Source organism: Melanotaenia boesemani, chromosome 1 (genome assembly GCF_017639745.1).
Source record: "Melanotaenia boesemani isolate fMelBoe1 chromosome 1, fMelBoe1.pri, whole genome shotgun sequence".
NCBI classification, from domain to species: Eukaryota; Metazoa; Chordata; class Actinopteri; order Atheriniformes; family Melanotaeniidae; genus Melanotaenia; species Melanotaenia boesemani.
Window position 1 is genome coordinate 9,305,578 of NC_055682.1, and position 267,616 is coordinate 9,573,193.

A 267,616-nucleotide genomic window follows, 5' to 3' on the forward strand; every position below is an offset into this window, starting at 1 on the left:
CACAAAGAAATGTACAATAACCATGTAATGCTATACAAGGACAGTCTCTCCTTAGCAAAATCTGCTTATTACTCTGGTGTCATCCAGTCCAATCAACACAACTCCAGAACTCTCTTCTCTCTCCTCACCAATATTACAAAGCCGCCTGACTCTCTTCCCCACCACATGCAATCCACTGACTTCTGTAACTCACTCATGTCTTTCTTTGTCTCCAAAATCTCCGACATTCACCAACATCTGGCCTCGTGGGGAGCTGCAGTCTCTGGAGTGGACTTCACCGCCCCCTACTCATCCCCCATAATCACATTCTCCAGTTTTATTCTCCCCTCCATCCAAGCCATCTCTGAATCTATGCTCAAATCCAAACCCTCTACCTGTCAGCTCGATCCAATCCCTACAGCTCTTGTCAAAACCTGCCTCTCCCCACTTGCTCCCCTCATCACCAACATCATTCACTCCTCCCTAATTTCTGGAACTGTCCCTCTTGCACTTAAAACCGCTACAGTCACACCTATCTTAAAAAAACCTGGCTTGGACCCCACTAATTTCAATAACCTTCGTCCGATTTCCAATTTACCCTTCATCTCCAAAATCCTCGAAAAGTCTGTTGCTTCTCAACTTCATAATCACCTTATCACCAACAATATTTATGAGCAGTTTCAATCCGGCTTCTGTCCCCTTCACAGTACCGAAACAGCACTCCTCAAAATCACCAACGACCTTCTCATAGCTTCAGATTCAGGTTTACTATCCATTCTCATCCTTCTTGACCTCACCGCAGCATTCGACACTATCTCTCACAGCATTCTCCTTGACAGACTATCATCCATCGGCATCACTCACACCCCCCTCGCCTGGTTCACTTCTTACCTTTCTGGCCGCACACAATTCATTCGACTAAAATCCCATGAATCAAACTCTTTCCCTGTCTCTGCTGGTGTGCCCCAGGGCTCAGTCCTGGGGCCCCTCCTTTTCATTATCTATATTCTTCCACTTGGTTACATCCTTCGCAGACACAATATCAATTTTCATTGTTACGCGGACGACACCCAGCTCTACCTCTCTACCAAACCATCCTCTTCACTTCCACCAACCTCCCTTACCACCTGTTTACAAGAAATTCATTCTTGGTTTTCATCCAACTTTCTCAAACTCAACAGTTCTAAAACAGAAGTCCTCCTGGTAGGCACGCCCCACACTCTCTCCAAATCTAACAGTTATCCAATTTCCATAAACAATTCAACTGTCCTTCCCTCCCCTCAGGTAAAGAGTCTGGGTGTCGTCCTCGACAGCACACTCTCTTTTCACTCCCACATTAACAGTATCACCCGGTCTGCATATTTTCACTTAAGAAACATTTCTCGTCTCCGTCCCTCTCTCACCCCCCACACCACTGCCATCCTCGTCCACAGTCTTGTTACTTCCCGGATTGACTACTGCAACTCTCTTCTCTTTGGTCTCCCCAATAAATCCCTCCAGAAACTGCAGCTCCTCCAAAACTCTGCAGCACGCATCATCACACGGACCCCATCTACTCACCACATCACCCCCATCTTACAACAACTTCACTGGCTCCCCGTTAAACAAAGAATCAACTTTAAAATTCTCCTCATTACATTCAAAGCACTCCACAATCTGGCTCCTCCATATATATCTGATCTCCTGCACATTGCCACTCCGATCCGTTCACTTCGCTCCTCCTCTTCTCTCCAGCTTCTTGTCCCCCCTGCCCGTCTCGCCACCATGGGGAGCCGAGCATTCAGCCGCTCTGCTCCCCATCTCTGGAACTCTCTTCCCCCTGACATCCGTACCATAGACTCTCTTCCTCTCTTCAAATCACAACTCAAAACACATTTGTTCAGACAGTCCTATGCCATCTAGTCATTCTCCATCTTTCTGTTGTCCTCCTTTCTGCTTAGTTTTGCACTTATTGTTTTAACTGTTTTAATGTTTGTTTTGTACATAGTGGTTTTAAACTATTTTAATGTTCCTTTGTACAGTGTCCTTGGGTGTTTTGAAAGGCGCTTTTAAATAAAATGTATTATTATTATTATCTCTAAGGAAGAGCCCGGCCACCCTGCGGAGAAAAGTCTTTTTGGTCGTTTGTATTCGCGATTTCATTCTTTTGGTCACTACCCACAGCTCTTGGCCATAGCTGAGGGTAGGACCGTAGATCAACCAGTAAATCGAGAGCATTTCCTTTTGGCTCAGCTCCTTCTTCACTACAACAGACCGATGCAGAGTCTGCATAACTGCAGATGCCACACCGATCTGCCTGTCAATCTCCCATTCCATCCTTCTCTCACTAGTAAACAAGACCCTGAGATACTCCTTCACTTGGGGCACAACCTCATTCCAAACCCAGAGAAAACACTCCACCCTTTTCCAGGTCTCAGATTTCGAGGTGCTGATTCTCATTCCAGCCACTTCACACTTGGCTGCAAATTACAATGGGGACAAAGCTCTGGCACCGGTTGTTCAGGGACTGGACAGCTCATACAATATATATATATATATATATATATATATATGCCTATTATTGACTATTATTATTTAGTCTTAGCAAACATTCCATTGAAACCTCTAAGAACTATTTCCATTGCAACATACTGTATTTATTAATTAGGATGTCTGATTTGCCCTGAATATTTTTTTGTATAAGTGTGGGATCCATTTGTGAATTATCTTCTCTTACACATTGAACCATCACCCAGAAAGACAAAAAGTTTAAAAATACCATAATTTATTGCACTTGTCAAGTAGGGACCATTAGTACTAAACTTATGAGAGTTGAGGTGAAACAGTGGAAATATGTTTTTAATAAAATTGTTAAATAAAATAAAATCTGGTCAAGCAAACCGTTTTGGAAGTTGTAACTTGTTCTAGACTCTGTGAACTAGATCTGACCATGGAAGTTTCAACTGCCAAAAACAGCTAGTATGAGATTTTCCTGGTGGGCACCAGTAACTAAGACAAAGATTTAATGTTGAAAATGGCTGATTTCCAAGAGATGTAGTATATGCTCCAAGCCAGGGGATGTGATTTAATGGGTAAGTGTGAAACTCGTAGAGTTACTTTCTCAGAGGGATGATGGTTACTGTTGCGCTCAGGGACAGCTGGAAAACTGGACATAATGGTTTTTGTCATGCAATGGTGTGAAGACACACTTTGGCAATTTGCATTTCATTAAATTTCTTGTGGTGAAGACAAATTTGATTTGGACAGTACAAATGCATGTTGTACAAAGCTGCTCCTGTTGAATTTCAACTATTCTAACTGAGAATGTTTGGGCATTTTCAATATTATATATTTACCCATGAGCTAAGGAGGAACAGAGGGAAACCATTCTTTAAGAGTGTAGGTACACATCCTCAAAATATAGTAAATTATGGTAAATTATCACTGCCTGCTGTGAGCGTACTGCTACTCTTTGCCTCTGTGGAACACTGTAGACTATTTTTCATCCTCACTACAAAAATGCTCAATTTTTATCTAATGTTACAGTACATTTCTCAAACTGAGTCTTTATAAAGTGGTGCTTCAACACCACAGGCATTTTTTAATGTAGGTGATGAAGTGAACATTAAATTTCTAAAGTGGTTGTGTATTTCATGGTTTGTATTTGTTTTGTTTAGAGCTAGTGCTGTGGTTTGCCAGCACAGAGCTCAACAAAAAATCAAGAGTGGGTCCATGAGGGTTTCACAAACATCTCCTGCTCTTGATCACACCATGCAGGTCTGAGGTGTAGTGAGGCACACAGAGGTAGAGAAATCTGTTTGAGGGGAAAACCTTGTCTTGTCAGCACTAGTAAAAGTGTGCAGCCTTTTGTGAGTGCAGTGTCAATCACTGCAAGACACAGCTGACAGGGTCATCTGATCTGTTATGCAGTATGTGCACTTTTCAGGCAGACCCATGGGATTGTGCCAAGGGTAGCTAAAGAACAACAAGACCACCAACAACTTCTGAATTCCATTTTGTTTTCCTTTAGGGTTCCTTAAACTCTAAACACACTTGGTGGTTATTTTTAGCATTTACCTTCAGCAATAATAAGTGAGTTGATATGAAATAAAAACAGTTTTACACAAATGACACTCAGATTGCTAAAAAAAAAAAAAAAAAATTGGACTATTTACAATATTAATTTGATAAACCTTGATTATAACTGCATTCAGTTTGACAATATTTAACATGATTTTATTAAACCAATTTGATTGTGAATGGATTAATATTTCAACATATTTAAATAGAAATATTAATTTAGTTATGATTAGATAGTATTATATATAGTGGTCCCTCGTCATATCGCGGTTCATCTTCTGCGGTCTTAATGTTTCGTGGATTTTTTTGTATGCAGCACTGCTTATTTAAGTATATGTAAATCATGTTTCAAGTAGGAATCAGCCCACTGTGCTGTGTTTCTTGCTTGGGTCGAAAGTGGCATATCGGTGAATAAAAACATTCTCGCCCAGAAAAAAAGAAGCGCCAGCAACTTCCCATAACCATGTTCTTCACTCTGAAAAAGACAGCAACACCTAGGCCTTCTGTGAAAAACAACATTACAGACAAGGGTGGGGACACAGCGCCAACAGAGAAGCTATTATGAATTTATGGGGTGAGTAATTATTAAGAAATTCATGTTGTTAAATACATATAGGTTTTTGAGAGTGTATAAAGTGTGTGAGAATGTTGAAAATGTTCATTATAGTTTGGGAAAGGTCTATAAACACCCTGAGCAGGGATTTTTAGGCCTTAACATGCATTTGAATTGTGAAAAATTAATAAGATCGTCATTTCACTGATTTCATTTGTTGCGGGGTGTTTTCAGAATGTAACCCCCGCAATGAACGAGGGACCACTGTATGTATATATATATATATATATATATATATATATATATATATATATATATAAACACACACACACACTATAGTATTGTATTATTTTATTGGTTTGTAGTTGGAAACAGGATAAATTTTAATTAAAGGAATTAAGTAGATAATAATTTAATTGTAGTTAACTGCATATAATAGGATTTGAAATGCAAAAATGCAATTAATTGTAATATTTAAATAGATTTGACTATATTTTTCAATAAATAGGGAAAAGTGGGTATGGATGGATGGATGGATGGATGGAATTAAATGAGTTTGGACTGAACTGAGTGTGTATGTATTGGATCTGAGTTAGAAATAATTGGCTTACAATTTGATTTTTATTATTTAATTAAAGTGGACTCTTTTCCATTGGATTTAAATTGGAATCAATTGAACTGCAGTCAGACTAAACTTGTCTTTCACTGGATTTGAATTGGAATGGGTTGGATTTTTACTGGTTTAATTTAGTTCATTATGCTATTTAATTGGAATTCTTTGGATTATAAGTGGATAGAATTGGACTGTGTTTACTTTCTTCAAACTGTCTGAGATGTCTTTAGTTTTTTTTGTTATTTTTTATGTCATATATAAACATCAAATATTCTTTTTTTTTTTTCTTTGCCTGGTGTCACAAAATGGGGACAAACCGCTTCAGGCTTTTGTTTATTTTATTTATTTTTACGTAATTAATTTGTTTTATTTATTGATTTTTGGTCATTAAATTGATTTTTTTTATTATTCATATTTATTTAACTGGTAATAATTTATTTGATATCTATTTGTATTTTATTTATTCCAGTCTTTTTTTTTTTTTTTTTTTTGTAATTTTTTTTCTGTATTTATTTTGGTTTTATACAAGTGTAAATAAATTCAGGTGTTAGGGGTTTAAAATGCTGATCATCTTAAATTCCTGCAGTGGAATCCTCCGTGCGCCATGTGCAGTTAACCTGTGCAGTTAACCTGTGCAGTTAATGCAGGCTGAGCATACGCATTTCTGAAAACAGTCTTGTTTACAGAAAGAAGTATTTTTTGGATATTTTTCCCCCCACTACTGTACAACCCAGTTTGTGGGTTTACAGTCACATTTAAGTGGGTCAACAACAAACAAAAAATAAATAAATAAAAAAAGGAGAAAAAAAGAAGGGAAAAAAGTTCAGAACTCAAGTTACTAAAGGCTTAAAGCAACACACAGGCAGAGGAGGAAGGAAAACAGCTTACTCCCCTATCTTTCTCCACTCTCTCCCACACTGGATTAGAGAAAGATAGAGAAGTTGGGCATGGAAATGGAATGATTTATTTAAGACAGGTCGCTCCGCCAGGAGAAAGCACTATCCCTGGGGATACCCTATTTTCTGTACACAGCTCTTCCTCTTCCTCCTTTACCAATTGCACATGCACACAAATTTACATCTGCATTTCAATAGGAAGGAAGCAATAAAGACACAGTGTAATGTATGATGTGACACGCAGTGATTAATGTGCCAGCATTGTAGTTAGTCAGTTCATTCTGTCTTATTTACTTTCACCATGATTATTTTTTGTGGTGTTCAGGTTGCAGAAATGATGTTCTGATGAGATTATGCCAAATACATGAATAATGATCATTTAGACATATTTTTAGGATCTTTAAGTTAAGAAATCACACACCAAGCATTTATTTTTACTCTGGATTTAGAAGAGTAATTTGCATACATAAATTCAGTAAATGGCATCACAGTTTTATTTCTATTTTACTGTATGTCCAACAGTTAACCAAATTGTAGTCTAGGAAGTTGGTGACAACAGCATTTTTTGTGTCTCACACACACACACACACACACATAAAATGTGTGCAAGAAATAAGATATATGAATGAGGAACTTTAGAGTACGCTCTGTACATCCTAATGTTTCATAGCCAGTATTTTCTGCCAGATAGTTGGAAGACAAGTTTTTAATGACAACAAAAACCTTTCAAAATCAAACTGACTGTTATAGTTTCCTCATAACAGGCTTGCTTATACTTTGCTAAGACTTAATATATCAGTTTTGTTTAGTCACAGATGACCTCTTAGTAGAGAATTTGACTGTTTGTTTGTTTCACTCCTACCAGCAGTTCTGCCTTTGGTATTGTTATCGCTAACTTTTAATTGAATTTAAGATTTTATGGAAATTGCAGACACAGCTGTTAATTGGTTTATGTTTTATATCTGCTGGGTAGGTTGTATTCACTTCCCTCAATCATAACAACCTTGAGACTATTTAACTGTATATTTAGAGTTATCATCCCCGATCGACTGTATACTTGCATAATACACCAATTTCTTGCCAAGTTATATAGTTTTAAAAAAGATATCATTTTTTAGGCTTTTTTTTCCCTTTTGTGAGACAGTTATTGGTTGTTTATTCCTTTTGAAAAAACAGTCTGACAAGGTTGGACCTAAGGAAAAATATGTAAAACTTTCAACACAACATAGGTGAATTCCTGCTTTTATCATAATGGACAGTAGCACATTAACCGTGGGATAATTTGAGATATGACTGGCTATTCACAGAAATCTTAGAGAAATTTCAGTTAAATATTAGTGCTGGGCACGTTAACGCGTTAATCGCGCATTAACGCAACGCTTAATTAACGCCGTTAATTTTTTTAATCGCGCGTCAATTTTTTTTTTTTTGCTGGCCGCTGGCTTTTATGGCAGGCCAGACCTATTTAACGGCGCAGCCTTTTATTACGGCGACAAAAACGCCGTGTTTACTGACAAAACGGCGTTTTTTTCGCCGTTCTTTGGGTGAAACGTGACAGATTAGTGGCGTAATTGTGGCAGGTCTGGCCTGCCATATCCCTGCTGCAGCAGTGCGTCTGACGTGATCGGGAGAGAGCGTGTTTATTAAAAACAAAGAGATGTTTTCTGTCTGGTAGAGATGGGATTTATGGCTCTTTGAAGGGAGCCGGATCTTGAGGAGCCGTTCCTTTCAAAGAGCCATTCAAAAGACTGGCTCGTTCTCACAATATCTTACAAAATTTCACATTATATAAGAATGACAAACAATCAAAATATGTACCTATATAAAATCTACTATACAAGATTAAGTAATTATAGGAAAAATATAGATAAAAAGGATAAACCTGAGCAGTCAGTGCAAATTCTAGTAAATGTTTTGGATAGAACTCACAGTATTTGTTTACCAAACAATACTCTCTGCCCACAGATGCTTCACATGAACGGAGCGTGTTGGACATCAGACTTCTATGATGTCACATTTTATTTATTTTATTTCATTTTACTCAAATGTACTACTTCTTATTTACTTATTTATTCATTTATTTATTCATTAAGTCAGTCATTTTTAGCTGGAAGGGGGGAGGGGATTGGGCTTGGTGTGTGTGTGTATACGTGTGTGCGTATGACTGTGTAAAAGATTTCATTGAGTGTTTTTATTCTTAGGTTTTTAATCATATAAAGAACTTTGTGTTGCCTATGGCATGAAAAGCGTTTTATAAATAAAGTTTGATTTGATTTGATTTGATGAAGGCAGTGTCAAAAATTTGTATATAAAAAGAATGGCTCATAAATGAACGGCTCACAGCTGTGAATCGATTCCCATCGTTCATTTAAAAGAGTCGTTCAAAAGAATCGATTCGTTCATGAACGTCACATCTCTACTGTCTGGAACAAGAAGAAGAAAAAAAGAACCAACGTTTCTCTTTGTCAAAATACATGCAGATGGACAGAACATCGTAATTTTTGGATGGAAAACTTTTTTATTATTTTTTTTAATAAATGCGGTTTTAATTTATGCAAGACAGCAAAGGTAAGACATGCTTTCTGACTTTTACAAACGTAAAGCATAAATCGGGTCTTCTTCTGCCTCTGGTTCGGTAAATCTTGGTCGTAGCGAGATGAAACTTCCAGCTGTGGAATCTGTGAGATGTGAGCTTTCATTAGAGGAGTCGTTTGTTCGTGTTTATGTATGTTTATGTGTTTAGTGCAGGGGGTCTGCAACCTTTCCAATCCAAAGAGCCATTTTTCCCTCAGCCAGCTAAATAAAACTACTTTAGAGACGCAAATGTTATGAGACTTTTCAAAAAGGCAAGTTAATATATATTTTTTATGAAGAGCCACTATAGGATGTTTGTTACTTTTGAAGAACCACATTTTTATTTCCATTTTTAAGGTTTTAAAATAAAGTAAAACATAAAACCTTTATAAAAAAAAGAGGATAGACAGACTTTCTACTAAGGAATGTAGATATTTGTGGAAAATGATGTAAAAGAAAGGAAAAAAAGTCCATGGTTTCCAACCTAATGACAAGAAAGATAGATTTAAAAAAAATATTTTAGCCACATATTTAGAGGCATTGTGGAAGGTCCAGAGAAAACACTTGCAGCTCCAGAGTTGCAGGTTGGAGACCCCTGATGTCGTGTTTGTAAACCAAAACTTACTGCATTTTCTTTTTATAGCTGTAGGCCTTTTTTTTAAAGGAAAGAGACATTTTGCGGGTAACATTGCGATTAATCTCGATTAATCGCAGCATGTCATGCGATTAATCGCGATTAAAAATTTTAATCGTTGCCCAGCACTATTAAATATATAAATAAATGACAACACTTTGCTCCTCCATACTTTTTTTTACCCATGATAAGCTACCATTTGAGTAAAATAGACAAAAACCTTTGAACTCTGACCATACTGATGTAACAGGGCAAAGGCCAGCAGATGCACACCTTGAGCAGAGCATCTTGGTGAGTCAAAGCAAGACAGCACATTTAAACAAATAGCAAGATTTACTTCTTCTCTTTAACACAGTACCACAGTAACAGACTGCTACAAAAAATAATGTAGACTTTATCGTAGACTGAATGTCACGGAGCAGTGCCACCGCTCCATCTGACTGATCACCGCATGCACACACATCTGGGCGCACACATGCATACACACATACTCTAGTGCGAGCACACACGTAATTTATTCTCTCTCCCTCTGTTTTGCTAGTAACTGACATCATCTTTCCTTTTTGTTTATTCCCCATCCTTTTCTGTATGAGAAGCGTAGCCAAGGGTGCACACTTGGTGGCTTGGACCTGGTTTAGGCATACATTTCACTCACATACTTACCAGTTGTTGCAGCACATAAAATGCTGGCCGCATCCCACATTGTTTGGCAAAACTGAGCAGAAGGATATTGCTTTCTTTAAATAGGAAGGCCTTGCTCATTTTCCTAGATCATGTGACTTGGGTTTCAAGGTGTTTTGATTTTGTACTAATTAGGAAGAAATAAATGTTGGTATATAGGCATATTTCTTTATAATAGTGATTGAATCATGTTAAAGTTACCGTTAAAATTATACATTTTGCAAAGAGATGTGGTCTTTTTGGTTTTATGGTATTTTTGTAGTACCATGTGTAACAAAAGAAATTCAAATTAAATTCACAGAATAACAGCACAATAGTGCACACAGACTGTGTGACACAGTCTGACCTCAGTTATCATTTTTTACAATACCACAGCTGGCTTGCCACCTCTGCCTTGGTCACTCTCACAAAGGCCAACCTGACTGGTGTGCAGAGCACTCTTTTATGGAGACACTGATTGGCGTGCTGATCAGCAATTCTCCACAGCTGTGGGCTTTGCATCAAGGGCTCACCATCAAACCCAGGAAGTGGGAAAAAGGAGAAAGAACACAATTAGCTCCATCCAGATGCTTACACTGATATGTTCAACTGCTCCTATCCACCACTATATTGTTTAACACAAGCACTGCATATTTGTTGACTCAATATTAGCATTATTATTAAATGACTAAATAATATGTGATGAGAAAACGAACTTTAGAATGTCGTACAGTGCAAAAATGCTGCAGCTTTTCTTTTGAGAAAAAGCAGTGATTGTGAAAATGATGCGCTCAGGTGAAGTAAGCTTATGGTTTTTTTTTTTGTTTGTTTTTTTTACTGTAATCAAACCCTCATATGTATAATAATAAGTGATAAATAAGCTAAACATGTAGAAAAATTATATTTCCAGTTACCTTTTTCCACACAAGCCACAGCAGGATTTGCTCTGTAATATGAATGCAAAATTGTCATTGTTGGAGAACAATGAGAAACGGATGAGATTAGCAGCTCTAGATTTAGCAGCATTTTACAAAAGATACTTAAGCACACATGCTGTGAGACAAAATTTAGTATTATAGACTTTCTTCCTTTCTTTTGATTTTCTCTCTTTTCTTTTCACAGTTAACTTACTGTATAATCTTGCGTGAATGGCAGAAATTGCACATAATGTGAATCTTTCCCAGGGCATGTCTCTCATAGCCACTGATAGTTATGTAAAAGATTGTAGACACAAATAAAGCTGTAGAAAAATGTTTACTTTTATCTGCACCACAGCATACAGATATTTTGCAAAATTAATTCTAAAACAAAATGTGAAAATTGCAGATGTTTTCATTGGTTGATAGACCTAAAATGAAAAAAAATGAAAAAAAAAATTGTTAAATTTTGTGTAGGCTCATTTAATCCTGATTTTTTTTCCACCACAGCCATTTTTAAATCTCATTTGAAAATGCCTGACCTGAAGAGCCTTTACGTTGTTTTTCAAATGTTTGTGAAACACAAAAATAGGTGAACATTGAGCTTCCTATTTCTGTTACACTTAAATGGACAGAAAAAAATGTTCTTACATTGCTGTGAAAGCACCTTTTTCTTTTGATCATTTATTTTCTCAGAGACCTATATACTTACCAGAAGAAGTGGTCTATATTTTATTTGGCTTTCAGCATCTGTGACTATAAAATAATCAACAGTAACTTATATTGTCATCTCTGACTCTTCACTGCTGTGGTTCAACTTTGCCTAACTATGAACACCGAGAACACGAGTAGTAAAATCACGTCATTCACCGTGTGACAGTGTAGTCCAACAATTTTCGCATAACTGTCACAAAAAACATCAGCCACGTTTTAATTTTTCAACCTATTCATTTTTATATCCCACATTTACTTTTAAACAAATAAAGACAAGTCATTTTAATTTTGGGCGGTGCACGGTGGTGTGGTGGTTAGCACTGCAGCCTCTCAGCATGAAGACAGCTGGTTTGAGTCTCAGCTGGGGGGAGGTTCGAACCTGGGGGTTGGTGGTTTTTTTGTGTGGAGTTTGCATGTTCTCCCCATGTATGTGTGGGTTCTCTTCGGATACTCAGGCTTCTTTCCACCATCCAAAGACATTCATGTTAGGTTAATTAGTCACTCTAAATTCTCCCTAGGAGTGAGTGTGTGTGAATGGTTGTTTGTCTCTCTGTGTGTTGGCTCTGTGATGGACTGATGACCTGTGCGGGGTCACCAGTCCATTTGCCTCTCACCTGATAGGCTCCAGCTTACCTGCAACCCATAATGGATAAAGCGATACAGATAATGAATGAATAATTTTATTTTTTCTTAGATGAAACTGGATATTCAGCTTTGGGGCTGTCTAGTGTCTGATTTTACGTTTTTTTGCAGATATTCTGGTTATTCTTGGTTTACTTGTGTTTTTGCAAGTTCTTCCTGTTTTAGATAATGTTTGCTTTATTCTTTGTTGTTACGACCCGACTCAGGGGTATGGAAGGGCGTAACAAAGAACACGGCGTGGACAGGTGGTAAATTATAATGAAAGCACATTTATTTACAATTCCCGTGAAAGTGATGGACAACCTGTAAACAAAATAAAGATGAGCTGGGGTTAGCGGACCTGCAGAAAGAAACAAACCAAAACCTATACCAAACACTCACCGAGTGCACACACAGACACAACCGCAACTCGGTGAGGAAACTATAACCAAACAAAAGCAGCAGGCCCATAAACTAAAGTGACCGTCGTCACAACACAATAAAACGCTAACCTAGCCCAGCCCTAAAACAATCACCACAAAGTAAACTTAACACAACTAAACACTTAAACACCCATTGTGAAAGGGAGGTGGTCGCGACACACACACACACCCAGTGCACAACATGAGGGGGAGAGCGGCCTGAGCCTTTCTGGCATCTCCCCCTCCAGACCTGCCTCGGCCGCAGCCTTTTCAGCCTGAGCTTCTCCGTAGGCTGCAGCCTGACTGGTCCAGAGGGGTGCCAGTCACACAGGGGCGGGGACAAAGGCGCTGGCCTTGGCCACTCCGGGCAGTGCTCTGCCGCCCCTAATCACACACAAATGGCCACAGCTTGTCTATGACAAGCAGGGCCGTAACATTTGTATTTTATGTTTAGCAGTTTTTGTTAGACTAGTTTTCTTGTTGGGTTCTGATTTTCCTATTGCTTGCCATTGCTTGTTTCCCTAACCTTTTCTGGATTGCCGCCTGCACCCTTTTCCCTAATTTTCTCACCTGCATCCCTTCCAATCACCTTCTCAATGCTTATACCCTGTCTTTTTTTTTTTTTTTTTTTTTGCCCTTTATTGATGGCTCAGTGTAGTTCTGGTTCATCAGCTAATGTCTGGACTCCATTTTGGCCATTTCTTTAGAAAATGGTTTAGCTCTGAGTCTGATGCCACCTTTGATGTTTTGCCAGGGTAACTGTTATTCAACAGGGACGGAGAAGATTGAATGTTTAACGGTTATCTCTCCTAATACTGTTTAGATCTAAGCTGGAGCTTTCAGAATTGGCATTGGAAATGAAAAACTTAAAGGAAATATGTGTAGCCATTTATCTTAAATAAATACTTATCTTCATTTTCAGTTATGAATGACTAGCATCTGTTTTAATTTACCAGTTTACCAGTACTAGCATATATTGTTATAGTCACACAGGTTTAATTTTTACAAGCACACTCATCCGTTTGGATGAATCTCCAGAGTCTGTCATAGGTGAAGACCTTATCTTTCTTTCCTTTGGATTGGTTCCAACTGTGATAAGGCCCATTTATGCTTAACGCAGGAGACGGATATGCAGAAGACAGACAGTTTTGTCATATGTCACTGCCTATATACTTCCATGTGTCTTTCACGTTTCCATGGGTAATTAGTAAGTTCATCCGCGAGTGGGCAATGCTGAGTTCAGAGTTCTCTCCAGCATTTTGACCTGGTTGGTGGCAGTAATGCACCTCTATAAAGTTGTTTACAGCTGTCCAAAAACACCAAAAGAAGAAGAAGAAAACCACAAAGAAGAAGCAGTTTTAACTTCGTCTGCGGTCGAATCCCAAATGGAACACTTGAGCACTCCTGCACTGACGGGCGCGCTCCCGCGAGGGGCTCGAGGGTTCAGTGGTATTCCAATTGGAATTGTGTGAGTGATCAAGGGATGATGGCGGACATTTTTGAGCCCTTTCTGCCCCCTTTCCATAAGTCAGCATCGATGCCAACTTTCGCTAAGGAATTACCCATAAATCACTGCGATGTCACGTGAAACACGGAGTTTACCGAGAGAAGCCGACGTGTGAAACATGTTCTTCAGTATTGTGGCGCTGGGTCGTTACCCAGCAACCCATGTGCATAAACATTAAACAGGTTAACCCTATATTTCTTCTTTAAGTTTTCCCATTTCTTTGCAGCCTGGCTGGGGGTCACAACCTTCTGCAGACCCTTTTCTGCAATGATAACACTATACACATACGCACACAGACACAAATGCTGCTCATCAACACTGGTTTTCTTTTGTTTTCAGCCCATTTACTTTTATATGGATTACAAGAACTCAACACTTACTCAAATCCTTGTAAGGACGCGTTGCGGAAGCCCGTAAATAGCGCTTCATGTTTTATCCTGAGACAAATTAATTTTTTGGTTTGGTCTTCAGACCCTGTTGATGGAGATATTACGTTGTTATTAGCCACATTCTTTCAGACATTCATGACAATAAATCATGGCTGCAGTGTTTTATACTTACAGACAAATCGTCGCTGCAGCAACTTCTCTTCTGTCATTTTTTTTTTTTTTTTAAAGAATTGTAATCCTCTCGTTTTGGCGTCTCTCTCCTTGCAGTGCAGGTCTCAAAGTGCTGTCCCAATCCTATTTAAAGCATTTCGAGCCCTTGTGGCCTGTCACCCTCGACTCCTCATGCAGGTGATGTCATTTAGTCATCAGGGGCTCAGGGCGAGTGCTCAAGTTTTCGGTTTTCGGGGTGCATCTTCTTTTTCGGGTGCTTTTTATTTGGCAGTTTTGTATCATCTTCGTCCTGTTCCTCTTCTTTTTCTCTGGTTCGTTCCTTCTACCTGCACTTGAAATTACTTTTATTTTTTTATTTATGAATTTTTAACATTGTTAATTTGTAGGTGTTATCGAGACAGATACTGCCAAACAGAATTTTGTTCTATTCTTGTACAATGATATTAAAGCTTCTTCAAATTAATTTGAAAAAATATATTGAAAATAAAAACAAGTTGATGTTATGTATATGTCAATGATGCAACTGAGCTGAGTTGCAACTGTGATGGATGAATGGATATGGGGTGAAAATTATTAGAAGTTGTTTGGAACTGCACTTTTTTTTTTTTTTTGTCTACACCTGGTTAGGTTGGCCAATAAACTGTTGTCAACAACCTGACTGGTGTTGCGGTTGGTGGACCAAATGACTTTATTGGTCTGGAGTAATCAGAGTAGAAAATCTGGCCAGAATCCCAATGGAAGCATTGTTGGCAGGGCATGAAAAAAATATCCGTACGAAGGTGTGGTACAGCCAGCACAGGATCTGAAGGGTGAGAATAGAGCCAGAGAAGCTCATCACCCAAATATAGAAAGAACTCAGGTAACAAACTGAGGAGGGCCTGCTGCCATGTATAACCGATTGGCTGATTTACTCCCACACTTGCAGAAGTCACCTGAATCTGCAACAATATCAAGTCAGATTAGGTAAAGTCTCTCAAATGCAGTTGGCCATTTTATAAAATAGCTGAAAGTTGCTTTACAAAGAAACAGTGAGCAGTGGTAGCAAGCAAGTTTATAGCCTTTACCTTTAACATGCTTGTCTATAATTTTCTTTCTAACCTTCTGAGACAACTCTTTCTTTTGCTTCCTCTGGTCCATGTTTAGTGTGATTCACACCATGTCACCAAACAGCACAGTGACTACCTGTAGCTTATATATAGGCCCGCTGACTGATTACAAGGTTGTAGATACCTGTGATGCTAATTAGTGGACACACCTTGGATTACCATGTCACTTTGGTCACATTTTCTTTTTTAGGGGTACCATCATTTTTGTCCAGGCATGTTTCATGAGGTTATTTTTTTAAATAATTCTGTTGAAGCATGGTTGAAAAGCAATGTCGTTAGAATAGAATAGAATATTTATTTATTATTACTTTTGTCAGATTCAAGTTATTTCTGTGACCATTGTGAGTTTTTCATTCATTAACCGAAGGGTACCAACAATTTTGTCCATGTGTATACAGGCAAAGTTTATTTCAAATCCTTTTTCTGTTTTTGTAAGTACAGATTGGACATATGTACCTATAGATACTGCATTCTCAACAAAGCAACACCCTCTTTTTTGAAACCAGAGAGCTGCTTCACAAAGTCTTAGAGGTGCTCTCACAGCCATTAGTGATGCTCTTTATTGATTCATTTTTCAAGATTTTTCTGCCTTTGTACTTGACAAGCCTGTTTTTATACTCAAGCCTGTTTTTATACTCAAGCCTGTTTTTTTCTCCTATAGCTTTGATTGCAGCTCAACCTGAGTTATACATTCATATGTCTGCAACATGATTCTTTTCACTTACTTGGACTTTCAAATCAACACTGCAGGACAGCTACCACCTAGAGAATTTGCTTTGACCTTAAAAATGAAAAAAAAAGGCTGAGATACATATGACATTTAACATTATTATGAACAGTGAAAAAAAAAGATCAAGGTCTAAATCACATACTGTATATTGAAGCAAAATTTCAGTTCGTAGCTCATGAAATGGCCCAGTTGTTCAAATTCAAATTGCTCTTTGCTCCACACTCAGTTACACCTTCAAAAAGCATATAAGTACAGTACTAAAAACAAAGCTGTTCCCCTATATCTGCATTAAAAGCCATAGCAACCAAATTACTATGTGACTGCCTAGCGGTCCAGTAGAACCTGCTGACTCGTAACTGTAGAGCTAGTGGAGTTACACCAGTGATGAAGAGAAACAGCACAAGCAGTTGCATGAGGACTTCATTTGGTTTAAAATCAGCTACGCATGGTGAAATCTGCATGATTATTATTTAACTTGGAAACTATTGTATAAAAGAATAATCAGGCACAATGAGGAATCTGACCATGTATTCAGAACTGATTTGCAACACTCCAGGCACTCTTCTCTTCTTCAGAGACCAAATAAGAAATGTATTATTAAGGAGGACACATGCTTTGGGGGTTTCACCCTTATTTTACTAAGGGAAATAAGTGATATTATATATATATATATATATATATATATATATATATATATATATATATATATATATATTGTTTTGTTTATTTATCTTTTGCATGTAATAGGACTTGAAAGTTCCAAAGCTTGGAATCCACACCAAAGGGAATTATTCTCTCACATAACTCCTAAACTGCCTGAAACAAGTTTGTAGTCCAGGCTATTCTTCACTTATTTGTCTACATTTCAATGAAATGCATTAATGTCAAAGTAGGAATGCCTTAGGCAAAGGATGTGCATCTCCCCTTGTGCTCCATTGTTTTTTATGTGAAATGAGTTGATCAGGCAGAGCAGCATAGGAAACTTTAAAGAGACAGTATGAAAAATGTTTCAGACAAAAGATGACAAGATGTGACTAAGTAAACCGTTAAAAATTAAATTAATTAGTTAAACAGTTTTACTTTGTTTTAAATATGAATGGATCTTAACATCTTGTGGACCCAGAAATAAAAGTAAAAGAGATACCAGAGAGACAGACTGAATAAATATAAATAATTAGAATAAAAAAAAAAAAATTCTAATTAGTGCTATAATGCAACAATTGTCTAAACATTGTGTGCCATGTGAGCCAGGGAGACAGAAAAAGAGTAATATATATATATATATATATATATATATATATTAGGGCTGCAACGATTAGTCGACGTTGTCAACAACAGTTGACTATAAAAATAGCCGACAACGAATTTAGCCGTCGACTATTGTCGGCAAAAAAAGCAAAAAAAAAACTACAGATTGAGACATCGTCTTTTAATTCTATCTCTGCTGAGAGTTGCACAATGCACATGCGCAAAGAGGGGAAAAAAATATAGAGTGAGACATTGTCTTCTTTTGCATTGTGCAACTCTCAGCAGAGATAGAATTAAAAGACTATGTCTCAATCTGTAGTTTTTTTTTGCTTTTTTTGCCGACAATAGTCGACGGCTAAATTCGTTGTCGACTATTTTTATAGTCAACTGTTGTTGACAACGTCGACTAATCGTTGCAGCCCTAATATATATATATATATATATATATATATATATATATATATATTAGGGCTGTCACTTATTCTAAGCATTTAACCATGATTAATTGCATGAGCATCCTGAGTTAACTTGTGATTACTCACATTGTAATGCGATTAATCACAATGCGATTTTTTTTATCTGTTTCTAAATGGACCATAACAGGATATTTATCCTTTTTTTCAAATACTCCTGTTAATAATAATAATAATAATAATAATAATAATAATACATTTTATTTGTGGGCTCCTTTCTTGACACACAAGGTCACCTTGCAGGATAAAACACAAGAATAAAACAAATCAATAAATATACTCATAAATTAAAGGATGCATAAAACAATAATAAAAAGCAGTGTGAAATATTACAGTGAGAATGCCAGTTTGAACAGATGTGTTTTGAGTCTGGATTTGAACAGTTGTACAGAATCAGAGTTACGGAGGTCTGGGGGGAGCGAGTTCCAGAGATGAGGAGCAGAGCAGCTGAAAGCTCTACTCCCCATGGTAACTGTTACGACCCGACTCAGGGGCATGATTGGGCACAACAAAAAATAACATTGAGGACAGATGGTGAATTAAAATAAGCACATTTTATTAGAATCCCGTGAAACAACGTGTCAAAACCTGTAACAAAAAATACAGATTAACCAAGTGCTGGGGTTAGCGAACCTGCTGAAAGACATAAACCAAAACATATACCCAAATCCCACCGAGCACAAACAATGGCATGACCACAGCTCGGCGAGGAAACTAAAACCAAATAAAAGGCAGCAGATCCATAAACTAAAGTGACCGTCGTCACAACATAACAAAAGCTAACCTAGCCCAACACTGAAACTAATCGTAAATGAAAGTAAGCACCAAAACACCCACGGTGACAAAGGTACTACCACAACACACACACACCCAGTGCACAACGTGAGAGGAAAGCGGCCTAAGCCATCCCCCCCCCTGACTGGCTTCTGCTGCAGCCTTTTCAGCATAGGCTTCTTCTAAGCAGCAGCCTGATTGGTCCGACGATTAGCCAATCAGAAGGGAGGAGACTGAGGTGTGTTGAATCCAGCCACTCCAAACAGAGCCTCCAGATCAGGCAATCAGCGGCAGTAACGAGCCGCAGCTGCCAACAATAGGCAGTGGCCGTAACAGTAACAAGGCGGGCTGGGGGGATGGTGAGGTGACTAGAGGAAGAGGTTTTGAGGGAACGGACTGGTATGGAGACATGGAGGAGATCAGAAAGGTAGGGAGGAGCGAGGTTATGGATGGCCTTGTGGATGAACAGTAGAATTTTGTAGTGGATGCGGTAGGTGACGGGGAGCCAATGGAGCTGCTGCAGGACAGGGGTGATGTGATGGGTGGATGTGGTTCTTGTGATGACCCGGGCTGCTGAGTTCTGAACGAGTTGAAGTTTATGGAGTGTTTTTTGGGGAAGACCAAACAGAAGGGAGTTACAGTAGTCGAGACGGGAGGTGACAAGACTGTGAACGAGTATGGCGGCGGTCTGAAAGGTGAGGGAGGGGCGGAGGCAGTTGGCAGCAACCTGTGGGAATTACACCTGAACAGCAAATTAAATCAAGAATATGTCCTTTTGAATGAGTTGGAACGATAATAAACTGTTGCAAGCCAAGACTGTTAAGACAAAATGTAAAATCCCTGGTGAGAGTATTATTTACATTATCCATGTGTATATCAAAATCACTGAGAATTATTATATTGGGTGAGCGTAAAGAGTGCTCAGCCAAAGATCTGTCAGCAGTTATGTACTTGCAGTTATAGAATCAGGCACTTTAGTTACTCTTTAGCACTGCCAGCCATGACCAATTTGGTGCCTTAGGTAAGATTTTAGCTGGTGTCCCCTTGCATCATATGACATATGTCCATTGATAAAGCCTTTAGTTTTAATGCTATGTTACTAAGCTGCGCTTAGGCTGAAAGGACAGAAGCAAATGAAGTTGATGGTGGTTGAAAATTTTGAAAAACTGATAGCATTTTAAACTGACATTGGAAAACACTGTCACCTAAACAGGATTGATGTTAACTTTCCAAACATCCCCGATGAATCTAAGGTGGAAGTAACATTAATTTGATTATGAACAATCCTACTAGCTTCTGAAGTAAGCTAGCAAGTTAACACTGCTCCAACAACATTAAGTACAAACCATAAACTGTTCTTTTCATTCACTTCATCACAATAACATTACTGTACCTCTGTCTTCTGTCTCATCTTCCTTTATTTTTTTCCCTTTATTTTCCTTTCCTGGGTGCCAGACTATTGTACCATTTTAGAAGTTTTAATCCTATTTAGTCATGTCTGGTTAAATATTATTATTTAAGAGACTATTGCTATAAGGTTATGTTGCTGTGGGCTTGTGTAATATTTTGGTTGTAATAGCACTTATTTTTTTCTTTGTTTTTATCTTCCTATTTATCTTCCTGTTTGTGGCGATCACAGCACACAACAAACAACCAATACTTAACTTAATGCTGCTATCCAGGCTGCTGAAGGAACCAGAACGGATCACTTGGATCATTTGGAAGATTTACTTAATTGTTCATTATCTTGGTCCATTACGGGTCGTGGATAAGCTGGAGCCTATCCCAGCATTTTAGCAGGTGAGAAGCAGGCTACATCCTGGACAGGACACCAGCCCATCGCAGGGCCAACATAGATATGGGCAAACACACACACTCACTACTAGGGAGAATTTAGAGCAGGGGTAGCCAACGTTGGTCCTCGAGGGCACCAATCCGGCAGGTTTTCCAGATTTCAATGCTCCAACACACCTGACTTAAACTAACGAGTCATTGTGAAGATCCTTATAGGCTGCTGGATCCATTTAATTTGAGTCAGGTGTGCTGGAGCAGGGAAATCTGGAAAACCTGGCGGATTGGTGCCCTCGAGGACCGACATTGACTACCCCTGATTTAGAGTGACCAATTGACCTAACATGCATGTCTTTGGACGGTGGCCAGAGAACCCACCTATACACCAGCGACCTGAGGCTGCGGTGCTAACCACCACACCACCGTACAGCCACCTTTTTCTTTTTTTTTTTTTTTTTCCACATTCACTCATTTACACACACATTCACAGACCGAAAGCAGAAGCAGCTATACAAGGCGCTAACCACTACCCATCAGGAGAAATTAGGGGTTCGGTGTCTTGGGATCGAACCGGCAATCTTTGGGCTGCAGGACGACCACTCTACCCACTGAGCCTTGTCGGCCCATGATTTACTTAATTGAATTAAAGAAATAAATACACTTTTTAAGAAACATCAGGAACCTTGTTGAAAAATTAAATGTAACCTGAAAGTGGACCATTTTTAGGACTGAATGTCTTTATGGGAGTTCCTTTGCCTTTCAGGGGAGCCGAGCTCCCCTTAGCTTCCCCCGAATTCAAACCCTGCCTAAGCAGTCTTTGCCAAGGGTCTATGCTCTGCTTGTTAGATTTACTTAACTGAAGTCAAATGACTTTATACACACACATCCAAACGTATACATGCATGCACACACACATAACCCCTTTACAAACACACTCTCCCATACCACTTCTGACAGCCTCACCTTCGTTTAATAGCAAACATAGCCTGTAAGCAGCATTAAATTGCCTCCAATGCTCTAGCACCATTTCCGTTTCCAGCTTTTTAGTTTATCCAGATCAGCTGTTGGAAGGTTGCTGCTTGTAGAATTATTAGGACATCTCTTCTGGAAGCTATCCATCGCAAACCATCTATAAAAGAGGAGGGTGGTACTTGGAATCATATGTGCTGCACAGCATGTGGTATTTGAGACATGATGCACTACAGTGGTCGATCAGTTCACACTGACAGTAGTTTAAAAAAAATACCATCTTGCAGAGTTTTAAAGCTAAACCCATTCATGACTATTATGTCAAAGGTATGTCATCTTGTTTTTGTAGTTAAATAATCAAATTTTGTAATACCGCACTTTTCCAGAGTAATGTCAATAAAGATTAAGATAAAATATTCGGCAAAGATATTTAATATGCTTGACCCAGTGAAGGGCTTTCAATACAGCTCCTCTGCTTGCTCTGCCTCAGTCTGTCTGAAAAACATTTTATTCTCTGTGATGACTTTTTCATCTTCAAGGGTACCTCAAGGCTTTCTGAATTCAAAGCAGGTCTAACACCCAGAGCATTTTCTCTTTCCTTTTGTCCTTACACAAAACATGAAATGACAGTTGATATTTGGGGCTATTCTTTAGGCAATAATTACCTTATAATTTTTATAGTAAAAAAAAACTAAACCCTCATTTTAGAGAAACAGGGACATTATTCAGTTGTCATGCTTCCAGTTTGCAATAACAGGTCATGTGGTTGTTTACCCCCATTTAGTAGATAATCAAAGCATACACATGAAAAGATATTGGATTTAACTTCCAAACATTATTATTTATAACTAGAGCTACACCTACAATTCTTCCAGACAGAATCTGTATTAACCAATATTATTTTATTGTTTTTGGCATATAAAATGAAAGAAAACAACATATAATCAGCTTGATAAGTGATTGGATAAGCCACGTTTTGATCAGTATTAATTAGCTTTTAGCATCATCAGTTGACACAATGCAACAATTCTACACACACACCTGTGAAGTGTCTCCATCACCAGTGTCATCACTGGTGTATCCATCCATGATCAATGCAGTGTTTTATCTCTGTGGGCATGCACAAGAAGAATAAATTTAGGATCAGTGATACCAAAGACACAAGAGCAACAGGGATTAGTCTATAGCTGTGCATTTTAATTATGCTCACTATGACATTGCTTTACTGTTTTTTGGGCATTCAAAGCATCACTTCCCACCACTGGTGACCACGATAAAACACTCAAACAGCATGAGGCCTACAGGATTTATGCTCTTCAAACACTAGACCCTGCGGGGTTGAATGATGAATCACTCCTTTGATTTCCATATGATTCCTTTCATTGTATATTTCTGTATAATTTGGGAGGCTCTTTTCTGTGTGCCACATTGTTAACCAACAAATTAATCCCTGGGGTTCCTTTTTAGCACCAGATACATACAAATGCCTAAGTAAATGACCATTTCAACCTGTCCTAAATTTGTCCTTTAATACACTGTGTTAATACTGAGACTTTCAGATTGATAGTATTTAGTTATGGTACTTTAGAGGAACTTAAATGAATTATTGATGATTGCTTGTATGTCATAAAATTTTACATACTTAATATGTAAAAGTTTCATTACAATTACTGCTTGATGACAGTGGGTTTTATATTTGGGGTCCATAAAATATAAAATAAAATAGGTCAGTTTTAACATGTTTTGAAATATGCATGGTTGCTGGTTTCCCATTGAAATTTTGAAAGGTCTTGTCTGTTATATATTAGATTATTATTATTATTATTATTATTATTATTATTTTGTTTGTTTTTACAAAAAAAAAAAGCAAACTGCAAGTTTGGTAATTTGTTTGAGGGTGTAGATCTTAGATATTTTCTTTAAGCTGTGAGCAATTATTTTAGGTTAATAAACCCAATGTAGACAGTTTAAGTGCATTTTTAAGTGTTGTTTTAAATAAATGGGTTACATTTCTAGTTTCATAAATGATAATTAAAACTGTTACATACAGTACAGTGAATGTCTTTTCTCATTTCTTTACAATTTGTTTGCAAAAAGCCAGATTTTTTTTGTGATCATTCTAATCTAGTTCTTCAGGTTTTCTAAACATTTTCCTTTTTTTAGTTTATCAAGTGTGATAATGCTGACTTATAAAAAAATGCCAAAATACATTAAAAAAATCCTTAAATGTTTTAAGAAATTGGTCAATTAGTTGAAGAAGAAGTGGCAGGCCTATACAAAACTATCTAGCAGCAGATGAACAATGTGAAAGTGAACAAAATTGGTTCATGGGCCACTGAGACAATTTGAGATCATTTCTCCATGGTCTACCTAATATAAATGACTGTTTTAGCATCAGAAAGTCATGATGTGTCATCTATGAACAAACTAGAGACCAGTGTCACTCCTCCCACAATTTTCAAAAAAACTGTAAAAACTTTGACAGAAGAATAGAAAAGGTCCTAAATAAATATAAAATACTGAACCAGTCAATACTGATTTAGAGCAAAAGGTACATCTCTGGCATTGATGGAAATAACAGAAGAAATAATAAATGCATTAGATCAAGGGAAACATGCAGGTGGTATATTTATAGACTTTAAGAAAGCTTTCGATACAATAATTCATTCAGTACTCATTAAGAAACGACCGCTGTATGGCATTACGGGAGTGGCACTTGACTGGATCACCAGTTATCTATCTGAGAGACAGCAGTTTGTAAAAATGGGTGAACATGTGTCTGAATGTATGGAGATTGCCGGTGGAGTCCCCCAAGGGTCAATATTGGGTCCTAAATTTTTATATATTTATATTTCAAGTCTGTAAATTGCTGAAATTAATACTGTTTGCTGAGGATACTAATATATTTTATTCTGAAAATGATTTTAGTGACATATATATCAATTGAAAATATGAATGATAGTAATAAATCATCGCTGAATATAGAGAAAACTAAGTTAATATTTGGTCATTATAAAAAGTAATATATATATATATATATATATATATATATATATATATATATATATATATATATATAAAATCAGTAATGTAATTATTGTGCATGACAACATATGCCACCAGATTGAATGTCCCAGTATAACCAAGCAGTTTCTGTTTTTGATGATACAAAAAGTCCATACCTTTTGGTTTTCTTAATACAACAATATACTTTGTATCACCCAAACTTCATGGCTGTTCAAATGTCCTGAGAGTACACACCGGCAGTCCTAAAATACAAAATTCACAGTATACTCTGAGGGAACTATATTCCCCAAAATAGTCTAATTTATTGCAATCTCTCAAGTGCCAATCAGTCTTAACAGCAAAGTGTACCAACTCTTCTGTTAACTTCAAACATCCCCTAATTCAATATCAAGAGTTTCATACCACTTACTGAGCTTCCAATCTTTGCACTCTGCTGCCTCACTAAGTGAGCACTCCCTTGCCAGCAAAAGAAGCCTGTAGGGTGTGTATCAAGGATGCATTTGTTTGTGTTGCACATGACGGAGCATGCTTTCCTCAAAAAAACCTCACAGTTTAATGGAATTGTGTGCGGTGAATGTGAGACAAGACCAAGAAATGAGCCATAAGGAACCCCGCGGGTATATCTTCTCTTTCATTGAGCTGTATGCAAAGATGACACCAAATATAAATGCAAAGTACTGCTTTTGTGAAATGGTACTGAAGTGAGAGCCTGCTCATTTCCTATCAAAGGATAGACAAAGAATAAAAATCTTAAAAATGTTTTAACAGCAAAACATTTACATTTCATGTATAGAGTGAAAAAATACAACTGTATCTGATGCTAAGTGACCACATTATGATCAAGCACAAATAGTAAAAAAAGAACTAATTATTACAGTGAATTTAAGACTTGATAGCCGTCACCTAAGCTAATGAAAAAGCAAGGAGGAAATCCTCAAGAGAAGCAAAGACACTTGTTTCTCTTCTCACACTTGCTTTAACAGCAATGCAGTAAATTACAGCGATGCAATGTTGCTGAGAGATGTTTCAGTAAAGGGCTCGGCCGCAATCATAGACTTGCCCCAGTGGTCAAGAATGTATTGGTGAGACAATTATTCATTTACTCCTGCTTTGATTAAAATGAATAAGTTCAAGCCCTCTTCTCTGCAGGTTGTTCAGTCATATCTGGCAATAAAGGAGATCACAAGCTCAAATAGAAATATGTCAAGCAGGTGAAGGTCATGTTTGTGTACCACAAAATTAAATTTAAGTCAAGCACTTCATTTAAAAGAAAATTCTAAACTGTGGTAAATATTTCTGAGATATCTGCCAGTATCTAGGTACGTTCTAATTTCAATGAAAAATAACTTTAGCAATATTTTCTCAAACGGTTAGTACTGATTGCTTTATTAAAACTGAAACAATGAAATATGCTGTATAAATTTAATTAAAATAAACAGCTGAATAAAAAAAATTGTCAGTAACAGAGCAGTTTAAAGCATTTTGGGCCTTTTCATCAAATTATCTTTAAGTAATAAAAAGAATAGCAATAATCTGTCAACTTTGTGTGTTTATTAATTTCTTTAATTCAATTAAGTAAATCATGGGGCGGAATGGCTCAGTAGGTAGAGTGGTCGTCCTGCAGCCCATGAAAAAAAACAAAAGAACCTTTGTATTAGACAAAGAAAATATTTAAAAAGACCTGTAGGCCAGTTAAACATTTTCAGCTTGATAATTCGGGGATTACATGGAAACACCAAATAAATATAAACCACTGTTATTAATGTTATCCACTTTGCCAGGGCCTGTTTCAGTTAACAGTTAAATAACAGTCCCTTCCTTTGCTGGGCTGATACACTGTATATGTGTATCCTTAATTTTAGCATGGAAGCATGATTGTATGAGGCTAAACTGATGACAAAGATATGTTTCCATAACTGAAGGAACCATTCAACAGACATTAACAGTTTTGCATAGTTACCTCATGTTTCTAATATTGAACTGTGAGGCAAGTTGGTTGACAACCATCAATTTAAAAAGATATAGCTACTGCAAATTATTATTACTTTTTATATGACATCAGTATTTTGCACACATTAGTTTCTCAAAAGAAAAACAAATATTTTAACTTCCAGAAACCTTTTAAAAACCGTCTCTAGGGTGGACCCTCTACGGCTGCTGAATTGAGGTAATTTTTAGAGGGTAAACCTTCAACAGTTCTCACGGCCAGGAACAAAATAAAATAGGGGAAGTGATCTCTTGTTCACATTTAGCAAAACAAAACTTGGTACCAGTGCAGACGACCCACTTCACCAAAGAAAAGATTAACATTAACAAATCCTCAGACTATAATAAAGCTTTAGCTTGTGCTTTAAGCCCGGAATGATAGTCACCAGCCATTAGTTTCAGTGTGTCATATGTTGGCAAGAGTAAGCTAATTTTGATTCACCCTAAACAAGCAAAAGAACGATTTAAAAAGATTCACATTTGACTTCATGCTGACAAATTTATCTTCTTCAAAGGAGCCAAATATCTTAACCATGAAGGCTATTTAGAGGACTGTGTGACAGTGTCTGAAATGGAAAGACTATATACATTTTAACAGAGCTTATTTTTTTAAAAGGAGTTAAATCCTGACAATAGCAGACACTTATCTTCTCCACGTGTTTGAAAAAGAGAAACAAACAAACAAAAAAAAAAAAAAAAAACAGGTGTAATGCTAAGTTAAAAAGTAATAAAACAAAGAAGAATTTACGGTATCTTTTGACATCAAGGAGCTTCAAGGTGAGCTGCACATTTTCATTCTAGATCAACACTGACAGCTGAGATTTTGCAACTGTGAGATATGTTGATGGAGATCCTTTTAAATTGATTTTCTTTTGTTTGTTTTTCTTTTGCAAAAATGCATCTCATAAGTGTAAAATCTGCTTATCTGCTTTAGCTAACAGAAAGTTTAAAAACTCCTGCGGCTCACGCAGCACGCAGCTAGCCAGCCAGCTAGAAAAATCTTAAAACAAAGAGAGGAAGAAGCTACTTGCTAAAAAACAACATAAGGGCTAAGAGACAAAGAAAACCATGAATCCAGCCTCAAAATGCCACCAAAAAAAGCAAACTCAGGAGTTGAGGAGGAGATCAGGAGATCGCTTAACTTCATGCCAGATGAATTTAGCAAAGTGGCTAAACAACAAGGTATTCTGCATTACCTGACTAAAACAACAACAACTAAAACCCTTAATAAAGGAGAAGGATAAGAAAATAGAGAGCTTGGTACAGTGAATCGAGGACCTTGAACAATACACAAGAATGGATGACTTAGTCATAAATGGACTGGAGACGCAACACCGAGTCTACGGCAGAGCTGCAGCAGGCGGGGTAAAGACAGTGAGGATGTACAGTGAATCGAGGACCTTGAACAATACACAAGAATGGATGACTTAGTCATAAATGGACTGGAGACGCTACACCGAGTCTACGGCAGAGCTGCAGCAGGCGGGGTAAAGACAGTGAGGATGCTCCAGCAGAGGAGCCGCAAACGTTTGAACAGCAAGTAATAAAATTCCTCCAAGTCATCATATTGCAACATGTCCCACACTCCCCAGGAATGACAGTAAAAACAAAGCCGACAAATTTTGTTTGGTTTGTGAGAAACAGTTACTGAGTTACTGAAAAAGGCAAAGAAGCTAAAGGGGGCCGATGTGTTTTTAAATTAACATTTAACAAAAGAAAAGAAAACGCTGAAAAAATGAAGGCAGGCCTGAGAAAACAAAACAAGTGACGTGGATGAGAATCTGCAAAGTAATGATAAGACTGAATGATGATGATAAGAGAACTCAAAGACTTAGGACAATAGAAATAAAAAGGGAAATGATCAGGCGTCTATGCTTTACTGTGTGTGAAGACTGGATATTATGAATAATGATGTGGAAAGCATTTTGGCCTTGTGGCTTCAACGAACAATATAAACTTTGAGATGACTGCATGTCAAACACTATAGATAATGTAACGGAATGTGTAACTATTGAAATCAATGTAAAAAAAAGAAAGCTAATAATATAATTATAAGTTGTATTTATAGAACACCAGAATCATGCCTTGACACATTTAATGTAAAACTAGCTGTTAGTTTAGCAACTTAAAGGATAAGAACTGCAAATAATTTGTGGTGATTTCAACATAGATTTGTTAAACCTAAATGGACACAAGAAAACAAAAGGTTGTATCCATACAATGTATAATAACTGCCTTTTCCCTATAATTATAAAACCAAGTAAAACAACAATGATACAGATACAATGATAGATAATATTTTCACAAATAGCATTGACTTTGAAATAGGTGGACTTCTTATAAATGATATAAGTGATCATCTGTTTGTTTCTGCAATCTTTCAAAATTATTTTGTGATTAAAAATAAAGTCTCATACATTTGATAAGACAATACATAGGACACCAAGAGACATTGCTGCCCTTAAGGTACAACTACTGTAGAGGAGCGAAACTGAAATTTTGTTTTTGCAAATAAAGATCCTAATAATGCCAACAATGCATTCTTCTCAATTTTAATTTCACTATAAGAAACATTGGCCTTTAATAATCATCAATGAAAAGCATTGCAGCTCAAATAAGCTATGGATCACAAAGTGCATAGAGGATGCATGTACAAAGAAAAATAACTCAAGAGATTCATAAAACAGGACAAAATATGCTGAAATAAAGTACAAGTTATATAAAAATAAACTGGTAAATATAAAAAGAAAGAATATTACCACAAATTATTGGAGCAGAAGTAACACACAAGAAACATGGAGACTTATAAATTTTACAATTAAAAAGGGTTAAAAAGAATTATCCAGAATATTTTTTTATAAAAGAAAAAATTATTTTGCTTGATATAATGAAAGAAATAGCAAATGAGTTTAAGGATTTATTTGTACATGGTGGTTATAATTTAGCAAAATGAACATTACTAAAAATTTCTTTTCCATTTTTGTTGGTACTGTAAGTGATAGAGAAATACTTCACATTGTGAAAACACGTAAGAATAAAAGGTCCACTGATTGTTTTTATACTGACATGCTATTAGTTAAAATTATCATAGAATATATAGTGCAATCATTCACATACATCTGTAACCTGTCTTTTCAAACTGGTATGTTTCTCTCAAAAATGAAAATAGTATGTTATTACCAATGGCAAGAAAAATGGAGAGAATGGAGAGATATCACTTTAACAATTATAGACCGGTATCACTACTTCCGCAGTTCTGAAAAATCCTAGAAAAATTATTTTCTCATCAATTTGATAAATATATTGAGAAACAAACTTTTAAGTGAGTAGCCAATGCGGCTTTAGAGCAAAAAGGTCCACTTCAATGGCAGTGATGGAACTTGTAGGAGGGATATCTATTGCAATAGATAATAAGGAACATACTGTTGGTGTTTTTGTAGATTTAAAAAAGGAATTTAATATATTGTTTATAATATATTAATGAATAAACTAGATAGATATGGTATATTAGGGTTAGCATATACATGGATAAAAAATACCTGGATAATAGATATCAATATGTGCAATTAAATAATGTAAAATTAAATCAACTGAAGGTAACTTGTGGAGTTCCTCAAGGCTCTGTGCTAGGCCCTAAATGATTTATATTATTTATCAATGGCATTTGTAATTTTTCCAAATTATTAAAATGTGTTTTGTTTGCTGATGATACCACTCTTTACTGCTCTAGTATAAAACTTAGAACAGCTTCTGACTACAGCTGAAAAGGAGTTAAATATACTAAAATACTGGCTTGACAAAAATAAGTTGAATGTAAAAAAAAACAAAGCTTATCTTATTTTCAGCACCAGACAATTTAAAAACTTGGCTACAATCAGAGTTAATGGAATTGCAATTGAAAAAGTGTATGAAAATAGATTTCTTAGAGTAACAATTGATAATAAGATTTGTTGGAAGCCTCATATTAATGTGAAAATAAAAATGTCATAAACCATTGGTATACTTTATAAAACAAGAAATTCTGAAAAGAAGTCATTATACATACATACATTTGTTGTTTCTTCTTGTTTTGCTCTTTGCTTTCAAGTCCTTTGGCTTGGCATAAAAAGCTAGTGCTTCAGCAAATATCTTTGATTGTCTTTATTAGCTTTTTGTGGTTTTATGGAAAAAGAATTTTCGAATGCTAATCAATAAACAATATGTTGGACAAAGAATGTCCAATCAGTTTTCTTTTAATGTTCATTTCATCTGCACTTGTGTCAGCAAACAAAGGACTGTTTTTGCCCAACATCTATTTAGATTTCTATTACTCATTGTCCCCCACACAAAAGTGTTATGATGGACTCCTCGGAGACAGATAATGATTAGCAAAGCTTTATTGAACAAATAGTGAATTGTGAAATGATCTTGTGACTGGACAAACGATGGCGTAGACAGCTCATCCTGGAAACACGGCGGCGGGAATGGAATGAGGACTTGTCCAAGTGTGATAAAACAAGTTCCAACAGGGAGTGTGGTGCTGGAGTATATGTAGCCGGGTGAGCAGATTGTATACAGGTGTGAATAATTTGTAATCCGGAGCGTGACTGCTGTGATGCATGGCTGGAAAGTACGGGCAATCAGTAATCCAGAGCGGGCATAACAAAAAGCAACTTTCATTGATAATTTTAAAACTTTTTTTGATTTATTTTTTAACCTGGCCACTTTTTTTCTAAGCTCCTCTTTATTTACTTTTCGGGTAAAATCACAATTCAACATGTAGAGAGACCGCTTATGGATACAAAACTGAAAAATATCCTTGCTATGAGGCAAAGGTGCTAACAGCACACCACCATGCAGCCTCATTTTGAAGTCACGTTTATACAGTATATTAAGACTAATCAAAGATCTTCTCAATTTTACTTCCGTGATCACACTGTTTCATTCGGTGTATAAACTTAAGCTGTTGGGATCACTACAATGTAAACCTAATACCACTTAGGTCATTTAATAGATTTTTTTTACACTCTTAAGTCTTGTTTTCAAATGAAATAAAGAAAAGTGAAGCTGCAACAGTTTAAGAACACAGAGAACACTCTAAATTTAATTCCTATGTTAACCATAGAAATTCGTCATTATGCAACAGGAAACATTTCAGAGTTCAGCAACAAAAAGCAAAACCTGGACATAAAAAAGTAAGTTATACTTTTTTATGTGTTCAAAACGGAACTTTTTCCTGGTCAAGAAACATATTTTATCGTAAATTCCAGTAAGGAATGTTACTAATTAATAGATGATGTCATTATTATTTTTTTATTATTATTATTTTTAATTGTTTCCAATATTACTTTAAACTTTAATAAAACCTTCATACTTAATTTTCTCACTAAGTATGTCTACATGTAAAAGTCACATTTATTCTTATTCAGTCTAAGACAGTATATTTAAATCTGAATGATTATGCATGAATAATAAAGAAGTACAGCGTGAAACACTATAGCTGCTTTGGTGGACTATTGTTGAATGTGGGGACACACTTAATCAGGTTCTGCTTTGCTTTATGAAACATGTCCCCTCTAGAGAAGTTTTTTAACACATTAAATCATCCCTTGTATCAGAACTTTTCTTCACTTGGGTACAAATACAATGTAATTATGTTGCTGTGGATAGGAAACTCCCCGATAATGATTCTCTTGCTTCAACAGAGGAAATTAAAGTACAATCACATAAAAAAAAAATCTACTAAAATGAAGAGACTGTGCCATCCGATGCATCCATCTAATTCCTACACTGCTGTGTGGTAATGAGAAGGAGCACTGGCTTGGGAGCACAATTAATTACTCTATAATATTTTTCTAGAAGGAGGAAGCTGAAAATAAAGTTTGCTGTGTGAATGGCAGCACTCCAATTTGTTATGACCTATGGGCATAGAGGGTTTGGAAATTTAGACTTCATAGCCACTGAACATTTTTACAAATCAATTTGGCTTATTTGTGTGAGTTGATGGCTTCATGTTCACTTTTTTTATCATTCATGAGTCAAATCTACAATGCTGTAATGAGGACGGCCATAATAATGATGTTTGGAAGTGCCCATGACATTTTCTTTCACATGCAATGAGCATTTCCTGCTTAATTGTCTGTGGAACAAAAATGGCTTTTGCTTTTTTTTTTGGATTATATTTAAAAAAAAGGAATTGGTAAGTTTTTAATGACAAAATCATAATATCTTTTATTTCATAAAATCATTATGCTACTTGCTAATCCCATGTGCATTGCTTATATGTATAGATCACTTAAATACATTTATAATAAAACAAACAATAAAACTGAAATGAATTATTCTGTCATTGTTTCTTGTTAACATAACTGCAGTCTGTACAAATGGTTTTGCTCATTTTGATTCTTTGTGCATAAAAAATATGATGATGTTTGGATAAATGATAAATAATCTAGGAGTTGGTTGCCAGGTTTTTAGGCTGTCTGCATTGTAAAGCCATCAAGCTTCAATTTACTGGAATATGAATCTTCCAGCACTGTGACTAGACAAATCATTTAAAGATACAGTTTAACTCCATTCAAAATTCTTTAAAGGTTTAAAGGCTGAATAATTGGGATTTTTTCCTTAAAAATAATTTAAAATGTCCTCATTTGCTGCGAGGGATAAAAGAAAGCTTCCCTATAAACAATCTGTCTCCTCCATCAACAATGTCTTTGTCAAGTTTTTCTCCTTCAAAATAAGAGTTCCGTGCCGGAATAACTTGGGTGCACTGTATTGCTCTTTCCAACTTCTTGAAATTAGCGGTAGCATTGCAAAGCATAGCAACTTACTGTGTGTGTGAATCATCTGCGCTCGTCATCGTGATGTTTGATGGCGCTATGTTCTCCGTCCTTCATAGACTGGATAAAAGAACCGGCCTCTCACAAACCAGCAACCTATGCGAAACTCTCCAAGGGGGAGGGGGTAAGAACGTTCTCTGTGTTTTTCTCTTTCGACTGCAGTTCTGATTTGAAACACTGGGTGTCAATGGTACTGATTTTGCCTTTAAACATTAATGTGTATTGTAAGTAAGCTATTATAAGACTAAGTGACAGTTTTTAACTTAATTTTTTGTCCTGATACTTATCTAAACATAAAGATAATAATTCCCATGAAAGCCCAAGAATTTTTTTTTTTTTTTTTTTTTTTTGCCTGTGCTTGTACTGCTTATACTGTTTTTTTAATTTAACAATGACTGATAGATTTCTCTGCAGATTACACTAATTACTGGTTCAGGAGGCCACTTCATGAGGCAGGGAAAAAAATTTTTAAAAAGTCAAGACGTGTTTGAGTTGCAACAGTGTTCAAACTATTTTAAGCATTTTTTTTACCTTAGCAAGCACATGCATGAACTGTTGAAAAAAGTTCAACATGACCACAAAGAAATTTAAACTCTGAAACTGACTCGCATTTCTTTACACACCTTTTCACTAGCTAAGGCCTTGTTTAGTAATATTTTCATGTCACTATAAAAGCACTATAAATTATTTTGTACTTGAAATACAAATAAACTTGCCTTCCCTTGCCTAGTGGTGACAGAGGTGGGCTTGGGTCTGGGTTCAAGTCATCGGCCTGGCAACAGAGGTGAACCACTGTGGGCCCTGACCCTAATAAGCATAAGGATGAGCCCTTAACCCCCATCTGCTCCCCAGGTGGCAGAAAATGGCATCCTACTACTCCTAGTGTAACTAGTGATGGATTAAAAGTAGAGAATAAATTTTGTACCAAATGTACCAACAAATAAAGATGAAAATGTTAAATACACAAAAAATACACACAGGGCCGTAATAATCCGAGAATAAAAAATTGAAATAAACCAACAGAGAGAACATGAAATCACAAACACAGACACAACTATTAAAAACAATGTGGAACTAATCTTGAAATGCAGTTTCAAGAAGGCTTTTAAAAGCAATAAAGGTTGGACTTTTTTACGCCCTTGTTGAGGGACTTACAGTAACCCATATGTGTAAAATAAAAGCATGAATGACCCTCTCTAACTCATCAAAGGTAAAAAAAAAAACAAAAAAAAACTAGCTTTGACAACCGGGTTCATCTGGGTTAAATCACTATTCTATTCTATTCTATTCTATTCTACAGACTACTCCCTGATTCTTGGCAGTCTTTCACATTCTGTGCTTGGACACCATTAAGTAATAAATCCAATAAGTAATACCTCAGTTTGGACAGAATTTAAAAAGAAAAAAAAAAAAGGGGGGGGGGGGGAGGCGTCTGCAGTGATGCGGACTCTGCATTGGTCTGTCTTGGTGAAGAAGGAGCTGAGCCAAAAGGCAAGGCTCTCGATTTACTGGTCGATCTCCGTTCCTACCCTTACCTATGGTCATGAGCTGTAGGTAGTGACCGAAAGAACAAGATCGCGAAAACAAGTGGCCAAAATGAGTTTTCTCCGCAGGGTGGCCGGGCTCTCCCTTAGAGATAGGGTGAGAAGCTCGGTGATCCGGGAAGGGTTTAGAGTAGAGGTGCTGCTCCTCCGCATCGAGAGGAACCAGATGAGGTGGCTCGGGCACGTTTCACCGGAAAAAGGCCCCTGGGAAAACCCAGGACACCCTGGACGGACTACATCTCTCGGCTGGCTTGGGAACGCCTCAGGATCCCCCCGGATGAGCTGGTGAATGATGCTGGGAAGAGGGTAGTCTGGGTTTCCCTACTTGGGCAGCTACCCCAGCGACCCGACTCTGGATAAGTGGCAGAAGATGGATGGATGGATGGATCAAGACTTTAATGTCCTTCAGAAATGCTCTTGGCTTTCATTAAAAATACTTCCAAGGGGTAGCATGTACAAAGAAAACAGTGAAGGATCAATAATGGATTCTTGAGGAAACCCACATGACACAGGAGCTGTGGCAGAAAAGCTATGATCAGTGCTGCCTGGAATCCTTTTACCAGATAAATAGAACATAATGGGACCAAAACAATGCCTCGAAGACCCAGAATTAAAAAAATGAAATATTGTGGTTAACAGTATCAAAGGCGGCACTCGGATAAAGCACTAAAAGGGCAGCATTATCAGTAGTGATGTGCGATACCACTGATTTTCCTTCTGATCCGATACAAAAACATCATGCATTTGGAAAATCACTTTCAAAGCAGCTTTCCTTTATCGTGCTTTAATCACAATCAGACATTGCATAAATTCAGTGACTTCTTGTTTTCTTGGTTGTTGGTATGCAATTATTTGAAGTATTACTGCCACCTATTGGTAAGGAGTGTGAACCAGAATATCAGATGTGATGACTGAGTGTTTAACTGTGTGATATATCAAATAGGTCATCTGGCCATCATCTAAATTCATGGCTGTTGGGATAAAAAAGTTTTTGGTGATTATGTTCACCCCTGTGATAAGGCATCTACCTAAAATAAACTCCTCTAGCTGAGATAATGCCAAACTTGGATGTTTTTAAAATGGCACCAGTAATAATTTCGTTTGTGGACACCTACTGACAAAATATCTAAATGTAAGGCTTGAAAATGGTTAGAAACTTCATAAGTAAGGAGAATAAAGTAGTTCTTGGTGGATTTGATTCTGCTTTGACAGAGAACCTACTTGCCGAAAATCATCTTCTCTTCTTGTTGCCTGATTCAGATTTTTTTATGTTAATGTGTTAAAAAAATAAATAAATAAAAAATAACACATAGCTGCAGTTAGTGATAAACTATGTATGTCCAAATTACTGAAACATCTAAATTTTTTATGACAACTGGTATCAGCAGTATGCTATCTATACAGTATTTCAGTATTGATTCACAGATCACTAATTACCAGAATCGGTATCAAACAATTCATTAAAACTTTTAAAAGAGCTGTTTCTGTGCTATGATGAGTGTCATCTAAGAAGCCTGCTGGAGGACAATTTTCTCTAGAATCTTAGATAAAAATGACAATTCTGACTTGACTAATAATATTCTCTTACTTGTATATTGCTAGTGTCTAAGCTTAAAGCTGTACAATAATGTATTATTCTTTTATTTAACATCTGTTGAAAAAGAGTTAGGTGCACTTCTGTCACCTTGTGATGATAGTACCAGCCATAATAAGCCGGTTATCATACTATAGTTTCATAAGAGGGTACTTGCTAAACCTATTTGATTCCTTTCATGTAAAAAAAAAAAAAAAAAAAACGTTCAAATGACAAAACATGTTTTTTGCTAATTTCTGCTGCAAACTACTGCTGCATATAAGAGCAAACAATGGACTTCATATGAGGATTATTTTGGGTTATTGTTCCAAAAACTCCATAAGTCCATTCAGCAAGGCTTCTAATAATTAGGAAAGCTACAGCCAGTGTCTATTTTTGCCTCCATCTTTCTACTTCTACTTTTCTTTTTCACAGCTCTCAAACTAAAGAAAAAGAAAAAAAGACAAAAGAGAGAGAGCTGAAGCTGCCTGAAGCTGCCATTTCCTTTATGTTGTTGATATTGACTTGACAGAGGCTACATGGCACTATGTCAGTGTGTGCTTTCAGAACTCGAGCCAGCAACACGGAATCAGCTGGATGGCAACAGCATTATTGGTTGGAGCGAGCAGTTCTGCCTCCATCTGTCATGAACTGGAGAATCCTTTCAGATGAGATGTGAAATGTCTTCCAGAACCAAGAAAAGAAGTCCAGTTGCCTTTATTCAAGCTCCAAGGATTACCATGACCTGGATGACTGAAAATTTACACCATCATATTGTCTGGCCCTGACACATATGTCAGCTTGGCTCTGTGACTATGTCTGTTGCTGGCCCAAAGCAGAGCCGGCCCTTTGCATTGGCCATATAGGCGACCGCCTATATGGTGCGTGACACGTCAAAGAGAATGAGGAAAATAACAAGATAAACAATAACAAAAAATGGTGGAAAAAAGTGCCCCGACTGACAACACTTCCTTGTGTTCTGTCTTATATAAATAGAAGGTGAATAGATACAGAAATATTAACAATAGCCCCCACCCCTCATTGTTTTTCATTGTTGGATTGATATGGCCAGAATTTGTCCTGTTCCATCCACTATGAGAGAAGAAAAGGTACAAGTTATGGTGGGCCGCATGTCAGGTTGAGGCTAAGGCTAATAGAAATCAAACACCCCTTACAAGCGTTTAGGAGATGCTTTCAAAAAGTTTAGAAAAGAAGAAGAGGTTTTCAGTGTGGCCGTTTTATTTATTGTTGAAAATGCAATTTAACTTTTAATCTGTACCACCTAGAGACTAGCTAAGCTGAAATAAAGCAGAGCTGCCACATAATGAATCTGTAGATCAGGGATTCCGGACCTGAGCCAGTGTCCTACAGGTTTGCAATGTGTCCCTGCTGCACACACCTGACTCAAATTAATAGGTTGTCAAGAGGCATGTGCAGAACTTAACGAGCTGTTAGAGAACCATTTTATTTAAACCAGGTGAGTTGCAGCAGGGACACATTGAAAACCCGCAGGAGACTGGCTCAAAAGGTCCGAAATTAGTTATCCCTGCTGTAAATCAGGTTTCAAACTTGTAACCGGCAAGTTTTTCTCAAATGCAACCTCGCAGTCGTTTGACCACGCACGCACACAAACCATGGTGGCATAGCAACACAAACTCACACACAAACAAGGAATGAAACACACATGAAAACTATCAGAGGCAGCTGTCAGTAATACTAAAACAGGAGGATGAACACCTCTGGCATGTTTTAGCTTCTCTCACCGAGATAGGGCCAAATTCGGATTTTTAAAATAGCACCAGTAATAACTTTGTTTCTGGACACCCGATGATAAAAAATTCTAAATGTAAGGCTGGGAAACTATTAACATCTTTATAAATAAGGAGGATAAAGTGGTTTTGTGTATTTTTGGGCCCCAATATGATAATGAGGGAAGTAGAAAAGCAGACAAGTTTGGACAGTTGTGAGTGGATTGCCCCCCATCTTCCCTGAGCTTTCAAGGGGACCATGTGTCTTTGTTGGGAGCACATATCTGTGTGAAAAGCTTTGTCCACCATAAACTTTGCCTAGAGTACCAAAGTGGCTAGGGCTGGCTCTGGCCCAAAGAGACATTGTTTTCAACTCCACGCTTCAGAAACAAAGAGAAGGATGATTTGCAACAAAGGCACATCAGTGCCTTTAACTAGAAGTATGAAAAGCTCTTGTGTCACAACCTTTTTAGGAGGATGCAGCTGCGCACACACAAGGATATGGCATCAGATTTGTGCAGGTTAAATTGCAGTCTGGACAATGATCCTTATCCTCATCTTGATCCACCCATGTCATTGAAACATCTAGACCAGGGCTACTCAATTCGGTCCTACGAGGGCCGCAATCCAGCAGGTTTTCCATGTATCCCTGCACCAACACACCTGAGTCAAATTAATGAGTTATTGTGTAGAACCTGATTGGCTGTTAGAGCCACCTAATTTGACTCAGGTGTGTTGGTACAGGAATACATGGAAAACCTGCTGGATTGCGGCCCTCGTAGGACCGAATTGAGTAGCCCTGATCTAAACAGTACAAACAACACTAGCAAACACCTGCTGGATGAGCTGACTATGAACTTATAGCAATGCAACAACTGCCACTTCCTCTACAGTGAACACACTGTAAAGTGCTTGTTGTGCTACAACTTAATATGAATAAATTGAAATTACTAACTTTATTTAATCATTTTAATTGAGTCTAAATAGCTGCATCTTAAACTTCGGCCCTCGGGTTCCAGTGCCTCAAAACAAAGCTTCGATGGCTTATACTGAATTATAAATAATTATTATGACGTAATTTTTTTTATCATTTTAAAGATGTGCTTATAAATAAATTTTACTTTCATGGTTTGCATCATTCTATGACTTTTTGATTTGATTTTATTCCTAATTCCTGTGCCTAAACTGCATCTAACTTCCACGTCTTCTGTCTTTTCCAGTCATAAAACAGATTATTTTTGTTCTTTTTTTCTCTCTTTAAGTACAGTAAATTTTTTTCTTTTGCTGAGTTTTATGGCTTTGAGGTGTTGTGTAAAATCATAACTGCTGAACCTGTTCTTAGTGGTTATGTCTCAAAACCGCATTGATGTTATCCACTCTAAATTCCTCAGTGAGGTTATAGATTGTGAACGGCTTCTTATTATAATCATCAGGTTTTAAAACAGGACTTCAAAATGTACCTATTACATTTTTTATTTTATCTCATAGCCTCTCTGGTATTCTGAGACATGCTCTATTTTAACATTTTATTTTATTTAGTATTATATCCTTACTTTTACTTTTATCACTATCTACAGCATGAATAGCATGATACTAAAGACTAAGCCAGCGGTAGCCAAATGCTTGAGAGCAGCAGTTCTGCGACTGATCTTCCTCTCCCTCGATTAAGTAAACAAACCTTGGTCTAAAAAGTAAAATTATTTCATTCTAGATAACTAAAGAGTATTAGCCATTAAATCTATCATCAGCTGTCTGTATTCAGTGTTACATGAACATAATTAAGCTGGGAATCTAGCTAGGAGGCTGAAGCAGGTAGTGTAGGCTAAAATATTTTCCATAAAAAAGACCCAAAATGAGACAACATATATTAACACTGAGCATTTTGTAGCATTATTAAGTAATGCAGAAATGAGCTTGGTGCAAAGCCAGATGAGCTGATCAGTATACCATCAGCACTGCAGACCACAGAACTTGATGAGTGAGTCTCTGCTAAGATTGATGCTGTCAGTGTACTCAGCTATGAAAAAGTGGATAGGCTGCAAGATTGTTGCTGCCTTGACTTTTTAGGGCTGAGTAGGTTCATCCTCATTGGCTGAGCACAAATTGTGACATAAATTATTTCAATTTCAGGACAGAGATATGCAGAAATTGTCACAAACCCGGAGATTGGACTCAAAAGAATCAGGATTCCAGTGAAAGGTAAAAAGGAATTTATTTGAACAATGTAAATGTGCACTGGTGATCTATCCGGTCTCATTCGGTCAGCTCTTCTGTGGGGGGTATGAGAACAGGTGTTAGAAGGCAGGGAGTCTGTGATAATGATGCAGGATGTTACAAATCCACGTACTGGGTGCTGTAGTGCAGTTTGGTGAGATCGTACAGGCAGAACCCGGGAAGCCGGACGGGGAGTCCACTGGAGTGGGTGGATAACTGCTGGGTAAAGAACAGGTTAGTGGGGGAATAATTGGCGGGGGTCAGGGTCTCCAACCCACAGAAGTGGGTGATAATGAATATCTCCGTCTGGGCAGAGTAGATTATTCCGTGATCCAAAATCCACATCCAAAAACCAGTCCAGGGGTCAATAATCCAGAAATCCAATAACAAACAGAGATACCAGTCAGGGGGCAGGCAGAGACGATAATCCAGGTCCAAAACAAGGTCAACAACAGGCAGGTAGGCAGGTAGGCAGGCAGGCAGGCAGACAGGTAGAACAACGGCTGGAAACGTGCAGGGTAGAACCAAGACGATCTGGCGAAGAAACGCTGTCACAGGCAGGTATTTAAAGGGCATCAAACAGGTGAAGCGTATTACCAATCAGAGTGGGAAAATTAGGTTGCGTTCAGGGAGGCTGGGAAGTCCGACCCTTATCAGACGGATCATTACAGAAATAACCACACACTCCTTTCTGTCATTTTCACTGAACTGTATTCTGAATAAGTTCTGGATGCTGGTTTAAACATTTATGAAAAGTAACTTTCTCAACTTCTTTAATTATTGATATGCAAAAGTGAGTAATAGTACTAAAGTACTAAAACTGAAACAGTCCATTGTCAGTTTATGGGTTAAAACTTTGTTCTTAAAATTCTTTAGACAGAAAAGTTGCATTTGAGAAATGTGGAGCACTTGTGAAGTTGTTTTTTTGCATGAAATGTTGTATACTTACCTTCTCCAAATAATCAGGAATGTCAGCAGTGGTGAACTCAACTCTTTATTTAGTGCTTTACAGAGAAATATGATTAAAAAAATACAACTAAAATATAAAAAGTAAAATAAATGAGAGGTGTCAAGAATAAAAGTTGAAATAATAAAGACAGTAATATACTGTAGAATAATGACAATGATATTGAATTGACATTCTGAGCCAGAAATAAAATAACAAACATTACTGATAGCAGCTAAACTTTTGTTTGCCAGCCATAAATTGATGCGAGGCAGATTTTAAACGTTGGATGTATGTGCAGCCCTCTCTCTCAGTCCTCTCCCACCAGCTTCTGACAGCAAGCGAGTCTGCCACCACAGTAGCGGAATAAGCTTAATCAGATCGAGGTTATGCTTATTAGATGAAATAAGTCCTCAGACTTATAGAGCATCAAATTACCAGCTACAGTTTTACAATACACAACTAAAGCATGCTATCTTCCTCCTACTTTGACAGTTTTTGTCATTCTAATGGCATCAAATGCTAAATTTATTTTAGCTGTACAGTGGGTGTATTTGAGTGCAAAGACTATGTACAAAGATTCCTGATGATGTTGACTCACCAGCCATGACACACAGAGCAAAAAGTCCAGCCATATGTGTGTTTGCTTTATAAACAAGCAACAAATCTGCAAAAGGAAGAAGGAGGGATGTTGGTGGAATATGCAGCAGGAGTTTTGTTCGACTTCTGCCTTGGAAACTATAATTTGAACCTTTTCTGAGACCTATCTGAAAACATGATTTGGCACCAAAAAGAACAACCTTAAAACTACTTGTTATTAAAACATCGTGGTTCAACTTAAAATGTACCCTTAAACAAAGTTTCCCTTTACATTTAATAAATGAAGTTAAAGGTTTACCAGTTGGCTTACAATATGACACCAGAAGCCCTGACAAAGTGTCCATTTGAGAGAGACTCAAAATTTAGTTGCAATTCGATCTGAAAGATATGACAAAGTTTCTGTTATGTAACCTGTTTTGAACAGTCTGCACAGCCTGCACACATATATTGACTTGCTGTGTTTAAATAATCAGTTTCAGTCTCACAGACACTATAATTCATTAACAACCATATCCTATAGCATACTTCAATTTTATCTCAGCCCCTGTAAACCACGGTTAACAGGATAATCACTTTCAATCTTTATGAAATTAATGAATAATGGGCACACTGATAACATTGGCTTTGGTAATCCATTTTAATCCCATTAAACTGAGGAAGAATATCAATGAGAGTAGCCCGACTGGGCGGTTTATTGACTTTTTTATTCATATTGATAATGTTAAAAAAAATCTATAGAAAATAAGATAATACTATTTCTACTTAAATAGTTGTAGTATGTAATTTTTAAATATCCTTTCTTCTCTGTAAGACCGTCTGTGTGTGATATGTGTGTAAATTCTCACTAGAGTAAACCCATTATGCCACATACTTTTTTTTATACCTCATTGATGACAACTTTGTGATTTTATCTCCCCCCCCCCCCCCCAAAAAAAAGGATGGACAGAGTGCTGGAAATTGCAGTCACCATATTTCCAGATGAAACTGGAAAGTAGTACTTAACCTGACTGGACAAAACTCCTCGAGGATTAATACTTACTGAATTATTGTGAGAAGGACCATGGACATATTGATCAGTAGGTGTGACTCCAGTTACATTCACCATAAAGGAGCTGAGCTTTTAAACATGTCTTAAAGAGTTAGGAGGCTGATTCAGTAGGCATCTGTAACTGCTTGTCCAGCTAGCTATACATTCCCTATTCTTTTGTTCTTTTGGGATTATGATATTTTATATGTTTTATACTGGATGCTGTCTATTGAAAGTTTTAATTTGGTTGTTTTAATGATTACTGTCTGTAATGGAATTTGGACTTCTGACCCCTTGGCCAGGTCTCCCCTGAAAAAGAGATCTTATAATCTCATTGAGACTTAGCAGATAAAATAAAGGTTAAGAAAAGAAAAGAATTTTAGGAAAAGCTGATGGACGTACCTTTTAGCATGGTTATTGTGTTTGGAATGAGAGTCTGATAAATGGGTTAATTAAATTTAACTGGAATGTTTGATTTCCATGAATTGCATTCTGAGATGATTAAGATGGCTTTTGTTATAAATTGATAAACAGACTGAATTGATTTAAACCAAACTGAACTACTCGAGCCAAAGGCATTTTGGAGCCAGTGCCAGCAGCCATCGGCTGTATCCCACTTTGAGATATTGTTTTAAATTTAGATATTTTTTTAATTGGCTTTGAAATAAGTAAAGAACAGGCCTAAACTGGGTGGGACGATTACTGGTGCCGTGGGCCAAAAGTGGACTGATTGTCTGCATGAGTCTAGAAAGAAGAAGAATACATAAATAAATAAATACAAATATGTGTTACATCAATGCAGCTAATTGGTCTGCCTTGCACTGAGACCTGTGCACAGACTAAACAATGTGAGCCTGTCAGCTTTCATTGAAAATTCATTTGGTTAGTGTTGTAACTTTGGGTGGTAATAGAACGTCAGCAGCAGCCGAGTAAGGAGGCAGACTCTTCTTTAAGCTTCACTATTATTCTTTATTTTTCCACACTCTTCTTTTGCAATTACAACATAGCCAAGAGCGCCCTCTGGCTACGTGGAGTGTTACGGAATACACAACAGTTAGAATGATGATAACATTCTTTTTATTGATCAACATGATCAGAACATGTGGAGGCAGAACAGCTGAGATGCAGAGGAACCTGACAACATGCAGAGAGGTACCTTATGAACAAACAGAAGACAAGTGAGGATGAGGCAGGTGAGGACGAGGCAGGTGAGGACGAGGCAGGCAAGTAGCTGAAACTTAGGATATTTTCAAATCAGCAGAAGCAGCAACACCACCATTTAATAAATGAGTGATAGAGGTGAGATGGTTGGTGTGTTACGAGCTGTAAACTTTTATCTAATATAATGTGACGATCACTAGTTGGGATTCTCCATGAGCCTTTTTATGTAGCTGTAATAATGATCCTGATACTACCTGGAGTCAAACTTCTTGCTATTGTTAATGGTTTGTTGCAGTAAGCTATTGTTATACTGTATCTTCCATCAGCCCAAACATAAGAGCTACTGGTTATTCCAACCTTGCACAGCAGGACCTGTATAGGATTTCCTGGTATCATAAATAAAGCAGGCTGTTAGTTCATTTTATGTGTTGCGTTAAACCGACAGGTGGATATTTTAATGATAAGGCTGCTCAGCTATTCTTGTCTGGCATCAAATGGCTGAATTCCCTCATTGGCGTGTCATTCAGCTCTGCAGAGGCCTGGTAACAAGCCATTCCGGTGATTCAGGTGTGTTGGAGAAGGGTTTCATTTAAAAGTAGCAGGATAGTATCTCAAGGACTGGACCCCTGGTTAAATGATAATGAAGGAACTTTTTGACTAGAAGTGTCAGTGTGTTTATCTGATTGTAAATTATGTGATTGCTTTTTGTTATTTATTTTTTATACTTATTGGTAAAATGTGGCCTTAGGTTTTTGTTGACAACTCTAAGTGTGTTTTTGTGTATGTTTCTGTTTACTTGGTAATGACATGACTTATTTTACTGCATGACTTATTGAAGGGTCCTACTGAGGCTGTCATATCTCCACAGGTGTGTTGCATGGAAAGGTTTGGGAACCACTCTTTAAGTTGGACAGTCTCTTATCTGTCTTAGTAGAGTCAACTTTTTCATTTTCTAGTGTTGGTTGAATCACATCAGATCAAGTTGCTATTGACCACTTCTTGTTTTTACTGTTGCGTGAATATTGGTGTTAACATTTTATATTTATCGTAAACTGGTATCTAAATTATTTGCCGACAAAATGACATAATTATATTGTTTCAGGTTTAACATGAATCCTAAAATGAATGGAGCCCTGTTGTTACTGTTGTATTGACTCTTTTGATGAGAAAAGGACAGATGAAAGAACTGGACTGGTGGCTTATAGTTTTGTGTGAACGTATGCTTGCATGCATTTATGCACTTCCATGTAAGCATATGTGTGCAGTATATGAGTTGAGGTGGCCTGTGTGAGTGTATAACTCCCAGCCTGACTTTTTGTCCAGTCCAGCCTTGATATCGAACAAACAATTTGGAAGTCATGGACATAGTCTGAATTCATCTAAGGATTAATCATATCATAAAAATACCCTCCAACCATCTTTTGCATTTATAGCCACTCATAAAGAAATTGTTATTCAAAGTAATGAGCCAAGCCAAAATGAGTGCTGATAAAAGAAATGTTTTTAAAGCACCTTTAAAAGCTGAGAAGTCAAAGACTAAATGCTTCCTTTTAATAGTGTATTCGTTTCTAAAACCCAGTTTTGCTCCAAGAGTTAGGGTGACCAAACATTCTCTTTTACCAAGCTGTCCTCCTGAGAGCTAAAACATGTGTCTGGCAGGAATTTCAAATTATCCGTGACTTTGCACTATTTCAGCCCCAAATATGTTTACAGTGGATTTGTGTTGCATTTCACTCCACACACTTGCTTATTATTGATATCCACTCTCTCAGGAGAGGGAGGGGGAGAGTAGGCAGTCTCAGCACAAGAGTAGTAACTTTGTGTTTGTCCAAAACTGAGACGTAATCGTGAGTCACTCTCCATCCTCTTATACGTGGATGGGCTTGGATCCCATGGAGGATGCAGAGTCATTCAAACGTTTCCCAGAGAGAGGTTTTGCCCTCTACCAAAGTGTCCTCTTTTTCACCAACTCAAATTTGGTCATCCTATCCTAACAAATAAAAAACATGTTGTTTTTATACAGATAAGAACATTTTATTAGAAGGAGAGACTGCAGAAAACATGATTAAATTTGCTTTAATTCAAAAGCCAGTAAGGTTTTCTTTTAATGTTGCAATCAACATTGAATAATTAAAGATTAGATGCACCAGAAAACGTTAAGTGAGAGAAAATAACACACAGCATCTGGTGTAAAATAAAAGTTGAAGCTGATTTTTTTTTTTTTTTTAAAAAAGAGGCAATGAAATAAAAAAACAGGACCCAAACAAAGAAATCAGCACATTGAACTTCAGCATCTCAGCAGTTAATTATGTGAAAAGCAAGACATGAAAGAGAAATGATGTATTTGAAAGTCCCTGAAACAAAAAATGAATTCATAAGATACATGCAAGAAGGCAAAAGTAGGCATGGGTGGCTGAATGTGTTTATTGATTCTCAAATTCATATCGGTTTCTTTTTTTTTTATCTAGAGTTCTTTTATTTCCTCCTACATTTATCTGAACATGCTATGCTTTTGTAAGCCCTTTAGGATTTTAGTCAGTGCATGTCAAATCTTTCACTAAAAAAACAGAACTTGTGTCGTAACACATGTATAGTAACAGACAAGTTCTGGGCTTTATCATGATTGGGTGTGACTCAACGGACAAAAATTAATGACATAATGAATGATGACAACACGACTTCTTTTTCTCTGTTAAGTGTCACGTGTGCCGCTTCCTCACCTGACCATTGTGTGGGTTGTTCAAGAAACCGCCCCCAGTGAGTTGTTTACTAGCCTGAACAAAATGTTTTTATTCAAAATGACTTGTTGTGAAGGGAAGGTGCTGGAATGGTGAAATCTGATGCCACCTCCTCTGTTTAGGGGTGGCTTTTTAGGTGATGCAGGTGTACTGATGACTCTTGAGAAAGTTCTCTCTTGTGTTTTTATGAAGTGGTTGTTTGGTCTCTTCTACATAAAGGTCTGAGCACACCTTGCTGAACTACACTTTATATACAATCAGCTTGTGTTTTGATGTTTTGTCCTGTGGATGAGTCAGTTTCTGAAAGTGTCTGAAGGTGATTTTGGGTTCGATCTTCAGAATGACAGACCTTTTCCACCCGTTCTTCTAGTCTCATCTGTTTGTGTTGTTTTTTTTGTTTTTTTTTTCCAAAGATTCCTCAGCTGATTTGATGAACGCCCACTTTGAATGTCCAGAAGTTTGAGTTGCTTCCTTGAGTTGTTTGTTTTCCTTCAGTTTTCCCTCATATGAACATTCTCTGCTCGATTGCATAAGGCTCTGATAATGGACAGTTTGTTTCCCAGTGGGTGGTGTGAGTCAAAAAGTAGATATTGTGTGTAGGTTTTCAGCAAACCTCAGTGCTTTCTATCCTCCTCAGTGTGCACCACACAGTCCAAAAAAGGCAACTTGTCTTCAGTATCCTCCCAGAATGATTGCATTTCTTCAGCATGGATTTTACCCAAGTGTTGTCCACCCTGTCAGGGTGCATAGATGAAAAAGGCCAAACCCAACCCAAATGCAGGTTGAAGAGGCAGGAAGCAAGCAGACATAAGAAATTGTATGTATTAGAGTAAAGAGCAATGCCACAACAGGGTTAACCAGTACATGGAAAAGCTAAAATTAACCAAAAAATAAATGAAAAAAATTAGGAAGACTCTAGGGGAAAAACTGGGAGGACAAGGAAAGACAATGCAAAAGCAGCAACAAGGATCTAGCCAAGAACAGAAATCAAGGGGTATACAGTATCTACTGAGAGAACTAGTGACAAGATGAGTAGCAGGTGGTGTTATCACTAACAGAAACCTCATGTGAAAAGTGAGGTGATATCAAAGGACACAGTGGTTTCAGCTAGAGCTAGTTTCAGATGTGTGATGCTCTTTACAAAATCTGTGAAGTTCTATATATAATATCTTGTTCCCTATCAGTGGACGTTAGATTGAGGCCAGGTGTAGGCATTGTCATAGGTGACCAAATGATGCTGCTAGTGATGGATATAAGTGCTTAAGCTATGTTCACACTGCAGCTCAATTCTGATTCTTTGCACATTTGGCTCATCTGATATATTAATGACAGTCTGAATGGCACAAATGAGTTTTTTTTTTAAATCTGACCCAGGCCATTTTCATATGCAGTCCTAAATCGGATCCTCAGTCCTCAGTCTGAATGGTAATGCTACATTTCATCAGACTCTGACATCACAGAAGTAAGACAAACGTCCCAATTCTGCACCAATGGAAGTGGAACGCAGCAATATTGAATCATGTCGGTATTGAATAATTTCACTAAACACTGGACACTAAAGGCCCATTTATGCTCCTGTACATACGTAAACAGGGATGTCCGTTGCAAACATCGCACATTGCTGTTGTCATACAAAACAACCGCCCAACACACCCTAAACACTTGCATTTAGTCTTTCTTCCAAAGCTCGCACAATTTTTACAGTTGTGCTCGTCTACATTCTTCGTCTGCCTTTTTTTCCCCTCCTGATCTTCTTCTTCTTCTCTGGTTTGTTTCTTTGGCGTGTCGCATGTCAGCTGTTCTGCTCAGCACTGCCCCCATGATTTCCGGTGGTATTGCTCCATCTTCTGCATGAAACGATGCATTGCTAAGCTGCATTAAAATGGACCAAATTATGCGTGTAAACAATGCAGAAGATGGAATAAACTGTCTGTCCATCTGTGTCTCCATCTTCTGCATAAATAGGCCTTTGAGGTCTTGATAAGTCTCTGCCAAAATAAGTGTCAGCTATTGCCAGTGCAACTCAACGAAACAAACAAACAAACAAAAAAACTAAAGATGTGCTTTTTTCTTTTTATTTTTTGTATTTAACATTGCCAGATATGTAAAACTACTTTGAAACAGGTGTCTTTATAGAACATAAGCTCATAATAAATAGTTTACAGTTTCATCCACAATTAAAGATAAACTGCCTTAATTCCAACTAATATAATCTAATCCCTCTGAGAAAAATACTTAACACCAAGGCCAAGTTAACTAGAAAGACAACCCTGCATCCATCACATCCTCTGTCATAATTCACCACCCACATGTATGAGGTTAGAGTGGGTTTAAACTCAAATAACATTGATTGCTATTCTCTCATTCCTGGTCTGTGCATCACCATTAGAGTAATGGTGTTCAGCTCATATGCAAGCAAAAAAATGGATTTGGGATCCATTAGCTTATTAGGCTCAAAATGACATTAACTTCCCTCAATGTGAACCCTGTAGCAGTCATTCAGAGATAATTCATCCCATTGCAACACCCCCTGATCTGTCAATCAATCCTCTTATCAGTTTGTCTCCCACAGGGATTGCAATCACTCATTCACCATGTGCTTTAAATAAATGTAAGAGTAGTGGTTGATCCGTTCTGCTTGTCTGGGGAAGGATTAATTTAAATGAGAGAGATATTTTAAGCCGTTTACAATCTGAATATATTTTGGTCCATATCCCCAGATACACAGAATAATCTATATCCATCAGCATTTATTTTGTTTTTGTTACAATTTTGCTTAGTCAAAAATATTAAAGGCTTGTCATGATTTAGGCTTTTTTGTTTTGATTAAAGACCCAGTTGCTTCAGTACCAGCGTGGATACCTTGAAATTTACTAAATAGGAAGTGTTTTTAGATTCTGCCCCTCTAATGTTATGGCCAGTCTAACTCAGCTGAACATTTACCGCTCAAATTTATAATTCACGGTTACAGAGAAACTTCCCGTGTGGGCTTGGAAGGATGAATTAGAATTAAATAATGCGTCTCAGAAAGGTTAGCTGTACTCCAAATTGGAATCTCCCTTTTACTTCCTTCATTACCACAACTTCCACTTTGTGGCTGCTTTGAGGCTAATTAAGTAGGGGTGAGGGGGTGGGTGGAAGAGAGTGAGAGAACAAGACCTCACTGATGGAAATCAAACGAGAAGGACAGGGATGGGAGAATAGGGGAATTATCGGTCGTCTGGTGAACACTTACATTGTCCTTGATGAATAGCACCAGTGTCTCCTCAAAGTGGATGAGAGGTGAATGAAAAAAGTGCCAAGTACAAACTGGAGTTTGTTTGTGTTTAAAAAGAGGATCAAACTGAGTGCAGGAAGAACCGAGAGTAATCCAGCTCAATTTGCTGGTTGGAGCCTTAATCTTGTCCTGCTTGAAGAAATTAATTCTGTTTTCTGTCAGAGTTCATGTGGAAGATCCACACTGCTCACATTTCTAAAGCAAACAATTTCTTACTGTATATATAGGCTATGTGGAGTAGCAAGTTTTTTTTTGTTTGTTTGTTTTTTTTACATATTCTACAGTCAATTACCAACAACCTTAATCTGCTAAGAATACAGGGTGGAATGATTCCTATAAAAACAACAAAGCTGAAATCATGTTGAGCAGATTCTTCTTTTTAGAATAAAATAACCAAGAAATGTTGTGATTCTCAAAGTACTCAACTTTCTGTACTTGACTTAATTACAAGCTGTAACTTCCATCACAGAAAAACAATATTTACAATTTAATTTTAAACATTAAGTAGCTCAAGATAAATTTATATCAAGTGACCAATATTTCATAATTTATCAGTTAATCATCTCTATGTAGTTTAACGTCACAAGCAGCAATGTGTGCTTCTTCTTCTTCTACTAATTCTGCAAGGTCAATCAATCAATTTCAGTTCCCTTTAAATTCTTTCTGACAAGTGACCTTGCAAAATGGCTTTTGTCAACATTTCTGCTTTGTAATTCATGCTAAAACGACAGAGCTATGGCTCTGCCAGTACAGCATCATTCAAATTGGTCATCTAATCTAATACAAAAGTCCACTTTATTAAATAAACTATGTCTCATGCCATGTCTGAATGGAATAAATTCTTCAGAGGAAAAAGAAAGTCAGATCATAACCAGGAGAACTCTTTTTAAGGGCAGTGCTTAAAGTGGACATTTTCATCTCCCCCCATAGTCTAAGTTTTTGTAGGGTCTTTTATTTTATTAAGGATGAAATTGAATATACATTTTTATAGTCCTTCTAAGCATCCGTACATATGAGAAAAATGAGTCACGCCAAAAGTCCTTTTCAAAATCCCAATCCATCCAGTTCAATTTGAAAATAGAGGTTAAGCACATAAGGCCACAGAGGCAAGAGATGCATATATGTTAGGGCTCACAATGAGTGGCGAGACACTGTGGCTCTGCACGGTGTTGATTGGATTGGGGCTTGGAGTGTACATTTCCTGGCTGAACTGTGGGCAGGAGAAAGGGTTATTTGCCACTAAGGCAGGCAGGGTGGGGAAGTTGGAAATAGCAAATGAGAGAAAAAGAGAGAGGGAGTGTGTGTGTGTGAGAGAGAGAGAGAGAGAGAGAGAGAGAGAGAGAGAGAGAGAGAGAGAGACAAAAAGCAGTGGTTTTTGTCCATCATCACAAATGTTTAGTCTTCAGAGACAAACCTGGCAAAGAAGGGAGAGTGCCATTTTGAATGGCATTACAGTTTGTTTACTGTGCTTGAACAATCCCACTATCAATAGATATTCTTTGTAAGTATTATATTAATCTCTTTGAAGCACATCTCTACAAAAAAACACTCCACCTTTGAAGAATAGACTGCTGTCAGGCAAACACAAAGAGCTCTCACAGTCTGCAGGGTAAATGTGGGCTTTATGAAGGCAAGACAATTCAGACTGTCACATGATGCATGAAGCTCCATCCTATATTGACAGAAAAATGTGTGAAAGGCATAGCATTTTAAGTTGTTACGTGACGAAGATGATAAAGATAGCACCTCCCGGGTGGATCATGCTTTAAACACATATTTCACACAAAGATGCAAAGTAGCTTCAATCTGTGTGGCTCAGACTAAAATAAACACTTTTTTTTTGCTGCTGTTGACAGAAAACAAGAATAAAGTAAATATTCTTTGTAATGCTTGAGCTAAATTGAATAATTAAATATACTGAGAGGTTATTCAACATAAACTACTAATCTGACCATCTTCATTTTTAAATTATTCCTACACAGAATTAAGCACAAGTAATGCTTATCATCTATGTGAACAACACAACACAATGAAAGACACATTTTATGCTTTTTTAAATAAACAGTTTCTTGCTGAATGTAGAGCTTAGCTTTTTTGTGTTCAGCCAGAGCATATTAGGAGGGCAAAAAGTCAAATGGTTTCACCGCAAGGTCTCTTGTTGGGCACTGCCTGCAGACTAAAACAAATTGTGTCGTGAGCCACACCTCCCTCAACATCTGTGAGGTGCATCACTCCACAGCTGTAAGTTTCTCCAGTAGCCAATCGGCCAACTTGGCGGCAGTCATCGCTGGGTTCCAGTTAGTGCTGATACTGGGCACTAATGCTAACTCTTCTCCATGAGTGAGAACAATGTTTTAGCCTGGCAGGGAGCCGCAGCCGTGAACGCGCAGCCAGACCAGCTTGTAAACACGGGGCTGGAGATCAACACAATGTCATGTCATGCTATACTCCAGATGACATCACACCTCCAGTTCTTCACACTGCAGTTGTTTAATTCCTTTAGTCTAGAAATGATGAATGTCCGCTTATTGCCCCTTTACTGCAAAAAAGCTCTGTTCGATGGAAATCTGACATACAGACAAACATCACCTTTCTCCACCCGCTTACAGCTATCCTCACCTTTTTTAATTTAAATTTTTAAAATATTCTTAAAGTTCATGTGATGCTCCTTTTTTCTTAGCATTCATTATCACGTTGTCATTTAAAAATGAATGGAGTCAAATCCAATCTTGAATGCAGCATTTTGGCAGATAATGTAGCATAGCTTTAGATTAAAGGATGTGCTTGAATTTTGTTGTACGGTAATTTTGACGTTAGTTTAATCATATGATTTTACTTTCAACAAACCTATTGCTTTTTTCTATTCTTTTGAAGGTCTAACCCACAAATAAAATCTGTGGCCAGATTCTCTCTCTCTGCTGCTAACAAACAGAGAGCATGCATAATCACATTTTTTTTAAAATGAAAACGTGATTATGTGTTTATATTAAACCACAGACCATATAGTTTATTTAAAACTACACCACATTAATGTGACATTTCTTTCCGTCTTTCAAAATCTCATACAAAGTGCAACAGGTTACTTGTACAGAGGTGTACAATGAAATCCAACTTAAAAGGAATTAAATCATATCTTCTGACAACATTTGTTGTAAAAATAATGTTTTTTTTTTGGGGGGGGGGGGGCTAGCTTTCAATAACATAGGATTGAAACATCATTCTTTTATATCTACCAAACTTAATTTCCTTTATATCCATAAAACTAAAATTTTTCAGCACAACATGGGAGCCATACCACCATTCTGTTTGCCACGATGCATAATGAGACAAAAAAAAAATAATAATAAAATAAAAACAATTTTACTAATGCAACATCTTAGAAAAATGTCCATCTCAGTATTGGATACTTTAAAAGCTCATTTGATGTCAGCTTTCTGAAAGTCACAAAAACACTGCTGTCCATGCATCGCCAAGGATTTCACAACATTCCTTTCATAGCTTTACTTTTAGCATAGCTAATGCCAAGCAAGATATCAGAGGCTGCTGGTGGCTGTGGTTGTGTGTTCTCACTCGTTTTAATTTTATCTGCTTCGAGTCAGATTAACTTTGTTGTCTCAGACATTCTGGTAGATGTTTCGCTGTGGTTCATCTTTTGTCTTACAGGTATTACAGACTGTGTGCTTTGGATCTTTCTGATTCATAATAACAATCTTCCACATCAAAGACAAGCTTAAGTGTCAGAACGTGTTGCTGTGCATGACATGGTTTCACTTGACAAAAGAAAAAAAGAAAGAGAGAGAAAGATGGGCATCTCTAAAAAAAACTGTTATCAGACACTGCAAGATAGAGCTGAAACAAAGCAAGGACAATGACAGAAATATTTCAAATCTTTAAAACATAATTATGTGAATTAACTATTGTGTGGAAGGTTGTCGGGGCAACAGCATCCTTTACCCAAAAGAATCTGAAGACACACAAAGCAATTTAATCTAAATAGATAAAAAGATAAAAACAAATGAATAAAAATCAAAGAAGCATGCATACATAGAATAAAATTAAAACTGAAATCACAGTGTACAAATGGGATGTTTAGCTAAGCATTCAGTGAGAGGCTTGATTGAAATCAATAACTCAACACTTGCTTTGCCTTTAAATTTTCACCCTAAGATAAAGCTGCTCATCTCAGACAAGAAGCAGGCAGTCACTGTTGACAAACTAGTAAGAATTAGAGCGGAGAGTCAGGAATTAAGGCTCAATAGAACTGAACAGGTTTAAAAAATAAATAAATCCCACATTTTTTAAAGATTAAAATGCTAAAAAGGAATTGCATCATCACACCTAATCTATAAAAACTTTCTGTTTACAGAGTTGCTCCTCTTTCAGGGTAATTGGAGTGTTTGCAATCTATGGCCCCATTTTCTCACAGGAATCCGATCAAAGCATGTCAGTGCACCAGCGATGCATCAGTCCTTTTCCTTTATAATTGGTAACTACAGTCATTTAACAGGTTATCTACTCAATAACTTAAGATTTTTTCATGTATTAGAATAAAAATCATACAACAAAGCAAAGCAGCTTCAGTGGTTTATAAGCATTAAACTATTTGTTTTTATGTTCTGTCAATTTAAATATATTATAATATTTGAAGAACTAGTTTCTATGAAACAGTTTTGTTGGTGTCTAGGCTAAGATAATTAAAGGTTGTTAATGTCAAAAAGTTTTGGTTAAAATCAAGATTTACCTTTGTAATTCTTGATTTTGTGTATGATGGAGTATTTTTGGTTCAAGGTTCATATAATTTTCAGAGGTTAAAAGCACTTTAGAATAAAATAAATACTTTAACAGACTACTCTAACAGACAATTTTCTAAAAGACTCCATGACAAACTGACCAAGTTTTTTTGTCCCTTTTTTTCATCATTCCTCTTATCGTTATCTTCCAGCTGTTCTTCTTAAAGGCTTACAGTGAAAAAGGGAAGCTCATGATTTAAAGTTTTGATTGTGAACAAACAAACAGGAAATTAGCCTTGTTTTCATGGCAGGAATACTAATCAAGTTGCATCTAACTGTTCAACAAGTGCTAGAATCACATACAGCAGCAACAAAGGCAGGTCCACCTGTGTGATAACAAGTCTTAAATTTATTTGATGGTACGTGAAAGAATCCACATGCCACTGACTGACAGGGCTCTTTGTCTTTAAATTGCTCTTTACTGGTTTTCTTTCCTTCTTTTAGTAATACAACCTGCTGATTTGAATCAGAGACTTTTGCTTCATTAGAATGTAATTTAAAATTACTAACATTTACCTAAGTGTATCTATTACACCTATTTATAATACCTTTTTGAGCAGACTGGTCTTTACTCATTTTTTTTTCCGAAAAGCCATGAATGCATTTTAATTTTCACAAAAGGAAACATCACATAAACACTGTGTGTGAAGAGTGAATATTTGCCTAAAAGTAGCTTCCAGAAACCTTGGAACAGCCCATTAAAACTTATATTACTTTAAATATTTTTTCTCCATACAGTCTTATTAGACTGCCTACCTCTATTCTCTCATACAACAGAAAAGAATTGATGATTGCTTTGGGGTGGTCCAAGTCCCACAGAGTAGCTCAATTATTGACTTTGCTAAGTCAACCTTTAACGTACAAATACTGCTCAGACTCTTGTTCTTGTTGTGGCCGAGAGCCCGCTGAAGGCATGCACTCAGCTCACAGTCCAGCAGACATTAATTCCTCTCAATCTTCACACTCAATTTAGTCTTGAATGTTCCTGCCAATATGGCTGAGCCTTGGAATTAGAAGTGGTAAATTATACAAATAACCCCTTAATAGCATGCCGTGCCCGAATGAAGTGAACCCAACAACATGCTAGCGATTTGCTGGTGAAATGGAAAGTTAAGTCCAATCATGTTGGTACATGTGCTCAGCAGCAGACTGTGGTGAAATAATAACAGGTGTACATAACACAGAAGTATTTAATGTCTACTGGTTTGTCATGAATTAAAACTACGCCCAAAAAAGCCAATAAAACATGAAGATTGGCACAAAATCAATTCAGCACTTGTATTTGAACAGATGGTGTCAATGACCAATACTGTGAGACATTTTTAGTCAAAGGAGACTAAAAGTGATTGTCACACATCAAAAAATGTGCATTTGAATGGAACATCTTTTTTATGATGAACATTGTGAATAAATATGGAATTCTATATTATTTTCTTCAGAGAAATTTGTTGCAGATTTCTTGCATAAGTAAAGAAGCAGGTTCAGAGTTTATATCTGGTCTTTGACTCCGAGTTCTTTATTCACCATAGGCAGACGCAAACTTCAATACAGCAGCTACTGGGGAATGACGATAATAAACTACCCTAAGGGAAACTTAGACTCAAAGCCTACAGGTGGATCTTGGGGGGAGGGTGGGAGTTTTTGGAAAAATGACAGAAATTAAATAAATATATATATAAAAAAAGAAAACAGCTGCAGCAGCTGCAAGGTTCTGCAGCAGAGTTAGCAAAAATGCCAGCAGCATCAACCACCATGTGGCCGTCCCTCCTGCTGGGTACCTGAACCCAGATGGGGGGTATATATTTAGTGAAGTGAGGAGGATAAATCCAAACCCAGCAATCCCCTTGATTTGCAGCAGCAATGTGAGATGCATAAGCTTGCAGGAGATAATTCTGAACTCATTCAAATTCAGGAAAAGAAATAAAAATCTGAAGACCTCTGAACAACCTCTTCATTTGAATATAGCGATGAGCAGCCTATGATGATTAATACACTAACAATAAAGTAGCCATGAAGAAGGTTGATCAGGACAAATAAAATAACAATTTGAAAAATAGTATGTAATACTGAGATGAAATGATTTTGCGAGTCAGTGATCATAAGGGAGATTATAAAGCACATTTATGACTATTACTCGTGATAAAGGTTTGTGTCCAAGCCAACAAGCTGACAAAGGTCTATAAGCAAAGAAATGCAAAATATCACATTGGCCTCTGCATGTAGCTGATATGTGTTTGCATCCACCATATTGGTATTGGTGTTGTTTGCTGGGACAGCAACACCAACTTGCAAGAGAGCTCTCCCATTACCTTTGGCTGCTGTCATTGTCACGTTCCTTTGTTTTTGTTTTGTTGTTTATGGCCAAAAATGTTCAAATCTGATTGGGGGATGAGAACATTAATGGAAAAATCTTGTAGCGTGATTATTGATGATATTGGGATAAATCTGTGAGAGACACAGCTAGTCATTAATGATTCTAATCAGAACTGTTTATACAGGACGCTGTTATCTTTAGTGCTGTGTTGTGAGCTTCTGCAATCACAATAAACGTCCGTGTCCTTTCACCGATCTGAGTATCGGTTGTTAATTGAGAGAATTTTCCTAACAGCTATATAGGAAAGAGAAAAATAGCCAGACATTATCTGGAGAAGCTGAATTGTTTTGTTTGTGAGAAATCTGCTAATTCACAAACCCCTACAATATAAATGAAAGTGAATATGCTTTTAGGGGGCCAGTTTATAAAGGAATCATATTCTAAATACAGTGTTTTCTTTTACTCTTAATGGATGTTTAGCACTTATTTGTTAAGAGCAAAAATGGATTGATACGTTTTAGATAAATTTTACAGTATGTGATACAAACATGATTTTGAAGGCAGGGTCCATGCAAACATACAAGTAAGCAGGGATGCATTACGGCATTCAAACAAACCCACATTTGACATAAAATTAACATTTTAAGTAGTAAAAGAATGTGTCCTCCATTTTTATATGCTTGCAGCATATATCAAATATTAGCCCCAACCTGATCAAATGTGATTGAGCAGCATTTAGCCTGTTGACAAGAGGAAATCTCTAAAATCTATCCCATGCACTGAGATGGGACAAGAAAAAAGACTCAAGCCAGATGTGGGTTTAAATTGCACAGACTCAAAATGAAGTAAATGGATTGGGTTTGACTGTACCAGAGCTGACAGGAGAATCCAGATTCCTCCATTAGTGTAGGTGCTGGTGCAAATTGTAATGTTAGTATGCTACTGTATGCACAGTCCATGGACCTAGCGAGGCTACTAAAATATACATGCACAAAATAAATACTAGGACAGAGAAAAATAATCTTACCTTTTAGCTGTTATCAGCTTCAGAGTAAGAAACGCAATAGAAAAAAAAAAACAACAAAAGACAAAAGAGGGAGATAAAAAAATATACTAGATGTTTAACTGCCCATTAAATTTGACATACTGGTATCACAAATAGAGCAGAACAGGAGCAGAGAGGATAACGTAACAATGTTGGAGCTAACAGAAACCATGATTACACCATTAATGCAAAAAAAGAAAAAAAAAACATCCTGAAGTAGGTTCATCAGGCAGGGAGCTGGTGATGCTGTAAATAACTGTCAGTATTACCTGCAAGCGGCAAATACTAATAGATACTAACTAAAAAATAAGAAAGAAAGAAAGAAAGAAAGAAAGAAAGAAAGAAAGAAAGAAAGAAAGAAAGAAACTAATTGGGACTGGTGCTCACAAGAAACACAAGCTCCACAAAAAATAAACATAACTGATAACAGACACAACGAACCACACACAAACATGATGAAAGAGGGAAAATCAGAAGACTTAGTGATCTTCAGAACTGCAGTTCTTTTAAGTTTGGTTTAGCTTCAGGAGTCTGGTATCCCATTTGCCATCTTACTGAAGCCGTCTATGCCATTACACCACCTTTGCTTTAGACCAAATAAGACTTATTTCTATCCACAGTGACAAAGAGCTTCCCTGTGTGCCAGATTATTGCCAAATGTCTCAGCGTGAAAGACAAGGAATTGTATATAGATAAAAAAAAAGTTCCTGCAAGAAAATTTATATTTATTGTTTGTTTTCTTCCTTTTTTTGTAATTTAATAAATGCTTTAAATCAAGCTTTAATTCAAATATGACAACACCTGTTATATTTGTGTAGTCATCTCTAGAAATACAGTTTATTCAGTCAAATGTATTGTGTTTCAAAAATAGTTATTCCACACAGCTTTAAAGTTAAGGAAAAATCCCACATCAAAATGTGAATTTTAACACTTATCTGCAAGGATTCTTATCTCAGAGCTACCACTTGGGCAGAAAGTTTAAGAAACCCTGCAGGATGCAGTATAGATTAGTATATTTCCAGCTGAGGTGTATGCAGTGCCCTTTTTTTTCACCCCCAAGCACAGATTTAGTGTGGCAGGATGTCTCAGGACACTGAACAAAAATATTTCAGAAATGCTTCAATGGGCTTAATATTTGTTGTGCTACCTCACAAGACTGTCCTGAGTTAGCAAGAGTTTCTCCTACACCTGTATATGTGGGCTTCCTGCTCCCACAGGCACAGCCACACACAGGTCAGCAACTCTACAGCTGCCTTCAGATGCCGGTGTAAGTGTGACCTTTCTTTGTCACTTACCCATAACTTGTCTTTACTCAAGCGACAGGGATGTATGTGTAAAGAAATCAATGGTGAAAAATACTACAGCAGAAAAGTTTTGATATTAAAGTCCTTAATTAGATTTGCAAAGACATTTCATCACATTGCTTTTTAGTCTTCAGTTTTACATTTCAGGCATTTTCAGACTCATTGTGCTTCAACACCTCTGCAGTAATTACTAAACTAAATGAAGCAAACACAAGTGGGAGAGTTTCTTTCTTTTGGCTTTCAAAACGTTTTTAAAAAAAGCTCCTTCACATAAAAAAGCAGATAACAGCCAAATTAAACAGGCTCCAGATGGCACAGAATATAATGTAATTTAATTTATTGATGGAGTAAACATCTGCAAACATTTTTGGTTGTTTCCTGAAAGTTACTGTAAATGGAAAAAGCATCTAATAAATCTTTGCTTTAAACAGCTGCCTAATAATTTGGTCTTTCTGTAATAGCGTCTTCACAATATTTTTTTTTCTTTCTTTTGGCATTTCATAGAGGAGAGTATTGTAAGAGAGTTGAGCAGAGACCACCTTCATTATGCAAATAAAATGATCACAGGAGGCAGAAATGAACTGTCACAGGTAGAGGGTTAGATTTTGGTCTTGTTCAAAAGCTCAAGGAGAGGTGGATTATAACTGTTGCCCTCTTGTATTGTTTCCTTATATATATAATTCCTTCTGGTCTGGTTACATAGAAATAAAAGTAAAATGCACCTGCAGAACTTGCAGGGGTATTTTAAACATTCAAAGTGTTAATATGAAGTTAAGGCGAGGTGTTGAGGAACACAGTGTAGGCTATTAAGCTCCAGAAAGTGTATCAATAGTGCCACCACATGGAAGGGCCTAAAACACTAATGCATGCTTGTTGCATGCAAATGTCTTCACTTAAAATACACATTTTAAGTATCAGATATGTATTGTCAACACAACATTAAACTGTTTCTTCATATTTAGCATAATAGAAAATACAGTCCACCCAATGCAAGTTTGAACATCAACTTTATGTATTAAAATTGTTTTCTTAGGAGCAGCAAGCATTCTAAACATAAAATATAAATTGGGGTGCATAATGCAATAGTTATTAGACAAGGTGAAGGGGATGCTTTGCAGGAAATCACTACAACAAAATTTTATTGCCATTGCCGTTTGAGAAGCTCTTCGAAACAAATGCTTTTCACAGTTCTTAATGTCTCCACTTAGTGCAGTCTCTTATCACAAGATATGTTCCACAGCAATGATGGCATTTTTTCCAAACCATCACCACTCACAAGAGTCCACTTTTAGATGTCTACTGGTTTCCAAACTGGCTGCAGGGAAGCCAAATAGATCAGGAATGTCATGTCAGAAGTTTCTGTAGAGGCGCTCATCTGGTACTCCTCCTCAGGCTCTCTACTGTCTGTAGGAAGGAACGTTGGGCCTGGTCCTCTTCCAGGGTGGAGCAGTCCTCCTCCTCCTCCTCAATGATACCACACTGTACGCAGCGGAGACGGGGCTCACGTTGTCCAGCTCTGCAGACACAAGCTGCCACCAGAGACTGGGGGAACTCCTCCATCACTAAAGGCAGCAGATGGGCAGGGAGAGTGTCCATGCTGGTCGCCATGGTGAAGAGAGGCCCAAATGTTGAGAAAGATGAGCTGTAGACAGTAAAGCTCACAGAGAGAGATGTGGTAGAGGATGCAGGATTTAAAACTGTTCCTGGACAGATGATGCAAAAAAATAATAAATAAATAAAACTTGCAACAATATGAAATAATCAATAAGAGTTGGTAAACATGTTCCCCGGGATTCCAGCTGACAAGATGACCTGTTCTGTTCCTTCTCTAATCTGTTCTTTGCTTTAAAAACAGTCTGAGAAAAAGAATCTGAGCGAGCCGTTGAGTCTGAACACCACTGAGCCCTTCTTTATATACATCTCTGCAACCCACTCGTTTCTTCCTTTGGGCATCCCTCCACGTACAGAGCTACTCTCCCCTCCTACATCCTCAGTGATGACACATTTCCGCAGCTTCCATACCAGTGCACCGGAATAATCTCCCAGAAACGGTTGGCATGGGAACCAAATGGTGATGTTTGGGAGGGAAGAAGCAGAACAGTGAAAAAAAAACAACACATTTAATCAGACTGTGAAAATAATGAGTAATTGTATAATCGCTGAAGGAAGTTATGTTGACTGACTGAAGGGTCGTACAAGAATATTAGAGAACATGGATATGTAAGATATGCTTTTAAACAATAAGTTTATAGACCTTTTTACTGTGAATATCTGGATGTATTACACCTGTTACATCAGTAATTTGACTATAAAGCTCACATTCACTCTAAAAGGAAATGTTCCACTTGTTTTTGACAGCTTTTGGTTACAGCTTGTGGTGTAGGCAAACAGTCTGCAGACTCACAAGTCCCAAGGCCCACACCAAAGGAAGTGCTCCTTTACAAAAAACACAGCCTCTAAAAGCCTCATTATGAGTTCAGCCTCTGAAATGGGAATGTTACTCTAGGTGACTTTGTTCAAGTTGCAAGTCAGAAAAGCTGTTTAATTTGCTCATTGTTCTCAAACTAGCAGAGGTTCATGTCTGTGTGACTGAGTTAATGAGCTACAAACTGACCTGAGTACTAATTAATAGTTTGTTGCTGTATTTATTGCCACTTTTAATGTGTCAAGTAGCCATTTTTTAAATTTTGAGGACAGGGATTCTAAGACATCTCTGATCTACAAAGCCAGAAGTCTTACTCTGGGGGATGTTCCAGTTGAATTTTCTTACTGGGAACTCAGAAATTCCAACTTCCTCAGAGCAAACATTGTAGGGAATGGGAAGGCTTAGAGTCGGGAGCTAAAACTGGGTGTTTCCAGCAGGAGGTGAGAAACGGTGCTGCTGCAATGTGAAGTTAAAAGTCAATTAATGTTTATTTCTAAACGGAGGCTCTTCTACACATCAACATAATTATGAGTCTGGAAATAAGGATGTTATAGGCTCTATTACCAGTTAACTAGAACTATTGCTGAATTTGGTTTAGAATAAACTTTTTTCTATGCTCTCCAGTGTGTAAGACTTCCTGATATTTTTATAACCAGATTTGCCGCTAGATGACTCATAAGCCAGGCACATTTGTGAATGGATGGTGGCCATAAATGGCCAAAATTCTTCCAGCAAAACAGGATTTCCTGTTCTAGTGGTCTCAAGTGCAGCGATGACTTCTCTACAGGTAACTACTTCAAAATAGTGTACTTTTTGTGTTACTCTAGCACCTGTCAAGCACAACCAGTACTGCAGTTTTAAAGCTCAGAGGGTTTTCATTTCAGAGTTGTTTATTCATTCAGAAACACTGCAGTAAAACTGGTGGCACAAATATGGCAGCTGCCATGTGGACCCAGAGCAAGTAGACATAAATGGCTCATTCTAAGAGAATAACAATATATTATTTCAGAGATGACAATTGAAACATTTTTAATCGATATATAGACTTTTTTGTTACACCTTTAGGTTACAGCAACTTAACAGGGCAAAAAACAAAGCAACAAGATTGGTTAAACTGAGAACAAATTACAATAAAATGACTGGGTCAAGTTATTTTAAATTGATATTTATTGATATCAGGAAGGACAAACAAAATTAAGTTTTCTATAGTGCATCAATCATCTAGTTTACCCAAAGACGAGACACTACCCCTCAGCAACAATCAGCAAAGCAGATTTCTGGATGCTGAACTAAAACAAGTGGTGAAAAGTAAAGAACAAACGTCAGACACACAGACAAGTTAAACACAAAATCTGAGTCAAGACAAGTCGAGAAACAAACTATATGAACAAACTCAAACCCTTTAAAGAAATCAAATAAGTTTATCAGAAATGTATTTTCCTGGTTTATCTCATTTTTGTTTAGTATTTTAATAAATGCAGTGAAGCAGGTGAAAAGACAGACAATGTAGATTTATCTGTCGGACATGCACAACAAAACCACCAACTCATCACACCGGGATTAAATCCACTTCTGGAAGCTTTTAAGAATCTAAGAGTAGATAGTCACATTCAGGATCAATGCAAACTAATAGAATGCCTCAAAAATGGAATTTAGTTTGTAAACAAAACACACAAATTTTATACTTTATTCTCTCTTCAAGATTCATCCACCCAGCCTGCTCTTCATTAAATTACTATTTTTAACAGCGAAATGTAGCTTGGTTAAATAACAGATTTAGCTCTTTCACACACACTTAAGATTTTAATTCAAAAAACAAAACAAGAACTTAGTGATCGTGCCAGCACAAAGAGAAAAAAAACCCTCAACTCTGTGCTTTGAAACTAGACAAAGAAATCTACGATGTTAATGTCTCATAGGAACTGTTGACAAAAACTGACTTTTGTCTTTGAATCTCTTTAAGTGCTTTAAAAAAAACAATAAGCACTACCTCCAGTATCTTATTGAATGCCATTAAGCTACACCCACAGGAGTCTCAAACACACTCACACATAGCTGTTACATCACACACAAAACCGAATAGGCTTAATTTCTCATCATGTTTTGCGGACAGATGGTCAGTTCTGGGAGTTGGTTTTAGTTTCTATGTTCCATTAAAGCCGTTTACTCAACAAAGAGCACCAATTGGTCCAATAGTTTTCACACAACTTGTTAAAACAACATGCACCGTGCTAAGATACCAGCTCACATCATCTTTCACTATCGGAAGAAGGAAAACTGAGAAGTTGCCCAGAAAGTGTCACGTTGTCTCTGCTTGGTCCATGATGATGATGATGATAGTTGGATGAGTCATTAGCACAGCTGGTCCCCTCTGTTTGCTGCTAGTGCAGCTCGCAGCCTCCGCCGATCCATCTATCCCTGCTTCTGCTTCTTGAGGTAACGAGCGCGCTGGGACAAACCCATCCCCATCACGTAGCTGTTGAGCATCTTGGCAGGGAGCAAAGCTGTAGTCACCCAACCCTACGGAGGGAAATTACATGGTCAGCTGGTGGCATTTACAAATAACAGATTAGCATTCATTATTAATCTCTAACCCAGAGGAGTAACGACTGTGGCAAGCGTGTTTGCAGAAAGAAAAATTCAAGTAATTGGGCCATTCTGATGCTTACGACCTTTTTTAATTATGCCTGAACTACAAGCCCTTCAGTAGACGGGAGAGGTCGTAAAACTCAAGTCCTCATTTTGGCAAATTTTAAACCCTCCCTAAATGTTGCTTTCAAAAGCTCCAAAGACAATCCCTTAGTTGTTTTTATAGTCAGATGGTCTGTGTCTCTGGGGTGCATAGATAAATTCAGTGAATTTGCATACTATTTAAATATGGTACATAAGTGGGCAGTTCAAATGAGACTAATAAAATCTCTTTTACTTTCCCTACAAAGTCAGGTGAGTAAGATTTAACTTTACCACCTCCCTCACAGTCATATCCCAGTAGAGGATGATCATAATGTGGAGTTTAGTAATTTTAAGTGCAGGGCAGATTTATGCTGTATCAGACTTATTAAAAATATATTAAATAAATTCCACTGTCATGTCAGAGAGCTGAGGAGGAAGCATTTCATTATTATTCATCCATTTTACTAGCAGATTATAGGAAGAAAAGAAAAACTGCAAACCAAATTTCATAAAACTTAAGTGAAGGTTAAGAGTTCATTCCACTTCTCTGTTAATCGGGATGGAACGTTGTTTCTTTTCAAGTGCCCCTTGATTTACAGACAAAACATTGTTATTTGTTTATATATATATATATATATATATATATATATATATATATATATATATAAATGGATAAAAAACTTGAATGATTCAGCAGTGTATTCGAACACTTCAAAAGCAAACCTTTACTGCAGTTACTGCAGGTCATTTATACAAACTGTGTAACTGAGAGGCTGATTGATTTGGAGACTTGCGCACAAAATTATGACAAAGCTGTTCAGCCTCATCACCAAACATTTACACCATCTGGTCGGTCAAAGACATGTTTATAGCACAACATGAAGATGGAATTTTAAACTACGCTTGTTTGAACTTTTAGCTTGAACACTTGATTTCATTTGAGCTTGTAAGCCTATTCAAGGGCACTCTGATCTCACTTGACTCTATATCTATTCAGTTTATTATCTGGGGTCTTATGCTATGTGGTTATAATTACACAACTAAAAAGAAATTAAGCTACAGCAGAGCTGACAGAACACATGTTTCAGAAGGCTGCAGACTGCGGCTTTACAGCAGTCTAAATAAGATAATGTTGAACTGAGGCTTATAAATGAAATGTGCAGAACTGTGCTTCACCACAGTGGAGAGGGGGATTATCTGATAATCACAACACCGCTTGTTGTTTGTGAAATACAGGGGACTGACTGCAGACAACATCTGTGCTGAATTTATGTTATCTGCACAGGAGAAAAAGAAAAAAAAAACATTGGCTGAACAGGATTAATAAAAGCTTATTTATGCTGAATATGATGCATCGACCACCTGTATGCCATTATAAATTGTAGTTATTTGTATTTCTAAATCAATACACATGATTGTTGATATTCAGGTCACACAGTCCACTGCTGTACAACACGTCATGGATGAACTGGAGAGACAAACGAGTGTCTTTCTGACCTCTGATGAATGAAGACACGAGCTGAACAAAATCAGACCTTTAGTTGCCATCTCATTTCTGATGCTCATGACTCCACAGAGTAATTACAATGTTAGGATGCAGACAGTACTGAAAGGTGGTGAAGCATTCCCACTCCATTATTTCAGCGAGTGTTTGTGCTGTCACAGATGCTAAAAGCAGCTGTTGGAACAAGATGAATTCATTGAATGAGATGAGCTGGAAGAAGGCTCTTTTGTATGAAGTGAAACTGCAGCCTTATGAGGTTTCAGTACTGTTGCCATGACATACCTTCACAACCTTGACAACGTGTCATTCTGCACCTGCTCCATTATTTCAACAGAGAAATCTGTAGTTTTGAAATTGCATCGTCCATGTACTGCACCTGTGCTCCACCATTTTTACAGCTATTCAGTCTGCAGGAGGCACATTCTGGTTTTCATGCAGATTATATAAATGGACTAAAAACACAGGGGAAGCTTTGGCCTGCAGCAGGGTTTAAATTGTTGCATTTTTTAGCAGATTCATTGTCCGTGGTCAGTTTAGCGCACACAGAAAAGACTAAATTTCTCAGTTATGTCTCCTTAACATGCAAAAGTGGTTTACAGTGTTTGACTTATAAGACGCAATAAATAAATCTTACCAGATAATTTAGTACCACTGAAAGGAAATATAAATGTTTTTTAAGAAGCGGTTTTACACTGCTGAAGAGCCACAATTTCTGTATTACATTTTAGATAGTTCTGCACAGACTGCACTACAGTAGATCTTTTCCAATTTAGTTCAGTCAAGGGTTTATGTGTAAAAATTTCAGTGGAATTTTGGTTCTCCTTTGAAAACAGAATGAGGCCCAAATCTGAACCATTAAATTTCTGGAAAAAAGAGACGCAAGTGAAGGGGATTAATTTGCTGTATCACTGTTTTTCTGAAATGACAATGACACAGCAAAACCATTTTGTATTCTCTGCATCCTAACATCGTAATTACTCTGTAAAGGCAGCACATTGGGTATGAAAGTGCTATTTAAATAAATTTAGCATTGCCTGAAACTTTTTACTATAAAATATACACTTATACAAGGTCAATTTGATCCCAAAAATAGGTTATAGTTCTCTATAACTTTGAAAAAGTGCGTTATGCGAACTTGTATTTCCTTCTCTGCTGAAGTCTTTTTTTTATATATATATATATATATATCTTAAACCTTTTTTTAAACTTTGCGTGCTTCAAAAGAGACAGGCGTGCATAAATACACATGCACGGCTATCACGGACAATAAAAAACAAGGAAACTTAAGAGTGGAAAACAAGAAGCATGCAGAGGTAGAGAGGCTGCATTCTCTGATAAGGACATTAAACACTGTTGTCTTCACATAGCAACTGTTTGTCGGCTGCGGTCTTAAGAATCTAAATATAGTAGATTTGAACTGTAAAACTAAATTTTCTTTAGTTTGACTCTCATAGTGCAAAAACAAACCAAGCCTGAATTTTATTTTTCTAGTCTTTGCTCCCATTTTACATTCCCAGACTTACCATTATGGCATGTGGCAGGTAGCCATTGGTCTGAGTCTGCAGTCCCACAGTGTTAAGCTCTGCTGCAACATAGCGTTCTGGACTGGGCCTGTCCAGAGTAGGTCGTCGGATTTTACTCAACTTGGTTGCAACAAAAAATGGCAAAACACTCTAGACAAAGAAAAGCAAACAGAAGGATTATATAAAATAACAGTGTCTAGGCTCATATATTAGCAAAATAATGGCTATTAAGGACAATAGTTGCAAGCATTAATGAATACAGTAACAAACCATCAGAGGATTTTTAAAATATGTGGTCCTGTAGCATGAAGTCTAAGCATATGATTTACCTGAATGATGATCCCTTTACTCTTGTATTCAGCTTGCAGTCCTCGTGAAAAGAAGTCCACAAATGCCTATTTTTTAAGTAAATACAGGTCATTAAGTTGATGTCTAACTCCAAAATTATAATCTTATTAAAGATTAGAACAGAAGAGACAAAATTTAGTACATCAGGCTGAACCAGTATAAAGACAGCAGCATATCAGTCAGTTTTAACTATAAACATTTGGCTCTTTTCAAGTTAAAACACAAGTGAAAGAAAACATGATGACACCACATCTCCTTTTGAGATTCATATCTTGTACACTATCAAGGGAACAAACTTTTTCAGCAACATATTCACATACAAGAATAATGAGAGAAATAAGAAAAAAAGGTAGTCTGTCCCTTTAGCACTACGTCTAAGCAAATGTTTGACTCATATCGATTAGGTTTTGCATCAGTGTATGTAGGTGGACTACAAAGCACAATTCATAAGGCGAGAACAAAGACTGAATTCTCCTCAAAGGCTACAGTGCATGTTAACATGTAAACTGTTTATGAAGCTGGGCACCGTCTGCAGGTATTCCCTCAGGTAACGCTTGATGAAAAGGTCATGCACCATGTACTGCAATTACCTTGGAGGCAGAGTAGACAGTAAGGAGAGGAACAGGGTACATCCCACTGGCAGATGAGATGTTGAGAATGGCCCCCTTTTTCCTGGAAACCCAAAATAAGCAAATGCTCTTTTAAATCAGGGGGAAAAAAAAAACACATACGCAAAGAGAGGAAAAAGGGGTGGGTATGTGTAACAGACACTTCAACATGAAATCAATCCCAGCAAGATAAAAGAATATAGTGGTACGTGTACTTGCATGCTGAGCCAAAACTGCACTCGTAGTACATCAAAGTAGAGCTGGTGGATAATGATGAGATCAAAGATACAGCAGCATCAATACTTAAATGTTTACAATCTGATGACTTTTTTGCTCCAGCCTGTGGTGCCTTCATGCAGACTTTAATGGATGCTGTTTTTTTAGGGGGGGGGGGGATAAGTAGATTTATTATTGTGTTGGGCAGTTTTCAAAAACCATCTCCTATGGCTTTAATCAGCCACATTTAACACAAGCAACCTTATATTAAGGGATGTAACCCACCAGCATCTAGCAGCATGACACTTCTACATTACCACATATGAATATCTTATATGCAGTTTCCAAATATAGATACCAGGTCTTTAAATTAGGAAGATGCAGCTTCAGATGAATGACAGCACATGACGCATTAAAATGTCTTTTTTGATTTCCTTAAAACTTAAAGAACCATGCAGCATCAATATGTGAGAAAAAAACATGATTAAATAACTGTGAAACCAAACCTTAGTTGCAACAACTTGGAAATAATTCTTTGTGCTGTCATCAGCTTCTCATGTTGTGGAGAATTTTAGGTTCACTCTTTACAACGCTGCTTCAGTTCCGTTTTGCAGGCATGTGTTTATCCATAAGAACCTTAAGATCCTACCACAGCACTTCAAACAGTCTGAAATCTGGACTTTGACTGGGTCATTGCATCACCTGAACTCTTATTTTTCAGCCATTCCTTTGTAAATTAGCTGTTGTGCTTGGGATCATTGCCCCGTTGCATGACCCAATTTCAGCCATGCTTTTATCGTCAGACAGATGGCCTCATGTTTGACTTTGGAATACATTAGTATGCAGAGGAGTTCACTGTCGACTCAATGATCGGCTACGACCAGTTTCAGAGCGGATTATCGGGATAAATCGGCTCATAACACACCACAGACCAAATCATGATTGGAAAGGGAAATTTCGCGATGATCGGGCGTTTGCCATTCGAGGTCGGGATGAGGCAAAATCGAGACAAAAACAGTCCAAATATCGTTGTGTACCAGGCTTAAGGTTGTGTTTATGCAACTTTAAGACGTGTTAAGGACAAGAAGATTATTTAAAAATTATTATTATTTATTTATCTTTTAAAAAAACTGCTAACAGTAGAAAGAGCTTCCTTTTCTGTGGACTCTATATGATCACAGTTTTTGTGTATCACACTTAGAACACACACAATTACACTGACATTAATTTCAGATATTGGAAAAAAAAATAATATACACATATATAAATAAGGTATTCAGTTAATGCACTGTTCTCAGTTCTAATGACATCCAAATCTGAAGCTCTGTAAATGAAGATTAATGTGTCACAATGAATACATTTTCCCCCTCATTCATTTCAGAATATTCACCCTTTCTTATTTCATCAGTCACACCTCTGAATCCTTCAACTTCAATGTCGAGCAGCAACATGCTGCATCTGATCTGTGCACAGAGCAATTTGAAGCTTGTAGACAAATTACATTAAAACTTCTGGTGCAGAACTATTGCCACTCTCTTTTTGGTAGCAAGAGAAAGCACTGTTGATGTGTTTATGATGCCACAGTCAGCATGTACCTGGTTGCTGTGGCCTTCTTATAGTTTAGCAGTGTCCTCAGTCGTGTCTCTCAAACCATTTAATTCTAGTTGATGCTGAAGGTAGCGGTGCGTCGGTGTAAGAATGTCACCACAAACACGACAATTTAGAGCTCCAGATTACTATGGAACAACAACAGACTGATCTGGTGTTGACAGGCTTTAATCAGCATTTTATAAACTAAACTTCCAAGTAAAATAGATCTTCTAGTTTTTCAGAGGCCGAATCATCTGGAACAAAATGTTTGTGAAGCCTAAAAAAATTTCACTTACCGTTTTCTTGTATTTTTAAAAAACTTTATATTCTTACAAATAAACATTAACAGGCATTTGTCGTGTTTGAGATAAAACAGTTTTTCTCACAAACTCACCTCTCGACCATTCGAGGTAAAACAAGACGTGTCATCTGGAAAAAGCAATGAAAAATTAAGTTAGAGATGCAGGATTGAAGATTTAGGCAGATTTTAAAAAGAAAAAGGTTATAGCTCGTAGGTTTTGAGTGGAAGTGAGCGCCCATATTTGTAAACAGGGATGTGTGTGGGAGATGTGTGAAGAGGTGGCCACAGAAGCAAGACAACGAGAGAGAGGAAATGTTAACGTTAGCAAATGGAGCCATTTAAAGAAATATTGAATAACATAAATTAAGTGTTAAGAGAGTAGGCGGTCCTTAGCTGCTGCTCAGGGGGGAAGTGCTCAACATGGAGAAGTAGGACAGAAGTAACTTAATGAACTTTACATCACTGTATGTGTGTTTTCACAGAACTGAGAGTCAGTGGATCACAAACTATCTCAGCCACTTGAATCCACTTATACAAACTTAATTATTCAAAGGCAGCCCAGACACCACATGGAGTCACATGATGAACACATAAATCAAAGTTTACAGTGTCCATCGAGCGCAGACTCAGACTGAGCCGGGCATTTATGATCATCCTTGCTGCGGGTCTCCAAACAGACTTGCGTAAGAGCACCTTAGAATACTTTAAAACAGCCCCTGGGCTTTGACATTTCTCATTCCTTTGAACTTGAGTGTTTTTCAACAAAATGTGGAGGAAAAATAAAATGCAGCACCCTCGAGTCAAAAGCAAATTTATCCATCCTTCCACGCAGAGTTGAGGCTGTAATTATGGCAAAAAGATTAAAATATCACCTTGGAAGAAAAACGTATGGAATCAAGATTATTTTCTGCACTTCTGATACACTCGTATTTTTAGTCATTTTTAATTAATATGCTCAAAAAGCTTTAATTACATGAATGGTGCAACACTCACCTGGCACACTGATGTTATATTAATGTTGATCATTGTGTCGATGAACTGAAACAAGAACAAGAGCATCACTGCAGGTGGTCAAACTTTCTACTTATGTGTGTAAATATGTATTGTATGTGTGTATATAATGTATTGTATCCTTTGCAAAGGAAGACAATTCAGTCAGTTTTTGTGCTTAAAGTACCAAAGGTTTACTGAGATAATGCAGCATTTTAGTTAAACTCCCTTTTCAGGAACAACATGGCTGCATTACAGACATTACTGACTGTACAGCTTACAAACCTGAATGATTTAATGAATACGGATCTGGCACTTTAAGGTTTTTTCCTTTAATTCAACAGTTTAACAGGCACATAATGAAAGCAGACAAAAGCAGTCCACTTACAGCATATTGATCTATGCTGAAGGGGCTTAGATCGAGCTAACCTGGACTGCTTAAAGCATTACAGCTGAAATCAGATGCTCATGATGTAAAGATGATTAACTAAAATCCGATAAAGTGTGGCACATAGGGGGCTGTATATGCTGTGCAACATGTCATTGCAGCTGTTTATTCAGCATAATCCTGTAAAATGCTTCCAAACATGATATCTTTTAAATTAACTCATATATTTAAAATGTGTTTAACACAACAATCCTAAAACCTTGAACTTACAGTTTCCAGATTGGGAACATTGAGGAAGAACTCAGGGTAAGAGTAGGAGGTTCCAACATTGTTTACTATAAAAAAGCACAAACAAAAAAGTACAATGAACTTTAAGACACAACAACTAAAAAAAAATAATAAAAGCAGGAGAGGAAAAGAAGAAGATAAAAATTCAAGGTGTAATTCTTCTTTCAGTCTTAGGGGGGCAGCAAAAGGCAGATAAATTAACTTTCATGAATTTATGCAAAACTCGTGAACACTGAAACTCTAGATTCAATCAAGTGGCCTCAGCAAATGCTGCAGTCTTACCCAACACTCCAACCTCTAGTCCTGCAAGTCCGTCCTCAATCTTGGAATAAATATCTACAGCACTGAAGTCCGCAGCAATGGTTTTGGTCTCCACACCACATTTGCTGGCTGAGGGCACAAACATGTTTTAATCTTGTGCATATATATATATGAAAAGCAGTAAATGATAACATTTTCTAACACCCTGTCCGGCTAGCAGAATTATGCTGTGTCAAAGGGGGAGTTTTATTGATATGAATGTGATTTCCCTTTTACAAAAACATATATTTTTTTTTAAATTTGGTAATTGCTGAATTACATATAAACTATGAACCTGACAGGGGAAACCAACAGAGGGAAGAGTAAACAGAAGAGAAAATGGAGAGTGAAGAGAAAAAAAAGGACACAAACATAAAAAAAAATAAAAATAAAAAAAAGGAGGACAGAAAACAAGAACAACTGTACAATCAAAACCCATACAACCAGAGTCCTGTACTACAAAGCTGGATTTTCTCTTATCGAGGTAACTTCGGAGTTAACCCGGGGTTTTCCATACTATGATGCTGGTCACTTCTTACCATGGTAAATCACCATGACAACTTACCTTGGAATGGCTAACCTGCTCGGGAACAGGTCACGTTCTGGATCAATGAGTATAAAAGCACCATTTCCTACCAATCAGTTCGCTTGGGAAATGTCCTGCCCATATTTAGAAGATACTGTCCACCTTGATGCACAGATCATGAGAGGAGTGTTTAGGAAATAGTCGTTAGGGATAGACGCATCCTTTTAATGAAGAAATAATAAAGTGAAATTGAGTGATCATTGAGTTTGTTTTGTCCCATAAATTAATATTGTATATTTCCACAAATTTATGCATTGACAGAGTCGTCAGTTTTCTGCCAGCATTCCTTCTTGGCTGTTGCTGCGACAGCAGTGTTGCTGTTGACCTGGATTATGTGTTTGAATTCTTCCTAAGTATGCTGCTCTATGTTTGCGATTGGTCAGATGCTGCAAACACCACTCCTTTTATGTGAGCGTGCACTAATCAAGATGGAAAACCCTGGTTTATTATATCGAGTTGATAACTAGCTTCGTAGTACCGCTTATCAGGATTGCAAATGTCTGGTTAGGTCAACCTAGGTAACGGAGACATATCCCAGGTATGTTGATCCTGCTTCATAGTACAGGCCTCAGTTGCTATGCCTGTGAATAAAACATCCTACAGTCTGTAAGAAAACAATACGGAGAATCATCAGGAGCACCTACAGGAGGACAAACATGAACAACAAACACCAGCAACAACTATATGAAAACATAACTGTAGCAATTGGAGATTAAACCTGTAGGGCAGCACAGTAACTGTATAAAAATGCATGTTAGTGAATTTGAGTGTGTGTGGGTGGGTGGTTGTATTTTCTTGATCACACTTGTCTACTTAAGGAACAGAAGTAGACAAAGAGGGTCCCAATACCCAGACAATAAAATGTCACTGTGGAGTGTGGAACTTAGGGAGACCACTTCAGGGACAAGCACCCACCCACCCACAAAACAAGAGAGGAAAGCCCTAACCAGAGCCCTCATGGACATGAAGAACAGGCCTTGGGGGACAGGGACAACGGCCTTGTTGGTCTTGCCAGGCACCAGCCACCCAAGTCACAATTTACTTATATAAGCCATTTATTTATGACCACAGGTCTGTATAATAGTAACATAAAAAGGGAAGAGCAGAGCAAAGAAAATATTGATCAAACTTTGAAATGACCGTTAGCGAGAACATCCCCTTGAGAGGAATATCTATTTGACTGTACGGATTCACTTCTAGCTCCAGAAGAGGTTTTACATCCTCGTAATCAAATGGGCTCTGCTGTATCTGAACTCACTCAAGGATCATATGTGCAAAACACGTTCTCAGTGATATATTATTTAGTGGCTTGTCAATTAGTCCCTTTGGACTATGAATACTTATGGCTCAGGATAAATGAGGGAGTACAGCTGCACAAATCTTTAAGACTGAACCGCATCTCAGCAGCTATCTTGCTTAAAACATGAATTATATTAGTCTTGCGCCTTTGAACCACTGGCACTGTTGATTTCCCTTGATTTAAAGATGAGGGATTAGCATGGCTACTAGGTTAATGGAAAAACACTCCACCACCTTCTGTAGTGTTTAGTGATGTGACATGTTTAACAGAAAATAAATAAAAACAAACATGCGGCTCTCTCACCAATTGCCTTAGATACGTCATCAAGTTTCTCCTGAGAGCGGCTGATCAGGACGATGGAAAAACCTCTGCGAGCAAGCTGCACATACACACATAAAAAAAACATGAGAAACTTGAGATGATCAGTCTGCCACTGGCAGGATGTTTTATTAAGCATCATGCAGCTGAAAGTAGATTTAAACTAATGTAAATTTATCAAGTATAAAATTATTCATTAAGGCATACTTAAGAACATTTTATGCACAGAATGTGCATATAAAATTTTTAATTTGTCACTGCAATTTTAGCTTAGTAAACTTCTAAATTTTAGATTTATTAACTGCTGCTTCATGAATCGGGGCTTTGCAAAGTTCAGTGAATGAAAACAAAATGCTCAGTTAGTGGAAATATGATCATGAATTGTCTTTACAATTACAAAAAACAAACTTTAGTATCCAGACTGAAAAAACAAACAATACACACAAAAAAATATTTTCAAGCAAAAGCTTATGAGTTTGGACATTTCAAAAGGACTCTGACCTCCTCCGCATAAGCTTTGCCGATCCCGTCTGTGGCTCCTGTCACAACTGAAATGGAAGGGTGGGAAGGAAATAAATAAAGTTAATGAGGAATCATTAGAATACAAGTAGAAATTGTCTTGTCATTTGAAAAAAGAAACAGGAGCAGAAATACAGAATATACAGAGATCCCTAATCAATAATGATTGCTACTGAAGGGAGAAAAAAAGTCTGGCTGTGTGGTTAAAGAGGTTAATATACCTCACAGTCATTGCTGGATCTGATTTGCAGGACCAAATTATGATCCTAATCAAATACTGTAACAGCCTTCTGTACTTTGGCAAGATTTTTCAACCAGAACGTGGAACTTGGATGAAGGGTTTACTCCAGTTCAACCACAAAATCATCAGTGAGGCAGGGCACTGATGCTGGGTAATCAGGTCTGGCTTATTGTCAGCATTTCAATTTATCCCACAGATGATGTTTTGAGGCTCATAACTGGGGACTGGCAGGTCGAGTTCACCTCCAACAAAGTGACAAAACCTATGCTTTAATGGCCAAACCCACAAACCACTGACATAGTCAGAAACAAAACACCTCATCAACAGGCCTCGGTATAGTCTTACTGACTCAAAAGTCCCCCAAATTATACAAATGCTCTGATTGCCTCAGTCTCAGTGAAGCCAACGGAGGAATATTTTTGGATCATACAATGATCAGATAAATCCTGTTACAGCAAATGAATTGGCTTTCCCTAACCTTAGAACCATCTGGTTCCAAGGTTAGGGAAATCCACTTCTTCTCAGACCAATTAACTAACGAGGTCACTGCCATGTTCAAACAGGAAGTGGTCTTCCTCAAACTGTAAGGGGAGAAGCGAGGTAACTAAAATTATTGTAGAGTAACACCACGGTTCTTCTTTCCAAAGCAATGAAACCCCATCATCAGTGTGAACCCAACCCAAAATTAGGAAACATCTAGTTGCTTATCCTGCTAAATGAAAAATTAGCACAACACATTCACTATCAGACACACTGCAGCCGTGAACGGCTGTTACCTTGAACAGCTACAAAAACATGTCTGAGCAGAAAAAATTATTTTAAATCTTAAAGACATGGATCGTAATGTCTCAACTGGTCCATGCTAAACTAATGAGTATTTTTTTTCTGCTCCTTTCCTAATTCAAAACCAATGATAAAGCACCAAGCAAATCCACAACAGAGCAGAAAAACTGGACTGTCCTCAGCACCACAGATGAGCAGACAAAGAGTGCCACCTACAGGAACTTCTCTGACCTCTCCCAAATGCTGTGTAAAAACATGAATGACGGGCAAATAATGGCTCAAAAATCTTTAGAAAAATACAATGAATGAGGTAAGGAGCTGAGTGTTGTTGCAGGCAAATGTGCTGCAAGGCGAGGTGAAAGCAGCTGAGGTGGTGGAGGACAAAGAGACGAGGGAACGAGGTCCTCTCTGTCATCGGTGGCAGCAGAGCGAGCTGATGCCCTGGAACTGCCTGGCACAAACAGCAGCATCAGGGGGGGCTATTTTTAGCAACACCCATCTTTCAAAAGGAACCATTCATCACACCTCTGGCTAAATATAACAAAAAGTGAATGGAAAGTGGGAGTGTTGCGTTATGTCCTTGTGTAACCTGCTTAAAGAGGGACACTCATGTGGTGCTTGTGTAAACTCTTTTTTTTATCTTGCTGTTATTTGATGGTATTCAGTGCCTTTTCTTTTCCACTGTGGCTTAAATATACTTGAGGGAGTGAAGTGCATTTAAGGAGGAAATGTTTGTACATGTTTGCTAGTTAAGGGAGAACATATTTTTGTGGTTCGATGCACTGAGGTGTCCAGCCTTAGATCTACTCTCAGGGCTTTTACACACAATCTCTATATAAATGGACAGTAAAATTTAACTTCAGTATCAAAAATAAGCTGGTTAAAATGATAAAAATACTAATGAGAGTCTAATACAGCACATTTTTATGGAATGAATTTTGTCAATATGACATATATAAATATTTACATAAATATGACAGGGGTTAAACTGGGCCTAGCAACTCCATAAGCTAGCAAATCCATCATGTAATCTTAAAAATCTCTCATTATTTTTGGTTCTGAGTAATTACAACAATATTTTAACAATTAAGAAAATAAAAGTCCTGCTGGGTAATGTCAGTCTAAATCTTAGATGAGATCCCCCCAACCTCCATCAATCAGAACCCTCATATAGCAAATCACAACTAAACCCCTGAATATCCCTTTAAAATGAATAAATATGCATTTAGCTCTAAAATAAATCCTGTAATAAATTTTAATGTGTTGATAACAGAAAAATAGATCTTTTTTTTCTTTTTTCTTTTTATCTAATATTTTTAGCTCTAAAATTTATTTACAACCTTCATTTCAATCTCTTATATGCAAACGTCAGGATGTGGATATCAGATGAAGTAGCAGCAGTTGGGAGTTGTTGGAGGTTGGAAATGTTTTGGTCTTAGAAACATTCCATCTCTTCCATTGCAGGTTTCTCAGTAGAACATTGATCTGTAAGAGTTGTGTAATTTTCAGTCTGTTTACACTATTTCAGGATTTCCATATGGAAATAATAAATGTCATACACATTTATTTCAGTATCTATTCATGCACTATCAAATAAAATCCCACGTGTCCCACTGCAAGGCTTGGTAGCATCTATGATTTACACAGTACTTTAAATCCATGTAGGGCTGCTGGAACAAAACAACTGCAGACTTTTGCAGGACAATCAATTACATCCCCAGATTTCCTTGGTTGTTTGTTACTGCCTAGTAACAGTGCACAAAACAACACAATATCAACACAGGCAGCTGCTCTAGTTTTAGCTGCACAATAAATGTGAATCTTATTTGCTGCAACGTAAAAATCAATTTATAATACCACTACAATTACTTCTGGTTTCATGAAATGCTATTTGTGCAAGCCATGAGGTCCAACAGAAATATACCTGCAGTGATAATAAGGTTTATTTTAGGCAAATATTTTGTTGTTCTGATAATGTCTTCCCTTCTCCCTCTTATTCATCTGCTCATCTTCCCTTTTACCGTGCCCATCTCTTCTTTGTGTGATTTTCTTGAGTGCAGATGATGCAGAGATGCCAAGCATCCTCTAGGGCTTCAGCAGAGCCAAACACAAGAGAGTGGAGGAGGAAAAGAGGAGAGAAAATGACAAACATGAACATGGGGGATCCTGGGGGCAACTAAAAATAGCACAAAGAGAACAAGAAAGAGGATGGGGTGGGGGTGGGGAGGGGTACGGGAGGGTCTGCAGGCAGAATGATGAGCTGGGTTATTTTTAACCATTTTAAGAATGAACTGCTTTGTAGTCACAACAGGGAAAAAAATGAAGAATTTACAGCTGAGTGCATGTTCCCTTCACTCAAACATAACAAGGTCTATTTTGGGAACTGCTGTTCTTTCCTGAAAAACTAGGTCAGACTGGCTAGGTGTCCTGATGATACTATGTGCACGTGAACTCTCATTATCAACATGACATTTCAGTCCTTTGGGCCTTCATTGCCATCAACTAAACTTAGGTATTTGTTAAGAGGCAAAAAGCATCTTTTCAGGTATTTTGAGGCAGTGCTGACAGAGACTGGTCGAGAAACTGACTTCTAGCTTAAGCAAGCAGTTGATTTACAGACAGAGCAAATTAACTGAGACACCTAAATTTGATTACTAGTACAGGGGGCACTTCATCTTTCTAAATATATAAGAACTTCACCTTTATTTTATATCAGATCATGCAAAACAGGACATTTAAAGAATTGATTTCTGACCACTGACGTTAAGAAGTGAAAAGAGGATGGGAGCTTTATTACTTGAAGTACAGTGGTCCATCGCTATGACGTGGTTCACCTTTCGCGGCCTCGCTGTTTCGCAGATTTTTGGGGGTTTTTTTTGTGCAATTTTGCATGCTTTTTACAGCACATTGTGTTCTGGGTCCTGCGGTTTCATTCTATAATACTGGACTTACTTTTCTAGAAAGGTTTGAACTTTGAGGGGAAAGAAAAGTGTGAAAATGTTAATGCCTGTCTGAGAAGTGTATAAAGTGTGCAGTGAGGGGTTTTACGGCCTTAAAACATCTATCATAAATGTAAAAAATAAAGCTGACTACTTTGCAGATTTCACCTATTGCGGGTTATTCTTAGAACGTAATTGCCGGGATTAAAGAGGGACCACTGTAATTAAAAAAATAAAAAATAAATAAAAAAAAATCTTGCAAATTATAGAGAACCAATATAAAGGCCTAATCTAATGTGACATGTAACACTGCAACAGGAAAATAAAGTCTTTCTCTGGAACATCATCGAGCAGTGCAGTCCACAAAATCCTACGGATTACAATTTATATCACGATTCAATTAGATCACGGTTTACGTGCCATTAGAAAATTATTGATACATCTTTTTCCCCTGTGTGAGAACTTGACTTCTACTCTCCTAATGGAAACATGCAAATTGATCTAACTTTTGTTGTAACAGACAAAACAATAAAGAAAACTTGCTCATCAATTGGCTAATGCAGGACAACTCCTGTTTCCAACACAGAGCAAAACGGAGAGCTGCATCAAATCCTTCTGGTCTCAGGTTGACCATATGTCTATTAGAAATTTTATTGCATTCCTCCACATCTGACCATCAGCCATTTTGCCTGGCCAGAGGTGCCTATTGTTCTACATGCATGTATGTTTTGACTAGCTGAAGCACCAGAAATACTGCAATAATGGAGGTAATTTCTCTCTCTTAACTCAGCCAAGAACAATAACCTGTGGCTGCAATGAGTACAGACTCTACTGAATACAAAAACATATCCTGCTTTGATGAATCTTCCAGGAGACAGATGAGGATGAATTTCTTTTCATGGCAGGGGTGGGTCATGAAAGGGTCAGCAGAGGAGCAGATGTTTTTAAAAGGCCAACAACAACCAACACTGTTAGAAGAAGTTATTCTGCTCTAATACCTGATAGTCTGGTCATCTTGACACTAAAGAATTTATCTAATGGAACATATTTATCAGTAGTTCTGACACATTAATATTAATCTCACAAGGGCAAGCATGATGTTTAAACCCCAAAGTAAAAACCAATATTTTAAATATTTTATTAAAATATTTTAAAACCTTAATAGAGCAGCAAACAACTACTTCCTATGAGACAATATAACCATATCAATGCTTTTGTCTCCTCTCTGCTGTCCTCAAATATCTCTCCTTTATGTTTTGAAAATATTTCTGCAAGTGTAGCCTCTCTGTATTGGGGCTTCACAAACATTCCCCTGCATGCTATAGCATCCTGCTGCCATATGGGGGCAGGAATGTGTGGAGCAATCCAAGTTGCAAGCTGCTCTTGGTTGTGTTGGAGCCTCAACTTTGCCCTACATTGGAAAAGACAGAAGTCAAAGTAGATCTAGATGTTTGTGATTAAGTGATACTATAGGGAAGGCTAACTGTGCCATAAGTCACAACATTTCTTTATCAAAGCAGCACTCTTCATTGGTAAAATACACCATTCACTTTTCTTTTTAATGCAGCTCCACTTAGTTCCATTTAAATGGAACTTTTTACGCTTCAAAATCTGCAAAATACACCCAAATTTTACAGCACTCTAGTGTGGCATATCAATCACTGCTTTTTCTGTTTGTCAAAATGCCCAAACTTTTCCTGTTTCTTGACAGATATATTGGTCAGGCTTCTAACATAATCATTAACGTGGAGCAGAGAAGTAGCTAAATATCACGCTTTACATTATTTGATTAATAATAACCTTTTAAATGCATTAAAGTAACATTAATGACTGAGCCTTTGTTTAAAGACCATATTTCATTAGAACACTACAATGGTTCTCTGTGAAGTACAAAAGCTGCTCTCGCTTACTTAGCATACTCAAAGACACACACCTTTTTCTCTCATACACACATCCATGAGATATGGGCACCACTGAACCAGAATCCCTAGGATACTGCTTCTCATGTGAGCCTCATTTATGAATAGCTCTGCTCCTGTTGTATAATCAGGCTGTCCTCTCAATCCAGTCCACTTCACTGAGGCTAAGTTTGTGAATGAAAGTAGCAGCTGAGGCTAACGGGCTGATTTTGCCTCGCTGCATATTCTGAACCATTTTGCATCTGTGATCCAAAAATAACACCTCCACCCTATTGTGATGTGTTTCTAATTTTAGCTACACAGAGAGGGAGGAAAAAAAAAAAAAAAAAAAAAAAAAAAAGATTAAAAGGAACTTCAGCTCCCAACCTCAAAACATTTGGCTTTTTCATCCAGACGGATGTGACTGTGATGGCACAGGTTGAAAGAGACTACTTATTGTTTAATATGTAATTTAACCTCCCTCCTGCATTTACCCATTGCTGCCTAGATCAAATTGGTTCCACAGTATAACTAATTACTTTGCTTTCGATTTTAGATTTCCACCAATCTACCCAGAATGCAGTGTAACATTAACAGTTTATCTATACACAAATCCTATTTTCTTATAACGGCTTAAGTACCTGCAGTCCAAAACTTTATGTGGAAATATGAACTTTGAGCTCCAGACTTGCAAATATTAAGCAATATCAAGTAAAGTCAAGGTTCAGTCAGTGAGCGGGGTGAACAGATGGACAGCATTCAATCTGATTTGATAATCTCCTCGAACCATAATCCAGTCGCAAGCTTTACTACAGTTTACAACCAATGACAAAAGACTGATAACTTCCTCCCTATTCTTCTTCTTTAAAGTACCAAAAAGTCAAGTATAGCTTTCTGTTTGCTAAAGCAAAGAAGGCATTTATGCCATATGCACGAGCTGGAGCATTATGGGATGTAGGAGATTTGAAATTTAACTGTGAGATGAAAATATGTCTGTGAAACACTGTGGTCACTCAGTTTGCATACAAGTGCAGCCTGATGCAATCTTTAATTTCACAACTCAGCATGTTTGAGATTGTCACAGATATGTGCATTTAAATCATATGCAGTGTTCTTTTCTTACTTGTGTCTATATATTTCATCAGTTCAGCATATTACTGTCAAGAGCTATGCACCCGTCTTCAAAATGCTGATCTTACACACAACAGATACGGTCTATCATGGAGAACAGAGTTTCTTCAGAAACCTTAAAATCGTCACACATCTGCAGCTGCATTTTGTCTGCTCTGGCTGAATAGACTGCTTTGTCTTTCCTGTAAACTCCACCAATGCTATGTTTTCACTTTCAATGCCAGTTCTCCATCTGATAACTACAGAATCCTCCAAACCAATATAGCAAAACATTGTTTTTGTTTGGTAGATTTATTCCATCTATCCCTCACAAAAGTGATGAACTGAGGAAAATTAAACACTTGTTCTTGCTTACGATCAGAATCAGCAGCAAAAATACCTAAATCTCCAAATGTTGGTCTCATGAAGTGAGTTTAAGCAACTTTAAAAGAAACTGGAAGCGGAAAGATCTGATTTTAAATGCTATAATTGACAGTTTTACCTGTTTGGCCAGCAATGACTGCGGTGTTAAAATATTTTTAGATCATTTCTTTATTTTTTTATGTTTGTTTCTTTAGTTTTGGGGTTTATAGTTGCCAAACACATGATGTATTTCAGACTGTTTCTGAACTATTACAGTACTAAAGAACCTAATAAAATCATGTTTTCATTTTGTTATACAAACAAGTATGACCTTTTAAAGATTTGAACCAGTATATGTTTGACGTTTACCCTTTTTCTCTCTCTTTCTAATTAACCAATTAATATTTGGGAATCAAATGGGGGAAATGGCTTGATATTGTTAGGCTACGGGACAGAGGAGTTTGTTTCCTTTCATTTTTCATTCAATTCAAATACAGTTTTATTAACTTCAGATTGCACATAAACTCACTAAAAAAAAGGGGCGAATTCCACAAACCATCTTTGCTACTTACGTGAATGTTCAATAACTTTAATTTCTGTCGTGAAATTAGTCTGGTATTGTTTTTATGTTATTGTTTAGATCATCTTTCGGAATTAAAAATCATTCTTGAAGTGTCGTTGATCATTTCCTCACCTGCCCACTTCCCCAATTTGTTTGGGGACATGAGTTTTCCGTTGCCCAGCACCCACACCCTGATCCCGGACAGCAGCCGGCACACGGAGCAGACGGACAGCCAGGCCGCGGTCAGAGCACCAAGCCAGAACAGCGGCGTCTCAACGACCCGCAAAACAGCTTCTCCACTAGAAGACATAGTTGCACGGCAGACAGCACGGTCTGTGAGATGTTACACTAAAACCTGGACTTATAATCGCTAGATTAACAGCTGTACAAAGTGCAAATGCATGCGCCAGCCAGTGCTCGGACTCCTGTGTCAGACACTTCCGCATCAGAGTTTGGCTAATGGTGATAGGCTGATTTTCTTCTTCGTTTATCTTCGTGCGTCTCATAGCAACAATGCAGCAAACCACAGCTTTATCATCACCTACCGGTGAACATCAGCTTTGTCACGATTACAGAAATTTTATCGACAGAAATGTTATATGATTTTCTAAGATTTTATGTTTAAAACAACACATTACAGCAAACAAAGAGATGTCAGTACGCCAATAAATAAAGGGAGGAATATCTCAATAGTTCACAGCACATTCATTACAGACCTTGACACCAGATGAAGCCTAATAAAATAAAGGTATCCATCAACCAGCACGTACACTTGCTAATATTTATGGCCCCAAAAATGATGACTTATCCCTTTCTTTAATTGACCCACTCAAAATAACTATTGCTAGAGATTTGAATTCTTTAATTAACCCCAAAAAGAGCTGTTTAAATCCATCACATGGCTAATACAAGATATTGCTCCACAAAAATGATAAAACACAAAACATTATGCAGTTGACGATGGTTTAAGGATGAAATACCCTTTATCTAAACACTTATTAATCCTATAAAGTTGCAAGTTATTTCTTTCTTATTCATAATTCACTTACCTAAAGTCTAACCAAAACCACATTTTATCCAGACATAATTTGCTCTTTTATCCCTCACACTAACCATCAAATCATATGTTAAGGATCTAAAAGGGTGCTACTTTTTAATTAAAAGTTCTCCTAATACCTCAACATCATTACTGTTGGAAATAGTGGAGGTAAAACAATAACATACACATCCAAAAAAAAAAAAAGTAAAAGTAGCAAAAAACAGAAATAAATAAATACTGAGGAAAAGATAACAGCTGAACAGCTTAGCTGTATTATATTATATTATATTATATTATATTATATTATATTTGATTATATTATATTATTCCCAGCAGGTCCCTGAGATCAAGTGATCAAGGTCTGCTGGTTGTTAAGCCAACATGGCTGAAAACCAAAGGTGACAGAGGCTTTGCAGCAGTGGCTCCTTTCCTCTGAAACTCCCTTCCTCTCAGCCTGCGATCTGTGGGCTCCGTAACCTCTTTTAAAAAGCAGCTAAAACACATCTTTTAAAACTTGCTTTTACTTAGTTTTATTTGTTTTTATCTTCCCTGTGTTATTGTTATTTTGTGTTCTGTTTTATTGTTAAGCACTTTGTGATTTTTAGCTTGAAAGGTGCTTTATAAATAAACATTTACTTACTTACTTTATATTATATTATATTATATTATATTTGTTACTCTATCAGAAAGACAGTATATTGCTCTCTGGATGAGCAGAGAACTACATTCACAATACATTTGTGATGTGATGAGCATAAACCTAGACATCCAACTTTATCCTCCATGTTTCTTACGTTATTGTTTTATTGGTTTCTATCTATCACATGTGTACATGTAATGTGTTATCATATGTTGCAGTTTAATAAATAAATAAGAACACAAATAAATTATTTTTGACTTAGCTTCAACACCAAAAGAGTTTTCTAAATAGGATGTTTATTTCTTAAATATGTCAATTTTTTCATGTAAATTTTATGATTGTCCTTGTCAGGACCAGGACTTTTTCCATGTATATTTTTACAGTTATGTTTTCTTTATTACATAACAGCTGTACATCTGTTCCACAAACTGGACATGATGGTTTCTCAGTTTTTTATGACTGTTTTGAAGTTTTCTTTAAACCAAACTGAGAGCTTTCCATTTATTGTGTGTTTTGGTGGATTCTGAATTGAGATTAAGATAGCAGATTTTGTCTCACCTTTAGGCTGATAATCCTTTATGTATTTTTTAGCTTTTATGGAAAATGCGGCATTAACTGTAAAATTTACTTTCTGTGAAATGCTGTAATGTCTTTGCTTTAGAAATCATAATAGATGCAAACAATAATGCAAAAGGTCTTTGCTTACAAATAAGTTTCCACTCTAAAGAATTGCTTGAAATGAATACAAACCTTGCAGGGAGGTTCAGACACCCTTTAAACCCTTTAAAAGAACTCTATATTGAACCCCTTGTAGGACTGTGCATTTGAATTAAACATTTTTCTGACTACATTTGTGATAGATATCAAAATTCTATGACCATGTTTTTCTTTCTCTCCATTTCATTTATTTTGATTAATAGAAAAACAATACAACTCAGTCTAACTAATTGTAAAGACACATACAGACATAAGCAGTACACAGTCAGTCAAGTGGAGCAGACAGCAGTGGTCCATAATGTTAGTGTGAATGTTACATAAGCGCAATGCATCTAAAAATAGAAATGCAGCAATTGTAAACAGGATCCTAAACTGTAAGCTTTAGTCTAGTAAAGCAGCCTGAATGAAAACTAAATTAAAGGACCTTTTTGAACCCAAATGAACCAGTGACTGACCGAAACTGTGAGAATCTTCTTTGTATTGTTTGCACATTTAAGTGACGTGAACAAGGAGAAATTAAACTGTTGCATCACTGAATAAAAAGGAAATAGTTTTATACTAAACATTTTAGATTGTTTATTATTTCCATATAAAAAAAGTATTTGGATTTTACACACACAATTCAACTCCATATTTTTGACGATAACAGCATCTTCTTTTATATTATCTTTTGTGGATTTTATAAGAAAACAGTACACTTTTAGTGGTGTATAGTTTTTATTTCATTCATAAGATTCAGCAAACACACACACATACCTCAGATTTCATCATCTCCAACTTTCATAATAATTTAAACATACAACTTAACAGCAAAACATTAAAATTGTAAATATATATATATATATATATATATATATTCTATAAAGACTGATAAGAAGTAAAACAAATACACAAATCTGATTACACACACTTTTTTTATTATGACTAAAATCTGTTGTGAATAATGGTTTAGAGAATTTGTGTTGAATCATATAATGTTGGATATTCACTCATAATTAGAGAAAAATGACTAAATTCAGCAACATAAACATAAACACAGATATGTGCCTTCAAAACAACTGTTTATTTAAGTTTTCAATATTATGCATTCTTATTTTACACATTTAAACAAAATTACATTAAAAACTTGAAATGAGTCAAATTTCAAAACAAGAAGAAAGTCATTTTGAAAAATACATGAAGGTGGTCAAATTGTAAAGCAGAAGTCTTTACAAACACGCAAATCTCAAAACAGGAATGCACATTTAGAGCATGCTCTTGGTTTTTGATCCATGTTCTATGATGTGGAATAGACGGACAAAAAGACAGATTTTCAAACATGTTTCATGGTTTAATAAATGCTATATTGCAGCTGCACATGTGTATTTGATGTATTCTAGTTCAATAAATATGATTAATGCTTTTAAAAAATGATCATTAATGGAAATGCATTTTTTGCCTGCAAATTTTAGGATAGATTTCTGTGATACTTGATGAGCATTTCTGCATGAACATGATCCCACTTAGCGACGTTTGCATAATACATTTCTGTCTGATACGAAGCTCTTGAACACGTTCAAAAGTTTTTCTGATGAGGTGATGTCCTTGTGTTAATTTTTTAAGACTGCAGTTTGGAAATAGTTCTAAAAAAATATGTTGTCTAAAAATCAAGATACACACACTTCTATATTGCAACACCATAACACAGCTGCACATTAATACGGTACACGGAGCTTTGCTGTTGTAAGGAAACAGTGATACTATTACATAAAAGGTAATAGATAAAGTCTTTTTATGTTTATATATTTATAAGCATCATTTCCCTGTAATATATCTTTCCTATGTTATTAATAACTGTCCAAACACTTCCCAAAGTATCTTCCAGTTAACAGTTTAAGCATAAATGTGTATGTTAGATAACACTGTAAAAACATGTAAAAAAAAAAAAAAAACCCTGCCCTTAACAAATTTACACATTTAGTATCCTTTTGACTTAAAGCTGTAAATGTCACTTTCTATTTACCTTGTCATCACCACAACCCTCACACTAAAAAAGAAAAACCTGCAGACAAAGACTGCCTTTTTTGTAATTGTCATAAGCAGGTAAAATGATTAAAAAGACACCATGAAGGGGAAACTGCAGCAAAGAGGGGGGTTTAGATGATGATTTTTAAATGATGTTTTTGTCACTCATCAGCCCTCAGCCTCTGACTTTGTGAGGTGCTGGACCACTCAACCACAGCTGGGGGAAGAGTTCACTGTCGGCTCGTCAGCATGGGTGAAGCCAGAGCTGATCAAAGCAGGTATAAGATTAACGATGGGTTTGATTGTTTGCATCTCTGACGAATGACCAAACATTACATCCAAACTTTTTTTTAATTAATTTTTCTATAAATTTGAGGTGTGTATGCAGTAATTGAAAGACTTACATGTGTAGAGTTTAAAAGACTCAGAGTGTGTGTATGAATGTTTGGCCAACATAATGTGACATTACGACATTTTGTCCTTTGAATGCATTAATGCTCTTATAATCAGTGTGATCAGGGCTCATTCACAGTTTCCAGAATTAACTAACACAAAATTAATTTCCGTTTTTTATGAATATGTCTTTACAAGTGGTGATCAAAAGAAAGAGAGAATAGGAAAAAGAAAAGACGACAGGACAGGATAAAAATATAGAACATTTATTGAGGGTGTGGGTTACATCCTCAGTACATGAGCCTGTTACAAACCTATGTGACAGAATATGATGAAAAACTATAGTTTACTTTCCTTTTACAGGTTTTCCCACTAACGCCGTGGATTTCACCCTCTGACCTCGCTGTGCTTTGGCCACTGCTGCTGTCTCTCAGTGTTGTGTGTGTACAATGTTGAGAACCTACGAGTTCAAAAAGCATAAACAAGAAAGTGAAAAGAACAAACAGAAACAAACTTATTACCATAGTAAAGGTAGTATGTTGATTTTCTTTTTTTCTTTTTCAGTTCATGCGTCACAGAGAAAACTGACCTGAAAACCATACGTATGTTGTGGATGTAATGGGGGAAATATACAGGTAGACATTTTGCATGAATTATTTCTACATATTACTGAGATTAAAGCAAGTTAAATAAGGAAAAGCAAAAGTAAAAAGAAAAGCAAAAAATGCAAATCATTTAATCAAAAGAAAATGTTAAACCAATACATGTTTCTAGCTTTCTAATTATTTATTTGTCATCTGCATACATTTCAAAACTTCCACAACCTGATAAGGTAGCAGATTTATGACCACTTTTAAAACTGATGCATCTGCAAATGCATCATAAATTATTTTTATTTACTTTATACATTCCTTGATTCAATCTCTTTGTCTTAATCTGCCCTTTTCAATATTGTCCCAGATGTTATAAAGAAACAAAGCAGACAAAAAGGAATCACATGCTTTGAGAACAAATTTTTATGATGGAGTCTTATTTGTTGATAACAGTGTTATGAAAAGTCTTCCACGACTTTTTTTTTTCTTTTAAACATGTTTATTTGAAGTAAAATAACAGCAAATATTGTGCACAATTATACACATCACTAAAGTGACAACAGTGGATCAAATGCTGAGGAGTACATTTCTACAGGTGACATGCACGTTTTGATAGTTGCCTTCTTATTAATCACATCTGGAGATGCAAGTGATTAATATTTATACTCAAATCTGTATCCTGTTTCATGTGAAAACCCTGTCTGTGTGAGCTGGAGCACTTTGTGAGTCCAAATCTCGGTGTTACAATACACCACAGAGCCCGTGTCTTGACAGCAGCAGTGTGATTCCTCAGTCCAAACAACATGAACGACGTTAACATCCTCCACGAATGCTTTTTGGGGTAAGGGCTTCCCAGATTCATGTATGCACAGCAAGCCCAGACCGCAAAAAGATTCGTGACGGACAGCTGCTACAATAAAAATAAATAAATTAAAATAAAATAAAATAAAATAAAATACATAAAAACATAAAACAGCTCCCAAATCCACTCTCTCCAGTCCATGACTCCACGGAGGTATTCGTCCTTTAAATGCAGCACCTTGCTCATGAGGATGTTTTATTTTTTCTTCTTAATGTGCGCATACAGCTCAATTGTTTTGTCGATTGCTCCGCAGCTTCCAAAGGATGAAATCTGCTGTTAATGTCTTAGCTTTGCAGCAACACGCAGCCTTGTTATTAAAAAAGAGCGGCGATGGAGAGAGGCGGCATCGTATTGCTGTTTCAGACTTTAACGCGCAGCAGAGGAATGCTCATCATCTGATTGGATAGGGCCACTCATCATCTACCAATAGCAACGCAAAGGCAAAGAGGACCTCAGCAGGAAGCCAAAGCACCTGACGGTTTCATGACTCCCCTCACCATTAACAGTGGCCACTGGTGTCACTTTTAAGAGTTCAAAACGCACGAGCTCTACTTGTGTCGTGGGGTACTGTTCTATAGCTTTTACTTTAAATGTCTCAAATGCAATTAATAATAAAGTTTTCTTTATTTTGCAAAGTGTTCATTTTGGCTCCAAATCTCCAGTTGCCAATATAAGGGGCCCCACCCTCGCTTCGTTTTCATTGGGCCGTCCAGTCTTTCATTCGTGGACGCGTCTCCCAGCCGGTCACGATTCCCCCCATCTGTCTCGAGCGCACCGGAGCCAGACGCCACTGACGCAGCACGCGCCTTACTCACTTTTAGCAGTCACGACTCGAGGCTCATCGTGCACAAAAGAAGGAGAGAAAACTAAAATCAGCTAACATATATCAAATGATATGTGTGGCGTCGAGGTGCTACCTCTGAGCACCTGCGTGAAATATCTGTCAAATCTGAGGCGATCGTAGAGATTTGCAATGCAAGTGCACGATGAATTAAAACGATCCGAAAAGCGTCAAGCATTCAGCGTGAAACCTGGTACGCCAAACATATATATAAAAAAACCGAGAGATTGTTAAGGGTGCTCGTGTAAAAAAGAGCAAACACAGTCTTGGACTACTTCAGCACCACAAACAGAGGACAGCTCCCTCCTTACTCTGATCACACTCGACTGCAAAACAACCCACAAATTTCAGGAAATAGTAACAGCAGTGCGAATAAAAAATAGCATTTCAACTCAAATAGAGCGACAGAAGACACATCTACCCCTTTTTAAAATTATGACTAGGGGTGATCCCCGTGTAGTTGCAAACATAGACCGGTTGATATCCCTTCAAGCATAGCGCAAAAATAGCAGAAATCCTCTCAGAAACATTCATGACATTGCGATTTTTTTTACCTTCACACATCCTTCCGTAATCAAACAGTTGCAGCTGCCGGATGATTTACACCGAATAAAGGCATAGATATTTAAAGCAAAGCACTGAGATAAAAAAGAAACAGGTGCAGTCAGTGAGAGGTTACTACTACTCACCATTGCAGAAGAGGAGCGTCCTCTAAAACCCCGAAAAGTAGCGTGTAAGAGTACCAAAAAAGAAAAAAGAGCCTCTTTGTCCATAAAATCTGCTCTGGTTTTCCGTTTCTCTCACTGTACTCTTGAATGGTGTGGCTTTTATATGAGTGATGCCCCCTATCTATTTCTGGATCACGATCCAACCCCGTTTCTATTTTTAGCTGGCGCGTGATGAAAAAAGAAAAGCTCGCAGAGGTTCCTTGGAGGAATTTCGAGCGTGCGGCGTTTGAGAACTGGCGCGAGCTCCCGCTGCTCCATCCTTGCACGGTATGTCTGTACGCGCGCGCACGCCAGCATCTCCAGAATATAAGGACGCTAAAAAAAAAAATAAAAAAAAAACACAAGGACGGAATTAAACGGAATGATAAAAAAAGTGCAGATTTTTGCTTTTAATAATTCATGATTTTGCTGCTGAAAGCACACCTCTTCATTTCCCCAAAACGCGCGCACACGCACGCACAAAGACGCTCCCACCCTATCAATTGAGACTTTAAAAATAGGCTAAAATACTCGCACAAGCCGGTAATTCTAGAGCTTATTGGATGATGATATTATCTCGGGGCGGTTTGTTTTATATTTAACGCCAAAACAGATGGATAAATAACACAGGCTTCCTTCATCGGGCTGCGTCAGTCACATAGGCATTGACGTCAGGTGGAGAATCTCCCACTTTGAAGGTGGAGGCAAAACCTCTTTTGTCTATAATTATCCCAAACCCTCTTTTCCCTTCCAATTTACAAGCAGAGGGAATATTTAATAGGCTACTGAAAGGGTATTATTTGTTGGCTGCCAAACCTCCCTGTCCTGTTTTGTCATTGGGAGCAAACGGTGAGCAAACTAAGACAAACCAAACTAAATGTCAGCACAACTTTCCTCTTAGATTGGCTCATATTTTCAAACAGTAAGGCCTGTAAGTATGATTAAAAATGTCTCCTGCTCGGTTTATTATTTCCACAGAACCACAAATGGCCCTCAGTGTGATGCTGCGGAGCTACACAGAAAGGTGGAGGGTTGCCGCGGTCTCAGTCCTGCAGACTCCCCCCTGCACAGGGCAGAATGCTGAAACGCGTAGTAACGGAGCGGCGCTTGGCCGACCGATGATGCTATTTTTAACTCCCATACTCAACATGCCTGGCGCTGCGGGTTTCTCTTCTCAAGGTACTACTGTACGACAGGCAAAATATAAACAAAGGTCAGCTTGCAGCGGCCGAAATAAAGCTCACCTGAACAAAAATATAAGGCGACTATGGAGAGGAATAATCCTCAAACGAAGAGGTTTTTCCTTTTAAATGCATCTCTTTAAGAATGAGACACTGCCTCATTCATTAAAGCTGCAACCTGCAGGATTTTTATGGCATTGCATTTACAGGAGACTCAACATTCGTTCCATTTTCTGCATTTTATTGCCATGTTTTTAAAAACAAATCTACAACCATAGACTTCATCTGTCACAGTCAAATTAGTTACACTGAAATATTATTGTACTTGAAAATAATCAGCCCCATTTTTTGTGCATACTTCAAATACCATACACATCAAAACACATCCTGGACTGGGTGTGTATAATCACCCAAAGTAATGGAGGATCTATAATAATTAAGGGAAAATGCTCCAGTTTATTCTTGATGTGTAAGATCTTGGTGAAGCAAAGAGTTCATATACCACATGAAACCTTCAGATAGCTTTGCTCTCCAGTTCCAGGTCTGATTGTTGGTAATGTTGCAAACATACAGCACATGGATTTTGCAAATATTTTGCTAACAGCACATATGAATTATTGACTGAATCTTTGAGCACTGATTAAATGATAAATAAAAGCACAGTGAGAGAAAAGCTCTGTGATCCTGATACCAGGTAGCTCCTCTGTATGAATCCCAAAACCAGGCAATCTCATAAACCAACCAGACCAGATGTCAGAATGGTTTGATGTGATGACAGCAAACAAGGTCAGGTGATCAACTGAGAAAAAGAAAAAGAAAAACTGCAAAAAAGATCTAAATTAATGTTGGAGTAAGTCAACACAAAGAGGTGTATTTTGAATTCATAGACTGGAATATAATGTGAAACCAGATAGAAGAGAAGAGATAAATAAGATGTGGATTCATATAATTTAACTCAAGCTGGAATAAAGTTATGGAGGATATTGTTTTAAACTAATTAAAAAAGCAGATCATATAAATGTTTCAAAACAATGAAGGTATTTATATTATGTGCATCGACAAGGACTTGGGGCGACGTGAAAGTTCATCTGACCTAAAACCGTAGAACAGTCGTTATGTTAACTTAGCTTTGTTTTGAAGTAGTTGCAACCTGTTAGATATTTTGCACCATTACAAGACAGTATTTGTGCTGAGAGACTGAGTCAACCAGGACACTGTAATGAGAAACGAGCAACACCAGTTGGCAGGAGCAGGGGGTAAACATATGATTAAAATGCATTTCTGATGAATACACCTTGTTTTGACAGACCAGCAGTTTAATTATGTAATTATACTATTTTAAAAAGTAGTTGTAACTACCCTATTAAATCAAGTACCTCATACTTCTATCATACTAATTTAAATGGCTCAAGAAAATCAAGTTGGTTCTACGTTTACAATGTTGGACTGAAAAATGGTAATGAAGTAACAGTAATCCAAATACATCAAGTTGACCCAGCATATTTATATTTAGTTCGGTCAACAAAGTTTTTCCTCGCTAAATTAAAGCATTTGAAAAAGTTCCAAATGTATTTCTCTTTAACAATCAATGTTTCAGCCCTTAGGTTTTCTTCATGATTAGTGCTCCTTAACACATAAGCTCTGATGAGTTATATAGACCTGTGGATCCTAACCTATTTCACTTGAGGACCCCCTGCTAGCTCCACTAGCTCGGTGACCACACACTACATGGACAAAAACTGATTGGGTGGACTTTTTCCTACTTAGTAGCTATTTATTTATTTCTTTATTGACTAAGGTAATGTTTAAAAACATTGTTGTACAATATTGATGAATTTATTCTTTTTGGGACCCGTTTTAAAAAAAAACAAATGAGTGTTTCAGACTCTCAAAATGCAGGATTTATATGAATGAAATTTACAAATAATAAAAACTTTGAACAGATATGTTGCAGCTTGTCTCACTATGTGGAAATGGCCTTAATATTAACAATGGCACAGGCTCAGTCTAAATCTTAAGGACCCCGTATACCCTTTGGGAACCACTGATATCAACCACAACTGGTCCCCAGTAACACATTTGATTGGGTAATGTCAACATTTATGACTAATAACATACAATAACTGGCAAACAGTCTACCAGATAAACATCTTTTCATTTGCATGTGTGGACTCAGGTGCAGCAAAGACTATATTATGTACATGTGTACTGTCTTCTTCCATGTGCCATTTAAGTACTCTAGCCCCTATCAAACATAGACCGTGCTGCAGTTTTAAAGCTCAGAGGGTTCTCATTTCACACACAGGGTTGTTTGTCCATTCATAATAAAAATGGTGGCACACATATGGTAGCTTTTCATGAAGGCAAGACAAGGTTAAGCTTAACATTTCATGTACAAGACAAGTCAAAGTGCTTTACATAAAACATTAAAGCTGTTACAGTGGGTGCAATATAGACTGTTCAATTTGCTTTTTTCCAACTTAAGACAATCCTAAAAAATAAGGAAATATCTTTCAACTGCTGACCCTCTTCACCATTGAGGTCTGCAGATGATGCCAGGCTAGCTACTCTCTGATCACAATTTGTGACACAATTGGAGATCAGCTTTTCCCATCAGAGCTCACACTTTATGGAACTCTTTGCCTACTTAACTTTAAACCCTTCCTTAAAACTTTGCTCTTTGAGAAAATGTTTGATTTTATCACTGTGTTCCTGAAACCGTCCAATCAAACTCACCTTACACTCGCCTTCTGACATAGTTGTCCAGGTGTTTGAAATGGTTCAGAACCACATGCAGAGTAGTATGACAGCACTGTCAGTCAGTCTTGTTTCATCTACAAGGAAACTGTGGGCCCTTATGTGGTGCAGGATAAGCCTCTTGAAATATTTAATGATTTCTGATGTTAGTGTTGCTGGTCTACAGTTATTAAGGCAGTTTCCTTGGGAAAGGAGTGAGTTGGGATTCAAATACAGAAAATGTCCTTTTTTGTTGTTTGTTTTTCAATAATTCATGTTTTGTTTTTTGTTTTTTTTTGTTTTGTTTTTATTGTTTTTCTATAATACATCTTCTGTTTTCAGAAATTTGAGTTTTCAGATTCACTGCAATGATAAGTAACGTGTGTGTTTGAATCTATTACAACAACAACTACAATCTATTTAATCTGATAAAATCTACATAGTCTGTTTTTAAAAGGTTTGGACATTGTCGAACATATCAAAGTAACTGATTTTCTAGCAGTGATGATAAGATTTGCTTGAAACTATGTTGTGTAGGTTGAAATGAATTATTTTAAAAGATAAGGTGGAGTCTATGTTATTGTTTTTTTTATTATTTTCTTTGATTGTTCTTTACATTTTGGAGGTGTTGTGTTGTAAATACTAATGTGTCATTTGATTTATTGCATCAACTGAAATATAAAAATTTTTTTTTTTTTTTTTTTTACGATGATGACAGCAGTTGTAATAATGTGTTGGAGTTTCTTAGGAGCTGTCCATGGTACGAAAGTAGTACTAGATTTTCAGCTCTCAGTAAATGTTTTATTTTATTTTTATCAAAATATCAAAATAAAATAAAACAATTATTTTGTACAAATGATCATAATAAAAATCTAACCACTCAGCATTTATTGAGTTACCTTTTAAGCAAAAACAGATAAAAAAAATCCTGTGAGCCTTACAGACTGGGACCAAATTTCTACAGATTCAATAACTCACCCATGTTAGTCTGGAGTTTCTGCTTGAAGTTTACATGTTCTCCCTGAGTATGCAGGGGTTCTTTTGAGGCACTCTGGCTTTATCTGAGACATAAACATGCTTTTTGGGTTATATAATGATTCTAAATTGTCCATAGGAGTGAGCATAAGCATGAATGTTTGTGTTGCTCGTCTTGGACATGGAGTGGTGATCTGTTCAGGGTGTACCCTACCTCTACTGAGGGCAGCTGGGATAGGTCACACTGTCTATGAAAAGTACTAAGTCTTATGTGTAACATAAAAATTAGATAAACTCAGCAGCATCCTTTGCTTGTATAAATTTTTCAAGGACTACATATTACTTACTACATACATTGATGGACTTCATAGTTCAGTGGGAAAAAACTGTTAGTGAAATGAGTAGGAACTGGACAAAAATGATGGAGACATAATGTTAAATATCTATTTTATTATTTCATTATCAATTTGGAGCTCCTTTGGCAGCAACAACTACTTCAATACAAGGTTTTCAAAGTGGCTTAAAAAGCTTTAATCCTTTCAACAAGCGGAGCTGGTTCCAGTTCTTTCAGAGTTCCTTCTGGGTGGGGAAACAGTTCATGCTAAATTACAATATACTAGTGAATGTAATCACCAAAGCAAGTGTTGCTCATCACCTTTATTTATTTATTTATTGTTATTATTATTATTATTATTATTATTATTATTATTATTATTATTATTATTTTAATAATCAGTTTAACTATTTAAGCTATGTGAATTCATGTATTATAGTCCTGGAAGATGACACCATCATTGGGAAACAACTGGTTACCCAAAACTGGCACATTCTCTTCAGAAAAATCACAACCACAGTTCGGCTACAAAAAACAGACATTTAGGTGGTGGTACATTTAATGGTTGGGGTCAGCTGATCGCAATGGACTTCCTCCATAAATTCATTCTAACCAAGAAAATAAATAAATAAATAAATGACGGCCAATTTGTCAAATAAAAGACATTCTTTCACTGGTCTGTTCTCTAGTTTATTTGACCTTTTTTTTTTTACGTCTTTGAGCTTCTGACAAAGAGTTTTGGTTGATGGGTTGGCAAGATGCTGGTTTAACTCTGCAGTTAATTTAGTCGCTAAAGATCTGTGATTTGTTGGCTCATTGTTTCAATGCTCTGGAGTCTTTGTCTTCAAGCTTACCATTTCCTGAGCTATTTCCTGTGTTAGACCATTTTCCTTCTTTGTAGGTCAGAGAAGTCACCCATTTTGACCCATGCACAGATCAGTAAGGAAAAATCTGTTATTACATCAGATACAGGTTATCTGCATTGCAGGTAAGAATGATGTACTAATATGACTGATATGTTTTTCTGAGGCTGAGGTCTCGGATCTCATATCAAGATCTAAAGAGAAAGAAGGAATAGTTGAAAAGGAAAAGATAATTTCTTTTAATTTAGGCAACAAATTGTGTGGATTTAAAAAAAAAAACTTTAAAGAGAACTTTCTTTTGGACTGGACTCTTGCAAACTTTTTGTTTTTGCTTACTTTTCATTTCATTGAGATATTTTTATTGATTAAAATGTGTATTCAGAATAACACACCTAAATTTTGAGCGCTGCTATGAGTCTTAGGGTTGTATATATTATATTAGTTAAATCAATAAGCAGCTATTTTTATCCTCTATAAGAATAATCACCAGATCTGATGAACTGGTCTGAAATTTTGCACAGCAGAAACTTATGTCAGATAATACAACACCACATGCAAATGCACAGGATAAATATTGAAACAAAGTGGCATTTTTCTCTTGTGCTTTGAAATCTTAATCCACTTTAGCTCCAGGCTTTTTAAAAAAGTCATTGCCTTTCATGTCCATAGAAGAAACTCACTATGATTATATAATATCTTGCTGCAGTATCCATTCACTGTATCTATATTAAGCAATGATGAGCTAAATATACTGTGTCCACAGACTGTGAGAGTAAATTTTAACTTGGCAATAGACAGCAGAAGTTAGTATAAGAACAAACAAGAACTTGGAACTGTTAGCCACTTCCTTAAATGTTTCTTTAAGCAATGTTATACATGAGCATATAAGCTTTGATGTTATCTTATATGGTAGCTCATGCTAGCCTAAAAATGGCAAAAACTATAAAACTGATATTTGCTGCATCCATACAACAGAAACGGAGGACATAGGGTCATATGCAGATATGACAAAGAGAAAATGCTTCTTTAAACAATACTTAGCATGAATAAGCTCTCTTTACTACAAATTTATCATGAGAAACACTTAATTTAAGTCCATTATATAAATGTATGAAAGATGCATATAAGCTCCTTTTTGCTAATGCAATGATAAAATTAGCTGCTTCAGCTGCAGCAGACTTAACAAAGGACTCCCAGTGAGTATACCAACGCTGTGAAAACACTCAATGGGAACAGAGCATCACACACACCCATTCAATGCAGTGTTTCTGTGGTGTGCCAACTCACATGCCTATTACATAACAGAGCTTCTACTCCCAGGCCGAACACCCCTGACAAATCCGTGCACGCTTTACTGCACAAGAGCTATTTATATGCTGCACCCAAGACAGGGCTGGTCAAAAATATCTCTCTAGTCAATTATTTATTGAGAAACACTCCAAAATAGAAAAGAGAAGGGGGTTTGGCTGCACAGAAATAGACAGAGTACATAACAATGAATAAGGTCCATTAGCAATGCAGCAGCAGGTTCGTGTACAGTGGTTCTGAAGAAGCAAGGCAGGAAACCTGGAGCTGCAAATTTGCCTCCTCGTGTTGTGCTTGTATTTATAGAGTCTGCATACACTTCAGCTCCTCTGCAACCATCTTGTTCCTTCACAGATTTCTAAAAATAGCAAGCTGCACTACGCTTGTGCCTTTTTTAAGCTCTTGTAATTTCAAAGGAAAAAAAAAGTGCCTTTTCACACAAAAATAATGTGGATGTAACTCTTTATGTGAATGAACACGCTGTTCCATCTTTACCATTTATGATGCTCAGTGATGAATCTGCAGCACCGGAACATAAACAGCATGTCAGGTTTTAACCTGGATCTATCTGTTTTACTGCACGCATGGATTTTTCATTTTTATTTTATTTTTTTTATAAATTATTGTAGATTTCTGGGGGATCAGAGTCACATAGCAAAAAGCATATTAAATTTAAAATTAATCTTTTTCATTTGACTAGAACTGGAAACACAGACCTCAAGATTCTGAAGTAAACATCTATAAGTCAATGGTTTAATAATTTCCACAGAGAAGCTCAAGAGAAGCTCAGCAGCTAAAATGAGCAAATAATTATCTAGTAGGAAGTAGTTTACTTTATACATTTTTGAAAAGTTACAAATAGTGTGTTCAATGTCAGAATTAATCTGTATAGACATAAATATAGATGTCAGATCAGATGTCTATATATTTTATAACAGAAAAAAATTCTATTGATAATAAATGTAAACATAAACAAAAAACAAAAGAAAACAAGCACTGAAAGGGTGTGATTTGGGGGTAGCCAGGTTAATATCAGACATGGTTCTGCAGATGGTGTCATACAACTAAAACAGTCAGTGAACAATTTTTCTAAGTAAAGATTCTCATCATTCAAAGAAAAAAAAACTACCAAGAATTTTTTTTTTTTTTTATTTCCTCTGGGTTTGATCTCATCTAGCAACTGGACAAAAGTGGGAAAATGTCTTGTGAACTGACAAGGAAATTTTTCATTTTTATGGCTGGCATAATCAGGTAGTCAATGAACAAACCGTTAACCAGCTAGTATCTGTGACGCCATGGAGGGCATTGCCACGTGTAAGACGGGTAACTTACACATCTGTGATGGCATCATTGACTCCTAACAACATACGTTTTGGAGCAATGTGTACAGCTCAAAAGATGATGTCTTTACCAGAAAATATCTTACTTTCTAAAACAAGATAAGCCTCACTTCATTGTGCATGTGATCCAACGCTACAGCTCCACAGCAGGCCCAGGTGCTGAACCCGCTTCCCGTGAGTCCATCCCTCTCACTCGTTTGGGACATTTTGAAACTAAAGAGCCAAATACAACAAAGGAAACCACCAAATGTTCAGCACCACAAAAAAAAAAAAAAGTGATGTCTGATGTAAATGTAGAAACTGTTCTTGTTGGCAGAATTCAAATTAATTTAAATTCAGAGTATAAATACATAAATAAAAATTCCCTTTCAATATTTGAAATAGCATCAGACACATTGATGTGTACAGCTCTGAATCCAGACATTTTCATTATTTTTGTGGATGTGGTTTGATGTTTTTCTGCAGTTTTTAGCAGCTGCTAACAAAAAGCACTGCACGAATCAAATGAAACATGATGTTTTTGACGTCTGTTAACCATACTTCCAGCTGCACTTGAGATGCTGATTTAAGAATTGATCTACAAAGTCTCAGCAAAAAAGTACAAATCTAATGTCATTTTGCTGTATATCAAATCGACACTAAAATATAAATGAAACATGAACAGCTCTAGAAATACTGAGACAAATCTCTTTACATGTGCATTTGGTACAACCCCAGATTCTGAAAACATGTAGCGGTATTATGTTGTCAAGTTCAAAATGTTTATAAAGATCATTACTTAACTGTATTTTACATGGTGTGTACACGAAACACTTAGTAACTGGAAGTCAAAGATAACTGGTCAGGAGAGATGACAAAGTGTGCCTAACAAGTCAAACAGCACCACCACAAGGCCAGCTTTAAAACTCTTACCTGGGACGATATAATCTTTATAAAAAAAATGTAAAAACAAATAAATAATAAATGTTAATTTTGTTTTTCTTCTACAAGAGACAAAGAAATAGTGCAGACAACCAAAATTAAATCCAAACACTGCCTTTAATACTGTACATTTAATACAGATTATTTTTTTTATAGATGGTCAATGATAAATCCTTTTTGATGATTTTCCATAAGTTTAGAAGCAAATGCAATAGCATATTTCATTTTCACAATTTCAATTTACGTTATTTTGTCGCAAATCCCTCTGTAGGTCCCATATAAATAGGAATGATAGAGATAAAAAGTGCAAAAACAAAATTCCTGCCCATTTTAAGAAGCACATTGAGGGCAAATGTTTCAAACTCGTTTAACTTCTGAGTTGAGAAGCATAATCCTTGCCATATCAGCAAAAAAAAAAAAAAAAAATTAAGCAAACTGTATTAAACCCTTTTCAGTTAATTTTTAAAATAAGTTACATTAAAAAATGGCACCATCTTCAGGTGGAAGTGTGCTATTATTCTTAAAAACATCGGGACAATATGAATGCATTCTTGATGCCACTTCCATATGATGAAAATCTTTATGACTGATAGTGTAAAAAGCTTTCCCCCTCCAATTAGCACAGATTAAAATAACATTTCTATCAGAATTAGCTGAAACTTAAAACTTACTCACTTTTAGCCCTCTGACTTTGTGCAAGTCAAGCAATCCTAGCAAGAAAAAAATTTAACATAAAATAAAAAAAAAAAATCACATCTTCGCTGCCAGATAGCGAAGGGTAATGCAGATGTGGAGAAATATAAACTACAGCTGCACTCTGTGAACCTAATTCTTGATGGTGTGTTTGGCTTTAGGAAAAACAGACCCTAATTCCACAGAAAACCTCTACTACCTTGCATTTTGGAAAATTTTAATTTCCTCCCACTTTAACTTTGTGCAAGTTGCTCATGAAAGTGTCCATGTGAGTGTTTGAGTACTGCTGGGGTCGGTCTGATTGAGTGGTTTAGGGCTGACGACGCTCCCTCTTGGTGAGCAGGTAACACTGAATGGTTCTCAGTCGATCTTTGGCGGGGGCAAACTCCGGCTGCAGCTTTAAGGTTGACTCGTACCAGCGCATGGCTTTCTCAAACTCCTCCTGTTATCAAGAAAAATGGCAACATGTGGCTTGGATCAGTGATGGAGGAAAGTCTTGAAATTCTTGTCCAAATTGAAGAGCAGGCAATAACTAACAATAAAAAAAGAGTGGCCAGTAATTTGATCTTTCTTGTTACCATTGCAATATAGACGTTGGCGAGGGTAAAGTGGTTCACAACAAAGTGTGGGGCGATCTCTACTGCCATACGGGCGACTGTTAGGGCGTCCTCCCATAACCTGGCATTCTGAAAGATGTTTGCGAGGCTGATGAGTGGTACATCCTGGTCCATGATTTAGCAAGGAAGAAAAAAATAAGTTAATAAAAAGGTAAATATTTTTTAATGTATATTAAGAAAACATAATTAGAATAGCTAATTGCTTGTGTTTAACTTGCCTTCATATGATGGGGAGCATAGTTGAGGGCCTGCCGCAGACAGTCGATGGCTCTCTTGCCTTGGCCTTTGACTCTCCAGTACAAAGCAGCCATGCTGGATAGCACCCAAGATGTCTGATTCTGCAAGTTTCAGGAAAGAAACAGGAAAGAGAAAAATGTAAAAATGCATTTTAATTAGGATAATGATCAAGGTTTGGCTGGCTAATGCTAAATAAGCAGACATTTAACATCCATCTCTTAACCTTAAAAAGACATGTTTGTCCTTACGACTTCTTTACGCTCTGTAAAATAATCCTTTACTGTCTAAATATTTGTCAGGAGATTTAACTCATCAAACTCACACAATACTTAACATTAAACATTGGTGTTGCAATGATCAGGGTTTGCTGGAAGAAACAAAAAAAGAACTTTGATCCTCCAGAGAAACAAGAATTTCTCCTCAACTGTTGCCTGAGTTCTTACCTTCTCCAGTACTTTAGCAATGCGAGTGCCAACCTGCTCAAAGGACTGGGGGAGAAACTTATCTTTTCCAAGGTTCTGCAGGACCTTTTGGTTAAGACGACAGACACAAATAATTCTTAACTGAATGATAGGACTGTGCTGATTATTCGAAAATAATCTGTAGATAACACATTTTTCTCGCATGACAGATGCAGAAACTACAGTGGTAACAATTTGAGCAGCAAGACATCATTGCATCCTTAATACTGGACTTAAGAGACATAAGTCTCATATAACTCATACTTTATTAAGGTGCCTGAGTAGAACTGAAACATAATTGAATGAGTATATTTCATTACTTTAGTTCTGATGTCATTTTGTTGCTTATTTCTGTGCTACTAAAGACAACAACAGTTTCCTTTAAGTAATCGAGTTATCTGAATCCAGGCTGCTACGGTTTGTATTTGGCTTGCATACCAATTTGTATAATCTGCGGTTTATGCTTCGGCATACCTCACGCAGTTGGCTTTCCCCAGTGTAGTGGATGGCGGCGCGATTGGCTACCCCTGCCAGGTGGTCGAGGGTGTGCATACTGGCAGCTAGGTTGGCATTGCATGAAGGTTCAGCTGCTGGCTCCTGGAGTGGAGTGGCAAAGTCTATGTGCTCTGTGATGCTATAGAGAAGTAATGAAGGGAAACATCATATCAAAAAACATTTATTTATTATTATTTATTTTTTTTTATATCCTATGATGCTAGAATGAAAAATAGGCAACAATTCCTTTTTATTTTAACACCTTATATATTTTGTAAATATTTATTACAAAGGTAGATGTGAGAAAATGATTATGACTACTATTGACAGTCATACTCGATATTCTTGGCAGAAACAGCCAACCAAGTGCTAGCTACAGTGGTGAGGTCAACCCTCCGTGTCCGCTGGCACTCTTCGGGTCCAGGCCAGCCAAGACTTGTGTAGTCTCTCCAGCGACCTTCTCAAAAACACAAAAAACATCAATCTTATACAGCTCTTCAGTGGAAGTGCTGTAGTATGTAAACAAAACATGAATGTATCTGGTACCTGAAGGACCCGGAGATGGGATGGTTGGACCACTGATTTCTAAGACAGAGTGCCCTCCAGGCAGGGATTCTCCATTCTGGCTGTCATCAGAAATGGCAATATTTTCTGACCCATCCACTTTAGTTTTTCTGACACGTTTTACCTGGAAAGTGATCTGAAAACAAACAAAAAGCACTCACTCAGCTAAGCCACTGAACACACTCTGTCAGGGTGTTATTTTACATAGCATACATTTCTTATTACAATAAGAACAATAAAAATAAGACCAGATAAGATTCCGCACTTACCCACTCTGCTCCCTCATCATCCTCACAGTTTCCAAAACATGGCCCGCTTCCTGCACGGGCACCCATCACACGGTCATTCTTTAACACCCGGATACCTCGCAGGTCCCCTCGTTTCCCTCCTACATCCAGTGCCCCCTCAAACGCTCCCATGAGGTCCTCTTTCAGCTGCCACTCCTCTTCTTTTTCCACTCCTCCTTCTCCAAAAGAAGCAGCTCCTGAGGTAGAGGGAGTTGCCTGCTGCTGTCCCGCTGCTTCGCCTGAGCCATTACTGTCCAAGATGACCTCTGATGAATTATATAAGAAGACTGATCAGGACAGAAAATTAAGCAAGATTAAAGCATGTAACGCTAAAAATAATATACACCACCACTAAACTGGATGTCAATCTGAACCAAGCAGACTTTGCTAGTGGTTCAAAAATGATCTAATAATTCTTGACTGACAATGAAGGTGTAACAGCAGTATTATAAACAAAAACAAAACAGCAATAACAGTATATGTAGACATGAGTAAGTAGATTTAGGTGTATTTAACTTTTTCCACAATTTGCCATTTAACTGTACAATCCCGTTCTTACTCTCAAACAGCAGTGTGTCTTCTATTGCAGAAATGGAAGAAGCATCCTGCTTCTCCTCACTTCCTTCCCATTCTTCCAGCTGTATGCTAAGGTCTTCTTCAGCCATGCAGCCACCACCCTCTGGATCAACACAAACATAGACTCAAATTATTTAAAAAGCTAAATGTACGATGAACTTATATACATCCCACCATGAGAAACACACTTATTCACAGATTTAATAAAATAAATTGCTTTTAGATACTTAGAAATGTAACATTTTTTACTTTTTGCATAAAAAAATGAATGAAAATGCAGTTTAAAAATTAAATGGTGCCCACCTCAGAATTTTGCAACTGCATAAAGATAAATAGTAATTTTATATTAAATCATGAGTACGAAGTCAATAGTACAGCTACTAATTCAAGCTACTAATCAGTCCTCAGTAGCTTAAATAAGTGGATACACCAAAACCCAAAGTGTGTCAGATTTTGCATCACTTCCTACAACAAAGTGATGCTTTTTACACACTGACGTGCAACAACTTTACTTGATTGAAAAGTCAGACAAAAACAATCTTTTGACATTTTCGGCTCTAATTAAACTGTCTCAGTGTCCATTTTTATTGCTTCAAACATGGAAACTCATGCTATTTTTGCAGCATGGCTATCTGTACCGCACAGGTAGATTTTTGCAGTCATCTGTTTACAGATTTCTGTTATCACAGTGGTTGAGTGGCCTCACCTTATATGTGCTCTTTCACATAAAGCCAGTCATTCCTTTATTTGTTTACTTTTTTATCGTGTTTACTGTAAGTGTTCACACTTGCCCTGTATTGAGAATCATTTAGCACACCATGGAAAAGTATCTTTTTGTAAACAAAGGAAAACAATTAGATAATTAAATAATTAATAATCATTCAAAATATCTGAAATATTTTATCACAGCAACCAGATTAAAAATGAGGATGCAAATGCAGAATTACATGATGTTTTTTATTACTGACTTTTTGTTTTAATTAAAACCTTTTTTCCAAAGGTAGGTGTGTTCTTTAAATGCTTGTTTGACCTCAAGAAATCAGTGTACTTTATTGTAGTGATACTTAGCTTTACAGAGTAAAATATAGTCCTGTCTAAATTTAGCATCAGCTATTTTCTGCAACTTAAATTATTGAGTGGGAAAATTTCTCCACTGCACAACACTTTTCCCTTCACTCCCACTTATACAAAGGCAAAAGTGCAGTTTCTATTCAGATCGAGAATACAACGTATTGTACAACTTGGTTTCACAGCTTCAAGGGGGGTTTCTGAGTCTAATGTCCACATAAGACTCAGAAGCACATAGCCACTCTGTATTTTATTTAATCGTCTGTTCTATCTCAGTTTAAAGAGTACAGAAATATATTACTTGAAGCCCTGGAGAATTTACCTAAAGACATGTTTTCTTGCAGGTGTTTGAGCACACCAGCTTAAATATAGTTTAATATTTCCATACATACGAAGTCAAACTCAAATACACAGATATAAGGACCAGGTTCTGTTAATGTACATACACCCCATCCTGCTGTTATGAACAATGAAAGTATTAGCATTAGCATGAACTGATCTGACTGTACAGGCAGCAACCAATTTTACTTTTACTGTATGCAAAAATAAAGGGTTTTCCTTCCATTATTAAACCAAAGAGTAGAAAATAAATTTGGAAAAATTTATTCATGTCATTTCAGATCTTAATGACAACTCATTTAATCTCAATTTGGGAGTCACCACTTGCTGCTGTAATTTTAAGTAGCGCATAAAACCAGTAAATAAGACCAGCTAGCATCATCAACACTGGTTTAAGTCGTGTGCATCGTCAAGCAAGCAAAGAAAAAACCCAAAAGATAAAGCAATGTTTATATAATAAAAAAAAACCTTTAAAAAAATTTAAAATATCTGAAACAACTATTTCATAATTGTTAGGCCAGGTACTGACACAACACAAGACATATTGCTGTCAAGATGAAGAATTTTCTTAAAATATCCACTCTACAACCTGCCATAAATCAAAGAGCTCTGTCTCCTTTAAAAGTGGTAGTAGAAAACATACACTTAAATGTACATACAGACACAATGTATGTGTTGGAGGTACTCACGTGAGCAGGGCTGTTGTGAAAGATTGTAAAGGAAGGGGTAGAACTGAAGACAACGCAGCAAAGGTAAGCTGCTGCGACACTGTTCACAGCCAGCAAAGGATGAGAAGGAAGAGGAGGAGGGAAGGGCTGTCTCCAGGATGTGGCGGAACAAAGCCAGAGCACCTGTCACATTGCTCTGGGCCAAATGCACGCTCACCAGGCTGAGCAGGGTGTGGGGCTGAGGGAGGAAAACAAAGCAAGGCAGGGGAACATAGGAAACATGTGAATACTGACACCAAACTTTAGAGGGTATATCTGTGTCTAACACAGATAAAGGAAGAAAACAAGATAGGTGCAGTTGCAATTTACAGTGAGCGGAAAAGGTGACTCTGATATTGATTGCCATTATCTACCACATTCTCAAATTCTGGACGATAAATGAGGACATGTAACATATTACTTGATGTGGTTGCTGGTTAAGTTTATCCCTAACATTCAGGGAACACATACTCCTCTTTAAATAAATGTCCCTCCCCCCTCAAAAGGCTTGATTCAACAAGACATTCCACATCGATTTTAGCCCATGCTAGAAATGCAGATCCTGCTGTTTTAGCTACACACTGAATCTTTATATTTTCTCAAGGTTCTTGTTGAGTTGAAATGTGAAGAATCTCTGGAACACAGGATTCTGTGTTCACAGGATATTCATTTGCTGCTGGAATCACAAGAAAGATGTTGAGCAGTCTGTGACAGAAACTCACAAATAAAAAAGGTTAAATAAAAAAAGCCCCTTGTGCAGCCTATGTATGACTTTGGGATTAAATACCCCTTAACTGGTATTATAGGCAGGCTATCTTTTGCAGCCTTTTTGACTACTAATAAATTGGGAGCTTTTATTTACTATAGTGACCTTAAGAGTGGAGATAATTTTCAGTCTTCATTTGTTTATGCAATTACATGTATACTAACACAAAATTTAATTAACCCCAAATTTCCCTGAGAACTCTCCAAAGGGATTAATAAAGTATTTCTACAAAAAAACAGTTATAAAAATGTGATGACTCCACTGCTTTTATTAGACTTAAATCAACACTGGCACATGAGTGAATTTAACAACAGCAATGTTACATATACATCAGTTAAGAGACAACAGCTGTGATTAAAACTGTATTTACACCATGAACAACACAATGTGACAAACTGTACAAATAAGCTTTTAAGTTGTTTTATGTGCCTTTACCTCTGAAGAATTGAGTTCCAATGCATGCTCCAGCAGTGTTTGTGCATGGGTGGTCAAGCCATGGTGCAATAGCAGGTTAGCAGCATTGGTGAGGGGCAAGAGGCGGTGGGAAGGCGGAGCTGAGCTCAGTACTTGGCGAAGGCACTGCAGGGCACGGCTGCCATTGCCTTTGGCCCGCCAAAATAGCGCTGCCTCATTGTGGACCTGCCAGTGGGGTATAGTTGCCTATACACACAAACAAACCTTTGTTAGTTCTGATTTAAGATGGTATCAGAGAAATGAAGAATGTTAAGAGTGTTTGGGAATATTTATAATAAAATCTGAGATGTGATGGGAGGCATTGTTAAGTGCTTGTGTACTTGTGACTCTGGAGTTTAATGCCAATTAGACAAACACGCTATCTGCCACCATTCACTATCTCAGATGTTTAAGTCTATTACAACACATATCATGTAGTCCTGGGGGACGAGATGGGCAAAGAACTCCCTTACTCGTTTCATAGCTTGAGCTATTCTGTTGCCAATTTGCTCCAGCGTCCATCCTCCACTACGCAACTGTAGTATCTGTAAAAACATGGTTATATTCATTATTTGATTTTCTTTTGCAAAGAAAACAGAGTAAAATTAAAGTTGAAGCTCTGAAGATGTTTCACATTTTGTATCCAAAGTAGTCATGTTGCTAAATAACTCTCGCACACAATGAACAACCTAAGAGATACCTCAGAGGCGAAGGGATCTGGCAGTTTCTTTTCTTCCAGGGGCCAGTCTAATGAGGCAGGCAGGAGGGCTGGATATGGTTGCGTGATGGGGCTACAATCTGGCACATCTACAGTCTGAGAAGCACTGCTGCTTCCATAGAGGAAAGCTGCCACTGGGCTGAATGAACACAGTAAAGGAAATTTCACTCATATGTCTTTTTTCAATTTAATGTGAAGATCAAAATGTACAAGCTTGGCATTTTCTCTCAAGGTTGGTCTATCTTGAGTATTTATAATTGTGGGACTGCATCTCTGGACCTGTCAACTTTTAAATTAGGTAAAGTCACTTTAGATTATTCAATGAGATCAGATTTTGAAGCTGATCACAGAAAAAATTAGCACAATATTCAAAAATCCTTTTGTCTCTGTAGTACAGGTGATAGGAGTTGATAGAAGAAGTACCGGTAAATCTTGAGAGCAAAGACCATGGCTTCCAAAGTTTTTGAAAAAGACAAGACCATAGATAAGGAGGAGGCAGTTAAAGAATAGCCTTGTAAATAAGAACATCGCAATGACTCACAATGTGCACGTAAGCCAAATATTAGACACAGCCATAAAAGTTGTGGTAAGTGTTTTAGCGTGAGGGATAAGCCGGGATTGTGATAAAATGTGTTTTTATTGCAAGTGAACATCTGAAGAAAGAGTGCATGTGAGCTCCTCTGTGTGTTTAAAATAAAAATTTTACAATATTTACTTTTGCTAAAATTATCGCTACACTGAGAATAAGAAGGACATTTCGGAAAGTTATGAGGGAAAAAAAACCAAAAACAAGAAACTGCTTACATCTCAAAGAGGCAGAATACTGATTATTGATTTGAACTCATGATAATCCTTATTACATTTCATGTTTTTTTAAAGTGGAATTTTATGTGAGCAAAGCAATATGCTGCATTGGACATGGCACAGCAAGCCAGCCACTGATAGTATCAGAGAATGGGAAAGTCAGACCATAGCATGCATGACTACATTACATTTAATAAAAAAAAATAAACAAATAAAAATAAAAAGGAATTATATAAATTCAGTGCTATTACAACTATACTATATAATCCAGTAAAGTCTACTGACCTGAGGCCCTGTGTTTCAGGAGGAAGGTAATAGGTTGGCAGCAGGTGAGCAGGGGGAATGCTTGGGTATTCATGGGCACAGTCAGTCCTTTGAGGCCATAACATCCTCTGTATGTCCTAAAGCAAAAGCAGTGACTATCCAGTTAGGCCCAACTAAAATCTTCAGATCTATTAATCAATCCATATGGAATTTGTGATTTTTCTAATAGCACAAAAAATAACACAAACTGCTAAATATCTGAACAGAAACAGCAATACTCTCCTTTGCTTTCACATTTATGTAGGAGCATTTCCAATTAAAATGCTCAAACACAATAAAAACAGAGGAGTTGATAAGGACAATACAGAAAAGTACTGCAAAACTAAGTGCATCATAAACAAGTTCAATAAATGAATGTTAAGAAAAATCACATGACTTAAAAATGCAAAGAAATAATGCTACTGAAATATTATTCACTTTGATGTTTTAATGCCCATGGTACTTGTCGTGAGGTTTGTTGCCAGGCTTTTCATTATGTTACCTTTTTTTTTAATTAATAAACGTGTACAAACCTACAAATGTAAATGGTTTAGATTTAGTTTCCTTATGTGCATTTTATGCACCCATTTTTTAGAAAATGCAGCTAACACAAACTATACATTCGGATGGAAAACCAGACATTTCTTAGTTCAATGTTCTGAATTTTGTGAAACAGCAATGCAGATATTTTTTATCTTTTAACAAACTAAGTATAAGAATTTACATCGAGTTCTCTTATCTTGCCTGTGTATAATCCTGATGGCTGCCCCAGAGGGCAGCAGCAGGGTCTTGATCCCCAGACACAGATGGATGGATCTGGGGGCTGGCTGCTGCTTGGCTGGAGTTGCGATCGGACACAAGTGCCACGCTGGATGCTACAGATGCCTCCTCGCCAAACTACAATCAAAGCAGGAAGAAACAAAAGAAGTGAGAAACTCAGGACAATATTCTTAAACAGTTTGTTTCTTTGCTTTGCCTTGTTATGGTGAGAAATTAGTGGGGAAGCATTTTTATTCTTTTTTTCTTTTATTTTAGTATAAAAAGAAGAAATATCCAAAAAGATTAGTGCACATTAAAAGACACAAACTGTTACACTAATAATGTCTGAGTTTAGAAGTGAAGCGACAACAGCTTTTCAGAGGGCTAACTTGAGCTTCTGATATGTTGTCTGACTTATCCAATCAACACATAAAACTAAACATTAGCTGCCTTAAGAGTGCCTCAATAGTTGGCACTCCTGTGGTCACAAACAACTGACTGTTGTTAGCAACCCCACTGCATCACTGTAGGCTACCTTGAGCCTCTGCATACTCATTTTCCTGTAGTTTGACCACAACTGAGCAGTATAAAACAGTGTGACATAGTTTCTGAACAGGGAGCACTTTACAGAATCAGAGCACATAGAAAATCTCATTAGAATACTAGCTTGAGGATTTACAGCGCCCTCCAGTTGTCAGATATGACATGACTTAAGTACTTAATATTCTCACACACATGCAAAGAACAGTGAGACAAATTAAACATAGGAAAAGCTGAATTCCTATCCTCATTTTTTTCCTCATCTATTTCAGTTTATATATTTTTTATATATCATAATTATGTAGCTCTCTATTCTGATTTTGTTTTGTTTTACCCAAGTACAATGTTTTTATGAATTCCTTTAAGTATACCTTTTGCTTTTATTTGTTCTTATTGTCTTTTATATCACTTTGATTTCTCTATTATCACTTTATAGTTTTGCTGCCTTCAGCATTGTTCTTCACATTAAAGATAAAGAAATGATTGTGGATGTCTAAATTTTTACTGGTACATTTTGTCCAATACTGCTTTATCCCCAAACTCACTTGGACATACTGGACATGTTCAAAAAGGTCACCCCGATGGTAGCGCACAGGAAGGTCGAAGGGGCAGTAAAGGTTGCGCTGCTGCTGACCCAGACTGCACATCTGATGGTTCCCTGAAATAAACAACAAAAACAAACAGGGTTTCCCTGCACTGTAAGATGATTCAATGCTTATCCTTAGAAAAGTAATTACTGACTTCATCATATATATGTGCACACTTTCCCTCCAAACCATACAAACTTAAACTCTTAATAGTTAAATCATTTTAAATTGACCTGTATTTGTGCAATGACAAAAGCTAAGGCCTTCAGCTAAACTACTGAGGTGTGAACCCCTGAAAGGAGCAAATAACAGCCACTGAAAAAAGAGTTACAAACTAAAACATCAACATAGGATCAAGAAATACCCCATCACAGATTTTTCTTTTCAAAGTTTCTATGGACAGGTGACATTAAAATGATTCTTGATGGACCGGACACAAACACAGCAAGAGAAGAAAGTACTCCTCCTGATTTACTCATACAACTCATGAGTTCCACACGCTCCCATTTATCTGTATTTTACAGCATTTCTACTCAGCAAAGCCAGTAGGTAAACTATGCCCTTCACAGCATTCATTCATTTCACTGTAAGCAGAGCACCCTTCTGATCATCTCCCTCTTTCTTTTATCAAAGAACATGGGCTACTATCCCTAACATGTTACCTCACAACTAGCACAAGTCACCAAATAATTTCTCTGGCATTTAAACCTTTTAAAAATGAATAACTATTTGAAAAGTAATTAAATGATCTCAGTTTTATCATGCCTCCGCTAGTTACTATGCATGCCATCTTACCAAGTTGAGCTTCTTTGGCCATCTGAGTTTCATGAATAATGTTGCGTAGGATCTGCTCTTCCTGCAGCAGTTTGTGTTTGTCCAGTGCCTCCTGTTGCCGAAGGTAGTGGTCATGTTGCTTCTGGTATTCCTTCAGCTCATTCAGCGTCCGCTGTAAGGATCTACAACCACAGGAAATTTAAGAGGGAAAACAAAGTTTGGCAGAAATGTGTAGAAGGATATTGGTCAAATAAATCATGTCTACATTCAAAAACACAGATGCTGTGCCAACAAAAGGCATTTCTTAAAAATAAATAAATAAATATTATGACTGCCAGATCACTTCACAGACATTTTGTAATAAAGAAAACACCGGAAGATTTGATGCATGCTGCCAAATTTTTCTTGCGCACCAAAACGGGCTTACATAATATAATACAACAATGAATTATTGACCAAATAGAAATTTAAAAGATAGTCCAAGGTTCTCGCCTTCAGAAAATTTTTAACTCGACAGAAAAAGAGCACAAAACAGAGACTGAGATTCTTACTTAGAAAGACTAACCAGTGATTTAATGGTATTCACGTTTATTTGTTTATTATTTGAGTATAACAGTTTTGTCTAGTAAAGCCTATTTTGATAAGTTTTGATATCCTACCGTCCTGTATTGTTTAAATTGTGTTAGCAGTAAAATCAAACATGATGAAAGCAAGCAAAGTATGCAGAATGAGGGCATGAGTGCTTGCCTACCTGTGCTGGGCTTCTAGGCGCTGCTCCAGCTTTTGCTGACAGAGCACAGCATGTTTCCTCCTCAGGGCCTGCTCAAACCCTGGCTGGGCCTGCAGTGCCTGCTCGTAACACAACACTGAGTGGTTGTATTCCCCAAGCATCTGGTAAAGCAGCATCATAAGGCATAAAGAGGCATAAAGATCGGGGATAGGACACAAATCAAATGCTCATTTCTGTCATCTGCCAATCGAAATAATAAAGCAGTCCAATATTAAGTACAGATTAGTACTCTGGGGAGTGAAATACAAGTGTTACATAAAATTTTGCTTTGGAAAATGCAGCTAATTTTGTTTAGTCATAGCACAAATCAATTCTCTAAAAGTACTGATCTCTGCCGACAGCTTCATTTTAAATACATCTTGAGAAATAAAAGCCCTCATCAATAAACTTGCCATCACAAAGCTATATACAGATTTTGTGGTGAATAAAGCAGCAAAGTATAATAGAAAGTATATTTCAACCTATCTAATTAACAATGGATTCTCTAGATAATTTTACTATTTTTCCATCACAGGCAAAAAAAAGTCTACACGGTTGACTAAATGCTGATTTTGTGGTTTGACATATGCAAACCTTCACTGGAGTACAAGCTTTCACTTTTACTTACAGCATAAATGTTGCCCAAGGTGTAGTGACTTGTGAAGAGATCTGAGGTAAGGTCAAGAGCAGCGTGGGCGAGAATAGCAGCATCTGCTGAGAAATGGGCGCGGTGCAGGACGTTGGCCATGTTGACCAGAGCTATATCCTTATGCTGCCTATAAAACCCACAAAAACCACAGACACAACCCTGAATAGTGCCATACAATACACTGTATTACTGCAGAAGCTCTCTGGTGAGCCTAACAGTACCTTGGGGAGAAATGCAGAGCACGCACTACGCACTCCACTGCCTTTTGAGGCTCGTTTTTCATACGCCAGTAAAATGACGCCATGTTGTACAGCACCCAGGAAGATGAATTCTAGAAAACAAAATCATAAAGTTATGATGAGTTTTTAAATAATTTTTGAACAATCTAAAATAAAACCAATACCTTAACGATATGCACATTTGAGAGGAAAAGTTGCAAGTATTACCCTCAGTAGGCCTAGATGGATGCGATGGCCCACCTCGTCAACACTCCGACCCAGCTTTTGAGACAATGAACTAAAAATGGGATCCTCCTTGGAGAGAAGTGGAGAGGTCAAGTTTGCCCTCTCCTGTACACCCTGGAATAGAACATGGAAGTTCTTATTATCTGGAATGTTGTTACATATTCAGCAATTTCTAAAATATCAACCTTATTCCATATTACTTCAATTTATAAAATTGTTAGACTCAAAATGAAACCTTAGAATTAACTCAAAAACTACTTGGGTTAAAAAAGCACAATTTATAATCACCTGCATATCCCCACAGAGACTATATTTTTGCTAAAACTCTCACTAAATACGTATATGGCTTTAATACTATTACTACTACTACTATGCATTTCTTATTCTGATAATATTTTGATAACCAAGTTGATGCACAATTCTGTGTCTTTAATAATATACGTAAATTAACCATCCCTGTTGTATGTACGAGCAAAACTTATGATAAATCAAAGAAATGGTAAATGATAAATAAGGTCAATTACAAAAGTCCTTGTCAATATGGATTATGTATACATACATATAGTCTTTTATAGACTATGTGGGCAAAAAGGAGCACAAAATCCTTAACTTTTCTAAATTATTACTAATTCAATAATATGAATTTTAACCTTTATGCTTGTAAATTAAAAACTTAATATAATTACACATTCAAATGTGCTTTCTTTGATATGGGTGATTGGGTTTCACTAATATGAAAACCCTTGGATACAAATATATCTGAAGAGTCTTTGTTCTTACCCAGTCTGCATCTAACCTCTGATACCATTGAACTCTGGTTCATGTCTTTATTTATTGAGCTTTTAATAATTTTGTAATCAAGCCGGCATTTTTATGATCATAAAACTTTGACTTCTGTGACCATAAAAAAAGAGAAAAAGTTTTGCACTGACCTTTTTAACATGATAAAAACTAATATACATGTTAAAATAACTGTTAATAGTCTATATAATTCAATCAACCTGCCCAGGCTCTACTCACCCTGAGATGTTGGAAAGCATGGATACTATAAGGAAGTTCAAACACTTTTGCACAGTCTGGTTTTTCTAGATCTGGGGGCAAAGCAGCCCGAGAATCGACATAGTCTTCAGGGCTGGATTGAGAACAGGGAAGAATCAATCAATCAATCAATCAATCAATCAATAAGATGAATTCACAAGGCTGTAGAGATATTAGATATTCTCCAGTCACATATCCACTTTTTGACAGTTTCACCAACTGCTTACTTGATATCTTTGCTTTCCAAGGCAATGTATGTGCCGTCATACAGATCCAGATCCCCCAGGGGCACCTTAGCCATTACACAGTCTGGATCCTCTTTATAGTGTCGCTGCTCCAAACCTGTGTCTCGATCCTCGTTTTCTTCAATGTGAATCTTCTGTGCTACTAACTGCTTCTGCTCAACAAATACAAGAGATAAGCAAGTAGTGAGATGTTAAGCAAGGAAATTCTCTGTGGAAAGCAGAGGAAGAGGGTGGAGGCGGTCTTCAAATAAATTGGAAGAAATTACCTGGAAATTAGATGAACACTGAAAATAAAATCTACGCACCTCTAACTTCTTGAGGTAGTTTACACGAGTTTCCTGCCTCATGAAGATCACAACATCATGAGGGTGTTTCAGATTCAAAGGAGAGTCCACCTGAAACAAAACAGATAGTATATTAGTAGTATATAATACCACTGATAGCATATCAGTGGGATTAATTTTAATTCGTGGAATTATGTCCAGAACAGTCTACTTCAGTATTAAACTACGATGTGCCAACTCATTCCGGTCAGAGGAGCCTGACTTATAAACAAATTAAAGGTTCCGTTTAAGATAAGGTAACTACAGCATTTGTTACAGGTTGGCACAAACTGATATTCGTATTCAATATGACAAGATGTTTCTGAAGCAGTCGTTGATAGATGCTGGAAATAATTTGTCATCTTGAACTCAAATTTCTTAATCTACTAATAAAGTAACGTTATCTTACCTTATTAAATCGGGCTAAGTGACTTACCCACACAAACGTTAATTTAACGCTAACGTTAATTTCCCTTTGTATAAAATCAGTCGAAAACTATAGCTGTCTTGAGTTTAGATAAATTAAACAACTATTTAATTAAACAATAAAACAATTATTATTTTTAATGCAGGGAAAAAAAACAGGTAGCTTTAGAAGCTAACTGCACAGCGTAAGCATTAGCAGGTCAGTCAGCTAAGTGACATACTTGCTGTTGAATTTTCCCATCTTCTGTGACAACCCAGTGTGTCGTAGCTCCTCCGGAGTCCACTATAAGTATACAAAGAAAAATTAAAAGCCTCCCCTGAAATGGTGTTTTTCGTGTGTAGTTGACACGACAAGGCAAAGACTCAGGATAGATTTTCCTGAGATCCGCCATTTTTCCCTCTTGCTACTTGTAGCAATTCCAACCTCCAAACAGGCGGGGGCGCTCAATCACTTTTGTGAGGGAGCTTTCTCAACATCCTATATGACGTTTGATAAAAAAAAAAAAAAAGGAAATCTGAAACGAAACGCTCGAGGCTTCTGTAAATGTAAAGTTAAAGGTGGGTAAGTCCTGAAGTAATGTCTGCTTTAATAGACACATAAGTATTAAATAATTTTATGCTTCTTCTTGTAGCGAGGACGTGCGCGTACTGCCTTCTGCTTAGGTAAATACCTTTTATTCAAGTAGCGCAGTTAGGTTGAAAGTTGCAGTTCCGTATCAAGGGGCATGGCTGTTATCAAGTGACAACATTATTAACACTTCTTTGTGCACACGGTGACTTTGCGGTTTATTTAAATTAATACATATATATGTATCTTTATAAATAAATAAATACATTTCAGTGTTAATTATCAGACAAAGATTACCATGTAGTCGTTTGAATATAAACCTTACAAGTTAGTTTCTTACGTGTCTGATGGTAGCTGTACGGACATCACAACGTGATTTTATGGTGAACTATACTATTAATAACCTTAGTCATTACCTTACACTATTAAAATGTCGCTTTTTAATGTATATATCTTACTGTAGCTGGTTGATTAATGTTGTTTTAATTGTTACTGTGTTTGTTATTTTGGACGATGAGTTGCTCATCCTTTTTTTAAGGAAGTAATGTGACTAAGGTTGAGCCCAGGATATAAAATTGAAGACTGTTGTCATTAAATTGGTACGGACTTGCTTTAGAGAACACATAACACAAAAGCAATATAGGAATATTAAGATCCCGTGGTCCACTTTCTCACTGTGACACAAAGAAAACGTTAAAACCGAAAAATAAAGCATGCAATCCAGAAGTGAAACCGTTGAAAACCTTTCACATCCAGTGTTATAGTCAGTGTTCAAGCATGCGTCTAATTTGTGGAGATTTGCTTGCAGTGCAAAACCTGATAGATTTTGTTTTGTACTGTAGGATGAACGAAGTTCTTTGTTCATTAAGGGAACTGTTGACAGATGCACCCCCAAAACAAATTATGCTATTTGCTTTTTGTCTCTTTGAAATAAGGGATGAAGTTGAAAAAAGGTCAGTTGATTGGGGAAGTTAATAATGTGGTTACTAAGGTGACGTTAAAAAGTAGAATTATGTGTCTCTTTGTGTTTTAAATTAAACTTAAAGAGATGGCAGCCTCTGGATTGCGGTGTATCTTTTTCTGTTTCTGTCACTGGGTTTCAGAATTATTCTTTTAAAGATACACACAAGATGGTTGAAAAATGTACCTATTTTCAAGGCACGGTGCTTGCAACAGCAGGAATGACAAAGCATGTGCACTTTTTTGTTTTTGCTAAATCATTCATGCACTTAGATTTTTTTAGTATGTACTAAAGTATTTACCTATCATCTTTAGAGAGGGAATAAATACTTAATATTGTTTAAAATCTAGTTGATGATTACATAAAATGTGATATCTTTTGTCACTTTAAGTCACTGAATGTTTCTCTCTGCAGATGGCATGCTTTGAAAGCAATAAGGGGAGTTTGGAGGAGGACAGCGATGAAGCTATCGGTAGTGAGCCGTCCAGTTGTGCCTTGGCAATGATGGAAAAGGAACGTGAACCTCTTGTTAGCCCATCAGAGGGTCCTGGGCTTTTCCTGATTCAGGGCTATGATGTGGAGTTTGATCCACCATTAGAGATTAAATACGAGTGCCCTATCTGCCTTATGGCGTTAAGAAATGCTGTTCAAACCCGCTGTGGTCACCGTTTCTGCAAGAGTTGCATTGAGAAGTCCATTCGGTATGTTATTTTGCTGCTCTCTTGATAAAACTGACAGACAGATTAAAATGTATTTATTAACACAGACTTAATTGTTTATTAAAGGATATATTTTCTTTCATTAGCAAATAAAAGTGGTCTGTAATTTACAAGGCAACACTTCAGTAATTTTCATGCTTCATTATTAAACAATATGTGTAAACTGATTAATGTACTACTGAGCCTTAATTACTGTTTACTTCTCTTGCAAAACAGCGATGCAGGACAGCGGTGTCCTGTGGACAACGAAATGCTCTCAGAAGACCAACTGTTTCCTGATAACTTTGCCAAAAGGGAGATTCTCTCGCTAACTGTTCGCTGTCCGAACCTTGGTTGTACTGAAAAAATGGAACTCAGACGTTTGGAGGTTTGAATTTTACAGACAGCTCTGACTTGTAATACTCTTCATTCACAACTGTGCAAACCATGAACCTCTGAAAACAGAGGTAGAGTTTTCAGCAACTTCCGTGTGTTGCTGGGAGGAAAAGTGTGTGTGTGTGTGTGTGTGTGTGTGTGTTTAAACCTATAAATATTTCTTGTTAAAGATAAAGGGAAATAAAAAAATCTAGCAACAAGTAAGCTTGGAAAGGGCTACCTTCTTTCCTCCTTTGTCAGTACAATAATTAGCACAAATTCTTTCTCCGGATTGTTCCAACATTTTGTTGCACTGTTGCCTCTTTATCAACTGGAAAGTTCTATATAATGGTGAAGTTTAGGTTTAACAACCTGAAGAATTACTGGTCTAGGACCTTCCTAGAATCTAATAAACTTTTTTCCTAATTTCTCTGACTATCCTTGTTTAACCGTCACTTAAGCTTGGGAAAAATTTGTCAGTTGTGTAGGAAATTATTGTGAGTTATCTGAATCACTGTTTCCCTTCTTAGGGTGTAAGATTAACTTCATTGTTTCAATATATTGTTTCCCTTTCAGAATCATTTGACTCAATGTCAGTTTGCCACTGTGTCTTGCCCACAATGCCAGCAGCCTGTGAGAAAGAGCTGCCTAGAGGAGCACACAGCTGTTGAATGCCAGAGAAGACCCATGTCATGCCCAGATTGCATGGCAAGCTTTGTTTATGAAGACAAAGAGGTACTGTTGTCTTATTGATATGTAACTGCATGGTGTATCAGCAAGGATTAACCTTCTAACGGTTTTGTTTTGGTTGCTCCTTTAGCATCACAAGCAGCAGTGTCCTTTTGCCAATGTAAAGTGCCAGTACTGTGAGATGGATCTTATCAGAGACCAGGTAAGTGTCGGGTATATGTATGTTTCTGATTGTTGTCTTTTCTCTACAGCATGTTCTCTTTTATTGAAATAAAAGGAAACAGGTCCACACCCAGTCACAGCACATAACACAATAGGCTGCTATTTGAGTGATTTTCTGTTTGAAGCAGGCTCCCTTATTGTAATCTGTCAAGTATACAGTGATAATTCACTTTTTGAAATGTTTTTGATCAAAACCTGATTTGAATTAATGAATGTGAATGAAGTTAAGTTGCATGCTTTTTTTTATTTTTACAGTTGGAGTCTCATTGTGATACAGATTGCCCAAAAGCACCTATCGCCTGTAACTTTAACATCTTTGGATGTAAAGAAATGGTAGGTGATCAGGTGTAAAGTTTCTTTTTATATATATCTTACATGCTATTAAAGGCCTTCTTCACATTTGGTGCTAACATGCACACTAAGTGATCATCAGTCATAAGATCAAAAGTACATGTTTTCATCACTGCTATAATGTGTTTTTTATACTACTTTCCTCTGTCAACAAGTGCTTTGTATAAGTGGGTGAAGTAATCAAAGTGATTTGGCAGTGACAACAGCAGGTACAACATACACAAACAAAAGAAAATTTGCAGACGGCTCACCTTTAAACCCTCCTGATAATTACTGACAAAAGTGTTTTGTTTTTTTTTTTGTTGTTTTTTTTTTTTGGGGGGGGGGGGGGGGGGTGGACGGACAATGTTCCTAAAATTCCAGTTCAGCTAAAAACAGCCCCAATCTTAATCTTTCAGGGATTCTCTGTCTCAACCTTAGTCTGGTTTACATGCTGTGTATATAGTAATTTCAGGATATAGCCTGCGTCCTCCCTTAAGACTTTCATGTTTCCACATTGTGTCCACGGTGTGAACTAGAGTCCCTTCTGTAAGAAAATACATGTCCTTTTGCAGTTCAGTGAACATAGATTGGTCAGGGCAAGGCCTGGTAAAAGGCAACTTCTAGGAGAAAAAAGAAAATTCAAGAGCTTAAGATTTGTGCTCACAGGTTCCTTGTTTACCTTTGTAGCAGAAATTGACAACAACAACATTGGGTCAGCAGGTGGTCTTTCAGTGTGGCCAAAACACATTCTGTTCAGACTGCTAAATGAATGCGAACAAAACCATCCTGGGCCTGTTCTGACAATAACTTGAGCAATTAGATCTGAATTCTTTCCAACACCTGTACTTTAGATTTGATCCCCCAGGATGCACGTTAGCACCAGATTTGAACTGGGCCAAAAAAACAACTTGATGTGTTGCTCAACTCCTATTGCTGTAAGCCACACAGAGCAGATTTCACTTTACAAATTTGGTTTGCCCTTGCAGATGCAGCGCCATAACCTAGCTCAGCACATGCAGGAGTTCACACAGATGCATATGCGCTACATGGCTGAGTTTTTGCGTGGCGTGAGCCTCAATGGTACCACACCCAAACCCATGTGGACATTAGGACCTTCTATTTCCTCTGAGAATCAAGGTGCCGCTGCGTCAGTTTCAGCCTGTAGTGGGCCCAGAGGAGCCGCGAGCTGCAGCAACACCCCTTCTTCATGTCATCCGAGCGAGGAGATGCAGAGGCTCAGGGAGATGGATGGACGGTTGGTGAAGCAGGATCACCAACTTCGTGAGCTCATCATCTTAAAAGAGACACAAGTAAGGGATGCCCAGCTGTATCAAAGTGCTATTTCATTCACATCACCAGTGAGTAGTGGTCATGTTGTGATGTGTCCATAGGCTGTTTTTTATTTAATTTTATTTTTTTTCATCAGACAGTCAAATAAGATCCTTCAGTTCAATGAAGAGCAGTGTAATTGTTCTGAATTAGTGTAATTTCAGTATTTTGTGCAGTCTGGTTAGTAGAAAACAGCCTGTGCAATCCTGCAAGCAGATGTCCTGTTCCATCACGGCATCAATTAGCTCTTCTTACACTGTAATGATGATTGAAAACAAACAAAAAAAAATTTACTTTTTAAGATATAAAAGTGTTACCCAGACTGTCTCCAAGGAGTCTTGTCTTTACATGGTGAATAAAATCAGGTAAAAAGATTTCATGTGTGCATGCAAAAGTCAAATGGAACTCCATAGATGTCCATCTAACATACTACCTTTTGAGTCAGTTATGCTGAAGCTTTCCATTAATGGACATGCAATCAATTGACAGTATTGTGTAAAGGTTTGTGCATACTGTCAGTTCTTTTGCAAAATCTCTGGCTAGTAAGGACAATGAAATCTACATAACGTGCCTTGTAGCCATTTGAATACAGAAATCATGGATTGCCTTTAATACTCTAATAAGGATTATTATGTCTTTGTCCTAAACCGCAGCCTCTAATATAATATATAACAGTAATTCTCAAACCTTTGATGTCACATGCCACCTCAGAAGATATCAAGATCTCAAAGTTTGACTGCCATTAAACTATAGAAGAAAAGACCTACCACTTTCCACCAGACACTCTGCAGACTGCAGGGGTATGTCAGTTCCAAATGAAAATATTATTTATTGTTGAGTGGGGGCAGCTAAAATAGTAAAAGTTGTTTATCACCAAAACAGGCTTGTAAACTTCGTCACTCAACTCAAGGGGAACCTCTCGGTAAGGTAAAGTGAAGCAAGTTTATTTGTAGAGCACATTTCTTGTATAGGACAATTCAAAGTGATTTACATAAAACATTAAAAGCATTACAGATGGTGCAAAGAAAGCATTCAGAAGTAGTAAAAGGCAACAACAAATAGCAAAAATCACAGTAAAATCATAAATTACATTAAAATTATTAAAAGCAAGATAAGTTAAAAAGTCACCGTGCAGATTTCATGCATAGGTGCATGAGAAAATAAATGTGTTTAACTTAGATTTAAAAATATCTACATTTGGTGAAAGTTTAATCTCCACTGGCAGTTTGTTCCACTTGTAATAAGTTTAGTCTGGACTCTGGTTTGGACTAGTTGACCAGCGTCTTTAAATCTAAGAGCTCTTCTAGGTTTATATTCTCTGAACATATCACACATGTATTCTGGGCCTAAACCATTCTGAGATTTGTAAACGATCAGAAGGGTTTTAAAATCTGTTCTGTGACTGACTGGAAGCCAGTATAAAGATTTCAAAACTGGTGTGATGTGTTCAGATCTCTTAGTCCTGGTTAAAACTCTAGCAGCAGCGTTTTGGATGAACTGCAGATGTTTAATGCCCTTTTTAGGAAGTACTGTTCAAAGACCATTACCTACTAGAGATGAATGCTTGGATGAGTTTCTCTTGGTCTTTCTGGGAGACTAGAATAAGACTTTAAATTCTGTTGATGTTTCTGAGCTGGTAAAAAGCTGTCTTAGTAACAGCTTTGATGTGGCTGCTGAAAGTCAGGTCTGAGTCTTATCAACCCTCCAAGGTTACGAACTTGGTCTGTGATTTTAAGAGCCCAAGTCCCCAGGTGTTTACCAATGCTGACCCTCTTCTCTTTGCTACCAAAGACAATTATCTGTTATGTCTTCATTTAATTGTAGAAAATTCTCCCTCATCCAGGTGTTTCTTTGTTTGTGTCACTGACACACAGTCTATTGGGCTCCAGTCGTCTGGTGACAGAGACATAAAGTTGTGTATCATCTGCAAAACAGTGATAATTAATTCTAAAGTTCTGTAATATTTGACCTAAAGGGAGATTAAGTTGAACAGAAGAAGTCCAAGGACTGACCCCTGGGGGACTCCACAAGTCATGGCCAATCACTCAGATTCATAGCTGCCGATCGTAACAAAATAACTCCGGCCTTTTAAATAGGACCTGAATCAGTTAAGGACCTCTCCAGAAAGTCAAACCCAGTTTTCCAGCCTGTGCAACAGGATTTTGTGATCTACAGTATCAAATGCAGCACTGAGATCCAGCAGAACCAGGACTGATACTTGACCAGAATCAGTATTCAACCTAATGTCATTTAACACTTTGACCAGAGCTCTTTCAGTGCTGTGATGAGGTTGGAAGTCGGACTGAAATTTATCAAGGTTTCCACTTTCATTTAAAAAGTCATTAAGCTGGTGAAATACAACTTTTTCAGTAATCAGCTGGCAGCTATCTTTAGGGATTTGGGGAAAAATGCCAGATTGCAGTGAGCTGTTAACTATAAGTAGGAGAACACTTTCTACTGAGGTAAAAACTCTTTTTAAAAAGTCAAATGGTATATTGTCCAGAGTGCATGTTGTTGAGCTAGGTCATCATAACCCTAAGGAATCTGAGACAGTTTTGGTTGTTGTTTTTGTTAGCTTTAGTCTAAGATTTGACTACATCCATTCTTTTGTGTTTCTTTGTTATGACAACAATTAAAGAGAACCCTTTATTGTAGAGATCTTTTGTTGGAAACATGAGAAGAAAGTGTAATTCATAAATTGGTTAAATCTGACATTTCTTCCGCATACTGCTAGGGTGAGCAGGAGTACCACCAGTGGTACATATGCCACAGTTTGAGGACTGTTGTAGATTTAATTTTTGAACCTTTGTCCTTTCAAACTATCCTATTTCTTTCACAGGCAGGCCAGCTAGCTGAGCTCAGGCGTAGGGTGTCAATGCTGGAGGAGACTATAAAGGAACTGGAGGCCCAACAGTGTCATGGTATCTTCATCTGGCCCCTCAGAAATTTCTCTGCCCTCTTGCGGAACCAAGAAGCAGGCCTATCAGTGGTGGAGCACAGTCCCGGTTTTTACACAGGCCGTCCAGGCTACAAGCTGTGTCTCCGTTTACACCTGCAAACCCCCAATGCCCCACGCTGCTCCAACTACGTCTCCCTCTTTGTTCACACCATGCAAGGAGCTTATGATGGGCAACTAACATGGCCATTTCAAGGAGTCATCCGGCTCGCCATACTAGACCAGGGACCCGAGAGTCAACATCACATGGAAGTCATGGAGACAAAGCCAGACTTGCAGGCCTTCCAGAGGCCCGTCATCCAGCGCAACCCCAAAGGATTTGGTTATGTCACCTTTATGCACCTGAATCAGCTGGGCCAGAGAGCTTTTGTTAAAGATGACACACTTCTTATCCGCTGTGAAGTGACGCCACGTTTTGACATGTTCAACCGGGAGGGACCAGCAGTGCAACCTCGAGGACCTGAAGCATCGGTTTCAAGGGACTAAAGCCAAACTAATTTCTGTGGGATCATCATCTTATAATAATTTATATAGTGTTTTTTCAAGGCACCCAAAGTGCTTTACAGTGAATCCATTATTCATTCAAACCACAGTCTTACATGTGGTGGTGAGTTGCTTGTGTAGCCACAGCTGCCCAATGGCAGCCTGTCGAAAACATGGCAGCCAATCCATGCCTCTCAGACCACCAACATTCACACACCAACAATGCAGACGCCGGTGGGTGATACAAGGGCACAACAACAGATTGACTGGGATAAAGTGGAATTTAAACCACCAACCTGAGTCACTGGTGCCCCACATTGACATGTACAGTACAGCTTCCAGTGCAGTGCAGTGTCCCCCCCCCCCAAATAGATAAACACCAGGGGTATGTATCAGAATATGTCCTGATGTGTGCTAGTTACATGGGGTACAGTATAATTCGGGGGTGATGCATTTTACACAGAACAACTCGATCTGAGTCAGTTCATTGCAGCCCAATACAGCTCTCAACCTTGTTACACAAGTCACACATTTTTTTTCTGTGAAATGCAGTCTTGTTTTTATCTTGTACCTCAGATCTAATGTATATGTTATGAAAGCCTTCGTTCTCAACTGTAATATTGGAAATTTTGAGCATTAAATCATGCAATAGATATTGTAATTACCTTTAAATTTGCTGTGGCAATATCTGTGCCTTTATGTCAGATGTTGTTGGCTTTCAAGTATGCGCTAAAATGCATTAGCATCTGTAGAAACACCATGGTCTCTAACCAGATGACTGATCTGTTACGCTACTTACTTGATGCTCTACAGAGTTTTCCAGTATTCCTCCCTTCTAAAATCTAAATATTTCCTAGATGTTAAATTTGATTGATAAAAGCACCAATGGGGGGCCCAGCATTTACTGAGTCCCCCATCGCTGTAGGTCACTGTAGCATATTAAGCAGGTACTACAGCCAACCTACTTAAAATGCTGAAAATTAGTTTAGATTAGTTTGTGGTGACCAGACTCAAACCACGGGTTCATGGACCAACATAGATGCATGTTTAACTTTAAAATCATGTTATTATTTCTGTTAGTTTAATTTTGACACACCTTATACATGCTTTGAAAGAGTTTTAAATCACGTCTACTCACTCAGTCAAACCTATTAAGTTCACATTTTATAATCAGTTGGTGTCTAATCAGCCGAACATAATCAACCTGCTGACTGAATATCACTGTACAACTAGTGTCTGTAATAGCCCAGTGAAAATCAAAGTGCCTCCACTAGTGCTATCAGCAAGCTTAGTTGTAAAGAGCAGATTTTATTGTATTTACGACTAGTGCTCGGCTGTGTGAAAATTGTTTATTATACCCACAGTTGGTGATATGACAAAGAACCTTTTTTTAACAGTAATTGCTGGACAACAGTGAAGAAGTGTCACCTAACTCTTATCACAATTTGACACTTTAGCAGGCAGAAACGTGTTCTGACTTGAGAACACAACATTTCTTCAGACAAGCAGAATGTACTGTAATGAATTGGGGCAAATCAATAAAAAAAACAAAGCATTTTGCCCTCATCGTAGATATTCTGTTCAGGTCTTTGTTACAGTTTATTTCCCTTCTGGGTACAGATAGCTGCATTTGACAGACTTTATGATATGTTTCATTTAAGTTCCTGGCTGATGTGATGTTTTGGACATATATTTCAAGTGTAAATATCCAGATGTCAATTGCAAATGCTAAATATTTTTCTTTAAAGCAAAATGCTGCTTTTTGATTAAGTCTACTTGTTTGTATCGTTTGCTTTTGCTTTCTGCTTTTGTTTTCTATTGATTATGTTAAAGTGCCATGCCATTTTTAGTAATCTGATTACATAAAGTTTATGTAATAAAGCTAAATAACCTAAACTCCTGAGCATGTGATTTATTACTTATTTAAATGTTTTGATGCCTTTTTGAACTCTGCCACTGCTGTATGACGTGCAGACTGATCACTCACTGCACTGCTTGTATGTGTCAGCCTAACAAATGACAGACTCTCTCTGATATTTCGTTTTTAAGGTCACAAGTGAAAATTCTAACATTTTCTATGTTACAGCAGCCTGCTGAAAAAAATAAGTTCCACACTATTTTATCAATTCAATTTGAATTTAAGCTTAATCCCTAAATCAAATTATTTTGCATTATTCTAGAAATAAAACCTTATTATCCCAAATCCAAATGACCACCGCTAACTCTGGTGGGTGGCAGTCTTTTTCAAATGAAGAGTTAACATTGTGTCTTTAAACAGAATTTTTGGGTCATTTGGACTCTCAGATGACTAATATCAGGACATCCTATCAACACAAAATGATGGGTAGAGCCATGTAGATGAATTTGGGTTGGACCATGGTACATAGTGTCTGTGGGCCTCAAGTTATCTTTCTGACTGTTACTCATCAATGTAAGGAAATTTCTTATTGGCTCCATATCCCAGGTGACTTGGTTTGCCTTCTTCTGCCTCTTGTTTGGCTTCTTTCTCTGGTTGGCTTTGAGGTTCTTCCTCTGTGGTTCCTCCCTTGCTGCCTGAAAGGGACGCTGAAATTTCATTCAGTAATAATGTTAAATTGTGAATTATGCATCACTGAAAGTGCAAGATCACAATACTGTACTGTCTTCTGATCTCAGATATTTTTATCACTTATTCAGCAACAATTAAATGATTTTTCTTGCTTAAATTTTTTTGACTCACTTGGAGCTCTTGGAGCTTCTTTACCACATTTGAGTGTGCTCTGAGCAAAGCACTCTGCCATCCAGGACAGCACCTCTCCACAATATCTGACCTAGAGGAGAAGGCAGAAATGACTCATAGTTATGCAATCTTTAAGAGTACTCTCACAACTTGAAAACTGGGGAAAATGCATCAAAGCATATTTTTTCTGGGGTTTACCTGAACTTCAATGGATGTCAGTCGTTTCTCTTGGTCCTTGATTCCGTTAACAGTCTTCAACAAGCTCTTCACCCTTGATATCAAACAATCAGTTAAAACAAATCTGAAATAATGTTTTTGAAACAAATTATATGAGACCTTTAAATAAGCTACAGATTGGTGTTAGGGGGGAAAAAACAGAAAAAGCAATAACTAAAAAAAAAAAAAGTTCACCTATTATTATTATTTTTTTAAATCTGCAAAATAATTACTTTGAAGCAGTACTCTTGAGTCTCTCCTCACTGCTCTCCCAGTGCCGGTGCTCCAGTTTTGCTAAGTAGTTTTCTTTCTGAACAGTCTCCCATGTTATCAGCCTCTGGTCAAGGCCCGCAGGAAGTTCCCTCTCTGCCAAGACACAAGAAAACACACTTACACACAAAAGGACATGGTACAATTCTCAATTAAAACTAAGGAAAATTTTTCATGGAAAGAAAATATGAGGTACAAGGACAATTTATTCTAATATAGCTAAATACGTTTAAAAAATATGTCTTTACAGGCCCCTAATGGAAACATGATTGTAGAACCTTCATACCAAGATGCTCCTGTTTCGACTCTGAGCGTTTGACCAGGGAGAGGAGGAGCTGGGAGAGATGGCTGATGATGATGAAGGGTGGGGCCAGGGCTGGGCGGCTGTGGTATTCCACTATCAGGTTATATCTCTGGAACTTCCAGAAGATGTCAGTGTTTCCTTGCACCACCTGGAAGGTGTAACTGGAAATTTGGAAGAAATAAAGTACTATGTTATGTGAAGCAACCAGCTTAACCGATTCCCCCAAGCAAATCCACGTATAAACTGACCTGAACATGGCAATGAGGAGGTTGAGCAGCAGGACATTGGTGACAAGAAGGAAGATAACCAGGAGCAGAATGACCAGCCAATTGGCATAGACGTTAGGACAGGGTGGCCTCAGGCCCAAGAAAATTTCATTTGAGTCACTGGTGCAGTTAATTTCAGGCATCCGAGCAGCTGTGGCCAATTTCATGAGAGAATAAGAAACAACAAGATTAGTTCAGAATATTCAGGTCAGTGGAGCGCTGCACGCTGATGATACATTTTTTCATGGGTGAAAACATTTCAGTTGCATCTTTATAAGAGATTCGGATAGTTTATTGACTGCAGTTTACCATCTATGTCTTCTAATGGGATCTGGCCGAAAATATGCAGATATGGGCGGTACAAGACTCTGCGAAACACCCAGTCAATTCTTTGATCATTTGGGTGGAGAAGAGCCTGGGTGGCAACTCCATATGCAATGAGCCACACACTCAGGAAGAAGAGGAAGAAGAAAACATCCTTCATCTGCAAGACAGAGACATTTCCATCCTCTTAATAACTAACACAGTTCTCTTTACTTTTGATACACGGTCCTCAGAATTGAAATGTTGAAATATAGGAGTTTTTTGTTTTGGTCACCATTCTTTCCACGATGATAATCTTGGGACCCAGCTGCTTATGAATGGCGAAGATGTGGATCAGACGTAGAGTAAATACCATGAAATCTAGTGCCAGAACTGTCCGTCCTGCTTCATAGGTGTCATTTGCCATTCTGGAAAATTTAAAAAAAAAAAATCATACCCTCTGTTTTAATCATTTCTACCATTTCTTGTCATCTTATTTTAATCCTTTACCTTGAACCATCACGAAAAGCAAATCTACTGCAGATATGTTGAATTTTTATGGCTTTATTAGTGTCATTTAGTAAAAATTACCTGCAAGAAACACCCACAACAAAGAGTGAGATGGCCACCATGTCACACTTGTTCCAGTTGTCCTCTACATAGAGTTTAAACTTCTTCAAGATGTTCATCTCTTCATCAGTGAAGAAGCTCTGTTGCATAAATATAGTTCATGTGTTAATATTTTTTAAAATTTCTTTTCAGTCTAAAGAAAAATAGCATGTCCTTTTCTACATCTGTATGCCTCCTGCCAGGTCATAACACCAAAACCCTTTTCAGACACGCCTGCATGGCCAAAAGGGAGTTCGCCAGTACATGTTCCTGCTGTGTTAAAGGCACCTGCAATGCTCTAATTCCTCACCTCTGTAAAATGCTTCTCTCACCAAGCGTTTTCACTTGTGACTGAGGCAGAGCATCTGTTTGTCTATCAAGAAGCAGTTCTTGGTCCCTTGATGGCATTGTTGTCTTGACAACAAGCCGAGGATGGAATGACGCTCTCAGTAAGTGACACATAGGCGTGTCAGCCCTTACTGTCACTCTAAATACCAACATGAAGATGAGATAACTCTATGTAACATAGATAGATAGGTGGATGGATGGATGCCATTCATTTGAAGGCACAGAGACTGCGCTGGGCTTGGTAACATGCCACGCCTGCATCCAGCCAAGTTATGCTGTTAATTTCAGGCACCATGTGAGCTGCACATTGAAAAAGAAGGCGGATGGAAGGCCTGTCTCATATGGGTCTTTTGTGCCCAGGGGAGGCTCAATAGCCTCCCTGCAATAAGGGATCATGCTTGTCTGACCTGGCTCTCTGGGCAGGAGTAATGCAGAGAGGTGAAGGGCTCATGAATCCTTAAAACCCAAGAGAGAATAAGCTCACTCTAGTGAATCACATCTTCACCTACTCAGATGTGTCTGACTTGTCAGGAGTGAACTGTATAGCACGTCTAATGAAAATGCTGCTCCATCACAATAAGTGTGAGACTGCTGGAATAAATAAATGTGCAATCCTAACAAACAAATAATAAAATACTGATGTGTGAACTTGAAACATGTTTGAAACAGATTGTGTTAACAGAGAGACAGATAGATTTAATTCTTTGATCATCACCTGTCGAAGTTCCTCCAGCACCAAGGTAAAGACCCAGAAGTAGAGCATTATCTCTGGAGCTCCAGGACCAAAGGGTGGTGGCGGACGAAAATCTAGTAGGAGCACGTAGGTGAAGAGGCAGAGGAAGGCGAAGTACATGATGACATTGCCGAGGAACACGGTGACAGGAGCACTCCAGAAACGACGCCAGCGGCGGAGCAGGAAGCGCCACCACACAAAGGCACAGCTCTGAGTCTCTGGACCTCCAGGTGAAGAGTCCCTGCAAAACAAAAATGAGAAAAGATGGAAAACTGTTGGTGAAAGACACGTAATTGCATTCTGCTGTCCTGATGTAAGTTACTGTAATGAAGATGATATGCTTTTGTTAATTTTATGATATGTTGCATATGCTTGTTTTCTAGTTTATGTGTTTATCTAGTTTTTCTTACTTGATAATAAGACAAATTTGTTATGGAAAAAAAAAGAAAAGTAAAGTAAAAAAAAAAGAAAAGTAGCAAAACAAAGGACAAAAACTGAAGTAAGTTTTATGCTGGTATATTATTAGTAGGCTATAATTCTTTGGCTATTAATTAAATAAGTTTCAACTAAAAACTGTGTTGATTGGAAACTCACAAATGGTCGTCATCATCAGTTAGCAGTAAAGCTTTTTCTGTATCCAGGCTGTCCAGCTCTGCAAACTGTTTGTTATCATTCCGGTTATCCAGTTCCTCTTCGCTGAAAGAAACATCAGAGGGTTTTGGTGCACACAACAGAAAGACATATGGCCTGTTTACATGGTTCAAACAAAAGATGAGTTGGTATAAGAGATTTGTCACCTAAACTTTATGAGGTTGGTCCAGATGAGCGGAGGACAGAAGAAAGACACCACAAGCTTGGAGATAGCTGTGTCTGTGGTCATGGCCCCCCACCAGATCTTTGTGAGGAGAGCCTGTCGAAAGATTTGACCTTTTTAAACGTTTTGTTTCACAAATGGACCTGTGAATGAAATTTACCACAAGGGGGCACTGTAGTTCCTGGAATATTTTCACCTCAAAGTCTTTGGTCTATATTCTTAGAAGTCAAACAGGAGGAATAATATAACAAAAGAGAAAAAAAAATCCCTCATTTCATTTGACGTGCAATGGAGGTTTAAAATTAGGTCACTCGCATGAAGGGACACCTGATGCTTAGTCATGGTCTTGTCCACCCTCAATCTCTCACCCACAGAATCTAAATTATCTCTAAATAATATGCATGTACTGAATCATAATTAACAACTTTCCATTAAAATAGACTATTATTCCAACTGTGTGCTTTAAATAAAAGATGTTATTCACTGCGAGCTAACTTTCCCTGCTGACTCTGAATACCAATTAACTCTCAGTGATGACTTTGTAATGACAAGGACATCTCTAGGAGGAATGTTCAGGGAATTATTATTATTCTTTTTTGCTGAATGAAATCTATATTGGCATACAAGGTATTCATAACATAACAGAGTACCTCTGCACAGCAGACAGCTAAATAATCTGAATATATTTAATTTCACAGCATTTTGATCAGTAAGTGGCTGAAGAAAATCAGATAAATCAGATAAATTAAAGCCAAATGAGCACATAAATGTGTGTTCTTATTACCTGGACTCCATCATGAGCAAAGAAGGATTTAGCATCTGCCTCAGTTGCCAAGTTGAGGACTGTAGATTTGCTCCAGCAATGTGTTCTCCTCACTAACAACGCATAAGCCCTGTCTTCACTGTTGGAGTAACACTCTCCAAAGACATCTGACACAATAAGAACAGTCAGTATAAAGTGTCAACCACTCCTTTCTGCAATGTTTTAAGAGCTCCTACTTTCAGATATGTAATATAATCCCTTCTAGTGGGATTTTGCTTGTGTTTATCTAAGACAATGTTGGTTTGAAGTAAGTCGAGGTACACTTGACCTTTACTTTCTCAGACCACACTGTCAGCTCTTGTCGTTGAACAGTTTATGTACTCACCAAGGGCAAACTGCTCATACTTGGCTTCCTTCATACTGCGTGCAGACTCAGCCTCAGACTCTAGGCGTGCCATCTCTTTCAGAATCTTACAACCTGCCAGCGCTGCTGCAACCGCCTCAGGGCCCTGAAGGATTAAAAGAAAGCTGTATCCAAGAAATAGGCTTGGAAGAAATATCTAGTGTAGAAATTTGGAGAGCTTCATCGTTTGCATCTTCATGATTGCACTGAGTGCATCAGTTACAATTCTACTGCACATTTGATGTATTGTTTCATTTGATCCTGTAAATTATGGCTTTACACATATAAAGTATACAGTCTACGTAGGTATGATAGCAGAATTCAAACAAAAAATAATAAAATAGTTTTTGATCTTGGGGATTTTTTCTTTTCCCTTTAACCTACTGCTGTGTTGTCTGTGAGGATCTTTGCCCATTCACTATGACTTAAACATTTCAATTAGTTTTCTTACTGCTCCCCCCAGAATCCAGTTTATGCTTAGTTCTTTACACGTTTATAATTTATTTTAGATTTTCATTCTGTGCAGATGGATCTAATAATATGCATTGCCACCCCCGCTCTGTGATTTTATTAACATGCTGAAATGAATGGACACCAGTGACTTCTTTTTGGTAATTTTGCAAATATTATACAATAATCAGTGAACAGAATTCAAAATAATTTAATCATAAAGTATGTCAGCTATAGAGAAATGTGCTTTTTTGTTACTTAGAGTTAGACGAAAAAAAAGAAACAAAAATAAATACACACATAACCTGAGTCTGTACGAACCAGCAAAGCCAATGACCTGTCTTTGTTGCACCTGTGCACAGTGTAGTTGTTACTAAGGAACATTCATTTTCCTTAGTGAAGTATATAAAAGGGATGTACTTAACCTGAATGTGTCTTTCCTACCTGCAAAATGTGGTCATTTCTGACTTTTACTTTTGGTTTCTAAGGAAGCCTCTGAAGAATACTAGGCATAGTCATTGTGTGTGTATATTTATATTATGACATTACAGGATTAAAGTTAATATGGTTTTTATTCCTTTAAATATTCTAAAAATTTTGTCGAAAAAGTATGATTAACAGCACTAATGTTCTGTGTTTCAAGAAGAATGCAGCAAGGCATATGTCCCTGATTCTTGGGCAATTTCTATGTCAATGTGAAACATCTGATTGCTAAGAGACACAAAGCTCATGGGAAAAAAAAGAGTCAAAGGATGCTCTTTCACATGGAAAGGGAATCTTCAGAGTGAGTGACTGACATGGTCCTTGTATGGTCTTACAGTACTTTATTGTATTATGTTGTCATGTTTTGTTGTCAACATGTGACTTCCATTTAAAAACTGTATATACAGCACTGCAATGCAAACAGTGACATGGCAAATTCAGAAATGAAAAGAAGGCATGCTGATGCAGAAAATTTGACGTAATGCTCTCTGCTGACCTCATCCCTCTTGTATTTCAATGATTTGTATCTATTGTGCTCTTTAATACAATTTTTGGCTAATTTGCAATGTTATCTACTGAATATGTGAGGTTTCACTCACAAGCCAACCAGTGAGGGTAATTGTGATGAGGATTTCAACATGAGAAATCCTCAAATAATAAATGCAGACATCCAGGCAACAGTCTGAGTGGTAAAATTATTTGCAGTGAGGGGAGAGTACATTCACTGCATGTAATTACCATGATTTCAGATAATGTTTAAAATAAGAAGGAAAGGAGCACATAAGGGCGACCGCTTGTGAGATTTGAATAATTGATTGCTTTAGTTCAGGAAAGGACAGCAGAGAAATAAAAGGTGCCATTAAAAGATATTAAAAACCAAAGAGACACTGTCATTGATTGGTGTCATTTAAACTATTCATGAAGCATCAATCCCAGGTCAGGATATATTTCTCATTAACTCTGTCAGGATTTTAGATACTGTCTGACTCTCTCAGCACTAGTTGACAGCCTCAGCAAGCAACATGACCTTCATTTCAATAATGTTCTTGAAGATAAGATAGCTTTTTAGTTCACCTATGCTCTTGATAAATATGCAGTCTCCAGGGCTCTTTTATCTATAGTGACATTTTCATATGGCAGGAATGACCTACACCTGAACGGTGCTGGTCCCCATCACTTCTGTCAAATTGAATGCAGAATGCAAACTCTCACTGTGTAATTCTGCTCATTTTAGTTCCATTTAAGGAGTTTTTTTTTTTTTTTTTTTTTTAAATCGAACTATTTGGGTGCAGCTAACTGGAACGTACTGTGCCTTTATGATATGAGCTGGAGCACAACTAAGTAAAGAAACCAACAAGACTGACCATGGCCCAGAAGTAGTTAGCCATCTGCTGTCGGTTCTGAAGGGCGGCCCAGAGGAAAAGATCCCGCCAAGGATGTTCGCAGTGCTCCTCTAACTCAGCCAGGTTCTTCTGGCTGTGGAACAGTCGACCTTTTCCCGACTTCTCCTGGAGCACACAGATATTACACTGAATTTATTAAACATGTAAAGTAAATGGGGCAGATTCACACAGTTTACACAACATGCAGTGCTTGTATATGAGTTATACCATTACTCCATTCATTCTAGTCATTACTCCACCTGCACTGCCAAGAGGAACTATGGCAATCAGATAACCCAAAAGACTGATAAGAATATGAATTAACTTCAAATGAGAAGAGCAAATAAATTAATTAATCAGTTAATATATCTTGACAATGAGTGAGTCAAGTAGAGTTCGAATGAGCTTTGATCACTTCTGCAGCCATATGTCCCCAGCAGGTCCCTAAGGTCATGTGATCAGGGTCAGCTGGTCATACAGCAAACACAGCTACAAACCGAAAGGTAATAGCCTTTACAGTTGCTCCTACTCTCTGGAACTCCCTTCCTCTGAGTTTGCTGTCCATTAACTTGGTGATCTGATTCAAAAAGCAGCTAAAATCTTTTCAATTCTTTGCTTAGCTTTTGTTGTTGTGTTTTATATTTTCTTGTTTCTTGTATTTCTTTTGTGAAGCACATTGTGATTTTTTATCTTGATTGTTATATCAATAAAATTCAATTTACATTTTTACTTGTTTAAAAAAGCAATGTGATTATTTTATAGGTTAGATCTAATGTTTCATTCCTACTTGTGCGAGACGACTTACCATTAAGGACACAATAAAAGATTTAGCATTCTCCAGGAAGTAAGTTTACCATGAAATGTATATATTATTTGTCTTACTGCATCTTTCTGATGTCTCTAAAGTTTTAAATGAAGCTGTGTGAGAGTGGTTAGGAGAGAAAAAATATGTTCCCCAGGAAATTAGAAACTGTGACAAGATGTCTGGAACTTTTACTAATGTAGCAAACAACTGGTATGAGCTTATCAAGTATGTACTATTCACTAAAAGATTTGAAGTGAACATCACTCACCGTAGGGATCTTTTGGTAAAAGCCTTTACAGGAGTCATGAAGAAAGTCCTTCAGCACTTTGGCAACCTCATAGAGGGTGAAGCGTGGCTTCCCTTGCTCAATAGGATGGTGTCCCGGTGGACCGTGTGTTCTGGCTGCTCCAAGCAGGAGTTGCTTCTCCTCATACTTTTTGAGGAGCAGGTTGTGAAGGAGACTTTTCTCCGACACAGACCAGTAAAGCTCCTGTAGTCGACCGTAGGTAAGGAACTCACCAAGGTTCACACCGTTGTCCACAAAGAGGCGCACAAAGTCTGGTTTGTCATTGATAAGAGCATCCATCATGACTTCTTCAAGATCACATGCCTGCAAAGATCATCAGGGTTTTGTCACGATTAATTATTCAGTTATTCTGCTCATATCTACAATGCAAAATGACATGCCTGTCTGCTATGAGCCACAACCAGTCAGTAAGTTTTTTTAGGATCAACTGAGAACAGATGTTGACGGGTTGAAATGTTTATATGAAACAGATTCATAGTCAGACATATTTCCTGCTATACTGTGAAAATATCTAGACGTCCATGATCCTTTGAGAATGATCCTACTAGCACATCTAGTGCTCCAAGATTGACATGAACTGATTTATTTGTATTAATTAGCAAATGTTTGAAGTAAAGCAAGTGAAGCTAACACACTAACAATCTTCAAAAACATAATATCTGCTGACGTATATTTGCACTGGCATACAGATGTCACCGTTTAGCTTAATGCATCCTTGTATATATTTTATGAGTACAGCCTCACTGGGCAGGTCGTTTCTCTTAACTCTGACTTGATTGTAGTTTGAGCAGTACTAACCACTCCAAATGATGCACTGGAACATATAAGAAATTAAATAGCTAATTTGAGAAACACCTAATCAAATTATTATGTACTTACTCACCTTCCACTCCACATCTCCATTAAAGATGTCACTCTTGGCGATGTCCACTCTGTTCCAGGCCACAGCTAGCTTCAGTTCATCCAGGTAGTCTTGAGCCTCCTGACTTTGGCTCTTACAAGCTGATAACCACACAGACATGTAAAATGTCGACAAGTTCACAACCTATGAAGTGCTCAAAATGTCAAGCCTTTGTCAATACAGAAAACCAGTAATTGTGCAGCTGCAGGGAATTTTGAGTTTCTTGACCATATCTGTCACAAAGAGTACTTTACCCTTGACAAGAGCTTTGAGGATGACTGTATCCAGCTCGGAGCTCTCCTGCTCAGGATCATGGACAGTCAGGAGATGCCCGTGATCGAGTATCTTCTGGATCTGTTGGGCAGGTTGACAGTCAGTTATTAGTGTGCAATATACAGTTTGTTATTTTGTTTTTTCTTTTTTTTTTTTTAGCACCAATGAATTGCTTCATATCATCACAAATTCTTCAGTGTTTACTGAATATTGCCCTCCTGCTTCAAAACCTTAATCAGGCCACATTCAAATTCTTAAAATAACAATAAAAATCGCACATTAGCACACCTCAAAGTCTTACCCCAGCGTGCCCCATTTTTCTACAAATATTCAAGTCATGTGTATATTTTTGTAAGTGCCTGCCTCTATGCTGTGCACATTGCTCTCACCAGCTTGACCCAGTTACTGATGTCTGTGCTGTGGTGGGCATTTGGAAAGGTGTCCAGCAGTAGCTCATGAACACTGTCTCTGTCCCAGCAGCCTTTATTCATCAGTGTGACAAGGATGTCAGCCACACCTCCAGAGCCGGCCAGGATCAGCCACGGTGTGGAATTTCCAATTCCTTTGTACATTCTCTGTCAGAAGAGATTTGACATTAAGACAAATTTTCTGTTATTCTGTTAATTGTTGAACTGTTAATTCCTGAACAAAGGACTGCATTGTTTTAACAAATACTAAAGTTTCTGTTTTCCTCAGTTACGACTATATTCATCCATAAACTGCTGACTATTTTTGGTTAAAGAGATTAGTTTTCAGATAATATGGAGAGCTTGGTTTCACTCTTACTTTGGTCTGTTGCTTAAATAGCACAATGAACATCTGACTGAGAGCCTAATTTTCAAGCCTAAGCTGGCAATTGTCTATCTAAGGAAAACCAATAGATTGCATCAAATCTTGAGTTCACTGTAGTCCCATGCATGAAGTGGTGGGCAACAGTGGAAAGGAAAAAATTCCCTTTTAACAGGAAGGAAAAACCTCTGGCATAACCCACGGCTACAACCATTCCTGGCTTCTGAGAGTCTCTTTTGAGTTATTTCCTTAAAGTTCTTGGGGAGCAAATGCAGTTTAATGAAATATAACTTGCCTTTAGGATTCTGGGTTCCCCATGGACCAAGAGACACAAAACAGGAATCTCAAAACTTCCTGATCCTGCAAAATAGCAAGTGACACATCTTATTTTTTATTTATTTATTTATTTTACAACATAAAATATACATGGCATTATATCTTGATTTTTATCTTTTAGCAACTTGGCTTTTGAGAATTCAGAGCTGACTGTGCAGGACTGGTTCCATGATCCTGCTTGTATACCTCTGAGAACCTAACCACACTCTGCTGGTTGGAGGGGCCCTGGACTCCTTCCCAACAATCTATGCACTTCGCTTGGGACAAATATGAACCTTGTTCTTCTCTTACTCTGGGCAGATGTATTTTGGTGTGAGCACACCTCTAGTTCGCTGTGTCTGCTTGAACTTATTGTTGTGTTCTTATAATTGTAACCCAGTACTCAACACTGGATCATATCTTAAGTTTATTAATTTTAACTTTATTGCTTGTATTTGAGAGGCTGTAAGCCTTAAAAGCAATACTTTATTATTGATACAAACATGATATGTGCAGTTTGATGTTATTGTGTTAAATCTGTCTAGAAGCATTTGTTTAGGATACCTGGAAGCTTGGCTATTTTTTATTGTAGCTCAATTACAAAACATTTATTTTCTCTTTTGTTAGCTTCATAAGAAGTGGTGGTGTTAACTTGTTGTATTTGAGTGTGGGACGATGGTCCAGTTGTGTTAGAAAGACTGAAGTTGGCTGTGTTGGTATTTTTTTGTCAAGTCCCAAAGGGCCAAAACTTTAGTCGAAGATTTTCTTTTGTTGTTGTATATACCATTTTCTTAACTAAATAATAAATAACTTTTATTTTTTTTTATTAACAGTTCACTTTGCTTAAATGTTTTCTCCCATTTTCCCTGACTGAGTTGGATCATAATTCCCTGGTTACGAACCAGAAAATGAAAAAGGGCATTAAATATTAATTAGGAAGAACAGAAGTCACTGTATAATATTGTTGAAATCATGTTTGTAAAAACTGTTTTGGAGCCATGCAAATAAGTTTTTATGAATGTTGTTTCCATAGTACTGCCCTGACCTTTCCTTTTCTCTTTATCGAATGTCAGATTGTTTTTCTAGGAAACTTTGCACAGAGGTGGCCTTGAGTGACAAAAAGAGGAAAAGCGCGGTTTATCAGTTTAAAAGGAATTCTTAACTTGACTTTTGTACAATGTTGAAGCTTTTGATTTCACAGCAAACCATATCAAAAGCTTATAAAATATGAAGGACGATTTTCTATTAAGATATGCATATATGAAACAGCCACATGTATTATGTACACCATCACAATGAAATAATGCATAATGCATTTATAATTTAGCATCATGAAAGCTAGCATTTTTCAGAATCATTTTCTTACTCTATTGTTCTGTTCCCAGCAGTGACCTAAAGGATTTTACCTCCATATCCTGTTCTCTGAAGGGAGATGTGCTTGAGCAGCTTTACTCTCATTTCACTGGTAGCTCCTGGTCTTTTGGGATCCTCCTCCACAAGCACAAAATGTGAGTGGTGACTGTCTAAAGAATACACAGAACCATGGGGCAAGTCCTGCGGTTTGTACGCTGCAGGCTCATCCACCTTAGGAAAATGCATAGAAAAAAAAAGACTAACATTAACAGTTCTCAGAGATGATGTTGCCTTTAGTGGCTTTGCATTGTCTGTTTGTGAGCAGGAACCTTGGCAGAGATTAGGGCCTCTCGGTTGTGGATCATGTTCCAGGGAGCGATGCCAATGGCCACTACACGAACTTTAGAGGAGGTGCTGGCCAAGGAGTGATCTCGCACTGCCTGGCCCAAGTGCTTGGTGATGCCAAAGCGAAGACCATTAGTCAAAATCCATGCCCCTGGAGAACATAAAGCCATTGTGTATGTGTGTGTATGCAGAGCACTGGGATTTTGAGTTAATTCAATAAAAACTATACACTGTAGGAAAAAAAATATATATAACAGCAAAATTTAAGTTTAATACTTTAATACAGTCAATTTTACAGTTATTTTACCATGCATTCATTTATACCTTTTCATAGTATACATGAATATGGTGTTAGCCTTAAGGTTGACTTGGGGCTAGAGAACCCAAGATCAAGAACAAGACTGGCAATAAAATGAACTAATATTATACATGCTTTTCTCTTTTGTTTGAAATTAAAAAGCCACTTAAGAAAAGATCCCATTTAAAAATAGAGATATAAACTGTATTTTATATTGTTTTGTTTTCTGTAAATTTATGATTAGACGTTGACTTCTTCCTGTTTTTGTATAGTATTTTAAAGGTTTTTTCCCCCCCTTTTCCCCCTATTTTTACAGTGTATATATAACAGGAGTTTCTGAAAGAGTATTATTTTTAATAGTATTATCTATCTATCTATCTATCTATCTATCTATCTATCTATCTATCTATCTATCTATCTATCTATCTATCTATCTATCTATCTATCTATCTTACAAAGAATACTGAGTAGTTCCTCTAAAATCAAATCATAAAATTCAACATATTGCATAAATACATAAAGAACTACAGCTGATTCAACAAAAAGAATGGCACTAAACAGTTGGTAGTAGCAATTCAGCTGCCCTGATTTTAACCTGTACTCTGTGCAGCCTTCACAAGTCCTTTTCTAAGAGTGTCCCTGAGCCAGGGCTTCATCTGAGCCACCTCATCTCCTCCCACCAATGCCACTACCAGGTGTGGAGGAGAAAGGCCCCACTCTTCTGTGAGCATCTGGTAGATCAGCACTGGATCTGTGTTGCTGCTCACTCTCACAAACTGAAGAAAAGAAAGAGAAATGTGTCAATGTAAGCGCCCACTTTCCAAAGTGATTCTTGCTAGGTGTGGTTATGAAACCTTATGAACCTTTTGTGCCATTTAACCTCACCTTTCCTCTTGTCTTGCTAGAGCCGATAAAGTCAATGTCACCCACTCTTCCAGCTGCCCAGTGACTCTTCTCCTTCTTCATTTTGTCAGCCAGACCTCTGGCTACATTCTGAAGAGTCTCATCCACTGTTGAGCAGCATGAACAGCCAAGAAGAACACTAAGGGAACATGTGGGAATTGGATAGTTATTCTAAATCACAAAGTTTTCTGTAGAACAAATTGGGAAATTGAATTTAGACTTTTACTCACTTTTTTAAATGCAAAATAGTTGTACCCAAAATTTCCATAAATTGTTCAAACAAAAACAAATCAACCCCTCTTCCCTTTTAATATTCATTAAAAAAAAAAAAGCCTTACACTATTGAATAGAAATTTTTAGTATGAAAACCAGTCAGTTTTATCTGTTGGACTTTTTCTAACTTTGTTGCTAACTCATCAATAGCGCAACTGAATATAATAATAACGATCATCCCTACTTTATGAAGCCTGATTGGGAAATTCAGCTCTGCATTTTACCCATGTCTAGATGTAGTAGACAGCAGTAGGCCCACAGTGGTTCACTTCTGTTGGCATGCCGCTGACTCTAACCCAGGTTCTCCAAACCCAAGCCCACTTCTGCAACCACTAGGCTACCACTCTCCCCTTATATTCCAAATATTAAATTAATCTTATTAGTTCAATGTGTCATACAATAGTTTTCTTAGTTATAATGTAGAAGAAAGCAGACTTAGCTGAAAAACTTAATACATTTTGCAGGTTCCACCTCCTTTCTCTCTGCTATGCTTCTAGGCCTATGGCAAATAACCACGACAACCATAAAAGGAGCAGTGATTGACATGGATTAGAGATTACTTTTAGATCCCATTGGTTGATTTCACTCAGGCATGTTGGATTGTTAGAAGTTGCATTAGGAGTAACGGGAGAAGCAAGAGAAACCTGATCGTCTAATGTATTTCTATTAGGATACAGTGCGAATCTAAAATTAACAAGTCCTGCTTTTTTTGGCAAGAGCTCTATTAATAAATGGATCAAAGCTTTCATCATCTTATGATGTATATGATACTGAAAAAGCAAAAACTGTTAACAGAATCCCAATCAATTAAATTATTTAGATCAATGGAGATATTGTGAATGCTTTATAGTTTGACTGCTTTGTCCTCCCCCACAAAGCATCCTATTCTACAACTTAGAAACGACCATATCACACATGAATAATTTAGATAGAAAATCTACTTGAAGTTATTCAAGACTTCTTAGTCATGCCCAAATGTTTGCTTCCTGTCTTATGAATCCAAATTGTTGGGCTAATCAGAGAGCAAGCATCTGTTCTAAGTAGATATGATTTCTTTATAATGAAAACTTAACAGCACAGTTTGTTTCAGATAAGAGCTTCTTCCATCAGTATGATGTAGGTATCACTTCATCTGGAGACAATAGACCCATCTGCTCATATTGTCTTTTATACCGAAACATACACACACACACACACACACACACACACACACACACACACCTGTGTTCCTCTGACCACTCCAGTACGTTCCCACATTGGAGGCATCGTGTCTGCGGTTGCAATGTCCTCTATAAACAAACACATACACATGTATTAGGTCATTTTTCCAGCGTATCCTTGATGACTTACTCAACTCTCTTTTACAGATGGAGAGGTTATAATGCTCTAAGTACTTGTGGTTAATGCAAAGCTGGCAGAATTTTCATTCTCGCCTCACATGCAAAGTGCTTCTCCCCTCCTGATGCTCGAACAAGAAATGCACAAAACAGTCCCTCAGTTACATAAAAGTGGGAAAAGTGGGCCACACATTGTGAATTCATAGAACAGGAAACTCCTCTGATATGATGCAAAATGTGAATAAAGGTTTGGGCTCTGAAAGAATCTGTGTGTCTGATATTTTTGCATGATTGCTGTGAGCAGGTGCTGCTTTGAATCTGGGAACAGTAAAAAATTGTTGTTGAAAACTAATACTGTTTTGATGAAGATTGAGTTCTTGGTTGCAATTTGTGTGGCAGTAAATAAAAACAATGTGTGGCATTACTTTTAAAAGTATCCTCATTTTATTATTAGTGCCTTAAGCAATGACATCTCTATGTTTGGCTTATAGTCTGGCGTGTTTAGAAAATGTGCTTTTGGCATTATAACAGTAGATGTTGTTTCACTATGAAAATGTGAAACAATCTTTATCTTTGAAAGATTCATTTAATAAAAATAAATGGCACTCAGTTCAAAAAGCAAACACATTTATTATTGATAAATCATCCATTTGCCTCTGTAAACACAGGCCTTTATTTGCCATTCTTATTTGCATGGGCACTTGAGCAACAATGATCAGATATATAACAAAATATATCTATATAAAACAGAAAAAAAAGTATAGAAGTGTACATCCATACTGCAAAAAGCAGTAGCTTCTCTGTGTACTTTGAATTAAGAAAGGCATTTTAGCTGAATGTGGCGATGCATAAACATGCTGTACAGAATGAGTCAGTTTCTGCTTCACCATCTGTTTAATGTAAGCGAGGGGCTTGTTGCGGAAGCTTTTATTTGACTACAGGTTTGGGTCTGGGAAAAGGCCTGCTGGGCATGCAAACAGGACGATTTGCATGCAAAGATGGAGGAAAGAATGTTAAGCTCTGTGCATGTGTGTATGTATTTAAAATATTTATGCCTGTGTGCATATCTCAAGGAAACACACTGTTTTCCATGCAAAAATTTTAACATTTATTTTAAAATGTGCACATGTGGTTGTTATACTTTAAGTAAAATTCTAAGGTCCAACAACCCCCTTCAGACACATGTTGAAACATGGTTTAAATTCAAATGTATTCTTTAAAAAAGAATTGCAAAGCAGTAACTAGTTTTTAAATCAAAATATTTTACAACTGAATACAATTCAAATAAGCTCTGCACTAGCTGGACTGTTTAAACCATTTTTATTGCTTAAAAATCTCTTTTACTTCATAACAAACAAATAAGTTGTTTCTAGTTTAGTGGAATAAAGCTTGCTTTACCAGAAAAAAGGAAAAGTAATTTAAACATGTATTTGTATTTGTCATACTTACAAAAAATATGTTCATATTTGAGTACATCTCCAGGAACTTACTAATTAATCTGAGCATCGGTTGGAGGCTCGATCCTCTTAAAAAGGGCGTTACTCCCCTCTGTGAAAGATGCTCCAGTGGGAATTGTTGGCTTTCTTACTGTAATTCTGTCAGGTCATGACTTTACTATGTAAAATCCCCTGAGATAACATTTTATTCCATGCTACATAAATAAAACTAAATGCAGTTAGGCAATTATATCCTCTAAGTTCAAGACCTACCGATTTTTTTTCTTTTTTAATACATTTTCAATTGAGTTTACCATTTTGCTTTATTAACCTTGACATACTGTACAGTGTTGATGCAAACCTTCAACTGTCCCACTGCTTTTAAAAAAAAAAAAAAAAAAAAAAAAACACAAGCCTTTCTCTACATCACATATTTCCACTTATTCAGGCAGCAATCTTTCACTTCACAGAATAAAAACATGGCCATGCTACATACTCACCAGAGGTGTGTCTTGTCTCTCCTGCATGATTGGAATGTATGGCTCCTTTGCCTGATCCCCACCTAGAAAGACTGAAAGATGTTTCCTTCAGGTGAACCACCTGGTTCACCAGGAAGTGGAACAAGGGTTGGGCTGTCCTTTCAGCCAATCCTGGATGTTGCTGCACACCAATGCTTTGCATGATGGTCAGCCTCTGCACATTGCTGTCATCAGGACTGCACCTTCACCATTAGAGTAGGCAACTTTATACATGTGGCAGGTTCACCAACATTTCAAAGAACAGAAGGTTAGGTATGAACAGTATGATCACTTTGAGAACTCTGCAACAAATGGAGCCAAATATGAAGATAATTTTCACATTTGTTTTGTGCTCCAACTCATGTTGTGCTTACTTTATTTACTCATTTATGACATCACAAAGAAAACTTTCATTGAGTTATAACTGAATAAGCCTAAGTACAAATTTAATCCCAATTAATTTATGTTCCTGAAATGTTTAAACTACAATGATCTTATATTCATATCAATATATGTTCTTTGCTCTTGCCAACAGTTTGCAGTCACACAAATTAAAGATATAATGAGCTCACAGCAATGCTGGGAAGTAAACAAGTTAATCCAAAGTGATGTAGAAGTTAATATTCAAGCTTCAGTTAGACTACCGGATGAAAACATTAGGGAAAATATAAATAAAAGGACGAAGTACAGGAAGAATACATACAAAGTAAGCTTTTGCATCTAAGAAGAGGAAGGTCTCTTGAAAAAGACAAGTTCTTGATGGTAGACAGGTACACTACTACTCTTATAGCTTTTGGTTGTTGGTTTTACCATCATGCAACCACAAACAAGTCTGGTTTGTGTCTGCTTTGTTGCTAAGCAGCAGCTGTTCCAGACCATGTTAGAGGACTGCACTAGTTGAGTGGGAGTAACAGTCTGTATGATTGAGTTTAAATAGCTGGGGGTAGACCCAGAAGTCACTCTGTAGCCAGCATTAGTAACCTGAATTTGATCTGGGCAACCATGAGTAGCCAGTGGAGTTCCAATAAGTGGCGGAATGATGTGTCCTTTTTGGTTGATTTAGCACCAGACAAGCTGCTGCTTCCAAGACCATCTGTAAGATGGCACACACACACACACACACACACACACACACACACACACACACACACTCACAGACAACTCTTAAATACCCATTCTTTCCTTTAGTATTTCCATGTAATGCTGCTTCATACCTTCGTTCCACTATATGTCAAGAAACTTAAATGTCATAGTCATGAGTATGTGGAACTGAAATGATTGAAATGATTTTTTCTGTTGTTGTTGCGGGTGGTAAACATTTTGCCGTTGCTTTCTTTTTTAACATGTTCAAAATAGAAATTCTTTTTTTCTTTTTTCTTTTTTTTTTTAACCTTTGTCCTTTCAGCATTGTCGCAAGCAGAATGACATTCTGACTACTGTGGTGTGCTGAACAAATTTACCCGATATAAGGCTCCTGATCAGTGATTGTGCAAATGTGACTGGGCCGCAACAAAGATCAGACCCAGACAGCTAGGCAATACGAGCCAGCACCCACCCCAATGTCCAAGTCAGCCCCCACCAATAAACACTGATTCATTCATTCATAGATATTTCATATATCTTAGTTCCTTCTAGCCCACGAAAGTTGCAGTTTAGACAAAAAATCCAAAGGAGAACAATTGATTTTGGATTCTTTTTTTTTTTTTGTGTCCTTTCAGTAAATCATCTCATAAATCCTTGGATTGGACTAGCATGAATGTAAACTGTATTGCTTATGGTTTTAATTAGTTTCATCTCCAGTAACTACAGCAGTAGCATGTCACTTAGACTAATACTTCAGTGCTGATGATCTGATGTTGCAAGATGTGACGGGACTGTCACAATGTCATATATTCAGAAGTAAGGGGGACTTTGCTAGAGTAAATACTTATCTCAGAACACAAGTGTTCATTCTCACAAAGTCAAGATTTTGCAGAGACCCCTTCAGCTGCAGTTTGGATATGTCTTTGTAAGCTTGGCATAGCTAGCTAATGGGATTCTTGCCCATTCCTTAAGGCTGACCTGCTTCAGCTTTACGTCAGTCTGGATGAGCTCAGCTGGTGTTTAACAGTATTTAAGTCACGTTACAGATTCTTAATCAAACTGAGGTCACCTGAAGACATTTAAACATGTCTCCTTAAACCAGTTTATTTATGCATTAGCAATGTGCTTAAAGTCATTGTCAGTCTAAAAGTTGAACCTACATCCCATTCTCAGCTACGTCATTGTTGGAATGAAATCTTTTAAATAAATTAAGGTATTGGGTTTGCATAACACACATTCATTTCCTTGATGGCTATAAAGTTAAGTTTGAGTCTAGTCATATCAGACTGAACTTCTGAAGGACTCTGTCTATCTACTGGGATTTTTCTATACCCAATCAAGTTTCTGACGCGCTGCCAATTTCCCTGATTATCCTAAACTGTGCTTAAGCTGTTCCTCCAGCTGTTTCTTTTTACCATCACATACTTGTGTTGCCTCTGTCCCAACTTTTTTAAGAAGTGTTGCTGCAATTAAATTCAAGATTAATTAATATATTTTCCTTAATTTGTTAAAGTGTCTTGGTTTGAATATGAGATGTTTTCTATTCTGTATTGTGAAAAAATGTTGGTTCATAAGATTTGGACTTTATTGCATTTTGTTTCTGTTCACAGTGTTCAAATTTATTTTAGAATTTGGATTGTATGCTAACTATAATCAAAACTTCTTTAAAAATGTGCCCCTAAAAGCTCTTTTGTTTTCATTATGCCATTTGATTGGTGGGGCCCTTGTTTCGTGACTTTAGGGCCTTTAATAATTTTTTTTAGAAACCATTAATCAGTCATTTAAGTTCTTGTTCTAGAACTGCTGGTAGTATTGAGCTGTATCTTCCTGTCTTGCAGTTAATCCAAAGAAGCCTCTTGGTAAATTTACCCTTTTCTCACTGTGTTGTGTAGATGGTGTGAAAACTTGTCCGTTGTGTTCAGCGTGGGCAGCATTCCTCTGTGCAGTCAACTCGGAGCCAGTTTTCTTGATTAGTTTGTTCAGTTTCTTTAAGTTTGGCTCTAATGCTGCTGCCCCACCAGATGACTGCAAAGCAGACTGCACTTTCCACAGAGACTTATAGAAGATATGTGATATTTTTGTGTAATACTGTGTAACACTGAAGGATCTCAGCTTCCTCAAAAACAAAAGTATGTTCTGTCCCTTCTTGAAGATGGCTTTCCAGTCTAGTCTGTTGTCTAGCTGAACTCCCAGGTTTTTACAGTCATCCACCACATCCACCTCCTCTCCCAGGACATGAACAATGCTTTGCTTACTCCTGTTTCTCCTGAAATCCACCATCATGATGATGTGTATGTTGAAAATGAGGTGAGTGTTTCCAAACGATCCCATGAAGTGAATGACCAGTTACCTACCTACACTCAGCTTCTTGTACTAAACCCCAAAACATCAGAGCAAGGATGTAGGTTTGATTTTGACATTTAAAGGGATATACAGACGTGGACAAATTGTTGGTACAGTTCAGTTAATGAAAGAAAAACTCACAATGGTCACAGCAATAACTTGAATCTGACAAAAGTAATAATAAAATTTCTATGAAATTTAACCAATGAAAGTCAGACATTGCTTTTCAACCATGCTTCAACAGAATTATTTGAAAAAATAAACTCATGAAACAGGTCTGGACAAAAATGATGGTACCCTTAACTTAATATTTAGTTGCACAACCTTTTGAGGCAATCACTGCAATCAAACGATTCCTGTAACTGTCAATGAGACTTCTGCAACTCTCAGCAGGTATGTTGGTCACTCCTCATAAGCAAACTACTCCAGTTGTCTCAGGTTTGAAGGGAGCCTTTTCCAGACGGCATGTTTCGGCTCCTTCCAAAGATGCTCAATAGGATTTAGGTCAGGGCTAATAGAAGGCCACTTTAGAATAGTCCAATGTTTTCCTCTTAGCCATTCTTTGGTGTTTAGCTGTGTTTTGGGTCATTGTCCTGTTGCAAGACTCATGAACTGCGACTGAGACCAAGCTTTCTGACACTGGCCAGCACATTTCTCTCTAGAATCCCTTGATAGTCTTGAGATTTCATTGTACCTGCACAAATTCAAGACACCCTGTGCCAGATGCAGCAAAGCAGCCCCAGAACATAACAGAGCCTCCTCCATGTTTCCCAGTAGGAACAGTGTTCTTTTCTTCATATGCTTCAATTTTCCATCTGTAAACATAGAGCTGATGTATCTTTCAAAATATTCCACTTTTGTCTCATCTGTCTATAGGACATTCTCCCAGAAGCTTTGTGGTTTGTCAACATGTAGTTTGGCAAATTCCAATCTAGGTGTTTTATGATTTGTTTTCAACAATGGTGTCCTCCTTGGTCGTCTCCCATTAAGTTCACTTTGGCTCAAACAATGATGGACGGTGCGATCTGACACTGATGTTCCTTGAGCTTGAAGTTCTCCTTTAATCTCTTTAGAAGGTTTTCTGGGCTCTTTTGTTACCATTCGTATTATCCGTCTCTTTGATTTGTCATCAATTTTCCTCCTGTGGCCACATCTAGGGAGGTTGGCTACAGTCCCATGGATCTTAAATTTCTGAATATGTGCAGCTGTAGTCACAGGAACATCAAGCTGCTTGGAGATGGTCTTATGGCCTTTACCTTTAACATGCTTGTCTATAATTTTCTTTCTAATCTCCTGAGACAACTCTTTCCTTTGCTTCCTCTGGTCCATGTTGAGTGTGATTCACACCATGTCACTAAACAGCACAGTGACTACCTGTAGTCCTATTTATAGGCCCACTGACTGATTACAAGATTGTAGACACCTGTGATGCTAATTAGTGGACACACCTTGGATTACCATGTCCCTTTGGTCACATTATTTTCAGTCTTTTTTAGGGGTACCATCATTTTTGTCTATGCCTGTTTCATGAGTTTATTTTTTAAATAATTCTGTTAAAGCATGGTTGAAAAGCAATGTCTGACTTTCATTGGTTAAATTTCATAGAATCTTTATTTATTATTACTTTTGTCAGATTCAAGTTATTTCTGTGACCATTGTGAGAATTTCTTTCATTAACTGAAGGGTACCAACAATTTTGTCCACATCTGTAAAAGTGGCTCACAGAGGTCACTGGAAGACAACCCCCGGTAACACTTTACTTGAATGGGTGTGCATAAGACTGACATAACGCTGTCATAATCATGACATGACACCTTTCATGGACATGAATGAATGCTTATGACAGTTGTCATTAAGGGTCAATCGGTAAATTATGACACTTTTGATGCAGAGTTGACATTGTTTAAGATGTCTTTGTTATGACAACTTGACATTAACCAAGACTATGACATAGACCTAGCTGTCAAGCTTTATAACTAAAACTATTCATTAAGATGTCATAAGCCTAATTACCAAGTCAAACCAGTGTATAACAGTTTTAGGATTTTTTTCTTTTAATTCCATTGGAACAATTTTAAGTTTTCATTAAGATGCCATTAAGTATAACGTGACTGTCAAATCAGTTTATAACAGTGTCATGACTGTTTTCTTTTAATTCAAGTAAAGTGGAGCAATCTGACAGTACCATTAATACGCCATTAAGCATAATTACAAGGTCAAATTAGTTTATAACTGTTTCATGGCTATTTCTCTGTGAAGTGGAACACTCTTTATGTTTTATGAAGATGTCATTGATAGTTAGTGTCAAATCAGTTGAATTCAAGTAGACCAATTCGAACTTTTCATTAAGATTTCATTGAGCATAACTACATTAAAATCAGTTTATAACAGTTTAATGTCCATTTTCTTTGAATTCAAGTAAAGTGGAAAATTCTTTATCTTTCATAAAGATGCCATTAAGCATAATTACACTGTCAAATCAGTTATAACCATTTTATGACTATTTTCTCTTAATTCAAGTTAAGTGGAACACTCTTAGTTTCATGAAGATGTCATTAAGCATAGTTACAGTCAAATCAGTTTATAACAGTTTTATGACAGTTTTCTGTGAAGTAAAGTGGAACAATTTTAAGTTTTCATAAAAAGGTCATTAAGCGTACTTGTAGTCAAATAATTTAAATGCCTTACAACATAGGCATATGACATAAAAGAAACACAAAGGAAAAGTTAACATTTGACAAAAGAAAATGTATTACTTCTTCAAGCAGGGGTTTCCAGAGCAGTTCATTTTATCTAAATTAACATACATTTCAGAGTTCATACAACTCAAACAAGGATCTTGTCAGGAGAGAACATGAATATAAGTGCCACGAGGCAATGTTTGAGTCAGTCCAATATTGATGCCATCAGACAGTGCATAGTTAGATTTGATGTTCACTTGACTTGTTTTTTTACATCATGGAAAAGCCTGCCCAAGACGCCATTGTAATGACGTACACCTAACCAGTGGTGCCACTCTATCATCTTGAGATGAAGCTTCAGTGACTCAAGAGTACGGTTACCTCTATGGCGCCATACTTCCAGCTTGTAGTTCTGCCATGCACGCTCAATATGTTGAGTATGAGCACCATTCTCATGATCAACAAAGTTTTTTTTATGGCAGACAGAATATTGATCATATCCATATTTAGCAAGCTGCCCCTTATAGGCACGCCATTCATCAGTGAGGATCGATGTTCTGGGTCTGATATGATGTCTTATTTTGCCAATGAGGGTTTTCCTTGTGCGATCCCTGACAAGTCTCAGGATAGGTCTTCTTGATTTCCCTTCAACCTCCAGCATCCCAAACACCCACTGCCGCTCACGACGCCAAGTGTTGCCACATCGACCACGATGGTACTGAAAGTAAATAAGAAAAGACAAACACTTTAAGGTTTAGGTTGTATTCAATTTTTTTCTGTGTTATTCTCACATGCACTGCTGCATCAATTGTTATCCTGCATTTAAAAAAGACATAAGAGGATGTGCTGCACAATCATCATGTAAGCCTATTGAGTAAGTAATACTGACTTCCTGATTCTTCATACTGATTCATGCTGCTTGAAAATAAAGCACTGCCAAATAACTGCATTTGCATTTCTCCGTGACACTAAATCATACACTAATATTAAAGTTAACCATCTTTATTGCACTACTGCACCTTGCCATAAAAATCCTGATCTAAATATACTACACATGCATACAAATATAAAATGTACCTTTCGCTTGTGGGCAAATTTGCTCTGGTCGATGACAACAAATCGATGACGACCACCGATCCTCATTCCTCTTTTCCTCAGCCGCTTGACGGCAGCAATGCAAACCTTCAAATGTAGAAATATAACAGTTGAGCAATTTCAAAGGTGCATAGACAATTAGTCACTGCACTTGAAAAAGGGCAAATGGTCACAAATTGTTGAGCCATTTTTCTAAAGAAAATTAATTTACCATAATAGAAAAGGAGACAAATATTCTCACTGTGACCTAATAAAAGTTTTACGTGTATTTCATTTAATACTTCTTCCGAATTCTGCTGTAATGTTTATTTTATATTTTATGCAAAGCACATGGAATGTGCTAAATAAACTTCACTAGTGAATTGGGTTTATTTAATTATTTTCATAATTAAATCAATATGTAAACAAGCAAATTTCAAATTAGTGTATTTATTTTGTCTTTTACAAAATTGATTACAGTAATCATAGTTAGAAACTAGCATGTAATATGACAACCTTTCTGAGTACTTTTGCCATCCTTGTTAATGTCCTGGAACTTGCTGCTATCCCGTCAGTGATCATGGCAAGTTGTTTCAACTGCAAACCTTGTGCAAACCTGAAGAAAAAATAAAATAATTAAGGAACCTGAATAGCATGGTCACCATGATAACATTTTCATTGATTTACTGTACTACTACTACATTCAGCTGTGCTTTTATTCAAAGCAACTTACATCTGAGAACAACAAAGGCAAGAAATCAAATAGTGCGGTCCAGACTGCTGCAATTCCAGTTGGACACAGATGCTATCATGGTAGTGCAAGAGGATTTTTGTTTATTTTTATTTTTTGGGCTGACATGAAACTAATATTAAAACCAACAATACAAATCTGTACACAGTCCATACTCTATTGCAAGTGTTCTTAAACCTGACAAGTACATCAGCACGCCCACAGTGTCCTCAATAAAGTAATTATTACTTTTCTTACATTGTCAACAATAATCTAATTTGTGGAAGACCTGTTACATTTGGAATGCATTTTTAATTCACAGATTTACCTGATGTAGTGACTGGTGAATGCAGGTGTTATTTCATACATTTATAGCTCAAGTGCGAAATGAGGAAGCTAATGGAGCAAAATTTCAATAAAGGGATACTACATCAACAATAAATCTATAAATCATACTGTTGAATGTGTTTTTTTTAGAAAGGAAAACTTTTATTTCATTCTTAGTAATACTGTACCTGTGCATGAACTCAAGCCATTTTATCAAGGGGATGTGAGACTTCGTGAATATCGAGCCATTGCGTACAGACTGTGGAGAACTTCTATGATGCTTACAAACCCTGTGGGAAAAGAAGGCAAATGCTAAGAAGTAAGCTACCTCATTTAAAAGATATTTTAAAAAGTATGTTACAGGCAAGCTAGAGCATAACTAGTGATTTCCAACTTTTAATGTGACAGTAGACTAATGCTAATTTCAGACTTCTCTTTAACAAGACACAATCAAATTAGAACGTTACTACTTAATGCTATGCTGTCAACTTTCAAGGTTTTCTTAAATAACAAATAATAATAACTTAATTAGCAAGTTAGTTAGCTTGTGCTTACCACCACAGCCCATCTTTGACATGGCAGGTCACCAGATGCATGCGACGATTGCATTTTACACACTTTACGGTCCTCCTCAGTATCCCACGTTTCTGCATCCATCTAATTATTTTTCTTCTGTTCTTCTTTGTATCTGACAGCCTAATCATTTTCATCAGTTCTCTCACTTGTACCATTGCAAACAATGACCGCTGGCCCGTTCCGCTCGCGCAGTCGGAGTTCCGCGCCTCTTTGCAAAAGCAGGAAGGTCAGGAAGTACGTCACTTCGATTTTGTGATTGCTTGATTAATAGACAATACATCTCATTACATTGCTACCAACACAAGCCTGGTTTTCGTGGGTTTACTATTCTTTATTATACTTTTTCATAATGTTTTTAATCATCCTCTTTTTTTGTTGTGGTAATTGTAATACCCGTGATGTTTGAATTTGAACTGAATGCGCGCTTTCACGTAACGTCAACGTCCCCCTGGCTAACGAGAGCTATCGATCCACACACAGGAGTGCTGCATCTGGCGTGAAAGCTTCATCGTATAAAGGTAACCGTACCAGGAAAGCAAAGTAGCTAGTACCACCAACGTTTGCCTTAGAGGTAAGCTCTTCAGAATTTTTGAGAGGAGTATGCTACATAATATTGACGTCAGACCGTTTTATGTTAAACTGGTGTCCAGTAATTAATGCTAGTGGGTATTTCAAGGCAGTCAGCAAGTTTGCAGTAGCCTTTTCCAATATATTTAATTTTTTATCTCTGTAATTATAGACAAATACATTACATTACAAAGTTGCCTCTATGTAACATTTGCTGCCTTTGCATTGTGCATGTGTTCTTTGCCACACACAATTGTTCCCAGATGGAAACTCGTTTGACCAAAAGGGTGTGTGAGGCGATGAAGGCCGAGGAAGCTCAGGAAGAAGTTGTGGACGAGACAAACAAGGACAACCAGACAGATGTGGAAGAGGTCCCCGTTCGACTGAAGAAAAAGAAGCTAGTCAAATATTCCCCAAAGAAACTGAGTGAATATTGCTATTTTTCAAAATTTATTTCTTTTACTACTTTCCCCTAAAGGGAATATGAAATTCTAATTCCTCCCACCATTACAGTAAATAAGTTAATTCCTTAACAGCAGAAGTTTTGGCTGTGGCTGTTATATGTATTTTGCTACTTTGGCAGCAGATTTCTAATCTGTGTTTGATCAGTGGGCTTTATGCACAGCTTCATGAACTTAAGCAGCTCCTTTGTTACTGTCACTCATCACTGGATGAAGTGATTATTCCATGTGTGTCTGACCACACTAAATGGCCTGAGTAAGTTCAGGATATAGTTGAACTGTGCAAAAAACCCATTAGTTAATGCTATGGGTGACTTTGGCACATAGTATTACTTATCTTATTTGTGCATTTGTATGAAAGCATCAGAGGTATTGTGCTGGCATAATATCATGCAATGTATGTTATATACAGTATGTTAATGAGTTGAAAAGAATGAGGAACAAAACTCAATATAGTGCACTCCAGAAAACCACTAATATTTACTGACTTCAATAATAATATTAATAATAATAACGAATTGCCTTTGTTACAGTGTCTCCAACAGGGGCATTGGAGTTGGCCAAGCTGAAAGAACAAGCCAAGGTGGATCAACACAAGATTAAACACCTTGAGGACCGCATTAAATACCTGGAAGAGGCCAACAGGGATCTAAAAAATGACAAGGACTTCCTCCTTTCTCAAATTAAGGGAGCCTCCAACATGCCTGGATCTACTGGGAAAGGTGCAAATGCTGTACAATTAATATTATTGATGCAGTATTAGAGGTTATGCAAATTGTGCAGGAGAAATTGAAATAGGGTTTTCAGGACCCGAGTGTAAGGATGGTGCACAGTAGTGGTGTTCCGATCGATCGGACGCCGATCATTATCGGCCGATATCCGTAAAAAAGTATGTGATCGGTGTTCGCCGATCAATGCCTTTTGTTGCCGATCACAAAATCTGACCACCTATATTTCCTACTCTGCAACCTGCAGAAGCGCTGCGTGCAGTGTCATAGCTCCCGCTTTCCTCCACAATGTGCATGCGCGCGGTTGCAAATCCAAAGCAAACATGTCTGCCGTGTGGAAGTTTTACACCGTGTGTGAGAGTGATGTAAAGTTTGCATCCTGCAACACGTGCAACGCAAAAGTACATCGCGGGGAAGTACGTCAAAATCCTTGAATACAACGAATCTAATACGGCATTTAAAGAACAAACACTTGACGGAGTACGCTGAATTTTCGAGGCTCACTGCACAGAATGAAAGGAAGACGCTGGTGCAGCCAGAGCGCAGCTAACGATTACCAACACTCGTCCGTATGAGCGTGACAGTCAAGCAAATAACCACAAAAATAATTAAGTTAATCGGCCTTGACGACCAACCGTTCTCAGTGGTGGAGGACGCCTATTTTACTTGGCTTTTTTTTGGCAATATTAAGAATTTGTTTTACTTTCTTATTTAGCCTGATGAGAGCCTTAATGTGTTTTCAGTCTGTTAAAATATAGTACTACTGATTACTGAAAGATAGCGCATTGTACTATGTACATGTTATTGTCTAAATTAGGGGGATTTTATGGTTCCTTTTCCACATCAAATAGTCAGCAGTGCTTATAAGAAAATTACAGCCAATCCATGTGATTATCGGTGATCGGCAGTGATCGGCACTTGTGGGTAATCGGTATCGGAATCGGCAACAAAAAACCTGATCGGAGCATCCCTAGTGCACAGTAGGATAATGTGAGTTATTAATGATAATAATTACTACACCTAGAATGTCCAGTTCATTGGAAATATTTTTAAAGCATCTCCAGTACCAAGAGTGCTTTGAATTGCATTGAAAAATACTGTACAGTCTAAGTTTTTGAGCTTTGTTTCCTGACATTTTGTACTTGTCCATCTATCCCCAACCCACCTTCTCACAGGTTCCAGCAAGGCTGCTCTGGAACTTACTTCAACTTCGACATCTCCGTGCCCATCCTCAGAATCCAGTTTCTCATCATCCTCAGAGGAAGAGGAGCAGAAGAAGAAGAAAAAGAAGAAGGCCAAGAAGTCCAAGAAACACCTTGCTTCTCACAGCCGTTCAAGGAGTAAGCTCAGGCATTGATCATCTTTCTAATCAAATGCTTTCCACCCTAAAGTTGACCAGTACTTAACTATCTTCTATGGTTCATATTTGGAAGAAAAAAGAACTATTACCGTGGGCTTAGATAATAGTAATCAGATGGGATGTAAGCGTTGCTGTGTTATGTCCATATTTTTGACACTGTTTCATTCAATCCTTAATTTTCTGTACCGCTTAATTCAAATTGGGTCGTGGGTGGGCCGGAGTCAATTAACAGGTGGTACACCCTGTACAGGTCGCAAGTCTGTTGCAGGGCCAACATGGAGACACAGACAACCACTCACACACACTCACATTCCTACGGAGAATTTAGAGCATGTCTTTGGACAGTGGGAGGAAGCCGGAGTGCCCGGGGAGAATCCACACATACATGGGGAGAACATGCAAGTAGGGCTGTCGCGGTTAAGGAATTTCCTCTGCGGTGTTGCATGTTGTCTCAACAGCGCGGTATGCGCTGTCAACGCAATTTAAAAAAAGAGAGAGATGGATCTATTCATGAACATTACGCAATCCTAATTTCAGTAGGCTAAGTTTTAGTCCAGTTTTAGTCGACGAAAACTAAAAAGGTTTAAGTCTAGTTTTCGTCACTTTTAGGACATAAACAGGTAAAAAAATTGTGTCACTTTTTAAATAATTGAAATCTTCACATTAATAAACAGATAAAATGATGGAGCTTTGCTGGTCCCTGGCTTTTTCTAAAACTAAGCGGATTTTAGTTGTAGCTGTGTAAATATGAGAGAGAATATATGTATATATCCTATTTTGTTTATGTTTGCAGCCGCGGGTTGTGAGCGCTGCTTGCGCTGCTCTGGTTTCAGTTTCAGGACGTTCTCAGATCAGGTGGCGGGTCGCGCTGATACAGCAGCAGGAGATGACGTGCGCTGCGACTTCTAATGATAAACTGCATGGTAATTATGCGGATGACCATCATGAAAGTATAAATAGTCTGGCCCTTACATTACGTCACTTATGCCATGTTGCTTGCGTATTCTCTCTCCGTCCGTCACACTGATCAATTCGGTCGTGTTTTTTATTAAGAAACAAATATGCAGGCTGCGCAAATTAAGGTTCTGTTAGTTTGTTTCAGTGGTGAACCAGGCTAAAGATGCCGTTTAAGCCTTTTTCAATAAATATTTGATTATAATTGATTAACTAAACATTTAAGCTAATAAGCTCTTGCGGTAGCACCGGATGTAAATAGAAGTTTGAAGGGAGCAAGGACACTCTCCCGGTGGTGGCGGTTGTTGACAACGCCCTGCGATTAGGCTCGTCAATAGCGCGGTGTTGCGAACCACCTCCACATCTGCCCGGTGCTTAAACCAGTGACCTTGCTGTGAGGCTGCGGTGCTAACCACCACACCACTGTTCAGCCCCCTATTTTGGACACTGATGTTATAATGATTTGAAGAGTGAGTACTAAATTATAACATTATTTGGACACTAATGTTATAATTTAGTACTCGCTCTTAAAATCTGTAATTCCCTCTGCCAAGGAGGTTATGTTTTACCCGGGGTTTGTTTGTTTGTTTGTTAGTTAGCAACATACATCGAAAAGTAATGGTCAGATCTTGATAAAATGTTCAGAACTTGTTGGGAATGCCCTAAGGAAAAAGTGATAAAATTTTGGGGGTGATCCATGCAATGTCGGATGACAATCAGTAAGCTTCATGGAGGTCTGCGCTCTCCGAGTGCTTTACTAGTTCAGATCTTCACAGCCATGTGCTGAACAGCTTTCTCATTCTTCCCACGTTATTGTGTAGGCTTCTCTAATTTTGTTAGATATTTAGCCTCGGAAACAGATATGGAAAAAAATCTACTTTGTTAGGTACAGCCTCTGTGGCAGGTAAGAAAGGACATTACTTGCTGGTCATCCTCCTTCCATGCTGTTGATGGAAGGTTGTTGCTAGCCACAGTAGCAGGTAGAAAGGGAGCTAAATCTAATAGAACAAAGGAGGATGCAATGTAAATCAGAGGGATAATAGGTGGGATAATTTCTAATCTGATTATATTACAGTACCCATAGGGTGCTAAATTAACAACACCAATGCATGCCTTAATTAAGATGACTTTTTTTATTTGTTTCTGTGACCAGTGACCACAACGGATGGAGTTATCCGCCGCTACAAGAATGCCCTGCACATTTTCAACAAGTATGGATCCATGAAAAGGGCCTTTGCCAAAATCAACGTTGACCGCAACACAATTGCAAGAACAGCAGCAATTGCTGAACTAGCAATCACATTTCCAGACACATTCAAGGAGCTGCTTCCACAAGATGAAGCAAATGAGAAGATGTCTGTGTTTGCAGAGCGGTGCAGGGAGGCCATAACAGAGGAGATGGCTGGAATAATCACAGCAAAGAAAAAAATTGGAAAACTCCTCCCAATCATGTATAAATACACTTAATAATGTCATGATCATATTCATTCTGAATATTGTTGCCGATGTTAAGTTATTTTGTTCCTACACACAGACCATATGTTGTACCGACCTGCTTGAGGAGAAGTAATGCAACAGATTATTCTGTTTAAATTTTTGTGTTCAAATGCATTAGGAATAAAACTATCACAGCTAAGAGAAAAAGCAGAAAACTCCTCCCAGTAATGTAAACTTAAATTTCAAAATGTTGATCAATGTTAATATTCAGTTTTTCCATATTGACTGTTACAACACTGCTTGAGAAGTGAAGCAGCAGCTACTTTGTCAATGGTTAATGTTTAAATGCAGAAAGGAAAAATATCTTGTCTTTTGATATTGTTTAGACATCATTTGACAATGTAATTATCCTTAATTATGTTTCAATAAAAAGTCGCCCAATTCTAAGAAAAGAGTCATACAACTGAAAAACTGGAAAGTGTATGAATTAATGATTTTATTTTCGTGTCTGTGACGCACAAACCCATCCTCCATGGGATTACCAGTGTAATTATACTTAAAGACATCTTCATGAAACATTCAAGTGTCCCACTGTACTTGAATTTGAAGAATAGAGTTCAAATTCAAAGAAATGTAAGATGTTATAAACTGATTTGACTGTAATTATGATTAATGACATCTTCATGAAGCATAAAGTTTTCCATTTCACTTGAATTCACAGAGAAATATCCATAAAACGGTTATAAAATGATTTGACAGTGTAATTATACTTAATGAAAACTTCAGATTGCTCCACTTTACTTGAATTAAAAGAAAACAGTCATGACACTGTTATAAACTGATTTGACAGTCATGAATAGTTTTGGTTATATAGCTGTTGGAGGGAATATACAGTAAACTCATTTGGCAATGTTACGCTTAATATCTTAATAAAGACATTTATGAAACTATCATATATGTTTTGTTTTGACATCAGCTGTGACGACAGTTTATAATTGTGTCATAACAGCAAATGTCAAAACAAACCATATATGATAGTTTAGTGTCATGTTAAGTTACAAAACTAAATATTTTTTAAGCTTGACAACTAGGTCTGCTTTGTCATATTCATGACAGGTTATGTAGTCTTGGTTAATGTCAAGCTGTCATAACAAAGACATCTTAAACAATGTCAACTCTGCATCAAAAGTGTCATAATTTACCGATTGACCCTTAATGACAACTGTCATAAGCATTCATTCATGTCCATGAAAGGTGTCATGTCATGATTATGACAGCGTTATGTCAGTCTTATGCACACCCATTCAAGTAAAGTGTTACCCAACCCCCTTCCCCCCAGGTGGATCTCTCAGTTGTTCTGTGCCATGGAAAATTAGAGAACAACCTAGGAGTTGTTGTATATTGGTAGGGAGAGACCGGCATGGATCACCAGTGTCACTGCACTAGTTTGAAATCAGTTTAAAATCGTTTCCAGAATGTACAAATTTTGCTACAAATATCCAGCAGAGATTTTGCTTCTGTGCAAGCACGACTAATAAGGCCAAACATCAGAGTTTTTCAGAACAGGACTGAATTATACTAGAAGTCTGAGGTGTACAACTTGAAGAGAAAAGGTGAGAGAAAATATAGTCCCTTGTAGTGCTTCTGCTAACCACCTTCTAAGATACACAGTCCCACTGACTTGGTCTGTTTGTTCAGTAAACACAAATCCAGGCAGTTGTTGAGGCATCCACACATATTTTCTGGAGTTTCTCACATAACAGGGCAAGCTGAATTGTGTTAAAATCACTTGAGAAATCAAAGAACATGATCCTCACAGTGCTGCCTGATTTGTTTAGATAAGAGTGGGCTTGCTGAAGCAGATGGATGATGACGTCTCCAGCCGAACCCCATTACAATAATGTGGCTCTTAAAATAATTCACTGTCTTATCGAGGTGACTCAAAAACAGTTTTTTTCCCAGGATTTTCATGATGTATGATGTAAGGCAGTGGTGTACTCTACGTGATACGCAGGTATATGCCATATACTCACTAGAAAAGGTCACAAATTTCCATATAACCACCAAAAAAATGCTCAAAGATTCGTATCAACATGTTTCGTGACATAACTTTCACTTTCCCCGGTCATAAATTAGCCACGAAGCTGACCCGTTTAGACCACGAGGAATTCCATCAAAAGTGATGTTGAGCCGCCGCAGAGAGAAAGCAGCTTTGCCGTCTGTCCTGATCCTGACCTGCGTTCCTTAACAGCTGATGGCTGGTTGCTAGACAAATTAAAAAGTGGCGGATGAGAGGAAGAAGAAGATGCAGCAGCAGCAGAAAAAGAAGAGGAAGAAGATTTTTTGGGTGGTATGAGTAGTTAGTGGAGAGGGAATGCAGAAAAAAAACATGAAAAGAAAACAAAGTCAAATCACACTGTTTCAGTGTGTCAGTGAGTGTGTTGCTACTGGTGCTATTTCCACTGTCGATACGGGGGACACTACAGTTACACACTTACGGGCGAGGAGGAGAGCCTGACGCTGTCGTCCAACCTGGGCCCTGTTTCAGAAAGCAGGATAAGTGAAAACTCAGGGTTGGTGGACTCAGAGTTGCGCTTTAAACTCAGTTTGTTTAACCCGCTTTCTGAAGCTGGGCCCCTCTGTGTGTGTGTGTGTGCGCGTGCTTGTAGAAGAGACTTCGACCTGGCCGGTCTTGTGGAGTGAGAGTCAGGTAGGGGAATTGGAAAACAGGCATCCTTGATGCATCCTTAGAGTGGAGAAATGAAAGTAAGGTAAATGTTGGACATTTAAAGCTGGTAGAAACTATTTAAATGTACAAAGTTAACGCTATATTAGCATGTTATTATGGTTAAATAAAAATGAAGACAATTCATAGTCATCTTAAATGTCCATTAATAAGAACACCTTGTACACCATCAAATAAATAACTTACGTGTATTATGTGTAGTTGTCTCATTATTCAAGCTATTCTAAGTGTGGAATGTTTGCCTCTATATTTTTTCATGAATTTTTATTTATTGAAAATGGATTTGTCTTGTTCTGTCAGTGGCTGTTCAGTGGTTAATTAAAGTGCAGCTGTTAATCAATTCACATCAAACTTTATTTATAAAGCATTTTTCTTGCCAAAGGCAACACAAAGTGCTTTACACGATGATAAAAATGTATGCATATTAAAGTAAAACAAGCCTTCACACACTATATGAGATAGCAAATTAAAAACACAGCCATCATTGTCTCTCTCACAGTCACACAGACGTCCACATACATGCACAAAGAGAGCCGTCCCCCCTCCCTCCATTATACACAAACAAGAACTCCACAGTTTCTGTTTCTTAGTACAGAAATAATAATAACGCTGCTGTGAGGAAACAATATCTTGGGGATCCGATCACACCGAGAGCCAGCCCACCCATTTCCACAGAGACCACCACAGCAACCACCCAGATCAGGGCAGGCCAGAGTCCACATCACAGCTGTAGGACTGCAGTGCAGAACCCCTAGCCACTGGGACAAGAGCTATCACCACGGCAACAACCCCCAGTCCAAGCAGGCAAAGTTCCTCCCTATGAGGAAAGGAACTGTTATACATCTTATGTTGTTTACATTTAGATAACACATAACCAGTCTTTCATGATCTCAGTTATGTGTGGATGCAAACTTTATTAATTACTGTGGAGCTCATTAACAAAGTATACATTTAGGAGCAGTTGCTGTTTTGGGAAGGGACAGATGTTACACCAGGACACGATATGTGTGTGTGTGTGTGTGTGTGTTGGGGGGGGGGTTAGAGTATACCCACTACAATAAACTAGACTACACCACTGATGTAAGGGCCACTGGTTTGTTGTCATTTAGCGGATGATATCTTTCAGGTAGCAGAACAAGGCTGTCTTTTATAGAAGAATAGAGGAATAGAGTGCCTTTAATGTCACTGCACAAAAGAATGTAATAAAATTTGCAGGGTTTCTGAAACAGAGCTAGATGTTAAAGGTCCCATATTATGCAAAATTCACTTTTTAATGGTTTTGGAACAGTCATACTGGTCCCCCCGCATGTGTAGGAGACCCATAAGTGTGAAACTCTTTCAGGCGCTCTCTCTCCCCCCTGCTCCACCTCTAGGGAAGTAAGCGCTGAAATGAGCTTGTTTGAAAGCGTGTACGTTATGACGTCATAAGGGACAATAACCACTCCCCACAGAGCGATGGACCCGTCTACCGGCTCTCAAAGCCCGCCCTCTAAAAATCACCTAGCGCCCAGTGTTTTTCTCTCTTCGGCAACCCTCGTTAGCGGACATGGCTAAGCGACAGAAGCACTGTTCTGTTTGTGGCTGCATAAATGAACACGAAAACGTTTTTTTTACTTCCATCCACTGAACCCACGAGGACTGAGTGGATTAATTTTATTTTTGGAGGAAATGTACCCGGAAAACTTCCAAAGGTTTTGCATGTCTGTGGCCAGCATTTCAAAGAGGACTGTTTCCACAACATGGGGGCATGGAAAGCAGGCTTCGCCAACCGTTTGAAGCTGAAGCCAGGTTCAATACCAACTGTCCGTGACACAGCTGGAGAGGTAAGAGCTGGCAGTTATTTTATCGTTTCGGCCTTATTAGTCTGATAGCTTGAAAATATATTAACCTGTCAATCACCTCATGACGGGCGATGCGATGGGCGGAGCCAACAGCTGAGCTGCTCCACCAGGGTTCCGCCCACCATAAACGGCACATTTCTGAAGCTGCTAAAAAGAGGGAGATGAAGAGAAGCCGCTGCACTCAAACTGAGGGTCGATTTGTCCATACCATGGCGGAAATATTTCATTTAGATATTAATGAATGGTCTCAGATTGGGAATAAAGTGTATAATATGGGACCTTTAAAAGACCCGTTTAAAAAATAATTCACAAACATAATATATAAGATTAAAATTATGTATATAAATAAAGACTAAAACACTGCTGCAACTGACTGGAAATTATCTATAGCTGTGTTTCCATTAGAGTATTTCGCAAAATAAAAGCGATATCTCTAAAATCAAGTGCAATTGCGATTTGCAGGTGTTTCCATTGTATGGTGTTTAGCGCATTAGCCATTATACTCATAAAATCTCATCCTGCGAGACTCCACTTTAAGGAGGAAGGAGATTGCTAATTCTTTGTAAAACTCTTGAGTTTCGCTGTTGTTCCCTATCAAGGATGGCAGTTATATTTTTTCTTAAATTATTTGTAAAAAGATTTCTGTCTCCTGCGAATACTCATAGGTATCGTCATTTGAAATAAACTGGTCATGTGACCCCTTACGTCACATGACATCATGTGTAAATGTGAAAAAAGTGTTTCCCTTACACTTTTGCAATATACTTGTATATCAATACATCTGAAAAACCACCTCATGAGAGCATAAAACTTTTTAGTGATATTTGAGAGATTTTTCAAAATGTAGGCATTTCCATTACTGTTTTTTTATTACAATATTTAGGTGTTACGCAATTCTAGGAGTAATGGAAACGGACCTTATGTCAGTTGCCTTGGTTGATCAGCAAAACGACCCAGGAGTAAAAGATGTTTATTTAGAATATTTTTTTTTATTTCACTTCACCAAATTGGGTTATTTAACATGTATATCCTTACCCCAATTAAATAAAATAAAATTGAACAAAAATGTTGCATGTCTGCTGCAATTAAATTAAGGTAACAAAACTTTAAAATGAGAAATATATAACAAGACAATCAATGGAATAATAATAATAAAAAAAATAAATAAAAAAAATGGAGAAGTGAATATTTTATTGTTACTGCATTATACTACTTTTAAAGGAGTATATTGTTTTCTTATTCTCACTAAAGCACATCTGAACACTTTCTCCACCACTGACTGATGTATCCAGCCTGTGGATCACCACTCCTCTCAGTTAGAAGAAATCATCATTGTTATGATAATTCTAAATTGACCTCTTCTTTTCAGGACAGACATTTCGCCACATAGAACCAAAGTCTTTTAAGGTCTAAAGTTCTTTATCACACCAATGAATTTGCGCCAGACAGCTGCAGCCAATCAGAAGCCTCTGCTCATTGTGTACAAACAAAACACCGTGCGCCTTGGTGCCTTTAAATTGTCCTGCACTACTATGATGACCAGAGAAGACCAGAGAGAGACAGCAATAGTAGTTCTTTTGAAAGATGAATCTCATCAGAGGCAGGCAGTCTGTTTGCAGGAGACTCTTCGGCCCGGTGGACCACGACCAGCTGCGTCGGGACTTGGATTTAAAGCTTTGGGAAATTACGGCGCAGGACAGCCGAAGATGGAACTTTAACTTCCAGTCTGAGACGCCGCTGCCAGGCAGGTTTCAGTGGGAGGAGATTCCCACAGACTGCGCTGCAGATTTTTACCTGGAGTCTGTACAGATGAAGGACGCCGTTAACTCTCCCAAACCTAATGACGGCAAGCTGAAACACAGTGAGGAAATCGCAGGAACCGACCAAGAGAACTGTTCCAGCATCTCCAACACACCCAAGTGTCCCGCTGAAACGACGCCCGTTCGGAGAAAAAGGTCGCTTTCTGATCCTCGAGCCAACACACGTATTACAGGTAAAGCACATTTGACAGATCCAAGAGTTTGATGGCCTCTCAATGGGGCTTAAAAAGTAATGGGATAATACTCTGATTAAAAACTTATTTTTTTTACTCGACAGATTACTTCACAAAGAGAAGAAGAACGGCAGAAACTAAGACCACCCGGAATCCTTTTCACAGCAGTTCCAGCGACGCAGCTTATTGCAAGAAAATAAAGATGAGCATGCTTCTGTAAATACTGTTTCACACAAGGCCTATGCAATACATATTCATTTATTTTTAGTTTTATTCTTCAGCGCTTGAGATAAAATACAATAATATTTCTGGTGGTATTTATTTTATTTATTTATACATTTATTTATAGTCTGTTCCATTAGCTTCACTTGTTATATTTGTGGCATGTCAGTTTCTTTTCTGACTTGAATTTGCTTTGAAGTCATAAAGATTTAAAATTTTGACATTCGTTCATATTGAATTTCTGTAGTATGCTGTGTTTCTATTATATTTTTTCTTTCTTTTTATGTGGCATTATTGAATAAAATGAAAAGCCTGTAAGCACAGTAGCCTATGTTGTAAATTCACTACGTTGTGCAATGCCTGGCAATGCTTTTGCTGCACAATGCAGATATGTTATACTGTCCACACACACAACACAATGATCTATAGATCAATACATTTGGAAATTAAACGTGATTTAGAAAGTTGCACAATGTCTCAGTCACTATTTAATAAATGTGTATTTCATTACACTGTTACTAAGAAAACATGAATGCATGATTTGCTGCAGTACAGTTTGCATAAACATGTCCTGAAAGTAAAAAAAAAAAAAAAAAAAAAAAATCTCAGACTCAATTATCTGTAAAAACTTAAACAAATCCTTAGTTGATGCATGAAGATTAATTGAGTGAATGAAAGACAGAATTTGCAGTATTGGGCAGTTGTGACTCACTTGGTGACATCTCTTAGAAAAGTTCATGTAGGGTCATATATATTCATTTATTCACATATTTGTCTGAATATATGGTAAATGGACTTGTACTTATATAGGGCTTTTCCAGTCAGTTTGACCACTCAAAGCGCTTTACACTACTTATCACATTCACCCATTCACACACACATTTACACCCCGATAGGCACATCGGGAGGTAACGTGGGGTTATGTGTCTTGCCCAAGGACACTTCGGCATGTAGTCAGTGGAAGCCTGGAATCGATCTGCCTACCTTCTAATTGAAACACGACTGCTCTTCCTCCTGAGCTACAGCTGCCCTATATCTATATATATTAGTTTGCCTTGTCTTTACATTGTTAACTCTGAGATGGTGTGTGTTTATGTCTGTGTTCAAATTTTCAAATTTAATTTAAGGTTTAAAAGCACAAAACCACCTCTCTTCTACAAGAGTCAGGGACACTTTTCTAAAAGCTAAGAGTTTTACTTATTTGGCATAAAAGCTGAGATCTGCAGTGGCACCCCTTGGTGATTTTTGCACATTATTGTCATTCACTACAACTGCAAGCTTCTGGAAATGTATTTCCGTGTGTCAGCTACAGATGAGTGGGTTAATAAGTGTCTCTCTGAAGTCACGGAAAACTCAATTGGAGCTGAAAGTTTAGCGGCCGAAAGAATAAATTTATTTGAGAGTAATTGCATTTTCTGGGTTGCAATATGAGATATTTTATAATTACAGTCATAAGGAATGTGCTGCCAGGCTTAAAATTATATCCATTAACATGAACTGTAATTTTCAAATTAGCCTATTAGAGAGGCCAAATCTCACATAAGTATATTCAGCCCAACTGTGTTGGGGTTTCAGCTTGAAAGAATTTGAAGAGACCATCTGGCCAGTGAACAGGACAATGGTCACAAAGCAGAGTGTGCCATCTATTTCACCTGCAAATCAGCCTTTAGAGCTCCGTAACACCCTCCCCCATCCCTCCCACAAAAAAAAAAAAAAAAAAAAAAAAAAAAAAAACACTCCCAAGGACTTTCCTCTGCTTTTCTTCTTTCTTTTGTTCCTTTGCATACCCAAAGCAGTGACATGTGCCCAAACCTATCCCGCTGACAGTAATTACTCTGGCTCACGTTTCCTATAAATGACTAAGCTCATATTGAAGCACAAGAGGAAAATAAAGAACAATCACATTGTGACTGTTTTAATGACTAACTCAGTGCACGGTTTCTGAACTGGGAATAGATTGTTTTACATTTTTTGCTCTGCTGGGTTTATTTTTAGATTATCAAACAGAAAATAGGCTAGAGATCAAATTATCCCTTGAGTCCATGAGCTCCCACAGGTTCTAAATTTCCCCACCCAGCACCATAATTAACACCCCTGAAGATGTGCATGACAAACTGTTCAGTACATCATCAGAGAATTAAGCTGTCACAGATGACAATAGTGACAGTTTCATTTTATTTTACAGTAAAGTCTAGTAACAAACAAGAAAACATGCATCAAATGTTCAACACAGAATTCAAATGTACTAATCTGCATGAGTGTCGCCTCTTCTAGTGAATACTTCAATAAGCACTACAGAACTTTGGTAGATTTGTACAGTGAGTTGCCCCCTAACGATGGTTCATTCAGCATCCATCTTGCATCCTTCCTGTACTCTGAGCTCTCTTTAGTCAGTAAATGTGAGTCTGATGTTGATGACTCTTGTTTTAAAATCAGCCATTCAAAATGGCCAGTGTGTTTACATTCCAGTTATTGGTGAGTGACATGATACATAAAGCAGAACTCAGCTGTAAAGTGATGCATTGTCCCAGAACAAAAAGTTCTGAAGTGTGTTTTTTCAGCCCCAAAACGCTGCTGAAATGTACATAATATTGTCACGGTCATTAAAATGATGAAGAAAAACACATCATATCAAGGTTGGAAAGTTATGCTACCTTAATATATTCAAATTAAAATACTTAAATTCTTTTTCTATTTTGTTGCTGCTCTTTGAACCTTCTGCTCCAATTCACTTTATTTATATAGCACTTTTAATGGTAAATGGTCTGTACTTATATAGCGTTTTTATCCTAAGCGCTTTGCATGTAAGTCACATTCACCCATTCACACACACATTCACACACTGATGGCGGAAGCTGCCATGCAAGGCGCTAACCACGACCCATCAGGAGCAATTAGGTGTTCGGTGTCTTGCTCATGGACACCTTGACATGAGCTCGACCAGGCCGGGATCGAACCGGCAACCTTTGGGCTACAGGACGATCACTCTACCCACTGAGACGTGCCGCCCCCGTCTTTTAAAACAAGACAGTTAACCAAAGTACTTCACATCAAACTAAAACAATAAAACAGTAAAATGTATAAAAACCAATGATTTTTATTGAAGATTATGTAATGTATTTTTGTCTAATTCCTAATAAGCTGTTGTATGCTTTTTGCTTGTATGTTCGCTCAATCTTGTGGTGTATTTTAGTTGTATTTTCATTTTCTAAATGTCAGTGTTGTGTTTCTCAATTTCTTGTGTTTACATTTTTCTTATTATGTAAGCCACCAATTAAATTGAAACTCTGATTATTAAAAACATATCCTGACCAAGAAAGGCAGCAGCTCATCAGCAGAAAGAGGATGTATAAGCTGATATGTTACCTAAAAACTATGTTCAACAGAAACTAAATTTCTCAAACACACAAAAAAGTACATCTTTTAAAACACAAAGTCCTCTAACAAAATTAACCACATTTACCACTTTATTAAAATGCTCTGAATTTTATCAATGGGTATAAATGGGTCTAATTTGGGATATTTCTGCATATTACTCCATGTTCAACATGTAAAATAAGCAAATGCAGTTTTCTCCAGATCTGTTTAAACCCTGCAGATTATTGCAGCCTCTGGTGCAGATATTCCTGTTTTATCTTTTTATTTCCATGGCTTAGCTCTGCAACCAAATTTGCATTCCAAATTGATCCTGTATTCACTGTTTATAACCCACATAACACTAATTACAGGGGGTGGAAAAGCAAAAAAAAAAAAAAAAAAAAACATAAAAAAAAACAAAAAAAAAAAACAACAGCCTTTAAAACCTCAATGTCCTTCATTCAATCAAACTCCCCTCACCCACATCCTGGTCAGCCACAAAGGCCGAACACCCTCAGCACACTTCAGGAGGGTGCAGCCCATTGTTGTAGACACCAGAGGCAGATGGTCACTTGGGCCCATTCTCTACATGGTCACTTGAGTGAAGGAATGCCTGGACACCCCATGGACAACCAGCGGGCGAAAGGTCACCATCTGCTGCACAAAGGTCGCCTATATAAAGAACATGCTATTAACCCCATCTATCAGCCAATCAGGACATGACAAAGACACTCCCTCCTCATATAGCCTTAAACACAAATAATTTTGCTCCCTATGGAAGGACGCACAATTCTTTATAAACGGAAACCTGATTGGTTCTTAGCAAGGCATTCATCTCATTTAGAAAAAGAAAAAGTGAAACCATTAATTTTTAATTGAAAAGGAGAACTTCTCTTTTTCAAATAATGTGCTGCGGAAGGAAAAAATCCCATTAAAACTAAAATATTCAGCTCATTTGTTTTAGACCCCTTAAGGCTCCAGACAGTTGGTAATAATTACTGCAGTCCTTTATTGTTATAGAGGAGTATATCTAAACATTTACAAAATAAGTGAAATAATATTGAAATACTGAAAACAGATTCTCATTTAACTTAAAGTTTTAAATGCAATGCCTCATCTGTAAGATGAAAGCAATTAATGTCATTAAAAAAGGAAACAATATTGAACCACAGCATGTGAATCTGAGGGAAAGGCAATGTCTAACTGACTTTGACCTGGCATGTCGATAAAACATGAAAGAAACTGAAACGCATTCCATAGGTCATATAATATTTGCCATCAACAGATATATATATATAAAAAAAACATATTCAAGAAAGGCAACCAATAATTCAGCAAGTACACGTTTTCTTTCAGTCGTGACAAAGAAAGAAGACCATCTTAAAATTCTAAGACTTTATGCTTCCTAATATTGAGCAATGTACATGTTTGTTATCCGGTTTCTATACCAGGTCTTGAAATTAGATAAATACAATGTCAGAAAACATGACAGATTACAATGTGTCATTTATTCAACAAAACCTATGCTAAACTGTTTTCAAACGACATAAAAAGTTAATAATGAACTTGATGAACTGATCATCACTGGTGACCTGTGAGGTGTGAGCATGTCTATAAAAGCAGAGGTTTTGGCAGTTGGCGAGTCTGAAGCATTCATGTGCCAAGGCAGAAATGCATGATCTTAGAGAGTAACAACTCTTGTTGCCCATCAATCTGGGAAAAGTAAAAATCATTGGAGTCCATACGTTTACAGGGAGAAAGATTATGCACAAGTGGAAAACATTCAAAATAGTTGCCAATATTCCCAGGAGTGAAAATCTTGGCATGTTCACCCCAAAGTGGGACTGTGCAACACTAAGGAAAAAAAAATAAAAAAAATAAATAAAACACAACAAAAACAAGCACACCTGACACAAGTCTCATTTAGGATTTATAAATAATAAAGTTAATGATCTTAAAATCAGGAAAGAACAATGTTCTTTGGACAGGCAATACCAAAGATCAAATTGTTAGACGGCACTACATTTAATGAAAACCCAACACAGCATATCAGCTCAAACACTTCATAACAACTTTAAAGCACGGTGCTGCCTCCATCATCAAAGACCCCAACCACCCCCAACATGGACTGTTCACTCTCCTCCCCTCAAGCGGGAGATACAGGAGTCCGAAATGCAGGACAACCAGACTCAGAAACTCTTTCTTTCCCTCGGCAGTCAGACTCTGTAACAACGGCCTGATAAGATAAAAAAAAAAACTCTTGAGTAAATAATCTATCTAGTTTTTTAAAGTTTTGTTTTTTATTTTTATTTTATAATCTTTTATGGCATTCAGTGTGGACAGCAAAGTTTCATTGTTCAAGGAAACTTGTTTCCTTACTGTGCAAATGACAATAAACAGTTTGAATTTGAATTGATTGTAGATGAATGGTGATTTGCCATTGTTTTGCAACCAGACAACACCTTGCAGTCTTAGAATCAACCATGAACTAAAATATGGCTGGAACTGTCATGCAATAGGACAATAAACATATACAACAGGAAATCCTCAATAAATCAGTATGTAAGAAATTAAAATAGGATGAACAAATGGCAGCAAATGTGAGGCATGACATTGTGTACTTGGCTTTTGCCCCCACAGTCGCTTTGCATTTTGATGTATGTCATTTGTTTTTGTTAATCTAAGGTCATACTTATCTCATTTTATGATATGGTAAGTACCATAAGAATTTCAGTTATGTCCTGACATGTAAAATTTATTAATTGAAAGAGGAAGTATTTTTTCCATATTCATACATGCTCTGCAGGTTTATGTTAAGATAATGGATGGACAAATTACCATTATGTTTTATAAAATGTCAGATCTTTAAAAAAAAATCTACAAAAACAAAGGACGATAGAAATGTTAAAAAAAAGGTTATTGAAATGTAAGCCCTATATCCTAGTTTTAATGGCACAAGTTCTTTACCAAAATTTCTGCATCTGTGCTTAGTTTTTTAAGTAGCAAAATAACTGATCTAAAAAAGGGCAAAAATTCAAGATTTGACATTTTTTCCATTCATTTTTGTACAATTCCTATATTAAAAAATAGAAAAGGGCACCCTGCAAAAGTCTGAACATCCCAAGATTTAGCCCTCAGGTAGCTTTTACCAAGGTTTCAGTCCTTGAATAGAACATTAGGCCTACTGCTTGTTAGGAAAGACCACGGGATGCAGATTCCAAAGATTTACAAATTCTCATCATACAAATTCAGTCAATAGCTCCTCTAAGCAGCTGCTGGGCACTGTGAAAGCTTAAACAGTTAACAGTAGCAAGGCAGGGGAGGACTAAAAAAAAGAAAGCAATGTTCTTGCAGGAAGTTGTTTTCTTAGTTTGATATGTAGTCACGAAATAGCACTTAAAAGGAACAGTGGAGGTCAAGTTGAAAAAGAAAAGTTTCAAAAAGTACTGCTATTTGCAACAGCTATCAAAAGAAAACCTTCCTGCTTCCCGGACTTGAAATTAAGTGTCTAAAGTTTGCAAATAAACAGAATTAAATAGAAGTTTTTGACTACAATGAGCTAAGGTATGTTTACAGACGGTGAACGATTTCATGAAAGAACACCTCCCCATCTGTTTAAGGGGGGATCAATCATGCTTTGGGCTTGTGTTGTAACCAGTGGCATGTGAAATATTCCCATTGATGGAAGAGTAAATCCAATTAAATACTAGAAAAAGATCACAGTGTGTTAAAAAGCAGAAGATTAAGAGAGGACAGCTTTTTGTAACTGAATATTGATCCTGAACAAACCTCACAGAGCCGCAAGCTGAAGGTTTTAACACGATCCTCATGGCACCCCCAAGTTAACTTTGAAAACCCGTGGATAGGCCTCATAGAAGCAGTGCATGCAAGATGGTCTAGAATTTCACAGAAGCAGCAGCATTTTAGAGGAAGCAAAGGATGTGATTGTATGGGAGAAAATCCTCCTAATATGAACTCAAAGACTCTTAGCTGACTACAAAAAGTGTTTACAAGCTCGGATACTTGCCAGGGGGGCTGTTACTGAGGACTGACCATGCAAACTTTTCCTTTGGGCATTTTTGCTTTCATGTTATTTTGAAACCATCAAAACTAGAGATAAAAGAAGCAATCCAGCTTGAGTTGTAAAAGAGATGCCATATCTGACTTTATGCCTTTGGGAAATCTGTGCATTTTTGCTCTCTGTTTTCACGTTAATGAACATTTTGACCAGATTGTACCAAAACTCTTTGCAAGACACAGAATCATGGCACAGTTTTTGGTTGATATGTTTTTGGCATCAGCCTGAATACATTTCAAGTACTATACTTGAAAAACAAAAAACAAAGCAATCCAACTTCAAAGGCATTTTGTTGACCAGTTTCTCATATAATGTGAATATATGAGAAATCCAGTTTATCCTACATTTTCTAATATGGTATTCCACCTAAATGCCAGCATTCAGCAAAGTAGCTTCAACTGGATGTGCTCACCATACATGGATGAGTATATCTTATGACATTGCACAGACACAAGCTAAACACTGAGGCTGTCTGGTTCCAGGTTTCAGCAGCTCTCATCTTGACTGGTGGTGGAGATCAGGGGATTGTTGGGGCAGATCACGGTGCTGGCGTTGTTGGAGGAGAAGGACGAAGGAGATGAGGACAACTGGTCATAACTTGGCAAGCTATCTTGGCAGGGGAGGACATTGCATGTCCGTCGAAGTCGTGGCCTTAGCCTGCATTTACCTTCACCAACACCAACTTCCATCTGGTCCAGCAGGAGGGTGAGAGACTCTGTGATGCGGGTCAGAGTCTGATCCATGTGTGTTATCTATACAAATTTAATCAGATGGTGATCAATTAAAGTGCTCAAGAGTTGTTTTACAATTCATCATACTTTGAAAAATAATATCTAAAGGAGATTTACCCTTAAAAATAAATTTACAGGTCAAGAACATTCAGTGTGATAATTATAAGCAGCACCTTCACAACTATTTTATTTCTAGGAAAATCATAACCTGACTTAGAAAAGTTCTTTCTCAACATGATATGAATTGTGTTTGATGATTTCATAGTTGCACGTCTGTGTGTGAACACTTGAGGAAGGAATTACAAATTTTTAAAGATAAAAGATAAAAGTCTTTTTTTATGTGCTGCAGAAGAAGCAAAAGCACTCTTTTTTTAATTTAATTTGATTCAATAACAGCAGGGCCATGTGTGTAAACACATTTTCCATATTTCATTACAGACAATAAAGACAGATGAACATCTGATGTATTTTCCACAACTATTCTCAAACGCATTTGACTTTAACTGCTTTGTCAAGATCCTTTCATGAGAAAGTTGAGCTGCATTCTCATGACAAAAGATGAGAACAAAACTAACATGACCTGGTTTAGATATTCAGGTTTTCATTTTCCCAAACCACAAAAGACAATCTGAAAGACTTAAAGACAAGTAAGAGTTACTGCATCTTTCAGAGGATGCACTAATCCCACCTTTTCCTCCATCCTGTTGAGTCTTGAGCCGATAGAGTTGTTGCCTTTGTCTCTGGCTCGATCTTCAGATGTAGACATTAGACAAGTAAATAATAAAAAAAAGGATTATTAGGTCTGTGGTTTGCTTCAAATTTTCTGCCATGTACTTTTAAATAGAAGTTAAGTGATTCATTACCTGAACAGGTCTGGAACAAAGTCATTTTCCCTAAAGACTGGTCTAATCTGAAAGAAACAATGAGAGGCTTGCGTTAGAATTTACACATTGTTTCTCTCTTGCCTTTCTCATTTTTCTTTTTTTTTGTGTTCTACAACATGCATTCCTTATCTGTTCATTTTCTATACCCATTAAATCTAATTCACAGTCATAAAAAGGCTGGCTCCTATCCCAGTCTGTTGACGAGAGGTGGGGATCAGTTGTTGGTTCATCATAAGGACAAGATGGAAACAACCAACCATGCACACTCACACTCAATCCTTGGGTCAATTATAATCCCCAGTTAATTTATCATGTATATTTTTGAGCTGTGGAAAGAAGCCAGAGCAACTCAGAGAATATGCAAACTTCCTGCTGTGAGGTGACAGTGCTAACCACCACACTGCCATGCAGCCTTATGCATTACTCAGAGGATTACATTTTCATAAAGCTCATCTTACATTAACATTACCTTCGCTGAAGCTCCTTAATTCGGACCATGAGGTTGAGGTGACCCTGGGAGTATTGCTCAATCACATCTCGGACATCATATGGCTTACGAGCTTGCTACAAGATAAAGAGATACTTCAAATTGTTAAATGAAATCTGTCCTCTATTTCAGTCATCTTGTTAGGTATGAAAAGCTTACTAATGTATATCCTTGAGGTTTGTTTGTGTCCTGGAAAATAACTTTATTTAAAAGGTCTTACAAAAGGAACATGGTGAACATAGACAATATTTGCTATGGGGAGGTTTACAGTCCAGACACTAACTACTTATTTTGTACATTATCATTATTATTGTATCTGAACTTTTGTTACTCATTATGCTCTGTGTAACAGTCCTTGAGGTCACAACAGATTTGCTGGGTAATTGCTGGATGGTGTGCACAACCTGCGATGACATTTATGTTACACAGACCCCACGGTACTCTTTAAGAATTGTGCACACATAAAGCTCAACAGCCCCTGGGGATTTAAATAATGAACACTGAGACGTGGCAACAAATGGCTTAAAAGGAAGGACATAGTCACGTGGCATAAAAAAAAAATCTCAATTCTAAATGTTTACACATCAAGAGATAATAATAAACCTCTTTGCACTTAAAAGACTCGAAGCTAAAGAAACACAACCTCAGATGAAGAATATATAACATATCACTTCTTGTCATTTAATTAATAACTAAGCCTAAAAAAGAAGCATTCAGCAGCTTGTAAAACCACCTTCTAAAGTATTCATGTTCTGTATGACATTATGTCTCTCACAGTTTTGTGGAGGAATTTTGACCCACTCTTCTTTACAATGTTGTTTCATCTCACAGAAATTTGAAGACATTTAATTACGTGCTGCTTATTTAATGTCCCACTACAGCATCTCAATCCGGTGGAGGTCTGGACTTTGACTAGACTATTGCAGCATCTTGACTTTTTCAGCTGATCTGTTGTAGATTTGTTGGCCTATCCTACTGCATGACTTGTGGCTGCAAAACAAGTCCAAATCATTGCTTTCCCAACATCGTGCTCGACAGTTTGTATGAAATGTTGTGCAATAAAATGTGTTGGTTTTTACCAAATCTGCTGTCCATCATGACCAAACACCTCATTTGAGTCATAACTGACCTGCAGCATTCCTCAAACTCTGCTCAGAGTGTGAAAATGTAGTTTAGTCTCAGATTTGTTTGCTCTCTAAAATGCATGCAAAAATATATTAATCTATTCATTCTTCTGCTTTATTGTTTGTATTAACCAATGTACTGTGACAAAATGTTGCTATTACCTGAAAATTTCTCTTGGCCACAAAATAATGCATTTTCTGGATCACACGAATGGCTTTTCGGTGAGAGTCTGTCAGTCTGTAAAAGGGAGTTGTTTTCATGTTAGTTACAAATTTACAATGAAACTGGATTTGTTAAATAAATGATTCAGACAAAAAACAGATGCTTCTTGATTCTTCTTGAATAAATCAGACATCAGACTAAAACTATGAGGAGAAGGATGGCATGGTCTTTATACCCAAACTTATTGGTTAGCAGGAAAACATTAGTCACATCACTATTTTATGATTAACATTTAATCTATACTAAAGCATCTCCCTCATGACTCCTTTTCCTTGAGTGTTACCAAGGTGATGAACACGAAGAACAAAGGCAGCTGAATTTTGGGGTCTAGGAAACAGTAAAAAGTCCAGAGAGACTGAGGCAGTTATCCTCCATTATTAGGTTGTGGGAATTACAGAATAGCTGTTACTTAACAGGGTTCATTATGCTGAAAAAGCTGTGAATGAGAATGCAAGGTGGTAGAACAGTGAGTGCTTTGTTGAGTCGCGTTTACTGATATGCTGTCGAAAAAAGGTCTGCTAGACACTCATTATGGAGTTCTCAAAGGCAGAGCAATGGGCTGATTCTCGAATTAGGCTATCATAACATTTTTTCAAATTAGCACAATGAAATGCCAATAATGAACTCTGTGAGCTATTATAAAAAGTCAATTTTCCATCATAGAAAGAAAATGGGACAGTGATATAGATCCAGCAGTGAGATGAATTTATTTTAATTCATTTATCATATTTACATATTTTATTGAAGTAGTTCTTGTGACTATGTTTCCTCTGCCATTAATGAACATTGTCATTTGAACCTCTTTAAGTATATCATCCTTAAAGACATAATTAGACTCGTAAAAAAAGGCTCAGTACCTTAGTACCCCCATTGATGATAAAATGTCTTCTGTAAGTTAACAAATGGTTTCCTGATCAGATAACAGCACGATTAAAATGAGGAGCTTAGCTGGGCTCTATTCAGGATTTAGAAAATCCAATTTTCAGCTTCTAATTTCATTAATCAATAAATTTTTTTTTCATTTATTTTACAAATCTTTGCAAGATAATTATTCTTTGACTCTTAAAAATGATGCTTTAGTTTAGGGTTGAAGCTCAGCTCTTATTAAGCACACGTTATACAAATGGCAATACTGACCTTCTATTTTACTTTACAGGGAATTTAGTGCAGTATATTTCCCAAATTGCTGCACTATTCCTTTGAGTTTTTTTCCAAGTCCAAATGAAGATTCTGCTAATGGCATTCCTCTAAGTAACAGACAGCAGTTTTAAACCTTAGTGATGGTGTCCATCTTTCTCCATGTAGAATTTAAATTGCATAGAAAATTATGTATGCACATACAGGGTGTGCTGCAGATGACAATCTTTTGATCATGAGATCATTATTAGGGTATCAGATGACACACAGAACATCCTTCATCTTTTTTTAACTTGACTGTGAGACCGGCTGAATGGAGTTGCTTGGGAAGGGATTAAAATTCTAAGGATTAGAACTTTAGCATGATCAGAAACAGTGTTCTTAAAGCCTTAAAGGGATGCTTGAAAATTTTAAAAGTTAATGGGCCACACACAGTATGCATGCATTTGTATTTCTTTTCAGAATTCAACTTAACTTAATTGTTATTTGTGGGACAATGAAATCATTTTACTGCTCCACTTTACCTTTTGAAGAAGCCTGATTCTAGTGAGATCCCATTCATAAAATAATCTATATTGGCAGGCTCCAAGGAAACAGCTGGTTGGCTGAATAAGCTAAATCTAAACTAATTAGTTTCCCATACTGGCAGCTATAAGCAGGTTATACATGTGATGCCAGACAATAATAGCTTTTTTTTAATTATTTGACTGCTTAGGGACAGATGCTTTGTTCAATCACCTACTCAATGTGTTTTATAAAATGTCTGTCCTTTTAACAGTTTTTACTAGTAGTCTACATGGTTCTATGTCAAACCAGCTGGTGCTTCAGGTTATACCCAGCCCAGATGACAGAAAAGCTTTGTCATTTAATGTTTCTAAAAACACAAGAAAACAAATCATCTCAACATTTCCCAGAGGAGTCTAGCATCTCTGCCTCTTGTATTTTACAGCAAATTATGATAGTCTTTTTTTCCTTTAATGATCCCTTTACAGAAGACAGTCTACCCAGCAAGTAAGAATTAAATAAATAAGTAAATAAATAAACAACACTAAAATAATGGCGTCACAAGGGACTAACAAGACTGAAGCTACTGTCGCCAAAGTGAAGTAATGCTGCTCCCTTCTAAGAGTCAAAATTGGCTTTGAAGGTTGAAAGTCCTTCAAATTATACTAATACCACCTTCCTGACCTGCAAATGCAAACTCACAAGGCTTTCACCCAGGCTAAAACATCAACATGAGAAAAAGTGATATTGTGTCCAATATGTCCAATGTCATATGTGGCAACCTGACTGAAATATTAATGTTTTATATCACTCAACATTTTCTTGCCATTCTTAGACAGTTCATAAGGTTCCATGTATGATTAGCACTGAGAATAACACTTTTCTTTTTAATGAAAATACTTGTAGTAATAAAGAAGCATTGCATGACCTTCTCTGTAATTATCCAATTGCAGCAACCATCTAGATATTGCCTTCCTATTCTTTCAATGTATTCAATAATTGTATAACCTCTGTCACAAAGATATTTAGGCTGGCTTGTTTCCCTTTTCAGTGAATGAATGAAACAACTTCTTTTGCTTTATTTTATTATGTTGTGCTAATGCTCAAAATGTAAGGGTTAAATATGTTTCCTACTCACTCAGCTAACTTTTCAAACTCCTCAGTTTCTGTTTTCTTTTATGCTTCACTTCCTGCAACAAAGACTACCTGATAAATAAAGGTTTCTCAAGGACTTTTAACACTCTGCTCCTTTGTCATGCTAAGACAAACAGTAGTATCTCCTAATGGTTCAATTTAGCATGGGAATTGATGTGGTGCTGCTCTATGAGAACAGCTGGTTGCGTTATTTAGAGTCAGCAGAGCTGATCTTTGCCAATAACTCTGTTGCATGTAGTTCTCAGTCTGCACCATTACACCACCGTTTAGGGAGAAAGTCCCATGGGTCAAAACAGTCGCTCCATTTGTTTCACTTACTGTGCACTTACATTACACTGCAGTTACTTAACAGTCATTTCCTCATATTAGTCTTAGTCTCTGTCTGCAAGTGCGTCAGCAAGCACAAGTGATTCTCTCTAATAGAGAATCATGAGCCCTCTGGGTTTGGCATATTACAAAGGTTAATTACAAAAAGCAAAAAAAAAAAAAAAAAAAGACTTTCCTTTATTTGCTCATTAAAATTCATTCACACATAAACACAGCAGCTAATGCTGTGTTTATGTGCAATGCAACATCATTGCAATGCAATGTTGACTCACTGTGATACTGAGCTAGCAGGAGGTAGTTCACTCTCTCGCTCTGACTCCAGCTCCAAGTCATCTGCAAAGCTGCAGTTCCTCTGCAGGGAGGCGGGGGATTGGACATGCAAAAGACCAGGGCTTCTTTTCACTGCACACACAGACACCAACACACTCGTTTATCTTCAATTATCAACATGGTAGTGTGTTCTGTTTTTAACTTAGTTTAGCTTTTTACAAAGATCAGCAGATTTACTCTGCATTTTCCCTCTGATCTCTTACTGCAGCAATGCTGCGTATCTTTCAATGCAGATGAGAATGAGAAAAGAGTAGCTTGTATTTTGCAAACACTGCAGAGCAAAAGTCACACAAACAGAATTCTCAAATGATTTGGAGAAGGCCTGCTCACTGGAGAAAGAGCTTGACCACAGGATGGTAATACACCTGTGCTGTAGAGCCCTACTTTACATAATTCCAAAGCTGAAGTTCATTGCCCAAAACAGAGAAGTTATCTATTCTAAAAGATCTCTAAATCTATTTCAAATTCTCTACTTCTACTTAAGACAAACAGGCAGCATAAATGGTTCTGAAATTTTTATTTCAAGTATATAACTTAAAATATGTTCAGAATCATGACCAATGGTAACTTAATATGACAAGCAGTCTCACCAGAAAACATGCAATATGTATGTATGGTCAGCCTCCCCAGGCTGTTGTTTTCTGTCAACTTGCATTCACATGACTGGAATTGTGACACCTGAATAATAAATGTGTAAGTTTGCAGGAGGTAGAATTTTGTAACTGTGCAGTTTAACGTTTGCAAGCAAGAATGCAGCTGAAAAGAAAGCAAGTGAAGTAGAAAAGTACACGACCATTTCACAGGACAGGCTTTAATCTCAACATGTTGAGTGTCACAAGGGTGTGAGGATTAGTTCCTCCTGTTGTACTCTCTTTCCCTCCCTCTTTAGAAGGATTTCTGGACAAATAAACACAAGTAAGAAATGGAAAGCAGATGTCTTTATGACAGAAAGTATTGATGGGTAATTGAAAGTAAGGCTGGATCTGTGTTGGGTGCAGATATAAGGCAAGGCAATTTATTTGTATAGCACATTTCATGTACAGGACAATTCAAAGTGCTTTACATAAAACAAAAGAATTACAGATATAAAGAAATAGTAAAAGGCAGCAACACAAAGCAAGAAACACAGTAAAATAATTAATTACATTAAAATGATTAAAAGCAAGATGAGTTAAAAACTTACCATGCAGATTTCATGCATAGGCACATAAGAAAAGAAATGTTTTTAACCTGGATTTAAAAATGTCTACATCTGGTGAAAGTTTAATCTCCACTGGCAGTTTGTTTCACTTGTTTGCAGCATAACAGCTAAATGCTGCTTCCCCATGTTTAGTCTGGACTCTGGTCTGAACTAGTTGACCAGAGTTCCTGGATCTGAATAAGACCAAAACTGTGGACCAATGTCAATATTTTGCATACTGTTATGAAATTGACCTTGGTACAATAATAGTCACATTTCTTTAATATTTAGTTGCAAAGTTCTAAAACATTTTATAGTTATCTAAAAACTTTCTGTATTTTTCTCTTAACAGTTTTTACATCTCTTTGTATTAAAGCTGTTTTAACTTATCAGGTCATTTTTTTTTTTTATCAAATTTAATCTCTCTAAAGCTCTGCAATGGGATTTTAGTAAAACAGAAATCACAGCTGACTTGTTTGGAAACACTCCATCTTTTCTTTTTTAGACTTTGAACTGTATAACAATCTAGTGTAAAGACCCAAAACTACCACCTCAAAACAAATTTTCCAAAACTTAGCAACTTAGCAATACCAAAATACCCTGGCAACTCTCTGAAACTATCGTTCTTTCAACATATTTAATGCTCAAGACAGAGCAAAGCGCCCCCACACCAAGACAAAACCCCCACTGAGTTTTTACTGAAGACAGAGAATACAATTCTTTCAATAGTGGTGTCTCATCTTTGCCTTAGCTCATGAAGCCCTACATGTTTTTGTGTGATTGTGATGTATGATACAAGCTTAAATAAAGAATCTAGAGAACTCTAACCAAAATTTAAATTTATAAAGGGTGCAAATACATGTGTCCTGCATAATTATGACCAGCACTTTTCTTGCAAAACGGTGCTATAATTTTAATTTTTTTCTTTTGTACAAGGAAGAAATGCTTTTCATGTGTTTTGGTGGTGCTATATTCTCTGTTTTGACATATTATCCCACAGTAATCCCACTGATCTGTGAGCTGTGAAAGCCATGGCAAAACCTTTATTTTTCAAATAAAATTATTAAGGTGTCTGAAGCAAGCAAGTACCTGCGATTAGGGCCTCTTGTATGACCCAATTAAAGATTCAGTTAGGTTTTTGACTATAATATACCAGTGACAATTACACTGTGAAGAAGTTTAATTCTTATCAGATTTGTGAGTTCACAATCATGGAAGAATCAGTCTTGCAAATCTAAAGCTGTGGTGTGTGTTGTGGTCAACAATTCCCACTTTTGTAAGATTAGCATAAATCTGACAAAGCTTTAGTTACACACAAACTGGGGAATTGCTTCACTAAAATCAAAACAAAAAGCAATGGTTAAGACTAAAAAAATGTTTTTGTGATTCTCACAATTGGTTGTGACAAGAACTGGATTTTATGGTTGGCTCTGCTGGTGCCCCTTTGTTGATCTACAATTCCTGAACACTTTCTAAGTAACCCTTCCCAGACTGTAGTGTGTTAATTAAGAAAATTTGTCAAGTCTGGTATGGTATCCTGACAAGTGTTTCAGATTCTTTGAGTGAAGAACAGCCTTTTAACATCAGTAATCAACAGCTACACCTCAGAGTGAAGATGGGGTGCTGTTCCATCGGGCTGTCTTTCTGTAGACACCAAAGCCAACTGTTCAAGTAATCAGGGTCTGCTGAAAGCTCCTGTGGTGTTTTGGACACTTGTGTTGTTTTTAATGAAGTCAATCCACCTTTAAAGTCCTGGGGAATCTTTTCTTAGTCAAACCGTTACCCTGAGGCCAGTGTACACACTCATGAAGGTTGATCATCACATCTTAATTTTAAAGGCACAGTATGATAATTACTAACCTCTAGTAGAAAAGATGAACATAGGAATGACTTCAAATGCCTAGCACAGCTGTGAATGGACGGTCAGTGCCCAAAATACATCCAAACATAAACATGCTTTTATCTGAAAGTGGATCCAGTGGCCTCAGATGCAGAGATGACTAAATTACAGGAAACTACTTCAAAATTGTTCATCCTGTCTTCCTCTGTGTGCCTTTTAAGGCGTTACTTATCCTGCTCTAGCACTTACCACATAAAAATAGTGCTGTGGTTTTGATGCTTAGAGGTTTTTGCCCTTCAGCAGTTTGTCCATTCAGAGACACTGTAGTAAAAATGGTGGCACAAATATGGCAGCTGCCAGGAATGTGATTAGTAATAGTAGTAATGTAATGCCTTATTCTAAGAGAATAAAAACAGAATAAAAACACAACAGCTATTTGTTTTTAAAGGGATTAAATACCAATAGAAACAGTTTTATAGTTTTTACAGTTTGATATATTGCACTTTTCTCTCATTAACCCATGATTTGTTACTTGCTGCACCTTTAAACTTAATCATTAGTAGCTATTGGTTCCCCTGTTTCCCTATATATTGTTTCCTATCAAGTGGCAGTCTCCGCCTGTAAAATGTGAAGCCTATGCGGAAGTGCAAAAAAATTGCAGTTCACCCCTCATCTGCTAGGGGCTGGCTCCAAAACAGAGCAAATCCCCATAGACTCCCATGTTAAAAAGGCCAACTTCACAGCAGAAAAAAACATGTTTAAAACCTGGTACAAAAATGCACTTTAGGACTAATAGGTCAAATTTACCTTCATGACAACTGTGACGTTTTTTTTTTTTTTTTTTTTTTTCTGTAACTCATCCATTTGGATGTTATTTAATCTTGAAATTCGGCATAATTAGGGGCGGGTCCTTTTGATTGATAGGTATCCAATATCCGCAGGAAGAACAGACATAGGGCTGCACTATACAACACACTACATAGTGACTCATTCTCTTGGCGATTTATGAAGCTGCCTAATTTTTCCTTGCCGCAAACCACGTGACTACCAGCCGTCACCACGGCAACCACCACGAGCAATGTCATTCCAAATACAATCCAAAGTTGTGTGTAAATATTTTTATTTTTATTCCTTATGTTGTATTTTATTCTTTGTTTTCTTATAGGTATTTTTGCCCCACTCAATTTTTTCGCCTCCTTACACCATGTTGAGCTCATAGGTTGAGCTTCTGCCAGCAATGCATTGTGGTCTATATTGACCCATCTAGTGACCATCGATGCTCACTACTTTTCAAGATGCATTGTGGGTAATTTTGAGTGCCCTACTTTTTTCTCTTTGGACATTCGGACACTCCAACAAAATGGCGTGACCCCTATATAGGGCACTATGTAGGGAGTAGGGTGCACATTTGGACACAGCCTATGTTTCCTATATATATATATATATATATATATATATATATATATATATATATATATGTATATATACAGTGAGGAAAATAAGTATTTGAACACCCTGCTATTTTGCAAGTACAAATTTTCATCATAGGTGCATGTCCACTGTGAGAAATATATCACAATGTGTGATTTTTTTTAACAATTTATATGTATGATACAGCTGCAAGTAAGTATTTGAGGGTCAGAATTCTAGCTGACAGACAGGTGTTCAAAGACCTGTCAGTCCGCCTTTAAAAAGTCCACCTCCACTCCACTTATTATCCTAAATTAGAAGCATCTGTTTGAGGTCGATAGGTGCATAAAGGCACCTGTCCACCCCATACAATCAGTAAGACTCCAACTTCTAACATGGCCAAGACCAAAGAGCTTACCAAAGACACCAGAGACAACATTGTAGACCTCCACAAGGCTGGAAAGGGCTACAGGGCAATTGCCAAGCAGCTTGGTGAAAAAAGATCCACTGTTGGAGCAATCCTTAGAAAATGGAAAAAGCTAAACATGACTGTCAATCTCCCTCGGACTGGGGCTCTATGCAAGATCTCACCTCGTGGGGTCTCAATGATCCTAAGAAAGGTGAGGAATCAGCCCAGAACTACACGGGAGGAGCTGGTCAATGACCTGAAAAGAGCTGGGACCACTGTTTCCAAGGTTACTGTTGGTAAAACACTAAGACGTCATGGTTTTAAATAATACATGGCGCAGAAGGTTCCCCTGCTTAAACCAGCACATATCAAGGCCCGTCTTAAGTTTGCCAATGATCATTTGAATGATCCAGAGGAGTCATGGGAGAAAGTCATGTGGTCAGAAGAGACCAAAATAAAACTTTTTGGGCTTAATTCCACTCACCGTGTTTGGAGGAAGAAGAATGATGAGTACCATCCCAAGAACACCGTCCCTACTGTGAAGCATGGAGGTGGTAGCATCATGCTTTGGGGGCGTTTTTCTGCACATGAGACAGGGCGACTGCACTGTATTAAGAAGAGGATGACCAGGGCCATGTATTGTGAGATTTTGGGGAACAACCACTGAAGATGGGTCGTGGCTGGGTCTTCCAACATGGCAATGACCCAAAGCACACAGCCAAGATAACCAAGGAGTGGCTCCGTAAGAAGCATATCAAGGTTCTGGAGTGGCCTAGCCAGTCTCCAGACCTAAACCCAATAGAAAATCTCTGGAGGGAGCTCAAACTCTGTGTTTCTCAGAGACAGCCCAGAAACCTGATGGATCTAGAGAAGATCTGTGCGGAGGAGTGGGCCAAAATCCCTCCTGCAGTGTGTGCAAACCTGGTGAAAAACTACAGGTTTGACCTCTGTAATTGCAAACAAAGGCTACTGTACCAAATATTAACACTGATTTTCTCAGGTGTTCAAATACTTATTTGCAGCTGTATCATACAAATAAATTGTTAAAAAATCATACATTGTGATTTCAGGATTTTTTTTTTTTTAGATTATGTCTCTCACAGTGGACATGCACCTACGATGAAAATTTCAGACCCCTCCATGATTTCTAAGTACTTGCAAAATAGCAGGGTGTTCAAATACTTATTTTCCTTACTGTATATATATTCACACACGAAACATTTTCATTGCACTGCCATTGTCTTCTTCACTATACAGAAGTGCTGAATGACTAACAGAATCTTTGTGTCTCTTTATATACTAGTGAATGAGAAAGTTATGCCTCACTACTTGTAAGCATTCTTAAATCTCATTCTTTATGAAAAGGAATTAACGCAGCACAAACTGCGTTATAACTTGCTCTTATAAGTCATGTATAATCTGTTGCTACAGACATTTTGATTGAAATAATTTGAAATTTACAATTACAGGCACATAATGTTCCAATGGGTAACATTTAGGGTGATTTATTGGCAGAAATGTACTATGAATTTTAAAACTTAGGTTCTCTTATAATTATATTTGTGCTGTGCCTCCAATCTTCTTGGCCACTTGCCATGTTGCACAACCATATTACTGCAGTAGCCCAGAAGGGACAAATCAGACGCTTTCTAAAGCATGGCTTCTGCTTTATTTGCATTTTCCACAGCCATCACAGTTTGAGGGTATGCTGAGGTATTCTTTTGATTGTAGTTTGCAGTTTGCTTCCTAAAATGGCACTAGAACCTACAAACGAAACCTTAAATTAAGGAGATTTTATTTAAAAGATTTTTACAAAACAATTAAGGTGCACGTAATATGTTTAATTATTTTAAAGGTAAATTATTTTAATTTAATTTAAGTGAGAGAGAAAAAAAAGCGACTTTGGAAGAGTAAAGATTTTTTTTTTCCTACAGATTATTTTTCTCATATTTACTGAGGGTACCAAGGGCACAGATACCCTACTGTGAGCGAAGCAGCTCTATTTCTCTTTTCTCTTTGATGAAAGGAGGCTCTAACATACAGTTATATCACAATAATTGGTCACGTGTGGGTGTCAGTTTTGTGTGAAACAGAAAAAAACAAAAACAAAAAAAATAATAATCATTATGTAAAAATATGCTCACAGCAAAGCTTGAAGAATTGTTGTAGAAAGCTGCACAGGAACACAGATATTATGAAATCCAAAACCAAATCAGTTAGAGAAGTGTGATACAACAGGTTCAGGATTTCGATGTGAGAAAAAAAAAAAAAAAAAAAAAAAAGAAGAAGTCATGGTGCTCTAGAAGTATTTGAAATGGAAACATGACATGATATGCTCTAACAAGTAGACTAGTAATTCTCAATTACAAAGTACAGAAACTAGTTTAACAGTTTGGTGGGTTCGAGTGAGAGTCCTTCACATGCACAGACTCTAAAATGCTCCTCACAAACAGAGGAAACTGTAAGTTAACATCATAGAATAAATGAACATGCCAGTCCTCTGACCAAGGTTGTGCTTGAGACATTAAAACTCTTGAAACTGTATATAAAACTATATGATGTGGCTGTTTGCCTCAAGACAGACAAGATAACAAAAATACTCATCAATACATAAAGTTACCTGCAGGTGGTGAGCTGAACTGAAGGGAAGACAAAGATGTCCAGGACTGCTGCCGATCTGAAGCGCATATGATGGGGTAAGACAAACAAAACCATGACTAGGCATATTTTAAAAGATAAATCAATGAAAAAACACAGCATTTGTACAGCATTTAAATTTTCATTAGTCATATAAATCAGTGAAAAAAGGCAATGGGTAAAACAGACAGGGGTGACAGTGAGCATGCAGAGGACGTGCAGAACGTGGACACTAACAGCAGCTCACCACATCCTCCCAGTGTCTGGAGTCCTGCTAAAACAGGTGCAAAGACAAAACACCAAGAGAAGAAATAAAAAGAGAGAGTGAGAAAGGACACAAGCAAGGAAACAGGAAGGTCAAAAAAGTTATAATGACAGAATTTATAGCTTCACTTAAAAGTTAGATATTTGATGGTTATTGGCTGAATTGAATCTGTAATCCAATAATCTGTTGCTTAACAACCAGTCAATGAATATATATTGCAAAAAAAAAACCAAAAAACAAAAGGACAACCCATTTTGTGATCTGACAGCTGGAAGCAACACATCACTGTGTACATCCAGTCAATACAAACACACAAGTGATGCGGCAATTTAGTAAAATGTATCAAAGTGAAAAGCTGCATGCTGTAGATGTAGCATCAATTTAGCTTCAAAATCAAAGACAGTGATTCACAGTCAACATGAAGTGAGCGGACATGCATATAAAGCTGTACAACTGGGACAATTAAATTCTGCTGTTGTACAGAGAAATGGGTGCAAAGCAAAACCATTTGCACAGTTACATGTTGGTGGCAGAGCTTCAGTCAGTCATCTAAGCAGCTTTTTATGTTAGCAGCTAGTGCAAGAAGAAAAAAAAAAAGGTTTTATAACCACACACTACAAAGAGCACCATCCAATTAGATGTTACATGTTATGGATGTGCTAAAAGTATCCATATTTCTCTGCTTTTGAAACAGACTGTCCTCCCCAGTCTCTTATTTTCTTCAGCTATGAACCGAATATCTATTAAAGTCCTGCCTCCACTGCATTGATAATAATAACATAAAAGTCATGATTCATTTCATTCCATTTGTTCTCAAAAAATGAGAACATACAAGTCTTTCTCTCTGGGGTACTGAAAGTATAGACAGTGTATCAATTAAATAATAACAACAACAACAACAACAATAATAAAAATAACTTTCCCACCAATACTGTCCCCATTATGAATATCCGGTGCATTTCATTTTCAAAACTACATCAAATTCAGGTCAGTTCCTAAATGCTTACGTTTGAAAAAAGAGGTGATGCAACCAGCCTCTGTTTTTGCTAGTTTGAAAAAAATAAATAAATAAAAGAAACAGCACAAGTGTTGGTGGTATTCAATAAAAAAATAAAATAAAATAAAAATAATAATAATTATTATTATTAATAATAATAATCTTTGCATTTACTGCATTTCATTTTACATTTTACAATTTCCAAACATTTCTGGAAACAGGACTGTCCTACTTAAGGCAGGCAGGAACACATGAATGCATACTCATGACAGAGAGCATTATGTTATGGCTAGCCCATCCATTCTCTATCCTCTGCAGTGATGGGAAACTACAGCCCATCCCAGTTTCCACAGTGTAAAGAAGCCACAGCGCAAGTTCAACACAGAGCCAACAGACACAGAAAACCATGTTTACGTTCACCTACAATTTAGACTTATTAAACTAACACGTCTACAGAGTGTGTATTAATTAGAGGAACTAGAGCTATCGTCATATTAAATCATAAGTATGTTGATCTTTATTTCTTCAAGTTGTCCAGTTAATTTATTCAATCTAAGCTGCTGAGATATTTCAGTCTGGACCTAAGTGATGTACCTACCAGCAGGCAGGCTGATATTCACAGATAATGATCTAGTTCAGCTTTTCTCCATAGTTTAACAAATTCAAAATGACCTGAGAAGATGACGAGCAGTGCATACATAAAACACAAGCTACCTTAAATTAAAGTGGAAGAATAAAACATTTATTCCAGAACCTTTGTTGAGTCACTGCTGGTTCACATTATCATTTCAGCAGCACTGAACGTTAGGTGGAGTTTTATAAATTCAACCTGATCAATGCAACCTCACGTTTAATTGCTGCACAGTATTAATCTATCTTTAATATTTGGACTTTATCCTTTAAAGCTCCTACGGTTACAACCCTTCATCTGCAGTTCAAATCGACTCTTATGTTATCTGATCTTCTTAAATAACATGGTGAGCATAACTCTGACTTCTTCAGATGCATATTCATTTGTTAAACACCAGGCTGTCCAGCTTACAGTGATATTATCCACAAATTAATAAACTGATTAAAGCACTGTGCCCCCACCTACTGTTTCAGAAAAGAGATCTGAAGGGTTTATCATGTTTTAATACCTGTGCCAACTGTGCTGTAAACATCTGAGCTCTGCTCCCTCCCGCTGTCAAATGCAGAGTCACAGGTGATGCTGGGAACTGTGGGAGAAGTTGGACCGTTGTCCTTGTCAGTGCTCTTCAACTTCCTCCTTATTTTCACCTGCACAAGAAACACAAACACATCAGCTCAAAGAAACCATCTTTGTGTGACATTGGAGTGACATGGTAGAAAAACACAGTGAACCCTGTGTCAAGGAATATTGTACTTTTGTCATTTTATCCTTGCTAAACTGAAATTTTTTATTTGTACGACAAAACATTACAGTGACAACATCTGAAAATGGCTGAGGCTTTTCAGCATGCCGGCATGCAGTGCAACTGTTAAAGTTGTCAGTCATACAGTTTCCTACCTGTATTACTGGTGAGTGCTTGGACAGTTAGTAATCATAATGAACTTAGGGCAGTATAGCTTAGTTTGCTTTGCTGTTGTGGCTAACAGTCACAAGCTGAGGCCCCGCATTTTTGCAGGAGTTTTACTATGTCACAACATTTATTTCCATCCAGAGTTGTGTTATTTTTTTTCTCTAAGATCTAAAGCCTTCTCCAGCACATCCCAAAGACTCTCAATGGTGTTCAGGTCTGGACTGTGTGGTGACCAATCCATGTGTGAAAATGATGTTTCATGCTCCCTAAACCACTATTTCAAATGAGCCTGATGAATCCTGGCATTGTCATCTTGGAATATGCCCATGCCACCAGGGAAGAAAAAAAATCCACTGATGGAATAACCTGCTCATTCAGTATATTCAGGTATCAGCTGACCTCATTCATTGGACAAATAATAGACCTGACCAACCCCAGATCATAGACTGCTCCTACAGGCTTGTACAGTAGGCATGAAGGCTGTATCACCTCATCTTCCTCTCTTCTTATCCTGATGCACTTATCACTCTTGAACATAGTAAATCAGGATTCATCAGATCACATGACCTTCCATTGCTCCAGAGTCCAATCTTTATGCTCTCTAGCAAATTGAAGCCTTTTTTTCTGATTATCCTCACTTTCTAATTAGGTAGGTGGAAATGTTCTTACTTTCACTGTAAAACATAGCCCTGAATTCTACTGTCCTTTTAATATGGTTCAATATTACAAAATGTTCAAGTGATTGCTGTTCAATTATTTTTTGGTCCACATTTTTTCCTTGAAGACGATGGTTCCCTACTATCTTTCCAGTTTTTAATTAAGTGTTGGACAGTTTAGTTGTTTCTGCAATTTCCTTGATTTCTCTGCTTGATGCCAATAATTTGACCCTTCTGAAACAGATTAACATCTTTTCTAAAACCACAAAAAGTGTCTTCCAGTGTGGTTGTTAAAGAAATGAGAAGCTACTTACTGCATCCGATGGGTTAAATAACTTGTTGCCAGCTGGAACATAATCACCAATGCAGTTTTTATTCAGTGGGAGGCTCCTACCAATTTTCTTTGTTGAATCCAGGTGATTTTTCCTTTTTCTTTTTTTGTTGGGCAGTGCATGCTCTAATTCTAAAATCTGCTGCTATTAGTTGTTTTTTTCTTTTTTTTCTTTTTTTCTTTCTCCTTTAAATTGTTCAGTTTCCCAAATGTTTCACATCAAAAGAAGGCACCTATTGTAGCAAAAGAATAATAATGAACATTTGGAACATCTGCTTTTTGATCTGAATCATGAAAGATTGATGAAAGATTTCCTGTCCTGATTTCTTTTAGCTTTTATGTGATAGAAAAAAGAAGAAAAAAAAAACACTTATTATTTCATGGCATATAAAAATAACCAGTACTTGTTAGTTTAGATATATGCATAGATACAGGCTAAAATAGCAAAAGCCTAATTAATTAATTAATTAAAACTGTCCATGTCATTATGAATAAGTGATTGGATTGGAAGTAATTAGTGTAAACAGAATGCTTTTAAAAGCCTCTGAGTTAAGCTGTATAACTACACAGCACTTCAAAGCATTTTCTAAAAAAAAAAAAAAGGAAATAAAGAAAAAGAAAAAATATGTTCATGGATTTAGGTGTTTACAATATGATTACGGTACCCCTTAAGACTACATTAGTTTTACCTTAGTGCGCTTAATCCCTTAAAAGAACTAAAGTGAAATCTATAAAATGATTACTAACCGATTTTTTGGCCTTGGGGCTGGACAGAGTGGAGGCAGGGATGTGGGATTTCTTTCTCAAATACATCTTGAATGTGGCTGAATCAAAGTTCTCCACAGCAAAACATCTCCAAGCTGTCTGGAAGGGGGCATGGAAATAGAAATATACTGGTTGGATAGGACATATTTCATGCCATGGAAGAAAATAAAGGAAGGGTTGCTTGAAAAGGCTGCTCTCAGTAATAAGAGTGGGGCTCGGAGACAGTTCAACCCTCCCTGGGTATATTGAGGTTCTGTTGAGTATTTTTCAAATACCTGTATGAGGCAGGCAGCTGCAGGGATCTGCCTGTTGAAGTGTTTCTGTCTTTGCTTCTGCTGCACCTTCAGGGCGAAGCCTGAGCCCAAGATTCCCTGTGAACAAGAGCACAGCAGAGTTCTTCCTCATTTCCTTATTCAAAGCATGCAGATCCAAAACATAAAATTAAGGGACGAGGTGTTGTGTAACGCAGGAAATTTCACTCTATTATTAACTTTGTTTATAAACAGAAATTTAAAATTTTAATTCAAAGTGTTTGTTTATGCCATTAACTTTCTCAAATTGTTATCCAACCAAAGGCAAAGACAGAAATTAGCTGCGTGGGAAGGGTTTTTCTTTTTTTCTTGGCTGTTTTATCTTCATCTGGGGCATCTATCCAGATCAACTAATCACTGACATATTTATAATATCAGCATAATTCATATAGTCGTAGATTTCACCTTAGATCATTGTGATTAAAACAGATATAATTTCATTTAATGGTCCAACTGCAGCTCACAGAGCTAAATCAAAGACTATAAATCTTAGAAATTGAAGGCAGAGGAAGAAAGACAACCAACCTGCAAGGCAGCCTGACTTGGAAAACTGCACTAACTGCTGTGCAGCTAACAGAGGAAAGGTTATTCTGGAAAGAGTGCAACTAACTGATGCCAGACTTGTAAAATTAAAATAAAATACTATCCCAGCTGTGGAACTTTTTAATTTGAGGTTTTGCTGAACTTTATAAACTCCATTAAAGCTCTCTATACAGAAAGTAAAACAGCATGGAAAGTGTCTTGCAGAAACAAGCCACTTCACCTGATCTGCTATAACCTCTCCTGTATAACCATGCAGAGAGCTAAACTGAAAATAAGCCATGCACCAGCAGAGAAAAGCAAAGTGAATGTCAGTGGGGAAGTGTCCTGGTTGAGATCCCTGCCACAGAGCTTTTTATTTTAGCCTGTATTCATGGAACAATTTACACCTGTAACTATCAAAAACAAAATAGTTGTTGTTATTATTATTATTATTATTATTATTATTATTATTATTATTAGTAGTAGTAGTATTAGTGTTAATGTTATTATTTGTCATTAATTTTAGACGGTTAGACCAGAGGCAGAGTTCAGCTCCTTAAAAGTTTACTAGTGAACAAAGGAAGTCATGTTAAAGAGCATCTGACTTGATTGACATGCATGAGAGTCTGCTGAAATGACTGCAAGCTGTTGGAGGGGGGAAAAAAAACACCTTTAAACTTGAGATGCATTTAATTTGCTCTGACTCATGGCTGTTACCACCTTGTCATCTGTTGATGGAGGAAGTAACACATCTGTGACAGACAATTATGCTTTGTTTCTTAGTTGTGCTCAAGTTTTCTTTACCACACATTTAATTTAGTACTTTGGCTATTTACACCCACCCACAACATTTTTTATTGATAAAAATTCTATTTTGTCGGCCATTTTGAGTGAAGTACAATGCTTACAAGATACTGCAAATGTTGGGGCTTTTTACCCTTAGACAAGACACATCCTTATAGAACAAGGAATACGTATTGAAACTGCAAGAACTAAGGGTTTCTGCCTCTTGTCATATTTATCTCCAAATAAAAAAAGATGGCAATAACAAAATGCCAAAATTCTCTTTTACTGCAGGTGGTTTGGAATATCTCCATATAGGACTAATTTCTTGACACAGAAAAACTGAATAAAACAGAAAACATAAAAAATGCAAAAAATTTTTAAAATCTCTAGTTTTTAGTATTTACATATTTGCAGTTTTAAATATTTACCATAACACACAAAATGCATCACAGTGACCTGAATCACAAACTTAATTTTTAACTTACTGCAGGAAGGGCAAAGAAAGAAATGGCAAACACTGAGAAACAGGATGCAATGGTCTTTCCAATCCATGTTTGTGGCACTTTGTCTCCATAGCCGATTGTAGTCACTGTCACCTTGCAGATGGAAACACACAGGTATACCAAGTGACATTCATATGTGGAAAAATAGTATTTAAGAGACTTAAATGCCTTAGCTTGACCTCATACTCTTAATGACAGTGCTAAAGAGCTGAACAGGTATTACAAACTTAAAGAGGTCCTAAAGCCAGTGGTACATCTGTGGTTTGCCTGAATTTCATGAAAATCAGTTTAACAATTCAGCCCTGATTCAAGTGGCTGACTGACTAAAGGACTGACATTTCATTGTGTAAAAGCCATTAATTAATTAATGATCAATGAACAACAAAGTACTTTGTCATTCATTCTCAATAGTCCCACTTCACTAAAAAATTTCCCTCATAGCACAGTTAAAATATATGTAACAAGGATAATCTTTATTGGTAAAAAGGCTTTTTTTTTGTATTAGATTCCCAGACTCTCTGACTACAAGTCAACTTTTTGGCTTTCACGAACATTTTCATGCACTGGGAGTAAGAAAACCCGAATGTGTGTAAGAGCGGATCCAAATCGGACAAAAGTCAAAGCAAATAACGTGTAAATATTGACTGAAATCAAATAAAAGCAACTATCATTTATATGAGAAAAGTTGTTGACTCAGTTGGGCTTGTTTGTTTTTTTTTAATATCAGAGTCCCTTAAGTTTAAGGAGCTAAAGTTCATCCCATATTTCTTCAATGCTTATTTTGCTGTGCAGTATTAGCAGCCCACTGGATCTACCCAAGGGTTTTCACACAACTCCTACAGTAACAGCAGAAGTGCAGATAAAACACAGTTTATATTTGACCCCTCACTTACTAAAACACAATTCAGCAAAAGGTTTTTTTTTTTTCTGCAGAATCAAGCTACGGTATTAACCAAATGGTCCAAATTAAATTTCACCTACATTTTAGATTACATAGTATTTCCATAAATAATAAATGATCTCAAATTACCTGCAAGAGTGCAGTAAGTCACTGAAACAAGTTAACAAGTTTTGTGGTGTACTTTCCCTAACTGATTGTACAAACAGCAGCTGGTTAGAAGATCTTTGGACTGGATGGACTCTAAGCAGGGGTAAACAGCTTTATTGTCACTAAGATTGGTGTTTTCTCAGGCTCTTCTGTTGAGCTAAGCTCACATTCTTCTGGGTCCAGCTTTAACAAAAATAAGAAGAATATCAATACTTCAACCAGGATCATTTTAAGTAGTAATAGGCAGGCCTGAGAGGATGCCAAAAGTGAAAGATGAAATATAATATCAAGCAACCAACCATCTTTCATTGTTGACCTTTATGTCACAATAGTACAGTATGACACTGACATCTGTGCAGATAATGTGAAATATGCTTTAGGAAATGTGAGTGAGTAATGTAGAATTAGGCTTGGAGTCTGAACTTTAAGGGATGTAGTAATGGTAAAAAGGATCATGAAACAGTAAAGTCTTGATGTATGTGATAATCCCCAATGAATAACACCTGCAGCCTGGTTTAGAACTGACAGACTGGCACTGAAATGTTGGGGCATCACAAACACTCCTTCAGATAATCAGTAACCTGGAAAAGAATCACTCAGACAGCTGAATAATCAGGTTATATTCTCTATCCTATCCATGACACGATTAAAACCAGAAAGCACGAAACAAGAATCAGTGAGCATAATAAAACAAAACAGAAATTTAGTCTGGATGAACTAAAGATATGCAAACACACTTAAAGAGAGGCATAAATAAATGTCTTACCACACCCCACCACAGAGCATCAGCATAGTTTCTGAAGTCAGTGGAGCCGCTGTCATCCACTGCATCTTTTTCTGCTAAGTAGACAAAGTATGATGAGAAGATCAGGCTCAGAAACCCAATGTACAGGGTGGTGATCAGCTCCTGAAATACACAAACATGTAACACATCACACATACATAACTATACAAAAACAAAAAAACAGGCCATTTTAGATCATCTCCTAGAATCAATTCACCCTTGTACTGGAATGCATAACTATGACAGTTAAACGAGGATGTAGCTGAGAACTGCTTGACATATAATGTTAATGTGTTTGTCAACAATATAATTTGAGTAAGGGAATGTTCATGTATTGTGCCGTATAAATATTGAATACTAAAATCATTTTTTGAGTATCCATCTGTGTTGTGTTAATTATGAATGTAAGGTAAACACAAAGCTGGATGACTCTTACAACCCATTACTGCCAATAATTTACAGAACCAGCATAGCCTAACCTAAAATAACCTGGGCTGATTTATGAAAGTTGATTGAAATGCTCTTCAGTTTGACTTTAATGTTTCCAACATATTTGACAACAGCTGCGCAGAGCAATGTACAGTCTTATGCAAATAAATGAATAAAAAAAAAAAAAAAATCTATGTCACATCTACCATGTCTTTCATTTCTTTAGAATTATTTATTTTTCTGGGGCATCACAGTCAGATATTGTTCATCTACTTTAGATGGTTTTCCTTTGTTCTCTTCTTTTCCAGTTTCCTCACTGTTTTTGCAGTCTAAAGTTGTCTTGTAAACTTGCACAGAAATGAGACGTATACATTTTTTTTTAGCTCAATACCTAAAGAAAAAGTGGCATTTTGTTTTTGTAAGCTACATATATCAATATTCTCAACTTTTGCTGTTAATTAATAGACCACAATCCCTTGGGAAGCCCGTGTGACACCTTCTAATATAATTATTTTTGACCTGACCAATGACATCAGCTGCACACCGCACAACTAAATATGTGAGCTGCCATGCAGACTTGTAAAATGAAACCATCGCATTTCTTTAAATCCAACACCGATGCCAGTTTCGGCCTCCATTTCAGGAAAGCTGTGCTCAATTTTGAAGCCCCAAGTGCAACACACAGTAAAAATTAGCATGTCCCTCTGGGTGTCATATTTACAACATTGCCAATTGGAGCTGGAGCCTATAGATATCAGTGCCTTCCCCCAAATAAGCTTTAAAGCCACAAGCTTATGATTTGGAGCATTTCATGTAAAGACTCTTAAATTGACAGAGACTCCAGTCCACAGATAAGAAGAGGTACAGATACACAGATGTATTTTACCAGTCTGCTCACTTTCAGTATTGCTGTGTACTTCTGGTTTCCACAGCCCGGCCAAAAAAATAACAAAAAACACGAGTTACCTGTTTATCAGGAATTGTGGTCCACAGCAGAGCACAGAATAGTCAAATAAGTTTCTACTGTAGCAGTCCTGAGAGTTGTCTCTGCAGTGTGAGTTACCAGCCAATGCTCATGTTCATTTGACAAGGAAGCAAATAGACTCTTAAACAAACTGTAGCTACAGCATATACACTTATTTTGGAAATTTGAATCTCATTGGATGAGGTTTGAAGAGATTTGAGAGATATTTTACAGAAGTGTTGCCAACAGTTGCAGTTTCATGGGACGAAGATGTCAGTTTCAACAAGGTGAGGCAGTGATAGCACAGAAGAAAAATAATGTCTTAAATGTGCACTAAAATTGCTATCAGTAGACAATAACTGTTGCCAATAAGTCAAAAATAAGGAGATGGCTGAGACAAAGTTATTGTAGGCTACAGTAGATATACTGTTTTTATTTTGGTTGTTTTTTTTTTTATTTACACTGAAATGTTTATTTATTCATTGGGTAGTGTATTGTACTGTAGGAAACCCTTTCACCTGCCACTTCAAAGCACATAATAAATCTGATAAGTCATATTGATACGACTGGAGAATGGGAGTATGATTTGGGACTAAATAAATTAATTAACAATGATATGATTTTAATAAACAAGACTAATCTAACTAAATCAAAATAATATAAAGGCAAGACACTGGGACTAAACTTGGCATCAAACAATAAAGTGCATGAAGACTAACACTAATGGCGGGAAACGGCAAGCAAAACAGAATATACAAAAGAAAGAACTACAAACTAAGACAAAGAAGAAAATAACATGACAAAACTATCAAACCAAAACTCATGGATCATGACAAGCTGGTGTAAGATTCCTACTAATCTCATGTACTTTTTCGTTTTTCTTTTTTTATGCATTCAGAAACTGATAATTGATAATGTAGTGACGCAAATGGAAAAGGCTGTCATTGCACAGATGAAGAGGACAAGCAGTAAAATGCCGCAGCTGCATGTTTTACAGACTAATGAAGAAGAGCAAGGCTGCAGATAAGAAGTTAAACCAGGGTGGAACTGTCACAAACAGAACTGACACAAGGACATGATTTGACTGTTGTACTATCACAGCTGGCAATTATTGCAGGTGTGGATTATATATGAATATAGTTCACTGTTGCCTGAGAAAAAACACAAAGTACATGTTGTAATTTTTGAATCTGTTGTATGTACTTTTAAAATGGGCTTCACTAGGGTTTTATTCAGTGATGTGGAACAAACTTTTTTCAGTCTAAATAAATGTAAAAGTAAAAATGAGCAAATTTAAAAGGTTATGTTACATCAACTTAATGATGTGCAAGGTCGATGTTTCACACGATGATTGGCTAACCACAAAAACACAGGGCCTTCAAGCTTAATTGCTATGCAAGGAACCGAAACACCTGTCAAAGTGAATGTACTTGTTAAAGTTACTTGAAAGACCTGAAACAAAGAACAAAACACAATGTTTTTTCTTTCAAATGCACCTATTATAATTACAACTAGAAACCTCATGTATGGAGTGTTGTAGTATTGTATGCACCTCATCAAATACTTGGCTAAGCATCCCTCCATGTTACACTGCACTGATAGGTTCCTTCACTGGAAAACTTGCTAGCAGCCCACACACTAACACCTTTAAAGAATCCTGTTATAAATCCCAACCTTTACACTCAAAGGATACTGACCAGCACCTATAAACAAATCTTTGAAGGCAAGATTTTTCACAGATAATGTTGACAACTGTAAGACTTTCTTTTTGGGTCTTTGGTCAATTGTCGGTAAGTAGGACAAAAGAAAGAGATGAGTTCCTTTGTTGACAAGCATGGTAAAAATAGAATTTGGCACTAAGCCAGTCAGCCTTATAAACTGGATACATAATATAGCAGGAAGAAACAATGGTTGTGGTCCGAGCAAATAGAGCACATTGGAATTGTTATTTATTGAGACACCAGAGAGAAATAAAAACAAACCATAACATATACTGGCAGCCAGGCTATTTGCTATTTGAACTATACACTGGATTGCCTCCCCACATTTTGTTTCCTTGTCAATATCTAAAGGCTTTCATGAATTAAGGTAAAAGTAACATAGTTTGTAACTGAGTTACAGCATTGTAAGTATATTTAATTACTCAGAAAAGTAATTATTACACTACTTAAAAAAAAAAAAAAAAAGTTCAAATATGTTCCCTTTAACAGAACTACACATTCATCTGCATGTTCAATTATCCATCCATCCATCCATTATCTTGACCGCTTATTCCATTTCGGGTCGCGGGTGAGCTGGAGCCTATCCCAGCATTTTAACAGGTGAGAGGCAGGGTACACCCTGGACAGGTCACCAGTCTGTCGCAGGGCCAACACAGATAGACAAACAACCATTCACACACACACACACTCTCTCCTAGGGAGAATTTAGAGTGTCCAATTAACCTATCATGCATGTCTTTGGACGGTGGGAGGAAGCCGGAGAACCCGGAGAGAACCCACGCATACACGGGGAGAACATGCAAACTCCACACAGAAAGGCCACCGCCCTCAAGGTTTGAACCTCCCCCCAGCCAAGATTCGAACCGGCGACCTTCTTGCTGTGAGGCTGCGGTGCTAACCACCACACCACCGTGCTAACAGAAATGTTCAATTATATATAATAAAACTGAATATTTGATCTGACTGATGAAGGAAATGGAAAATTAATGGAATGAATTAATAACAGAATAATTATCAACAATGTCAGGTTTCTGGATGTAGAGGCTCTGTCTCCTCCTCAGGAGAGGTTCACATTGCTTCCAGCCACCATGAAGAAAGCCTAATAAACATTTCTGATAACGTTATTGTCTTCTTTTTCTGTGAGGGAAAAGTGACATCTGTAGTTCCAGACATATAGTGTAACGCTATATGCCTCTTCCGCGAAACTATATTTACACATACACAAAAATATTTACACATATTTACATACTTTATTCACTTCATTAGCTAATTTAAGAAGTGTAACTCTTATGTATGCTGTGTTTTTTTGCAGCGTTTTATCACTTAATCTACATAAAATTAGCTCGTGACAGGTTTGACAATGTCAAATGTTGTAGTAATTATTTTGACATTAAAACATGTTTTGGGTTGTCAAATATGACTTAAAATAAAATTAATTAAAGCTTGCTAAGATTTGCATCCCCTTGTTTGCCAGTATGTAAGTTGCCTGTATGAAACTTACACCAAATAATCAAAATAAACTACCTTTAATGTAGGAAGCACCATTTCAACCCTGCCTGTTTATATTTTAGCACAAGACTGGGATGCACTATGTGGCAGAGCAGATTTGGGGCAGCCGAGATTTGTATCCCTTGCTTTTTATGCCAATATGTGAGTTACATACATGAAGCTAAAACTTATGACTCCAAACACACTCATTATAATGTAAGAAATATAGTTTTTGCTTTTTATATTCTATCTTTTCAAGTAATGTATTGTGTTGGTTTTTTTCAGGAAATTAATGATTGTCCTAAAAAACAAAAAACAAAATATGCATGTTAGGATAAATGAAATGAATTTGTACTCAGCACTGCCACCAATGTTACAATTTACAAAGAAGTCAGATCACTATTAAGCAATAACTATATTTTTTGTTGTTGCAGAAACACTTGAGAACCTCAGCCATTACTTTGGTTTTAGACGGAGGATCCACAATGGAGAATGAGATTAAATTGATTATATCTGAAATTTGAAATACTATAATGACACTATCTTACGGGGCAGTTATTAATATCATACATTCTTATAGGTTTGTGTATAATTACTTGTAAAATGTTAACATAACTTTTTACTTGTGGGAGTAATGCCCACAAAAAAAGAATTATAAGAAAAGAAAAATAAAAAACTTAAATTTCTTTCACATTTTTCAGATTGCTTGTGACAATTAAAGCAGGTGGTGCCACCATGGCTGTCTATATCTTTATCTATATCTATATCTATATCTATATCTATATCTATATCTATATCTATATCTATATTATTATAATAATAATAATAATAATTATTATTATTATTATTTGCTTTCTATGAACATTGCCTCAGAGTCTGTTATGATGGTCTTCTTTTCATTGTAATTTTATTTTTTCTTTTCTTTCGTTGAGAATACAAATAAATCCATGACCTAGATATATTATGTTTTGTTTACATGCACATAAACATACTGTGACATTTAGGAAAAAAGCAATCTAAAAGCAATTTAAAATCTGCTCTGCTAAATAATGCATCCCCCTCCTGGAGCTGAAAAACATAGAGTTAAAATTGAAATGATATTTCCTACATTATAATGAGCATGTTTTGAGTCATCACTGTGATTTTCATACATGTAACTTACATACTGGCATAATTAAACAGGGGATGCAAATCTTGGCAGTCCCAAATCTGCAGTGCCAAATAATGCATCCCCCTTCTGGAGTTGAAATACAAAGAGTTGGAACTGAAATGGTGTTTCCTATATGTTAATGAGTGTATGTAGTCTAATCACAGTAAGTTTCATACATGTAAATTACATATTGGCAATATAAACCATGGGATGCAAATCTGGGCAGCCTAAAATCTGCACTGCCAAATAATGCATCCCCCTCCTTGTGCTGAAATACAAAGAGTTGCAGTTGAAATGGTGGTTCCTATATATTAATGAGTGTATGTAGTCTAATCACAGTAAGTTTCATACATGTAACTTATATTTCCATGCTATAGAAATAAACTTTGAAACTCTGAAAAAGTGAACCACACAATCTTTATTAATAACCACTTTTAACATCATGGCTGCATCAAGAATGTCACTCTATTTATGAGGTTGCGATGATGACATTTTGTATTCACAGGTGAATTCTCTGGTGTATTGCTGGTGGCCAGAGGGTATGCCTGCTAGCCTTTTCTTCTGACACCATGTGCAGACCCTCAGGAAGCATAGCCGGCACATAATAATGCCCATACCAGGAGCAGGGCATAAATAGAAATTACCTTTGGCCTCCCGGAGACATAATTTGAATGTCTTCACTACTTAAGGGACAGCCCAAGCAGAACATGGGACATCACAGTGGCCTGTGCTGTCCTCCTGCCTGAGGAAGGAGCGGACTCCCAGAGTGCCACATGTGGAGTGGGACAATGCTGCTGTTTTTCCCAATGACGACAGTGTTTGACTGGTCAGAGACCACTATGTCTTAAATTATTTTAATTATGCATGCTTTTAATATAAGTTAAATATGACCTGCAATGACAGATAAATTACTGTATGATGTGTGTGCTGTATTGTGTGTATAAAGGCCTGCAGGAGGCTACTGCATCCATTCATTTGTCTGATAGTTTGTTGTGTATGAATCTGTCCTGCATTTATTTACAGTTTGCAGACAATAGGGGTATATAACCTACTATGTAGTAGAATAAATATTGGTTTCCATGGTGACTGCCGACTGTAATAAGGAATATGATTAAATAGATCCTGGAACTTAGCCTGGTGTGGAGCAAGCTAGCTCCACAGAATAAGTCTCCATTGTAACCTATGTCATAACATATCACACTTTTCAGACTTTTCCCGCTTTTGTACAACCAGATCACAGATGAGTTGAGCCAGAATGACCAAGAAATCCAGGTTTAACCCCTTATCTTGATTTTGTACAACAGCCCCCTGGTGTACCTAATAAAATAGCCAATAGCTATACACAAAATAAAAACAAGCATAATGCTAGTAAATAAAGGAAGAAAAAATACAGTGGATACTCTTATAGCAATGGTTTTACCCCGTTTATTCTAAAACCCAGACCACTGACAACTGTATGCACTGTATTAAAAACACCAATAAACCAACGTATTTACACTGTCAGTGGAGAGTTTTCCCCATGAAGTCTAATTGGTCCTGGCTCTCATTGTGTCTGACCATAATTTGATTCCTGCTTTACAGTGTGAAAAAGCTCTCCAAATGTCTACTACATGACTGGAACTGTGTTTTACCACTCAATGTATCACAAGGTTCACAGCATTTAACTGGACAGAGGTTCAGATGAGTTGAATCCTCCATGTAAACTTATCCTCAAATTACTCTCTACAAATATTACTTTCAGCCTTTCAGTAGTGAATAGCTAAATGAGCTTGGAACAACTTGCAATTTAAAAAATGCATGATTCTTGGAGACAGCTTTTTGGTGCATTCAGGTAAATGTTCTTTTTGTAGCAATCCAGGGCTCAGGAGATGTGTAGCTACTGCTGTGACCTGGCAACTCATTCAAGCAATGCATGCTTCCTTTCTGCCAGTAGGAAGGCTAGAAAAAAACTCCAAATTGTCTTTAGAAGCCACAAGCACTAGAATGCTGTTCAGGTTTTCTTCAAATGCCTCAATACACAAAGAATGCATACTGAAACTATTAAATTTAACAACTCCAACTGTTAACACACAGGGGCTCCAGCACATGTTCTGATGAAAAGATTTTAAGGTTTTAAAGAAAGATAAAAAAAAAATAATAAAGAAAACAGCACGTAAAAAATAATAATGACACTATATGCCTTAGTTTAGCAGAAAATGACAATCTGACCACTGCAGCACTGGTCACAGTTCTCCCTGTTTGAATCTATTCTGGTTGTACGAGTTGCATACGGCCTTGCAAAAGCATGTCATTGCATCCAAAATAGATGGAATGTGAAATGGAACAAAGATGCATACAAAGAGAGAAATTCTAATAGAGATAGCACATCTATGAAACCCATATGAACTGCTGATGCCTTTAATCAGAAATGAATTTAACCAAGCTCCTGCAAGAGTCAGTTTCGCACTCATCCTCTGTTCGGACTCCATTTGTGTTGATGCATTAAGGGTGTGCCATATTAAAGACTATGCCAATCCAGGTAGCGTGTGTGAGTGAAATTGGATGCTGACACCTTGGAGTAGTCTGCATCAGTGCTGACCTGTCATTCTCTGCTTCCCTGAGTGCATGGTAAGCAGGTGTTGAATAGTGGGGAACATGATGTGAATTGCAATCCCATCTTGTGCCCATTGGCAAAAATGCTGTTACATTGAGAATTTATATGTGAGGTTTTATTTGAAGTTTTATTACAAAGAAATATATATATATATATATATATATATATATATATATATATAGGGGGTGATTATAGGGAACTATTATTACAGACTTTCCATTTTGTATGGGTCAGTGAGAACTCGGACTACAAACATGCTGTTACAGCTCATTCGTATGATTAGAACAAATGCCATTAAGGTATATTTGAAGAAGCCAAAAACTTGCAATAACCCTGATTACGCTTGACACATCATACTGGAGGAAACTGTGAGGTGAGCTCTGAGCCATAAATGCTTTGCTGACGTTTGAGAATTGATGGACTTGCTGCACTCCACCTCCTGAACAGTAGATGGCACAATTGAGAAAATTACAACAGGAATAGACCAGAAGAATTCACACAACAGTTACACCTTTCAGACACAAAAAACCTACAAACTTTTAACTTGTCTGTTGTGGTTAGTGTGTTTTGTTACGCTTCAATTTGGGGTTTTATATTTTGCTATATATATTCCTCGTTTTGGATTAGGTTTAACCTACTGCTTTGGACACACATGTTCTCTATTTCAACTAGCATAACTTTTGTTTCATTTTATACAACCATTTCCTGGTGCATTCTGGTTAGTTTTACATCCTGAGGGGTATTCCATTAAACAGGATTAAGGGAAAGTCAAGCATTTTTCGATAAGTCTGGCTCATTACAGTAAGAGTTCTGTTTCATCATTGTGGCTTAAATGAGTCTAAGCTGAGTTACCATGGTAACTAGTGCTAATGAATAAGTATGGTACAGAACAGGCTAACTGTCAAGCTTATTTAAGTCTTGTCTCAAAGAATGTCCAACGGGTCGACTCTGGATGCCCAGAAGAGCATTCCTCCTGATAAATTCCACTCACGCTGTTTACATTATGTAATAAAATATTAAAATCGGATAACAGAATTTTCATTGTTTCTAAAATAAATAAAAACTTTAATATTGCAAAAGTCTAGACCTGCCCCTGCATAGCATAAGTATAAATGCTTTCTACCATCAGCCAATTATTGCTGTGTTAGAGAAGGTCCAAAAATAATACTTTTGGGTAAAAATGTGACTGTGTGAACCATGAACCACTAGTTTCCTCATTTTCAGCTGAGTGATTAACAAACGCTACAAGAGAGAAAAGCCAATGAGCTGATCACCGAAATCCTCATGATTCACGGAACAACATGAGAGAAGAGGGAGGAAGCAGCTGCTGCACAAACAGAAATGACCAGAGAGCCACTAGAGCAGACACGTTGGTGCAAAACACTGGATAAGTTAAATGCCTAAACCTGGGAGGGTAGTCCACAAATGATTATTGGGTCATTAATAAACTGAGCAGGGCCAGTACATACAGAGACAATTCAGCTGCTTTATGTAAACAGATTTATAACACAAGAAGAGATCATAAATAAATGAGGACAGTGAAATCAACATTTGACAGCAGTGACGTGCGTTCAGAGGTGTCATGATAAAAAAAGAAAAAAAAGAAAAAAGTACATAAATGAATATTAATATTTCCCATTGATCTGTGTTAAAAATGTATTTTTAGCATGACTACACAAAAATTGCCAAATTTGAGGATTTCCCAATCAAATACAGGGTAGAAATCCTGGGAGAGGCAGTGGCGAGCTGTGCCTCCTCTGACTGCGTGATCCAATACAAACTGGGTTGCATGACGCGTGCCCATTTCTGTTCCTCAGCATAGCGCCAATATGAACTTTACAGAAATATTTGTTATACAACATGACTCACCACAGTCTGTGTAATGTCTTTAATGTATGTGTGAGAGAATTATTCCCACTTATTGTACAATAAAGTGCAGAGAAAAGTCAGCAGGTGAGACAGGCAGTACTCTACCTCACCTCAAGGGGGCATAGTTGCATGCTGTTGGATGAATAGTGAAATAAGATGCTCTTTTTGGTTCTTACAATATAAATCTGACTCCAGAGGAGTCAGTGCCTCAGCAGCCATGAACCCCACCACACGTCACTGATCCCCAACAGCATTCTTTGTTCAGCTGCTGAGAAAATGACAGCTCTTGGCTTGCTCGCTTTTTCTGCCAGCGCCTCTTTTCCATCATCCACTCATCAGGGCTTTCTACGTTCCTCAGGACCTCCCACATAGCCAGGCCATGTAAGTTTCACTTAAATTAGCCTAGATGTAACTGAAATGTGTTAGTGGAACAACTTAAGCCTTAATTCAGAGATGGCGTTAGTTTAAGCGAGACTTTCCCGATACAGCCTGGCTCTCTTTAGCTATGTTCGTGGAATACCCTGCCTGGTAAATGTGCTTATTAACCCTATCCAAGTAGCTATGATGTGTAAATTGCATCATCTACACCCTTTTTAAAAAAAGCTGAGTGTATGGGTTTTTCACTTTGTGGTATGTGCTGAAAAACTGGATGTGTTGGGTGCTTTGGGTCGTTTGAGCCTGTTGTGCACGTCCATATCCTCCAACATCCCATCAGGTGCAGAATGGCATTCAACAATAACCAGGGCGGTATTATGTGAAAGTCGCTCAAGAAAGAGAAATTCACCTGAAAAAGTAAAACTCAAACTATTGTCTTCCTTTGTCTTCCTACTTAAGCCTAAAGTCGTTTCACCAACGCAGTTCAGCAGTTTTTAATCCAGACTGATTCAAGACAGACTTCCATAGTCTTACTAAGTGCATCCGCTTGTTATAGTCAAGCCAAAATGAATGGATGAACGAAAAGTTGCACTGTTCTTTTCATAAGTGAAACAAACACTACTGACAGAGTTGTACAAGCAATGCAAACATCTTTTTACCAAACACATACAAAGCTGCATCCACTAACAGATTTAGGGAGGTGGTATGGCAGAAAAATGCTGACAGACCAAATGTGTTGGCTATGTAAGTGGTCCATGTTGAGATATTTTACCCTGTGCTGGCCTAGAGGTTAGAGAGGTGGTTTTGTATCTGGATAACTCCGGTTCAGTTCACTGAGTGGCCCCATACAGCCATCATTTCTCTGTTATGACGGTGGGACGTGGAGAGACAAGATGGGAAAGATAAGCCAGCTGGCTCTATCGATGGATTTGAGAATAAATTCAACATTGATGGAGTAACCCATGGACGTTGCCTCCATGGAGAATGAAGGTGTTTTTAACACACACTTTTCCCTGTGAAAAGGTTCCACACCTGAACTTTTCCCATACTTTTTTTTCTTTTAAATACCCAGTTAAAGTTGAAAAAAATATGGTTTCACAACATTAGCACACCAATTGGATTGTCACCTAAGTCATGCAATAATGCAATAATTTGCTATGTGAGCCAGTTTGGGCCATTGATATCTTGACCCTGCAGCGGTAATGCTTAAGTAATGGTTAAAGATTAAGACTGGCTCCACAGATAAACTCTTGTCTTAAAGGATCACAGTCTAAAGGAGTTGAAAAACTAAACATTTTGCTCACAGACTGCATAATATATTATGGTTGTTACACTTTCACCATACTGCCTTCATTATGCACTTTTAAATTAATTAAGAAGGCACCATCTTTTACATTGTGCATATTAATTACTTCAGAAGATTTATAAGAAAAATAGAACATTACAGATTAATAAGAAATCCCCATCTGGCACACTGTCACTTGAGAGACTCCTACTGTCTGTGAATCTTAAATTCTTTACCTAGTATTTACCAATTTAAGTTTGAGATGCTTTATACAGCAGGTTAAAAATCTGTTTGTAAAAGGGATCCAATATCTCTGTGCATGAACACTCGCTCTCTTTCCAGCTGAGGTCAGTGGTTGATGATGACCATCTTCAGCTGGAAACAGTATGGCCATAAGCAAAGGCAAAGGCAATGAAGCCCAGTAGTTGGTATTGAATGAGTAACATCCTTAATGCCCTGCTCATCACTCTTTTTTTTTATATATGGACATTAAGACAACCACCATGGCCACTGGGGATAATCACAGCCACCTCTGCGTCTCAGCTGAATGACACCCTGGAGGAAGACACAATTCTCTCTAGCAGATGTGGCTATCACATTAAAACCCCAACCAAGTGTACAATTGTGCTTTTCTTGTTCTTCTCTATGGTGCATTCCCATGTGAAGACCCTCTATAATGAATGATGAAGAGAGGCCATTACTGCCCAGGCACAAAGCTGCCAGCTTAGTAATAATAATCAGAAACTCTGGTGGTGGTGACAGCTGAAGTGTGATCTGTGATTGCAGGTGTTACAGTCTACCTGTCGATGGATAAAGACAACAGAGCCCAGGAGACGCCAGGTTCCTCCCTGCCTGTCAACATGCAGCATACGCAGAATCTGTAGGAAGCGAATCCCTCTGGAACATAGCAGAAGTGTTCACCTGTTAACATTACTTTCACACTGCATGCAAGTATTTTGCACACTTATCAAACATGTGAACACTTAAACATAACACTGAGCAGTTAAACCTAAAACTGCTGGGTCGGTTATGGGTGCAAGCTCTGAGCAGGGCATGCCTGGAATCTACATGGTTTTGTTTCTGACACACACATCATCACTTACCTTACAGCAGAGGTAGCGAAGACCTGACCTTTGGAGCCCACTGCCAAAACAATTATCGAGGCCAGAACTACAATCAAATCTGTGTTAACAGAGAATGAGACTTTGAGAATAAATATGACACAAGAACATGAGTAATCTGAATATATTTGCATTGATGTTTGGAGTTGTCTGTATCAACAGAGCAAGCAAGTCAAAGAAAACAGTGCAAAAGTGTCTATTTTGACATTGTTTTTCATTCATCAGTTGAGTAGAGCTGCAAATTGTATTAATGATAATATTCACTGATGTATATTTTTAAAAAAAAAAGAAAAACACCACCAGGGGGCTTTAATTTTAAGAACATAAACTGAAGGTGGAAAAATTTTGCAGTGACAATTTTAATTTCATGCTGAATTTGTCTTAGTTATTTTATTGTGGGATGAAGCACAGGGTATATTACTGTTATGGTTTAAAGACTGTGTGAGTGGGTGAGAAGTGATATGTTTGCTGAGGTGAATGTGTATAGATATGTATGCATGGATGTTATTTCCACCTATAATAGATATTGGCTTCCTGGCAAAGCGTAGTCGGCCCCAAATGCCAACATATTTACTGCGGCAGCCTGCTGACCAAAGGCGGACAAAATATTCCACACCAAAGAACACCACAAGGACGATCTCCTGTTAGACAAATGAGGCAGAGTGACAGAAGGAAAAAAAAAACATCAGATGCTGATGCAGGTTATTCAGTGTAGCAACACCTGAACAGCTGTTCAGATTTGTTCCAAGTTTGCTTTAAAACAAATACTTGTCAATTATAAATGTGAGCGTTCTGCACAACTTCTTACACAAAATTCATCATGTCATGGCAATTCATTAGGGATTATTGATTCTTCCTCAGCAGGGACACCATTTGTCAGTATTTAATTTGTGCCACGTCACTGAGGAGTTCTTTGATTCGGCTGCTAAATGTACCTGGGCCTGACAACTGTGTGATTATGACAAATTGTATGATGATATATATCGATATTGTGTTATTTTAAAAGGAAAGCTCTTCTGGTTTTTTCTCCATCAGGGGTCTTTAATGGATTTTGAAGAGTAGTTTCTACCTTCTATATAAAAAATAAATAGTGCTTGGCAACAGAAAGTCCCTGGCTGCATATAAATAGTGACATAGCCACTATGTTTATGGATTGTGTGATACGGCTTTGAAGCAGCATTTATCAGCCTTCACTAAATGACAAATGTAGAATTGTGCAGGGTAAAGGGACATGCAAAGGAGAGGTTTGGCAGGGAGCCTAAGGGTATCATAAGCACACCCATAAACTTAACTGTGAATGAAGAAATTACTGTAAAGGCCAAAACCTTTCGTTTGTTCCAGTCTTTTTAGGTGAAAAATTTGGCATTTTAACATCAAGGTCTGTGAGGAATGACCTGCATTTTTTTCCTATCTGCACTTTGGCACTTTGTGTGTGCCCAGATAGTTGCCACTTAGCAAGAACTGCCAAATGGCTTCAGAAAATGCCCATTATATCAGGGTCAGCTGCAGCAAAAGACAACCTGGAAATTTGAGGTGGAGAAAAAAAAAAAAAAAAAAAAACTGGGTTACGAGATGCATATGACTCTTTGTGTATGCTTGAAATGGCTTTAAGTTATTAGAATGAACCTTTAAAACCACTAAATTGTTTTGCTTTTTTTGCTATTTTTGGTCCGTCTGGTGTTTGCGTCAAGAATGGCGTCTTTGCTTTATTTCAGCCAGACTGGACCATTATTTTTTCTTTTCTTTTCAGACATGTATCTTATAACTTGTTGATCTTTGGCAGCTTTCTGTCAAATAAATATATTACTGTCAATAAACTATCTAACTGGTTGAAAGTTTGATATGAAGCAACATCATCATAATTTCCAGGTCAAAATAGAGGTCTTTTAGCAACATAGCAGTGATAGCCATTTTCTTTTATTTTGAAAATGGGCTAAAAATAAATGGTGTTATGGATTAGTCATTGGGGATTTACCTTATAGATTCTCAGAATAAACATTACATTTTACAAATGGATTGTAAACCTTCTTGATGGAATATAAATGCTTGGAAAATTTCCATAGATTACAGAAAGAGTAAGCTTTCAATCATAATTTACCCTACAGAGTTTAACACTACTGTTCCTTGTAGACAATATAAGCGAGAGCGCTCAGGGGTGCTGCTGATTTAGCAGGCTTTTAAGGGTGAAACACCCCAATTTTCAACTGAATTTATTTGGTGAACTTTTTCGTAGCCATTTCAAAGGTTAGTGCTACAGTAAGCTGGTCAGATGCAAGCACTGTTTACATCAGTTGAATTACTTCCACGTTTTTCTGTAATTAATTCTTCCATCTCATGATAGCACAACCTTTTCTCACTCTCAGGTCTTTACAAACCAACATTGTCCAGGACCCCACTGTGTTGTTTGGAACACAGAAAGTACCACTAAGGGATCACATACAGACATACTGGATTTTCTGAGCTAGTAACAAGCAGTACTGGTCATGGGGGCCACATCACCATAGCAACATAGAAAATACTGGTGCACCTTTTTAGAGTTTATTTTATAATAGATTTCAGTGTGCATTTTATAAAACTAAATTTGATATTGTCTTCATCTTAACCAGGTAGTTTTAATGCAATAACCAAGTAGTTTAATGCCTAATCATAATGTCTAAAGAAGTAGAGAAATAAAGTAAAGGCATGAGTCTCATACTTTGGAATCAGCAACCATATCCCTTCTCCTTTGGCCTTATGTGACCCATGTTACTCTTTCATCAGCCAGCAGTAAGAGCAAGGCTTTCCTGTTGTGATTTAATATAAATGATGTGAAGTTGATGTCATTAGAAGTGATAATGTATTCTCACTTGCTTTGAGCCGGTCTCCAACCCTGAATTTTCTCTTCTGGGTGGTGTTTCTACAATCAGACTGTAGAATGAGCCTCTTACTGTAAAATAACACCTCAGTCCATTTTTTAATCCTGTTTAGCATGCCTGTCCATGTAAAAAAAAAGACAGATTTATTTAAATTTAATGGTAAGACACATTCACGTTCAATATTAAAAAAATCCACTACATATGACTCCATGAAATAGTAACATTGCTTAATGCATTGTGTAAACAGAGTATCTGACAAGATGGCACTCTTGTCCAAGCATGAAACACAGTGTTATGTTTCTTCACATTCTCTATTTGTGCAGCTGGTGCACAGCTCACCACTGCAGCGGTTCCTTTTATGTCAGAAATGGATGCCAAACGGGCATCTCATGCCTTAAAAACTAATGTAGGGGTCTCTTGACAAACCATCAATGTGTGACAAGCTGGGAATGAGAATGTGTTGAACAATAACTGAAGCAGTCCACAACAACATACTGAAGTCACACGCAATCAGTGCTTCAAAATGAATGCAGCTCTCTTTCAATTCTAGCAAGTTTCATCTAAAGCCCCTTTGGATTAAAAAACACAAATCAACTGCTTCACACTATGAGCCCAACATGTGTAAAATAATGAACTGGTGTGGATGAGAATGCAATTACCTCCACATGGGACTCAATCACTGACTACCATTTAGAAATGAAGCTGACAGACTGGGAATCAATAGCCTTATAGATTTTTAATGGTGACACAACCCTTTTGCTGTGAATGATGAGAGGAAAACATAGAAGGACTCAGACAGATGATGTTTTTCATGCTGAGCAGCAAATTAGGGGTGGTGTTTTTCTTCATCAGAGATTAAATGCCAGTGAATAAAAAATAGCACTGTTTGAAAAGAAAATTGGATTAATAACATGTTAAATTGTATTCCTGGAAGCTAGTATGAAGCTAAGTGTAACATTTCTTAATTTATTCACTGAGGAGTTTTACTTCAAGGTTGAAAAACAAATTGTCTTTATTTTTTTTAAAGCATTATATTAACCAAAAGCAAGAGAGAAAGAAAAACAGAAGTCATTTTCACATCCACTGCAGCCCTGAAATTTGCTCGATATTTGCCAAAGGAAGTGTATGTGGAAGCATAAAATGCCTGAATTAGTCAGACAAAACACAGAAGATTTTACACACACAGTTCTCTGGTACAAAGTCTGGATAATTTCAGATTTAGCTCATGTCCTGATTGACCAGGTAACCTAATTTTCAGGAGATTATCTGAACTTCATATGTCAAAGCATCTTTAAAGAAGAGTTTAAATTGTACTGCCAGTTGCTTACAAAGCCAGTAATGATCTTTGTGGCTCTGTTTGGGCGTCTATGGGTGCATTAACACCAGGATAGTCCACTACACTCAGTCCGATTGGGAGCATAGTTCAGTTGGGTGGTGCAATATTCTTCTGGACAGAGATTGTGTTCAGTACATTGTTGTACATAACAGCTAAATATTGTCCCACATGCGCATATATTTTGGTTGTGATGCCATGCACTGAACCCACGATGCACTTTGTTTTGTAGTCTGCTTCCTGTATTTTGTCTGCATTTACTTCTTAAAGTACATTATCTACTTGATAAATTCATTAAGCAACTAACACATTATAGAAATAAATGCTGACAGGGAGATAAAGAGCAGCCTGATGTTAGGAAAGATATTGAAATAGACATGAAACAAATAATTTTAGTGTATCAGATAAATAAAATGCAAAACTAATTTTAATGAAGACAAGATAAACTCACCATATCTCACTCACTCATTTGCTAAAGAACATGATATGTTTGTATCCTTTTCTCAGACCCTTCTCACAGATATTGTTTATCTTTTGTTTTTCTAGTTAAAACATTCATGTTTCTCTTGTCAGAGGAAACAACAAGTCAAAAACTGTGACTGCAAATTCATTAGGAGTCCACGTCAGTTTGCAGGTCCTATAGAAGCAATGAGAATGCAAATCATGGGTCTAGAAAAGAGGTCACCAACTCTGGTCCTCGAGATCATCCTGCAACTTTTAGATGCAACCCTTTTCCAACACACCTGAATCAAATGGCTGAATTCCCTCATCCACATGTCATTCAGCTTGGCAGAGGCCTGGTCATGAGCCATTCATTTGATTCAAGTGTGTTGAAGAAGCGACGCATCTAAAAGCTGCAGGATAGTAGATCTTGAGGAACAGTCTTGAGCACCAGTAGTCACCAGCTCGGGATCCTAGAGATCTACCTTCCTGCACGTTTTAGGGTTTCCTTGGTAAAACACACTTGACAATTTCTGCACCAGCCTGTTAACGAGTCATTGATTTAAGTTAAGTGTGTTGCAGCAGGGAACTAAACCCTGAAGGATGGTAGATCTCGTGGACCGGAGTCAGTGACCACTGGTGTAGAACACCAACAGCTCATATTGATGCTGAAAATGAGATGAAATGTTAACTAAAAAACAAAGACATTGTTGTTAAATTGTGATTATTACAAATTTCTTTTTATACTGAAAAAAAGTTAGATTAAATTAAACCAGACTATTAAAACTATTATGAAAACTGGATTCTGTTGTAATGGAGTGTGAGGTTAAATATTCTTGAGAAGCCAGATCCATTAGCACATACCACAGACAGGGTTGCAGATCTGCATCACACATTAGCTCAGTGGTTCCCAAACCAGGGGGCAGGCAGAGTTATGGCAGGAGGGGCACATCAAGGCTAAATAAAATGTATAGTTTTACACTGTTAGTAAAACATGGATAAATTCTTTGTTAACTACAGTTACAACCATGTCAGTGGCAGTAGGAATGCTATAGTGTGAGATTTTCTAAACCAGGAAACACTGTAAACTACTTGAGGTGAGTTGAGCTTTCAATAAAACACATGCTGTTTTATTAAAACAACTGTTATATATGATAGGAGAGTTGTTTATTTCTAAAGTAATTAACAGTATTTTCTTTGTGTTCAGGATGACAAGTTGTCACAAGCAGTGGAGCTGAGGACCCAACTGTAGGCTGATTGGGGGGGGGGGGCACAGAACAATGCAGGTAACCAGGTTTGGTTGCGAAACTCAGGAACACAAACTCCACACGACAGGGAGTACACCATACAGATCTGACAAGGAAAACTGAAAACCAAGGGGTATTTATATACAGAGAGAGTGATTAGGAGCAGGTGAAGTGAATCAGAAATCCAACCAGGTGAACTAACGAGCCAGGAACAGAGTACACAGCGCACATGAGGGAAAACAGGAAATTGAACTAAACATGACAAAACCCAGAACTATCAACCAAAATTAAGACAAAACTAAAACAAGACACAAACCATGATCTTAACAGAACTTAAACATAACACAAACCCAAATATATATCCCATGATCATGACTTAGTCCCTAAGTAGCGTTACTACTTGTTTGGCTTCAAACTGTCAGATGCTAATATTTTAAAACATAGAACACACCATTACTTGACCATTACCTGGTCATGCCTGGATGCAAGATATGCCTCATCATATTTTCTTCTTTTCTTTTTTTTGGTAATTGAAATCTGTTCTTGATTCATCATTGTTTGCCCATTGTTACTTTCACTAATTTGTCCATGTTTTGCTAGTTGTGTAAAACTATACATTTTATTTAGTCTTGCTGTGCCCCCCTGTCATGACTCTGGGCCCCCCTGGGTGGCCTGCCCACCAGTTTGGGAACCACTGAGCTAATGTGTGATGCAGATCTGCAAGCCTGTCTGTGGGATGTGCTAATGGATCTGGCTTTTCAAGAATATTTAACCTCACACTCCAATACCACAGAATCCAGTTTCATAATATGAGACTTTGTGCAGCAGCAATAACAGTTTTTTGTAACTCATAGGGGGACAAAATTAACCACAAAACTTTAGAGATTTAAAAAGACTACAGGTTGGCAAGCTAACACACATTGGCCAAATCAGTGTCAGTGGATGCTGATACTTTTAACAATGTCAGATGTAGAAAGGACAGCATAAAATGCTGGTAATGTATATGAAAACAGTTATTTCTTTCATATCTCTCTTTTAATCTTTTGGTGCACCATTCTACAGTCTCCATACATTTTTTCAATAGCAATATACACTTTCAAAACTAATAATTCAATTAAAATTTTATTTTAAATTCAAGTTTATTTTTTTTTCAAAGGCAAATGCTATTTTTAGCATGCTGTATGTGTTCTAGACCCAAAACTAGTCTGCTCTGATTAAATCCAGATCATATTCACAGCATAATTTGGCAAAATTCACCATTCACTCAAGTTAAACGTAACATCTGCAGTTATATTTACATCTATGATGATCATCCAGAGAAAAAGTTAGAAGAAACTGAATGTCTCAAATGTTTTCTCACATAGTCGATGGCTTTCTCCAGTAAAGAAAAAAAAGAGAGAGAAAAAAAATCTAAAACAGAAGCAAGTTTCCTTCAGGGATATTTGTAAAAGACCTTTAGATGTGTGTGAAGAGGGGATTGTCTGTAAGCTGATGGTATTTTAAGAAAAGACAGTTTTAACAATCTCTAGAGATGCCTTAGGAACATTTTAAAGAATTAGTTGTTGATATATTCCTATAATTGCTGATGTGATGTGATACAAGGCTGAAAAAAAAGGTTAATTGTTTACCCAGCTATGTCTTTACAATACACAGAAAACTTTGCAATAGAGATCTGAAAAGTAGGTAAATCTGGGGACAAAAACACCAAGTTTCCAACACTTCCTTTGTCTTCTTGTGTTAAGTTCAGTCCAAGCACCTAAATGATTACATTACATTTCATAAGAGTTTTACTCAATGAAGTGAGACTGTTGGATAAACAATATGACTACTTACAAACTGGCCTTCATAATCCACAGTTTGACTAGAAGAGAAATTATGTTATGCAGAGTAATTAAATATGAGCTCACAGTGTCTGCATAAGTACATTTTTGAAGAGATGAAATGAAAACTTTAGGAAACATAGACATGTTGTGACTGTTTTCAGCATCAACAAAGCTTAAGTTTTGATGCAACAGCATGCCAATGCCTTGCATCTCCATGTGTTTCAGCAGGATAATGTCCAAACTGATTTCCTTCAAGAGGCGCTTAACCACACTGAACACTTCTACAAGAGATGGTTTGAGACTCATCCTGCTCAATGTTTTCTTTTCTGCTTCACTTCTGCTTGTAACGCCTTACTTTTCTATTGCGCTCAAACCAGCTAATGGTAACTGTTCAAAGTTAAAAAAAAACATGGAGCTATGTGCATGGCTACATATTACAACAGAGGTCTTAGAGGGTTGCTGTCCTGCAGGTTTTGGATGTTTCTTGCTACAGCACACCTAAATCCGATTGATGGATCAACATGCTTGAGCAAAACTTCACAACAAGCTGTTGAGGAGAGCCATTTAATTTGAATTAAGTGTGTTGCATCATCTAAAACATCACATCTAAAACCTGCATGATTGCAGCACCTGAAGATAAAAGCTGGACACACCTGTGTTAGAAAATAGATGGGTGGACACTTAAAAATCTAAATGGTTATGGCTTTTACATTTTAGTATTGAAATTACATATTTTATTTGAGTGTTGTTGTTTTTTTTTTTTTTTTTTTTTTTTTTTTTTTTTTTACATTTTCCATCAAGTTGCATAAATGCTTCCTGAAAAAACAAAATAAAATAAAAAAAAATAAATAAATAAAACTTGGCTGCTTATGTGCTCCCCCAGTTTAGCCGGTTTTATAGAATATAGTGCAAGTGTGCTGAGACCAGAAACAGTCTCCAGATATTATTTCTTTACCTCAAGAAATGCTATAAAACCATGTCTTTGTGGTCATTTTGTAAGTCATGTGGCCATGCATGAGGACACAGATGCTCACAGGGGATGCACTGTGCTGCCAGTGGTTTCACACTGTTCTACTTTTCTGATAGTGATAATGCACCAAGATTTGCCATCAATAGCAGGGAAGAAGCATGACAAGTAAACAAGTCACTTTCTATTATTTTACATCAAAATCTAATTATTTTTTTTTATGGGGAAAATGCTAATGTATGTATCAAAAGTAGACAGTGTATTTTTAATGAGAAACTGAATGTAAGGCAAGGTACATTTGTATATATATATATATATATATAAATATATATATAAACACATTTCATGCCAGTGTGCTGTGTATGTACATATGTATGGACGTAAAGACGAAACCAAACATTTATTGGAAACTGGCAAAGACAGCTATTTATAATTAATTACATACAATTCTAAGTTAGGTTAAGAAGCAAAGAAAGCCATAGCTATATGTTTCTAACCCCCTTTTCTGCCATATCTCACAACCCCCACTTCTTCTACTAATTGCATTCTGCCTCTTTTCTCCCTCATTATAGGATCCACAAGGGGGACAATAAATCTAGGATTCCTCCCAAAGTCATTTCCCCAAATTGAGTCTCACTCCTGGAGTTTATCTCAGCAACATCTTTTGACCCAAATCAATCATCATTTCACATCAAGATTAATTTATCTTCCCAAGAATGTCACTTAAAACTTAAAAAGAAAAAGTTATCATTCATGCAAAACAACCAATTTTATGTTGGTAGAATAAAAAATAAAGCATCTCACGTTTCATTTCACCTCTCTGTGACCGTTTCATGTAACAACACTTTAAATAGTTTGTAGTACTTTGTGTCTATAAAAATGAGAGGAAAACAATATTTTGAGAGCACAGCTTCTTTGGGCAGACTGCCAAGCATCTGGCATTCACTCTACTACAAATACTCAGCCAGGGCTGCAGCTCTGTGTAAAAAGAAAAAAAAAAGGGAAAGAAGGAAATAGAGCAGTCTCTGTTAACCTTGAGTGTACAGAAAAAAAAAAAAAAAAAAAAAAAACAAGACAAAGGAGATGCTTCTGTGGTGGAGGAGGAGAGAATGAAAGAGTGGCAGGGTCAGAGCAAATCTCTAAACTAAAAAGCACCAAGTACAAAACAGTCCCAGAGGGAGCCTGGATGGAGTAGATGAATGTCTGAGATTTTGAGAGGTTCAGTTGCAAATATTAATTATTCATTATCTGTGTAGAAGAGAAGAATAAGAAGATTAAACATCTCCAGAGGGTGAACCTCGGGCAGAAACTTGGTTTGCCTTAAAATGTATATTTTATGATTGTGTTACGGGGGGGGGATACGGACTCACATGAAGCACGTGAAGCAGATTTCTTTTTAAATCCAACAATGAATTTGTAGGATTTGATGGGTGGATGTGGCAGCTAATGAAACACCATGACTATATCACCCCTTCATTCTCAGTCCAAGGTGAACTTGTCACATGTGGTACGCTTCAGTCCTCCACATAGAAAATCCTCAAGTCCTTTTATTATCCTGTAAGAGTTTTCTTTTATCTGAGCTTCAGTGACTTAGCCATCACCCAAACAGTTCCTGCGCTCAGCATCTCAGGGTTCAGTTTATCCCATTTACTATTGATTTTAAAGAAGGCGTGGTTGTTCTGTAAGGGACACACTGAAATTGTTTGTAAAAGCAAATATGTGGTTTTATCTAAACTGTTTTTCATGTTTTTATTTATTTATTTATTTTTTGTGTGTTATTTGTGAGCCAGAAGTTGTGGAAATTACACTACTTTGTTTACAGAATTCATTCAGTGCTTAATTAAACCAGTGTGTCAGACATACTGTTCTCTATATAATCACCAAAAGAAATTTATAATGAATCAGTGCTTTTATTTAATGAATCTGTTTTTAATCATAGGAGAAAAAAACTGCTCAGCAACAACTGAATATATCAGAATCATCCTTGTTCAAAGATAAGCCAATAAAAACAGATGATGAAAGCCAAAACGAAGGTCAAATGCAGAGAAAAGGTTACAAACTGTATTTCCAATGTAAACATTGCTGTTATTTAAAAAAAAAATGTTCTGGCACTTTATGTTCACAAATTGCTGATCGGGATCATTTCAGCAGCAATCTTCAGTTTTCTTCTAAACAAACATGTTTTTATTTTACATTTAATATTTTCTGTCCAAACACCTGCTGTGTATTTTAATGTGTGGAATTCATAAAAATTTTGAAATATCTATACAGCTTAATTCTTTGTGTTTTGACACATACATTTGTCTTCTTTTTCCCATTTTATACAATTACCTTTTCTTTTTATGAAGTCCTGCAAGCACAACATAATGATACAGAAACCAGAACCATTTATAAGTTAAGAGGGAATTATGCCACTTATAGACTAACACTAGAAGAAGACCCTCTACCATTGCTGAGGTGGCATTTCTGTGCCTTTCAGAGCAGAACAGATGAGAATCGTATATTTTAATGTGGTTTGACATTTATTGAAATCAGTTTCTGTCTGATAAATCATCGCTTACATGAATGCTCTGATGTCTGACTAAAATGAAAAGCAGAATAACTTTGAGATCTTTAGGTAAGATGTCCTTGTCAGTAAACGTAGACCACTGTCTAACGTTGTCAGTCCAGATTTTCATGCTGCTGTCCATGTTGACTGATACAAGGAAATTAGGACTTTCCACCTCAGTAATGGCAGCACAGCAAGATGGCGCAACACACAAAATGACTACCAGATTAGTCTATATTTGGCAATTTGGTTTGTTATGCACAAAAAGCATAAACATTATAATATAAATATCCAGTTTACTGCTGCTTGATTTAAGAGATTAATTATTCATTTTAACACAGAATGTTCTTAGTTATAGTCTTTAAATTGAGTAATTACGGCTCCAAATTAGTAAAAAGTTGAGTAAATATAGAAAAGGTTATTTTTATATTTACTTTAATTTAATGGGTACATGAGAACCCATGATATCTCATTAACTTAATTTGATTTGATGGTAATGAACAATACATAGATCAATTTTAACATTTTTGGTCTGCAACATATTCCAAAAAAAACAGACACAATAAAGCTTTTACCATATTGTCATGTTGACTATATTTCTCACAATACTTATAATGCATTTCTGGCATTGTGGAGCCAAAGGAAGCAAACATTTCAGGATTTTCTGCTGGAGACAGATCAGGACCTCATCATCCTCTCATCTTGCCTTTGTAAAGTGTACAGAAATGAATCGTCTTATTGAAAAATGCACAGATGTTCTTGGAGAAACATGTGGCCTTGAAAGCAGCATATGTTGATCTAAAATGTAAATGAACTTTTCTGCATTAATGCTGAAGTGAAAATCAACTTTGCCAAAGGATCTGACAGAACCGCATACCAACAGAGAGCCTGGCTTCTGGACTTGTTGCTGATATCAGTCTGGAATACTGATTTATTTTATTTCAGAAGAGGGCTGACAACCACAGTGTTTTAATGATGCTGGAAGGGTGAGAGAAGCTGGTTATAAATGGTATGTAATAAACCTTTAAGCAGAAATATTTATTTATTTTTAAACTTGTAGGTATATGAAATGAGTAGGTAGCTGGTTTAAGATTTTCTTCCAGAATGCTGCTTTTCTTTATAGAAAAAAAATCATACATGCAAGCTATTTTCTAATAAGTCTCTTACTCTGTTTCTTTCTTTTTTTTTTTTTTTATTACATATTTAAGTGGTAATGTCAAGCGGTAATGTCCACAGGTTTTGTTATAACCTCAGTGATGCTGTTAGTCTTGGCCGATGGGTTTAGTGTAGCATCAATATTACATGTGTAATCTCCTTTGTTGCATGGGTAAATTAACTTTTATTGCAATTAAGTTGTATCTTAAGGCTGGCATTCACAGTGTAGGCTAGTTTATCTAGTCTGAATAATTGTCCTATACTTCAATAAAGGTTTCACAACTGTTTTCATATTTTAATGATACTGCATATCAGTGCACTCTACTTTATTGTATAAATTATGTTCTTTTGTGGCTTTACTGAAATGACCTTTTTTGGTTTGTTTGTTTTGTTTGTTTTCAGAGGAAACAAGTCAAGCACAAAACATGCATTTATTAATTTTCCTTTTTCTTTTAAGAATAACATCAGATATTGCTCTTTTAATCAAACTCAGCACTCACCACCCAGAAGAGAGTTGTGTAAGCCAAGGCTTGGTATTGATCAACTGTAGAGAGGACACTAAGGATCAGACAGGCCAGAACTATGAGAAACCTGTGAAAATGGAAGTAGAACATGCATTAATCTTGGTTAGAATCTCAGGAAGATTTCTACTGATCAATTTTAATAACTAAGCAGAATCTTGCTCTTATAAAAATGCAATTTTCCTTAAGTTTTACTTCATTTGTCATCTGTCACATTGGACAAACACAAATCTCAATCTATTTTTAAACACCCTCCAAGTATTTATGCCAGCATTCCCCACTTTGATTCAAACTGCAAAACTTAATTTCTGTGTTTAGTTCAAGTTTGAGCCTCTGAACAACTTTTACAAAAGTCAGAAAGCATTATAACTTTACTTTGCGTTACCATGAAAATTGTCTAACTGGATCTAAGGAAACAGTCAAGGACGGTGCTCTGAAGGAAAAATCTTTCAAATTCATATGAATATGAATACAAAGCACATAAATCTGTCAAATAATGAACACTGGGGTTTGCTCACATTTCCACATCCCACACACAGAAACAGCAAACTCTAAATTGCTGTAACACTGTTCTTTTCCCTCTCAAGGTCAAAGTATTTAAAGTACAGCAACAAGGAGATGCTTGAAACTACTCAAGCTATTTGAAGGATAGGAGAAAAAAGAAAAAAAACATCACTCTTGAGGAAGATACTTTAAGCTGTTATGACACTGTACCACAAGCTTTTAGATTATTTACTTCTGACTCTTAAACAGATTTCAAAATTAAGGGACAAACCAGATTTTAAAAATCTTTCTTAGGAACACGTTTGGCAATTGGAATCAAAAAGCAGCTTATTTTAAAAGTTTACATGTAGGATGGCATAATACCAAATAAAGGTCAGTGTATGGTGCCCCATATTTTTCAGTATCATAGATGTTCATGAAAGTCAAAATGAGAGATTCTGTAAGTAAGAGAAAAAGCACAGAAAACAGTAATATAAGTCATGATCCATCCTCACCCTTATAACCTTGCTCACATGTGTTCCACCCTGTCAGGTCAGGCTATGATTCCTATTTTTGTTTCAATTATTAGAGTATCTCTGCTGTTATTGAAGCTGAAATTGGGTGGGTTATTTTAGCATTTCATCTGTTTTCAGGATATACTGTAACAGAAAATGAACAATTATGTTATATGAAACTTTGCAGAAAGGTTGACCCTGGAGCAAGGGCAAAAATTTAATTTCCATTTGCTGGAGGTGGCAAGAGATGTGGTGATGAAGGTTACAACCTCTGAGTGAGTTCATGTGACTGTTGATGCTAGTTGACACACCAGTTTGTTAAGAATGGATCAGTCCCACATAAGCAGTTGCATAAGTTTGCCTTTATGTACTGTCTATATTATTATTATTATTATTATTATTATTATTATTATTATTATTATTATTATGTACTAAGTTTACTAACTAAAATTCTGCTTTGGAGAAAAGTGTCTGCTAAATGACTGTCGAATAGAAAATTCAAAGATATCCAATGACTTTTGACATAGTTCTTATTAAAATTAAATTAAAATATACTTACAACAATGAAAATGTAAAATGTTAAAATGCTCTCTTTTTTGGCCCTCATGGTTTATTTTTGACAGTCAATAAGGAAATGGAAAGATGGAAAGGAATGGAAGATTTTCTTTAATATACATTATTAAAATCATCTAAATAACAAAAAGGAAATAAACAATCTGAAAAAATAATACATGAAACTTTGCAAAAAACTGAGGCACATGCAGGTAAAATAAATAAATAAAAATTTACTACTGAAACTGTCTTCCCCAAAACATACTCATGGTTAATTTGTTATGCTGGTAGTAGTGGCCTAGTTGCATTGAAAGGATATGTGACCTCTAGTGGTCAAGAGAGAAACTGACTTTAAAGTGTAAAAGAGCTTTAACGACATTGAACTGTACGGTGCGGCTCACTTCTTTGTTTTGGTTTTCCATTGTAGGTAGTAGCATGGAACTGATACTGGCCTATGTGTTTTTTAGTACTACCTTACTTAAGGTTCCAAGCATGATGAAATGACACTATATGGTGATGTTGAAACACTGCAGATCTGCATCCTTTAAATATTTGGGAGTGCACGTGGACAACACCCCTTTCATGGTCCCATCATGTGGATTACATCTGCAACAAAGTACAGCAGAGGATCTACTTTTTGAGGAAACTCAGGTCTTTTGGAGCCCGCAGCAATATCCTTCCCAGTTTCTGTAGCGTCCCCATACTAAGCATCCTACAGTATGGAGGTTCAGGTTGTTCTGTGGCATCTCTGTCAAGCTAAAGTCCAGGAGTCAGAAACAGCTGAACATCTGCTCCGAGGTGATTGATCAACCTGTGGAGAGCTGTTTCTTTAATGGCTGGTCTGCACAAACCCTTAGACTAGCAAATAAGATAGCTCAGGCAGACGTTTCAGGATGCCTTTTTGCAGGAGGAATAAATATAAACACACATTTATTCCACACTCCATCACACTGTTCAATTGGTAGCATTTTGTAGGTTTTTTCCCAGAAATTTTCTATATACCCTAACCCTAATGTTTTTTTATTTTTATTTTTTATGAATACACATTTTTAAATGTGGAGTTTATGTCATTGCTGATATTTTAATGGATATTTAGACTCTGTTTTTGTATGACTGCAGTCTTGTCTGTGATGATTGTTGACTGTGTGTTGCAGTGAAATTTTCTGCACAAGCGGACACTAAAGTATTATCTTATCTTATCTTATCTTATCTCATCTCATCTCATCTCATCTTATCTTATCTTATCTCATCTTATCTTATATGCACATGCTGCATAAAGTTCTTTGAAAACCAAGCAAAAGATTTACAATATAAATTACAATATTTGTGTGCATAGATATTATGAGCATGACTGAAAACAGAATCATGTTAATTAACCATGAGTTTGGACTTATGGATTGATTTTTTTGCCTTTTTGCTGGTGGAGTTAACACTGCAGCACCAGTGATATACTCAGTCCCACACTATCCTTTTCTTTGGTGAAATTCGAAAAGTTCAAAAACAATTACTTTAGTCCTGACCATGATGTTGTTTAACATTTATGTAGTTATGATCTTTAAAATTAAACCCAACCAGGAAGTGACAAAAGTTTAGGTTTAGTGTTGTCATGTTATTGACTGAATGCACCCAAAGGAAACATTCAGTATTTGAAGCCATTAGAGCAAACACTTGAATGATGTTTGATCCAATGTTTCAAGTCTAATTTGAGTGGGAGCCGTAGTTTAAAGGACACCCTAATTTAAGAATAACAACAAGATACTTATTTGATTATCTTATCTGAAGGATTTGTTGACGCTGGAAAAGATTTAAATAATTTATTCTGAAACTGCAAAAGCAGAAAGGGGAGTTTTATCAATTTAAACAGGCAGAAGAAAAAATCTGGAGGCTGAAGTTGGAGGGTTGGAATTACATAGCTGTTTGTTTTAGATTTCTATAGATATAGCATCTAAACTACCTGAGTAGGATTAGGCATTACAAACTATTGATTTAGGTTAGGAAAAATCCCGGCTAGCCTTAAAACAGACTGTCTCTCCACAGCTACAACATCTACAACAGGTTAGTTGTGTTATCTCCTCTTCATCGATTGACAAGCTCCCTTCAATCTGCAAAAGGGACAAACATGTTGTGAGCCTTAAACACATTGTTTTGTCAGTTGAGCTTGGCTTTACAAAAAGAAACGAAGAATGGAAATTTTGTTCACATTTATGTTAAATTGAATTCCATTTCTTCCTATTTTGTGTCTCATCCTAATACAAGTCTTGGATGTGTTGTCCATGTACATCCATCGTTTTCATTGACATAAACCCATCTGTGGAGTTAAACATGGCCGCTTCCATTTAGTTTTCTTCACACTTTAAAATATCTCTTGCTCAGTATGTTGGGCTTGTTAAACTGTCATCAGACATAGCTTGGCTTTATTAGTGATATCTGTCTGACAGAAAGGTTAACTGACATTTTTGTCTAAGGAAAAATTGTCTTTATGAATTAAACTGGGTGATCAAATGAAAACAAAACAAACAAGCATGTTTAGGTAGCACCCTGACATTTATAAAACGATAAACTAATGGAACACTATCAGAGGATGCATATGAAATTACTTTCAGATAAATTTTTCTCCTGCCGCAGTAAGATCCAAGATGAATTACATCACTATGTTTAATTTACCCCTTAGAGTCAGACTGTGCTATTGTTGCAGATCAGGTTGATGTGGACTCTGTTTAAGCATCAACGACCTCACTATGACCTTTCTATTTTCCCCAGCAATATATCTGAATAACATCTGTTACCAAACACACAAAAAGGAAAAAGACAATGACTCAATATGCACAAAAACAAACTTCTTACAAATCACTAATAAAGTATTAAATGTACTCAGTAATGCTAAATGGACTAAATTTAAATAGCAATTCTTTGATCTTGGTAACCACTCAAAAGCTTTACACTACAAGAGACAATCACACAACAGCAAATTCATCCAACACAATTTGGGATATTGTGTTTCATAGTAAATTAAAATGCACTTGAATTTATGTTTTATCTTGCATATATTCATATTTGTTACCATGCTATCCAAATTCTCTTCCAGCCTCCTTATGAAGATGTTGGGGGTTCTTAAAGTAAACACTTGATAATGACACCTGCTCTGATGCACAAATGCTCTTATAAGACATGTTGGACAGCATAACTGTTTAAGGGAACAAAACACCAAGATGAACTTTTTGTTTAGGAGACTTGTTGGAATTTTCTTGTCATGTGTATCATATTGTCTTAAATATTCATATGACATCCCTTAAAATTCTAAGAGTTTTTCCTGTATGAGGAGACATGATGGAAAATATGTTTAGAGAGAGATTTATAGTTTCCAGTCAGTGTTTGCATCATGAAGACCCTTATCACCACATATACAGCCTGAGTTTACTGAAGTCCAGCCAAGAATCCAAATACCCCCGCCCGTTTTGCTAACACATACACACACGGGGGTAAGTGTGCACGCCACACGTCAACACAGATAAAAGACTGAGAAGGGACCTGCTCAGAACCGCTGTATAACACCACTATAGCAGCCAGTCTTGTCCAAAAGAGCTGCACGAAGATACAAAACCAGACAGTAAAATTACTTTGGAGTTCTTCGAAATGGCATCTCTGGTCCTTGTGTACTGGTGAGTTTGCCAATCTGAGGTTGAATAGCAAAAAACAGGAAAAAAGTTAAATCACAGGTTGAAAGGCAGTAAGAGAGGTGTAATTTCCAAAGAGCGGGAACGTGACTGGGGCAGTTAAAGAGTATGAAAAGAGACATAACCAAACATCAAACCCAAAACCATACACTCCTCAGTGCTAATTGCAATTAGTCTGTGACACTGTGCTCAAATTATTTTAGGGTATTTGAAATGCCAATAAAGACAAATACCATGTGAAAACATAGTTCTGCTTCACCATTTTTTTTTTTATCTAAGATTGTCTGTCTCATCTCATCTTTACCACTAACTGCACCATCATATTTCACTTACTTTACCTCCAGGCCCTTGATAATACAGGCTTTGTGTGTCTGTCTAGCACCCTGGGGCTTGGTGTAGCAACAGAAAAAACACATTGGCTCAGCTACATAGGCACTGCTGAACTCTAAACAAAAGCTCAAAGCACTGCCCCTATCTATTATTGATGGACAGATTCGCTTGCTGACTGCAGGACAGTGTGAGTTGAAACAAAGGAGAGGATATGATAAGAACTGGTAGTGACACTGCTGACCATGTCAGTGAAAACATCACAGTATGCAAAACAATTATTTGAAATAATGGAAAAGCAAAAATTTTAACCAATATAGGATTAGCTGTTCTTCACTAGAAGGTGGTCACTGATGAATGACTTTGTTTATGTGCTCTATGAAGAATTTTGACTCCTGCAGATTCAAATAAAAGATATCTGAATGTTGAGCTTGACAGAAGGGCAGAAACCAGATGAAAATGAAGAAAAGTGCTGACTTTTTTTGCTGACTAGTTACTTAAATAATAAAATCCAAAAATCAAGAGAAAATGTTGCTGTGTTGGGGATGGATAACAATGTATGATCTCTTAGTCTTTTTGTTGAATCATTAAAATATGTGTCTGAATTTCCTTCCTCTGACTGGCAGAATATGTGGTTCTATTTAACAGAGCTGAGTCTGAAAAATACTGCCTGATATCTTTTGTCTTTTAACTCTCCTGGCTGACATATCCATAACCAGCATGTGGGATGGATCCATGCTGCTGTTGACTAAAAAAAAAAAAAAAAAAAAAAACAAAACAAAAAAAAAAAAAAAATGCATTTGACTGTGTTTCTTCAGCACAGAAAACCCAAGCATGTGTTGGGTTTAGCTTTACAAACATGGATACATGTTCCTTTTTTCTAAAATGTTTAACAAAAGAAAAATAAAGATCAATACGTTATTAATTACATAAAGATAAATATGCATCCAGCTGATATAAAGAAAAGTATTTTTCATTACTTTTACCCTAACACAACAGACCTAAAGCCCACAAGCATACTTTATCACCAAAGAGACATACATATGGAAGTGTAAACACACAGACGCACACTCACAAGGGTAACTCTGATAAGCTCTGGGTCGGTGATAGGCTACGCTTGTTCTTAGTGGCTTTTCTCCCACTTGAATATTAGCAAAACAAGGTTCTGAACTGACCCCCACATGTTAGACATTGCAACACCACACCGAATTACAAGAAGAGATTTGTTAAAAATGCACAATGCATTAACAAATAAAAACTAAATAATGGAATTGAAGAGGACTACAAATTCAGACATGCTAGGTTTGTAATCTAGGTAAGCCTGGATTTCAGTGTGCACCTTCTTGAAATCTCTCCAGAAAAAAGTGCATTGGAATTATATTGTCCTTGAAATACTACCTCTGTCTTCCTCTCACGTCAACTGAAGCTCATGCAAAGGACAGGGCAGCGCAGTATCTCTTTTGTTTAACTTTGACCTCGTTTATGTGCACGGCCAGCCAACAGAAACGCATTTTGAAATGTAAGATTTATTATACCACAGTGTAACCTTCCATCACCGTGTTTAGTACAAATTTTCAATTTCATGCATCGACCTCCTGCAGCAACGTTCTCACAGACTCTTTGCCGTTTCTGATCACTCTGCTGAAAATTTGCAATCGATAAAGGGACTGCTCCCTATTTGCATTTTAGGGGTAAAAGCGAAAGGCTGATTTCACTGGAATCTAAATCCTAAAATGCTTGTAATTGTAGTAAAAGCAAAAAATTCTAATATGGGCAGATTTGACTGGGGGGGTTGCAGCAAATAGAAACAACCAGAGCTGAATATGACAGTAAAAAAACAAACAAAAAAATTCAGGCAAGGGAAAGTCAACCTTAAGACAATATATGTTTGTATTTGGGGAACATAAGTGTTCAGCATAACCATTACAACAAGGTTAAAGGCTGGAGTTGCATTATGAGACTCTAACCTGCTCAGACAAGCTGCGTTCCTTTGTTTCCCCTCTGACACTGTGGGGTCACAGGGTGGCAGAGTGAGACCAGGCCACTACCTCCTCCACTGCATACATCCTGCCAAGTTTAGCTGCCTGCTATCAGTGCCAGCAAGTGGGGACAGACAGCACACGTGGGGGTGTTCTGGAAAATCATATCCCACATTCCTGAACCTTTACCAGAATCCACTAGTATGTATACAGTAGATGTGAATTTGTGAATTTGTAAGTGGTGAAAAACAGAGAAAAACAGAAAGAGTGAAACATCCTGGGGGATTTTCTGTACTGTAGAGAGATATTTAGCTTATTAGTGGCAACACTTCTTGTTTTGTGTATGTCCCTCAAATAAAAATATGTCTGTAATATCCCTTTAGTTTTCCCACAAGGACTTATTTTCATGTCTCTGATTAATCATATGTTATTTTTTAAACATGCTATAACTAAATTAAAAGATCTCTAATGATCCTAAAGGGGCTCTACTTTACTTAAGTATCTGAGCAGCATCTGTCTAAAATGCACAGGATTAACAGTACTTTGTAAGGCTCTACGTGCCCAATTAACTCTCTGTTTAAAATGATCTTACAATTGCAATTATGCCCTTGAATACCCCACGGATCAGGATGATTATGAAAAAAAAAAAACAAAAACACTCACACTGTGAAGTGATACACGAAGCACTTCCAGCCAGACGGCCTTTCCAGAAAGTTATACACGCGTCCTTGGATGTAGGCGCGGGTGAGGACTGGACGAACCCCGGTGCTGTACACCGACATCCGGGGGTGAGATAAGTAGGGGTGTAGATGAACAGGGGGGACATCGGAGGGAGAGTTACCTTCCTCTTGCATTTTGTCTCTCTGGGGAAAAGTGTTGCCCACAGGTGTTCCTGAATCATGCGCACTGAATGTGGTTGCCGACAGCTCCAAATCCGGCGGTCTCTTTCCCCGTGCCAGAGTAGAAGACCTCCGTGTGTTCCCCAAACAAGGTGCGGGAAGATTAGACATTGTAGGCTTCTTTTACTCGTCTGTTGCTGGTTTAACTTTTCCAGTTATTTTTACAGTCACTATCTCAAACTGGCAATTGTTCTTTCATGTGCGCTCACTTTCTGTAGCGCGCCTGATCGCACCAAGGCGCCTGAAACTGTAACAGAAACTTAATTATTAATGCTTTAAATTACCAAGACAGAGTTTTCTTCAACCTAACTTCCCGGCTCCCAGAACTGCTAGAGGTATGAAGAGTTTCAGCTTTAAATGAGGATCCGTAACCTCTCTCAGGACTCTTATCAGCTTGCAGAGCTGTCGCAAGGCGGTGCGGTGTGCGCGCCAGCTGCTCAGGCATTAACCTACTGTTAAGCACAACTCCCAAACCCAGATCACAGCTGATGGGCTTCATCTTCACCTTATCGCGAGCTTTGAGATAATTCCTTCTGAAATTCCAAATCTGCTAACACAGATGTTGCGCAATTTATTTTCTCTTTGCTATTACTTTCTGAACATTTTAGTAACAAAATCAGTTTGTATGATATTAAAGAAACCCTTAACCGAGACAATTGGAAACTGTTGGTACTGTGTTCAAAAAATTGTTACACATATTCTGTTAAACCAACAATATTAGACAGTGAATGTAACGTTTTCATTTAGTTTTGTTGGTGCTGGTTCTATGATCAGGTTTTCACAGAATCTCAGCATTGGCAAGAGTTACAAACATTAAGCACGTGTACTTATCTGGATTTAATTCGGTAATTAGTTATGTGTGTTTATTTTAGGTTGAACTTATATTTTTGTGAAAAAAAAACAAAAAAAACTATTGAATTGTTTTGCAGTGTGGCCTCCCATCATCAGCTGATTTCCCTTATTAAACTCTAAGTTTAGAAAGTTAGTGGTAACAGCATATGCTATGTCTTTGACATATTTGGAAGAGCTTCAGGAAAGCCAGTTCTCCACTTACCTGTCACAAGCAGAATTCAGATAACTGCTGAGACTGCAACTTGGTCACACTACACTGAGTGCATGTGTCCTTACGTCTATCTGTTTTTCACCGATCATCCCGACAGTAGCTCTCATCTTTGTGAACTGTTCAAAACAAGCAAAACAGAAACACCTCCAAGTTCAAGGTATTCAAAAAGAGATCTCCTTATTGGGAAGGAACTAGTTATTTGAGTTATTTGTGATTATAAAAACATGTCAAGTAAAACTGATTTTAGTCTTTCAAGGAGCTCATTTTGACAAGGTTACACTGTGAATGCCTTCCACTGTGACCTTGGCTATGGTAGTCAAAGGGAGAGGAAACAACTCCCCTGCAGTGGATTTTAATAGGAGTCGAGTGGCATCCATGTGATGACAGGATCTGTTGCCAGATAGGTATTAAACACAACTCCAACAGGCTCTTGCAGCTGGATGCCTCCCACTACATTTGAGATTTTGTCCTTTATATGGAAAAGGACATTTTCTTCACAGTCACTTGCTCAGTCATATTTTATTATGTAGATATATTTATTTTAATAGTCAAAGTTGTGGCCTTTGTTAAAAACAAAAAAATGTCTGTGCTTACAGATAAAGATGATTACTTGATTAACATTCATCTACATATCTAGTGAAGAATGGGGAAACTTGATTTTATTCTGACCAGTTTTAAGCAAAAATGTCCAAGATCCACTTGCATAAGCTTTAAAATATCAACATGTGTTGTCCTCCTTAAAGATTAAACATGGTATCTCTGTGTTTTTGACAAAGCAATTCATCATATTGATCCACACATCTTAGCACCCGTATTATCTTGCGTGCAAAATGTGTCTTATCAGCTTATAGATACTATATTTTTTCAGCAAATTTGATTACCTTTTATGGGAATACTGAATAGTTTAGCATATAGACCATATATTATTTTAAGATAAGTATTATCCGTGTTTGTTCTTTTTTTTTTTTTTTTTTAAATCTCTGTCACATAATCAATAGCATTCATGTCACACCCTCCTCTCTAAACAAGCTTTAGAATTGTAACTTCTATCCAACAAGCAATTTGGAAGATTGACATCACCTAAAGAGGGAAAGCTTCTTACTGAGGCTGACACCAGGCAGAAGTCAGAAAGCTGTTGCAATTCACCATCATTCATAGCAGTGAGGTTGGAGAAATTTAGACACTCACTTCCCTCTTCAAGGACAGATGAAAGGGGTAATGCTTTATTAACTGTTATTTTCCCAGGCCAGTCCAGGTAAGATTATGGGATTCTTTTTTCCCAGCTAAGACAGCTGCAGCTTAGTTTGCAGTGCAGAACAAACAAACATATTTTGTTGTAATTAAGTGGTGATTTCTAATAAAAGAGTATAGCAATCAAAAAGGAAAAGAAGGAGTAGGTACCATGTATCATGTTAAAACATTACAACACCAACATTTTCCAACTGGTTCATGTTTTTCGTCATAAATTCTTTGAACTCAGAAACAATTACATAAGGTTGAAATGTTCCTGAAGGGTGCAGCACTGAGAGCCTTTCCAAACAGCCTTTGCCTGAGCTTTCAGCCCAGTCAGTAGAAATTAGTCATGGGATTTCAGACTTTATTGTGCTCCATATTTATGGGTAATATAAACACATAAAAGGAATGGGATGTATCCCAATGTGGTCATTTAAATAAATTATTAGTGACTAAGCCTATTCATGAAAAGACATTACTAATCAATGGCCTATAATGTGTGAAGATGGATTTAAGGTATGCATTTTGTGATATAACCCAATTAATAATGATGAAGAGTCTCCAGTCTGCTTCACTGAATATGTTGTTGTACAAGTATTTACTTTGGCCCAATTCAGGAGCCAGATCCCGTCAAGTCAGTGGTTTTAAATCAACAATGACAAGACTGTCCTCTTCTAAAGGCTTCTTTGAATGTCAGCTGTGAAATTGTTTCACATTTGCCTAAATTTTAAGAACACAGCTGGTGCAACCCTTATTCAACACACACAGACACCTCAGTCTAAACTATATGAATAACTAAAGAACAAAGTCAATTTTGACTGATTCCCACTGGAAGTTAATCTATTAAATCTAATCAATCTTATTTATTAAAAATAACTGAAGCTTACCAAAGTGCTGAACAGTTTTTGGAAGAAAAGGATAAATAACAATAAAACATTTCTTTAAAAAAAAAAACAAAACAAAAAAAAGCTTCAGTAAAATTAATAATAATAAATATAAAAGTTTAATAAAAATAATATTGGTGATGTACTTTTTGTCATGTAACCAACCAATCAATGTCCATCTTGAAACAAACTGATATTCTGAGGTATATTCACTGATAACTATATACTGTTGAGTGATTCCCAGTAATAATGCCATGATATTGGTACAAACGTGACGACAGTTATGTGAAGTGTTAATGTTTTGGGGATCAAGTAAGCAGCCACTAAACAGTGTTAATAATACAAATGAAACCAATTTTGTTCCCCTACGATGCATTAGATTAGTCAGAATTATGGATAGTAGACAACTCTGCAAAAATCGATTTTCTCTAACTGTACAATGGTCAATTTCAGAAATGACTGTTACCTAGCCCTTAACCACGAGGATTGTGTTATTGAGCAGTAGGTACTTGAATGTTCACTTGAACAACAGATTAAACCAAAGAAGACAGTAAGCAGACCATGTCCAAATAAAGCTCAGATTTTTTTATATGCTGCTCAATGCTGGGTATCTTCTACCAATGTGTGGAAAAAATCTACAATCCCCAGCTTCCCTAGTCATAGGATGAGATACTGAAGCATACTGAGCCTGATGTGTTCATGGCTGTGGGATTTTGTGTACAATAGTAAAACTTTCTGCATGACTAGACTGAAAAACACTTTATGAACATAAATGAATAAATGTAATGGTGCTCTAAGCACTAAAAGTCAACATGACTTTAAAAAGACTAAATACAATTGACCCATTTACAATTTGTTCCACAGTTATTTTGTTTTCTTCTGCTGCTTCAACACAACTATTCCCTTGTGAAATCAATAAAGAATCAAACAACCAGCCAATTCTGTTTTGTTTTATTAATGTTGTATGGTTTTCAATAGTTCTAGTCGTTTGTTTTTGTGTAATATCTAATGTAGCAACTTCCCTTAGATCAACAAACAAAAGTCTTGTTTACCAGAGCTATTTCTGTTATCTCACCCTTAGTAAACCTAGCTGTGTCAACCCAGGGATTGTCATTATCCCAGAAGCTGCACTTCACTCGTGATATCAGAGCTCCAACATTTAAGCTAGCTTCCTTTAGCTTTGTTACTACAAGTGTAAACTTTCTCAAAACACTCTTTCTTGATGTTTGTTGCATAAGACTACGCATTTTCATAAAAAAACAATATTATTTGCTTTCAGTGAACTGTTTAAACACTCACAGGTTTAACATTTCAAAGGTGCTAGCTTAAATAGCTGTTAGCTTGTCGTCAACTACTTCAGTAGATTTAAAATGTGCTCCCAAACACTGACTCATACTTCAATGAACACAAAGATCAAAAGAATAAATAAAAAAATTAAATATATCCCTTCACCATGGTTCAAAAAACAGTTTTTATGTATTTGTTTTTATTATTTAGTTACTTATTTTTACTTACAAAAGTCTTTTTAGCAGCCCATGGCGATTATTTAATTAAGTTTTACATAAATAATAAAGACAATGAATAAAATCAGACATCAGATGTACAAGAAACATGAGGAAGAGATCACACATGATTGAGGGTGGCTGTAGCTCAGGAGGAAGCGCAGCCGTCTTTTGACTGGAAGGTAGGCGGATCGATTCCAGGCTTCCGCTGACTACATGCTGAAGTGTCTTTGGGCAAGACACTTAACCTCCCGTTGCCTCCTGATGTGCCTATTGGGGTGTAAAGCGCTTTGTGTGGTCAAACTGGCTGGAAAAGCGCTATATAGTCCATTTACCATGAAAGCAGGAGTAAAGTTAATTATTTTTACCAAACAAGATACTGTGCTAGTGCTCAAGAAAATTAAAATATATACTTAGAACAGCCACACAGCACATAATCATATGTCTGGAAAAAAAAAAGGTTGACTAAAAACCTTGAAATAATACGATATCAATCAATCAGACAAATATTAGAGCTTACTCTGTTTGACGGTTGATCGAATTAGCAGATTCTTTATGGTGTTTATCATGTTCAAAACTGTCTTCCTAATAGTGTACAGAGGATGGAAAATAGTTGATTGGTGAGATGTTGCAGGGAATTTTAAGCTCAGGCGAGCTGACAAATAAAAATAAAAATAAAAAAAAAACATATATATATATATATATATATATATATACATTTTTCCTCTGTTACCACCACTAGACAGTGTAGTTAATTTGACACCCTGAAGTAATGATGTAGCCCACAGATATCAGCTATTGTCTTCTTTTTCTAAGATGTACTGTTTTTAGCCTGTCCCCTTGTGCAACGCAAATTCTATATAAAAAAAAATATATATATAGCAACAACTTCAACCATTTTATATAATTAAAACAAATCCTCCAACAAGATGTGGAGTAAAAGTAATAGGATGGCAGGAATGAATGACTTAAAATATGCTGAATATTTACATTTCCCATTAATTTCAATATAATTACTAACTATCTATTATAGTTTTAAATGTTTCTTGTTGATTTTTATATTGTCACACTTTCTTAGGTTTCACTGCTGAATTGAATCCCAGCCATGTGGAGACCACTGGAGTAAACTTAAGTCACTGTCATGTTACATTTTCTTCAAGAAAGTATTCATTTGGAAAATTGTAAACTGTGTCTGCAAGAGGATGTTCCTGGTTAGCAACAAATGTTGAGTTATGGGTTTGTGTCCAGGGTTTTCTTGTCCAATACAAAATCAAAGCAACCTTTGCCAACATCAGTCCAGATTCATTTGTAGATTATTGATCAACTGGACAAGAAAGGTTTGAATAGGTGGTAACTTCATCTCGCTCTAATGCCCCTTTCCTTTCTGAAAACCACCCTGACTGTTTATAAGATCAAATAAAAAAAAAGACAGAAAGAAAACCTAATCACACTGTTATATAAGAAAAACAAAACAAAAAAACAAAACAAAACAAAAAAAAAAAACATGTAAAAGGCCCAGACATGGTTTCAAAATCCTCAAACTTGTTTTATATGATCATGAATAACATGGCTACAAAACAGCTTCTATGAAGCTGATAGCTTAATATCTTCTCTTTATTTAATGTGCCTTTTATTCCATGTGAACCATGCCACACTTCAAACACATTTAGGCTTAGCATATAATAAGGCATCGAAACAAAGACGAGGAGGGGAGTACCAGCTGTTCAGCAAGCCATGCACCAGAGAAAACACACTGAGGGTGGCTGGTGGACAGGTGGGAAATGTCAGCATCTGAAAAAGAGACATAAACAAACACACAAAGGAAAACAGAGGATGAGGCTGACACGGGAGCAGCTGTGACAAACAATTTTTGTAACTGTGGAGTGGGAACAAAAGGGCTTTTTACAATTTGAGACATTACATGCACTTTTAAACATTTGACATGTCTGCATACATATCATAAAACAGGTCTGTGTTGATTGTTTGCAACATGTAATAATTTAATTAATTTACAATTTTACTTTATTAATCACAATTGGGAAATTCTGCTCTGTGTTTGACCCGTCTCGAAATGTACGAGAGCAGTGGGCTGCCATGTTTCGGCCCCCCGGGAGCAGCTGTGGGGGGCCTTGCTCAAGGGCCCACAGTGGTTCACCTCTGTTGGCACTCTGAGGTATTTGTGCAATAATTCACTTGATTGCTTAGTCAAGCATTTTCATTATACTTTTAAATTACAAATTAACACTATTGAGGTGGTTTTTAGTTTGCAGTCACAGACATTTTCCTTAATTTCTTTTTGTTACATGTTTAATGGTATCTCCTTTGTCATGTAGCTCTATAGAAACATTCTGCTTGAATAAATTTGAATAGGTATTTCAGTCAAAGCCCATAAATTGGATTTAATCTCCAGAGAACATCTAACTATTATGTTGAAATAAAGCTGTACTGCATTGAGTTGCTAAGCATCAAGTTAGCATTTGTTTAAAACAATGCAGAGCAAATATACCCTTTGTTGGTTTTATACCTGAATAATTGCCACAGAGGAACAAAACAAGACTTTAATTTATGTAATGAAGACAAAAAATTAGGCTAACAAAAAACACAACTTTCTTTGTAATATTTATGTGATTAATTATGTTTCAGAGGTTAAAAATAATAAAGCATGGTTTAAACATTCTGCCCTTGAAATCAAACCTGCAGACATGTCCATATGCACTTCACAACATTAGTGGTGGAAAATCCATAGTCCAAGTTGAAATGTTATCTCATCTAGTTAGCTTGCTTTGACTCAGAAAGCAGATTACAGTATGTGCTGAAGCCTCTGAAACGCTTCAAGGAGAGTCGTTTTTGTTCATAACAGTACCTCAGCTTGCTTGTTGTGTTGGCCTGGCTTTCTGATAGCTCCCTCAGGCAAAGACTTTAGCACTTAACACTTGTCTGCGCTACAGGTTATTTCTGCATCGGCCCCCTTGTCACTCAGATGCCAGGAGTTAAGTGTAATAGCTGCTATTGTGTCCTCAGGGTGCCAGTGCTCCCTCTGCTGCATATGGCCATTCAGTGAGGCACAAAGGGTAACCTTTCATTCACAATAACAGGAGGAGAGGGATGGAAGCTATGGACGTTTATTTGTGTGTGATGTCATGTACTGCAAGTTTGAGTAACAGAAACACAAACTTATAGTATTTAGTCTACAAGCAGTGTCAATTTTGATCAAACTAAAGTATACTGAAGAAAGTCTATATTTTTTATGGTATAAATGAACCTTACAACAAACCACAATGCATAGTGTTTTGACTCAGCCCTATGTACACTACACTGCCCTGCAGCTGTAAATGCTCAAAAGAATACCAAGCATATTGCACAGTGTATAATCCATGACCTGGAATAGACCTCGCCAAATGCAATATTTACTTCTGTTTTACTAATATTTGTGATGAACTACAACATTCAAATGTTTCAGGAAATTATTCAACTCTTTTAAAATATACAACTGATTATGTACATCTGCATTGGAGAAAAAAAGCTTGGGGCTGAGAGTCAGTAAATAAGGAAATGTGGGTTAAAGGAATGTTGGTTTTTGTCCTTCCATGGGATTTTGCTGACTAAGAAAAACAAATAAACCGATGGGAAAAGAAATTGGCTATTTTATGAAAATAAGGAACTAGCTTCTTTGAACGCAACTTGAACCGATCATCGCACCTTCAAGACCATAAAATCTACCCCTTTTAGTATCTTTTTTCAAATGCAGTGCATTGAAAAGATAGTGGCACAAAGTGGTGAACATGCATTAGACTTGACACCTGTAATTTTATTGTAGTGGTTGACTTTTTAGCTAATTTACCACTAACTGAGTAAAACAGTGGGCTAGTATCAGGTACTGACTGCAGGCTCATAGAGAAGCAAAGTGCCTTTTGTTGCTCAGCCTACAACATCACTCCCACCAGTAATATGAAAAGGAAAAAAAAAAAAGTGATCTTCCTGCATCATACACCGCATCCATAATTTAGACAATGAAATAAAATGGCAGGTAATGAATATAGAGAGCTATAAGATGAACAATAAGTGATTGTGGTTCCATGATAGCTTTCCTCTCAGGACAGTGTGGATTTGAACAGAACCTGATTGAAATTGCACTTACAAATAATAGCAATGGTGTTTTTTTTTGTTTGTTTGTTTGTTTTTTTTTTTCCCCATAGCACATTTCATTTCCCATAATCTCAATGTGAATTACAGTGAAAGATGATATACAAAAACACAAGAAAAAAATCACACATAAAAGCAGAAAAAAGCAATATTTATACTAGATACTGTGCTAATCTTCAAGAAAATTTAAATATACAGCATCACAACACTTAATGAGAGAAGAAAACAATATTAAAAACGTTAAAATAATATGATATTAATCAAACAAACATTAAAGCTCACTCTGTTTGACAGTTGATGGAATTTGCAGATTCTTATGTTCAAAACTGTCATCCTTAATATTGTACAAAGGATGGAAAGTAGTTGATTGGTGAGATATTGAAGGAGATTTTAAGCTCAGGTGAGCTGACAAATAAAAAATAGAAAAAACTTACATGTTTTCCTCTGTTATCACCAATTGACAGTGTAATTAGTTTGACACCCTGCAGTAATGATGGTAGCTTACAGCAATCATCTATTGTTTTATTTTTCAAACATGTACTGTTTTCAGCCCGTCCCCTTGTGCAATGCAAATTCTATAGAAGATGTTGTAGAGTATAAAGGGCTGTATGTGGCAGCACATTTTGTTTACACAATAGAGCATTGTTCATAGCTGTCCAACCCATAGGGACAATATTGTTCTATTTATTGATCTTGGTGGATTTATAGGACTGTCTGTTTGACTTTCCAACTGTTTAATTAATGCTTTCTAGTAATTGCATCTATTGTGTTTTGTCAAGATAATAATCTGAGTATTGATGCAGCTTTCACAAATAGCACAATGTCTGATCAACATCGTGCTATCCAGTGGTTCAAAACGCATAAGAATGCTGTCTGGTGAGGCAATGCAGAGGCTGGTGTTCAGAAGGACACAATAAAGACAGTATGGGGGACCGAGCCACATCAGTTCAATTATTAACAGTGATCAGTCAAACATAAAAATCTAATCTAAACCCAGTATTATTAGTAGTATTAGTAGGGTTGTATTACCATTCACAATTAATCAAATAGAAAAGACATAAAAGCTTCAGTCTTTGTTCTCAAATGATACAACTAATTTATTTATTGCCAGGTTTCCAGGATGATACAACAATCTTTTTATGAATCATCTTGTCAGTGTGTTAGTCAAAGCTTGAATACAAACAAGTGCATTGGCTTGGGAGTGAAGAAATATGAAGGTATGCTTGTCTGTGAATCCCTGCACAAATAATAAAATGTTTGCATTAGAGCACAGAGGCTTTCCCAGTTAGATGCTTTGATAAATTTGTCAAACGTGAGTTTATAGTTTTAGATGTGAGAGTATCTCACAAATTTGTTTTTGCCAGATTCTGATTAACACCTTGTGTGTTGAGTTTAAAAATGTTTTATGAATCGGATCTAAAAGAGATAATTTACATTTCAAATCTCAGTATTAGATTGTGTAATGAGCTGTGACTTTAATCAAAAGCTACCAATGTTCTGCAGCAATGTGGATAAAGGGATCCTAGATCAACATGGAGAACACAACAGGCACATGTTGTTACCACACTGTACACACAACATGTGATACTGGCTTTGTTTGTCTAGACCACGAAGGTCAAGAAGGGTATGAAATCAATACTCTTTAGATGTAAGGGAAGATGTGCCATGACAAGAAATATGCCACTCTTAAATCTGTTTACAGGCATCATGTTCACCCTTAGTGTGACAAGAATTTCCTCTCATTGTAGTGCTTGCATGACTAAAAGTGGGGGAAAACAATGTCTCAACGGCTTGGCAGAGCATATAGTAAAACTCTGGGCATCAGCCCAGAGCAAGCCCATACTCAGCACTCTGAGATTTGCATTGTGTGGGTTTTTGTCTTGTCTTGTGCTGTGGAGCAGAAGTTCTCCCTCCCTGTCCTGACATCACACTGCACCACCCTGTCTGAGGAGTAACATGAGCAACTAGGAGAAGAATGGAAACAAAGGAATGGGCAAATGATTTCTATTGAATTGTACAATTGAAAAAAATGAAAAGACAGGATAAGGGCAAAATCAGCAATGTTTTGTGGGAAATAGTTGCAGGGGGAGAGCAGCAGTAAAAGAACAAGTACAGGCTGAAGTGACTGACTCCATCTTATCATTCGGATTCCTTTTTTTTTTAATCTGCTAAACTAATTGGATCAAGTCTGTAAGCTGATCACAGACCAAACCTTGACAGAGTCTCTGATAACATGAGGTACTGCTCAAAATGTTGTAAATATTTCAAGCCCTCTGGGTATCCAAGTGATCAATGCCTGTGCAAATTCAGGATTTGGTTCTGAAGCTACCTGCTGCCTTAAAATGTGATCAACATTCTAAAAACAAATCAGTCCAACTCAGGAGGCCTCAAAGCACCACAGAATGACAAACAAATGATACCATATAGTGAGACGCAGCCTTATTTGCTTTGGTTGTAATCAGTGGTGGGGATGTTAGAATCTATACCTTGATTTTTAAAGTAGTTTAATTCTTACTCACTGAAAGCACAAACTTTGGTAAACAAGGAAAACAGGGAAAATCTGAGGTTGATCCACAACTGGTGAATTTGACTCTACACACGCTGTAGTTTGCAATGAAAGACTGACAAATCAGTTGCATGTTAATTTTTGCACAAGTATCTTACAAAAATACATCAGTTCAGTCCCCTGATTTTGCCAAGTATCTGCTGCCTCATACAGACTTAAGCAGATGAGTGATGGAGAAGCTTATGCCAATAACTTCTTTATGTGAATGGGTGAAATTGGTTGGAGTTCAAACCTTTTTATAGCATCACTGCTATTTGTCTTTGGCATAAACAAACTTGACCTCTAATCTAACTCTGTTATGGCCTAGATTCTTTATTGACCTAGTCTATGTCATCATCATCATGAAGACTGCTAGGACAACCTAATAAATGAAGCAAAAACATCAGTTCAAGTTAAAATTAGCTCAAGTAATTATGAGTACAGCAAGAACGAAGCCATGGCCATTACAGCCCCATGAGCTTTATTTTACCCAGAAAACAGCAGAAGCAAAGAAAGAAGGACCCCTAAGCAACTGATGTAAAGTAATTCATAAACCTTTAACAAAGTGATCTCTGAAATCTCTGGCATGGTTTGACTCAACTAATTTTGATCCCAACAAAAGGTTCACATGCTTTTCTATGTCTTTTCATAAAGTCCTTGGCTTGCTCTTCCGTTTTTCTAACTTCATGAGGAATTCTAAAGTGACCTTGATCTGTTTGACAATTTAAACAATTAAAATTTGTTTTTACAGAAATACAATTATATTTTTTAAACTAATCCAGCTAATAAAGTTGGGCCAAAAGAATTGCTCAGTTTTAAAAATCATCAATTGTTTAATCACATGGAAATATTTTCGTGATTTTCTTATGTGTATTCAAAGATTTTCTTTTTTTGTGTGTATAAAATGTTTCCCCTACTTGCATGTGTTAGCCAGCTAACAGCAACAGTCTGTTTTAAAAAGAACAAATAATTGTCAACAATTATCACTCAAAATAATGAACAAACGGGTGATAACTTAGTGCACATAATTTTACTTAGACACAGTTCTTTGCTGCCCACTTTCCAAGATGATTTGAGATCTCACTTGACATCGCAATGCCATTTGCTTTAAAGGCACATGACCACAATCTGGCTAGATGTTATCTCAAAATTAATCTAACTAGTGTTAAGTTGCTGAACCTCATGTAATGCGTACATCACTTAATTACTTTCAAATTTTAACCATTAAAATTATTTGTTCAAATTACATCTCAGAATCTTGTAAATATAAAAAGATACCCAGTTCACTTTTATGAGAATATAGTCTACAGTTGATCACATAATGCTATGCATAACTAATGGGACGGATGTGATGTCATAACAAAATAAGAAAAAAAAAAGTCTAGTGAATACTCCCTAAATGCACTTACAATTCATGTGTTAATTTCAGTTTAATGAAAAACTAATTAACTCAAATTCATTTGTATTCTATCTTTAGTCTTTTGTACGATTAATACAATAAAACATGTCTTAAAAGTAATAATTTTTGTAATTGAATTATGATAACATTTACTCTCTAATTTCTCTAGTTTCTTATAATGGTGGGGGGGGGGGGGGGGGGGGGATATGAGTAAAAACTGAATATAAAATATTTGTATTCACCTAATTCTGTGCCGTGTTGAATAGCCATAAATTAATAGGATGTATATAATGAAAATAAATCAAAAGCTTCTTATTTCACAGAGCCTAAAATGAATGCTGAAATAAAACAGTGAATGCTGTTTCAAACTACTCTGCACTGCTAACTAAATAAGATGTCCCCATTTTTCAAACTTAAAAAGAATGCCCTTAAAATATGCCATTATGTCTACATTACCCCTGTGCAGGATTCTGTAAGGATTAAAAGCAGTGATGTTCTTTTGTCAGCTGTCTAAGGCTGTTTAAGATACTCTACAATGTTCCCTTTGGAAATGGCCTGCCTCAGAGTGGAAAAGGTCAGTCAGTGGACATTAGGACTTGTGTGGATAAAAGCATTCATTCTGTCTTCTCTGAATGAGCTGATGAAATGTGCCCTAGAAAGCTGTCGCAGAGGTTTTCTGTTATTTTTCCTCAATCTGCACTCAAGTCATCCATGCATTAGAGTAATAACAAGTAAAAAACACAGACACAAATAAAATTAAGATAAACTTTGTTTGAGCCTGACATTAATATTTACAGTCATGTACTTTCCTTTCTAAATGAACTCACATTTCTCATTTTGTTGTCAAGAGACGTTTTGAAACTTCTGTATGGAGATTGAGAATTGTTTCACATTGACTGTCATTAATCATAAACAGCCAAAATAGGAAATGTTATTTAAGTTAAATAAATCAGGAACTCTGATGGTTTTTAATTCAAGTATGCCAATCTCAAGAGGAGGTCTATTAGATTGGTAATAAGAGGCTTACATGCGTAACTGATTGCATATTGAAGCTTTATTATAATCTCTCTTGATGTTGTGTTGCACACATCTCGTGGTGCATTAGCATCTGTCTGTCTTCAGGTAGACAGCAATAGTTAATTTTTAACCTGGGATTTCTAAGATTAATTTAAGGTTAATAAATGTTTCTTTAAGTAGTTTTCAGGGCTAAAAAACATTCTCCAAGCTTCAAGGACTGCGATGGACTGGCGACCCTGTCCCTGCCCCTCACCTGGTTTGGATAGTCTCACATCCCCCTGCGACCATGTTTGAGAGATGTTATTGATTTTAATGCCATTATCAAATCTTCCTATTCGTATGGTTCTTCATCGATTCTTTCAAATTTCCCCTACATTTAAATTAGGGCAGCATGCCACCTGCCTTTAGACCTTTCCTTTTCCCAGGTTTATACTTTATCATTTTATTTAACACCTAAAAAGTGTGATGTTATTTCTCTTATTAATACAACTGCACATAAAGAATTTTGCAAATATGCCCACCATAACCTAAGATATCACTAGATGAATTACATTACCACACACACAAATTTATAATTAGATGGCCTAAATGTTAACTATTTCCAATCTTAGTGCAATTTATATAATTTAAAATTTGATTATCAAGTACAACGTGTATAATGCTTAGTATACATCTTAACTAGTAATTTATTACTTCTGTTGTTCATTCAAAGTGGATTGCTAGCAGCTACATAATGTATTATGTATTAAATGTTACACTAGAGCAAACTGTTAAACTCAAGGCTTGAAATACTTGCCAACAAATCAGTCAACAGAAGCTTGCTCCACCCATGCAGAGACATTTCTACAAATAATTCCCAAACAAAGCAACTAAATTTGAAGAGGGTTGTTTTTGTTTGATGATTGCATTCTGCTGCTCCCACTGGATTCCAGTTTTCTTTGTTTCCTTGCCATAAAGCCCATTTTAAGCCAAAAGTCTAACTAAGTGCCTTTGACAGGTTTGAACACATTGACTCTTTCCAGAGAATTAATTGTAAGTTTTATTAACTTTACACTAAGATAAGCAGATAAGTTGTCTTTTTGGTCCTCCTTACTTAAGTATGCCAGAAGTGGATCTCTTTGTTCTGTGTTAAATTGTTACCTGGAACTTTTAATGTTGTCGGCTGCCAATTTTGACCTTCATGTTACCACTTTATATGCAGTTTCTGCACTGACATCATCTGGGAACTATGTCTTGGCTTTTAGATGCATAATGATGTTGTCATTGTATTTTTCAGTTTTGGTTCATCTGTTGTGACAACTAAGCATATTATATTAATCAAACACTACACACACACACACACACACACACACGTATATATATACATATATACATTGTTCTTTTAAAAGGTACAATGTAATTGCTTCAGTCAGCAATGTTAAAGGCAAATCAAGACAGAACTCTGGCTGTTATTTTGCACTCTGAGCTAAATTTTAACAGCCACATTAAAGCAATAACCAAGTTGAAGACTATACCTAGAATGAGAGGACTGATGGCTCTGCATGATAGAAAAATAGTTCATCACTAAGACAACTGCAACTAATCCAGTGTGCTGCTGCTCGTGTCCTAACAGAAACCAAAAAAATATATCAGTCCAGTTCTAAAATCTTTACACTGGGTTCATGTGCACCAAAGAATCTATTTTATAATTTTTCTGCTGGTGTACAAGGCACTGAATGGTTCTGGTCCAAAAAAACAAATCTGATCTGCTGTCGAAAGTTAAAACTAAAAAAAAAGATTCCACGTTTAGTCTTTTGTTTCTTAAATTTGTTTCTCTCTTTTTAAGCTTGCTCTGTCCTTTTTAGTTTTTAATTCTATTTAATTTTGGTTTAATTCTCCTATGCAATGTTTCTTTTGCACCCCATTTGTAATGCTTTTAATAACTATGGAAAGCCCTTTGTGTTGTCTCATACATGAAATGTGCTGTACAAATAAATCTGCCTTGCCTAATTAAAAAGAAAAAAAAGGAAAAATTACTATAGTCCAGTTAGATATTAATTTCTGAATAAAATAGCCTTATCACAGTGATTCACATGTCCTTCACTCCATTTATTTTCAGTTACACAATTGAGAAATGCCTCAGCTGAAAGCCCAACGTTATCAGTCCTCATATCATAATTACATCTACACTGCTGCGCTGCTGCTCATGCACAGCTTTTCTCAGCTTTGTCAACCTGAAGCTTAAATCTTGGTACTGATGGTCACCTGGTGCTTATCAACACCTTACAACATTTTATGTGGAGAGGGTGTCTGCCCTACACTACTGGACTCTTCTGATTTTGATATGTGAATAATTATCTGATGCACGTGCTTGTGTTTTTAGCCCTCTGCTGCATATCTGGTCAATTTTATGCCTCAGATTTATTCATCTCATTTTGGCAGATAGTAAATTCCCAGCAGTGGTTGGCTGTGGTTTATTGTTGTTGCTGCTGTACTGGGCTTTGTGTTTGTCTGTCACTGCAAAACACTAAATGCCAAATATCAACCCTACTTATTCCATCTACTCATTAAGTCCACTCTGCTCAGATGAGGATGTGGAATTTATGAAGATATTGAAATATTTTAAATAAGTAAATCAACAAGAATGTTTTTTAGATTATTGGGTGCTGCATTTGCTTTTGCTGTGGAGTGTATCATGACCTCTTCCTTAAGTATGTTTTTTTTTTTGTTTTAATACATGTTTTATTTTAATCACTTTAAATAGGAAGTGATTGTCTTGTGTTTTATACATTTGTTTTTTCTAATTAATGTGAAGCAAATGTGTACCTTTTTCATCTCTTTGTCTGTTTTTATATCAGGACATTATACAAGGAATTATTTGATCCTTACGATGTTGTAAAATCAAATAAATACAACTTCAGATAACCAGCAATACAGAACATATTACACCATGTTATTCATTCAACCTAAACTAAGCCAAATTGCAGAAGCAGTGTGTGGAAAACTGCTGTCAGGATTTTAAAAAGTGAGTAACAAACCTGTGCTGCTAATCAAATGCAATTTATTAACTGATCATCAACACCTCTGAGCAGAAGCTCTGCTGGTCTGAAGCACTCAAGTGTGTATTAACACAATTCCAAAGAGTGAATGATCTTGGACAGCCAATTATTGCTTCCATTTAATCTGGGAAGGCTATTTCCAAACATTTTGTAGTCCATCATAGAGTGGGCAACATCAGAGACAGCTGCCAATCTGCACAGGAGTGGATGTCCCAGCAAGTTCACCCCAACGTCAGACTGCGCACTGCTCAGGGAAATTGTGGGAAGAAAAAAAAAAAAAAAAAAAAAAAGGCAGCATTGCTTATTTGTTTTAAACATTGCTGAACCAAACCAGACTGCTATACGATCTGGACACCTTGCATTAATTATGTTTTCCAAGACCTTTTTTTTTCCAATTTAAAATTAGCTGAAAGTGGGCCATGCAACAGGTCAGTGATCCCACATACAGCAGCAAATCTACAAAATAGCTAAAAAGTTAAAAGGTCATGCTGTTGTAATGGTTTGATCCAAGTCCAGACCTCACCCTGATTACAGTGGTGAGCGCATAAACAAATGCCTGCAAACTTCAATGCAACATTGAGTTCTAATACCAGGCCAACATTCCTCCACAATAATATGTGAGACAGATAATGGCATGCTGATTTATTCAAGTTATTGTTGCTACAGATGGATCTGTAGACATCTGGCCTTTGGAAAACAATAGTTTTGACAGTGGGTACTTTATTTTCCACATGACTTTACTTTTAAAGGCATTGTATATAATCCTTATCTCAACACATTTGAGGATACTAAAAGTAACAGTGAAGAAACCCACAATCCCAATAAAGTTAAACTCACTTCATTGCAATGGCTATAGCTGACATATGTTCTTCTTCTGCTTAGAGATCTTAAAAATGTTCAATAATCCCTGTTAATGTTATATGGCTGAGATAATGTAAATAAACTAATTAATTCTTTGAGAAATAACCATGGCAATTCATTCTGTAAGATCATTTACCTTTACATTTACCTGATGTCCTTTAGTTGTGTTTGTTCCTCCAATGCTAAATCAATGTGACAACCTCATATGACTGAACGTACATCTGAGAATTTCAGCCCACACTTGAGGGTTGCGCTCCTGCTCCTCTGAGTTGTCTTCACTTTTCAAAGTGCCATGAAATGAGAGGTGAAAATGATATGAGATGAAAACTCTGACAGGGCCAGGAGCAGGACAGGACTTACCAAAGACATTCCTCCCACCTGACAGGCAGGTGGTGGCATAATGTAGCTTGAAATATAGCACAGCCTACTTTATTTTCAGATGGCTTGGCTTATGCTGCCATGTGCCCATATTTTCATCCAAGAACCATGAAACGACAGTAACTTCAATAATGTCATGCTGTCTATGTTGATGAGACACTGTAAATCAAATCAAAACTGAACCTTAAAGACAGCTTCAAGGATTAATTAAATTTTTACTTTATCAGCAGGCTTTAAGTAAAATATTGGTGAATTCAGTAAATACAAATTTAACATCAAATGATGATGTTACATTTATTTATTTTTTTCTTTTTTCTCAAAAGAAAAAAAAGAGAAAAAATGAATGTGTGCAAATTTAACTTTATGTGTTTTATAAATCTGATAAATTAGCGTTAACACCTTGGCACAAGACATATAAGGCTGAAGGGAGGGATGATAATAATTCATTTAAGATTACAAAAATGAAAGTAAGGTAGGTCAATGGAGTGATAATAATAATTCAATTAAATAGTTAGTAATTATAACATTTTTTAATTCAAAATGTTATTTATTCCCTCAATGCATCCTCTTAATTTAAATAATCTTTAGCCTCTGTTTCTATTATGTCACAGTGAGCTAACCAGGCAATTATCTCTTAATTATCACATTAATTCTTATTGAATAAAAATGTTGAATACATAAGGCAAGTAAAAAACACTGATGTAATAAAAAGAAGAAATAAACTGGATACACCAGGACTGACCCTGAGATGACAGCAAACAGAGCCATTTCAGTTTACATGCTGCTGAACCGAATGTGTGCGCACATAGATGAGTAACTAGTTTCTACATGGGTGACTTAAAATCCCATACCAACTTGTAGTGTCAGGAGAACTACACATCTCTACACAATACTGACTGAAACATGGAGTCAAATAAAGGCCAAAAGTACACTAGTAATGCCAGTAACAATATGCATTTCTTTCTTTTTTTTATTTCTTTACACTTCAAAGATAAAAGGTTAATTCACAAATACAGACCGACAGATGATAGATTCAAACAAAGTCATCACACATTTTTCTTTTACTCTTGTTCAACTATTAGCGAAAGAAATGCAAGAGTTCAGACACTCAACGGCCACTTTATTAGAAACACCTATTCAATTGCTTGTTTAAACAAATAATCAGAATCACACTTATTCCATTTATTAATGCTGACATGATTAAGACTTGCTGAAGTTTAAATTGAGCATGAGAATGGGCAAACGATGAGATTTAAGTGACTTTGAATGTGGTGGGGTTGTTTGTGCCAGACAGACTGATCTGCTGGGATTTTCACACACAGCCATCTCTAGGGTTTACAGAGAAGGGTCTAAAACAGAGAAAACATTTCCACAGCTATCTGGATGAAAATAACATGTTGAGAGTGGGCAAACTGGTTTTAGACAATAGAACAACAGGAACTCAAATAACTACTGGGATCCAGAATGCCATCTCTGAATGCACATCACATGAAATGTTAAAGCTACAGCAGAGGAAGACCACCTCTCCTGTCAGCTAAAAACAGGGAATTGAAGCTAAAATTTGCACAGGCTTACCGCAACTGGACAACAGAAAATTGGAAAAACATTTGCTTGGTCTGATGAGTCTTAATTTCAGTTGCAACATTCAAGTGTTATGATCAGAATTGTGTAAAGAAATGATGTTGTAACACTGTGAGAGATATTTTCTTGGCACACTTTAGCACCTTTACCAGCTGAGCACTGTTTAAACATTAAAACATATTGACCATTTCCACCCATTCATGACCACAGCGTACTTATCTTCTAATGACTTCTTCCAGGAGGACAATGCACAATCCTAGAGCATCTTTGGAATGCAGTGGATCGGGAGATTTGCATCACAGATCTGGAGCCAACAAATCTGCATCAGCTATATGCTATATATATGCTATATGCTATATGATGCTATCACGTCAATATGGACCAAAATCTCTGAGGAATGTTTCCAGAGCACGTTGAAGCTGTGCCATGAATAATTAAGGCAGTTCTGACGGCAACAGGGGGGTCCAACCTCATACCATCAAGCTGGGTCTAATAAAGTGTCTGGTGTTAGGATTTTACCATTTGCATTTAGTATCCTGGATCCTGCATCGCATGTGGACATGTCCTGTTAGATCTGTGATGTCAATGTAATGTCATTGGTGGGCAGTATAAAACTATTCTTTATCTTTTACATTGTTTTACAATGATTGAAAAAAAACTGTCATGAAAAAACAAGCAAGTATTCTTTTCCTTTCCTTCTTGTCGGGTCAAATGGATCCATTTTTGAGTGCACCGTGAAGTTTCCTGTTGTACTCAGGCCTTTTCAAAGTGAGCGGATGCATGGCCATTTTCAAAGTGCTTATATTTTTAAGTTGAGTTGTTGTGGTTGTACATCTCAAGTAAAGATGGTGTTAAGCAATGCAGGGTGAAAGCTAGGCGTACTCAGTGTTTAAGTTCATTTGTCAGCACAAGCACACAATATAAAATGTAAGTGGAATCAGTGTCAGCAAAGCCTGTAAACAAAAGCAGATACAGTACATTCTCTGTATTTCATGAAGACAGAGTGATGTATATGTATTTGATGCATGGAAACAGTAAATTACATATCTTTTTTGCACTGGAAGTAGAAGGCATAGAAAGGAGGCCATCTTAATGGCAAAATGCTGATTTGTTTGCATCAATCTACATCATCATATCTCCCCTCCTGTCTTCTGCCGTATGTACCTCATCTGCATGTTGTGCAGTCAAGTGTAACCTCTCACAGTGCAGCTCTGCTCCTGCTGACAGATTATGATCTACTGTTGTGATGAAAAGAGCAATGCTTAGATTTCACATTGATGGCATGCTGTAGGGCTCACACAGTGGCTGTTCAGCATTTTTCCCGGAGCGATGCCTTTTTTATCTCTGCAGAAATGGCACAAATTCATTAGAGCTATTGTATATACAGTGGTTTCTACCAGGCCCCACTTCACAGCACAGCTAATGAGTGTGAAAAAAAAAAAAAAAATTAAATGATACATAGCGCTGTATGGGGAAGGTGCTGGTAGTCAACAGCGAAATTGCAGGGCATGGTGTCACCACACTTGCCTGTACAAGCATGAATATGTCATTAAAATCTTGTGCACTTCTGATTTATGATGGCATCAGTTTTTGACTTTGAGCAGTTTGAATAAGGCTTTAAAGCAAAAGTAAGTGTCACCAAATACTGCCATTCTGTCTTAAAATTGCTTAGTCTCTTTCTTCACACAGGTCTCAAACTTCTATGTCCAATACTTCAAACCTTCCTAAATGTTATTATCAGATTAATTTGAAGGTCTAGACAACACATCTTTTTTTTATACTTTTCAAACTTCACTTGAGAAGATTTTGTGAGGTGTTTTTTTGCCTGCTGAGGAAAATTGCTGCCTCCAGGGACTGTTGATGTGGGTGTGTGTTGATTGGGTATGTTTGGTTTGTAGCATTGCTCAAGGCGGTGGGATCCATCAGAAGCCCTGTTCAGACCTGGTACTGACAAGTGTCCTGGGTGATAATAAATGCACAGTGCTAATTTTAAAAGGTGTGAAAACATTTAGTTTAATTTGAAGATGGTGTCAGATCTAATTGCTCCTTCTCTTTCTTATTTTTTTTCTCTGCACTCTGAATAATTTTTTTTATGTGAACAGACAGTCTTCCAAAATGCTATCAATACAAAACTAGTAAAGTCTTGCTTGTCTTTTATGATAATGTTTGCAGCCACAGAACAAAGGAGTGATGAGCGCAGTGCCAAAGATTTGGATTATGTGTTATGTATTGTTGCACATTACAGGCTACACACAGCTTATGTATACAGGCAGTAAAGTTGCTCTTGGTTTTGTTTTGCATGTGTTTTGCCATTTCTCAGCTGGCCAGTTCTGAAAATTGCACTCTTCAATACTTAGCTCTGCAGCATCACAAAGACTTTTATTTCAAATTGTATGTTCTTTCCTCAAATCACATCTGTAACACAACTGAGTAATTAAATTGTTTGTACTTTGTAACAAATGCTGCTCAGACAAATCTGGAATATGTTAATGTTTGAAAATGACTTTATTTAGACACTGAATGGATTTGTGATTTTACAGAAACATCAACGGGTCTGCTGCTGCTTGCCTTATATGTGTGAAATGAGCTACGCATTAACACATAGAACACATATCTGACCAGATCAGAAATAGTGAGTCAGTTTACACTGTTAAAAAGAAATAACAGGAACACTTAAACAACACAGCTTAGATGTTGATGAATGAAACATTCTAGCTGAAAATCTTTATAACATAGGGGATGTGTTGAGGACAAAATGACATAATGATTAATGAACTAATGCTCTCCTAAGGGATCTCCTCCCAGACCTGGATCAGGGCTTCAGTTAGCCAGTCTGTGGTGTGATGAGGTGATAGTGGATGGAACCAGACATGACGTCCTAGGGGTGCTTGATTGGATTCCAGTCTGGTGAATGGAAATTCAGGAACTGCTGACACACTCTTGCCATGTCATGCGTCAGAAGGAACCCAGGTCTCACTGCAGCAGCACATGAAATGACAATGGGTCTGAGTATCTCATCCTGGTACCCATGGCAGTCAGGGTATCTCTGACTAGCACATGGAGGTCTGTGCAGTCCTCCGAGGATATGCCTTCTCAGACCATCACAGAGCCACTGCCAAACCAGGTGGATGTTGCTGGGAAATGGTCTGTGGCCACCAACTGCATGATCATTTCTTTATAGGGGTTGTCTTGCTAATTGCCTCTCATTTCCACCTGTTGCCTGTCCCATTTGTACAACAGCAGGTAAAACTGATTCACAATCAATGTTACTTCCTAACTGGACATACTGATATCCCAGAGATTTGACTGACTTTGAGTTACATGATAATGACTGTGATCCCTTTATTTTTTTGAGCAGTGTACATGTTGACATATTTTAATGTCTTGTGTGCCTGTGAACAGATGCGTGCACAGCTGTCCACCTACTAAAAGACAATCCAGGACACATGTAAAACATGTTGTAGCAGACTCAAGCAAGGTGATTGGCTAAAATGCTACTCAAAACATGTATATAAATATATATTTATATACATATATACACACAAGATGCGATGACTTGCACATCCTAAGGGGAAATGTCATCACAAAAGGTTAAAAAGTTAAGGTAAAATCCAAAATGAATTAAAATAGACATTTTTAAAACCCTGTGGTAAGTGATGGTTGAAGGTGGCTGCAAACTGAGAGTAAAAATATTATTGGGATGGAATACTCACCACTCATCCACCCACACACATACCCTTACACACACACTCACACATGCAAAACAAAAAAAGGGAAAAATACACAATTTTTTAAACCAAGAGAAAACATGCCATATGAACTGCAAATACTAAAGCAAGCTGCCAAGCAATAAAAGACATAAGGGATAAGCTGCTTAGCCTCGATAGGTGGAGTACGAGGAGATAAAACCTACCTACCCATACAGAAACTACTGGCAACAATGTGTTAATAACAGGTTTGGACCAAGCTGAAATAACTTCTACATAAATGTTTAGTTTCAATATTGGGTATCCCAGCAGTACATATCATTTTAACCAGAAGATCAGATTTCTTGTCAGTAGTTTTGACTTTGGAGCTTAACAGTGTATAAACGTTATTTGTGATATTTTGTCCACCCTATTTTTGCCATGGTGTTTCAGTGGCTACTTACAGCAGCACTTTACTTGTATAGGAATAATATAAAATATATGTAAATTTATCTGAAAACAAAGAAAGAAAAACAAAAAGCAACATCAATGCCTCTGGTTTTGTTCATTGTAATAACCCTAAAAATGTTGATGATTTTCCCATATTTATAGTCTGTCTCCAGCATCCCTTGTTTCTGTCCCTTGATGTTCTTTTATCATTCTTTTTTGTGCCATAATATGTACTCTGTGATTTTCTCTCCAAAAAGTCAAGTTGAGAGGAAACATTTCAAAATGCAGAGATAGTCTCTGAGCAATCTGTGACTAATTCATCAACCAGTCCTCATCTTTAAAGGAGATGTCTTCGGCACTTCTTTAGAAGACACTTGATAGGATGCACCTGTGGATGACTTTGATAGTGTGTTTCCTCTGGGATGGCCTGATTTCAGTGATAGAAAATTTAGGGCCCTGCTGACTTGACAGCATCATGGAGTTTTTGCGTTTTTGCTTGCCAGATATTCAGGCTAAACAGTTTCATCTGTATACTCTATATCAGGCATGTCAAACTGGTCCAGCAAAGGGCCGTGTGGCTGCAGGTTTTTGTTCCAGCCAGCCAAGAGCACACAGTTTGACCAATCAGCTGTCTGAAGACTGAGATCAGTTGATTGAATCAGTCAAATCTGGTGTGCTGCTGCTTGGTTGGAACAAAAACCTGCAGCCACACGGCCCTTTGCTGGACCAGTTTGACATATGTGCTCTATATGCAATGTAATTATGAAATATATATGCACTGGTGTGTTGAGTTGTGGTAATTTTTTTTATTTTTTTATGAGGAGAAGCCACTGTTAGTTAGAACTAGAATTACTTTGATATTATCACAGCATTTTTACACTTTGTAGTATTCTGACAAAACCACAGAATAAACCTGATTAAGGGTAAAACAAATTAAAAGTTGCTCTGTGGCCAGAATAGCATTAAAAGAAACAATGCTCCATTAAATCACAGCACTACAACCCTGGTTACTTGACTTCCAGGCAGCATGTTCTCATGGCTTCATACTGTTTAGTTACATTTCAAATAGAGATTTGTCTCATCAGATAACACTTTTACTTTTCATTTGTGGATTTTGTTGTCACTTGCTCATTGTTTCCTTGTCTTGCTGCTGGCAGCTCAGGATTGGAACCCAGCATGCTGTAGCCTATTAGGTTCAATGAGTCATTTCATTTACAGATGTCCCTCTGCGCACTATTGTTGGCTCAAGGTATTATTTGTGTTCTTGGGTATGTTTTTGTGTCCTGGTTGAAACAGTCTGGCCTTACTGCGTATTTATATGTAATGGACAAGCTGTTTTTTTTTCTTAACAATGCTACCCACTGACATGATTTTGGTATTTGTCCTATTGTAAAAACATGACACATCATTGTCTGTATCAGCTTTATAAGCAGGCATTGGGAATTCTTTTCTTTCTTTTTGGAATTGCAACAATATGATGTATAACACTGTTACGACCCAAAGTAGGGGTATGATTGGGCGTAACAAAAAAAGATAACATTGGGACAGATGTAAAATTATAATCAGCTCATTTTATTGGCACAGCAGTGAAACGCCAAATAAAACCTGTAAAAGAAATAACCAAGGGTTGGGGTTAGAGAAACTGCTGAAATAAATACAAAGGAATGAACAAAACCCTGTATAAAACCCACCGAGTGAAACCAAAAGAATGTACAGAACTCGGTGTGAAAACCAAACAAAAGCAGCAGTTCCATAAACTAATGTGACTGTCGTCACCAACAAAATACTAAACTAGCCCAACACCAAACTAAACAAAAGATAACCACAATGGCAGAACACAAAGGTGTAGCAAAGGTTGAACTAAAACTGAGTGTAAAACAAACAGGTAAGTCCAGACTAAATGGATTGTTCTACCGTCCCCCACTGGGAACACACAAGCAGCCAGAATTTGTCCTGCTGCACTCACTCGAACAGTCCAACACCAAACAGACAACCAACATAGCACAGCGGACACCCAGTAAACCATGCTACCAATTTCCTGCCAAACTCGGAGCCGAGGCCACCTGCGCTGACCAGCCTCGCTCCTACAACCTGAACACACACAGTAAATAAAGTGAATGGAAGCGGCCTGTGCCATTCCGGCTTCCCCTCCCGACTGAACTCTGCAGCAGCCTTTTCAATGTTTGCTTCTACTAAGCTGCAGCCTGATTGACTGCTTGTTCAGCCAATCAGAGGGGAGGAGACTGGGGTGTGTTGGAATCCAGCCAATCCAGACAGAGCTCTGACTCAGGCAATCAGCGGCAGAATGAGCTGCAGCTGCCAGCAATCGGCAGTGGCCGTAACAAACACGTAAAAGTTTTATTTAAAAAACATGGTTGACGGTAAAGTAAGAGTCCAGCCCACCCAATTAAAAAAGACTACCATATATGGAATCTTTCCCCAGCAAGTCTGTTTTATTGCAGGGTAGTACAGTAACATAGGTGGTGTTTGCATGTGACTTTCTTGGCAGTAAATCCAACCTGCTAATTCTGCAGCTATGCTATGTGAAACTTAGTCATCGCTTAATTATTATCAGCATATATATCTTTAAAAAGGACTCACTTTGGAAATAAATCTTTGTAGTTTCACTATCAAACTAATGATCTAGCCAATGTGTGATCTGTGACAACTACTACACCTGAGCCTGATGCAAAGACAAGCTGCATCAATGGATTTAACAGTGGTAGGAAATGATCTGAGAGCTCATGGGCCTATGGAAGTCATACTTGAATAGTAACCCTTGTGTCTCACTATTGTGTCTTATTTGAGAGTTTGAATCTTCCTCTGAATGTAATTTTATTTTCTATTTTTATTTAGATGGGATCAGGCTATGAACAAAGGAAATGAAACATGAGATCCTGCTGGGACATAAAATGTTTCTAGAATTAGTCATTAAACGAACAAAGAAACAATGAGAGTGTTGCTTGTGATGACCAGCATATCCTAAGGGGACATGTCATCCATTATTTGTATCATTCAGTTTGAGCAAATCAAAGCATATCTGATTTCCAACCAAGTGTATGGTGGTGTTTCTGTGATGTTTCGAAAGCTTTGTCCAGCAGTCTTAGGCCTGGTACACGCATTAGGATTTTTTTAATCTTATGAGATTTTTTATGTGGTCAAGACCTCACACGTGGAGATAAAAGAAAAATCAGGCATTTAACAGATTTGATCATAATGTGTGTGGTGTGCTGCAATAATCTAATCACAGAACAACACACACGTAACGATGCTGTCTCGCAAGTGATCTACAATCTAGTCCTCCGAGCCAGACATCTCACATGACCAAAAGTGATCTAACAAAAACAAAGAAGAAGAAACATAGTAACAACCGGCAACAAAACAAAGAAGAAGAAACATAGTAACAACCGGCAACAAAACAAAGAAGAAGAAACATAGTAACAACCGGCAACAAAACAAAGAAGAAGAAACATAGTAACAACCAGAAAACACAGCACACAGCATGGAAGGGGATATATAGGACCAGGGAATGATGGTGGTCTTGGGACTATTGTTAACAGAAAAAGCCAGAATTGAAAAAAATAACAGACTGGAGACGGCGTGAACACGGACTTTATTTATTTCCTTGTTCCCCTGCCAGCTCGCTCTCTGATTGGTTACATTCCATATCACGTCACCATCCACGCAGTCACAATGCACGAGTCATTGGCGTTGCTCAGAAATTGGCTCTGAAATATTGAACATGTTCAATATTTCCGATTGTCGGCTACAACCTGTTTCGGAGTGGATTATTGGGACAAATCTGCTCGTAACACACCTCAGACAAATGATAATTGTACAGAAAAATCTTATAAAAGTCAGGACAATCAGGCGTTTGCCATCCATGGTTGGGAGGAGGCTTTAGCCACTAGTTCTGTTCTCAAACCATTAGTAACTTATTTTATAAATGCAGTCCTATTTGCAACTCTTCTGTGAGCTGACACTTCCTTACACAAAACAAAATCTAAAATAAAATAATTATCAATGGTGTATTCTTTATTTTACAAAATCAGACCACTCTTATACATAATGATCCCACAGGGTGGTGTGAAGCATTGAAGCTAGCTAAAACCTACTTGAGTGATTTTTGAGTGTCATTTACACACACTTCAAGCTTTTGGTCAGGTTTGGGATAAAAGTAAAGGATAGGGTATCAGACCACTTTGAAATGCTACTCAAAACTACAAATATGAATACTGACAATATGTGACATGACTTGAGTAAATGCCGTAAATGTGTTTTTTTTTTTTTAAATATGTGACTACGTGTCATTGGAGTTGTTAGAAGAAATTCTGTATTCATCTAACTCCTCTCACAAGGTGTGGAAATGTACCTCTTTTTTTAGACATCTTTTGAGACATTTATTTTGTACATGAGTCTTGCTCATAAATGCTTAAGTTTGTGGGCCCTGCTAAATTTGTTACAAGAAGAAGAGACTCACCTTTAATATAGACTGACATTACTATCAAGTGCTATGTGCCCACAAACTGCAGGATGAGGTTCTTAGGAGAGACCTTTTAAGGAAGCAGAAACACATTTTCAGCACCATTCATGTAAAAAGCAAACACCAAGTTAACAAAAAAAATATATTTTATATTAATGACCTAATTTTAGTCCAGTAGCATTTCTGGATTGCCTGGGATTGACCACTGTGGGAAGATATTGTAGTACAATGGAAGGACACAAGAATGTAGATTAAAGGATAGATTTTTGTGTGTTACGACCCTCTTTCTAAATCTAGGGCGTTCGGGTCGCTAACAAAAACAAGGCCGGACAGAACGTAAATGTATGACAATAATTTCATTAACAAGTCCAGGTTCTAATCAATACAACAAATAATAATCAACAAAGGTTGTCCTAATCTAGGTTATATACTGACCGGTAACAAATAAAGGAAATCTAATAAACAAACGGTATCCTTAACTTACGGTTTTAACAGGTAACAATTACCTTCAACAATTACAGGAAGGAAACTTAACCAAAATATCCCAAACAAACGTAAAGTTTAAAGCTACAACTCAAAAAGCTACTCACGAAAGGGGTGAGAGTGTCTACTATACAAAACTACAACTCAAAAGCTACTCACAAAAGGGGTGAGAGTGTCTCTACTCAATACCAACTCAAAAGGCACAATCGTGCACACAATCAAAAGGACCGGAATTCAGCTCACAAACCACACGGGTATTCTTACACACTAAGGCCCAATCCCATTTCACCCCTTGGCCCTACCCCTTACCCCTACCCCTTGCCCCTTACCCCTTAAAACGGAGCTAGAAGGGGTAGGGCTGAAAAGTCCACCCCTACGAATTGGGACACCCCTTCAACAGTCACATACGTCATCAGTAGTCACTAAAGAACATTTTACACAGATACTGGAAGAAACTAAATAAAAAAAAACCAATAAATATTAGCCGGCATTGCTCTTAAAGTGTATTCTTAAAGTGTATTCCAGCGTGAGAAATCAGAGGTTTAGCGTGAGAGCGTAAGAAGCCATTCAAATGCACGAGTCTAACGGCCGATGCGTGAGAGTAGCCCTGTAAACAAACGCAGCGTACCGGCTCGCACAGTGGTTCACCACGGTCTCGTGCTGCTACATGCTGCTGTCAAACATGACATGAGAGAGATCACTCCACAACAGCGTTCAGTCGAGATACTGCATAGTGAAACCTGTTGTCATACACAGTCTATGGTGCAGTAAGATGGGGGGGGCTAATGAAAACTATCGCGGCGGCAAACTTGTTGCGCTCATTTTTTCGTTACCGTGCAATTAATTGACTTATTGCTTATCGACAGGCATATGTGGGACGTAAAGTACGAATTTTGCATGCCATTAAAATTAATCGTGTGTGCTGGTATACGCTCTTTTCTCTGTGGCTTTTTTTTTTTTTTTTTTTTGCGAGTGTGTGTTGTCCTGCACCTCAAGAAAGCGTGATGTGCGTAGAAACACTTGCTTTCTCATATAGAACAGGAAATTTTTCATACCCCTCCGTTTCAAGTGTGCCTCTGAAAAATCTTCGTTTGAAGGGGTATATAGCCCTACCCCTTACCCCTACCCCTCGGTCCTAAAAGGAATTGGGACACCCCTACCCCTTCACGTGAACGCGCAAAACGAAGGGGAAGGGCTAAGGGGTAGGGCCAAGGGGTGAAATGGGATTCACCCAAAGTCCAGCATCTACTCTCAAAACCCAGCCTGGCAAACTGTGGGCCTGACGGAACACAGCTGCCCCGATTGCCTTTGCTTCCTCCCTTTTGAAGTCCCGGAGACTGTTCTGGTTAGCTGTCCAGGAGGAAGGCGGGAACAGCATCATCAACCAGCTGGGCACAGTGTAGATGGAGCCTTAGTGAGCGGCGGCCAATCACCACCAAGATACAGAGGAAGGGGGCGTCTCCTACTGGAATTGCCTCCAATCGCCGAGATGCAACCGGGCAGCAACATTTCCATTATTATGACCACAGGCTGCAGGCCTGGAGTCGTAACATGTGTGATGATAATAATAAATACAGTCATGCAATTTAAGTTATACCAACTCTTATCAGACCAGCAAGTACTAAGAGCCTTGGTTTGTTTGGTTTTTACTTGCACATTTAGTATCTCAACATATTATATTACACATACAGAGGTGCAGTTGCACAGAAACACAAGAGTGAGGTTGTGAAGTAAGATTTTTTGCATAATTTCACATAGCTTCAAAACAAAAGGAAGTTCCATCAAAGACATTTTACGCTTACAGCCATGAGTTTACAAAGTCATGTATAAAACTTGAGAAAATGTTTACAACTAATAGAACATTTCACTAACTGTAAATGTTTCAATTATATTTGCCATTTAATTTATGTGCAACCCAGGAATGTATGTGTTAAGTCATTGATTGAAATTAGTCCTTGCATTACTATAATTAAAGAGAAAATATCACAGATTTCTCATTGTGCATCTTAGTCCATAATATTTTGTTTATTTTATGCATAGTATGAGTGTGATTGTCTGCATAATTGTATATACAGTACCAGTCCAAAAAATGTCACCACCCTGATTAACTAAGTAAATAGGTAAGATCCTCCGATTAGTTAATAATTACATGGATAGTAATGTTGCGGCTGGCAACAAGTTTTTCAACTCTACCTGATGCTGTGAGTAGATTTTCATTTCTTAAACAGCCATATAGGAAAGAACATTCTGTGGTCGTGGTAAATTGTTGGTGTTTCAGGTGGGCCAAATTATTGGCATCAAGCAAAGAATACATGCAAGAGGATTGCTCAAACTACTACAATTTTGTGAAGAACTGTCCAATGCATCATTAAATAGTAAAAGAACAGTGGGGAACCATCATCTTCAAGGAAGAAATATAGTCAGAAAAAATCCAGAATGAATGTGATCTAGATCAATTAAATGTCTACTAAAAGGAAAGCATAAAAACAACAGTAGACTCTCTGCTATGAATAACAGTATAAGTAAGAACATTTCCACATGCACAATGTCAAAGAAATTTAATGAATTGGGACTAAACAGCTGTGCAACCTTAAGAAAACCACTTATCATGGCTAAATGAAAAAAAGGCTTTGATTTGCTAGTGAGCAGAAAGATTGGATGGAGGACTAATAGAAAAATGTCATGTGGTCTGATGAGTCCATATTTACTCTGTTCCAGAGTGATGGGCACATCAGTGTAAAAAGAAAAGCCAATTAAGAGCATGTCCATCATGCCTAGAGTCTACCATAAAAGCCTGTGGGGGAAATCTATGATCTGGGATTGCTGCAGTTGGTCAGGTCTAGGTTCAGCAACATTATGTGTCCAAAGAATGACGTCAGGTCATACCTGAATAAACTAAATAAGCAGGTTATTCCATCAATGGGTTTTTTTTTTCCCATGATGAAACAGCCATTCCAAGTTGACAATGCCAGGATTCATTGGGCTCAAATTATGAAAGAGTGGTTCAGGGATCATAAGACATCATTTTCACATATGGGCTGGTCACCACAGAGTCCATGCCTGAACTCCATTGAGATTTTGCAGGATGGGCTGGAGAAGGCTTTGCACAGTGGTCAGACTCTCCCATCATCAATACAAGATCTTGATGAAAAATTAATGCAGCACTGGATGGAAATAAATCTTGTGACATTCCAATGCACAGAGAATGCAACAAATGCTGCTGCAATCAAAGCTAAAGGCGGTCCAACAAAATATTTGTGTGTGTGTGTGTGTGTGTGTGTGTAACTTTTTTATTGGATGGGCAGTGTAAGTAACAGTATGTACAATATGTGTGGCTCCCTGTCACAGTTAATTTTTCTCATAACATATGATGTTAATTATACACATGATAAATGCTATGTGAGGTGAACCAAATGGCCCTTGTCAAAACTGATTGCCATTCCTTATGCACTGGCAGTGACCTTGCTTATGGTCCAGGAGGCTTAAAGTTCAGGGGGGGGCTGAAGCCAGTGGCCTATTTCTGACATCGGGATAACAACTAATTGAGTCACTTACACTTTGTGTCTCATCTTACTTGGACTGTAGCAGAATCTTTTCACAGTGTGTATCCATAAAATAATATTTTACTGTTTAATTCAAAGATTGCTTCATTGCCATTTATTGTGCACTATTTGGATAAAAAAAAAATAATGATAGTTTTCCAAGCTTGCACAGTATCAAAACATAAACTGTCTGGCCAAATAAAGTCTCCACCAAAAAAACAAAAGAGGTCACACACTCTAATATTTTGTTTACCTGCCTTTATCTTTGTTTATGGCCTGCATTTGCTGTGGCATTGTTTCATTAAGCTTCTGCAATGTCACAAGATTTATTTCCATCCAGTGTTGCATTATTTTTTCATCAAGATCTTGTATTGATGATGGGAGAGTCTGACCTCTGTGCAAAGCCTTCTCCAGCACATCCCAAAGAGTACAAAAAATTATCAGAGACTAGTCTGGCCAAAGAGATTTAATGAAACTAAACTACGACAAGTTCTGCTAACAGCTAACAGCTAACAGCTAAAATAGACTATGGGGAAGTTAAATACACTATAATAAATATGTACAGTGGTCTGACAGAGTGTGTATATATAGTATATTAAAAAAATGTGTGGAAAAAAAAAAAACGCTGCACAAATGCACAAGTTTCAAAAAGATGGAGATTGCACAGGGAGGTTAAAAAAAAACAAAACAAAAAACACTGATGAAATAAACTGCTTATTCAGTAAATTCAGGTAGTCAGCTGACCTCATTCTTTGGGCACATAATGTTACTGAACCAACACTTGACCAACAGCAGCAACCCTAGATCATAACACCTAGACATCATGCCTAGTAGGCATTAGGGTCCCATCATTCTGGACTGCCGTAAATCTGGACTCATCAGACCACATGAACCTTCCATTGCACCAGAATCCAATAACTGAAGCCTTTTTCTTCTTTTAGCCTCACTGATTAGTGGTTTTCTTATGGCTAAAGCTGTTCAGTCCAAAACTATTGTGTTTGCTTTGCATTATGTGTGTGGAAATGTTCTTACTTTCACTATTAAACATAGCCCTGAGTTCAATTGTTGCCATACTTCAAATTGATTTTACTAATGTTTAAATGATCACTCCTCACAATCATTCAGGATTTTTTTGCGACTACATTTCTTCCTAGAAGACAATGGTTCCCCACTATCCTTCTAGTTTTTAATAATGTGTTGGACAGTTCTTAACACAATTTTAGTAGTTTCTGCCTCTCCTTAGATGTTTTCTCTGCTTGATGCATTCCTGTGATTTGACCCTTTTTAAACAGACTATCATCTTTTTACAACCATCGGATGTGTCTTTTGACGTAAATTGAGTAGCTACTCATTGCATCAGATGGGGTTAAATAACTTGTTGCCAGCTGAAAGATAATCACCCATCCAGCAATTATCCAATAGGAAGCTTGTACCTATTTGGTTAATTAAATCCAAGTGGTGACTTTATTTATTTATTTAGGCCTGGCAGTGTAATAAAAAAAAATAAATATCTGATCAAAATAAATACAAATCTGATTTAACATAAAATAACTGGTAACATAACAGTAATGAGAGAGCAGCCAGGTCTTAATATTAGAGAAATTAGATGCTGATGTATGCCTAATCAAGGGACCACAGCTTATACAGAATATGTATAAACATGTGTACTGTCACAACGAATAACAAGCAGTGTGTATGTGTGAGCACGTATGTTTGCAGAGATTTCAAAGGAGTCAAACTGGTCTCTACACATTTACTAAGCAAAAACAGGCTCAAAATCTAAAGCTCAAAATAACTGGAAACACCACATCTTAAAAGGTATATTTATATGTATGTATGTGTGTCTTGATTGTTTCAAAGGATAAAAGGATTCTGTGTGTGTAGAGAGAGAAAGAGCGAGTTCAAAGGAGTCAGACTGGTCTCTACACATTTGCTGAAAGCAATAAGGGTCTAGAACTCAAGATAATTGGAAACTTTATCCCTAAAGGTGAACCTGACATGTATGTGACATTTTCTGGGCGACTGCAGAGGTGCAATGTCAGTTCTAGGATCACCTGCACAGCAAAGGTCCCAGTAGCCAAGTAGATGGCTATCAGAAATTTAACCCTTTCATGTATGAATTTTTATCTAACATAAAAATTCTACAAAAAAAAAGCAAAAAGAAAAAAAAAAACAAACAAAAAAAAAACAATAGCTGCATCAATTTATTTTCATATATATATATATATATATATATATATATATATATATATATATATATATATATATATATATATATTAAACAGTAAGTGGCACTGTATGGGATGACTCATATATATCTCTATATACACAGCGCAGCACTTATATGGGGGACTTTCTGGAGGTCAGTGTTGGTGATCATTAGCTAAAGCTGGTTATAAACTCCAGTGTTTTCCTCATGGGGATACTTCAAGCCAGGGGCTATGCCTACTCAATCTGCAGGGTAGTTGCTGCGGTGATTGTCCTTGTCTGGGTGGCTGAGTGCAGCACAGCAGTTATATGGCTGTGGTGTGGACCCCAGCCTGTCCTGATCTAGGTGGTATTCAGTGGTTATGGCCACTGTGTACATGAGTGGGCTAGCTCCCAGTGTGAACGGATCATCAAGATATTGTTTCCTACATGAATATTTTGTGTGTGTGTTTGTGTGTGTGTGTGTGTGTGTGTGTGTGTGGGCATGAGTGCATGTGAGATAGAGATTATGATCAGGTGTGTGTTTTTAAAGTTGTTAGGTCATATATTTGTGTGTGTGTAGACTTGTTTTTTTAATTTGCTAAAATTGTTTTTATGTAAAGTACTTTGTGCTACTTTTGTATGAAGAGTGCTTTGTTAATAAAATTTGATTTGATTGGTAAATTACCACCACAATCAGTCTCTTCTCTTCACATTACGAATTAATTTTTTTTCTTGGCCTATAATTCTCCTAATGCTTGTCCTTTCCATGTGTCATTGATGCCTGTCAGGAAAATGACTGAAGTGTAACATGTGCATGTATATTTACACTTTTTTAACTTTTGGATTTACATCCCTCTCTGTTGAACAAAACTGGCTTGGCTGCTCTCCTTTGTTTTAAAGTATGTTATTTTATTTTGCCAAAAAGAGGATCAGATATTGTTGCAATGCATAGACAGACCCATTCACATAGTTTTTATATTTTCTACATTTTAAGCTACGGCAGCGAATTTAGAAAATTTAACCAGCAAGTTACAGTTCTGAGGAAAATTGGGAGACAAATGACCCCATAGGCTTTACTGTCTTTACATACATACTGAAGCTTTTCAATCACTCTTTCTTTGAATAAGCAGAGTGAATAGAATAGATGCAACATCCCCTTTCCTTTCCTTTTCATTTTTATAGCTATATCTGATATTAGCTACTAACAGTGTATTCTTTGCAAGTTACAAAAGTTACAAAATTGGAACCAGTACATTTCTGGCATTACAATTCTAAAAATAAAAATTGTTTTATTGTCTACATTTATTGTTTCAATTCTGTATAGCTATGCACCAACAAATGTGTAATAATACATGTTATGAAGTGCTGCATGGTGGTGTGGTGGTTAGCACCACGGCCATGTCAGCTGGAGGGAAGTTTGAAGAGTGGCCTTTCTGTGTGGAGTTTGCATGTTCTCCCTGTGCATACATGGGTTCTCTCCGGGTACTCTGGCTTCTTTCCACCATCCAAAGACATGCATGTTAGGTTAACTTTAAATTCTCCCTTGGAGTGAGTGTGAGTGTTGTTTGTCTCTTTGTGTTGGCTCTGCGATGGACTGGCGACCTGTCCATTGTATACCCTGCCTCTCGCCTGCTAATTGTACCAGCTTCCCTGCGACCCTGAACTGGACTAAGCGAAATAGAAAACAGACAGATTATAAAGTGAATAATGTAATTCAAGATGTTTTTGGTGCATTACGAATATTTTTTAGAGAGCACGATACATTTAATAGATACATTTATTTGTGGTATTTCTTGATTCTGGCCTTGAGCACAAGTTTCCCTAATGCATTAAATATTTGACTTTAACCGGTTAGAAAAGTAAAGGACTTATTCATTATTCTTCATTAGCCAGTTATTTAAGGGAATTATCATAAACTAGAACATCAAGATCGGCCTGCTTGATTAAAATGTTTGATTTTTTTAATCAGATGGACATTTAATATCTATGATGAGCTGTTAGGTACTTATTACATTCAAAAGAGAGAATATGACTGGCCACTTACATTTTC

At 37.1% G+C, this 267,616-nt stretch overlaps 9 protein-coding genes across 18 annotated transcripts in view; 4 read left to right on the top strand and 5 right to left on the bottom strand.

The window, feature by feature from the left end:
- Positions 1-16,526, top strand: part of LOC121641801 — a 19,027-nt gene extending 2,501 nt beyond the window's left edge. Inside the window, exons 3-7 of the mRNA XM_041988104.1 lie at positions 1-504; positions 1,264-1,270; positions 12,407-12,411; positions 12,923-12,929; positions 16,489-16,526. The exon at positions 1-504 is cut by the window's left edge and continues 1,290 nt beyond it. Coding sequence (XP_041844038.1) covers positions 1-504; positions 1,264-1,270; positions 12,407-12,411; positions 12,923-12,929; positions 16,489-16,526 — 561 coding nt within the window. The remainder of the gene's footprint in view (positions 505-1,263; positions 1,271-12,406; positions 12,412-12,922; positions 12,930-16,488) is intronic.
- Positions 16,527-63,490: 46,964 nt separating this feature from the next.
- hsd17b12b (hydroxysteroid (17-beta) dehydrogenase 12b) lies at positions 63,491-84,143 on the bottom strand. Its single transcript, XM_041980197.1, has 11 exons — positions 83,818-84,143; positions 75,772-75,818; positions 75,256-75,331; positions 73,049-73,156; positions 72,749-72,813; positions 72,094-72,138; positions 71,194-71,228; positions 68,976-69,057; positions 68,367-68,432; positions 68,038-68,187; positions 63,491-64,857 (listed from the first exon to the last, which is right to left on the bottom strand). The coding sequence occupies exons 1-11, from the start codon at positions 83,993-83,995 to the stop codon at positions 64,750-64,752; spliced, it is 960 nt and encodes a 319-aa protein (XP_041836131.1). The 5' UTR covers positions 83,996-84,143; the 3' UTR covers positions 63,491-64,749.
- Positions 84,144-101,234: 17,091 nt separating this feature from the next.
- On the bottom strand, positions 101,235-117,222 carry ttc17 (tetratricopeptide repeat domain 17). Its single transcript, XM_041979994.1, has 25 exons — positions 117,020-117,222; positions 116,355-116,444; positions 116,032-116,201; positions 115,787-115,898; positions 114,749-114,880; positions 114,524-114,633; positions 114,282-114,429; positions 113,636-113,775; positions 112,906-113,066; positions 112,069-112,181; positions 110,969-111,121; positions 110,207-110,322; positions 109,100-109,256; positions 108,873-108,944; positions 108,382-108,606; positions 107,163-107,379; positions 105,050-105,169; positions 104,473-104,756; positions 104,186-104,339; positions 103,976-104,096; positions 103,619-103,778; positions 103,127-103,210; positions 102,665-102,784; positions 102,408-102,551; positions 101,235-102,271 (listed from the first exon to the last, which is right to left on the bottom strand). Exons 1-25 carry the CDS (start codon positions 117,188-117,190, stop codon positions 102,140-102,142), a joined length of 3,606 nt encoding a protein of 1,201 aa, XP_041835928.1. The 5' UTR covers positions 117,191-117,222; the 3' UTR covers positions 101,235-102,139.
- Positions 117,223-117,274: 52 nt separating this feature from the next.
- On the top strand, positions 117,275-127,278 carry traf6 (TNF receptor-associated factor 6). 5 transcript variants are annotated; one of them, XM_041980081.1, is made up of 9 exons: positions 117,307-117,356; positions 117,431-117,461; positions 118,742-119,028; positions 119,263-119,413; positions 119,977-120,135; positions 120,221-120,292; positions 120,568-120,645; positions 121,632-121,955; positions 124,814-127,278. In XM_041980081.1, the coding sequence occupies exons 3-9, from the start codon at positions 118,742-118,744 to the stop codon at positions 125,414-125,416; spliced, it is 1,674 nt and encodes a 557-aa protein (XP_041836015.1). In that variant the 5' UTR covers positions 117,307-117,356; positions 117,431-117,461; the 3' UTR covers positions 125,417-127,278. The 5 variants fall into 5 exon arrangements, with proteins under 5 accessions (XP_041835996.1, XP_041836005.1, XP_041836024.1 ...); XM_041980062.1 differs by lacking the exon at positions 117,431-117,461 and having other exon boundaries at positions 117,275-117,356; XM_041980071.1 differs by having other exon boundaries at positions 117,281-117,461.
- Positions 125,773-145,363, bottom strand: trpm5 (transient receptor potential cation channel, subfamily M, member 5). Of its 2 annotated transcripts, none has more exons than XM_041979980.1 (26): positions 145,312-145,363; positions 143,260-143,327; positions 141,748-141,904; positions 141,458-141,638; positions 140,549-140,715; positions 140,273-140,450; positions 138,847-138,911; positions 138,152-138,337; positions 137,744-137,843; positions 137,472-137,590; positions 136,550-136,891; positions 135,459-135,602; positions 133,144-133,267; positions 132,780-132,925; positions 131,979-132,091; positions 131,776-131,877; positions 131,164-131,422; positions 130,083-130,201; positions 129,787-129,919; positions 129,498-129,672; positions 129,171-129,339; positions 128,905-129,083; positions 128,582-128,714; positions 128,331-128,403; positions 128,133-128,223; positions 125,773-127,966 (listed from the first exon to the last, which is right to left on the bottom strand). In XM_041979980.1, the coding sequence occupies exons 1-26, from the start codon at positions 145,336-145,338 to the stop codon at positions 127,833-127,835; spliced, it is 3,684 nt and encodes a 1,227-aa protein (XP_041835914.1). In that variant the 5' UTR covers positions 145,339-145,363; the 3' UTR covers positions 125,773-127,832. The 2 variants fall into 2 exon arrangements, with proteins under 2 accessions (XP_041835914.1, XP_041835905.1); XM_041979971.1 differs by having other exon boundaries at positions 125,773-127,978.
- A 6,326-nt stretch (positions 145,364-151,689) lies between these two features.
- LOC121641808 lies at positions 151,690-154,298 on the bottom strand. Its single transcript, XM_041988116.1, has 5 exons — positions 154,123-154,298; positions 153,756-153,857; positions 153,027-153,126; positions 152,514-152,618; positions 151,690-152,154 (listed from the first exon to the last, which is right to left on the bottom strand). The coding sequence occupies exons 1-5, from the start codon at positions 154,296-154,298 to the stop codon at positions 151,690-151,692; spliced, it is 948 nt and encodes a 315-aa protein (XP_041844050.1).
- On the top strand, positions 154,279-159,979 carry LOC121636592 (coiled-coil domain-containing protein 106-like). Of its 4 annotated transcripts, none has more exons than XM_041980228.1 (6): positions 154,279-154,369; positions 154,624-154,714; positions 154,974-155,136; positions 155,705-155,893; positions 157,075-157,239; positions 159,367-159,979. In XM_041980228.1, exons 3-6 carry the CDS (start codon positions 154,974-154,976, stop codon positions 159,678-159,680), a joined length of 831 nt encoding a protein of 276 aa, XP_041836162.1. In that variant the 5' UTR covers positions 154,279-154,369; positions 154,624-154,714; the 3' UTR covers positions 159,681-159,979. The 4 variants fall into 4 exon arrangements, with proteins under 4 accessions (XP_041836162.1, XP_041836174.1, XP_041836153.1 ...); XM_041980240.1 differs by having other exon boundaries at positions 154,624-154,661; XM_041980219.1 differs by having other exon boundaries at positions 154,285-154,377.
- A 5,763-nt stretch (positions 159,980-165,742) lies between these two features.
- Positions 165,743-166,890, top strand: cdkn1ca (cyclin-dependent kinase inhibitor 1Ca). Its single transcript, XM_041980267.1, has 2 exons — positions 165,743-166,230; positions 166,335-166,890. Exons 1-2 carry the CDS (start codon positions 165,822-165,824, stop codon positions 166,448-166,450), a joined length of 525 nt encoding a protein of 174 aa, XP_041836201.1. The 5' UTR covers positions 165,743-165,821; the 3' UTR covers positions 166,451-166,890.
- Positions 166,891-172,056: 5,166 nt separating this feature from the next.
- Positions 172,057-231,267, bottom strand: kcnq1.1 (potassium voltage-gated channel, KQT-like subfamily, member 1.1). Of its 2 annotated transcripts, XM_041980024.1 has the most exons (18): positions 230,853-231,267; positions 222,639-222,729; positions 210,284-210,410; positions 209,752-209,830; positions 209,449-209,545; positions 196,757-196,897; positions 194,925-195,035; positions 193,096-193,191; positions 192,803-192,919; positions 190,667-190,805; positions 188,513-188,539; positions 188,249-188,305; positions 180,732-180,861; positions 177,276-177,351; positions 175,972-176,066; positions 175,482-175,528; positions 175,307-175,368; positions 172,057-174,639 (listed from the first exon to the last, which is right to left on the bottom strand). In XM_041980024.1, exons 1-18 carry the CDS (start codon positions 231,197-231,199, stop codon positions 174,373-174,375), a joined length of 2,106 nt encoding a protein of 701 aa, XP_041835958.1. In that variant the 5' UTR covers positions 231,200-231,267; the 3' UTR covers positions 172,057-174,372. The 2 variants fall into 2 exon arrangements, with proteins under 2 accessions (XP_041835958.1, XP_041835968.1); XM_041980034.1 differs by lacking the exon at positions 188,513-188,539.
- Positions 231,268-267,616: the final 36,349 nt, after the last annotated feature.

Bases quoted from the DNA above. Each gene is read 5' to 3' on its own strand.
- hsd17b12b (XM_041980197.1), bottom strand. From the start codon at position 83,995: ATGTCTTCTAGTGGAGAAGCTGTTTTGCGGGTCGTTGAGACGCCGCTG. The intron at 72,139-72,748 runs GTAAGTTCAAGG...TTCTTGTTTCAG, and splicing joins ATGTTCCCAATCTGGAAACT to TTCATCGACACAATGATCAA. The intron at 64,858-68,037 runs GTAAGTCTGGGA...TTCCCTCCGTAG, and splicing joins ACCTGCCACATGCCATAATG to GGTTGGGTGACTACAGCTTT.
- ttc17 (XM_041979994.1), bottom strand. From the start codon at position 117,190: ATGGCGGATCTCAGGAAAATCTATCCTGAGTCTTTGCCTTGTCGTGTC. The intron at 114,430-114,523 runs GTACTGTTAGGC...TGGGTTTTATAG, and splicing joins GCTCTGCATTTCTCCCCAAG to GCAGCATAAGGATATAGCTC. The intron at 108,945-109,099 runs GTATCTCTTAGG...ATGTTTTTACAG, and splicing joins CAGATCCCTTCGCCTCTGAG to ATACTACAGTTGCGTAGTGG.
- traf6 (XM_041980062.1), top strand. From the start codon at position 118,742: ATGGCATGCTTTGAAAGCAATAAGGGGAGTTTGGAGGAGGACAGCGAT. The intron at 120,646-121,631 runs GTAGGTGATCAG...TTGCCCTTGCAG, and splicing joins TCTTTGGATGTAAAGAAATG to ATGCAGCGCCATAACCTAGC. The intron at 121,956-124,813 runs GTAAGGGATGCC...TTTCTTTCACAG, and splicing joins TCATCTTAAAAGAGACACAA to GCAGGCCAGCTAGCTGAGCT.
- trpm5 (XM_041979971.1), bottom strand. From the start codon at position 145,338: ATGCAGGAGAGACAAGACACACCTCTG. The intron at 143,328-145,311 runs GTGAGTATGTAG...GTTTGTTTATAG, and splicing joins AGAGACAAGACACACCTCTG to AGGACATTGCAACCGCAGAC. The intron at 132,926-133,143 runs GTGAGTACATAA...TTATTGTGTCAG, and splicing joins GTATGAGCAGTTTGCCCTTG to ATGTCTTTGGAGAGTGTTAC.
- LOC121641808 (XM_041988116.1), bottom strand. From the start codon at position 154,298: ATGGTACAAGTGAGAGAACTGATGAAAATGATTAGGCTGTCAGATACA. The intron at 153,127-153,755 runs GTACAGTATTAC...TTTTTTCTTCAG, and splicing joins TGGCTTGAGTTCATGCACAG to GTTTGCACAAGGTTTGCAGT. The intron at 152,619-153,026 runs GTTGTCATATTA...CTACATTTGAAG, and splicing joins TGGCAAAAGTACTCAGAAAG to GTTTGCATTGCTGCCGTCAA.
- LOC121636592 (XM_041980228.1), top strand. From the start codon at position 154,974: ATGGAAACTCGTTTGACCAAAAGGGTGTGTGAGGCGATGAAGGCCGAG. The intron at 155,894-157,074 runs GTGCAAATGCTG...ACCTTCTCACAG, and splicing joins GCCTGGATCTACTGGGAAAG to GTTCCAGCAAGGCTGCTCTG. The intron at 157,240-159,366 runs GTAAGCTCAGGC...TTCTGTGACCAG, and splicing joins TTCTCACAGCCGTTCAAGGA to TGACCACAACGGATGGAGTT.
- cdkn1ca (XM_041980267.1), top strand. From the start codon at position 165,822: ATGAATCTCATCAGAGGCAGGCAGTCTGTTTGCAGGAGACTCTTCGGC. The intron at 166,231-166,334 runs GTAAAGCACATT...TTTACTCGACAG, and splicing joins AGCCAACACACGTATTACAG to ATTACTTCACAAAGAGAAGA.
- kcnq1.1 (XM_041980024.1), bottom strand. From the start codon at position 231,199: ATGTCTAATCTTCCCGCACCTTGTTTGGGGAACACACGGAGGTCTTCT. The intron at 210,411-222,638 runs GTGAGTGCTGAG...TTTGTCTAACAG, and splicing joins ACACAACTCTCTTCTGGGTG to GAGATCGTCCTTGTGGTGTT. The intron at 188,306-188,512 runs GTGAGCTGCTGT...TATGCGCTTCAG, and splicing joins CCAGACACTGGGAGGATGTG to ATCGGCAGCAGTCCTGGACA.